This window comes from Siniperca chuatsi, linkage group LG1 (assembly GCF_020085105.1).
Source record: "Siniperca chuatsi isolate FFG_IHB_CAS linkage group LG1, ASM2008510v1, whole genome shotgun sequence".
Classification (NCBI taxonomy): domain Eukaryota; kingdom Metazoa; phylum Chordata; class Actinopteri; order Centrarchiformes; family Sinipercidae; genus Siniperca; species Siniperca chuatsi.
In genome coordinates, this window is record NC_058042.1 from 8,820,529 (window position 1) to 9,083,529 (window position 263,001).

The 263,001-nt window shown below is 39.9% G+C and overlaps 1 protein-coding gene and 1 long non-coding RNA gene across 10 annotated transcripts; one reads left to right on the forward strand and one right to left on the reverse strand.

The window, feature by feature from the left end:
* The first annotated feature begins 1,172 nt into the window (after nucleotides 1-1,172).
* On the forward strand, nucleotides 1,173-128,883 carry LOC122878749. 2 transcript variants are annotated; one of them, XR_006378576.1, is made up of 4 exons: nucleotides 1,173-1,338; nucleotides 1,721-1,794; nucleotides 83,111-83,187; nucleotides 123,963-128,883. It is a non-coding gene; the product is annotated as an uncharacterized LOC122878749 (long non-coding RNA). The 2 variants fall into 2 exon arrangements; XR_006378637.1 differs by having other exon boundaries at nucleotides 127,751-128,883.
* LOC122875541 (transducin-like enhancer protein 3-B) lies at nucleotides 128,622-166,016 on the reverse strand. Of its 8 annotated transcripts, none has more exons than XM_044196048.1 (21): nucleotides 165,767-166,016; nucleotides 159,971-160,188; nucleotides 159,238-159,338; nucleotides 158,935-158,998; nucleotides 157,190-157,234; nucleotides 150,153-150,215; nucleotides 149,532-149,636; nucleotides 142,948-143,152; nucleotides 141,599-141,657; nucleotides 138,821-138,943; nucleotides 137,250-137,300; nucleotides 136,685-136,840; nucleotides 135,725-135,860; nucleotides 134,945-135,117; nucleotides 134,256-134,332; nucleotides 133,913-134,162; nucleotides 132,855-133,102; nucleotides 132,484-132,631; nucleotides 132,200-132,350; nucleotides 130,787-130,863; nucleotides 128,622-130,039 (listed from the first exon to the last, which is right to left on the reverse strand). In XM_044196048.1, exons 2-21 carry the CDS (start codon nucleotides 159,992-159,994, stop codon nucleotides 129,932-129,934), a joined length of 2,364 nt encoding a protein of 787 aa, XP_044051983.1. In that variant the 5' UTR covers nucleotides 159,995-160,188; nucleotides 165,767-166,016; the 3' UTR covers nucleotides 128,622-129,931. The 8 variants fall into 8 exon arrangements, with proteins under 8 accessions (XP_044051983.1, XP_044054543.1, XP_044053697.1 ...); XM_044198608.1 differs by lacking the exon at nucleotides 165,767-166,016 and adding an exon at nucleotides 160,762-161,278 and having other exon boundaries at nucleotides 142,948-143,149; nucleotides 149,562-149,636; XM_044197762.1 differs by lacking the exon at nucleotides 165,767-166,016 and adding an exon at nucleotides 160,762-161,278 and having other exon boundaries at nucleotides 149,562-149,636.
* Nucleotides 166,017-263,001: the final 96,985 nt, after the last annotated feature.

Consider the following 263,001-nt stretch of genomic DNA (forward strand, 5'->3'; position numbering starts at 1 on the left):
GATTAAAAACAAGATCAAACTTGGTTTATATGAGTGATACTCGGTATGCCTTTTTGGAACATGGAGACTTTCTCACACCAGTGGAAATTACTGCAACTAGTTGACTTGGGATGGATTATCTGCTTGTGGGTCTAACTGTAGGACAGAAAGCCATCAGTTGGGCTTCATTTTCACTTTATTTTGCATTGTGCACTAAAAACCTTTGGTCCTGCTTTGCTTTAAGGTCATTCAATTGTATACAGTTCTTTAGAAAAATAAAAATTGCAAGACAAAAGACCTGTTGCGTGATTTGACTTCAAATTTGTCAGTGATTGAGTGGTGTGACTGGGTTTGTTTTGTTGGCTCCGGGAAATATTTATTCCCCACTGTAAATTCCCATTTCTTTCAATGATCCTCAATTTTTCTCAACACAGAAATCTCTTCAAGGATACTGTTATGGTATGGCCATCAGTTTGTATTATTTTAACTTTTTAATTTTTTTAAAAAAAAAGGTCCACTCTCTAACTTTGAATGAATTTGGCAACTATGGCTAGGAGTTTTGTTTCCAGTTGCAACAACAAAATGTTTTGAAGTTGCCTTTGAATTTGATATGAGCGCCTCTCACTTCAAAACTACTTCTGTTGTGACACAGCCCTAAAGTTGGACAAAATCCACCTTGTGTAGCAAGTTAAGAGTTCATTTGAATACAAGAGCAAATGACATATGACATATCATGAATAAAAACATTAAATAAAGGTTTAGTGCTGCCAAATTTACATTTGTGAATGAAAAAAATTGCCATAACAATCATACTATTAATTGTTAAATCTTTTGATTTGTCCTCCAGTACAACGCCAAATTTAACATCACTGTAATCGAAAGATCGGACACCCAAGTTGTTTTGATAAGCCCAAATACAGACACTATCCCAAAATATCTTTGAATAAACACATGAGAAAAAGAGATGCTCATCTGTTTCAATGTTAGCTAAACAAAAGGTACAAACATTTTGAATGTAGAAATTCTTTGCATGGGTAAACATTATTTAACAATTTGAAACCTACCTCTTTAGCTTTGGGTGGGACAGGAAGTTTTAAATAGTTACATCTAAACTTTTCTTATATTTTGATCCATGGTGAGGTAGTCCAGGAGGACCCCTTCCTTCCACCACCCCCATTATGACGCAAATGGTTTAGTCCGCACCTGCACTATTTTGATTACGGCCAGGAGCATGGCTAACGCGACTAATTTCTTTAAATTGTTCTTTAAAGTAAAGTTAGGTTATTAAAAGAGAATAAGAAGAGAGAGACAGGAAAAATACAGGAGGGCAACAAATGACACATTTCTTTCAGAGAAAAGGTGAGCTTGTTAATGTAACGTTAATGTTAGCTAATCTAACGTAAATACTGATTTCTTTTGGTAAGTGTACAGCTAACGTCAGGTCACTCGTTGGTTATCTAGCTAGCTAACTAGCTAGCTGTGTTTCTCAAGTACAGTGGCTTGAGGACATTTAGTGCACTTTATTAAGAATAAAATGCAAATTAGCAGTCTAACTGGCTGTTTTGATAGTAGTGGAGGGATTGAGACCTCAGCCATTTGTACGTTAACGTTACTTTGTGACGAATGAAGTGCGCAGGCCAAAATATGGCTAGGACAGGATGAAGATAACATTTCATAAATTCATATGAGATATTATCTGTTACTTTCAAACCAACTAAACAGTGAAACACATTGCCTTCAGACACAACCACAGACTGAAGCACCTGCCCCCTCCCACCATCTGATGATGTTAACTTACTGAAGACAGCAGACAAGGTGAGCACTGAAAATATACAGTATGCTCTGGAAAACTGGGTTATTTGTAACATATCTTAATATTTGCTACAATCACCTGCAGTTTACTATAATAATAATAAAACTTTATTTATAGAGCACTTATCAAAACAAAGTACAGAGTGCTTCACAGAGAGAGAAATATAATACCACAGTGAATAATAAAATGCATAAAATATATGAAAACAATAAAATAAACAGACATCTCAGGTAAGATCAGGATATGCATTATGTAACGTCACTGATTTAGACCTGTGGTATCAGAACTAGCTAACTTCATGTTATAGGAGCTTAATGGACAGACAATCAGAAGATCCATAGTGTATGTACTATTTAAGACTAGTTCAACTGTCTTTAGATGGGACTGTAGTAAATCTAAATCTACTCAGGTACAGCTGAACTATTTTTTAAGATAGTGTTTGGGAAGGGCTTTTAAAGACTGCATTTACAAAGGCCATAAATCAGTTCTCCACCTTCAAAAATAGTTGTCACAATGGCCTTCAACCAATTTAGATTTTTTTTTTTTAAATATACAACCAACATACAAACATAACCATGTAGGGATTGTCTGTGAACCAGGTTGTTAAATGTGCATGTATATTCTACCAATGACCTTGCTTTGAGGCAGATAAGTGTGTAAGACCCATTGCCATTGGGGCAAGATTACTAGGTGATTTCCTGTGAGTCATTTACACACAGGGTGTCAAATAGCCAGAAGGCATGCAGACAAGGAACACAAGTGTCCCCTGATTTCCTGATGGAGCCATGGGCTACATTCAGATTTGCTTGGTTGCTGGTCATGCTTGGTGTACTGTATAGCTGTGTTTAGACCAACAATAGCACTTTAAAAAATACATGGCCTGCTCATTCATTTCACTGCGTTGGCACAATGGGGGTGCTGACATTGAAGGCTCCGGCAAAGAAGTTGAACTTGGCTCAACTTTTGCCGCAACACAATGTGGCGATATCTTGCAGTGATGGCCAATAAAGTACGTGCAAGAGCACATTCCTGGGAGATTACTACTTACTATTGTAACGTGTACAGCATAATTCTGCTGTTTACTTCGCAATCATAGCAACACAAGATAAAACAATAGTTTTTTTGTAAAGTCTTTCCTCATAGCATTGTAGTTATGGATCGTATTTCATCTTCCCACTGGTACCTGTAGCAGCATGCTCACACCAAGCATGTTGTTTAATGTTGTTTAATGCAGGGCTATGTTTTATCTGAATGCTAGCTTAGGGAGTGATAGATTTTCTTTTGAATCCTGGCTTGTCAGTCCTTCTGTATTCTGCTTTAGCTTTGTCTCACATAGACATAAAGGTGAGGTTAAATTAGGTAGCTGTGGCTGATAGGTACTCTATTGTTTTGTACTGATAAGGGACATTCAGACCAGGGCATTCTTCTTTTATCTTTGGCTTTCTAGCTTTATACAGTAGTGTATGTAGATAGTACCATCTATAGATGTGACCAGTGTGTTAGATACTGATATCAGTTGCCATTGTGTGTGTATTTAACAAAGGCCATTTTTTGCACCATAATAAAATATTGGTGTCAAGGCTAAATATATTGATTTAACCCCCTAGTCTTTCTAAATTACACTCCCTGCCACCATTGTCTTAGAAAATATATGATAGCCAACTTCCACATCAACCCACCTACCTCTTGCATCTCCTCCCTGGTCAACAAACAGTGTTTGTACAGCCGTTTGTGTGTGTGTGTGTGTGTGTGTGTGTGTGTGTATGAGCGTTCAGAGTAAACAATGGTGGTTTGAAGCCATACTGGGTTCCATTTTTTCCCATTTATCAGGTCGCACCTCAGTTGTCCATACCTATTACCTTAGACCTTACCTTGTTGAGTGACTGTCAACACATTTGATCACATTTGTGATAGTAAAACAAATGTGTAGTGACTGTAAATAATGTTGCACTTTGCAGAGATGGGGTTTAACCAATGGGACGCATTCATTGTGGAAGGAAGAAAGGTGTTTTGAGTAATGACAGCAAAATGCAACCATGTCTCCTAAAAATTAGGTTTATAAACTACTAAATGGTTTTGCCTTATACATTTTAGAGGAAACATAATTGCTCCTGGATTACATTCACTGGCAAGACGTGCTACGTTGTACCACACAGAAGTAGTAGACTTAGTAGAGGTAGTCAAGACACCATAGACCAGAGTTTGCTCTGGTTAAGGTAAGGGAAAGATTGTGCTTTTGGTTAAATATAGAAAAAGTGAACACGTCCTGTCCTGTGTCACCACTGACATATGTAACGAAGGTGATGATCCTCCCCTAAATTTAACCAAGCACTTTGAGTTAATGTTTATGTTAAATGTTAACGCTTGCCATCATCAGCAGACATTGTAGGGAAAACAAATTAAATACATCATATGTGAACAGTTTTTGCTGTTGCAAATTATTAGAATATAAATTTTAAATAATTTTATAATTTTTGGACACATGGTTGTAGAATGACAACTCACTGTCTGTAATAGTTCTTGGTGTAGTTTTTCCATACTGACCTAAATAATCATGAAGTGATTCTGTTGAAATCTGAGCATTTACTGATGTGGGTAAAGGGAGCAGTGTTCATGAATCAGAAGAAGGAGTACACAATAATTTATGTCTATAAATGCATATACTGTATGTACACTTGTAACAGTTGTCAGTGTTATCACAGCAAAACTCTTTTTAGACAGCCTGATACCTAACAAAACACAGGCTGAGTGCAGTCAGTTCATGTTGGAACAATAAAAATAGAAAATCACTAATGTTTCTGTGTGAACAGAGGTTTTTAGTGTTTGACCCACATGCAGGTTTGAGGTTTGTGATTTTTTTTTTTTTAACAATCAGTGTTAATCTAAAAAAATGTGTAGACTCTTTTGCGTGTTTGTGGTTGTGACACTAGCTGAAATGAGGCTTCATGTGGCCTGTGAAAATCTCCTATTATCTTGCTTTCACAGTTTGAAAGTTAAAGGCAGGGCTTGTGTGCTAGGTAAAGCTATAACATCCTCCACAGGTGATAGCCACTGTTGAGCCTGTTTACCTGCTTTGCCTGTTCTTGCTAAAAGCCTCTCACACCCCCTTAATACACACACACACACTAAACATGAGTGTGTGTACCCAGTTTAAACACACACATTAATAACAACTGTAATGCCATTCTTTGTCGAGTGCTTTTACAGGTTCACCATTGACCTTAGTGTTTAATCTTCCTGCACAAATGACCCTCACTTGATATGAAAACAAATCTTTTGTCACTGCCAACTCTCATGTTCTTTTGAGAAGGCAAACACAAGGACAAAGCTGAAACTATTCCTTGTCTGAGATAATTAAAATATTAGACTCTAAGGTCAATATGTTATTGTCTGATTTTGAATGGGCCAGGTCTGAATTTTCATGAGATTCAAGTCTTTGCTGTCTTTGCTTTCCCTTTTCATTTTAAATTAGTTTTGAGGTTGAGGTCAGCCTCAAGGTGATGTTGGAAGCTTTGCTGTGAGAAAGCTGTCTCCCACTTTCCTGAAGACAAGGAGTGACCATGTATGTGAGAGATAATGAGCAAATAAGAAAGACAAAGGAGCGATTGTAAGGCAGAGAAAAGCAATGTTGCTCTGTTTGTCAGAATATGCTGTCAGCACCTTTTTAAATTCCCTTGTGGTGTGTTTTCCAGAGAAACAAGGACACATACATATCTGTCCACCACCACTAAATGCAAATTAATGAATTAGTGCATTCCTGTATCACTAGTTAATTGGTTTATCAGTTGATTCTTTTTAACATGAAGTGAAGTCTGCATACATCCATCCACATCCTCCCCTGTGTTATCAGCTGCTGCCATAAGATGTCACTGTGGTCCGTTCATTCTTGCATTTCCCTTTTCATCCTTTCCCCTCCAAAGTGTTGACTCCCTTTCCAATAAGAAACAGATGGGAGACCTTTGCTGCGGGCTACTGCCAAATGGAGCAAATTCTCATTACAATGTCTGAAAGCTCTGTTTATTCTCTCCAAGCTTCACCTCCACCCCTTGCACCACTTTTGCCATCTGATGTGTTCAACACTTGTTTCCGATGCAGATGTGTCATTTTGATATGCCTTGTTTTGCTGATTAGAGGATATTTATCATGTTTAGCACAAAATGGAAAACAGACATCAGACATGGTTTTTCTGTAGGGCTGCTTACAATGACTTGTTACTATGCCAGGCAAACTATGTTGTCGCTGTCCTGTGAAAACCATGGATCTCCAAAACACCAGCCTTTCGTGAGCCAAGAAAACAACCATGTTTTCAGCTTTATGACAATGCATTTCTCAGATAATCCATTGTGTTATTAACTGGTTTGTTTACCTTAAGCTGTGGTTCCCAACCTGGGGGTCGGGACTGCTACAAGGGGTCGCAAGATGAATGTGGATTGCACGATGATTGCCCAGGTAGGAAATAAGAAAAGACAAAATTCTTCTGTGTTTATTTTTCAGACATTTCTCTCATCTTGTGAAATACTGTAGTTTTACCCTTTCAGACCATAAAAATGAAAAATCTGAGGGGAAAATCTTCCTTTGATTGAACTTCTCACTGCTATTGCTACATATTAAGGTGTCCAAAAATTTTAAATCAGTGAATTTGGAGATCCATGGTTTTCACTGGACAGCTATGCTACATAGTTTTATGACTCTTAGAGGGGATGTGGAGCAAATAAGGATAACTGCTAGAGTGAACTAATTTTTTTTTCCAGAAAGGTTCTACAGAAATGCAGTATTTGAAGTAGTAAATACGTTATTTTATCTTAGTGAATGTTGTATCTAGGCCTACTGATTGAGGTATAATTTTATAATGGTAGGTTGCTGGTCATACAGTATATGTATACTTTAGACATTTTTAGTTAGGCTTTTACATCTAAAGTCAGGCACATTCAGATATAGTGAGACAGACAATCTTTGCACTGTAACACTCTCTGCTCACCTTCGTCCTTATTCATGCCGTCTATACCCACAAACTTTTTCTCTCCCTATTACTCTCTATCACAGACAAATCCCCAGCTCTGTTTGAGTCCCCAGTCTGGGAAGCTAGCACTTCGAAAGGAATATAAATGACATCATTATGTAATATTCAATCTGTTGCTGCTGCAATATCCTATTCCACAGATAGCCCCCCTTCACCACCCACCCCATATGCTCCGGACTCCCTGGTCTCCTGTTCTTTTTCATGGAGAATATTAAAGAGTTATTAAATTAATCTGTGCTCGCTGGCGCATGTTATTGCAGTGCAGAGATTTGTGGGGCAAATGAAGCCGTTAGGCCGCACCCTAAGCTGATTTATTAAGGGTGCCAGGGAATCACCAAATAGACCTGATAACCTGTTTTATTTTGCATAAGTGAACACTTTCCCTCAAATCCGCTTATGTTTTTCCTCTCGCCACCATTTTTTTTATACAAGTTTAGCTATTTCTTGTATTTTTAATTGACCTGAGGCCATGCAGCGTTGTCGTCACAGTCTCTTTGTTAATACTATTATGAGAGCTAATAATTTACAAAGGAATGAATGGCACAAGTCATGCTTGTGGAAAGTATTTCATATAATGTAATATTCCTCATTTGATAGACTTGTGCTTTATCTCGTGTGTACTTTGCTTTGCTCTCCTACTGAAAATTGTTAATTTCTCTTGTTTGGTGGATCTTTGGCTGAGTGGCAGGCAATGATTGGCTTTCTTGTGTGCTTTATTAAAATAAGTGTTGAAAAACAAGTTATCTGAAGCTCTTCTCCTTCTGTCACAAAACATTCCCTTGTCAATGTCTTATTGCGCACATCAGCAGTAACGCTGGATGTTTTCAGTAGCAAGATAGGAAGTGTACGGTAGCTATAATAAAGCACAATAGACCGAGTGTGTTCAGTCATCTTTAATGAACGGTTAATTTAAATTTCACGCAGGTGTTTTTGCATTCCCAATCTTTTTCTTTTTCTAACTAATGACTAATGGCTCACTGAATGAAGAAGTATAGAAACAGTTACAGTGTAAAATAGTCTAAGTGTTAGAAAGCAGCTGGGATGTGTGATGGAGTTGCCCAACAAGTGCATGTGTTATGTGCACAGCCAGGCTTCTGTGTGTTCTTTCGCCCTGACAGAATCAGCAGATTTAACACTCGTTGATTCCACCCCAGATTCCTAACCTCATTTATCAGAGTGTATGCCAGCAGTGTAAACATTTAATCCAGCGTGAGATTTTTGGGCTCCTTTGGGTCAACAGTTTAGCTGTTGCTTTTTTTTTTTTTTCCAAGCCTCGAGACAAAGTCTGCTTTCAATTATTTCTGCAAAATTGCTTTACAGGGTCCATGCATGATTAAATATTCATTATGTTAAACTAAGCACTTTCTTTGTATATAAATCCATATTAGATTTGGCTGGCAGACTGCCTGAAGCCACATGAGAAGGATTTCTAGTGCAAAATAAGCCTTGGACCTCCTTAGCAGCTCCTTTCTCCTGGGTTTGTTTGTTTTTGTTCTGATGTAAATGACAACTTGTTGATATTTTCCTACCTTTTTTGTCCTCCTTGCCAGGCACACACAGGCCTTTTCAGTTGGGGGGGTGAACGTTGGAATTTAAAGTGGGCATGGGAAAAATAAACAAGCGTGTCAGTCGGTCTGGCAGCAGGGGAGCAGCACGGATCAGTCCAAAAAAACTGAACTGCGTCTGAAGAAATGCCGTTTGTGTATGTATCTGTGTCTCCAGCACAACTTTGTGTACATGTATGTTCAGAATGAAGGTGTGTGTTTGAGCGTGTACACTGTATGTGTTTGGAAAACAAAGGGCAGGGGGTGAGGGAAGCCATTCCATTTCAAATATGACCAGTTTCCCTGAAAATATTTACCTGATATTTTTCTCTTTCCAAGCAAAATTGACCTCTTTGATTGCAAAGATTGCTCCAAAGACCTCATGGAAAATAAATTCAGGAGTATTTGAAATTCCTGAGTGGATTCGCCAGGGCTGCCTAGCATGAGCCCATGTTTATTTGTTTTCCAACTGCAGGAGGGATCAGGGTTGTGTTGACTCAGAAGGTATTTGGTTTGTCTCTTGTTACAGACATCATGAAGGGACTCTTACTGCAGATGGTCAGAAATAGGACAAACCTGAAGCAGCTGTGTACTCTTGTCTCTCTGCCAAGTAATATGTTTTATAATTTGCTACTGTGGTACTGTGTCTTATATGGCTTTTTATCATTATTTTCACTCAACCAGAGTCCAATAAGTGCAGCCACTTTCGCCTTTGGCAGTGCAACCTGCCCCGCTTGGCCCTGAGCTGTTGCAGTGCGGCTAGTTGTAAGCGGCTGAGGAATGCATATCATTCTTGAATGAATTGGACAGACACTGACCGCAGAAAAGAGAGCCTGATGTTCTGTAGAATAACATCTGAAGAAAAGGAAAATTTAATAGCAGAAGCTTCAGTCCTAACCTCCATACTCCATCCACATAAGAGGGATGTGTGCCAGACCTTGAGAGGCAGTGGTATAGAAAGGTGTAGGACTACCATGCAGGTATTTTGGGTGGTCTAACACACAGAGAGACCCATAGAGGGTGTGTGTTTGTGTAGTGCTTGTAACTTAACACTTTTCCCTCAGTCTCACACTGAATGAAAAGAAAGGTATAGGAACTAGCAGGACAGAATTAGTTCCCCTTCCAGTAAAAATACACACAAAAACACACACAGTTTATATTACTAAGATAATGACCTCCCACCCACACAGGCCATGATTGACTCTTTGTAACATGAGTGAAACGCAGAATACACACATAAGACATGAAGTGAGTCAGACTCACCACATAAACCACATTTTGTCATCCTTGTATTATTTACTTGATGCTTGTGTAGGGCAGTGCTGTAAATGTGTTGCACCCTGTTACAATTACAATACAGCCATTCTACTTAAAGTGGGCCAATTCAGTTTGCCATTTTATATTATTACATTGCTGTTTAATCATTCTTTTAACTCATACTGAATCCTATTATGGATGTGTATGAGTTAGGTCAGTTAAAGGCAGTCACCAATCATAAAAGCCTACATTACAATATGACATTTTATATTGAACAACTTACATTTACATTACATTTTGGACTCATTTAAAGTTGCAGGTGTTTATATTTTGTGAAGTGAATACAGGTGTATGTGAATAATTCTATGCTGATTTTAGGTGATACAATACTGAGATAAGCAGTCTATAGATATTATCAGGCTAAGAAATATTGTATTGCCAGAATCAGTAGAGATGCAGCAAATAGTTAAATGATGCATAAGTAATTTTGCACAACCTGACTTCAATATTATCATTATTATATCGGCCTCCTATCAAATCAAGTCATTGAGCCAGAGCAGCCTTTAAGTCAGCACTGATCAAGCTTGTCAAAAGTGCAGCATCAACTTTTTTACTTTTATTTTTTGGCAGGATACCTTCAAGTAAATAGAACTTTAGTTAAATGAGTATCACGTCCAACAAAATCAGAATGTCTTTATCAATGTGGCAGCAGAAGAGAAACCTTTTGAGGAGTGTTTGTGCCAAACAAGACGTTGATATTCCTGCCACGTCCATGCCCCGCAGAGGATGGTTTTCAGTTTAGTAATAGTGCTTGTTTCCCTTCTCAAAAATGAGACGTAAACATAGCAAACAAAGGTTGGGAGAGGTGGGGGATTTTTTTTGTATCCATTAAGTCTTGTCATGCCTATTTCAGGTTGCTCACCTTGAAAGATGATGATGTTGATGTTATTACATGTAGAAAACCTTCTTTTTGATTACTTGATAGAACTTTAAAATTCATAGTATTTGCATTGTGAAAAAAAGTCCAACCTAGAGTTATGCAGTTGTTGCTGTATAGTATTGATAAAAAAGTAATTTGTTTAGTCAAGACACACATCAGATTTGACAATGATCATCTTCTCTGCCTCTCCCTGTCACCTTTACATTGTCTGTGCTGTCCTTGACTCTTCATGTCCAATAAAACATTCTGATCCCAGTCCAACATGAAACCCTACTCACAGGATATGACTGGCACCTGGACTGAAGAGGGCAAATGGAGAACAATGGAGGAACAAGGGCTTCTCCATTATGAGAATTAATCTAATCGCAGCTCCGAGCTGAAAGCAGGCTTTGTTAATGGGGCCTGTACAGTCAATTATCTTAATTGTTCCATTTACAGAACCTGCTGCATGTTTCAGGAGCAGGCGCTGGAACTTGAGGGATGAGCTCAGTCACTCTCCGTAATTGTAATTGTCAGTAGATTCACTTATGAACGTCAGGGTGGCCATAAGGAGGATGAGGGTAATCGCAGGTCATTCAGGGTGTGATGATGAGAAGCGGATGGAGGTTCAATTTTAATGGTTCTGAACCTATGATTAAATGACATGTTTGATATTCTCTAAGGTTAAACAGCATTCTGCTTAGATTCTACCAATCTCAAACATTATTGCAATATTTTCTTTGCAATGTTGCGCCAAAGGTTCATGCTAAACTGTTATAAAACCCACGAGGTTTACAATTTTCATTCGTCTGGTCCTCCTCCAAAATCTATTATCCCTCACAGATTGATCCAAGGATGCTACTGCAACTGGTGTCGAACCAGAGGAATTACATTCATAAATCACAGAGTGGAAGATTATTTTCACCTGCTGCTTTGCTCTGATGCGCTGTCACTGTAAACATCAAAGCCCAATCTCCAGCAACACCCCTGCCCTGATATCGAAAAGCCTCAGCACTGGTGCTCGCTACGGTTGATGGAGCCTTCAGACAAACCCTGAGTGGGGTGGTCTGCAGTCCCTCCTTGTACTCACAAACACTGCACTGTGAAATACTCAGAGACACTGTCACACTATCACCCCACTGGGACACCCAGTCCCAAGTCAGTCAACTATACCAGGGATAGACTGAAGAAAGAGACCCTAAGGGAGTGGATGAAATCATTGTCAAAGTGTTTCCTTTCTCAAGGTCCCCATGGATCCTTAGTCTTAAAATGTCTTCAATTTAGTTTTTGATATTCAAGGTCTAAAAATGTCTTTAAAATGTCTGGAATTGTAGGAGGGGAGGCATTAAATTTGATCTGGGGCAGAATGAATGAGCGTTGCGTAATATCTATTTGTTTGTACGATTTGTACGTTAAATTGGTAGCGTACACTCCGCTTGGTAGGTTGCAGTGAGCCGCATATTAACCTAGAAGAAGAACATGTTTATCCAGCTTCTGATTTGAGGGCTGCAGCTTCGGGAAGGAAAACACCAAGAACGCGACGCTGCGAGCAAGCAATGCAGGCTCAGCCATGGTAATGCAAAGAACATCCAGCAATTTGTATGAGGCGTGATGTGAACGATTTTTCACAAAACATTCAAACTTAAATCAACGGTAAGCACGGATTCTCACATGAAGTCTGAAAACCACAAGCACTATGCTAGCACTCGAAAAAGCATTATGCCCATTGAGTCGTTCGCTGCTACTGGTAGTTTGGCTGTACGTACTAGAGATGATTTGTCTACTGCAAATATGTCCGCACTGCAGTGGTGGAATGTAACTTAAGTAAAATACTTGAGTAAAAGTAGTTAAGTACAAATTCAAGGTACTTCTACTTAAGGTGAGTATTTTCTTTTCATGCCGCTTTCTACTTTTAGCGTCAAATATAGTTAATATACTTGTCTTTTTACTCAGCTACATTTGTCTGACAGCTTTAGTTACTTGTTACTTCTCAGAAGACAGTTTTTCATAGCCATCCTGTTCAGTGAAAACCACTTATCTCCAAATGTGGCAGTTTTGAATGTTTGTGATAAACTGATGAAGTGTTCCTTCATGGGTTGAGAAAATTCTCCTACTTCTTAAGCTAAATAAACTGTTTAAACCCCCCTTGGATCAGCTGGAAAATGCATTGTCACAAAGCTGAAAACAGGGCTGTTTTTCTGAGCTCATGAAAAGTTGACTTTTAGAGATACATGGTTCTCACAGGACAGCAACGCTACAAACATATGATGATCTTATAGATTATGATGCATTGCTGTAGATTAAACTGCCAACAGTATATAAAGTAAATTAGCTCAACCTTAAACATCTACATTAGTAAAATGCAACATACATATTAATGCAGCAGTAATATTAATCCAAAATCATATAGAAAAGTAAAACACTTACAGGGACCATTTTACTGCACAGTGAGTACTTTTAATACATTTAGCTGATAATACTTACATACTGAGTATTTTCACAGTGTGGTATTAGTACTTTACTTAAGTAAAGGATCTGAATACCACCACTGCCGCTCTGGCAAAGCCTTCAGCTACTATTCATCAGACTCCCGCCATACAGTTTTATTGTTGTTAATGACAAGATAGTTATCTTAGCTAATGTGCACTGAATATTTCAGTTATTCAAAGTCAATAAAACTCGGTGTGTATTGTAGTCTAGTTTGTCAATTTCTGGTAATGGTATTATTTTTTCCTTTTAGATGTATTAAAAAGGTCTTAAAAGTCATTAAATTCTTACTTAAAAATGTGCTTTCTCTCATACATGCTTTCCTTCTCCTACATATTCGGTAGTTGCTATGGCTCTGTTTCAATTTGGAATTGCTGGAGAGTGACTAACATGGCGGCCCTGTGGAGAAGGTCAAGCACTGGCAGCCATTAAACTCACTTGTCTGAGATATCAAGTGCTCTGCTTTTTGACCATGTAGTGTTTGATGAGCTGCGCCATAATATAATCACTTGTTCTCTGCACCACGGTGGCCTTTCTATGCAGTGCTTCACCATGTTAGAGGTGTTGTAAAACTCCCAAGATTTTAAAAAAGCCTGTCATAGAAAGAGAGAGAGAGATCACTGTTTGGCCAAAAGAGAAGATGTTGGTAAAGGGGGTGGAGAGGATGAGTGGGGAGATTGAAATCTAATTTTAGACAAGCTGTTGTACAAAAGAGTGAAAGCACTGGGGCTTTTGCATCATTTATAGGTCTTGTTGGTACATACTTTGCTAATTTAGCTGATGTGTTTTGGGTTTTTTTTTGTTTCTTCTTTTAATCCATCTAATCAACCGTTCACTAAGCCCTGTCCCCTTAGTTCCTCTTAAAATGACAACTGTTGCTGGCAGATGTTTTTCAGCTTTAGCTTACTAGCCAATTAAGCTAATGTTAGCTCCATAAATTGGTTGAACACAGTCTCTAGCTGGCTTTAAAAAAAAAAAAAATGTAATCAACAACCCTGTAAAATGGTCTGAAATATATACTTGATGGCTACATACATGATATTCTACTAAAAGACTGAGGCTAAAGCTGCATTTTACTGGCAAAAAGTCAACAGTTACAATGAGGACTAACAGATGAGTTTGACAAATGTTAACACTATCTTAGGTAACATGGCTGGGGCTGCTGGAGTGTAAACTTTCCTAAATCCAATAAAGAGCAGGACAGAGTTACTAATGTTACGCTAAACTTTGATTGCATCGAAGACCGGCTTTCCCACAATGGGGAAATATAACACGGTGGATGTGCTAGTCTTTTAATATAACCCTTTGATTCAGATATTTCCATGAAACCTTTTTCTTATGTAAACATTAAAATTACAAGTGTATAATGTAGTGTTAAGACAAGACAAAAAGTGTTGTCTGATCTACATCCATTGTTTGTTACAGCCTAGGAGGATGTGCATTTTCAGTGACCCTTCAAACTCATCAACAAGCTTAAGCACACAACACGATTTGGCTGGTATTCAGTCCAATCCAATAATCACATCCAAGCAGAACTGAAGACATTTTTATAAATAAGCAATCGCACAGTGGCAAATTTAATTCAGTGCTTCATAATTAACCTTGGGAGTAAAACTCATTTAAGTCTATTAAATCATCAAATGAGCTCAGGTAAAGCTAAATTTGATTATGCTACAAAAAAAAATCCTGGTACAGTCTTTGAGGTGAGGAAATATCGTCATTTATGGGAGCCAAAGCAGCTCTCTATTTGAGCCGTTAAATTGTGGCTCACACATCAATGCAATTAAACTCATCAGAGGAATACTGACTTTCTGGTTGAATTCACAATGTTAATTAGCCGGTTGGGATTTTTTGAAATAAGTTATTGCTCTGCTTTATCTTGTGCTCTGGGTGAGTGATTCTCATAAAGACGAGAGCCTTTCTCTGTGCCTTCCTATCATAGGCAACGTGTGGGGTGAACTTGCAAAATAATTGCAAGGAAGTATGTAACTAATGATTTCCACAAAGCTGCAGCGCATAATGTGCAAATGCAAATTTCTTGTTTATTCAGGGAGCATATTCAAATTCCAACTTACAAACCTTGTGCTATTTCTCAACTTAGATACAGTTCAAATCGCAAACATTTACCAGTTTCCTCTTAGCCCTGCTGACGTGTTGCAGATCTTTTTTATTTGTTTCTGTTAGTGACATATCTTTTTTTCACTTAACACACTTTGTTTTATCAAGTGGAGAGCTTGTTTAATAATGTCTGCATTTTAAAACACAAGTAAAATCTTCATAGGTGTGAATAAAGCAGGCAGGTTTCCTTTTTAAAAACAGCTGAGGTTGTGGTGGTTGCCCCAGCATTGCCCATGACCTTTGGAGCTGCCGCCAGTGGCCAGCTGTAATCTATCAACATCTAAACTTTCCCCTGTGCTCGGTCAAACACATGTGGGAGAGTGGCCACTGACATTAAAACTCAATTAGCAAGGCCACTTTCTAAATAATGCATTAGCAAAGTGCATTAGCTGCAGATCGTCTGGTGCCCAGAGCACAGTTCTTGCACTACATCTCAATATGACAGGGCTACAACTGTCTGGGAGCTAATGTGTTGGAATGGAGGGAACATTGGGATGCAGATGAGCTCCAGCAATCATAGAATTGTCATTTAACATGTAGGAGGAAATTCTTGTTGGCCTGGATATTTAGTATTGTGTTGGTCTATTAGTGGACTTCCTGATCTCACCTGCTACAAGTCTCATTAATATGAGAAAACACCCATCACAATAATAAAGGATAAATGTATTTTTTAAGTGGTAAATCTTGGATAAACGCTGTCTGGTGGTTCACAATGCCTCCTTTCAATTCGACTTTTTAGCCATGCTAATGGTGTGACTCTAGGGATGGCGATGTCGACTGGTTGGTAGGACATTTGGTACAGGTATCTGTGGTGGCCAGAGAATGAATCCTAATGACTTTGACGTTCCCCTTTCCTTTATGCTGCATCATCAGGTTAAAGTTTTCACTTATCCAGGGAAATATTTCAACATCTTCAAGATGGATTGGCACAAAATGTTGTACAGACATTCAGTGTTCCTAGACGATGTATCCTAATGACTATGATGATCCCCTGACTTTTTTTGTTTTGAGTGAAATGTCTCTTTCTATTACATAGATTGACATGCAATTTGGTACACACATTCATGTCCCCCTTAGGATGAATTGTAATAATTGGTTATCTCCTAACTTTTCATCTAGCAACACCATCATGTCACAATTTAACACTTTGGTTCATGAACAAATACCTGCAAAACGTATAATAGCTGTACCTTGTTTTTAGTGCTGATTAGCGCTAAACTACGACGGTGACCATGGTAAACATTATACCTGCTAAACATCAGCATGTTAACATTGTCAATGTTAGCATGCTGACTTGAGCATTCAGCTCAAAGCACCACTGTTCTTGAGTACAGCCTCACAGAGCAGCTAGCATGGGTGTAGACTCTTAAATAGTGGATTATGGCAGGTTAATCTTGGGTAAAGACTGTCTAAAAAGACTGTCAAATACAGCACAATACCCTTTCCATACAACTTTTTAGTTTTTACCTAAAATAGTTTTTGACTTCTTTAGTATTTTCACTTTCATCTTTTTCTGCTGTCAGTGAAACAGGCAGCTGAAGCTAAGAGCAAAACATGGAGAAGGTAAACTGAGACAATATTTTCCATCCTTGGATTTATGCATAACCATGCTGTAGCCATAATCCCCACATTACTGAATGTGCTGTGGTTTATGCACAACCCTATTGGTAACATTATGAAATAGAAGCTGCTCTAAAATGCATCCGCTTGTGGCGCAGTCATAATACCATATCCATAACTTTGAATTTGACTGTACAAAATCCCATTCAGGAATGCTACCGCCGAGCAGGGCTACACCATCTGCCACAGCACAAACATAATACAAACAAATACTATAAATAGATTACAGGAGGCCTTATCCTTTATCCACACAAAAAGATGCTCTCTGTATTTATTCAGAGGAGAGAAATGTGCTAATCTGGCTTTGTTTCACTTAGAGGCCTCATTTGTCATCCCATTGCTCCGTCTTTAGGTAATGACTCCCTGGCTCAAAAGCCCACCAACTGTTAAGATAGCTCATTGCAATGCACTGGGTCACCTGGGTTGTCACCCTTTTCCAACCATATTAAAGCATAAACAGATAAGATGGAAGTCAAATTAATTGTCCTTTAGAAATCGCAAATAAAGGCTTAAACTCAAACTCCCTGGCTTTAGCCTTGGCGGAAAACAGTTGCAGTCATGAGCTATAAAAGAAATACATTTGCAAGTGATTACCGTTAAGCTGGTTCCTCGTCAACACCAACCAGGACATGAAGGTCCCTGCCAAGAACAATGAAAGCTCTGGGTTTTTGCATCCACAAAAAATATTGGAAGGCATTGTTGAGGGATAACCACTCTCAGCCAAAGTGGGTTGGATGTTTTCCTTGTATTCCTGGCACAACCTTCAGTTTCTGCAGCTGTCAGTGGTGTGGTTTTGCTAAGGCGCTGTGAATCCCAGGCTGACTTTTTACTGGCTGTGGTTGTCTTTGTGATGACAATGTTGAGACTGATCTCCATCCACCCACACTCATTAAGGTCTAGTATGCATGGTTTTCTATCGCTCTCTCACTCTCTTTATCATCCTCCCACTCTTTTACTTTTAGGTTGTGAGGTTTTAACTATGCTGTTGTGGAGTCCATACACCACTACAAAATCATTTAGATGTCATGTCCTGATTTTTACATCTACTGACATTATTAATGCAAATTAGCCATCTGCATCACTGCACACAGCACTAGCTTCTAACATTTCTCAGCACTCGTAACCATAGCTCCGCTTAGGACCCAGAATTATAGGAAATATTACCACTTCTCAGTCTTGTCTTCTGTTATTTTACAACAGGATTGAGACACATATCCAGGAAAAGGTGCTCTGTGGAAAGAGGCAATACAATGAGATTAGTTATCGTGTTTCTGGTTTTTCCTGATATTGAGAAAATGGCTAAAGGCTTTGTGCTAAATGTTCCAGGGCCTAAAAGTAGCTTTTAGAAATGGATGCCAGGCTGGCAGCCATCCACCAGCTTTTGGTTGCAAAGTTGACAGAATGGTTGTTGTGTTTTAATTACAGTGATAATGATGGTGTGTAATTATACCAAATATTTGATTTAATGAAAAAGTATACTAGTAATATTTAAACATACACACAGACACATGCAGACACACACACACACACACACAAAGGAAATGATAATAGCTACAGGTGTTTCAGCTTCACTAATTCGGAAAAATAATAAATGGACAAAATTTGGAATGTACATTTGCAACGTAAAAGAAGCCTGTAGTTTGTCACTCATGTCAGGTAAGAGGTGGTATTTTATCTGAGTTGCATTTTTTTGAGATTATAGTAAACAGTGTTGCTGTCGTAGTTTTGACTTTTTGTGTGTCTGTGCGTGCGAGTAGGTTGTCGACTGTCTCAATTTGGCAGAATTATGTTGAACTCTCCCACTATTCATTACATTTGATTGGTATATCAAAACGAAGTTGACATAGCTAACAAGCTAAATGCCTATGATCAAAATATAATAAATTGAACTTCTTAACCTTGGTGACACTAACAGTAATTAATGTGTTGCTGCCCTGACCATCAATCAAATAACAATTTTATGCTCACAAAGTTGTCTGACTACAAAAATGCAGGTTAATGACACCTGTATTGTGAGATAGACGGACATTGAAGACTTGGAAGTGACAAAGTTGTCCTCTTAACGTTACCTGCTACACATGTCTATGATGCTTGCTACACCAGTACAAGTCATCATTTTAGAAAGGCTTTGTTTTCCCCATCATTCATGACCAGCATTTTCAGATTCAACCTCTCGTGAGTGATTATAAGAAGCTCAGTTTTTAGATGAGGAAAAACACCATTTAGTGTGAGAGGAACATTTTTGTTTTCAAGTTAAGCTGGCTTAGTGTAGACATGGCCTTAGTCATCAAGATTTGGTTTATCTTTTCAAATGTGAAAGTCAAAGCATTGCCAGAACTTGAATTTAACCTGGGTAGGTCTTGCTAAAGGTTAAAAAGGTAGAAATAAATTGGAAATGCAAATACAAGGCACATTATCCGACACTCTTTTTATTGCAGGGATGAATTTAGACACCACTGCACCACACTGAATTAAGCAGACACCACACTGATATTTCATATAGCATAGCTGTAGTCACTAAAAACAGCCCAACCTAATGTACTCTGTGTTTGCATTTTGGAGCGTTTGATGTGGCATATGTCTGTGAAAAAGGCTAATTAAATGTGCCAGCATCTGTGTAATCATAAAATAAGTTACTTATTTATCATTTCAGAAAGGAAAATCTTGTTCCCCAATGTTTAGCTAATAAAAGCTAAGCTGATATGTACAAGGTCAGAATACTGGGAAGGCTTTGACTATCTAACATTCAGAAGAAATGAGTCAATATTGGTGTTACATAAACATAAATACAGCAGGGACGTTATCAATAGTTTTTGTTTGCTTTGCCTCTGTGCTTCTACTTTGGTAGGATTTGTTACCAAATACGTTTTGTCCTAGTACAGAAAATATGACCAGCTCCCCAATTGTTTTTTGATAACTATGTCATTTGTTTAGTTATTAGGTAATTCCCGTCTTTTCACGAAACCTGTTTTCATGGCCGAAAATACCACTTGGGGGAGTTGGGAGACTCCTGTACTTTGGTATTTTATGTACCACTGCTCTGTTTGCTTTCCTCTCCAGTATATTGTTTTAACATCCCTATTAAATACCTTCATGTAGCTTATCCCCCCTTATCCATCTTTGAGAACAGCGTGGGGCAGGATCATAAGTCTTTTGGCCAAGATAACACTGCCATAGCTGATATTAATGTTTAACTCACCTCTTGGAAACAGCTGCAAATAAAGGCCCTCTGCACCTTTGCCCTTATTAACTGTCAGTGTCTTTTACTGTAGGATGAGGATAAAGCGACGCAGTAGGTGTCAGTACGCGCACATTGCATTTCCTGGCAAAATATGTCAGTGTTTGATCACCCACTCAAACTACAGCTGTGCAAATACTTATATTGACAAATCTATATAATCTTCTGTTCTAAACTTCACTTTCCAGTAGAAAACTTTGATTTTACAGTATCAGAGTAGCAATGGACAGACCTCCAGATCCTCCATACCTCGCTTACCTTATTTTGTCAGATGTGTTGCTCTCCATTGGGACCTTACATTTGAGCTCAGGAACAAGTGCATTTAATCCTGATAAAAAGGCATTTTTTATTCTGTGGTATAGGCAAGTGCTACATCAAGATCTAGCTTATATAACACCCAAATTCATTTCAGTATAGATTTAGCTATTTTTTTAATGTTTCTAGTTCTGCATGGTGTAAAGGGATGGGCATGGCATGCATCTATGATCTATGTACAATTTCCTTTGACCAGGCAGGGATCTTAGTTTTACATACTGAAATTGTGACCCCCAATAAGAGCATTGTTATTTATTTCTATTGAAATGCACTAGACTATTTCAAGACACTGGATTCTAAAACGTGGTTATTAGTGCCTGAGTTGACCTCAGATGGGGAAGATAAGTGTGTGGGGAGCCCAAGTATAATTGCACCAAAAGTTGGCAGGAGCAGTAGAGTGTGGTGCATTTTCAGTCACTGGATGAAAATGAGTAGAAATGAGTCATGTATGAGTGGGGCTACTCACAGGCTGCCACAAGAGCTGTCCAAGTGGCTTTTCAAAAGAGACATAATTGCTTTCCTTTTCAACTGAGCTCACACTGGTTACAAGAAAATAGCATACTGAGTCTTTTTTTGTGTGTGTAGAGCATGTTTTAGAGAAGCTCTTTTAAACGAAGCCGACATTGTCACATTGAATATGACTAGTAGAGATCACACAATAACCCCTATTATTAGCTATTGACAATGACATGCCTTTCATGTCAGATGCTACTTTTTCTAATACATTTACAAATATAAAAAATATATATTGGCGATAGTGCTTAGCCCAGTGAAAGCTACATAAATAACTTCCATTGTATTCCAGATACTTAAGACCCTTTCAAACATATTTTCAAGTTTAGAATACAAACACTGTAGCTCTTAAAACAGACGTCAGGCGGCAGGAACCATTTTGGTCCTTTGGCATTGAGTCGTGTAAGGTGCTTTCTTTCAAAGCTCTCATATATCTGTTAGTTGCAAAATGAAAGGAGCCATTTTCACCTTTGCTACATTAGGTTGGGAGCTACATTAGTCAGACATCACAGGCTTTATGTGAATGCAAACTTATATGTGTTTACTTGCTTGTAGAAGTTTGCTGTCAGTCCCATATTTTCAGATGTGAGTGCAGAGAGGACTGCACCTCTGAGCACAAGCTGCTATCATGATAGTGGAATTGTGGCCAAAAGTTACCAAAAGTCCAACAGTAGCTACCACTTTAAGTATTGCCTACATTACAGGTGCTCTCACTTTCAGTTTTACCACTTTATTGCACAGGAAAACCATGAGTGAAGTGAATGAAGTACTATCCTAACTACAGGAAGTACAGTTGGTCAAAGTTGAATCCGGACATTAGTCTGTAAATTTTGTTAGATGCTTACAAAGTAACTGCAAAACAACTTTGCTGTTGGCTCTTGGCTTTGTTTTTTCTTCAAAATAAGTTTGGCTGATCGTCTGACTTCTCGTGTTTCATGCCTTATCTGACCTATTAACAATGAACTTGGTGAGGACACTGGTTTCAGAATATGGAATCAGACAGCCAGAGCTATGAAAATGAAAGTTGTGATAAATGTTCAGCAGGTCCTACTAATGTGTACTTAATGGTAACTTGATGATATGTTTTTTGAAAGAAACCTACTATCCAGTCTGTTTTACAGATTCAAGGTTTGCCAACATAACCTCTCCAGTATCCAAGTTTGCCCTGCGTTACCTTTATTCGCTAAAACACTTAACATATTCTAACAGTGAAACAGTGTACTCCACCCTCCCTAGCACCTCCCCTTCCCTTCTGTGCCCCTTGTCTTTATCTACTTTTTTCTATTCAGCTGTTGAATCTATAAACCATTTAATATGGTCAATGACTTTCACTGTTCTGCTAGACTGTCATGTCCTGCCAAAGCTAATATTTGTCTAACATTTTATTGGCAGTAGCAGGTTGAAAACGGTAAGGTGGTGCGGCCGCATTGTCTTTAAAAAAAAAAAAAAAGGACTCCGCCAACAATAAAATGTTAACTGCCATGCTGTGAGCCAAACTAGAGGGATAATTGCCTCAGCTAATATGAGGGAGTGATATTGAACAGTGACATTGTTGGTACTGACCGGGTTGTATTTGGCAGAGGCCTTCACAAACACCTTTTTAAGCTGATGCAGAGAACTTTAATACCTAGAGGAAGTACATATTTGTTTTTTTTTTGTTTTTTCCCAAACAACTTTTATATTTCAAATACATTTCACTAATACATTCAGTCCTTACAATTGTGCATGTAGCATGGAAGTCATTAGGAAAGTAATAGGCACAGAGGTGATTTCTAAATAAAATAAACAGATAGAATAAAGAACTGTCTAAATACAAAAAAATAATACTCAATTGACCAGAGGCCCCCCTCCTCATAAAACCCCCTGTCCTTATCTTCCCCTATTACTCTCATACTTCTCATACTGCTAGCCTTCCCTTTGCCCATCGAGCAAGTACATATTTTATGACAGTTCCCCAAATATGTCTCTTGTGCAGATAGTTCTCATTTACCTCAATTACCTCACACTTGTTCTACCTCTTTTGAATACAGAAAACAGCTAATTCGCTACTGTGTACAACAGTGAGCATGAAAAAGAAAATAAGTGTGGCGTGAGGAGGTAATGTACAAGATTATAACCAATCGGGGACATTATCAAGGCTTCACCTCCAGAGAACTCTGTGTTCATGCTACCACAAAAACAAATGTTATTGTGATGTTCATGGCCAATTGCACTATAGCTTGGTTCTCAGAATGTGCCTGCACGAAAAAAAAAAAAAAGATTTTGGTCAAGGATCAAATGTTGCTCAAATACCAGAGATAACACCTCAGTCACCTGCCAAGCAGAGTCAAGCTGACCTTCAGGCACAAGGTAAATCTGTTTTAACCCAGACCATCTGTTGCCAACTCAGTGAAAGAGGGCTACATAATAAAAGGTCCAGGAGAATCTCACTGCTGAAGAGTCAAAAGAAAGCGAGAGCACACATTAATAAGCCAAAATCCTCTAAGGACAATAAAAGTAAATCTAACATTCAGGTGACCCTGAACACTCTTCAAAAAGCAGCCAGTAATTGTTGGAGTGAAACCATTGCATTGGTTGCTTTAGTAGTCCAAATCTAAATGATATCAAAAACTTGTCTAGCTAACGGTTGCGGTATGGAGAAGCTTACCCGTCAACTGGCATTACAATTGCTTTCATAGCTTAGACATCAACTGACATTTCACCTACCTGCTTTCAGCTCTTACTTGAACTGTTAATTCAACTGTTTTCAGTGCTTACATACAAAAAGACAGATCAACAACATGTACAGGGCCCAAATTTAAATCTAAAATTCCAAATGCTCAGAGATTACATTTCAACCGATTTCAACGACTTTCAGCTCTTCAGTACTACAACTTCGCTTCGTTTACAGTGTTTTCACCTGCAGTTTTCAGCGTAACACTTTTTTCTCAAAAAGTTTTAGCCTTCAGAAGTCAGTTCAGAAGTTCAAAGAAACATGTGCTATAGTCTTTAGCATAGCATAGTCTATAGCAGACATTTAACAGATATCAGTGTCTGTTAATCAACTATGTATCATTTTGGAATGAAACTATTTTTTATCAATAGTGTGTATATTCAACAACACACCTCCTTACCTGAGTCAAATTCTATAAATATTTGTTTAATAAAAAACCCCAAATGTCAGTTTTAATATTCCATTGCAGTAAATCTGTAAAAAACAAAACAAAACATCATTATTGACATACTGTGCCTAAACTCTTATGTTGAATATCTATCACCAGGAGATGGCAGTACTAACCATGAAAGATGCTCACTTTGGTAGCTGATGTTGTGTACCTGTCCTGCCCCACCGCCACCACTGTTACTCTCACATCTATATTAAAAACACACAGTGCCATATTCCTTCGATCTGTCTGTGTTTATCAACTGCATTTTTTAGTCAGTCTTTCTTTATCCTTTCATTATATGGGTGTGTGGAGGATATTGAAAAATGAGCAGGTTTGTTTTAGAGCATGGAACACACTGTGTTGGCTTTACACTTAAGCACTAGACACTGATTAACCTGTTTGTAAGCTTTTATGACCTGCTCTAGTGATGATGATGACCTATGGACAGTGAACTCCACCTGCTGGCTATCAAAGACTGTAAACACTTAACCTGAACTAACACAAACTCAGGCTAATGTTTTTCAAAGGAATTCCTCTTGTATCAGGTTGTTCCACTAAACCTCAGTGCTCAGCTTGATTATTGATTGTTTTCTTCACAAAAAATTAGCAGTAGTCGTTTCATTTGTAGACTACCTCTGTGAATAACACCTGAGATAACATGTAAATCTGATAGTTACTAATTATTCTGTCTTTGTTGTTTAGCCTCCACAACTTTTTGTTCATGACAAACAAGAAACAAAGCGAATGTCAGACGCTATATTCACACATAACATTAGTCAATCCACACACCTCCACATACACAAAAGACTGGAACAAAGAAAATACTAAAAAAACACTGACTCACTAAATGTTTAATTAGTGTGAAAAGATGACATCAGTCCACACCCTCAGTCTTCCCCTTTCTATCTGGGCTGCAACCTGAGGGGTTCTGGCCTTATTGCCCAGACACTGTTCCCTCACTGTTGTTCTAATACTAGTCAAACATTATTTTGAATGGCCAAACTCAATAGTGGCAGTGTTCAGCCTGGCAGTGTAAATATTAGCAAAGCACACAGAGAAGCAGGAGTTGCTATGTGTGTATCTGTGTGCTAAGTGTCGTCTCTCTGTCAGCTATGTCTACACAGCACACAGCAGCAACAATAAAGTTGGTGGAGACAAAAAGAAAGGGGAATAAAAAACAAAGAGAAAGGAATTCGGGCTCATTCTGCCCTGATGTGCTTCCTTGTTTGACAAAGAAAGACATGCCATTTTTCAATTATTAGCTGGGGTTTTTCTGCTGCAGTCAGTGATAGTCACAAATTCTTGCCATTATCTCTGTTATGTCTATTTTGCCTTACACTTACCGTGACAAAACAACGCAGCTGTTGAGCATTTTAAACTTCCCAGTGCAACCCTATGCTAATAAGCCTAACACAAAAAAGCTAATGTCTTTGCTTTGTTGAGAAAAGTCAATTTCTTCTGTCAACACTCTGTTCCTAGAAGTCACATGGTAGCCTACATAAACAAGACCAGGGCTGCCACTTTGTAGACAAAACCTGTCATTGCAGCTTCCGCACAACTGTTGAAGATTTTGTGCAACAAGTTCACTGACCATCAGTTCATTAGCAAAGTCACGGACTCTCCGATGACATACTACATACTCAACATACGTATGTTCTCTGGTAATTTGCCATGACAAACGTAGAAATGGCTTTGTTTACTCATCCCTGAGGAGAAGTTTGTTTAGTGGCAAGTCAAACATCAGGTGTTAGAGGAAACGGTCTACCATGAATCATGACTGTTAGTAGCCACTGTCATTGCCCCTTCATAAAGATATTGTTTTAGAAATCTGTGAATGCAAATTTGGTGTTTGAGCTAATTTATACAGTATATTAAGTACTTGTTATAGTGTAATTGTTACATAGCTTATATTTGAGACTGCATATGATTACAAAAAAGTAACCAGAAACCTTGCACACTGTTAGTCATTTGTACTTACTTTATTTAGTTACAACGTTTTGGCCCGTAGAACTTCATATTTTGGTATTTTGGCTGGTTAAACAGAGGTGTTGGTTCCATATACCTGAATTAAGACTGGAGCTATATTGGTAAATGGGCCACATCAATATATCACAGCAATATTACTGTATCAGTATCGCCATATATGTCTGATAAATAACAAGAAATTTCAGTACAGAAATGCCAAATGTTTGAGGTAGTTTTGAAACAGTGTCGCCATCACGGAGTTTGTCCACTGGAGAGCACTGACAAGTTTATTTTTCAACTTTTAAATTGTCCTGCTCAATACTTATATTGCTAACAATTCTTTAAAAACAAATTTGATGGATCCTTACTAAAAACATTTGATTGTTATGTGTTTATGGGGGGAAAAAATGTATATGGGCCAATATAACGTTTTGATTTTTTAAACTCTCTGATTTTGGTATTGGCCTCACAAATCCAGTATCAGTTGAGCTATAATAAAGACTTGATTGTTTACAAGAACTGTCTAATTTATAAAAAATCATGTATAAGTATACATTATAATTGTTCGCATAATTTTAATTTTAAAAATTTCTCCAGCGATCACTCAAACTCAGCAGGTGGATCATTAAAGATTGGATGGGTACAAACAGTAATAATCAGTTTTTCTCCATGCTCTGTGGTGAGACAAACAGGACTAGGATGAATATGTTTCATGAACAGATATGTGTCAAATGGACACCTGCCATTATGTTTTGTTGACCGGTTACCTTGCCATGATAACCTACACCTCTTATACACCTGCTTTCGTTCATATTTTAGGAAGAATCACAGTGCCAGAGAACTTTGCTGTTCACTGTCAGTTGGAAGAAATAGAAAGAGCAGCTGTGAAAATGTTTGCAGTTTTATCTCGGGAGAAATGGGCGGGAAGTACAAGCGTCTTCAGCTGGTTGAGAAGCATTCTCTTGAAATACTGTTTGTTCTGGGCACAGACACAAAACACCAATGTAAGTGATGGGCTAGGCAAGCAAATAAACAAACAGGCTAATATTGACTATAGTTTTATGTGTGTTGATATGTGCCATATGTGCCTGCTGTTCATGCCAAACAAGGTTTATCTCACTTTTTATGCATATAGTTTTGTCAATCAAAAGTTTCCAATTTTATTACTAAAGCCAAATTGTGCCAATGTTATTGTTGATTAATTTAACAAATGATCCAAAAATGTGGTTTGATGTGTTATTGAGCATTATTAAGTAGGAGTTAATGCTGCTTTTCATATTCATATACAGACATCAGGTAGTCAGCTTGTTGAGCTGCTACAGCCAAGAGGAGTTTAACAACCAGAAGCTGCTTATTAGGCCACTAAGTCAAAACATACCTGACACAGGTGTTTTGCATTTATTGTACCCTCAGGCTGCTGCAGAAATGCCTACCTGGTCTTGCCCCCTGGCCATAGGGCTTCACCTGTCAATTTCCCTAGCTTCACTTCTTGCCCCAGGCTTCCTACTGTAAACCTGTTTTGACATGCTGTATTTCTCAAACATTTAGCAGTTCCAGCAGGTCAGTTTCAAGAAGCTATAACATTGGAAGACAGTACCAGTAACATATAGACTGTTTGCCTTCCTCCTTTTGCATATGTGAGCAAGGGTGTGGATCCGTCACTCTTGAGTATTGTATGTGCATGTGTATGTGTTCTGCATCTCCAAAGAGAGAATGCCAGACATTGAGGCATGGCCCTGGGCTCATTCTCATGCAGGCCCATGGTGTGGGGCTGAGGCTAGGAGATAATTGCTTCTCTGAGGAGTGGATGGCCTTGGAGCTTTCTTCATCTACTGGTGCCAGCCACCAAGCTGTCCATCATATGGGCCTGATGACTGACATTCTGTGAGGAGAAACAAAGGCTATTAGCAGTGTATGTGCACAGCTGCTGCACAAGCATACAGAATTAACTTAAACATAACTTGCTTGCATACAAAGTGAGACACCAACACATACGCCATCAACACAATTCTTGTGTTTTTCTTCACTTCCCTTCCCATTATCATCCTCCCTCCCCTCCTCCCCTTCCTGTGCTTTCTAATCTCACTTCACACCTGCTGTCTCTGACATACATGTTTCCCCCGAGAGAAGAGAGTGAAGCTTGAGTGAAGGGCTAAGGCTTGGTGTGGGAGGTGGAGAGGGGGAGACAGATTGAGCCTATTTTATACCAGACCTCCCTGTGGCTCTAGTTTGGGCTTCAAAGATGAGGTGTATCCACCCACAGGGCAACATTGGTGCAGGACAAAGCCAAAAGGGGGTGTGATAATCAAAGTGGACAGCACACTGCAGGGAATTATTCACAGTCCTTAAATGTGCTTAAATGAACAGAGACAAATACCAGAAGAAAGTCATTAGGATGTAGTTGGATGTATAGTTGTGTTCATTGTTGAATGATTTTCAGAATATGCTTCTCATTTGGGATTTTAATCAATAAAAGGTAGTTACTACTGTCTTCATGTGTTAACCTGAGATCACTGAATGTTTTGTAAACTTGTTTTTGTGTTCTAATGACATATTCAACTAAGAGTAGACATCTGTAAAGTGTCAAAGCCTCCTACTTCTGGTTGATTGGCCTGACTTCGACACTGGTGTGTATTTCAGGTCCCTCCACAGGGTGTGGAGCTCTAATGAGGAGTAAATTTGTGCTTGCTAAGCATGGCCAGATTTATGAGCCAGCAAGGCTCTCCAGCTCTGCACAACAGATATAAATAAGGACTCTTCAGGGGGATTGTATCACATGGGGAATTGGGACCCTCCCAACATGGTTGTGTATGAGGGGGCAGTTTCACAGGGAGTGAGCACAAATGATGGATTTTACATCATCATGGTTGGTTCATTTCGGTATCATTTTACTGGTGGTTTATATCATTGACTGTATATAAAGATGGATGAAGTGTCTCCGCTTCCTCCCACTGTACAAAAATGAAGCCAAAATATCTTGTTTACCGGAGCTGCCATCTTGCACTGGTGGGGGTGGGGGGTTTATGACCTATACTGCAGCCAGTCACCAGGGGGCGATTGATATGTTTTGGCTTCACTTTTGGGGAGCTGTCATGTTGTCCATATTTATATACACACTATGGTTTATATGGACTATATATTGACATAGCAACCGTTACTGTCGTGTGTCAGCTTGCTCCTGCTCTTCAACAGTAAGGACCATGCTCTAAAGTCATGCTGTTAAACAGCAACATAAGGACAGTGACTAAGAAATAGTATTTTATGTGACGTGTCTGGCTGATATCCAGTACATTTATTAAGGTTGTTATTAGTGCCAATACCGATCCAGTACATTTAATCAGTGCATAACCAGTTGTAAAGGGACTGTAATTTAGGGAATAGTTAATGTGAAGCATAAATAAAGCAAATAACACACAATTCTCACTTAACTAATTCACCAGATATTGTGGTGCGCAGATGTAACACATCTGTAGAAGTTGAGTTTTTTTTAGAAGACTTGAGAATAAGAAGGTTCTAAACAGCTTGCAAATCAATGCCTATTTAAACCTGAAACTCCTGTTATTCTTAGTACACAAGTCTGCCCAGTATCTTGTCTGTTAATGGAAATTACTTGTTGTTTTGCATTTATATTTTCTTTGCTGCTTGATTAACAAACTGCATGCAAAAGTTGGATAGAATCTGTGAAATTTTCTTTGTGGTGCACAAAGTATTGAAAAAGTACATTTGTTGAAATCAGCACCAAAGTGTCCTTCCAGAAACAGTGTCACAGTTACTCCACAGACATCACTGTGGACAGTTGTCATTGGGATTACCATGTTTTGTTCTGAGAAAATGTACCCAATAGTCCCAATTAAAAAAATAAAAAAAAATTTTTTTTAAAATGCAGTGTACATATTAAGTGGAACTTGGTACGATTAGGCTGTTATGCTTCTTTAGAGACTTCATGATAATGGTCCTTGTCACACATGACTTCCATAAGATTGCTAAGTATTCACACTAATGGAAAGTGCATTGCTGCTTATACTATGTACATGAATGGCTAAGCAATCACACTTTGGGTGTCATGTTTCCGTCCTTCTTTGTGGAAAGTCGGGTGGGTTTCATACCGGGTGAGTATCTTAGATGTTATTAGTGGTTTCAACAGGAAGAGGGTAATTGAAGTGCGCCTGTATATTTTTTTCCCACGTTTTCACTTTTCCCTTGTTCCGGCTTTCAATGAACTTATTCTTTCCTGGAATTGCTTTTTTGCATACATGGTGTTACTCTCCCTGGGACTGCACTCTTATCCTTTTGTTTTCTTTGGATGGTTAGTCAGAAATTTAAGGTGAAACGGCAAAGGGCCATATTTCCTTAGCAAATTAGGGTACATCGTGAAAATGTCAGTGGTTTCAGTTGATTGAGTGTATGGCTTTCCTTTTCAGCTGTTCTCTTGTTTGGATATACTTTAACCCAGCCATTTAAAAACCATTTTGTTTTCCACCCACTATGAATTTGCAGTTTTGTCTGGATTTAAACCAATCCCGACCTTTTCTCAACCTCTTGCCTCACTATTCTTCAGGTGGCAATGAAAACAAGGCATGGTGGAAAGTCATCTTGGATATTTGAAAACACAAAATTTGACATTTTCACTATTCTTGCAGCTTTGAGGGAATTTTTGGGAGTGATGGAGATAAAGCTCTTATTGTTAAATTATGTGAACATCAATGTGCACAAATTTGAAGCTGAAGTTAGCAAAATAGTTTCCCTCAGGTTCTAATAGCTTTTAGGCCCTAGGCATTTTCAGCCAAACTCAAACTCTATTTAAATGTTTCCCTGTTCTCTTAATTCCATTTGGCTGTTGGTTTTGCTGTGGAAAACCATTAAACCTGAATGTTTTTGAAATCATTTTGTGTACATCTTACCCACTGAGACAGATTTGATTCATTTTGGATACACAATACAGTACATCTAGATATATTTTTATATGCATTCAGCAGATTGATGTAATTCACATCAGCTCTGAGCTGATGTTCAATAATGAGGATTAATAATGAATTAATTCATAATAATGTGACGCAACAATTGCAATGTAATTCTGCTAACATTATAATTTTGCGTCTGCTTGCAAGAAGAATCCTAAAAGCTATATGGTATATATTGTAGTGGAGAGAAGGATGGTGTTAACATCCTATTCATAATCCAAAATGAGTAAACTGTAATGGATTTTTAACAGGTCTCTCTGTTTATTAGCATATAACTTTTACGGTGAGATGATCTGTGTTAACAATGCAAACATTTTTAAATAAACATTTCTCTAAAAAAAACTTTTTTAATTTCTTAGTATTTTCATGCATATGCTATTTTTGTAATGTATAGAACTGTCATTAGATTTGTTTGACATGAGATCTTCATCAGGACCTACTTTTCAGTGATCAGTCTATCAAAGATCATTTATATTTCACAATAAATAGGATGCAACAGTTCCAGATCCAGATGAGAAGAAAATTGTTATTTAGGTCTGTGGGCACAGGTGCACATTGGAGGCTCAGTGTGTTAGAAGCACTCTCAAGTCAATCTGAGCAGGAAGCTTGAACAATAGAACAGCCCTTGTATTTTTATTCTGACCTCTTCAGCCAAGACAGAGCCATTAAGGAGCACTCTGGCTGTCACCTGGATGAAGTTTTCTTCCCTGCATCTCTCTGACAGGTGAAGATTTGTTCTCTTGCTGAGAGAATTGGTTTGAGTCTTATAGTTCTGTTGTCCCCGAGATGACAGTTCTCCTAACAGCTCTGCTTTAGCCCACATCTCCAACACCCACTGTCATCAAAACCACAACACTGCGTGCGAAGTGTAGCTTGATGTTAACTGTGCACAGTACCGTCTGTCCTAAATCTACCTTATACACAATACAATGTTAGCCACAAAATGAACACATATTATGACAAAGATTAACTATATTATGTTAGTTCATTCTTGTTAATCAATCAATTCTGATTAGCATGATGAATGCAGTTTGATGTCTGATATTTCTAAATGGGTTATTTCTAGCGTGTCATTGTTATTTCGGAAGACACCGCTGTATTGCGATCTAAACAGCTGTGTTACTGTACATGGAATTATATTACTCTGCAGTCAGTGAGTTGTGGTCTGTTTTGTTGATTACTCAAGTTTAGCGACATGCACCTTGTTAAAAGACCAATAATATTTTTCTAATATTTATTTTAATACTTTTTGAGCATGGTTACAGTCATGCTATTATGTAGCCATGGTTGCTAGTGACAAATGTTTCTATGGTTACAGTATTTTTCTTTCATGTAAAATTATTTCAAACATATATTTTGTGTCAGATTTTGTTTCATACTTTGTTCCACTTGGTGACTGTAATAATTTCTTCTAATGTTAGCGGGGACCCTCCTTATTTCATGCACTTCACTTTAATACCCTTGTGGAGATCCTGTACTTGGAGCTACTAGGGGCACTACTGCAAAATACGACCTTTTTCAGGTAAGAGTGAGGTTTAAAGCAGTCCTGATTCAACCTCTGATTTATCTAGCATTAATGGCTGGCAAGCTGTTTAGCAAGGAGTGGATATCCTTTAAAGTAGAAATAGCACAATGGAACATTTTAAAAGCTTTGAATTAAAAAAATATTGTCGTTAAACCTGCACAAGTAGTAAAAGTAGAGACCCGTGGTCTCTTTTTCGGCCCTAAATTATTGTTGCATTGACCTGTAAGAAATATTTCACATATACATCTAATTACTCTATATGCCATTTCTAACAATTCATGATATTTTATGAGCGTATCCTGGGTTTTGCAGGTGTAATATCGTACTTGACTAAATAAGCTTTCCATTTTCCAACTCTCTATACAGTGGTGTGCAAAAGTGTTTGCCCCCTTCCTGATTTCTTATTTTTTTGCATGTTTGTCACACTTAAATGTTTCAGATCATCAAACAAATTGAAATATTAGTCAAAGATAACACAAAATGACCACTTTGGAGTGGCCTAGTCAAAGTCCTGACCTGAATCCTATTGAGATGCTGTGGCATGACCTTAAAAAGGCAGTTCATTCTCGAAAACCCTCCAATGTGGCTGAATTACAACAATTCTGCAAAGATGAGTGGGCCAAAATTCCTCCGCAGCGCTGTAAAAGACTCATTGCAAGTTATCGCAAACGCTTGATTGCAGTTGTTGCTGCTAAGGGTGGCCCAACCAGTTATTAGGTTTAGGGGGCAATCACTTTTTCACACAGGGCCATGTAGGTTTGGATTTTGTTTTCCCTTAATAATAACAACCTTCATTTAAAATCTGCATTTTGTGTTTACTTGTGTTATCTTTGACTAATATTTAAATTTGTTTGATGATCTGAAACATTTAAGTGTGACAAACATGCAAAAAAATAAGAAATCAGGAAGGGAGCAAACACTTTTGCACACCACTGTAGATACTGTGAATTTAAATGGAAGATGGCAATACCATTTCCATAGGGGACTCCAAAGTGAATTTTACATGGATTACCATTCGTAAGTTTAGCTCATCATCATTAGGCAACTAGGAGGGAGTGGAAGTGTCTTCTGGTTGCAAATCAGCACCATGGGAGCTTGGAGGACTGAGTGGAATATGGGAGATAGCAGGCATCCAGATATCTGTGGATTATAGGAAATCCCTTTTATAAAACCAGTGCCTGTTTGGAAGAGAGAGCTGTGGAATAAAGTGGAAGAAATTGATTTGTAACTGTAAAATGATCCCTTCCCTGGGTGAAGCAGTGTATATTGCTGTTAGCGGGGGACAGGCCAGTTAATATGGGGACCAAAGTGCAGGGTCTAAGGATAGAGGGTGTTGTATGCTGTACAGATTGTAAAACCCCAGAGGCAGATTTGTGATATTGGGCTATATAAATAAAATTGACTTGACATCTAAGCATTAATTTGAGGGTGTGAAAACATCAGGGGAGAAATGCTGAATTGAGAGTCAGAGAGAATATATATTTTAGTCTATTTGCATGGATTAGATAGTATGTGTGTACATTGTGTCTGTGTGTCTCGTGAATTATATAGTAGTGCACATATATGTTAATTTTGTTAATACATCATAGAATTCAGATTTGCTTCCAGTTGCCTTCATAAGATTTCCCAGACTGTATTTGGTGATTAATTTTGTTGCGACCATTCAGGTGCCTTAGTGCTTATTCTTTTCCTGGTCAAGATCAAGGTAGGATCTTAGTATATTTTGGAAAATAAGAGATCACCACAAGCTGAAATCAAATCAGGACTACCTTGTTCAGTACCAAGCCCACATCAGTATTTTCATCTTAACAATGGATCAACTGACTTTGTGTGATATGAAAGGTGGTGCTTGTAGTGACAAACCCACAGAGAATTATCACCTGTCTCAGCAGTTTCAGCATGTTTCAGCTCATTGTTCTGGTTTTCCGTCCCGTAACTTCACTGTTTGGTTTAACATTAACGCATCAGCGTTTTTGGCCACCGCAGGCAGTGTTTTCAGCAAAAAAGCCTTATAAACCCACTGTGCGCTACCTGCTCAGCACCAAATGGCAGACAGACAAAGTTAGCAACTACCTTGTGAACATAGTGGAGCATATTGGACTTAAATTCATCAGGTGCCCAGAAACACAACTTCAAATGATGAAGTTATGTTAGTGTCAGTGTTTCTTACGTTTTTATAAGTTGGTGTTGAAGTCTTTTTGCTTTCTGTCAAAAATCACTTAATGCAGCTTTAAGGAAATGGGGCCTGTATGTGTTGGTCTGTGTGTTTGTTTAATAAAGAAACAGAGAATGCCCCATGGAATTCTTCATGTAGGTTAAAAACACATGAACAAAGCCAGTCCAACCACAGACACCTTGAAAAAAGGAAAGCCTAAAAATTAGACCTCCATAACTATAGTTTCCGTACTCATTGACAAGTCCAGGCAGCAGCACTTGTAACTTGCAGATAACATTTTCCTGCAGGTGTAGGAGAAAGAGAGAGACAAAGATATAAGCAATAAAGCCAGGTAGCGTTAGTCTGGTGAAATGCGACGGCTCTTGCCTACTTAATTATGTACTTTGCTCCAGCTCTATGTTCAGTCCTGTCATGTCAGAACCGCTGTAACCACAGGTTACACAAAGCAGGGAAGGCCCCTCTCCTTGCTGTCACAACCCACCTCTTCCTGCCCTCTTGATCCTCCTTTTCTACGCCCAGGAAGAACAAATCACAGGGGCTTTCTCATTCTTTGGTACTTAATATTGTCTGAGCTGTGTAACAATTGCACACTTCATATTTACAGTGGAGACTTTGCTGTTCTGCATGTAATACCTTATATTCACAATGCTGCAAAAAAAAGTCATTGAACATCACATTTTAAAGGAGTGCCAGTCCTTTGATATTTAGTGAACCCTTTATATTGTAGTTTGCACTGGCCAACCTTATTTAAATTAGTTCAAACTTCATTGTTGTGTTCTGCTTTTTGCATACATCACTTCAGAGTTGCAGTCATTGCACAGACACTATAAATTTATGTAAGTGCAGTATGCCAGTGCGGTTAACATACTCTTATGGTAGGACAAATTATCACAGGGTGCGATAGCAGGACAAAAACACCAGTACACACCATAAAAACCTTTGTTTTTCAAGGTTTTTCTAAATTTAAGTGACTAAGCTGCCTTTAAGTTGTGAGTTAACTGATCTATAGTAGTACTGAACAGGATGTTTAAAGTCTCCATTAGTTGTTCTAGTGTAAAACTCACAAAGGTAACTTAACAGAACTTTAGAAAATGAGTTTGATAAACTTAAATGTAGTTCTGTCAAAAGCTGTCTCATAATGTTTTTAACACACTTAATTAAAAATTTAAAGAATGCCCAACTGACCATTCGCTAAACTTGTCATCACATTAACACAACTTTAACGCAAGTTCTGAAATGCTTCTTAATGTGGTTAAATTCTAGGTTGATGTGATTGCACAACAGTAGTTTCTTCTGTTTTTAAAGTAGTCATGGTGATAACCTTGATGAAAGACATATTTTACAATCCTTAAACAAACTGGTCACCTCCCATTTTGGTCTGTAAATTCTTCTCACCTGTCATGTCTTCACCACCCAGATTAGATTGCCTTCAGGAACTCAAGCCTAGACTTGCCACCAGGGTTGGGTATCGAGAACCAGTTCTGAGTTGGAACCAGTTCTAAATGAATAAGTGATTTGTTTGAAAAACATACCTTATAATTCTGTTTGATTCCTGAAGTTTGGACCTACTGGGTACGTATGTGTAGACCAAGTGTTCAGAACTCTGGTTAAGCTTCACCAAAGATATTAGTGTGTGGAAAATGACAAGAGGGGACATTTATCAAACATGATGAAGCAGTTATTGCAACATGGTATATGAATGCAGTTTTTGTGTTGTCCTTAGTCATTGTCATAATAAATACAGTAGTATAGTGTAAACATCAGTTTGTAAATATGGTGTCTTGTTTCATTAGGTGGAAAATATTTGACTGATTTGACAGGGGAATGACTAAGCTGTTATGATTGCGGTTGCACTGATGAAAAGTACAAGGGAAAATTTTTTATTACACCTGTTCACTGAAAATAGAAACTCCCTAAGAATATAAGAACAGGATAAAAATCCAAGTTATATTAATCGATGTTTGTAAAGTTAGTACAAGTCATAAACAGTACGTAACTGCCAGAACAAGAATTTCATCTGGAGGTTATAAAATCGATTAATCTCCGCATTATAAAATGCTTTTGATTACAAAGCTGTCTTGCAACACTGTCTTCTAATATCACCGGATGCTAAATTAATCTCAGAAGACTTCAAAATTCCTAACAAACATGGGTTTGTTGAACAAACTGCAAGAACAACCTCAACATTTTTGCTGAAAAAGTATTCATTCAAGTGATTCACCAACCTATTTCCTTGGAGTAATGACTAATGAGATCTTTTTGTATTCTGAAACTCCAGTACACCTGGTATTAACATGCATCCTTGGTGATCCTATTGTGCTTAAATAGAGCATAGAACGCATAGAAATTGGGTACAAATGCACCCATGATATTCAATGTAATACCCTTTTTAATAGGGCAAAATGGTCTTGTTTGTCACTGGAACTGGCAGAAGTTCAGTTGCGATTGGGAACTACGATAACTAAATAAGGTAATAGGGTTACTATATAAAATCAGTAAAAGATAACGACAAAGAATGGAAGAAATAGCAGGGATCACAATTACATCAACTGATAAACAAATTCACACTGAATATTTTTGCTCCTGTTGTTTAGACAGTTTGTTGGCAACATACCTTAAAACCACGAATTGATTCCCATGAGATTTGGTCCATAGATCTGCCTTGACTAATGGATACTTAATTCAGTTGCAATAGTTTCTAAAAGGCTAAACACTAACGATTCCAAATCTCATGGGTATATTTGCATGGTGAAGAAGTCACCATAAAATCTTAAATGTAAATAATAGAAATAGACCTTATTCAGAGCAGACATTTTGGTACCTGGCTTTTCCTGTAGCACCAAAACCATATATATATATATATATATATATATATATATATATATATATATATATATATATATATATATATATATATATATATATATAAATAATATGGTTTTGGACTGTTGTGATGGGAATACTTGAGCAAGGATCCAGTGTACCAACTGCTGACTAAGTGGCCATCTAGTGACATCTAGTTAACCAATGTCACACAATATGCCTTGAAACCTGGTTTTGTATCTTGTAGAAAATAAAAATGTTGCACCAAATTTAATATCTTTAATGTCGCCACACTCTCAATTAACTAGGTTTTCCAAAAGATTGGACACCATTTCACACTTTGAGTCAGACGCTACTCTCCGTGAACATCGTTCACCTCTGACAGACACACACTGGCATCATTTCATTGCTGCCCACATCCTAAACCAGCACTAAACACAAATAGTACAAAGACGTCTGGAATGTGTCTTATTGTTGTCAAATGCCAGGCTGAGATGTAAATGAATGGTTAGCCTTGGGTATGTGTCTCAGGCACAGAGATAATCATCAGTAGTCATTCCCTTCCCCTCATGTTGGGTTGTTTTGCCACTTGTAGGCGGATGATACAAAAATAGTGGCTGCCTTTTATCAGATGGCTGATTACTTGACCCTGAAAGAAGCAGATCACACACTCTCCCACCTGACGGTCACCACAGGTAAACGCACACAAGTGAATATGCTGTGCTGATTGTGTAAACACATATGATGGATAACTTTGTCCTTCCATTTGAATAGTTAGATCACCAAGAGGCATGGTATGCAGCAAAAAATGTCCATCTTAACAAGCCATCAATGTTGTAGGCATTTAACAGATGCTGTTTTCTAAAGTGGCCGACAGTTGAGTGAACCTGTTCAGTGTTGTGTTCAAGGACATTGACAGTACATGTGGCTGCTGCTGATCTCATCCAGTTTTATTATTTGTCTTAAAGTCAGTAATATTGTTATCCACAGTATTGTTATAAATGTGTGATGTGTGAGCTAATTTCAATTTAAATTTCCCAAAAAAAAGAAGGTATATTTATTATCAGCAAGATAAATAATCTTTCAGTGGCATAATAGCATTTACAACATATGTTCATGTTTACCTCACAAGGATGTCTAGTGGCCATGTGAGATAAAACTTTTCTGTCCAAAGTTAAGGCGGAAGTAGTATATCGCTGTTATTGGTGCCACAAAATCTAAAGGGGAGATGGGGAGATGAAGGATCAACAAATTGTGTGACTGCTGTTCATTTCCTGTTTCCCACAGACAGTCAGTGTTTTTGTTTTAACCATGTCCACATTCTTTGCCTAACCTTAACCAAGAGTTTTTTTTGTAACGGTTTGGGAAGGCACTGCCTGAAGAAAATGCTCATGTGTCATTTTAGACGGCAATTAAAAATGACATATTTTATCGTTTAGTTGGAAGACTTGTTGGTATACGCAGTGAAGCTGTGTGTAACTATTTGACAAGAATTTCGTTCCATTCCCATGCTTCTGCGGCAAATATACGATTATAGGATGAAAGGGGCTTCAATATACTGTACACAGCAAAATGCTGTCCCTATTAAATAATGCAGGTTGTTGTAAGGAACAAAGATGTAGTATGACATTTATAATGCTGACAAGATCCTCACATCTGATTTGAATTGTTTGCACTCATCCCCTGTGGTGTTCATATTGTCAATTCATTACATCTTGAATGTATTTGTCTGTGCGAGGGACTCAGCCACTCATTGTGCTGCTTTGTGCATGCTTGAGAGCATGCTACCCGTACAGACATGTTTGTGTGCACTTTCCCTAACCCTTCATAGATAAGAGCACCCTTATTGATGTTTTGAGGACATGCACTAATATGGGCGCACTCAGACAACCTGAAAATCTTTAGAGAACAGGAGTTCAGGGAAACAAAGAACTAAGAGGCTACAATTGAATTTTAAAAAAATGAGATGCTGTGAAAAAGCAACCATTTATTGTGCAATGGTAAAGCAAAAGCCTAAATATTGCACCCATACCACATAATAAATGTACTGTATGTCTATCAGATTGCCAGATCTACATAAAAATATCATGACCATAATGTTACATCACCACTTTTGGCATGTGTTTATATATGTACAGTGTACACGCTACATTTTCAATCATGAACTGTCATAAGTTGTCATTGTGTTTTTCTAGGTATTCACTATTCTGACTTTCAACAGTTGGAAGAATTCTGGCTATTTTTATTACATTGTTTACCCCAAACTAAGATTTGGGTTAGTTACAATGGTTAAATCACAATAGAAATTCAGCAAATGGGCTTATATGTTATGCTTAATTGTTTGAAATTAAAATTTTCACTTTGGAGCATTCAAGTGAATTACATGGCCACAATGGGGGAGGGCAGGAGTAGAGGACTTAAGCAGACAATATCAAGGGAGCCATTTCTTTCTCTGCTTTCTCCACTGAAAATCAAAGTAATTAGAAGTCTCATTCATGCAAAAATTATTGTTGGCAGTTAGTCATTTGCCTTACCAACATTTCAAGCCTCCACTTTTTCTGCAGGCTTTAGCTGCCTAGACCTATAGAGCAGACTTATTGGACCGTTAGTGGCCAGTCAGTAGTCATTAATTACGAGGCAAACTGAGCTGACACTTGCTGATTGGAATGAGAAGCCCTTGTAAAGGAGACGGCTACAAATTTCCCTGATAGCTCAGGCATCCATTACTTAGCTGAATATACTGCCAAAAATGCAGTGATCAGAGCAGTGGATGTGCGAGGGTGGTGTAAAGAAGTATTCTTTTTCATCAGTGCAATAAGATTGAACAACATACTGTATTTACACACATTTGTTATATGTGAACTTACAGTAAACAGATAAATTAAGTGCTGGACAGTTATTAAATATTGTTATTTATCATCTTTCCCATTCATTCTCATATTGCGAGATATTGTTGTTCACCATCTCCATTATTGGATTTTAGAGTAAAACATTAAAAATGGACTCAATGGGATTAACAGAGGTTTAACTTTTTAACAATGTGATTTGAACCCTGGTTCTCTGTGTTGGTATGCTGGTTTTTAAATAGATTTTTCACTTATATGCCAAATACCCATACTGTTGGGGTCTTCACAGCCTAGCATCTGTGATCAGAGCCTGAGATGTTGGCTTAGTAGAGGTTTGATATTCCTCACTGCCAGAGGTGTAGTGCTATTTGTTTAAGTATCCGAGTGCACCTATGATGAGAGCATGCATGCACGCGCACAGTTAAGTTGTGGCTATAACTGACCACACGATCAAATGTTAGACTGACTTTATGAATAGGTTCAACAAGTTGAGAATGTTACGCGGCAGTCAGCCAAACATCTAGCTAAGTAGTATTAGGTGAAAGGATGTTTTGCTGCCTTTTCATCTTCAAGTTCATAATGGAGTCTTCACGGCAAATTTCTCCCAAGGTGATGTATTAATGCAATACATGTGTGGTGTTTCGAGACATTTATCAGGGAAATCCCTGCCCAGCAGTGTCACATGTGTAAAGGTTAATACATTTATACATCTGGAGAACAACTTGCAGTGTGTCGTCTTTTGAACATCTGAAAATATATATAATACTTGCAAATGGCAACCATAATAATTACACATGAAGTCTGACTAACATTGTAAAACAAGTTTGTGTTTTGGAGTCAATAAGCAAACTCCAAATTTTATTAAAAAGAAACCACTTTTTTACTCTCTCATATGTTGTCTTACAAACAGCTGATCTATTCAGCCATATTTCCACTATTGCATACTTGCCATGTGAGCTCTGACTAACGGAGATATTCAACAGCATGACCACTGCAAGCCTTCATTTTTTTAAAGTTGCTTTAATGGTGAGAGAGAGACGAGACAGGAAATCACAGATAGAGTAAATAAAAATACAGTAACACATTTATGTTGACTTATGCATTGTTTTCCTAATACTGCTTAGTCATGACCAAATGCAAAATTTAGTCAAACCACACATATACTGTACATGAACTATAGTGACTCCAATGGAGATCAACTTGTAAGACACAAAGTACTAAATGAGTCAACATAAAATGAACATACAGTTGTGACCAGGTTTTGTTTCTGAGCATCAGTGGTGAAGCTGAAGTTACACAACAAATCTATAGTATCTAATTCCTTAATGAAAGCAAGGAAGCAAGTAAGTTAAGTTTATGAAATACACAGACACAGATAAACTATCATCACAAAAAAAATCTAAATCATAGTGCATGCTATTCTCTAGATTTTATGATTTTGATGTAATCCCTTCACTTTTTCACCCTGTATCTAATCCCTTCCTCTGCTCCTCTGGCCTAAAGCTCCCCTCCCCAAGCTCATCACAGCTTGTCACATCTTTTTGGGGTCACTTCATTCAGAGGCCAGCAGCAGGAGACCTCCGCAGGTTCTAAAAACAGATGTGACAGGCCTATTAAAATGAGTGATCTCCACTGCCCTGCTCTCCTCTGCTGCTGTAGCTAGAATGGGTACTAAGCTGTCTTCCCCCAGGGCACGGACAGGAGCAGCAGGGCGCAAAAGGCCTGGAAGATAAGGTGACAGCGCCACATAGCTGGCATTGTGGCAGCTCCCAGAATTATCTCCCGATGAGCTTTTCAATTTTGGGGAGGGCAGTGGAACCTGAGCTCTCATGCCTGAAGGCTGTGAGAGGCACACAGTGAGAGATAAACATAGTCTAGAAAGACTGGGTGCTCATATACATACAAACACTAGGACTGGATAATGTAGTTTGAGTACAGCAATATCTAAACAAACTTACACAGGTTTTTTTTCTGAACAATTTCAACCATAAACAAATATTATGAAGACTCACAGGCAAACTGTAATATATTCATAAATAGTCAGAGGAAACACGAAGCCTGGTGCAAACACACAACCACCAAATGGCAAAAAAGCATTTATTTTGCAGTAGATGTGTGGAAAGGCAATCTGCTTGTCCCTTTTTGTATCTACTGCAGCCTATACGGTATCATTGTCTTTTCTGCAAATCTCCCTGGGACATTAATAAAACACTGCAGCCAGCACTAATTCATCCCCAGCCTCTGGAACAAAGATAATCCTATCTGAAAACCCTATGGACAGAGGGCATCTGATAAAAACATGTAATACAAAAGTTAATATGCTCCAGTAATGATGTAGGTTTAATTTGACAGTGAATCTTTCTTATTCCATTGTTTTTCATCCACAAGCTGTTTTTGTTTACATCTACATCTACTGTGCATGCACAATTTAACAAGGGCTTGGTAGAAAAAAGCTGGTTTATTAATCTTTTAATGACTAACTTCTACTGTTAGTGGTTCAATTAAAATGACAGTAATATGACTGTGTTAAATAATATCTGATACATAACCACGTTTTCATTGTGCTGTACTCACTTTTGGACTTGGCATATAGTACATCAGCATTCCATAATAACTATAGACAAATCGAAAATCAACATAAAGGAAGAAAGTAAAATCTTGAGAAAAGCAATTTCTATTTCTTTCAATAGCTTCACTGTAGGGGCTTCTGTGTATCCGACTTCTGTCAAATCTCTTATAAAACAAATCAAAGTCTTTCTAACATTCCTCTTCACCACCTTGGTCCATGTTTGAATTGTAAATGTGTTGGCACGAAGTGAAGTGGGAGCTGCTGCTCCAGAATTATTTATTCTGTTGGAAGGGCTGCCAGAATGTGTGAGAGGGTCTTCCTCTGAGGGCCACAGCTCTGAGCTGCTGTCTCCTGCAATCCACCCTGATCAATGGCTCAAACTCCCTCACTGACTGAGGGGCAAAGGAAGTGAGGTGAAAAGAGGAGCATTTTCCCTCAACAACATTACATTTACATGTCACAATTTCTCATTTGTCAGCTTTGTGGGGCCCTTGTGCATGTGTTCAAGTGTAAGTTTATGCTCATGGGCACTATACACGAGCACCTGCACCAGGCTTTCTTTAATACTATGCATGCATGAGCAACCAAACCATAAAATAATGCTCATTTAGCTTTACAAACTATGTTTTATAGTTCAGTTTAATCAAGGTGCACTCATAATTCTGCCAAAAGTAATTCATTTACCCTTTATATTTATTATGGTATAACTTTAAAGCGCTGAAAGATCACCAGAATCATTAGACCAAAGTGTTGGACAGGTGGATAGACCAACAAACTTTGCCATCCTCACACACTGCTGCCAGCAAAGAAAAAGAAAATGAAAGCAAACAAAGAATACAATGTAATATGCATAAATGGTCCTGCAGATAGATGACCCGTGCAGTTTCTGGGCAAATGGACAAAGAGGAGGAGATGAGGGAGGACCAGTGTACCAGACACAAGGGTTTGTCTCAGTGGGGTGGTGGAGGGAGCAAGGGAGGTGATGGAAGCTAAACTAGCATGAAACTGCCTTCCGTCACGGATTACCAAGGCACCACTTTTCATTACCTGCCTTTCATAACAAGATATTTAGGGCAACAGGAGGTGTTGGGGAGGCATGGAAAACGTGCAATCCATTTGCTTTACGTAGAGATCCAATGCCATTGTTAGTGTTTATGTGTGTCTGTGTGAGAGAGAGAGAGAGAGAGAATAAATGGTGCTGAAAGAAAGTGAATTGTGTAGGGAAATGGCTGCAGCTATATGCTATATTATTGTCTATTTCACAGTTGTATGAGTTTGCTGACAGGATTGTTTGAGGGTGTTTTTTACAAGGGGCATGTCTAAGTTGAAGAATGCAGGTGAGATCATTCAAAGGCGTGGCTTGTGACTGGATGTAAAGCTCATGTGACTTGCAGATAATCTTGATTATCTACACCTACATGTATGGTATAGTAGCAGGTATGTGATTGGGGAACGTTGCGAGCTAGCAGAAGAGGAACAGCCCACACACACCGACACACTAGCACAGGAGTGCAGAGAGACTCAGATGCATGTTGCTTAATTTCTACCCCCCTAACAAACACTAAAGTGCCGAAGGGCCACACTCATACCCTCTGTCCCTCCATATATTCAGCCTGATTGTGAGAAGCGGATGCAACCCAGATTGGATATGTTTATTTTGGAGATAGCCAGTCATCGTCTACAGGAACTGCAACAGTCAAGATGCCTGACACCTCCAAGATCAGAACAACCATGTCCTCCATTCTCCCTCTCCCTTTTCGTAGACCACCAGTCTGTGCATGTGGGCGTGAGGAGTGTTGTGTGTGCACGGACTTCCAATAAGTGGAAGCTGCAGACGGCCCAGTGCCCTACGCTTGGAGGCAGCCATCTGTCAGCTGACGCTTGGTCGCCACGGCAATCAGAACGCTCTGCGGCGGGTCCAATCTGTTCCGCCACAGGTAGAGCTGTGGGAGGGCTGTCATCACTCTACACACTCTCTCATTTTATTCCTTCTCTCCAATCCATCTTTTTGTAATATCATCACTCACTCCTCACATCTTTTCTTTTTAACCCCTCCATCATTATCCCTTTGATATCCCCCTTCTGTCCCTTTTTGAGCTCATTGATATTCTTTTTAGTAATTAGGGTTCAAACCGCGAAGCAGTAGAACTCTCTTGAGTTTGTGCCAGTTTATTATTATTAGTATTATTATTTGTCTTATGCCGCGGCTCAAATTGCCGTGAGCTGGAATGAGCTAGAAACACGAAACTTGGCCCAATAACTGGAAATGATGTGCAAATGCTTTCACAGAAACTTGAGCCCAAACGGCCACATGGTGGCGCTGTAATTAAGGCCCAAAAATGCAATTTTGGAAAGACCACGCCCCTCACACTGTGACTCTGATTGACTTGAAATTTCTTACACAAGTCAAGCTTTGTGCTCTACAAAAAAGCCTCTGGGATCATTAAAGTCTGCCATGATGGATTTTTTGCTAATTTGCATAATGTGAAAAACAGTCAAAAACTGTACATCAAAACCCGGTGAACAGAATTTAACCAAATTTGGTGTGCATGCTCTGGGGGCAAGTATTAACCAAAATCTGAAGTTTCATATTGATTGGTGCAAGTGGGTGTGGCCTATCACATATTTGCCCATAACTCAAGATGCCTTTAAGCAATCCTGATTAAACTTACGGTAGACATCCCGCATTATCTCCTGAACAGACATACTGAGTTTTGTTCAAATCCACTGAAGGGGGGGTGAATTGCGGAACTTTGAGTGCACAATTATTGAAACTCTGCAGGCTTTGTGATGATGGAACAAGTGTGTGATTGGACTCACTCCTTCTTTCAAACTGAATTAAGTAAGCTGATGTGACTTTGCTCGTTGCTGCCTGCAACTTTAATTTTCGGCCGATCGAGCTGCTTCCTTCTGTTGAGCAAAAAAAGGTTTGAACCCGCACATTGCTGTCTGTGGCTATATTATTGAATTGCTTTTTGTACCCACAAACAGCTGCATGAAGCTTTCACTATAGTCACCTGCTGGCATCGTTGTTTTGTTTTTTTAAAAGAAATGTACTTTTCATGTGACATATGGTCAGCTATTTCACAGTCCTCAGAATATAGACACACTGCAAAATATCTCAATAAAAATTTTGTGTTATGTTGCAGATTAAGGAAAAAGTCAGACCACAGTTAAAAAAATCCAAATAATATCACGGTGTGTTACTTAGAATGTAGTAATCAGTACTGATGTCCTGAGCCACCTGCACTGCTTCCCTTTCCTGGCAGGGGCTTCACACCACTTGTGTCAAAATGATGGCAGTGTGCTAAATGCGGTGCATCAGTGGTCACTCCAGCCTGCTAAATGTGCCATGCTATAGCCAAGCCATGCCAGGCAGGACTCTCCCTCCTCGTGCCTCTCTATTGGCAAAAGGCCCAACTGTTAATCTGATCAGAGCCATGTTAATGGCAGAAGGCAGACCTCCTAACCAGACTGCTAGCCAGGCCAAGAAGCCTGTAGCAGTGGAGGTGACATCCTGAGCTCTACACACCAGATGAATTATTGAACAGGACCCAGAACATAGCTTTAGGAGACTGATTTGGCTTGGCTGCCTCGTTAAGCCACTGAAACAGATGTGAAAATCTGTTTTCTGTCACAATTAGATTATTGCGAGTTTGAGAATGAGGAATAAATGTATTGATATGAAAGTATTGTGAGATATCGATGGCCTGGCTAATTTAATTTATCAAAGATGATTATGGAAGAGTTTCACTAGCCTCCAAGTGTCCCCAGTTCACACATACTTAAGTATAAACACTTAAGTTGTTCTTCACTATTTTAGTTATTTGCTGTGGTATAATGTTCTGTTTCCTGTACTGTTGTGGTGTAACTGCAAAACATAGTGGTGTATTACTCTCAAGGGTGACCTGTCATTGTTTAATTGTCGCGCGCTGTTTTGTTGTATGTTGCAGTCAAAGAAGAGGCTTTTGTGCCTTTCTTTCCATTTTTCCTTCTAAAAATTAGTATTTGGAGGAGTCATTGCCTATGTTGATACCTAACTTGTAACACATTTATTGTATTTCTTATTTCTAATAATAATAGTGCTTCAGATCCTGTGGGAAGAAGAATGTCCTGGTGTATGCTTCAACTGTTATGGCAAGAACATTTGGAGAGCCTTCAGATAATCACTCAATCATGGACAAAATGCTGAAGATTAAAGTCAGTTTTCAACCAATAGTAGCACTTGAAATACTTGGCACACCTGAATTTTGCTGGCTTCCCTATATTGTTTCATGCCACTATGCAGTTGGCTGGCTTGTAATGTTGTCCATTAGGAACAGTTGTTCTACTTGCCCTCGGTTACATTTGTACATTTTTACATTCTACACCTTATTAATGTCCGGTAAACATCAGAATAGCCCTCCTTTGAATAACATTTAATTTTACCACTGTAAAATGAAAATAATCTTCTTTAAGGGTCATAATTGTTGCTAATCGCCACCCTATTTGTTCACATCAACCAGCAAAGAGCAAGGAGTGATACAAGAGACTCAAAGAAACAAGAGATTAAAAAGTCTGCATTACCATCAGCGCTGTTAGACAAACACTCTTTTGATGACAGAAATACAACAGCATACTGAATTCTGTTTTTAACATAAAAGCAGTTTGCCTCTCAGTGACATTCAAATAGGTGACATGTTCCTGAGCAAAACAAATTACAGCTTATTCACAATTTCTCAAGTTTTTAAGTTTAGTCTTGATAAATTTGTTTTTTTAACAAGCCAGGTCATATCAATGCATCAAATGGCCAGAGTTTGAACTTTTTGCTGATTATAACATTTAAACATTTATACTCTTTATGGTGCGAGGTTCACTACAGTAGCAGATGTTGTGGAACTATGGGATTTTTAAGCCATCCCATTAAATGTCTACGTAGTCTGACCACCTCTGAGAATAGACATACATGCACAGACTCCCTTGCTGTTCACAATGCATTGGCATATTCCTCTTTGAAGCACGTAGTGACACATATGCAGACACACTGTGTGCTACAGACATAGCTGAGCAAAGCACACATTTTTTGTGCATGTATCATACATATTGGTACACCCATTTCATTGTATCTGCCCATCTACCAGGCAGCCTTTTTACAGTAAAACCTCGAGCTAGGCTGTGACCAAGCATGTAAGGGCTCTTTCATATCTTTCAGGAGATACTCCAAAATAAATAACATCTTGACAGCAGCTGCCCAAACAAAGCAAAACATGCAGATGGAGCTGTGCTTTTTGATTGGTATTTTCAAGCCATGGTGATATGACATTCACTAATTGCAGCAAAAGCTAACCTGAGTCATATGTTTGTGTATTTATATGTATGTCAATGGCAAAATATTATTATTATTATTAGTGGTAATAGTAGTATTTATTATTATTATTAGTATTTGTATTAGTATTATTGGTATTAGTATTTCTAAGTCCTGGAACTGTTGGGTTGCCCACATCCTTTTTCCACACCCACAGTTTTGTGCTTTAATTTCAACCAATCTACATCATCTGCCAAAATCACCCACTTCCAATTAAAATGAGGATCATCCACATAAAGTTATGTCTATCAAATCCTTGTTTTTGGACTTAGTTTTTTATTTTTTCTGCCAGTTCTTTCCCCTCTGCTGGCTCAGTGCTAAAACAAAGTGAGCAGAAGGGACTGGCAGAGTAAGAACACCAAAATTCAATAGCGTCCCCTGTTATTCATTGAATTTAGGTTGGTAAAATTTAAATTGGACAGTATGTGGATTTTGCCTGAGAGGCAAGTGAGGAAAAAAATCTAGTTACCCATTTCCTAAGTCTGATCTAAATTGTTTTTTCTCCTGTGTTTATAACTTAAGAACAGGTGAAAAAAAAAAAGTTTTTTTCAGGATAATCTTTCTAATCTTTCCTTTAAAAAAATATGTATCTGTGAAACAGGTGAATTTTTTTATGAATTTAGAAAGATTATCCTGGCAAAACCTTTTTTTTTTCACCTGTTCTTAAATCATAAACACGAGAGAAAACAATTTAGATCAGACTCAGGAAATGGATAACCAGATTTTTATTTTCACTTGCCTCTCAGGGCTTCCGTAGCATACCTTCAATTACTTTACTTCAATTAATTACTTACATTTTATGCATTTGTTGCTTATGTGTAATGTTTAAAACAGATATACCTTAAATTTCTACATAAATATGAAGTTTTTGTCACTCCTGCTTACATCTAACATAAAATTAATCTAATGAAATACCTTTCCAGAATTATATGTGTTCGTATGCTGTAGCTTCAAGCAGTGTTCTGTGACTTTTCCAGCCTTTACATGACAATACCATTTACCAGTTAGGCCTAGCCTCCCACTGAAGTGAATTTTACAACATCTGTTCAAGTTCAGCCAAAACAGTGGAGGCATGGAGTTTATATGTTCAACACTGTGAGCCAAACCACTGTTATTCAAAATCCAACCACAATACACAGTTGGGTTATGAACACTGGAACATAAACATCGTCTTTTTCTCTGAAAGCTTGTTAGAAGTTGGCATTTCCTCTTTTTCTTTTCTTTGAACTGGTGGTTGGCAGGTTTTTTCTCAATACCTGCCAACCACTCCAACATAAATTAACTTCCTTACACCAGATAAGTTTATGAAAACACCTTAGAATTTTTGGAGAAAGATGTGAATCGGAGGAAATTCAAGAGGGCACTGTAAAAAATGCAGCAGACAAATTAGTTCTTGTATTGTCCCCCTCCAGTTCAAATGAATTTGGCTGTACCAGTACCAGTTGTCGTATTTCTGGATTTTAAGTAGGCATGCATTATTAGTAATCACTGCATGAAGGGCTCGTCAGACTCAAAAACTATATTGTTCTTGTAAGCTGATTGAGGTCTACACACAGTTCACCACACACAATAATGATCAGCACATATATGATTAATACCAGGAGAAGGCCTTGCTATTGGCCCTCATGTAATTAACTGCCATTGCAACTGATGAATATTTTACCAAAGCAATACAACAAAAGCCTTGTCAGTCCCAACGTGTTGGGAGTCTGATGTTGTGTTCAGGAGGCATCTATGATTGTGGTTTTGTTACGCCCCGCGCCGGTTTGAAGTGGTGTGCTTTAAACTAAAAAGCTACATTCAGCCAGCTTTGGCTTATAAACTGAAAAACATGTAATTTTGGAAATTGTTGCCACAATAACTCCAAAGGCCTTATCCTCATGCTACTGGAACTGCTATGTCATATAATTTCTAAGCCTCTAGCCTTCTAGTTAACCCAAGAAGCTCTCTAGTTAGAAGCTTCTTGGGTTAACTAGATGGTGTTTAGACTCCAGTAAAAGTAATAATTAAAACCAGGATTTTATATTTAAGTCTGTTTACTGATGGAGCATACTTTATAGAAAAAATATGCTGCAAGTATCAACAGAATATTTACACTTTATTTCATCATTCTATGCGAATCAGCTGCAATAATGAAGGCTTTGTATTGGACAGCGGTGGTAAAGAGAGAACTGAAATACAGCAAAAAGAAGGATTCTGAATTTTATGAGTCATTTTAATTGCAGTTGAGATGGTTTGGGTAGTTTCATCATAGTTCCCTACTTGCAAATTTGCTTTGGAGTTGTTTCGGGCACAACCCTGAAACCCCAGTGTGGAAATATGATTACACATTCTCTGTTGCTATTGTACAAGAAGCTTGTTGTGACAAGCCTTTTTTTAATTGAAACTATTTTTGCTAGCAAAATTGCACAAATATTGGCTTGCCCACTAATTAAAACTACATTAAAGTAAAAGTACATGATAAGAACACTTATAAGTAAATAGGCAAATTCAGTCTGCCATGGCAACTCAGTTTTATTCATATAGCATTTAACTATTATATGTTCTCAAAAACAATGTTTTAGGAGAGCTAGCAACACTAAATATACTAATATGTTTATAGGCGCAAATGACCCTCAGGCCTCATGTCTTAACTCTTTTTCTTGGGAAGGTAGAGAAATCTACCTAACAGGAAGTTCTGATTACTTGACATGTTAGTTTGTTGTCACAGCTCTCAACAGGTATGTTGCCAAACAACCCAAACATGATAAGAAACAAGCTATGTATTTCAGAGTGATCATTAAAGAATCTTAATACATCATAACATAAATACAAGCTTCATGCCTTGCACTGACACTGTGGAAAATGCCTGTGGCTGATTTCCAGCTTCTGTGGTTTAAGGCTTTACATGTGATGACAGATGAATATTGTGCTTACAGTAGGTAGAAGACAGACAGTAGAAAAGGTGGGTGGATGGTTATTCACACTGTTAAGCGCACATTGTTACAAAGGCAGGTTTGTACATTTACTTTTTTCGATGTGTTGATTTAGGAAACGCCTGTATGTTAGTACTGGCTCACCTGTTGAAAAGATGACAATGATCTTTTGTTAAGCTGGCCAAACCCTTGAAATGAAATAAAATTACAATAAAAGTTGCAGAGACAGACGGTGGCACAGAGCACCACATTTCTCTGTCATGGTTAGAAAAAACCTCTTTTGTTCAGCATCTATCTGATTCTCTCATAAAGCAAATGTTTTGTAGCAAATGGATTATAACAAGCAAATAGAAATATTCTACTGAAATCACACTATTTAAACCACTATAACCCAATGTTTAGACAGATTAAGGGGATTCCAGGTAGTTCACATGAGTCATAGGTGTGTGCAGTGTGTCCATAATAACAAAAAATGTGGTCACATGTCATCACCTCTCTCCCTTGCCTTTAAGGAGTTGCAGTCAGTGTGCATTCATTGCTTCTTTGAGCCCTTAAATAGTCTTATTATTCCATATGCATGCACCACAGTTAATGGTCTCTCCAAAATTATTTGCTCCCATTCAGTTCCCAATCAACAAGCTTCTGTTTAAGGGAGTAATTTTTCACTGGAAATGAGAAGGTGACCACAGGAATATACCGTGAAAGCCAAGATAACTGGAAGGGGGCATCTTACTACCTGTGCAGTTGTAGTGTGCCTGATATCTGCATTTCTTCTTTAAAATACAGTTTCCATCATTAGTTCACATTGTTTGCATAATACAATACCTAACACTAAGAACTCAAACAAGCCAACAGACCAGTTAAAGCAAGAGTCGACCCACCAGCCGTAGTCCCTTAAATAAAAAGATATTGAAACAATTTTCTGCAATTACAGCTTAAAGTTAGCACAAAGAAGAAGCTAACTTAATATTTGATAACATGATAACAACACGAGGAAAGAATCTACAATAAGTGATCGTGGAAATAGAGCAAAACCTGGAATTGGCATTTAATTTCTCTGTATGCTCAATCAGAAATGTTATTTACAAATGGTTAACAGTTACAGGTTCTGTTATCCTTCAGTCTGACCACATTTATCAGTACAATACCACTGACACCCTTCACTCGATAGCAAAAGGTTGTGTCAATTTGTTTGTACCTTCAGCGGAAGACTCATCCCCCCAAAAAGCACCGCAGAGCGCCACAGGAAGTCATTCCTGCTTGTGGCCATCAAACTCTTTAACTCCTCCCTCTAAGTGTAGTCTGTATGACCCTAAGTCATTAAACTGGACATTGATCATTACATCTCTGCAATACTTGAGATAATGCAATATCCTGTGTTAATACTCCTGTGTAATATACCCTTTTTTTATATTGATATTTATTCATACCTCTATTACTGCTGTGCAATCTCATTATAAATAAGCTACACTTGGCAGTTCATGCACTATTACTTTATACCATATTATTATCATCAACCGGTAAACCCACTTTGTACTTCACACTTATTTTATTTTATACTTATACCCACTTGGTGCTTAATTTATTTTCTGACCTGTATTATAGTGTATTATATCTTTTTGCTTAGTACTTCTATTCCTGTGTGCACTGACGTGATAGTGAGCTGCTGTAGCAAAAGAGTTTCCCCTTGGGGATCAATAAAGTATTTCTGATTCTGATAGTCAAGACTTTGCAAACTGTCCTCCTGCTAATATCAGTTGCACTATGTTGGGACGCATCTCTTTACTCTGGAACCATAAAACAGTGTCATGATCATTTTGCACTGGATAATTTGATGTTTTTGCAGGCAGGATGTTGTGTGTATTCTGCATTATATTATATATTATTTATTAATTTTCCCTCTTCCAACAATTTCATATCTCTTGTTCAGTGGTTTCAGAATCACAGTTTACGTCTATATCAACACTACTGTCATTCTAGCTGCATTTGACGTGATTTGAATGCAACATTTTTAGTGTAAAATAAATGGTTAGAGCAATCCTCATTGGCATTTAGGTGTGTAAGAAAATGAAAATGTCCCCTACATGTGTACCTGCTGTGCATGTGGTTCTTAACTTAAAGTTCAGACTGTGGGTGTTTGTGTATGAGATTTCTTGTAGTAAACAAACTGCTAGCTTTGTGTCTGAACGATATAATTAAGACACCTCTGGTAGTGACAGCATACATAGTAGGGATAAAATGCTCCCCCCCTTCCCCGCTTTCAATGTTAAATCCTCCCTCCTCGCCAGAACAACCACCACCACCACCAACCCCCCCCGTCAGCTGCCTCCCTCCCACTCCAAGCCATAGCTGTCAGAAGGCGGGACCACAGGGAGCCTGCCGATGGTATTTATAGCACGCCAGCGCACTAAGTGATAGATGTCACCTTCACGCCATGGCCTCTCGGGCACTGCACCAACCATCCGGCCCCATTAACAAGCTGCAAAGTGCTGTGGATGCATGTGAAAGGGACGAGAGGAAGTGTGGGGAGGTGGATAGTATGTGTTTGGCTTGTGTGTAGAGGCAGCGAGGGAGCTGATACAAACAACCAAACAACAGAGTTTATCAAATGTGTTTACATGTTTCTCACCTGGCTTGTTTGCCTCTTGGTTTCTCACTTGTTAATTTAAAAAGCCCTTTGGATTGTCTCCTGGTGAGAAGTTTGTTTTAAGATGAAGCAGTTTGTGTTTGTGGCAGTTTTCAGTGTTGTTCCTTCCTTGAAGCAGTAGTTGGATGATGGGTGAGAGGGAGGGTGATGAAGACAAGCTTGACAACAGGGTGTGACTTAACACGTGAATCTCTTGGCTGGGCTTGTGTGTGTGCAACTTTATAGGTCTCATGCACTGTTTTTTCTGAACAATTCACTCTTGAACCACCCACCATATGTGCAACAGAACAGAATATAAAAAATGTAATGCATGACTAAACAAAGCAATATGATATTTAAACAGTGATCAAAACACAGTCACATGCAGGTACCACCCATTGACAAACACACATATATACAACCTTATTTGCCACAGAGCACTAGCTTTGTTCCACCAGTACAAAATAAAAAACCCAATAGCTACTGTCACTGTCACAAGGCATCATCTTCTGACATTTTCAATCATCTCCTTTTGACAGAGATATTTTTGGCCCAAATGGTGGTTGTCCTTTGACGGCATCTGTAATACCAAATATAAGTCTGGTCTGTCTGACAAGTGGAATAAGCTTGTCAGGAAGCTGAGGCTTGAGGAAAGGAGCTTTTGGCTGAGGACTCAACTTGGCATTGTTCAGATATCCAAACTCCTTCTCCAGATCCAGTAAAAGTTGCTCATGTGTCCAACTTCATGCCATCACTGACCTCACAAGTTCTGTTCAAGAGTGCATCCTTAAAAACTGAAATACTTCACTAATGTCCTTATTAAACCTGGACTGGTTATATTAGTGATGTTTACACTCCACAGTATTCTCCTTAATCATAGCACTGCAGTTTGCACGAAATGGATGCAACTACAGCATACAGTTTATTTCCACCCTTTACATCCCACTGCTGCAACAACATACAAAGAATCAATTAACAATTGAAATATTTTCTTTTCACTTAATTTTAATGTCCACAGATATTTTATATCTCTTGTTTCTACTCCACATTGTAAGTTTAAGAAGGTTTGTCTGTTGTAAAACCTAAATACTTTATAAGACATTGTTCACATCACGGCACCGTATGTGTTATAATGAATATATTAAATTCTACGTCCAACCTTGAAAGGTAGCAAGATGGAAATCAGCAACAGCAATGTGCAATACTGTATGTATGTCAGGCTACATCCAGGTAACTCATTGCATTTATAAACTAATCTAATCTGCAAGGGGAAAGGTTGGGTAGGAATGCATGGTGGCTGTCTTGGATCTTTCTGCTGATTTGTTAATTTCATTAAATCTCCATTGAGAAGCTTAGAGTTAATTTTGTTGTCTGTTTTAACATTACACTTGTCATTTTGCACGCGATAACCCAAAGGCTAATTTTTACTTTGCATTTGGTATCTGTAGATTCTTTCGTCGATAACAGACTTTAAAGATGAACTTATTCCAAGCTAAAAGACAGTGTTGCATTTGCAGGCAAGGAATGTACTCCGGTGACGTTTTATTTGTCTGCTTTTTATACATATAACTTAAAAATCATGAACATTCAATGTTGTCCCCAGTGTTGAAGATTGCCAGCGTGGTGAGAGGTTGGGGGGCACAGAATGCATACATGCCCTTCCATGACAGTGACAAAATGGTCAGTGAGTTGCTGAAATTCATCCCTGCCAGGGTGAATGTGTTGACATCTCTTTAATTCAGCTTGCCATATGACACTGTGCCTGGTTCTCCTCCCTGAGAGAGCGGGGTATATAGGCTGTTAAGCTTGCATAGCATGTTGAAATACTGTATACATGCCAAGTAAAAGAGCTGAAGAAGCACCACACACTTCAATGTGTGTTACTGTATATACTATTGAAGTGATACTATCTTTTGGGTAGACTGTACAAGATTGTGCTCAGAAGATTTTGTCTTCGTGGAGCATGACAGCTGCAATGAGCTTGGATTTACTTTGGTTAAAATGGATTCCAACATTGAACAATTAAAACTCTAAAATTCTCTGTCCACTCCTTGTTTCTAAATATGCTGCTTTCCTCTCAGTCTTCACACAAGACCTGTTGTTGAGCATGTGTCTGTTGGGTGCATTGTTTTGCATGTCCCCATCTTCCAAACACTCATATTTAACACTCATATAATATACAAGGAGTTTCACTTTGCAAACAGGCTGAAATCACTGTTGGTAAACGGTACATGTCCTTTTAATCAGGAAAACAATCTGTTAAAAGTCTTTGTAAACAAGAACTATTATAAATGGCCCTGCAGCTGACACCATGTTGCTGTTGTGTCTTTTGGAACCATGCAGTACATAACAGTAGAAATTAGGCCTTCATAACTAGAAAAAAATCTAAGTAATGCGTATGTTAATATGTGCAACACCTATCTCATTTATATGTCATTTATGGTGAGATTTAGTCAAGTCTGAAGTTATTTGAGGACCAGTTCTAAGTCAGGTTTTACTCAACATACTTAATGAAGTGTTATTTTGAGATGTAAACCCATGTCCCTTACACAGGATGTGTCAGGTTATGGTACAGCTAATGTTTTGAAATATGTAACGGACAATATTCCTGACAGATCTCATGGTGGTTTATTCAACAGTATTTCAGCATCATTATTTATTATAATATTTGTCAAAAACCATGCCAGCACAGTGAAATGTCTAGTTATCCGTTGTGAGTGTAAAAGTGAGTCTCAGAGTGACTCAGAACATTTGTACTGTACGATGTATCACGTCTGTATAACCATTGAATAAGTTGTGTGTGTATTGGTCTGTGTGTGTCAGCTCTGTGGCAGTCTCCTCTTACCAGTGAAGCCCTCCTAGAATGATCAGCTGACACATACTGTCAGGAAGTGTCAGGAAATGTGTGTGTGTGTGTGTGTTAGAGAGTGCAAGTGTGAACATGGGCATGCACTTGTATGAAGCTTTTAAATGTGTGTGCCTGAGTCAGAGAGAGAGAGAGGCTGGTCTGGAGTCAGACACAGTGGACACACTATCTCTCTGCTGACAAGTGTCATCAACTCCAACTGCTTGGGGGTCTCTGCTGTCGTATGGGTGAGAGGGGGCAGACAGGAGCGCTAGTGCTGCTGGAGGGAGATGGGGAGCAGGGAATGGGGGGTTTGGAGGTTGGCAGTCAAACAGTTGGGGGAGGAGAATACACTGCCATGCTGAATGCAACCAGCAGGCCCCCATTGGCAATCAAAGTTTCAACACTCAAGAGTCCACCTGTCGTTTCCTGTTAAACCCCTTTCAACCCCCTCTTATTATTATTCTCTTCAGAGAACAGCAGAGGGAGGGTGGCTGAACAGCCCCAGTTAAAGGCCACTGGTACAAACCTAAAATGAGGCGCGACATAACTGTGGCATGTTTGCTTAGATTAGATTTGCATTGTCAGATGTTTTGAAGCAGACCAATGCAAGGCATTTGCACCTCTATATATAGGCAGCATGCATGCTCCACCGCAAGTCACAGACAGATGCAATTTGTTTTATCCGCTTTTATAGCTATCATGCGCTCCTATAAAAGTGCCACCCTGTGTACCTTGTGCATTGCAGCCTAACCCTGTTTAATAGTGTTGACAAAGCAGGTTACGGTGTGGGGATCCAGTGCTGTGAGGTCTCCTTGGGTGGTGGTTGGGGTTATTAATAATCTCATTTTCACCACTCTGATTAAATCAGCAGTCAGGGTAGTACATGTTCTGGACAGATGCCATGCTTTCTCCTGGTAATTAATGGATGGCTAATTGTGGTCTCCCTCTATAAATAATACTAATGTGCTCTCTATTGCCTTCTCTGAATCGCTACGCACACTAAACAGGTAACAACAAAACACACAACCTTTACTTTGACAAAAACAAGGGGTGACAGAGTGCCAGTTAAACCTAGTTTCAGTCCACACACCTCAAGATCCATCTGGCGTCCCATAAATCTCCTTGTGTCCATCAACAATGAAATGCAGCTGGCACACACATATCACACCCCCTGCACACTCACACCAGGAGTCAGGTTTGCTTGGGGTGTGAAAATATGATCCGCTAGCTTCAATAAATGCCTCATAGCAGTGCGATCAGTCAGAGGCTTTCCAGCTATGTGTGGCCTCCTCTGGCTAAACCGTCTCATTAGCAACAGGGGACCTCATATTTGCAGCACAGTTTAACACCATTTAGATTTACACCTAAAAGGCTGCCTGCCTGCCTTTTTTTAAATTTGTGTCATTCATGTGGTATTTAACAAGTACCAATCTGTGAGCCCCTGATATTGAGGGTAGTCCAGGGACATTTTTTATTTAAGTAAAATAAGGATGTGTGTTTGTGTGTGTGTGGTACTCAGTATAAACTGAGCCCCTGTGCTGACAACGTGTCGGAAGCGTAATGCGTAATGAACCCAGACACATGTTCTCAGGCCACTGTGGTGTCACTCAAGATGTCCATCTGGGAGTGTTGAGGCATTCTGGGAAAACCTCCAGGACTTTAGGACCTTGTGTGAGCTCTATCAGACACTTTCAAAAAGGTCCATCATAAATCCATCTTTCCTGCCTCTTGTATTGGATTGGACCTGAGCCATAGAAACTATTGAAGTTCTCTCTTAAGGCTAGACAAGTAGTAATATCAAATAATAGTATGATCAAAGATATATTTTCTGTGCTAAATGACAAACCGCATGTGTATTTCCAAGCAATAGAAAGAATGTCAGTCAGAAAGCTGTTATGCACTTTTACAAAGATGCAACTCAAAATGTCACTATTTCTTTTGCTGTTTGATATGGCAGCGGGTTTTATAAGGACACGAGGGGTGGTTGGAAATTATTAGATGCACAGCATTTTTTTCTGCAACCTGTCAGTTCAGTTTTTTCAGATCAATTGCAGCTTGAAGCCATTTTGTTTTATATCAAAACTTGTACTTTTGTACTTATTTATAGTAGATCTGTTAACTTATTTCACTTGACTGATCTGTGCATTTAGTCTTTGGTAATTGGTAATACAAATTATATGGGTGGTACCTGTTCTGTATATGTTTTATTTTACTTGATATCCTATCTTTTATTATTATTTCCGAGACAAATTGCTTCCAGTCTTCTTTATATGGCCAAACATTATTGAATCTTGAGGCATTTGAAAAACAGCGGCACAGCAGAAAATGGTATAATATATACAATATTATGCACAGGCTAACAGAGACATATGGCTTTGGATTCAAGAGCTAGAAATTTCCAGGCTAACACCAGCCGTTATCTCCAATGAGGACTCTGTGAAGAGCACAGGCACGCAGCACTGGCCAGGTGGCTCTTTGGAAGATAGGGCCAAAAGATGAAACCACCTCAGTGTCAGCATTTTAATTTGATCTGCCATGTGCACATATGTCTTTTAAGTCTGTGGGGAGTCTCTTAGCCATTGATGTGCTTTGCCAACGGTCTGCAGTCATACAGGTTAGCACTGCAGGCTAATCTGTAGTGAGTCGGTCCCAAAAGCCTGCGCCAAGTTGATGGCAGGATGAGTGATCTCCTCTCCTCTGATCCCCGGCCCTCGGATGCCCACTGTGTGCCAACTATTCAGCTCCTTTGTAATAGGTGCCAACATACCCAGACGGGTAGAGGAGGAGCAAAGAGACCCAAACAGGATTTGAGAAGAAGTGGTCCTCTACTGCTAGATATTAGGCTGTGGGCACAGCCATTCCAAGACTGGCAAAATATTATTGGGGCAGCAGCCATTCTGCATCTTGGTTTACAAAAAAAGGATTGGGGGGGGGGGGTGTTGCCTCGCACACTGGAAGATCATATGAGCCTTGAGCAAAAATCCAAAAATCAGTGTGATGTGTAAATTGTGAAAAATTGAGTGCAACATGATGGTGGTGATGATGATGATAATAATAATATGCTCAAATTAATAGATGCTGTTTTAAAAATGAAAACACAAGCTGGGCACAGGTCTGGTTTATCACGTTGCCAAAGCTGATGATTGATTTGTGTCTTTCCTGCAAGCTTGTCACACATAAAGGGCAGAGTGGCATTTTAATGAACTTACAAGATTTTACAAGTTTGGTTCAGGAAGCATTTCTCTTTATTTTTTTTTTAAATACTGTAAGGTACTTTGAGGTACTCACTGATAGTGATATTGATGAATGCATCTAGTCTTGTTTGCTGCTGTTATGGCAAGCCACCAGCTGGCCAGTAGACCTCTGATTTAAAGGACATGGAGTCTTAAGGCCCCCACACATGATCAGCAGTAAAACCGCTCTGTGCTGGCTGTGCCATTGTTTTCCTATGGGGAGAGCAGTGGTGCCCAACTAGGTGGAAATGCGACCCTTGGTGGAGCGCACCACTTGAAATTGCCACAGAGCGCTGCACTCAAAGTTCAAATTATTTCAACTTTGACCTCAGTTGCCGCTGACCTTTCAAAGCGCAACCAATTAGATAACAGCTGTATGCGACGTAGCCAGAAGTGACACATGCAAGCAGGAGAGGTAGAGAGTGATGGAAGAAAAACTCATACTCTGTGTTTCACAGTTCCCTGAACTCTATAACACAATATTTAAAAACATACCACAATCTCACCAGGAAAAGTAATGCATGGCGAAATGTCAGCAGTCAGATGAGGCTACCACGTTTGTGAATAGGTATATAGTTTACGAATTTAGCTGAATCCAATGCTGAAGTTAGCTTAGTGCACTTTTTGATGACGTCTACTTGCGCTGTGCTTTGCCTCTGCAAGTGTGTGCACTGTCCACTGTGCGCTGCACCCTACCTCACGGCAGCTTTACGTCCATGCATCAATACCTACTCACATAAACACCAAATAATTCCTTGAAATTCTGAATGCATGCATCAGACTCTAAATGTGTGACAGTGCACCCTAAGTACCGTAAACATTAAACACAGCATTTTATGGAGAAAGATAACCTTAAGGAAGAAATCTATTTTCTTTCCTCTGAGAACATTTCAATAAAAAAATTCTCTCTGCACAGCAATGAACCTAACTACATTTTTAGAGTGAGTCATGCCTGTGAAACTCAGCATCTCATGTATCCATTCAGTGTCAGAACAATTCCACCATTAGAGCTTTGTGAAGAGCCCTTGAGAGCGTTACATTGACAATGGAGTTCTCGCTCCTCCTTTCTCCTCCACTCCACAGCCTGCCCACATTAACTCTCCAGCCCATTCAGCTGTGATTAGAAAAGCCTCTCAGCTTCCAGAGTTTGCAATCATTTGACCATAATGAATTCCAATCACTCTCTCCTCCTACCCTCTGCTCCCACTTGTACTTGACAAGTTATAAGGAGGAGAGTGTAGAATGGAGAGACAAAGAGTGCAAGGCAGTCATAGAGAGAAATGTGTTCAGTGAGAGAATCATACACAGAAAATTAAGCCTGGAAAAAGGCTAGGTCTGAAAGTAAATGATAAAATACAGAAATTGCAGTAACAAAAAAATATATATATCAAAGGACAGCAATATATTAAATGTGTAACATGAGAGACAACAATATAATTAGCACAAAATAACTGTTAAAGAGTAACTAAACCCCCAAACGACTTTCTTCAGCTGAAAACTAATTTAATGGGTATTTATTAGTGTTGATGGATTCAAGTCCAAATCTTAATATTTTAGTGCAAAATATTTGAATTCTTTTTGTTATAAAATGCATAGCGTCTGCCCTCTACAGGTTGAAATCCAGCTATTGCAATTGAATTTTGCTATTGGCTGATCTGGAGGCAGGTGACGTATATGGTGGCAGCTTTTGACACCAAAGAAAATATTGTGACCAGGCCGCCATTTTTTTCCTGCTTGAAAGTGGACGAAGCACTGCCACGTCGCTCAGCGCTACGTAATGTCACAAGTTTTGTTGCTCTGATTGGTTGTAGTTCAATCCTAGTGTGCGCATAAAGTTGATACTTTTTTCACGTTCTAGAGGCATTTTTTGAATTTCCAAGGTAGAGGCATTTCAGCCAAAACATTGGGGTATAGTTTCTCCTTAAGGACAATAAGAAGCAAATCTCCAGAAGACGATTCAGTGACAAACACAATACTTAAAAGGTGAACCTACTATATACTATGTATCTGGTGATAAATGAAAGCAAGTATTGGCTGAGTGAGGCCAGACTGGTGTTACAGCAAAACAAGAACACAATTGGTGAACCTTGAAGGGTAGACTTAGTCCTGAATAATTTTTGTATATAGAAAAATCCACACTAACTTAAGAAAACTTGGAGGCAGCAAATGCAGAGTAGTTCACAAACTTGTAGTATTTAAATGTCAAAGTAAAGCAATTCTTTACTCATAGGAACAAAGTTAGCAATATAATAGCAGAAATATCACATTTGCATCACTTTTAACAATATAAGCATCTTTTTTAATCTGTTTACCAAATGTCATAAACACATTCTGCATGTATACATGAGCAGAGTGTAAATGTGAGATCAAATTAAATCATAATCAGTGTTGACCTACGCACCACTAATGGAGCAGTGTAAATTTATAGCCCCATTTAAATAAAGCTAAATGTTATTTTTGATTAACAGGTCATTATAATCAGTATATGCTGCTGGCTGTACATTATTTATTAACAATAGCATTTAATCATGCTAGATTTTTATATTTATTTTATATTAATGCTAGATATATTATATCCACTTGCATTTGGCCAAAGCAATTCTCAAAAATGTGCTCCAGTCCGCTCGTTGTTCTCTATGGCTCTTTCATCACTGTGTCACAGTGATGATGCTGACAGTGCTGTGGTGATGACCTTTCCCCATTGCCATGCCAACATTCCCAGGTCCCTCTGGCCAGCAGTGTCCCTGTCACCTATAATCAGCACCACGGTCTGGCCACCGAGCTGCCTTCTAAGTAGGACCAGTCGAGACACAAAGACAAGTCCAGAGAGTCGTAGAGTTTGTCCATGAATATAAGCGGGCAGGCTCATTCCTCATTCACTGATTAATATTTTAGCTAATGAAGATTAGGCAGGTAATGAAATTCACTCTATGATACGATTACATATGCACATGAATACCATATGCCTCATTTTTTGTTCAAGCAAGATGAAATGCTGCTCAACTGTCACTGGACCAAACAAAAGATCAATAATGTTTGTTCTTAAAAGCAAGTTCATATAGAAAATGTCTTCAGCCTTGAAATAAACAAGAGATCAGAGACATATAAAGGACAGAAACAAATTATCCTATAGTAATGTGAAGAATAGCTGTTACGATCACTGTTTAAATAGTAATCTTGCTATTGGCTCTACAGTGGTTGAGGCCTCAATGTGGTTAAACTGCATGAAACTTCGATACCATGCAGTACACCCTCCTTGTTGCCATGAATAATCCAATCAGCAGTGTGTTTTCTGCAATCAGCCAGAAAAAAGGTATGATAAGCTGTAGTGGCAAACTATTGTCTTTGACAGAGCTGAAGGTTACTTCTGAAACAGGTGAAAGAAATGACAAACCAAATAGTAACAGTAGCAGTAAGCACTTACACGTTGCTGCCTTTTTTTCTGCTGACGCTGACTTCAAAATCTACCAATAACACTGTGCGGTGTAAGTTTATGTTTTGCAGACAACACAAACCAAATGTAAAAGCAGTAGTATAGCAGTTAACTGAGTTTGTCTTAATCAGAGTAAGACGTTACCCAGGTAGTTTTACTTTAATTAAGAACACCTGAACCCACCTGAATCCTGCATTCATCTTAAGTAATGGAACCGGTGCTGTGTTCCCAATCGCATACTTTTTCTTTTTACTTTTAGTACATACAGCAGCTTCCCTTACAAAGTGCATACTGTTGCAAGCAGTATACATACAATGGGGACATACTACTTCGTCATAACATTGCGCCTTGATCTTTGACCCTCTTGCTTATACTCCTGCTACGCAGAGGATTGTGGGTCAGAATAACCAGAAAAGCGTGCTGGCTTGCATACTGCAAAATTAGACCGCAGTAGGACTGGTATTTTTGGCATATTGCATTTGACATACTATGTATTGGGACACACTGGGATAAATCTTTTTCTGGCATACTAAATAGTATGGAAGTATGGGTATTGGAATGCACCCCAGCTTTATATCACCCAATCTTTCTCACAGCAGACATTTTGACTTGTCAAAAATATGTGTAACTAATTCTGTTTAGGTGTTTCCAGCACCATGTTCCTCATATTGTGCATGTTGGCTCAATTGTATGACTTATTGGCATATGTAAATGAAACTGAGCCATTGTTATTAGGTGTACTTGCGCTCTTCCTGCTATGACATGTCAAAATATCCGCCATGCGAAAGATCTATTGTTTGTATCACAATGCTGACATGGCCATGAGTCTTTTGTTCTGACAATAATGTATTGGCATAATAGACAGAGTAGAAGCACATTGTGTGTGTGTGTGTGTGTGTGTGTGTGTGTGTGTGTGTGTGTGTGTTTTAAAAGCGAGGGAGAGAGTACGAGGAGAAGAGTGCACTGTCACACTCAGTATATTCCATGCAATAAGAAAATGGCATTAATACTATAGAGAGCTTTGTGATACATAAGGGGCTGAGCTGCTTGTGAACTTCAAGAAGGCAAGCACACACTCACTCACTGACAGAGTCACCAGACCAGGTTCTCTCTGGCAGAAGATTATGGAGGTATTGAGCCATGTATATGGCTGCCTGATCTCTCAAGATAAGGTGACAGACATCAAACTGTGTGTGTGTGTGTGTGTGTGTGTGTGTGTGTGTGTGTGTGTGTGTGTGCTTGCGTGATGTCTAACTGAGGCTGACAGTCCAACCCACATCCTCAGGGGTTGGTTTGTTGGTGACGACTGCTGACACGTAAACACACAGCCACACACAGAACACATTGGTTTCGTTCATGCAGAAACGCAGTGCATCTGCACAGACAGATCTGAAGTCATCATGTTTAAGTTCATGTGGGGATAGAATCGCCAATGTTTACATAATCAATGTTTGTATCATTAATTTACAACTATGATTTATGAAACTAATGCAAGGTTGTGAGCATTTGTGCATCACAGCTGTGGATGCTTATAGCTGAATATACCATTTGTCTTATGCTGTATGTCCTTATGTTAACAGGAGCACTACTTAGCTATTACGCTACGAGGCACAGCTTCTCTCCCAGCTTCATCTTAGGTTTATCCTGTGAGCTTTGGTGCAGCTGAAAAACCTACTGTTGTGGTTTCGAGTTCATCAAATGTCATTACTTTCAAAGCTTCACTGGGTTCAGTGACAGCTAGTTGTATGCGGCAGAAGGATTTATTTATTTATTTTCAGTTTTGTGATGATGAAGTCCTCTATTTCCCTGACACTGGGCAGAATCACAAGCTCTGGTTGCAAGTGCGCGTGGGTGAGATTGACTAATTTTTTTTAATTTTCGTGACTAGAGGCTCAAACACAATCCTGGCACCCAATCTGGAAAAGTGGCTGGAGCAGGATGAATAAATTATATTGCATTAGTAGGAAGGATTGAGTATCAGCTGGTGTTGAGAGGGGCTGATGTGACTGGACATTAATGAAGCTCACCCCGTTCCCTATCAAAGCAGCAGATAGTTTAGTGGGCCAGGCTGAGGAGAAAACTTTCTTTCTGCTCTTAAGGAAACACTGAAATTCCTGTCTAGACATATAGATGTGCAGATTTATTTTAGAATAAATTATCTGCTTTTAGGCAACAACTGCACTGAATGATGTAAAAGGTGTTTGTCTCCCACACAATCCACAAATTGCAAAAGTTGTGAACATTGCAAGCTGTAAAAGTAACAAGTTATAATCACCCTCTTAAGAGATTTCAATATCAGCTTGCTGTTAAGAAATCTTTTTCTCTCTTCTTACATTGGGAGACTGCCAAAACAGTATTAGAAGGTTTCAAACTGACATGGACATGCTGTGTTTGTTTGTTTGATAGTTTAACAGTATTCTGGGTGTTATTGTGTTGGAAAGGTGTGTTTTAATTGCTTTTTGGGTTTGACTGTTTTAGTCTTTCTTTGTTCTTTTTGAATAGCATTACAGAGCATTGATCCCAGCAAACACAGAGGTGGCACAGTAGCTCTACAGTAAGGTAACTGATTAAATTCATAGATGGTAAAGTAAAATCTAGGTACATTTATTGGAAAGTTATGTTTCCATTTGTGATAATTTTGTGTTCCATTTGTGTTCTGAATGTTTAAAGCAATATACACGAAGTATAGTAACACTCAGCACAGCATATGGCCATGTAGAATGTGGAAAAATACAAGAGCGAGATGGATCTAAGTAAATGTGCAGGCCAATGATCTATTACTTTTGCTCTTATGATGTATGTACGTTATATCTTTTGTCTGTAAATGAGAAGATTGTCTGATAATGGATGAGTAGCAGAGACAGAGATCTGGTACTTGAGAGATTTCTATTTTGTGAGTGTGTTTATCTTGTGTAGTGGTTGCATGTGTTGTGTGTGTGTGCCTGAGTGAGTCGTTGGTTGCTTGGCAGCAGTGGTGCTAGGTTCATTACCCTCCTAACGACAGGCTGATGGAGGTGCCTTAAGAGGCTCTCCTTTCTCTCACTCTCCTTCTGTTTCTCTTTCCCTGCTTTCATCTTCAAGACACATCTCCTGCTGATTGCCATCTCTCAGTGACTTCACAATACCAATATTGAGAGAGAAAGAGGCGCGACACACTGCTGGCCACCTATACTTCATTCAGTCTCACCTTATTTTTCATTTCTATTCTGCATAATCCTCCGACTGTTTGTGATTGGAAGATTCCTGTTTCCACTGTGTAGCCACATGCTGTGTATCAAACCCGAAACTAGTCTACTCTTAAACACTGTGTACAAACACATTCAAATAAATCGTTGCAAACAAAGCAATGCACATGCATATCCACATTCAGTAGATGCACTTTAATACACACAGTATATAATATATGCATGCACAAACACACAAAGTGCGCCAATATCCATGTCAAAATCCAATTCAAACCAAGAGCTGTGTCTGTTTTTGTGTCTTCTGTAATTTATATGAAAAGAAGTGGTACAGGAACAAAAAGGCCTGGCAAGGCACCCTGCTCTGCTACCCACAGATAACATTCTCTTATTAATTTGTTCCCATCGTAACACAGCCAGATTGTACATTTAATGCCCATGTCAGCCAATGTCAGATGCTTCTATTCATTTCCCAGAGAAATGAGGGGGCTGAAATGCCCACCGCTTGAAGAATTCACCAGAGAATTTAACCGTGATGGTCACAGAGAAAAGCAAAATGAGGAAAAACACACATTTTCTTAAGTATGCACTCAGCTTTTTTATTTCTAATTAACCATCTGGCATGTGTTCCTCAGACTGCAGTCCATAATGGTTTATATTGAGGATAAAGACAGTGATTTTAGAGAAGGCAGTTGTCCTGTACTACTTCGTGCTTTTAGTGCTTTCTTTTTTGTTCCATTGGATCTTTTATTTAACTGGTGGTGTAAAGCATCTTGAAAGTACCTTGAAAAGCGCTTGATAAATAAAATATATTATTATTAGGCAAACATTACATAATTATGTTAATGTGCTAGTTATTGTGATCTGTATTAGGCTGAACTTGGAAGTGTGTGACACTTGGCAAATCATGCCAGCCTGAGCTCACCAGATAAAAAGTATGCACAGTTAGTAGGGCCTCAAAATGAAATTTATAATATCAGGTACATCACCTGACACTAAGTTGTCAGGGCTCACCTTGACACAGTTGTCATGGCACCTGCCACTGCCATGCTTGGATGCGTTGATCAACAAACAGTGTTCAGAAATAATCCGATCTGAAGTGTGTTGGGCACCAGGAATGAAAACATACCCTACAGGCATAATAAACACATCTTTTGAACATGTTGGCAAAATAAAAGTCATGACAAACTAAACAGAACAAGATGAGTTTATGTCCAAAATTGAAACCACTAAACCAGATCAAATGTGTGTACGACTGTTGTGTACCGGTTGTATGCCTGTGTGTCTTGTGTGCCCCCTTTCGCATTTCTAGTTACGCCAAAGGCATAATATTTCTGGAGCTGCTTGTAATGATGTTTCATTGGAGGCCTTCTGGCTCCGCTCCATTTGTTTCAGCCCATTTTGCTCTCACATGAACCCACGCTCACACACACATACACAATGCATTGTCTTTGTAACCATTCACCCGCACTCATCTGTGTGATATCCCTTCCTCCCCTCCCTCGCTCTCGCTATCTTTCTCTGCCTTCTCTCATTCCATTAGTAAGGGATTTTCAAGGCTCTGGCAGAAAAAGCCCATTTTCTCCATTTTCCCCCAGTGGCCTCATCATCAGGATTCAGCCGTACAGCCTCAAGCTAATGTTTTTAATTCAATCCCAGCAATCCATATCTAAAGCATCCATTCCTTTCCCTTCCTACTCTTTTCAGATAGGGAGGGCAGAGGCTTGAGAAAGACTTTATGTGTTTATGTATGTGTCTGTATGCGTTTCTGTGTGTGTGCATGTGGGACCCTTCTTTAACCTCAGGGCTCACATCTGGTGACCCTCGATAAGAGCAGTCAAGTGTCACGCCCTTGCCTTTCTGGAAAAGACAAATCAAACCTGCATGTACAGCACGCTCTTAAGTGCACACTCAATCACACATATTTTTCTCTGCAAATACACTACAGCAGCCACAATAGTTAGATGCTTTATGAAAAATGTTTGGAAGAAATACAAAAAAAAACAACTGGAAAACAGAGGGATCGTGACCAGTGGCGAGAACCAGTGGGCAAAGGGGGCAAAACACAGTATTTATGTTAGCTTGCCTTATGTCCTCTTGTGCCAGAGGCGAGCTGTGGCGCTGACTACATAACAAAACATAAATGGATCTGGCCTTCACTTTACGCCTGCTGAACAGGAGAGCTGTCTGGAGGAGGAAGACGGTGAGAATGGGAGGTGTGAAAAGGCAACAGGCAGCAGTGTGTATAAACATGGCAAAGTGTGTGTGAATGGGTGTGTGCGTGCAGTGGGATAGAATCATGCTCCAGTGCCTATGGAAATCAATCATGCGTGCAATGTGTTTTTATGAATTAATAAAGGCGACTTTTGAAGCAAAGCAGGGAAAGATGATGGAGGGAGGGAAAGAGGGCGCTGGAGAAGCAAGCGGAATAAAAAAAGAGTACCAAAAAAGAGATGACGAGAGGACAAACTGAGAGAAAAGGAGAACAAGAGAGACTGTTGTGTTTTTGCCAGCAAATAAATCAGCAAGCCAGCCCCTCGGCCAGGCAGTCAGTCAGCCAAACAAAAATCTAGCTTCCACAGCATCCTGCGCAACACTGTGCTGTGTGCCACACAAACGCGCACACACACACACACATGCAGTATGTACACATACATACACACGCCCTGTCAGTCCAGATGACTATCATTACCCAGGTAAATACATCTGGCCTTAGGAGCCAGGCACGCTCTCATCGCTTCTCTCTCTGGTGATGTGATTTTTCTCCCTAACCTTTTTCACGCTCCACCTCCTACCCATTACTTTGCTCCCCCACCCCGTATGTAGAAACACACAGAAGTTGGCCATGCTGCAGAGATTCACCTGCCTCATCAAATGGGCAATAATTTCAGCACGATCATATTTGAATTGTGCTGTAGCAAAAGGCACTTAGAGAGGTCAATGCATTTGGATGAGTCTCCATCTCATTCTCTTGTACACACACAGATACACATACATGCATGCACACTCCGATAACCTTCAATTCCCCTCCCTATGTCCTTCTTTTTCTGCCCTCTATCTTCTTTCGTATATTTCTATCACTTTCAGCTCTGTGTTTTGTTTTATCTCTCTGTCTCCTCCTCTATATCTACCCCCTCCCTCTGTTTGACAATCTCTCTCTCGCTCAATCTCTGTCTCCCAGGGGTCTGCTTCACCGATGAGTCGCCTAGTTACAACATCACTCATTGATTTAAGAACTGCCACGGGCATTGATCTGAAACAGCCATGCTACTAGGTGCAAAAAAAGTCATTTCTGCTTGCTAGACTGCTAATGACATGAGGAAATGCACCCTGCCGTCCTGGCACATACACAGATTCAATCCATGAATCACTTGTGTGCAGTACTTCTTGAGTTTACAGACTCAATGAGTGTATTAACCAACAACAGTGTGATTTTTCTAATTTCTGTAGTAACTGAATCCAAGCATCAGTGTGACTGTATATTTATATTTTAAATTTGAAGAGGCAATTAAATAACCAACGTCTCATATGATGCAAATCAGCACCCAACAACAAATAACGCTGTTATATTGTAGTTTTGGCATGATGGAAAGTATTTCATAGCACCATCGTATTTGTTGAACAGTTTAAATTGTGAGTAGGTGGTGTTTGTGTTTGTGTTTGGGGATATTTTGAAGGCCAGAAATCAAGTGTGAAGTAATCTGTGGCTCATTAGCAGAGATAAACCACTGTTTCCACCCCTTAGTTGGCTAAGACGTTTACTTTGTAACTGTAGCTTCTTAGTTTTCAACTCCTCCTGTATTCTTTGTTACTTATAGCATAATCTCTATAAACAGATATCTGCATATGAATGCAGAATCTGTAGGCAAGGGACAAGATTTTGGTACCGGAAGCGTTCTGGTTTCCATTTGAGAAGTATTGATCAATCATGTTTGAGCGAGCTTTGGTTGCATGCTCATAAACAGTCCGTGTGGAGAGCAAACGAGAGGCGGAACGCATTGGCCAAAATGCAATCTCTGAACCCATCAGCTATCGTCTGACAGCGATTTAGCTTTTTATCAATCGTGATTAGCTTTTTAAAAATGTATCTGCATTCAACTTGTTATCAGACGATAGCTGATGGGTTCCGAGATTGCTTAACAAAACACCCAATCATTTCTGTCTCTTTTCTTGTAAACTGTATAGTGGAGCTGAAATGCCATGAAAAGACTATTTTAAAAGGCAGGAATGTTAAAAGTGTTGGGGGCCATGATGTTCCACCTAGAAGTTGACAGTGGCATGTATACACTGTACAGTCAAGGGAGAAAATACAATATACTTGCATTCTGATCTCTCATTGTTAGAGATTAGTTTAAGATTGTTTGTACAGGACCAAAAAAAGGACAGTTTATGTCTCCAGATATTTATTTTCTCCACAGATTAGATATAAGAGTTTGTGATTTTAGGAGGAAAATGGTAATATATACATAGCCCTAAAACCTTACTGCTGAACAGTGCAAGTTATTGAAGAGTGGTAAGGCATGCGTGGCAGGTTTGAATAGCCTAAACATAATGGAAATACTGCCCTTCAGTCTGGTTATCTGCTCCATTTAGCCTACAGCTCCTCAGGGGATCATTATAATTAATGCCCATTTAGAAACTACCTCAGTGCTTTACACTAAGAAAGGTAAGACTAAGAAAAAAAGGCCACTCTCTGCATCCTTTGCATGTACAACTGCTGTGTGTATTGCAGCATTAATTGGAGGGACACTCATTCATTAAGGGAAACATTCAATTACCCCAATTACACACTTATTATGTTCAAGTAAAAAAAAAATGCTGCAGAGCTGTAACTGAGAATTTTCATCATCGATTAATCTGTTTATTATTTTTTCAATTAATCGCTTAAGCTATTGAATATCAGATAATAGGAAATAAATGCCTATTGCATTTTCCCAGAGCCTTTCAAAACCCAAAAGATATTCAATTGACCCTGTCAACAACATGCATTTGACAACTTCAAGTTAGCCCCCTCACATGAACCATATTTATTATGTGAACACAGTATGTACAGTGTTAATATTTGGCTCTGACCTCACTACACCCTTGAAGCCATTGAGGTTTTGTTATATGTAAGTGCAATGTGTAAACATGCAGTATGTAGTAATACACACGTGTACTGTTGCAAACAGAATAGTTAGAGAGACAGAGAATACTAACAAGATAATCAGCGGCAGCACATAAACATGTTTTGTCTAGTGGAGAGTTAAAATTGTTTGTCATGTGGATTAAAACATTTTTTTAGCTGACCACTTGTGCTACTGCTTAGATCTGTCTAAAATGCTACTTGCTCGTTGGGACATCTCCAACCGCATAAGAGCCTGTTAGAGCCTGTATTGATGCAACTACAGGTCAATAACCTAGACCATCTTATGTCAATAAATCTAAATGATCTTTTTAACTAGAATTTGTATGCAGAAGTGTGTATTATGAAACCATGTCTAACCTTCAACAGTGCGGCCTGGAGGAGAGTGTTGTGGTATTGATACCCACATTGGAAGGGATATCCATTAGTGGGGGTTTAATAAGTCTCTTCTCTGCCCACACACAGTCTAAGCAATACCCTAATGGCGGTTTCCCTAGAAACCACAGAGCAGAGAAACATGCGACACACAAGTGCACACACACACACATTCAAATATAGACACATACACACAATCTTCCACAAGATTGTAATCTTCAGGGTTGCATGATAGAGTCCGTCAGGTTGGGCAATACAGAAGTCTCACTAGAGGCAGTGGGGATGACAGGAATGAGGGATATGAAGGAGAAGAGTGTGGTTGGGGTTGGGGATTGAATTATGCATGACAGCAGCCTCGGCCTGGCCCTCTCAGATGGATTCATTATGGGGGCTGGCCAGGTAATATAAGGACTGTCAAGGAAAATGCTAGCAAAACAGTGGAAATAGTAGCAAATGAAAGGAGGGTGTGTGTGTGTCTGTGTGTAGAGTATGTGCGCTCCACCTGCTCCTGCCCTAGAGCAGCAGTGGAGAGGTGACCCTGCCATGGTAATAATGTGCTGAGGATTACAGTTTGATTGAACCAAGCCTCAAGGGTTGTTTCCTGCCCACTAATGACAGCTTGTTGCTGCTGGGGCTGCTATACAAGGCCCACTTGACAGACACACACACACACACACACACCACTTCTCTCTCTCCTGCTCTTCTGCTCTCTCTCTCTCTCTCCCTGTGTTTCTGCAGCTACTGCTGGCTGAGGAGATGCAAAACAGAGCTAGAAGAGACAGTTATGAGAGATTAGACAGAAGACGAGGAAGAGATGAGACAGATGTGTGAGATGTGCGTAGCTTGAAGACACATTTAAAGAAAAAAAAGGGGGAGATAGGTGGGAGACTGAGAAACTGTTCATGGAGACAGAGAGCTGTAGGAAAGAGAGAGCATTAGAGAGAGAAGTTTGAAAGTGGTTGTCTGGGCAGATAAGTGTCAGGAGAGCACCGTTGACATCGGAGGTACCTGCCGCTTGCCTTGTCTGCCTGTCTGACTGCATTGATTCACTGCTTCACTAAGCCCACAACAGCTGACTGACTGAGTTCCTCTGTCATGCTGAAGAGAAAAAATGGTTTACCGACACTGAGGATGAAACAGTTCAGATGCTTTAAGCAGTTGTTCTGTCTCTCTGATGTCTGTCTTCAAAAGAACTGCTAAAAAGCTAGAGAACAATCACTTTGCTGTGTGAGAAAGCCACAAATTTCACATCTTCTTTTTTCTAAAAAGAACAGTTACAGAGGTATTTATCTCACTTGCATACACAGCCCCAAACTCTGTCTTGTCACTGCTAACTACCTGCTGTTGTAGCAAACACATGTAATTAATTAGACAAATGTGATACTGTCATCGAGGATAATTGTTTGTCAACGCATCAGGGAGCTGAGCATAAGCCAGCCAACCAATTAGACAATCAGACAGACAGAAAGACAAACTGTCAATCAGCCAATTAGACAGTCAGTGAACACACTGCTGCTGGTGAAGAGAGATGTGCTTAGGTCTTTCAGTGGTACTGTCAGAAATGTCTTCTTGCATACAGTACATCCACCTTAATCCTCTGATCCATCAGTACAAACACATGTTCACATTTATCTTCACATGCGCAAATATAATTTTATAAATGTACATTTTCTATAAAAGATCATGATAATATTTGACTCATATTGTTACTCATGAGTCATCAAAGTTCCCTGAATTGAATAAGCCACAGTGTATCCACACAAGGGCAGACAAATGACTTAAACCTCCCTTCCAAAGAAAAGACTGGATTTAAGAGCGAGTGCAGGAGAGATGCAGAGATGGACGATTGAGTTTAGCCAGTTCACTAAATCCGTAAGCACTGTTTCTCTAAGCTGAGCTGTTGCTTAATATTCAGTGGCTTGGTTTTACACTGGAGGATTAGGTCCTTGACAGAGTGCCTGTTGATTTGCCTACCCACTCTTTGTGTGTTGAGCCAGGCCACTGGTTATTTTATTATTGTATCACTATTATTTTTTAGGTTTTGTTTTCTTGTAATCATAAAATAATAATCTTTTTTTTTTTTTTGGTTTGTTATTTTGTCAGTTTAGTTGTGTTCGAAAACTAATCATTTTCTTTAGTTCTTTTTTTCTTGTGGTCCTGATTTACTTGTTTTGGAACTGCAAAACAAAGCTTGTTATGTCGAGATTACAATTTCAGACAAATGGTTGTCTTGTGTTTTTTGAGCATTGTTATTTTTCTCATGAAATTGAAATAAAAACTCATCCTGGAGGATTTTAAATCTAGCCTTTAACAGGAACAATTGAGAAACTTTTAGATTACAACTCTCTGCTATCATAGTTTTCAGTGAGTGTAGCAGCAGGAAAGGTGAAATAAGTGAAAATATTTAATGCGTAGTCTGTAGATATGTGTATTTACAGTATGTGTTTGTGAGCGACTGTATTATAATATTCTAAGTGATTACATACAGTGATTTGCCACTGACTTAAAGTCATGACATTAGACTTGCCCAGCTTGTTGTGTTAGCATGTCTACAGTACGTGGCTGTTAGCCTCTGAAACACCCTCCTCCAACATCTTGGGGTGGGCTGCGTGCAACAATTTGAGAAACAACAAGCGTGCTCACTTCCCACAGTGATTGGTCAGGTGTGCGGAGGGTAAAAAGTACAGTATGCAGGATATGAACTTCTCTCTTAACTGCTTCCATCGCTTTTCATATGTACAACAGAAGTGCATATTTGTATGATTCTCTCCCCCTCTCTATAATGGCATCACCTTTGCCTTCAGATGTGGTCACTTTGTATGAACTAGTTTGTTTCAACCATACCACTGCCTTAAGTTCGCTCTCATGTTCGCAAAGTAAGCAGTCACTCAGAGCAAGCCACTCAGCTTGACAGGTGTGCATTGGATATACAAATACAAAACACAATTATCAAACACAGGCTACTTTACTACAGTTGGAAAAGATCAGATGAAACAATGTCCCCATATTAACTTTGCTTACCACATTAGCCATGTTCAGCAATCATAACAATCAATCCATCTGCAACGGATATATTGCTATACTGCTGGCCATCATAGTGTTACATTACACAAACAACTGTTCTACTGTTAGTGGTGGCAGTGAATGTTTCTTTCAATTTATTTTTGAAGTAATTTTCAATTTCCCCATTACCACCCTTATCAGCATTCACTCTGAATCTGACAAAAACTTGCAAGTCTTGCAGCAGCATCATGACTCAGTTTTGAATGGCACTGGTAAGCAACTGGAGTCTTACCAGTAGGCTGTACTACAACATATCATTCTGTTGGACTGAAATAAGAAATAACTAAGAAATAAAAACTGAATGTTTCCCTCCTGTTGGCCTTTGAGGTTTACTGCCTCTGTTGATCCAAACCTAAAAGGTTACGCCACCATTTTACAGTCCTCACCCCTAAAATTAGAACAAGCCCCAATTATTTTCCCAAATCCCTCTTAAATGTTCTTAATCTCTTTTGTTACACAAACTGTCTGCAGTGTTTTTCCCATTTTCACGTGTCGACTCATTCACTGAAAATAAGCTGTAATCCTTCTCTTGTGGCAAGGTTTTTCCTGAAAGCTCAGAGAAATTATAACATAAGAGTAAGAAAGGGGGCAAAGTACTTCAAGTACTTGTCATTAATGGAACTAAATCATTGCTAACAATGTTTCTGTTTGCCAGGAAATTTCTGATCTCCCATTTTTTATTACAAGACGAGATTAGAGCTACATGCTCAATTTCCAAAAAGCAACTTGTAATTACGCAAGTCCCATTATGCAAACAGGCAATGAGTATACAGTGCCAAGGAGAGAAACAGGTTTTCTGTCGACCACTTAGTCCCTAAAGAGTCTCTCTCCACAGTTAAAGCCCCAAAAAAGGTACAATTGTAGAATTTACTTTTGTTATTTCAGATTCCAGCAATAAGAAAAAGATTAAATAGGGATTAACACCATCATAGCTGCTGTTATATTGTGGAAAATTATTTATCTCCAGCAATAAAATGTCCTAGAAAGGAAAAGTACACGGTTCTGTGCTTTTTGTCATTTACGAAAATGGGAATAAAAACAAAGACGGTGTCAGATGTAAATGTACACATAGAAGGCAACCACGAGCTGAAAATGAAAAACAAAACAAAAGAAAGCAGAAGTCTGGCACAGAGGAGGAGTGAGTAAAAACAAAAAATGAATGCAGAAGGACTGCCAAGCAGCAGTGGAGAGAACTGACACCCATGATTGGGTCCATACCAAAGAGGCAAATAAAAGAAGCCCCCTAAGCCCTTGTAATCAGTAGAGGAACAGACAAGGCCGGGCTGGTTTTTCCTCCTTAAGCTCTGGTGGAGTTTGGGGTCCAATGCTAGTCTTTCAGGAGGCCCTGCCAAATGGCAGCACACATCAAAGTCTTTAGCTGTTAGCCTCCTTGCCTACTCACGTCAATGTCCCAGGGATTAGCATTAGCATAATTGAGGTTTATGTACAGATGCTTAGTGCAAGGGCTTGATGGATCACTATTCTGGAATGGGAATGTGTTGTGTAATGTGGATTTTGCATCCATTCTGCTTAAGACTATGAACACCACCCCCGTAGCCTATTACACCATGTAGAGTGTGTGTGTGTATACACACATGAACAACCGCACTCACACTGTAACACTGATCTCATGCACACAATACATACACACTTTCTGTCTATAGTTAGATTCTGAGAAAGCAAAATAAAACAGGACTGTAGTAAACAGGCTGTAGGTTGTGAACATAACTACCCATGCACTGAAAAACCACAGGAACAAATCTGTACCCACATTATAGCTGTTACACCTCAACTTTTCATATCTTTATGTAACTTCCAACTTATTTCACATTTGTACTGAAGAGAGAGACTGTGTTCAACAACATGACACATCAAAGCCTTTTTTCTATGTGAGTTTGGTTTCTTTGGTCAAGGGATGTGCCATAATCAAATTTTCATGCTACGATTATTGTGGCCAAACATATCATGGTAAACGGTATTATCATGATAATCATTGAAATTTCCTGAAATACTATTAATTTTAAACCATAGTAAAAATATTTCACAACCTGTTTGACTTGGATTTTATCAAACCTAACAAACTAAGCAATGAACTGTATATTGCAGCTTTGTTGAACTCTGCAAATGAACCAACGTCAAATACCAATACCACATTTCTTTTGGATGTTAATAGTTGTGAAAGAGCCAAATATCCCGCTCACTTCATTTGTGAAGTTTCGGTCCTCAGACTTTCATAAGGTAAAATCTGTGAGTTTAATTTTAGTGTGCAGGATTTTTTTACAGTCAGAGTTTATGATCCCACCCACCGGTCTAAAGTCCCATTCAGACTAGATGTATTTCTCTTGATACTGGGAGTTTTCTACTCGTCTGTCACTTAAAATGCATGCTCTCTCTCTCTCTCTCTCTCTCTCTGAATGTTATGAGTCAGCACCCATAAACTGGCAGCGCTTCAGTGGGCTGACTAGCTAATGTTAACATAGCAAGTCATGGCCGCAGTAGCTAGAGCTAGACAGACAAGGAGCTGGTTCGCTGGTCCTGCTGTGTCTTAGTTTGACTGGTAAAAAGTCGCTCCCTTGTGACTAATCAAAATCAAACTGCTTATAAAGACAGGAGACATTTGCTGTGTTAACATATCGACGGTAATAGAAATCGTTGGCGGTGTCACCATCGGAATTTTTCACCACAGCTGTAAAACCAGTTATACCAGCACACCTGTGTATGTGACCAACGTAAAATGACACAGTGTCTGTTTTGTGCTTGTCTTTATATCTTAAATATACTATTTTCTTTATGCAGTATCCACTTAATTGTTAGGATTTAGATTATTCTGTATGATGTCAGTCAGATCTCGTCAAAATCAAGATAACCAATCTACCATAGTCCAAAAACAGTTGCTAGCACAGGATTGGAAAAAATGGTAAAACCAATTAAGCTATCAAAGATCTAATCCGCTCTCTAGCACTGTCTAGGGAAGAAATCCTGTTTAGCAGAATGTAATTTGGCAAACTCAAAGTGTCCAAGAGTGATAAATACCACGCTGATATATTGAGAGATTGAGGTTGTTTCCATCGGGTGGCCAGCTAACATAATAGGGCAGTGAGTAAAGGGTGCTTCTAAATCTGTGTCATCATTTAACAACAGCAGAGCAGGAGAAAAGGGCACGCTTATATTGACAATAGTTGTTAGGGCGGGTGCCACTGAGTGCCAACAGGAGTTGACCTCTGGGCACTCCCACATCACATGTATGTGCCTGGAGTACCCACAGGGCAGTGTGAGCAGTTAGGAGAATGATTTGGTAAGAACCTGGCAAGCTTCCCTCATTACAAAATTGTAGTGAGTCATTTGATGATTAGGATTTTAAGGGCCCAGCTTGATGTTGTGCCATACTCTGAACCAACTGATGTTATTAAGACTCAAGTCTTTTTGCCAAACATTACATACTGCCAGGTGAGTTGTTATCGATGTATGAGACAGCAGTAAAATTTGGAAACAAGGTTGCCCAAGCCAAAAAATAAGAGGGTTAATTCATTTTACAGCCCCAGGGTACTCCATAAGCACTGAGTGAGGATCTCAGTTGAAGGTAAAAGAAAAAGGGACAATCATGTGGTGACACCCTTATGTGTTACCATGGTTAGTGAACCAACTTTTCAAACAATCTCAAGTGCAGTTGTTTGGTCCACACCAGAGATCAAATTACAGCATTCACACCAGCCTAAACAACACACCATTGTTTATTTGAACTGCACCAAACAGGTTGTAAAAGCACCGTACATTTGTCTTCTTCCTTCAGAGGCCACATTTTACCATAAAACAGTCTGTTAACAGAGTGATGTACATGGCACACTGACAAATCTGTAGCAATTTCCTTAAAACGTCTGCAGCATCTGGCCTGTCAGCTAAGTGACAGTGATGCATCAACAGCTTAAAAGACATTCTTCAACAAATCCCTCAGCAGTGAGTTACTGTATGAGTTCATCCTGTAGACTGTGTATCTGCTCAGACTTGATTATGGAGGTTTCCACCTAGGGTTGCAACTATCAATTATTGTTTTTGTTTAATTAAATGCTAAATAATTTTGTCTGTAGAATGGCAGAAAATAGTGAAAATTGTTCATCACAGTTTCTCAAAGCGATGTCTTTAAATTGCTTGTTTTGTCAGAGCACCAGTCCAAACCCCAAAGTTATTTAGTTCACAGTGATATAAAGACTAAGAAAGGCTGCATGTTTGTTGGTATTTTTGCTTGTTGAATGACTTAAAAAATGAATTGACCATCACAATTGTTTTGCGAGATACACCCCCATGCAATATTTGGGACAATAGTTGAATCTGTGCAGGCCTCAGACAACCTACTACTCTACCTTTCCACTGATCTTTAAAACTGCTTACAATCTTTGGTTAATTCCTTCAGTTAAAGACCCCTACACTTATGTTCCCATGCAACTCTACCACTTTAAATCTGTATCCATTAAAAGGCAAGTTATTGACTTCTCAGCCAGCCAACCACAGCAGTGACCCTGCTGAGTCTTTGTTTCTGGCCCACGAGACATGGGGTAATGGAGCTGCACCCTCCTTTATGGAGGCACTGCAGAGCCCTCAGCTGATCTCTTTATTTAGCTTCTGCTTGTTGTAGTTGAGTCAGAGGAGAAAGAAAATGAAAGTGGGTGTTCTTTGGGGTGTTTGTGTGGTGTGAGAAGCATATGTATGGATGTTTGCATCGGTTTGTATGGGAGCATCTGTATCTCTGTTTGAATTTGGTTATTGATTGTAATATTTCCTCCACACACGTGGATTTATCTTTTACAACTGGCTATCATATATACACCTGCATAAGACCAGATGGCAGTATGATTTAAGAACTTCCTCTTCTCATGTTCAGACAACAAAGTTTATTGTTTATTATTGTTTATTATTACAGTGCAGCCATATTTATTCATTTTTGTATACACTGGAAAGTTATTAGGATAGTAAAGAACAGAGTGTTGACCCTGTTATTAATTTGCATGTCAGTACACAGTTAATGGTGTATGTGTGTATATTAGGAGGAAGGCTAGAAGCTGTGCAAATGAGGTGGTCATTCCACCTGTTATTTATTTGCATAAATTTAGGGAAGCTTGCACAAAAGTTCCCATTGGATTATTAATGGACATTGACTTTAGGTTAAACATCATAGGGGGTGAGGCAATAATTAGTTCAATTTACTGTTTTACCCCCTTTTTGGTGCTGACTTGTTATGGCTGACTTGTTTGCTATGACAACATAACTCTGTTTGACGAAAATATGATAGTAACTAAACAAATCATGATGATATTCTTCATGAAACAAAGAATGTTTTATTGATCTGTATTAAGACCAGAAAAGTACAGATATAAATACATTTTAAAGTCCAACTGAAATCTCATTTAATCAGACCCTTTTGTTGTCAAGAATGTTGTAAATGTGTTTTTTAAATATTTTGTTAATAGTTTTTTTATTATTAAAAGGAAGGAAAACGGTCTGTGGGGAAATATCAGAAATGCTTCTTTTTGTCCCAGCCGGCTGGCAGGCTGCCAGAGTGCTGGTGTTACACCGTAGGGAACGAGAGACAAAGTGAACAAACTTGTGCTGTAGCCTACATATGATGGGCAGACAGCGTGTTGTTAGCGGTACTGAAGAGTAAGGACCACACCAACATGCTGCAGCTGAGCAGCTAATTAGTTATCTAGCCTGCAAACTGACGTTAGCAGTGCAATTTTCAGCGGTAAATGTTTGTTTGGTTGCTCGTTCAACAAGCTACTCTGGAGTTGTATGTAGCGCATTTTTTGGTTCAACAGTCTGCACATTTATTGTATGGTTGAGTCTCAGCTGTTTCCATTAAGCTCATGTACGCTCGTTGTTTGCCGTTTGGTGCTGGACAGGTAGTTCACGGAGGGTTTGTCAGATTGTTTTTTTTTGCTGTGGACAGACAAAGTTAGTGACTAGCCGTTATTGATTTCTCTGGAGTTGGTGTAGACCGAGAGCTAAAAGAGGAGTGAATATTGGGCTTACATTCATCATGTGGCTCCAAATGAATGCTAATGTTTCTCTGTGTCTGCTGTGTGTGTGTGTGTGTGTGTGTGTAAACAGGTAATGATTTGCTAACACATTAGCCATAACAACTTGATAAGCCACTGATATGTGGTGGCTGTGTATCTGTCAGCTTAGTTCAGTGTTTTCCACTCTCCTACTGGCTAAAACATGATCAATTTAGCTTTAATATGGGGAGCCCAGTCGATACTCAACAGTCCTTGAGTCAGGTGTAAAGGACAAAAAAAGATTCAAACAAGTCCCTATGCCAGGCTGGTGGACGTAGACGAGGCGCTTCATCCACAGGTGGTGTTGATGAGTTTGTTGAAGTCTGGTGAAGTAGGTGTTCGTGTGAATAATGATGTTGTTAATCAATGTTAATGCATCAATTATAATTGGTCAGGATGTTGCAGAGCTTGCAGTCAATATGTGAAACATGCGGAAAACAGTGAACATGGGATGTGACTGAGTAGTGCTTGTAATTCTTACTGTATTCATGTCTAACCTGCAAAACCTGCAACATATAGAGGGGCAAAATAGAAAAGGAAATGAAAAGAAAAAACAATTAAAATCCAATTTCTTTTGCTTTAGTTTATCATGTGTATACTGTAATGAGATTTTGTTACTGGTTTCGTTAAGTAGGACAGATATAATTCTTAGGTGAGCATATGACAGTATTTCTTACATATTGCACTTAAAATTTACACAATCATGCACTTGCCTGTGGACATCTGTCAGTGTGCACATCTAATGTTAATCCATGACTCATACATTTAGGAAGCCAGAGAGTGGGAGAGTGAGAGAGACAAGAGAAAAACACCAGAGAAAGAGGGTGAAACTGGAGATCAATGTGTTTTGCCTGAACAGCATGTTTGAGCGTGGGAAGTTTCGAAAAACTTCTCCTGGGCCTCACAGCTCACAGCCATTGTGTGTGTGTGTGTGTGTGTGCGTGCATGTGTGCGTGCCAAGGCATTTGTCAGTCTTATCGCCTCTCTCAGCTCTCTGTGGTGCTGGTGGTGCTGGTGGAGAGTAATTGAGTGCTTAGAGTTATAGATGAACTAATTAGTGGGCGCATTGAAAGCTCAGCTCATTAGTGGGAGGGAGAGAGCCTTGTGCCGCCATGGCTCTGAGGGCTCTCTTTCCTATCTAGTCTCAGCATAGGGAGAATGCTGCTCCATACAACTTCATTAAAGCAGCTGCAGGAAGGAGAGGACAAGGAAGAGGGGTATATATTGAAAGAGAAAGATTGTATAATAAAAGTGTATGAACAGAGACTTCAAATCAGTTTTTATTTCAATTAAATGTTGCGCCAATTCATAAGTTATCTCACTGCACTTTTCATATAGAACAGGTCTAGACTGTATTCTTTATAATATTATTTACAGAGACCCAACAATTCCCACCGTGAGCAAGCACTTGGCAACGGAGGCAAGGAAAAACTTCCCTTTTAACAGGCAGAAACCTCGAGCAGAACCTATAGACTTATTGTAATGCACAGAGAATGCACAACGATTTAATATTTAGAATAAGGCTCATTCCACATCCACAACAAATGCCCAAGTTTGTATAGTTTGTGGTATAGGTATAGACAAAAAGTAAGATCAAGCCCATCCTAAAAAGCAGTCAGCTAGGATGCTACAGTCTACATTAGAATCAAAACAATCACCAGTCGTCTCTGATGCTGTCTGCCATGTAGTGTAGGGAGGCAACAAGAAATCTTTTTGATTATCACTTACTCTGCCGATTAATTTCTCAATTAATTGAGAAATAAAGTCTATAAAACATTGAAAAAAATACCTGTCACAATTTCCTAAAACTGACATCTTCAAATTGCAATTTTTTTCTGAGTAGCAGTCCAAAAATCTAAGATATCCAGTTTACTTTCACATAAAACAAAGAAAAAATTCTAACAATAGAGAAGCTGGAACCAGTCGTTTTCTGTCAGTCGACTATTCGTTTAATCAATATATTGTTTCAGCTCTCCTGCTATGTTTGAGATTTTTATCCAAGTCCTGGTAGTATCGAAGAATAAATTCACATCACTTATGAAATTCAGAGATTAAAATTAACTTCTCCATTCCTTTCTACAGTGAAATTGGCAGCATCCTAACCTCCCCAGCTGATAATGCTGATAATACTGGAAGGCGATTGGACGCATGTCAGTGAGGTAAGTGAGTTAGTGTCTCTTTGTTGAACTTTGTCCGGAAAGGTGCACTTGCACATTTGATGTGAATGGAGAGTTACACTAGAACACACTGGCTGAGACGAAAGCATCGCTGGTGAACTGTAGAAAACTTCAAAGGCAGATTTGACCATCTCATTCATTCTGAATTATCATTGATCATCGTGTCTCCTGCAGTTGTTGAACTGCTATGACTTCACACTAAGAACACCTAGAAAAATGGTTGAATGTGAATTATGTTTTTATTTGACAATTTATGCAAAAACATATGTATAATGTGAACATGCATGTGTGAACAGCACGCCACAAATCACCCAAATTGCTTGGGTTAAAAGAATTAAGTAAAAAAAAAAAAAAAAAAACAACTTATTTCTATTGTGTAGGTGTTGCTGTTGAGTTCAGGCACTGTACATACAACACTGAATTCAAGTCTTCACAGGCAACTCAAAAGGGGTCATGCATCTTCACCAACAGTGTAAAGTTTATCTTGTGCTTCGGTCTTTGTGATGAACAGTCGATCAACACCAGCACATTTGGAAGCCTTACTTAGTATAGGGCAAGAGGGCTTTTTTCCACAGCATCTGTTCGATGCACACGTTGTTATTTCTGGCTTTCTCATCGATTGAGCAGAGTGGCTTTTTATCGCGTCCATCAGAAAATGGACTCTGACTACTTCGTTTTTAGACGAGGCTAAAGATTTATTGACTGTTCCTGTATTGACAAAATATGTGGTGCAGAGCTCAATGATGGCAATTGCATGAATTGATTAAGACCACTTTGTTCTTTGTTAATAACCACGAATTTGAAGGAGAGTACTGCTGACATAAACGACATCTTTTTTGTGCCTTCAACTTCAACTTTGTGATCATCTTGTATTGTACTGAATGACGACAAGCAATTTGTTATACATTTTAATTCTAAATATAAGAAATAAATAAACTGTCAGTTCTTGACCAACTTACAATACTGAACATGCTGGTCTGGCAAAGCACATCGGTCTTCAGCTTCACCCTCTACTCTTTTGCTCTCCCACTTTCTGATACTTGAAAATATATAAAATATAAATATATTTTGTTTATGCATGCTAAACTCATAGCTCTGTCATTTCTGACAGGTTGCGAAATACATATTTACTAGGTTAAATCAGTTGCACTGTATCTATTATGTCAGGTCAGTGTATGAAGAGTGACATTTACAAAAATGTGAGAAAGATGGACTAATTTTTCACTGTGCCACAGACAAACCTGCATCAGATGCAGCAGGACAGTCTACAGCAGAACCAACAAACAAAATGGGACATTGGCTTTATATTTTCTTATTAGTATTGCTAGAATAAACACAGTTGGCCCTCATTTCGACCAGTTTCCCAGGAAAACTCCCGCCACTCTACATAGACAGTCCACCCCGGCTGGCAAAGTGCACAGGACTCAAAGTGTCTTTGTCCTTTTAATGGCACTGGAAAGATTTTTTTTCTTGGAATGACCACCAACGACTTTTCCAACTGTTAGTTCCAACTAAAACTGTCCGTCATACTTCACTGATAACCCAGTAAACCTTCTGATAGAGGGCCACAGATCACCATGCCAGCGCATTATGACAGCTGCCAAGCAGCCAGTCCAAGCCAGGTTACCTCAAAACATTCTGGCCTACAGTAGCTAATCTGCCTCCTCCAGCTTGTGTCCATCCATGCCACAATACATCACTGCTATGACTCCCTAGTGCCACAGTGAGCGGGCACCATTAAGCTGGATGGATGTGGGAGCAATGCCAGTCAGGAACTGCCATATGAGCTTCTCTTTCCTGCTTCCTCCTCCAGCTTTGTGCCCTTTAATGGGCACTTAATATGGCTGACAAATTTACAAGGCATTTAAAAATGACCCAGTCAGCCAGTCAGCAGAGGGGAGAAGAGGAGGAGAGAATGAGGAGGAGGAAAGAGTGTCCAATCTCATTTTCTCCTGCCGACCAGGGCAATAAACATGCTGGATTTATATCAGAGCTGGGTTATGGGATGAGCAGGCTTTGTGTGTGTATCTGTGTGTGTGTTTAGTGTGCACACTATGTCTCCCCAGTACAAATAATTCACCCTGAACACCTGTCAACATGAGTCACGACACCACAGAATTCCTGCAATTGAGCACATCCAACTAATTGGTGGCAGCCTGCCAGCCACCCCCTTCTCTCTCTCTCTTTCTGTCACTCTCCTCTCACACATATATTTATTCCATACATCTCACTCACACTCCACCTCCACTCCTCCCCTCCTCTCTCTCTCTTGTCCCCCCCATCTATTTTAACATAACATTTATGGATGAATGATTTAATACTGGTTATCAAACCCATCATTGTAATCACATCTCTAATTACGCTTAATTAAAACCGTCTAATGGCTGCTGCTGAGTTGGTTTTTGAAAGCGAATCAGCTGCTCTTCTATCTCGCTAGAATTCCTCCCCTGACTTAGCATTCGTTATACTCACTCAACACCTCCGACAACCAATCAACTCCAAATTCTCTACCCAGCTCTTGTCAGGTCGTTAATTAAGCTCCCGAAGTGCCTAATGATTAAGATAACGCAGCAATCGAATGGTGAACAGGCTCTTTCCTCCCTCTTCTTTTTACAGCTTTCGATTATAGCACCCTTGAGGTGTTACTCAATCTTGATGAAATGCAGACAATTGACAAATCAGTTGCTTTGAGCCGGGGCTTATTACTCTGCTGCATATTCATGAGTTGTTTGGGGAAGAGTGGGATGATTTTTAATCAAAGTCACAGAAAAGGATGACGGGAAAGCAGGGGCCCTGTTGAGGGGTGGTGGGCTTGCCACACCTACCCCCTCCCCATCTCATCCAGCCTCTCACCACCCACTGTGAATAACATGCATCATTCATTGGATTTAGCTCACATTTGCGTAGATGCAGCTGGCAGTGGAAGGTGTGTGTGTGTGTGTGCTTGTGTGAGTCAATATGAGGGCTTGCTTCAAGGGGCCTTGGACAAATGGAGGTGCCACATGGTCAGACCAGATGTTCTGGTTTCTTATGTGCATAGCTCATCAAAAACAACAACCGGTGCCACTATTGGGCCCCTGCTATCCAGTAAGGCCAGCCAACCCATCTGCTTCCTGCCTGCCAGGCCCGGTGCATTGTGGGTCCTGGCTATTTCTCTGGTGCATTTGCAGTTTCCAACCCATTTTGTATTTTCAGAGAGAGGGGGTGTCAGTACATGAATATCAGCAATAACCTTTCTGCAGGACTGCAGTAACTGCAAAGTGCAAACTGCAAAGAACGGTACATAGGCGAAACCAAACAGCCACTTCACAAAAGACTTTATCAGTACAGATGACACGCTAACTCAGGATTACAGAGCGCCGTGCATTTGCATTTAAAAGCTACAAACCACACATTTGAAGACAGCGAGGTGAAGATTCTTAGTAGAGAGAAGAGTTGGTTTGAACGGGGCGTCAAGAAAGCCATTTTTGTGAAGAAAGAGAACCCCTCTTTGAACAGAAATGGAGGTCTGAGATTTAATCTGCCCAAAGTCTATCAGAGTGTATTATCACCTTGGTCACGCCTATCACATGCCAATCAGGCACTTAACAGTGATGAAGTAGATGCAGCCAGAGAACAATAGGCCTGATTACTGATTACTGGGCCATCTTGAAACTATTAGGTCAGTTTCAGGTGAAACTAGCTATTAACAGATACTCAGGCAGATTCCCTCCTGAGGGCAGGGCTTATGTAACTCAGAGTAGTTTAAATTTCCAGTTCCCGTCCAATTTTTTCACAATTGAGAATGACTTCCGGATGGGAGCCGAAACGTCTTGATTCTGAAAACAGTGTCCAGATGACTACGACTGAAACCTTTTCTACGATAGAACACTCCTGGACAAATGAGGGACTACACCGTCTGCAGTAACCATAAAAATGAAATGAAGAACAATGGAAGATACTGATGTCAGTGTGCATTTTGCTGTAGGTTGTACAGCGAACCATGGTACACCAGGTCACAGTTAACAAACAGGTTATTATAAATGCATAAAAAGTTTCAATGGTTACCCAAGATCAAATAGGTTTATCCAGCCCACTATTCCTTGGAATTACATCCACTTTGGACAATTTTGCAGGATTTAAATCCAGTGGCAACATTTAGTGCCAATACAAGAAGTCATACGCCCCTCATGAAGTGAAGTGGGAATTCAGGGTGTTGAAGCCTGGGTGGATGGTCGTGTAGTGCGTCTGACTTTCATGTAGGTGACTGGAGTTCACACCCCATCAATAACCTGCAATTCATGTTCTCGTTTTTATTAACAGAAAGACAACATATTTCCCTAACCTTAACCAAGTGTTTTACTTGCGTAACATAGTAACTTAACTCCAGGCTAAAAAGCAGTGCTTCACTGCTCTCTGTGGTTGAACATTTCAAATCTGTTTCACCTCTGATCACACCCAGCGTCACCGACAGACATATACAAATGTAGTTGAACTAAACAACAGTATGTAAAGAGGAAGATAAAGAATACTGGAATCGAAGAAAACTAAATATCATTGCTGTATTAAAGTCTGGGCAAGACTGGACATGTGGGGGCTCAGAAAAAGCACCGGGGACATGAAGTCCACCAGGCACCACACAGGTCCAACCCCTACACCTCACAACCCATCTACAGTGTAACGTAGCATATGGTGTTGATAATGGCTCGATACCATCCTTGGTATCCTCAAGGGAAGTCCCTGAGAAGTGTGCTTTGCTGCACCTGTGACCACACCTAACACAATACTAACGTTAAAAAAAGTAATCTAACATAATCCAGTGTTTATCTGGCGATTGGGTTGGTTTATCTGCTCTTTGCATTTAATATTTAATCACATAATCCATTGGTGACATCAAACGACACTTTGGAAGTAATTTTTTCACATTTTAGCATAAAGTGGCAAAATGTAATGTTTTGTAATTCCACAATAACTGATGGCACCGTAGACAAAAGACAAATAAAACGTGCTAACCATTCTACACAGTCTGTTTACAGTAGTAATTTAGACCTTAATTACATTGCTCAACTTTGTGATTCTACCCTAGTGTCTGTACTCAGGTGCTTGCATATTTATCTGATTTGTGTTCAGGTAATAAGAAGGTGTAGATGAAATTATTTCATTTCCAGATGACTTGTGTCTTGCCTTTTGTAACTTGGTCTGATGGTTTGTTAGTTGTTTCTTTGTAACATTCGTTTTGTATATTTTGTAATGTGTGTCTTGTTACATTAGGTGGCGTTTGTTTTGTCATGCTAAATATTTTCATTGATGAGCCCTGTGGAGTCAAGTTGATAACCGCCGTAAAACCCCTGCACTCACACAGTCAACCCTGTGACATTTAGATCAGGTGGATGATGATTAGTGCTGCATGTCTGATGGACCTGTTTTGACGATGTAACCTGATATTGTCAGTGGTTTCCATTTGTGGTTAGTATATGGTTGTTTTGCCAGATGAATAGGGCTGCTACTGTACTATTATTTACATGCTTAATAAAAATGCTGCTTTGTTGTAACTTTACACAAGGCTGTAAATGTAACCCAGTCATTAGTCCTACAGCTGATGTCATGGAGAATGTTACTACAGTCTGAATTACAATGCTTTTTGATCAATGTTTTTGTAGAATCTATTTATGGACTAAAATATTCATATAGGCGATATCAGGCATCTTAAAAAACTATGAAAACAACCCTGTTGATGAATGTGTTGCTACTTTAAGTTGCTGGTGTTCATATGTCTGTTTATTTACACTTAATACAAGTTACATTAGGGTATCCTAAATAGTTATTTGATAAGCTATCCGTGAACTCTAGTACAGGACGTTTTGTCGCCTGTGAAATTTTAGGACACAAAATCACAGCATAGTGCAGTTGGCAACACAGAGCAGGAGGAGCATCCATGCGTGGGTGTGAGAGAGGTAGTTTGACCTTCACACATCTCTGAAAGTACAAAACACAGCAGGATGACTTTTCACTTCCTTGGGCTGTTAGAGTTCTTAAAATTCTATCCAACTCTTCAACCCTTCACCTACAGCAAAAAAAGTATGTTGCACAGACAAGTACATAAATCATACTAATATCTTCCAATAAATGTTGCACCCAGGCCTCGTTTCAGCAAATTGCTGATGGCGATCCTGCCCATGCTTGCAAGTGTTATCCTCTGTTAGTCCTCAGTAAACTGTAGCTCCTCCGTTTGCCTCCTTTCTCCTTGTTTCATTTAGCTCATTATGAAGGCAGAGCACAATTTGTTATTATGTTCACCGTCTTCCTATCATTAGCACTTGGATGTTAGCTTCACTTGGATAAGCCCATCCATAACTGCATTATTATTGTTGCCAAGTCAGCTGCAGTATTATGATGACTAATTGCAGGGGCCTAATTGTTGTTAGCCTGAGTGACTTAGATGGCTTGAAATAACTAGAGAGGATGTTTCAATACTGTGGATTGTGAATAAGGCGGAGGATGTTCTGGGAAGTGCACAGGTATAATCTCTTCCCTTACAAGAAATTTGTGGACAGAGAAAGTACTCCAAAGTGAGGACATTTTTCTGGTTTTCACTTGCTTAAGATTGTTTTAGTGTTTGGATTCAGTTTTCAGCTCAAGATTATACTGTAGTTAGGATCACGTTTGCAATTGTATAAGGTTTGAGATTAAGGTCAATTTAGAGTTAAAGTTTTGTACTATACAAACTTTTGGGAGACGTGTTGGTGTTAGAGTAAGGCCACCTCACCCAATACCTGACAAGAGATTGGCACCAAAATCATCTATTTGTTTCTGTATATGGTTCTGTCCAGTATAGATGCTAATATATTAGAATACAGTACATTAAAGTGCGACTGTAACTTTTGTCGAACAGCAGCCACTGTGGCCACAAATAACAAAGAAGAGACTATTCTAAATGCTAAAATGTAGTGTAATAGTAGCACAAGCAGAGAAGAGACTTTATGTTTAAGTAATGTCAGTTATGTAGCAGTATCTATCTGTTTACTAATATTAGCCAACATTAGCCATCCTAAGTTACTGGTCATACCAGACCAAGTATGGCTGTAGCTGTCAAACTCATGAGTGTATTGATTTAAACAATGGAGCCTCTTTTTGTTTATGAACTAAACTTTTCTTAGAGCAATACTATAACTTTTGAAAGAAGAAATAACACATTCTTTCTTCTGAGTAATCAAAGGTGACTCTCATTATCCGAAATATGAATTTAGTAATCAAAAGTAGTTAAACTGGGAACTAGAAGTTATAAAACGTCATTCAAAATCACATTTGTAATAATGAAAATTACAAAAAATCCAGCCGTTTTAGACAGCAGAGATTACAGCTAAACATTTAATTTTTACCTATGATATATATATTTATGTTATGCATCGTGCTAAAAAAGTTGAGATATTGTCACTTTTAGATAAATGTGGTAATCTGTCATTACTTAATACAGGATGCACATCAATGTAGGTGTACAATATGTTTTGCTTGGGCTCCCAGATTAAGTCAGATTGATCTGGAAGTGGTGACTGTACTAACAAAGCGAACAAAAACGAGGATATTTTGGTGTTATTTGTGTTTATCATTGTGAATAACCACTGAAGTATAATACAAAAAGAGACTCTTAGGGAAACAAAAACACAGTTTTCAGTGGCAGAGACTGGACTAAAGAAATAAGCATTTAATCTTCCAGGTATTTTAAGCACCACCAGCTGTTTCATCAACCTCATCATTAGCAATAACCCAGCCAGATGATCGGAGAGCAGTATTCTCAGTCTCAGTGCACTCTTGTCCCCTTGCTCTCATACTTCTGATTGGCCGAGAAGATGTTGTTCTCTTCCTGAGCAAGGGGAAAGAGTCCACCTGAGGCTGAGCTACCTGGCATCCCTCCATGATGTGTCCTCCCCAAGGACTTCGCCACTGAACCGTAGATGACCAAGCTGCACCTGTCGGAAATGCTCCACTGTTGTTTGTCAGCAGGGCAACACAATATGTGTGTCTGGTGTAAGTGTTGTTCTTTCTCTTTTGTTTCTTTTATTGCTCTATCCATTTCAGTAAAGACTCCAATTCATAAAGTTTTTGATTGTGTCGTGACCTCTTGAATCAAGTTTGAGCAGATTCAGCATAATTGTTAAGCTTCTTAACTTACTTGCTTCATGTATTTGAATTGAGGTTGGTTTATAATTCATATACAACAATCTGGTTTAAGATCTAAGTACTTTAAAGGTGGTGTATGCGATTCTGGAGAAATCCAATACCATGACAAATACCATGATATAGAGCGAACAATGACACAGCAAGTAATGTAACTAACGTTAGCTAGGTTGTGGGTTAGCTTAGCTAGGTTGTGGGTTAGCAAACTGTCTCTACAGTTGCTGCTGCAAAGCTAACAGCCAGAGAGGACGAGACGGTTTCCCAGAGCAGCAAACCAGCTGCAGACATCGATACTCACAACTCTCCTGCTGCTATAGCTAACGTCACAACAACAGCATATCTTGGCAAACTAGAAAGTAAGCTGAATGTCTGCGGGCAAGTCATTTAACGTTACCTGACACACAAATCATGGCTGGAATAGTGTTGTGTGGCTCGGTCCGAGCTACTTTGTTTGTTTCCCATTTACAGAGCCAGGGCTGTGTACAAACACCAGAGTTTTTTCAGCGCACACACTGAACGGACAGCTAGCGGACCATGAGGAGATATTTGCTGAATTTGACAAAAAGACTTGTATTGGATTAGAATGACATACCCCACCTTTAAATAGGAGAGGTAATTTTAAAGAATAACACAAAGATTTTTTGTGTTTTTGTTTAGTCACAGTATATTAATTAATTAAACATTTATGCTATATATATATATATATATATATATATATATATATATATATATATATATATATATATCTGTTTAGTTGGTATCTCCCCACAAACATGATCATGGGTTGCTTGAGTGTGTTTTTGTTTTGAATTTTGGAATTATTAAAGTGTTGGTGTCTCCTTGATCCTGGAACCTCCCCAAAATCAATTTGCGAGCAATGCTTACACTTAGATTGCAAATGGTGACAGCGTCACTTTCATAAATGATTGTCTTTTGCAAATTGTATGTAAATTTGCGATTGTGTTTGTTTTTATTAATTAAAAGGACAGGAAATGACAATTCATGTTGCAAACCGCAGGTTCCATGTGTCAAACTTGGTCTATTTCTCACCCGTGGTCTTCTTGACTTGCTCAACACTTGTGTTTGAGGCTCTTTTGAGTGTATCAGCAGAATTCATCCTCAGTGAGCATTTCTCTTTATCTGTCTCAGTTTTCCTTTCACACATAATCAGCCATCAGAACCTGTAGAATATTTGCTGCTCAATACAAGCTGATTATTTACTCTTTTTTTTTTAAACAAGCAGCTCTCAAGCTCGTATATATATATATCATTAATACACTTCTAAACCGCTTGTAAACCCATCTGATGCAGGCATGAAAAAATCAGCATCGGTGTGAAAAAGAGAAAAAGGCATCAATTATTCACTTTTCACCCCATAATAGGATTTCAATACGTCTGCTGTTTGCTGTTTTTTGCATGAAGTGAATTCATTGATCCATTTTTCCTTGATAACTCATTCTCTTTATTCTTTTGATATGGTGCTGCTGTCACTCCCTTCACCCACTCTCTCTTTTCTCTGTCGGCTGGAAGTCTTTTCTCCTTTCTCTGTTTGTCTGTCTGTCTCTCTCCCTTTCTCTTCCCCTCTCTTTCTCCGAAGATCAGAGGAAAAAGATAAAACAGGCATCACCAACACAGCATCCTGTCATGCTTTCCCATTCAGTTTACATCAAAAGTGTAAGTGTGCTACATAATATTACAGATGATCTCCTACAGATTTTGGATATGCCTTTTGAATGATAAAAGCTTTCCAGTCTGGCAAACATAACATCACTGAATATATTGAAAGCAAAGTCAGCTTTTAACAGTGTAACTTTATTCTTTTATTTTATTTTATTTTTTACAGTTTTATGATGTTGATACACTTGGGTAAGCACAGGTGTTAAGTCTGATAAAAAGTGTATTTAAATATTGATGAGGAAAAAGTGTGTTTGTCTACACAGAGCCAAGACGGTGTTTAATGCCAGGGCTTTGGCTTCTGCTCCCAGAAGCCAAAGGATAGCGTTTCACACCAAGTGAGGAAATGTTAGCCTGAGGATGGAGTTAGGGAAAGGGTTAAAGACAGCTTGCTGTGTGTCTGTGTGTGGAGAGTAGACAATGTGCTAAGTATAAACAGTCTGAGAGATTCTTTTACTCTTTACTCTATATGCATAGCTCTGGCTTGTGTATGTTAACAGCCCACCTGTATTCATTATTTACCCAGAAGACTTTTAGAGCACCAACCCATCAATCCTAGCCAAGGAGGATGTGGTCTGGGTTGCCTCAGCTGGCACCTGCCTGAAGCAGTTGGCAGACTTTTTCACCTTGCTGTGTGTCTTTGCCCTGTTGGTACAGGTTGTGCTCAGTCTGCAGAGTTCAGCTAGAGACAAAGATGAGTTAGAGAAACAAGAGAGAGAGTGCCTGCTGTGCTGTTTTAAAATCCTATAGTGGTGCAGGTGCAAGACTTTGTGTTTGATTACCGATGAAAATAAAACCAACAAGGAAAGACTGATGGTATTTATTTAGTTAATTGTGTATCAACAGTATGAATCTTAAGTGAAGAAAACAGGAGAGAAGTGTCACCAAGACGAGGCTAATGCTTGACAATCTCGTGATGCCTGACATCTAATAACAACAGGCCATTCTCAATACAGAGTGCGCCAAGTTCAAACTTGTGTCCTTGGGAGTTCAAACTTGGCAAGTTGAACTTGGGAGTCAAAACTCCTGAGAACAGAAGGACACAGTACTCTCAGTTTGCAATTGGACCTACATTCTTGCTGATGTTACCAGCTCAGACCCGAATATTCGACTATTCGGAAATTCGTTCGTTGGGTAGGTATTCGATTTTCAATTTGGCGTTTGGATATTCGCTCACACAACTACACCTCTGTCTCATAGGCTACTGCACACCGCTGCACACACCGGCTTGCCCCGCCTCTTTCTGTTTTTCTCTCACTGTATCATACAGGGACAAACACTGACTTTCTTTGTCAGCAGAATGTTTTATAAAGCCGCCCGGAAAAAAAACCCAACTTGCATTTTCACAACAGCAGGTGAGCGGCGTGTTGAGGAGGCTTGTTGTTAATGACGTAGCCTATCGAAACAATGGAAGCCAACATGGTACCGAATGACATCTGCACCGAGCAGGTGTGTTGACTGTTGCTTTACCTGGTCCGTGCTTGTAAAATATCCACTGTGTCAACGTAATACCAGAGGACGTCTGTTCTCTCTCTCTGTGTTTCTCTGCAGAGCATGTGTGATTGTCTGTAATGGCAGCAAAATGGCCAACAAAAATGTAAGCCTGTAGTCGAGTGTAGAAACAGAGCAAACCAAGTATGATGCCATGTCTTAATGATATCATTATACTTCTTATTTGCCGTCACAAGCATTTGTTTATCTAAGCTGAAAAGAAATAATTGGAAAAAAGCCATTAACCCATTCCAGCTGAAAAACTAACTGCGTGAGTTATGATTCAGTGCCTCAGAGAAAACATGAAGTCAGTGACCTGAAATTCTCTTCCATACAGTCTTCATTATGAGATTAAAAGAACTGTGTGGTAATACATTTTTAATTTAGGTAAAAAGTGATGATCATTGCTGCCTCCACTTTTTAAATTATATTAGTTGTAGTGAAATCACTCAACAAACACATCTAAAATCCATATCAATAAACACCTATACTTGCCTGTTACCTGTATTGCAAAGCCCAGGTGTTGAAGCAAGGCCTCAGAGGGAAGATAAGCTTTATGCTACACTATTAATCCTGGCCCTGTTTTTTCCTGTTGTCAAAGCTCCCATGTTTGAACAATGCTGTTGTCTTCTCTGTGTTTGCTCATTTAGGAACAAACATTTGCCCGAGCGCACTGCTGCTGCCGCAAACAAGCTCTCCTAGGAAGTGTTATTAATAGGATAATTAAGCAGACGGTAATGAGCTGGATTATGCCTAATTATGACAAGATTTGTTTTGGCATTTTGTCTTGTGAGGAGCCAGTGAAGTGGTAAAGTCTACCTTGGAGTTCATTATGCTGATCTGCGTGCACCTGAGTGCACAGGACAGGCATCAGGGACCCAGGTGGGGGATTCGGGGCACAGGAAGGCAGCGTGTGTGTGCCAGTACAGATAGAAGGGCAGCGGACATCAGTGCTGTCTGGCTGCCTCCCTAACTGGCTGGTTGGCAGTGCAACAAGGTTTGACCCCTGAGATGCTGCCAGGCCAAGAAACCTACGTGTGCCAAGTGCTAACCTGGAGCTGTCGGGCAGTCTTTTTAAACCTGTTCATTGTTGGTCATGTTCAGGAAGCAGTCTCTGACCTATTGGAAATCTTTCCCAAGATACAGAAGCTAAATTTGTGGCTCCTAATGAGGAAGGATGAGTGTTCTGTAAAAGTTTAATGTCTGAGCAATTCAGATTTACTGCTGTAATGTAAAAACTTGGCACGTGGCAACATTAACTGTCAATTGTTAGCAAAATAAGTGCATAACGTTTTTCCTATACTGCTGATGGTTGTGTTGGTGTGATATTGATTAATAATGTTAACACTTGAATTTTTATATTCAGGTCTTAAAGTTATTACATTTTCACATTTTCACTAGTAATTAGAAAAGTTATTCTCCCTTATAAAGTAATAAAAGTATAATAATGAGATTTTATTAGTATGTTATATTATATTAGTGTGACATTAACAGCTTTTATTACATTTAGAAAAATATAGCTATGAAAAGCTTCACACTGATAACAAACCTTAATAAACCCGTGCTGCGCATTCAAATATAGTGAGCACATCACACTGTATTTTTTAAATATACACTGATGTGTGCAGCCACACTGGAGAAATAATGACATCCCGCCATGCACAGCTGTTTAGAGACAGAACTTTCTCCCTCACACCTAAATACCTGGAGCTTAATGTAAATCTGTATAAGCAGTTTGTTTGGCAGAGATTAAACTGACAATCTTTTTGATGCACCAGATGTGTTAAATGCAGTCTGTTAGTAACAGACACCCACTTAGAGAATTACAGTATGGGAGCTGGCAGTAGCTGAGCTCCCAGCCATGCTTGAAAATTGATTCATTTTCCTGTTTACTCTTTATTGTTGAGCCACATCTTCAAAGCAGAACCTGTGCGGTGGTGATGGTTGTGTATTAATTATTAAGAGAACTTTAGCATACCCTTCATTAGGGCTGTCAATTTTTTTATTAAAAATGTGAACTTTCGTTCGAACGTGGGGAAAAATTAAATATTCTAACTGTAATTACCTCTTTGAATTAAAATTTTCACCTTGTCTGATATCCTCCTTTTCGCCACAGTCATAAATCACTGATCAGTTTTATTACAGATAAGATTTGTATGTGAGGATGTGCGGCTGGGAAATTTTCCCAGATTTTCAGGATAATGACAGAACTGGAGCCACAATCTCAATACACATAGTGTACATAGTATACATAGTTGTATGACAACCATCAGGAAAATATATAGACTACTGATGGGTCAGACTCTCTCTAACCTCCAGTTAGGCTGTCAAAGTCAGATAGTTTGTACGTCTAGCCATCCACCTTAACTTCTTCCCCGTATGGTTTTTACAGCAGCATAACAACGTCAGCTACTTCCATCTTTATGCTAAGTAAGGACATTCTTTAGTTTTATGACCACAAGAAGTCGCATGTCAAATGTTTAGTGTCAGGCATTTGAACACACAACCGATGCAGTCGTTTTTTCCAGTGAGGACATTCTCCCAAAGGTAGACTGTAAACTGTTATCTGAGCTGAATCACCTTCAAGCTCTTTTCATATAACGCCCGGCTGAAAAACGGGGGTGACATCTTGGTAAAAGGTTATTACAGCAGATACACTGCTTAGCTCAAAATCGTATCTGATAAACAACTCAAATTTAAATCTCTGTCTGTTGGATTTCCGCATTCTGATATACCACCACTGACAGCAGGATGACAGTGCTTAGTCAATCAAATTTATTAGACCTGAGTGTCTTAATTCTTTTTGAAACCATTTAAGCTTAACAGGGCCTTTGCTGCGCTTATGAAATTGTGCCAGTGTGGAGGAAAAAGGAGTCTTAATGCATTTGCATTTACAATCCAGACAACACACTCTTTCACACACATACACACACATACACTGCAATGCATACATCTTGCGCTCTGTTCGCTCCTGCAGCTTTCGATAAGAAAGCTAAGTCTGGGATTTAGAGCTTTAGCTTATCGTCATCTTTACGAAGCTTTCTCTGCAAAGTGCAGTAAGCATGGGCCAGCAATCTGCATAGAATTTACAGGGAATGAAGGGGGGGAGAGGAGGGAGGTGATTGGGAGAGGAGGGAGGTGGTTGTGGTGTTGGGGGAGAACAGTGACAATAAATACATTCGTTGGAAAACCCGTCTGTTCAGAAACAGGTGGATTTACATTCCACAGAAATCAAAGCCGGCTCAGTAGGTAAAACCTGGTATACTGCTGTGGTATTTATGAACTAGCGAGCACATTGTGTACGTGTGTGTTAGAGAGAGTCTGGGAGAGGGAATACACATTAATACTGCACACAATACACAGTTAATTCTTTAGCACACACACTCATAGAGAGGGAGAGCTCAGTTCTGTAACAGGGGACTTTTCATTTACTCAGGGGAAAAAAAGCAAAAAGATGAGATTATGGAGAAAGCTCATTTCCTGCTAAACTTGGACTCTGGTTTCCCAAATAAAATTGCTTTTATTCTTCACAACATGTGTTCCCGGAGATTAAGGCCCTGTAATCTTGCGAGGGCTTAATAAGACTCAGTATGCGGAGTGCAGGCTAAAACAGAAAATGTGGAACGAGCCTCGCTTAGCTCTGTTCTACCCAATGACTTTAATCCTGTTTATTAAATTATAAAGAACCTTAAAGGATAAAGATAAAGAATATTGAGTCGAGGATTTAAATGATTCAGGGTTTTTTTTTTCCTTCTGTCTTAGTGCGAGTTATTTGATAGCACTGGATCATGTTTAAAGATGGCAGCAGGCAAGAGCTGTGACAGACTTTGTTTTTACAAATGGAGCTCACTCCCCTCTAAGTACAAACCTGCATTAAGTACGGACTCAGCCTTGGCTGGTTTCTGTTTCTTAGGTATTAAAGTGTAAAGTGTTTCCCACGTGCTAGTAATCCTAAATGTCACTGATCCCTGTGACAACTTTTAAAGGGTGATATAAGAAATAGAGTGCGTGCTGAGATGTTTTTGCTCTAATTTATGCAGCAAGCATCAATGCTTGACACACTATATAAGGGAACATTGACCCCTCACATGGACTGTATAAGCGTCATTGCGGACTTGTTTACAGTATCACTCCAAGATATATGTTGAAACTGTCAGAGCCAGATATAAGCAGATTACCTAAAAGCTGTGAGAGTTAATGGCCAAGAGAGGGAGTCTATGCGAGCCATGTGGACTTGTGAACTTGTCACTGAGAAGTTCTACTGAGCTATTGGGCTAAGAGGATTGCAGGCCACTAATCCAAATCAAAAGACATACCATGTGAATTATTACATTCTGAGACAGATTATTTTACCCTCAGATTAAGGACTCATGCCAGCCAAATCTTCTCATGTCTTGCCTGATGAGGAGTGGAATATGCACATTTGGAAAATCTTTCCAGCCTTTCTAAATGTTGTTGTTACTGCAGTTGAGGCCATTGCATTTAGAGTGATCACTATGATCCTCCATAATATCTTCTTGATACAAGTCTTATGCATTTCAGAAAACATGTCACACACACACACACACACACACACTCAGACTACCCAAATCTTCACACAAACACAAATTATATTATAAATCAGTAGTAATGGTGCTTATCGGGATTAAGGCCTTAAGGTCCACTCTTTGCTGTTAGCAACCAAGAGAGCAGTCCTACACAGGGCTGTAATACACCACTTAAGTTGCGTCCAAAGGGGGTCGCGGTTGAGTCAAGATGGAGTCCAAACAGGCTGAGAAACAAACTAACGAAACAGCACTCAGAGTCACTGGTGATATAACTTCAATCATTCAGTACCGTCCCTTAGAGTCAGTAAAGTTTGAAATGTGATAGCAACAGGAAACAAACTGTGGCGCAGTCTACATTATCTAATCAAATACTGTGTATGCTGCGCAGACATTGGCTAATTTAACTCAGAAGGGGGAAAGCTGATGTTCCTGCACAAATACAAATTCAGGCATTTTATATATAAACTTTCCTAAATGTTGCATTGTTTGCTAACATTGTGATTACAACTCTGAAAAGATATATTAGAAATATTATAATAAATAATATGAAATATTTTTCCTGCACAAGCTAACTATAACAGCATATTTTTACACACATTTGTGCATAAAACTAAATGTCTAAAATGAGGATGCCTTGGTTGCACTTGCAAGTGACAATGCAGAACCGTGCAGGTGATATTCAAGAATTGTGTGTGTCTGTGGAGAATTGACAGCAATTTCCTCACAGTAGAGCTCCAGACTGTGCAGCCAGTGATGCAGGGCTGTAAAGAAAAAAATAAGTGCCTGGTCAGCTGGACTCGGTTGAGACTGAAGACCGTAACAGGCGAGACCGATGGCCGAAAACGACACAAGTCCAATTCAAAACACCAACAAGACAGAGAGAAGCCTGAGACATTAGGAAAAACGTTAAGACCAAGACCAGAGTGAAGTACCACAGCCCCGGTTCTACAAAGTCTTGAGAAAGACTGAAGAATGTTCCAGCTACACAACCATTTAATCCCACATTGGATCAACTGAATAATGCTTTGGGTGAAGCTAAAAATTATGCTGCTCTTTTCTGCCTCTGAAAACTTTGGAGATATGAGATTTTCACCCGACAGCAACGGCGTTGTAGTTATATGAATGATGCAGAATACAAAAGAGTGAAAGAGACTGACTGCAAGCCAAAGAAGGTATTTTGGCACTTTGTGGAGAGGGAAGTAATCTCCCTGGATGATTGATTCTGTCTCTCACTTTGTAGACAAAAAACACTGAGGAGTAAAGAAACAGATGCAGGCAGACAGAGACAGAGTGTTCTCAACATAATGTTGGATCCAGTGTCTGGACTGAGAATATGCCATATAGAGCTAGCTAACTAGATCCTATCCTCTTTGTTCCCAGTCAACCTCTAGTCACTAGCGTCCTACAGTGTGGATGAGAGCGCCTACAGAGTGCCTGTCTGTGAGCGATTAGCGGCTGAGAGGATTTACTTTAGCTGCAGAGGAACAATGTAAGGTCCTCTGTGTGTGTACAGTCCCACACCTAGCCTTTGTTTACAGGATGTCAGGTTAACTGGTCATTATTCGATACGTTCTCCTCATATACCGTGGATCATTGGCCACTGCAGAAGCATATTCACACATGTTTTTGAACTTGCACACACACAGATTTATGCAGACACACGCGCGCACACACACACACACACTAAAGTACTCTGCTGCAAAGAGGTGGAAGTTGAGTGACAGTCCAATTCTTTTCCTTTCTGCAAAAAGCTCTGCACTCACACTGAGCCATCATACTTAATTTAACAAGATCAGCGAGGAAAAACGAGTAGAGGGGATTTTTTTGAAGATGCCAAAAGGGAATTAGAAGAAAAGTGTGATTTCTGACCCAAGACTGGGGTAATACAGCTTGATAAATGAAAGTCAAATTGAACGTGATCTTTTTGTACATCTAAACCATGAGATGTGAAGAGAGGATGTGTTATTGCGGCTTTAAAGTAAGTGGTTTTGGGATGCCATTGTCACCTTGAGATAACCTCAGCCAAACCCCAGAGAAATACAAAAATAACCCTGAAGGCAAAGTACTCCCTCTTCCTTGTCAGTTTAAATTCCCAGTTTTATTTAGCATTTAGGGTGCTTTTACATCTCACCTGTTTGATGTGGTTCAGATGAACTCTGGTGCATTTGCCCATTTGATTCGGTTTGTTTAGGCTGGTGTGAAATCAGTCAGTCAAACTCTGGTGCGGATTAAACAACCGGGCCGAGACCGCACAAAAATATGGGTCTCGATCCTGCTCCAAGTTAACTCTGGTGGGGTTTGTTTGTGGTGTGAAAGCAAAACAGACCAACCACAGAATCATTTGATAGTAGCTATGTGATTTTAAGCCCAAATTCAAAAGCTTAACTATATTTTTGCAAGATCATCCGGTAACTGTGGTAATACATATGAAATCAGAAAGTGAAAAGGAGTTTAAACAGTGGTGTGTTGTGCTCCATGTATTTTAGAAGTGCTTCATTAAAAAGTGAAACATAGTGCTCCCATGGGAACTATCACTCCTTAATATTATGGTACAAAACACCTCTTTTTCATTTTGTTTCATGTGCTTCACTATTTATGACAGACAGTTGCAGTCTCGACAATTAATGCTCATAATCCGTTATTACCTCGTGAGCTTTTTGTGACACTAGAAAAGATAAACTGCATGACCAGCTGTCAACTGTCAGTACATATGATTTCATGTTTACAGCTCTTGGCTTGTTTGTAATAAATCAATGTTAACACAAAATAGACTAGAACTAAAAGCAAGCAAGCTAAAACACAAATGATTTAAATAGCCTAAATTGCCAGGAGAACAAAAAGGGTTATTTAATTAATAAATAAATATATTAATTAATTCACAACAAATGATGGAATTCACTAACTGACAGAAGAGTGATGAAAAAGAAGAAAGACAATTCAGTAATATTAAATAGAGAGGAGTACACCTGTAATAAATGGCTGAATAGCACCAAACGGCCTAATGATTTTCATATCTAGTCTAACTTCCCTATTTTGAGTTTTCTGGCACCTGTTGTTAGACAAATAAACGTGGGTTATAAAGTTACTGCTCTATTCCAGCTTACCTGATCATCACAGTGTTCTTCCCATGAAAACATTTACACCCCACCCCTGTTCCCCCGAAAATGTGCACACATTGTCCCAGTCCAATACAACAAAACCACAAACTACAGTCCCAAAAATGACCGTAGTGTTGAATCAACAGCTTACAGTGTAAACAAAAATTGAACTTTTTAAACTTATGAAAGACAGGTTTAATTAGACAGCTGTACCTAATAAACTCAGTGTAGTCTTTAATGAATGTAAACAATAAGCAATGCAAATATCTGCAGGATACAGTGCTATCGGAGTTTTCCAAACATCATTTGCATCCTCTACTTTTATACTGGCAGTTACAACGGGTACAACAGTCACTCTCATACACACACCCATATGCACACACCACCGCTTCACCAACATGCACAGACTTATCTACTGCAGCTTTTTCTGTATCTGTTTCTATAAGAGGAACTCAAACCAGCTTATCTTAATCCATTGAAGCTGTCTGTGTGTGTGCGTGTGTGTGCAATCGAATTTAAGCCCATTGTTGTTTTTCAGACCCCGTGATATGGGATGTTCAGTTATGACGTCATGCTTGTTTGATCACTGAGAGGTCAAATGCAAACAAAGTGCTTTGAATGTAAAATGGTATAGGTGCTGCTGGCCTTCTCTTTGCATAGATAGCAGGCGACAGATGGCTGCTAGTAGATTTTCACATAAACGGCCACTAAATACAGCGGGAAATAGCTGACACTGTTACAGGAACAGACGGAGAGTATTGCAAATAAACATTTCACAGCTACATGCTCACACACCGACACACAGACATGAGCAAACAGTGGGAACCCCAGGCTTTGAAAGCACACTGACAAGTGTAGGGTCTCTCACTGTGTACACAGACCTACACAATACCCCCACTAACAGTCACTCATGTCAGCCATTTCTGTTTTTGGTAAAATTTTTCCTCTTTGGTTTCCATGGCTCCCACAGAAGCCTGTCAATCATAGACAATTTCCTCAGTGGGAGCTAGCTGGCAGAGCTACTTTCTAACAGACAGACCCAGTGTGTGTGTGTGTGTGTGTGTGCGTGTGTGTGTGTCATGTTGGTGACTTACATATTAGAAAGCTCACAGAGGCAAACTACTGTGACCAGAGTCAGTACCTATGTACATAGCACGTTATAGACTACTTTACAATGCATGTGTGCATGATGTTAATATTTTTTAATTGTTGTGAGATTGTTTGTGTATGTTTGTATAATGTAATGTAATGTCTGTGCATGTTAATGTTTTATTTCAGAAGACATTTTGCCTTCAAACCACACAAGAAAATGTCCCCAAATTCCCTCCAAATTTCTGTTTTTATAAATGTATGGAGGAAAGAGAGTGCTGACTTTTATCATTGAAAGTGAGTGAGTATCATAATTTGTGCATTTCTTGGTAGATCTTTGTATTGTGGCCCATGTAGTAAATTACTTTAATCCCCATGTGGCTTGAGGCAAAATGAGGTACAATATAGTGTTGAACCCACTCTATCATCATGAAAAGAATAAACATTTTTTGCAGTGGTTGGAAATTGTAAAATTAAAATTCAGGACAAAACAAGTTTGAAAAAAATAGTGGCCTAAAGCTTAGAGAAGCTGGCTTCTCGGGTCGATCCAATGGGCAGTTGCCTTTCCTTCATTACCACCACTGAGGTGCCCTTGAGCAAGGAACTTAACCCTCAGCTGCTTCAGTGGAGCTGTGCAGTGGCCAACAGATCAGACTGTGGTTGTACTTCCTGTCTAAATAAAGGTTAAAAAAATCTTTCATATTAATATTGTCAGGTGCAAGCTTTTGTCTCAAAATCCTTTTTCAGTATCACAGAAAACAGTCAAGCAATTTATGAAAGTAGAAAATGTCAAGATCTGGCAAACAATAAGCTCATGTTTGAAGATAAAGTCATCATAGATGAAGTTATTCGGTTTCAGATGACAGCAAAGAGCGATGTGCTACTTGGAATTCATGTTTAGTCTGTAGATTAGTGTTTTGGATATTTGCCTTTCATAATTATTCTAATTCACTTTTTTGTGCCAACAAACTGTCAAGTTTGAATTGGCTCCCTGCAGGATACAGAGTACAGAGAACTCACACAAGGAAGATTTGTTTATGACTGAACCTTTTGTCATATTCTGTTATACATCACTGTTTATTAGCAGTGGGGGAGGGCTGGTGTATTGTTTTTCAAATGTAGTATTAAACATTTATAGCGATGCATGATTTACACCTGGGATTCTAGCAATAATGTATCTGCAGGGAAAGACAATGAGAACAAGATGAAAATATAAGACATTTGAATGCTTATATTTAAACCAGTGACTTTTGTACCTTGTCCCAAGCTCTGGTTTTTGCTTTGATGTGTTGTGACATCAGACAGACATTGTCCCACATTGTCATCCCGCACTGCAATAAAGGGGCTTTTGCACATATTAATACCTGAAATGTTGGAAGTGCTACAGTCTACAATGAGCATGTTAGCAGAGTCTTACAATACAGACGGGCTGTTGATACTCAGACTCGGATTTACAATGAACAGGTTTGTTTGCCACCATATCTAAACTATCCTGTCACAAAAGAGAGGAAAAGTTTTCACTGACATTACAATTATTTTCTTCTTCTACAGTACAGAGATTTGGCACAAGTTTCCTCTTTTAAGGATGTCCAAGATAGTTTTGTTGACACATGGTGGAGAAGGGAGGAAGAGGAGGGACGTGGGTGGCCTTCGCGATAAGTCATCGTGATAGGAGTGGGATGGCGGGTGGTTTTAGATGGCATGGATGTGGAGTCAGCAGTGTTTTTCTGGAGCCTCCTCAATGCAGTGACTTAATGCAGACTGGCAGGTAGAGTGGGTTGTACTTGACTGTGCAGGGATTCAAGTGATGTGTGCATTGCGGAGAGTGGATCCTGGTAATATTTGTTCTGTGGAAAGGCTGATCATTTTCAAGATGGTATTAACTTAGTGACTGTCACTGACAAGCAGGATTTGTTTCTGTTAAGTTTATGCATGCCTTTGAATAATTACAGCCTTATTATTATTTACAAAGTGTAGTGGTAAACTAATCAAACTATTCTGCAAATAAATCTTAGACTTTTGTAAGTTTTCTCTGGGCTGCCCATATGAAGAGTAGCTGTTGCAATGGTAATGACTAATTGAGATTCAAATAAATAAACTTAAACAGAGAGACTTGACTCAAAGCTTTTTTGCACGTATGTGAGGGACAAAGCATGGGGGACATACTGTTGAAGAGGGTAGGCGTGTAGAGAAACCTCCCAGCATGCACCGAGTTGTGCCCCACAATGTTTCTACAGTTTCCAACTGTCGTTATACAATTAGTCATACGAGTGACTGTGGTTGGACTGCGAGTGGTGTTGTGTTCAATTGGTAGTGTGCTCCCGGGTGTGGATGGAGGGCTGGCTAGCAATAAAGCTGCTTTACAAGGTAAAATCTGCTCTCCGCTGAGTTCTTCCTCCTTGAAGACCCTAGCTTGCCACAATACAAACAGTTTAAAACGTGCAAAATTGCACTTTCCGTCTCCCAACACACCAGAATATATTGTCCAGTGTTACATGTGAATAGAATAATTCTGATTCTGTGTTATATCTATGGAAGTCCAACAATTCCTGCAAATAAAATGACAAAATACGTTGTTTGTCCGTACCTTTTAGAACGAAAATATTATAAAGCACTGTTGAAAACTAAATCCGTTTTATGCTCTGACAACACCATGGTTAAGGTCTGGTTGGGTTTAGGCACAAAAACAACTTGGTTAGGTTAAGGAAACATCATTGGTTTGGGTTAAAACATTTTGGGTTAAGGTTAGTAGAGATCGGTTGTCGTGGTTACAGTAATAATCGAATGGTTAAGGTTTGGGAACATGCTCGTGCCTATGCTTAAAACAAACCAACTTTGTCTGTGGGTTTGAAACGGGAAACGAACATCGGTCTCCTGTGTTGAAGTTCAGTGTTTTGTTGACTAACTATTCACCCCGACCTCCTCCCTGCAGAGACTTTGACGCTCTATAACAACGGCACCTGACTTCCTCCTTTGCTTCTATCAAAGAGGGCTCTGTCACTTGAAGGTAAACATAAGTCATTTTGGGGCGCTTGCTGAAATGACTGATGATGTCGCTCTTCTTGGAAGGACAGTCTCGGTGGGTCTGTGACTCAGGTGGAAGAAGGGGTCTTTCATTATCCTGCACAGCTTAAAAGACACTAATGCAGACAATATACTAATTACATTCATTATGGCTGTGATAAATTCTTTTTTTGCGTTGCTGTCAATACAACTGAACTTCCTTAAATGACTGTGACTCTGTATAACAATGTTAAGTGTCATTAAGTGTCAGGCTGCACTTTACAAATCTATCTTGTAATCTGCTGTTTGAAGTAAAGTGTGATCCAATGGAAACACTCCACTCATGGTTCTAACCAGTACTGCGTGTGGTGGCCCCGCCTCGGCCTCTGGTGTCACTTAGTTTAATCATGGTGCCTGTCTGTGCTGCTTAATTACCAGGACCAGCGTGGTGTCCACAAGGTGCCTGAGGTGAATCGGCATGGAGCAGTGGCCGACAGCCAGGCACAGGGATTTGGCCGTGACGCTCTCTCTGTTTCATCCCAAAGTCTTTGTTTATGTAAAAACAGTAGTGAGCCCTTTACCCCCAGATAACTCCCTGCTGGGAGGATAAAGATACACACACACAGCCTGGGAACGGGCCCTGAGCCAGGACCAGCTCAGTCCAGGGATAAAGAGATTGAGGCACAGAGACAAGAGGCTTGACTACAAACCATCTAACCTTTGCCACAAGGTTTGCACTTGTTTGCTCACTGTTTGATTACTGGGAAATAAAAGTGTATGCTGTGAAGCACTTAATATTCACAATATAATTCTGAATGGAAGGAAGAGAGCTGCAAAAATAAAACTATTCAGAGGATAGTAAATTAGGTGGTGAGAGCTGATGGAACACCCTATTGAGAAGAAAGTAGTGAAATGTTTACAGTCTTAATTACATTTAAAATATAACTCCTTTTTTTTTTACCCTACTTTCATGTAACTGTGTTTCTGCTGGATTTTTTTCAGTTGTGGTGAACAGGTCAGGTCAGCTCAGTATCAGATAATGAAAGAAGTGCAGCGATGGCAAAGGCAACATGAAAACTGTTCAAGAAAGGCATCGCGTTAAACATTTATTATTCTTATACTTTTACTGACATTTCTCAATAGTCAGTAAACAATCTTTGTGTTAACGAAGACATTCTTTTGGTGCTTTTTGGATTGATTTAGATAATTTTTGGCTTTAGAGCCATAATTCCTGACAAGCACAATGTACATAGCTCTCTCTCGCACACACAAGGCCGATATTGCTGAAGGCATTCCTTCAGCTGAGGGAACTCATTCAGCACCTTGGACAGTGCCCCTTGTCCCAGTGCAGAAGGGTGCTCTAGTTTCTCCTGGACCACTACGTCCTTTTTCTACAGCAGAAAATATTTGCTAAACTGCTATCCATCGTTTCAAACGTTTGTGCATGTTGCATGTCTGACCAAGCCAGAAACATTAATATGGAAGCAGATATTCTGCCTTGGACAAAAGATGCAAAACATGTGCTCTGCAATGACAGATTTGGGTATGGCCAAAGGTGTAACATGCTAGTTTTTACGGAATAGAGCAACAACGATTTTCTGACCTATGAGATTGATTATTAATTAGCTTTTTAAGGATGAGAGAACAAAAATTGTCAACTAGTCAGCGATAACCGCAGCCCAACAAGTAAAATGTCAACACCAGACAGTGATACACAGTCTGTTTGACTTTTATTGTTTTTTATTTGTGGATATTTGTCTGTTTAACAAACTAAAGATATGTCTCCCATCAACTTTTAACACCAGTAGTCCACCAAAAACTAGACGTAACTTCGATAACAGCGACCTAAGCCATATTTCCAACATTAGTTGGGAGAGATGAATTACAGATAGTAACACAAAGTTGATTGGTTTTCTCTTCTTTGGTGGAAACCAATCAACAATACCTTTCCAAATTACTCACCATAAATATCTGGGCCAGGCTCCTTACTTATTTATTAAAAGTGTATTTTTGTTTGTCGTATCCGTGTCATATCACGGCACAATAAAACTTCATTGGAGTCTGTTTTTTTTGGGGGGGGGGGGGTCAGTACTGAGAACCAGTGTTAAATTACTGTACACTTGATTATTAGTTCAGTGTTTTTTTTTCTTTGTAAATGCAGTTTTGAGGTCAGAGACAAACACAAGTGTCTGCTCACCAACATCACAGTTTGAATAATGAGTGACGTGACTGCAATGAACTGAAGAGATATTGATTGTGGGAGGAAAATATACTTAGACTAATCCATCATTTTCAGAAAGTTGTCCCATGAATTATTCACTTCTGTCAGGTTGACCGCTTTTAAGGTTGTGATTTCTGACTAATCAATACATAAGCACCAGTCTCCCCTTTGCTAAAAAGTACTTTATGATGAATCGCTGTTCATCTCTTTAACATTCATCCAGGCATGAAAGTGATTTCAGCATGTCTGGTAGATTTTAATTCAAAATTTCCACAAGCAGTAATATTGCCATTGCTCCATAACTTAATTTCTCTTTAAGTCAGCAGTAATATGTATGTGAATGATGATGAGAAAAAGTATGTTTCCAAATCAAAAGTAAAACCTGGAGAATCACAATCTGACTTTTGTTTTCTGCTCATTGGTGTTTTTGTGGCAGTTGATAAGAGAAACAAATGATCTGTCTTAGCAGCTTTAGAGAACTTAACTAATTGATGTAAACATACCAAAACTTCAGCGTTGAATAAAGAACAACATACTCAGCATACATATATCATAAAAAGAGTAAGAGTCAGCAAGGGATATAATTGAAGCAGTGGCTATAGAACTGCTGTGGTCTCCACAAATATATCATTTTTCAAGCAGAGGTGCTGCATAGTAGGAGTTTGAGGTAGGCTACTGATTCAGCAGATAAATATTTTTGTTGATGTGATTTTTCACAAGTCTAACTATGTGATTAATTAATATGATGCTTGTTCTTTTCACCTGTGACCAGCATGTGTTTGCTGTTGTTGTACACTGAAGAGACTTTACTCTTACTTACTTTAAAATTGTTCAAGTTGTCATAGGTGGTGTACGTTGTGTTTTACAGAATCTGTGGAGCATCTAGGGAGTCATTTCGTTATCAAGAATTCTGATGTACTTACTTTACTGTTACACTTTAGTTAATGTTTTTTTATATTTCCCAAAAGACCTTTCCCTGACAGAATTTTGTTGCATTCACATGTGTAGGCAGATTGAGCTATAGCAAAGTGTATTAAGAGTTTTGCAGTCAAGAGAAATGAGATGTTCCCCTTTCTCAAAACACATCGTCAGGCTGAGTTATTGAGACTACTGTCATTGGCCTCTTCAAGGAGAAATCTCTTCCTGTGTGGTTGTTAAGTCTTTGTCCTTAACTGACGCTGAAACCTGTTATTTACTGTAGATGCTGTAGATAGCTGAAAAAAGTATATTGGAGTCAACCTTAAGTGTTTCAGTGTGACTTTATTTTATCATTTAACCAGCAATTTGTTGAAACAAGATGAATACAAATAAGAAATTCGGCCAAAAATGCAAGATATATCAGCTGTGTTTAAGCGTTTTAGGGGTGGTTTTTCATTTGAAGTTGGCCCTGACTTTGTCTGGTATTAACATGTTATGTTATGACATAACATGTCAACATTTTTAACCCCTGTTATAGTAGGTACAGTAGAGCCACTGTACTAATGTCCACAGTGTGACTTATTGTTGGGGTTTCATAGATGTAGTATCACAGCAGTTGGCAGATAAGTAGCTAAGATATTACGACCCATAGGTCTTTACTGAGTGTAAGAAAAGACATACTTCCAATAAAATCTAGCAATAAAATGTACAGGTTGTGGAGAATGGATCCTTTCATAGTGTTGCATAATTATAATGCTGTAAGCATATCGATATCGACTAAAGACACTTAAACAGTGCATGGACACATACTTTCACACACACACACACACACACACACCAAGATAGATGCACATAGACACACACAATACTAACATCTGAACAAAGGATGAAGAGGAAGGAGTTAAAATAAATTAATAATTCTGTTCAACAACGCACCAACGTTTGATGATGATTGTCGGCAGTGCTGATTGACCAATAAATGCATGCAAATCTAAACCTTTTTCTGACTGCCATTTAAATTGCTGTTTATCTCTCCCACTGGGATGGAGTGAAGGAGGGTTCCCAATCACCCACCCGGAAGAGAAAAAAAAGAGGGGGAGGCTTAAGTAAACAGAAGAGAACAAATGAGCTCTGTGATGGCTCAGCGAGCACTACCTCCCTCCTTGCCTGTCTGAATGCCCGTCTTTTGTTGATGGCTGAATAGGGGGCTAAATATCCCTTGAAATCAGAGCCAGAGCCACCTCTCTGGATGCTATATTCTGAGGCTAAAGCCTTTCATATGTAAATAGTAACTGGGTTAGGATTGGTTCTACCCCAGTGGTTGGTGTGCTATAATGAACATCACATTTGGGGTCAGAGGATGAGTAATGGAGCAATAGTTGGGCTTCTCATCTTCAGTTAGCTTTTGGAGTCTTTGATTGTCCTTTGGGTTTTTAGCATTGTGTGCTTATTCACGCTGCTTTGACAAGATCTCATTTTTTAGACCAGATGGTGTCCCATGAACTGGTGTTTAGCATGGCAGGAAGAATGGTTTGGGGTGAGGGTAATGCTTAGTTACAATTCACTGAAGGATTAGTGTGTGTGTGTGTGTGTGTGTGTGTGTCTGTGGCTTGGCAACCCATTCATTAGGACCTAAATCACCAACTAATACCCTCTGAGTTCCCTAAATGGGTTGGGTTCACAATCTGTGGTGACTTTGGTCTAATGTTGTTAAAAGCCTGCAGACATTCACACACTGAACGCATACACAAGCTTAGATACAACCGCTCAGAAGTATAGTTACAAAAAGCTAGATTTACACCTACTGTACCACCTTCTTTTGAGGCCATTTCTACACTGAGGTGGATCAATGAAAACACTGTTTACATGTGAAAATGACTTCCACCCAAGCCCGCATTATCCGGTTGTTTTTGTAAAGTGTTCCAGCCACAATAATAAGACCAAAAGAGTAGAAAAAATGGCGAAGTCTCTTCTCCTTCTGCTTGGGTCTTTGTTCATAAATGCTGCTTGTTAACCAAAGTGAACAGTAATTCCTGTGTCGATCAAATCACTGTTTTATGTGTTTGAAGTTGTCTGGCAACGTGCACATAACACCCGTATATTAACAACCCATGTTGTGTGTTCTGCTGTTTTAGCTCACAAAATAAGCAATCACAAAGAGTGTCACAAAGTGTCAGAAAGTTTGTTTCTTCACATTTCTGCTGCACAACACACAACTATATCTATTAAGACCCATATCTTCATTTTGGAGAAACTCTCTTTTCTCATCCACGCTACAACACAACAGCTGCGATTACAGATTCATCCACTCTGGAGAAGATTTAAGAAATTCATCGTTTTTGGGTCTGTCTACTTAGTGTAGACACAAGGCCTCCTCAAAACCCTCAAGATGCATGAAAAAGTAGGGGCAACAAAACCAAAACCTCAATTATTACCACCAAGTAGAGAGGCAAAAAAAGAATTAAAACAATATATGTAAATTGTGTCTTTCCTGAGTACATATTATTTCACACCACCATGTACTGGAGGTAAGGACAAGGCCAAACGTAACATGAGAACTTAACATAATATTCATCAAAACATGATCTATATTTTTTTCTAATTGCAGTTTTAACAAAGCATTACCAATAACTTATTTGGGATCTGGCAAGAAGCCAAATAAAACACAATGCGCCTTCCAGTTCAAAGAGGCTCCATTAAATAAATGTCATACTCCTTTCACTGCAACATAAATCCAATTCACCCTTTTGATTATACCACTACACTTAAGCTGTCAGTGCTCTGCTCACTCTTCTGCTGCCACACTACTCATCTGAAAGCTATGCTGACACTTGCTACTACCACCCTAGCATCCATCTGTAGGGAAGATATAATGATCTCTCCATGCTCCCTGCTGTGCCGACCTTGGTGTCTGCCAAACATTAATGCTGTACATCCTCTATATTTACATAATAATCTATTCCACTTGAGTTGGCTGACTTAACTGACTTCATCCGCTACTTACAGACAAATTGCTAATTAGAGACCGCTCTCATGTTCTAGCCAAAGAATTCTTCCCAAGCAGAAGTTATTATCATCCTGTGCAATCAAAACTGACGGCAGTGTGATCGCACAACTCACGTCACACAAGGAATAATAATGAATAAAACTAAAAGAAATTAAATAAAAATTGTGTCTATTTCTTTCATATAGTACTTTATAAAAAAGCAGCAATCTGTCAATACTAGGTTTATTAAATGGGAAAACTCATAATATCCTCTGATTGGTAGTTGTCATGGAAAAAAAGACCCTTACAATTTTCTGCAGCCTTAAAGAATCATTGACTGACACTCAACAGTTTACTTAAGAGCAGTCAGAATATTGGCTTTTCTCTGTGGTAGAAATGAGAGCAATTACCTGTGCCTCTTATGAAGCTCGCTGAGGCTTTGTATAAAAGCTTTTCCACAGTCTTGTATTGTTTAAATGTAATGTCCTAGAGGACAAGTGTGCAACAATCTTTAGGTGTTTCAACTTTTGTTGAAACTGCAACCGGTGCTTTTCTGTGGGGAAAAAATGTTGTTTAGTTTCACTGTGATTGTCAATAGTGAATTTCAGTTTGGAAAAGATGTTTCTCAAATATCTGAAGCAAAATAACTATTTAACGGAGTAATTTAGACAATGTTATTAGTTTAATGTGCACTCAAAGTTTGTTAAAGAATAGACATATATATCTTCCATATAATACTGTTCATGATAATACCAGTAGAAATCTTAATGTGATGAAGATTTGTCATCACAATATTGACAATATTGCAACGTGTTGATTTACTAACGTCATAACTATGTACAGCAGCAACACACATGGCGGAAGGTGAAAGTAAGACTGCTGCTGTCTCGGCTGTGGAAGATTTGGTTTAAAAAAAGGAGCAACTTCAATAGTTTGGACGAGGTTTGACAACATTAACCTTTAGAGAAACAGAGCAGAAACACTACATCAAACAAAGGCCACATGCATCGTCATCTAGTATGTCTAACTACACTGAAACATGCCAGCTGTGTTCACATTGTAGTAACTGACCAGAGCAGCATGTCAGGTACAAAACCTGAGTTGGTAAATGTGGAGGCAAATGGTTCAGCCAGTCACAGTCAGGTGGGGATGTTGGAGGAAAAGGTCACTGCACCTGCACAAGAGAGCAGACAGCACTGCCAGTCAAAAACCAGGCTGAAGTTAGTTTGAAAATCACCAGCTGGACACGTTTTACCAAGTTTGGTCCGCATCGAGTTGAAGTTAGTTTTATAATTTGATATTAATCAGGTAACAATGACTGTAATTAAATTATACATTTATTTAGCTGACGCTTTTATCCAAAGCGACTTTCAATAAGGGCATTCAAACACGTGGATACAACCCAAAAATTGCAAGAATCATGCAAGTACATGCAATCAGAGTTATTTTTAATATCAGTACAGAGCCACAGCTCTGCCTCTGTCTGCTCCTGCACAACATCCTGTGAGCCAGCTTACCTTCCTGCCCAACAACCAACCTACCAACAGTTTCTCCAAAAATTATTCGTAATAATTAATATTTTTTCACTGCATAGGAAATCTGAACAGTTTGCACTCTTTTGTTTCTTCATTAGTGTTTCCATTATCGTGTGTGTGTGCATCTGAATGTGTGATCATCGTGCTCTCACATTGTAAATCATTGTTGTAATACCAGAAGCACGAAACCATTAAAGCATCTGTTTGTTGCCATTTCTAATACTGCCTCTTAATTAGAGCTGAGTGGCAGATTTGAATTCATTTGCATTTTGAGTGAAGGAAACTGGGCTCAGAGATGAATACATGTTAACATGAGATGACATTCAGCAGACTCTCTTTTAAACACCACACGCAGTTTACATGTCACATGTTCAAGTCGTATTGTGATTTTACTGTACACATGCATGTACCCACACATACACACACTTACTTTACACCTCTACACATCAGTCGGTTGAGTCAAATGTACTTTCAGTGCTTAATGCAATTTCTTTCTCTGGGAGGACCCTTGTATTAACTGAGTAACAGTAATGCTCCATTAAAGCCAAACACAACTTTATTGATTGTATGTAAAAGGAAATCAGATGTAATGTACCTGCTTGTCTTTGTTTGATTAATGTCTGCGTCTGTGTATGGATTTAAAGAGGATGTCGACAGATGACATATGTTGTAAATTGTGATCCACCACAATCTAAAACTCAAATTATACATTCTGCTTCTGTATGTACATTTTATCATCTGCCCACGCCTGCAAGGGTCCACAGTACGTATCGACCGAACACGTGTGAGCCCATCCACCTATGCAAACACCCAATTAAGTATGCCCACAACCACGTGCTGTCCACTGTCCACCCTTCTGTCTGTGGAGTATATCAGGGCCTTAACTGTGCTCCACCTACTCTACATGTATTTAAGTTTGTCTTCGACTGATAGAAACCATAGTAAAGTAATTGTTCTTGAACTAACTGAATGTCATTGTACATCAATCAGTCGAGACTGGTTTGCCAACGTAAAGCATTGTTGATATCGTATTTTATTTATATCATTATATTATTTATTTATATATTTTATGTTGCCTATTTATGGAAATGATCCCCCATAATCATTCAGATTATGATGTCTTAATGCTGTTGGATGTCTGCATCATTGACAGGAGCTGGAGTCAGTGTGTGTTACAGGTGGAGCTTCAACAGTCTTAGTAAGCATCGATTTAGTTAAATGATGTCTGGACATCTATGTTAAAACCATAAAATCTATAACCTATAAATAGGTTACCCATAATAAACATATAAAAATGTGTTTATTACACGGCTTTGTTAATCCTCGATTCTGGTCAATTACGGCATTATACGGTCTGTTATTTCTGAAGAGCAGACCGCTGCTATGGACGCAGTTCTGATCGTAGACTCTGGAGTCCAATCATATCAATCCGCAGAAAGAAGTCCTTTTTAAATCAATATTTGGTGTCAAATTATTGATTTCTTTATTAAGTATCACTGTAATAAGCGTGAAATTAACCCCTTCAGGGTGATTCCAGACAACTCCGCCAACATAACTCTGTCGGGGTTAATTTCGCAATAATGACCGGCTTGCTGAAAATTAACCCTTACACGTTACATACCATAACCTGCGTCTGGGTTACATATAGCCTATAATATAGTCATTGCTTCAACAGCATTTCAATGACTACATGTCAACATTCAGGGAGGACCTGCTTCACAAAGAGCACAGCCAAACCATATAATGTTATGCACATACAGTTAAAATTAGGGCAAACAGAAAGAAATTGTTTACTATAATATGAGTGCATGAAATGTAAATAAATTAAATATTTGATATGTAACAGTATGCCTCATTAGTATGTCTTAATTCTTAATTTAGAATTTTAGGGGATGGAGTTGCAGTTTATCTCACTAATTAAACTCTAGTGTCCTATGAGCAGATCTAATCTCTCATCCCATCTCCTCCAAGCACTTCTCTGAAAATCCAAGCACACTCTAAAATTAAGCATTTCTCCATTTTTCCCCTCTGATCCCAGATCAGCCTTCTGCAGCACAGCAATCAGTACTATTTGTCCTTGCTTACCCTGTGTTAGCTCAATGATGGGTCTATATACACGCTCAGATAGACGCTGAGGTTTGTTTTCTGTCTGAACACACGTCCGTACCCCAGCCCAGTCCACAATACACACAGTGTAGCATGTTAGCTGCTTTTCAGCTTTAACGAATTAGCTTCATTGTGTCTAGGAGTCATTTTTTAAATAAGTAATTACTGTGAATCCATTGTCTGTGGTACATTATATTGCCAAAAGAATGTGGATGCCTACTCACATGTTTTTGTGTGCTTTTTCATGGCTTGGACAAGGCTTGTTAGTTCTAAGAAGGGTAGGGAAATCTCAATGTTAAAGCATGCAGTAAGATTTCAAACAATAGTGTGCTTCCCCAAACTAAATTGTCCACTAAATTAATGTCCACTGTTGTGGTGTCCACATACTTTTGGCCATGTAGTGTGGTGATGTGTGAATTATGATGGCTGGACTGGGAAGCGTCTGGACAACAGAAAGGCTGTATCATTAAAAAGCCAGTTATTTGATTAATAGTTGTGGAATTGATAGAGAAAGGTTGGGGGGTTGAGATGTTTGTCAAGTGGTTTGTGTGTGTTGAGTATTTGAGTGGTAAACTAACCCCGACCCCCAACTGGTACACACATACATGATCACTGTCTGTCTTTCTTTGCTGTCCACTGTCCACCACACACACACAACTGCTCTCTCACACTTTGCTTTTTTCTGACACACAAAACCCTTCTGCAGTCTTCCTGAGGACAATAGCTGTGCAGTGAGGTGAGACTGCAAGAGGAAAAGCATTTATCCTAGCGGAGTAGTGCTGATGACCCTCCCTGCTGGCTCTCTCTTGCTCTCTTTCTCCCTCAGGGCTAACACAGGAAGCTTTTCTGTCGGCTGGACGGAGTCGGGGGGTGGAGGGTTAGCGGCAGGCGGACCGCTGTCACACCACACACAGCTTTTTCAGAACACAGGGTGTACTTTTGACATGTGTCTACTGACATTACCCATGATGCCGCCCCTCCTCCCCCTCTCCCCCGGCTAGGGTTGTCTCCTCGCCTCACAGGGGTAATGGTGTGTGAGACAGGTCGAGAGAGGGAGAGGGAATATGCTGCGTCTGTGTGAGTGTGACAGAGAGAAACTCAGACTGAGAAACAGAGTAGACAGAGAGAGAGGAAGAGCTTTTGCCTCTGCAATTCTAGAAATTGCCAGTTTGTCTGTTTGCTGTGGCAATTTTTTGGGTATGTTTTAGTGTTTACATTTGTGTTTACGTATGTCCAGATTTCTCTAAGAAGCAGTATTTCTGTATTCACATGCAAGGCGTTTTTCCCCTCACTTCTCTACATCTCTTTGATTTCTTAAAATAATTAAAGGAAATAAATGGCACTACTGCTTGCTAGCTAACTAGCTAGCTTACTTTCTGGGATTCTTACTATGAGCCTTTCAGTTCTTGTATAACTGGAGTGAGAGCTGTTTCTGCATTTTCAGCAATAATGTCACGTTCACATCACATTGAATGTAGGGTAGGCACGGGAAAGATTCACATTTCTTACTACTATTGACATGACTATTTGCACATTAAAGTTTAACTCTACCTTAAGTCCTAAGTATTAAATAAAACAATGAATAATTCTTATAATAATAATTTAGGTGTGTTCACGTCACTCAAGGCGGTTTTACGATTGCAGAGTTGGTGCTGTGAGGGTCAAACATACTGGATGTGGTCGGTATAACACTACATCCAAATTTGGGTTTAGTTACCTTGAACAAGGACTGGAGGCATCCATTTTTGTTTACTTTTTCTTCCATGCATCCATTCGACTTCTGTACTACTTAGCATCAACAACGATTTATTGGAGCTTCCAGAAAGATCGGAGCCGTAATTACAACTTGGATGTTGACGTGAACGCTGTTTTCAAGTCGGAATATGGCAATTACAATAACTTTGATATAACATGAACACTGCATCACTCAAGCTCTTTCTTGGTGCGTGTTGGTCTCCGCTGCCTTGTCATTGATTCTGATTATCACAGGCAGTAACTTAAGGCATAGCCGAGTAGTGGAGAGAGCCGAATTTGTTGACCTCAGGATTACATCTCTCCTTTTTGCCAGTATATCTGCCGGTTAATTGGACTGTAATCGCAGCATGAGCTTTGGTGGTTTACAGCCGAGTGTTGAGTAAATGGGATGAAGATCAGCAACTCCAAGGACAGAGTGTGGTTCTCTGCTGGAAAACTGTTTATCGCATTTGGTTATATGTGAGTTGCTGCCCCAAGTGAAGGTGTTCAAGGTGTTTGTGAGAACTGCTGCTCCTTTGTGTCAAAAAGAGCCAGCTGAGGTTGTTCAGGCATCTGATCAGGATGTCTCCTGGTTGTCTCCCTGTGGAGGTATTCGGGGCACGTCCAACATGTCTGTGTCCGAGCTTACGTGTGTGTGTGTGTGTGTGTGTGTGTGTACACTAACACACCTTTCAGTCAAGTGATATCCAGGCGAATGCTTACTTGACATGACAGACATGGGATCCGGATAGTCTTATCTGATGAAAGAACTTCATTTGCTGCACGTGTCTCATTGTGCAAATGAACATGTCAGTACACATTCAAACTGTTTTATCATATACAGTAGCTGTTTGCTCATTTGGCTGTTGAATATTGTCAGTGTGGATAACCAAGCAAGCAGCGACGTGCTGAGATTAAGATATTTTTAACTATGTATTCCTGGATAGCTCTTGTGCATGGATGTTTTTATTATTGATTGGAAGAAAACTAAAAGAAAGTATATAAATATACATGCCAAGCCATCCATCATGTACAAAACATACACACCGTTAATCATCAGTGACAGAGTTGGCTGATTATTTGATTAGCCTCACTGACTAAATCCAGTTTTCAAAGCAGTATTATAGTCAGTCTGGTGTTTTGACCGATGCTTTGAAATCCTGTTGGTTGGAGGCTCCCTCCTCCGCTCTGCTGCCACCCTGACTGCCACACTGAATGGGCAGTTTCCCCTTTCGCCTCTCGCTTTGCATAAAGCCCATAGAAATCCCAGGAACAGGCTCACACTCATTTGCCTGTCACATTAACTTGGCACCTTACTTTCCTCTGGCCCTTTAACCACTGTGACCCACCCAAACAAATGACCTGTTCATACAGCACAAAGCCCCCTGCTTCTCTGTCAGCCTTCCGGCTTCATTTCACTTCTCCCTCTCTACAATGGCCTCTTCTAACGTCCCCTTCCTCATCTTTTGTCTTTGTTTTCTTTTAAAACTGACTTTACTTCATTACTTAACTTAAAACTAACCAATGTTGTATAAGTAAGTTTTATTAAAAGGAACTTGCTTCAAAAACATGCCATAATAACACATCCTCTATTGCCATGTCCAATTCAATGAAGGACTGTGGCTCTGGTTTTAAAACAGTCAACAAATCACATTAATATCAAGTTGCTGGGTCGGGTTACAGTTGAACTACAGGATACATAACGACTACAAGGACACGCATATTTACCAACTTTCAGGTAATACCAGTAACTCTGGGTTTAATTTGTGACTGTTACACACGTTCACAAAAATAGATACACACTCACTGCAATGCAGCTTTATACTTCTACTCCGCTACGTCTCAGAGGCAAATATTGTACTTTTTTACTCTGCTACATTTGTCTGACAGCTTTAGTTACTTTTGAGATTACAGATTTCCTTCCTGTCCAGTGAAAAACATGTCTCTCCACATTTGGTGATTTTGAATGTGAATGTTTTTGATAAACTGAAGCAGTAAGTCTTCCTTTATGGGTTGAGAAAATGATGATCTTATAGAAGATGATGCAGTGCTGTAGATTAAACTACCTAACAGTATATAAACCAGTTAAAATGCAACATATGCATTAATGCAGCAGTAATATTAATCCAAAAACATCATCTATAATACCATAGATGAATACCATTTTTCTGCAGAATGAGTACTTTTGCTTTTGGTACTTTAAGTCAATTTTGCTGATAATACTTACATACTTTTACTTAAGTAAAGCATCTGAATGCTTCTTCCACCACTGTACACACTTAAACTCACAATCTCGTGCGCACACACGACATCCAACATCTACCACCGTTTGAAGAGATGATCGGTGCAGGTGCAGGTGGGTGTTTGTCTGTTGTTTAAGGTTTTCTTGTGCTGATATATCAGCGGTCACAGACGCCAGATAAACACTAAACACAGACAACCACTGTGCTCTGAAACTATGTACACATACTGCACACACATATCTTCAGGTGTGGTTAGAATAATAAAATGGATTACTGATTGCTGAGGAGAGATCAGCCTTTTGTTCTTCCCTGACTACAACTAATTGAACAGTCTGTGAAACCTGACATGAAATTTAATTTTCTTAGTACTTTGTATTTGTTGAAGTTTGTGGTAGTATTTTCTTTAAATAAATTATTCGTTTATCAAACATGTTCCCTGCCAACCAAAGTAGTCTAATTTTTAGTGTCCTGTGAGAGTCTAAATGCTGTTTCAAAAGATTTCTCACCATGCTAAATAGATTTAATCCTTATTTTTGGCATTAAAACGGTCAGATTAAGCACAACTACTTAACAAAATAATAACTGCTGGCAGTATTTATTTAAGCATATACTTAGTGGCTATCAAAAACTAAAAAACAGAAGTTTACCCTGTGAGTGGCAGAATTTCATAGTGATTTGTATAGTGGATTTCAGTATTTAAATAAGTAGGCAAATCAAGTTGCCTTGTCGCAACTAGTGCAAATTATTAAATGTAATATATTCGCAACATTAACTCTTGACAATGTCTTTACATAAATAGGGTTGACCAGCAGTAGGGGATATGCAACAAAAAATTAATCGGGAACTATTTTAATAATCGATTAATCGTTGTAAGTAATTTTTTAGGCAAAAATGACAAAAATGTACTGCTGCCACCCTCTCAAATGTCAATATTTGCTCCTTTTTTGCCTTCTATGATAGTAAAATGAATATCTTTGGATTTTTGGACTGTTGGTTGGACAAAACAAGTAACTGAACCTCGGGCTTTATAGGCCAAACAATTAATTGAGAAAATAATAGGAATATTAATTGAAAATGAAAATCATATTTAGTTGTAGTCTTAATGTAGACCAACTTCTGAGGATGTATTCTATTTTTAGTCTCTGTTTTTCTTTTTATAATTTATTACAATTACAATGAGTTTTAGGCACTTGAAATTTTTAAGCATTCTGACCAAAAATGTGCGTTAGCAAACATTAACCCAACAGACACGGAGAAACATGTTCATCTCACTGAAGTTGTGCTTCAGGCCACCTGATGAATATAAAGTCATCCACCAACTCCTGTGAACAATACCTGGGTCTTTAGCTGCTAAAGTCCATGTTTACTCCATGTCTTGGCTGGAAACTGCAGCCGGTGGTTTAAATGGGGTTGCTGACGATGGTGAGACTCAACCAACAGTCCGTTCAGCTGCAAAACCAACAGAATGGTTAAAAAGCGACATAAAGCTTCAAATTTGCTGGTTGTCAATGGATTTCTTAATATCAGCTGCCCTTTCACAATATACAGAGTAATTTGATCGAGTGTTAATATGAAAAATATTGCCATGTCTAATTAACATGGGGATGATATTGAAACCATCACATGATTATGTGAAATTAACAATCATTCCTCAGTATTTTTAGTAAACTCCTCATGCTGTGTTTTACTGTACTGAACAGTCTCTCTGAGTTTCTCTGAAGTGGCACTTTTGCCCTGTTATCCTAATTATCTCCGAGGACGTCCTCGTTACAGCTCCATTTGATGGAGGAGGAAGGAAGGAAGTTTATAATCATGTTCAATTAGTGCTCCTTCACATTTTATCTGAGCCCTTCCACTGTGCTAATAACTTATTTGTACCAATTATTTGCTTTGCTGAGCTTGTTAACCCCCGTGTTCACCTTGGCAGTTAACGTGATTGCTGTGAGTGTTTCACAGTTTCCCTTTTACAAGTGTTTTTTTTTTCTGTTGTTACTTTGTGTCTGTGAGCCACTGTTCTGCTGTCTATCACCATATATCACTTACTGTATATCACAAAATGTGTTTTTAACTATAACTGGGTATTCCAGTGCTCATTACTCAACATCCTGTCTCAGTTGTTTGTGTCTGTTGAGACAACAGTTTGAGCTCCCATTTATTATTTATTATTCCCTCATCAAAAGTTACCCCATTTGCCTTCATATAAAGTTCCAAAATCTTCCTAATGACACGTCCTGTATGTGTATGTTTCAATAAAATCGCCAACATCATGTGCATTTCTCTCTGTTTCAAAGGGCAAACAAATCAAACAACGAATAAAACATGTTGCTCCTCTTGGTTTTTTTCACCTCCTCAGTTAGAGTGGGTGACAGAGGAGTCATCTGATCCTCTAGTCTTAAGTCAGGGTTTGTTTTGTGCGCTTTATGCGTCCTACGTTTGAACTCTAAAATCCTGTCCTCCTCGATAATAAAGGAGTAGTTCGACATTTTGGGAAAACTATGGCAAAAAGGGACTTGTACAGATAAAATAACAAAAGATTTACCATGTTCATTTGTGAGCTTTAGAGGTGCTGGTAGCTGGATTTGGTTAGCCAGGCTAGTTTTTCCCCCTTATTTCCAGTCTCTATGCTAAGCTAAGCTAACCGGCTGCTGGCTCCAGCTACACATTTACCGTACAGACATGAGAGTGATATCAGTCTTCTCATGTAACTCTCTGCAGCAAAGCAAGTAAGCGTATTTCCCAAAATGTTGAACTATTCAACATTTCAACAAGTCCCATCACAACATTCATTTTCATCTGGACACAAACTGCAAAATACAATTACAATGTGAAAGCAATGAATTGGACTGTTCTTGAGTTCGGACAGGATGTACAAATAATTGTGCACTTTTTTGGGTGAATTGAGAGAAATTTTGATAATTTCCATCACAGACCTGATAAGCTTCATTTTTCTTTTGCTTTATATGGTTTTGCAGTAATGGACAAAACATGTTGGAGAACATATTTTAATGAAACATGAAATGTTACTGGTGTTGTTAGTAAATCAAATCCATATGGAGTGGAAACAATAACATGAATTCCTGCTAAATCTAATCAATTAGAAATGTGTGGAACTTAAACAGTAACAGTCTGTTGCGATGAACACTATAGACTGGGACGAGGATCAGTTGATTGATTATGTGACTTGGAAAGTGGATTTAGATTTACAGTAAGTTACTTTTTAAGGGGACTTAGTTTCTAATTGGGTTCTACTGGATTCTATGTGCCGTGTGAAATATCTCCTAAAAAATCACAATAGAGTTGTATCAACACGTCCCTGACATTTATCACTGGATTGCGTTATACTGCGAGGTTTCTGTTATTCTGTATATACAGTCAATACTGACATACTTGATATTTTGTACAGAGTCAGGGTGCTGTTAGCTGGTCACAGGAAGCCAATGTTTGGTTTTCTTTCTTACCTGAATCCTTTCAAATCCCCCTCCAGTCTCTCCCAGACAAATGATTTGAAAAAACGAGTTTAAGCATTGTTCTCAACAGTCTGTGATCAAAGATCAAGGGAAAGGCTTTTATAACAGCAAAAGCACTGAATTATACATAACAATATGAAAACTCACACACACAAAGCCCTTCTCTAATTTGAGCCCCTGATCCTGAGTGGGCTCTTGTGTCCGGCAGAGACTGATGAAAGCGTCTCATCTTAAGGACAGGTCAGAAGATGGAGCGAGGCCCGAATGCTATCAAAGGGACCCAAATGACCTCTGGGAGCTGAAGCACCAGCGCTCTCTGCCTCTACACAAGCCCCCTTTAATCTCCCACTGCTCTCCGCAAGCACTTGGTTAGAGAGAAAGGAGAGAGCTTCTCATTTTTTATCTGCTCCTCTCTTTAAAAAAAAAAAACAAAACAAAAAAAACCCCAAAAAGTGCTGCACCCTCATACACTCCTCTCCGTTTTTCTTCAGCCCAATTGATGTGCTTATAGGAGCTGCCACTGGGGATACACAGAAAAGAAAGACGTGGAGGGGTGTAACTGCTGACAATGCTGACAATGGAGAAAAGAAGATGGTGGTAGATGAAACCATAAAAGGCTGTCTTGGTGAGAAGAGAGAGATGGAAAGAGAGAGAAAAGCCTCATCATTTTGCTCTCCATTTCATCTCACGGCGCTATAAAAGAGAGATGAAATCAGACGACTGTCAGGTAAAAGAGAGTAAAACCTTTGCTTCCCCTCTGAAATGGGCCGAGAAGAGAAATGGAGAGGAGAGAGGTGGAGCGCCCTGCATCACTTCTGCTTCACAGAAAAAGCTCTGGACTGTCAAGAGAACAAAAACACTGGATTTTACAAGGCCGAGCCTGTCAAAGTGGTTAGAAGCCTTTACTGGAGCCCAGTCAGCTTTTAGCAAAGATGGAGGGAAAATGTTTTTTATCAGTTGGGTGGAATGGTGGGATATGTTTTTAAACATGGCTCATTTATATTTTCTGTGTAAATTTAGGCAAATATCAAAACACATAAAAAAACAGACATGTATCTTGACATTTAATGTATCATCTTTTTCCATGTCAAGGTAAAACAATTTGGAAAACCACAGCTGGACTGGTTTGCTCTTATGTTTTTGACATAAGCATTTATTTAAAGTGTATCTTACCATACTTACATGCTCGTTTGTACACTTAAACATCCTGTTCACACTGGCTGTGAAGAGATCCCCTCCAATGCTATTTCAGTGTACATAATGTAGACAAAATCCTCTTTCTGTGAAAAAAATGCATCCCAAAGTTTAACCAAAGGTAATTTGAGGATTGAGCAGTTGCAATTAGTCAGATTAAGTGTGTATCTCCCAAAGTGTTTAGTACATTACTAAAATGACCAAAACTCTGGAAGATACACACTTGATTTGACTAAATCCAACTCCGTTGAGCTTTAGAAGTCATTTTTCACAGAATGAGGACTGTGAAATTTGTGCCCCATCACTTACATTGAAATCACTTTAGGAATGGATCTCTTGTATGGACAGGAAGAACAATTACAGCGTCCAATAACACTTGTGACTGTACAAGATAGACTTGATAAAATGTGAACCTGTACTTTAACATGACTATATCTGAATATGTAATCTACATAATGACATCTTATCATGGGTCTTTGCATTTACGCCTGCTATTAATAATTGTTCTGTTATCTCGATTTTTTTAACATTGTGATTGGATGTCAATATGCATATTAAGTAGGCGGTAGGTGCGTCCTAGGTCAAGGGAAAGTTTGTGTACTACCTTTTGAAAGAAACATAATTCTGCCTGGATTATATTTTCTGCAAAATGTTCACTGACATTATCCGTTTGTGGCAGCCAGAATTCTTTTCACGGTTAGTTTAGGTCAAAGCACTTGGTTAAGGTCAGGGAATGATCTTCGGCTTGGTTAAATATTGAAAAGTCAACGGTGACACAAGACAAGGACGTGTTTACATTTCCGTATATATCTCTGTATTTCTCAATATTTAACAAAAACCACTATCTTTGCTTCACCTCAACTCAAGTGTTTAGTTTCCTAAACCGAACCACATGTGATACGCAGAACACAAACCCTGGTCTATGGCCCACTCTGACCGCCTCGTTATGACTTGTGTGCCACTTTATGGACCTGAAAAACCATCACCAGTGAACATAATCCACACAGCTATTAAGTTTCTTTTAAAACCTATTAGGCAAAACCATTTAGTAATATATAAACATAATTTCTTGACAGGATTACACAAGAACAATTGATGGTAATATATTTGAAGAAAATATGTACAGAGTCTTCAGCCCACACAGTTAGGTGAAATGCATGGCAAAGAAATCACTCCATATTGCAACCCCATCCCCCCTCTCTCTCACCTACACAGTCAGAAATCACAGCCTTACTGCCAGCACCCCGACAAAAGTGAAAATGAATGCACTCACCACCTGTGGTGGGAGCAGAACAAGAGAGTGGGAGAGGACGTGGGAGAGGAAGAAAGAAGGAAAAGACGTGGCAATTGTTCAGTCCGATGAGTCAGTCAAAACAGGATTCACAGACACTGACATGTATAGTATATATCATGAGTAATCTTATGGAAGCCTGCGCTTGACAAAATACATAACAGAAAAAGCCAAAAGTAGCAGTTTCATAATCATATGCTGGTTGTTATTAGCATGACATTTGTTTGTAAGACATTTTATCCTCAAATCCTGTTTCATAATCATCACTGATATCAGCAGAAAGCAACAAATCCCCAAAGTAGTTTGTCTTTTTCTCAGGTGTGTGTGGGAGTGTGTGAAATGTGAGTGTGACTGAATGTGTCTCTGCTGGTTCTGTGATTCAAGTGAAGCAACAGAGTAGTCACTGGGTACGTCTCTGTGTGTGTGTGTGTGTGTGTGTGTGTGTGTGTGTGTGTGTGTGTGTGTGTTTGCCAAGCCACACAGATCCTGAGCTGTGTCTCATCCCTCCCACCATTACTCCTGTCAGCAGGCCTGAAACCACAAACCATCCCGTCTGGAAACAAAGCCATTAACTCACAACAACCGTCTCTGTCTCTCTCACACCTTTTTCTTCAGCTTAGATCTCCTCTCTCCGTCACACTTTACTTGTTTTATATCAGTGTGTGAGCTGACAAATATATTAGACGTCTGTGTGTCACAACTGTGACATTTAACTGTTCCCATTAGCAAAAATTACACCTACAGTAACAACTTGATTTCTCTGTCAACAGTGGCATTTAGTGTTGAGTGTGTTTGTGAATTCACCGGCTGAACACCAAACTAGACTGTTCCTGAATCCAGAACAGTAAAAGGTTGGTGTTTAGACTGGCATTTGGTCACATATTTACACTGGCAGATAAATGGGGAGTCTCATGAGGGACTGGTACGACCTGCCAGGTAGCCTGTGAGATGGTTATCAAAAAGGAAGCGCGTAACACAAGTTATCCCTGAAAAAATGTGTTAAAACTCTCTACAGCAAAAGGGAAAACATGTCAATCAACCTGCCGTGTTTCTTTATTCTTTCACCTTTATTTAGGTTTGACAAAGCAGGTACCTTACTATGATTCAAATGTAAAAACAATAATTTTGAGAGAAACAAGCTTAATAAAGACTTGTAGCAACCCAACCTTTCTCCAAAATGTGGCATTATAAACCTGTATGAATATTCATACAAACAAGGATCCCTTCAATATATGTTACTTTCCACTTTCTGTATTAGTTTTATTATCACTGATTCCCACCAGCTTTGCTCATGTCTGTGTGGAGAAATATCAGATAATGAAGAGAAAATAGCTCAATGTTACTTTGGTAAAAACACAACATCATTTTCAGTATTATGTCCATTGTAAAAAGAACTTTTACATTTTAACTCACGAAACAACAAACCCAGTCAGTGTGGTATTTTAGATAACAGTGTAATCAATAGTGGTAAATTAGTAGTGAACATGCTAGCAGATTAGCTCGCTAGAGGTTGTGCTAGCTTGGCTTCCATCGGTCACATGACTCATCTTGGAGGTTGTAGTGGTCCCTCAAGAGTGTCCCAGTTGAAAGGTTTTAAGCTAACTTGTTGTGTCATGTACCATTACATGAACTACATACAGTTAGTAACTTTCTCAGCTTTCAACGTGTTTGTTTTGACTCATAAACCGGTCAGAATTGAACAAAAGCTCAAGTTTCGATTCATCTTATCTGCTTTCTGAACTTAACCACAAAACATTAATATCTTTCATGCTGTTTGTTTTCCTCTTTAAACAGAGATCAACATGGAATTCAGGAACACACCCAACATTGTGAATTGTGAAGTTCACACAGAGACGAGCCAAGGGGACTGAATGAGTCCATGGTCACACTGAGGTGAGCCAAAACTGCTCATTCAGACAAACTCTTTTACAATCCTCAAATATTGGTTTACTTTCTAACTCGTGAACCTTTCTGAGAAACGGGAGAGAGATATGATGATGATGATAGAGGATTGTGGATTAACAACAGCTCTTGTTTCTGTTAGTGATACGTGGGCATTAGATTAAAATCAAGTGTAGCCAGAGTTTTAGAAATACTGAGGTCATTCTTTGCACCCTCCACTAATCTCAGGAAAAAAACGTGACAAGGTTTCTAACATTTTTTAAATACTTGAATTTTTCGTTTATTCAGTCAACTGTTCTTGTGTGAACATGAAGGTCTAAATGCTGAAGCCCAAACTTATTTACTATTTTGTTGATACATTTAAATATATTGAGTCTAAAAACATGCACATGGTGGGTGTTTTATACGGCAGTATTTTTAAATAGCTTGACAAGGTGTCAGGGGGGTTTCAGGGGGTTACGGGCCAGACTAGCCGTTTCTATGCTAAGCTAACCGTCTCCTGGCTGCAGCTTCATATTTAGCATTCAGACATGAGAGTGGAATCAATCTTATCTAATTCTCTGCAAGTAAGAGTATTTCCCAAAATGTCAAACTATTCCTTTCATTTATAGAAATACAGAGGATATGATCAGTGTCCTAAATGGTAGCTCTGGCCCTGATGCGTCACACAACACACAGGCCTTCAGAAGCCCCTGGAGAACATCAGATGTGTATATTTGTAGGTAACAACTGATGAAATGTTGTCAATCACAAGGAAATGGGCCATTCTACAAAAACTGTTTTATTGATTTATTAACAACTGTACATTTCTTTTCAGTGCTGACAGCATTTGCTACATACTTTGGTGTGATTCAGAGGGACTGGCGCATTTCGCCCCTTTTTATTTTATTTTATTTTGGGAAATGCTGACAGGATCAGGAGCACAGTGTACAAACCAAAATTATTCACTGTTGTCTTAACGTCAACATTGGAGATACTATATTTTCTAATTTGTGTACTTCTGTTGCCATTCCTTCCTTCCCCAAGAGCATTTACATGTCTCTCTCTGCCTCCCCATCACGGCCGACCACACACATTCCAGGAATATTGATAAGATACAAAGGGCAGAACAAGTCCAATAGCACAGATTGGACTGTTTGAGTTTAGTCTGTAGCCAAGAAATCAATGGTGCAATTCAACATCCATCTTACGTCAAGTTAGCAAAAAGCACATTGTCATCCAGTTTGTGTCTGTTGCCAACGGAGGTCCAAGGGTTAGGCTAAACATTAAACATTCCCTATGTCCCGTAATCTAACAAAGGTAAAACAAAAAGGGGAGAAAGATAGCACAGACAGCGATGTACACTTTAAAAATGTCTTTTTCTATATATGAATTAAATTTACATCCATTTCTTTTCCTGAATCATAGCGTCCCGCTCGGTCGCACAGTGGTCCAAACCAGCAGAGGCTCTGCCTGAGTCAGAGGACTCCACGTTTTCATCATCCGGTAAGAGCACTGTGAGAAAAGGCCATTTTAAAGTCTCCACAAAACGTCCTAATTGCAAGTTTCATGCTCCTCTGTTTGATTTCTGAAAAGGTCAGCCTGGAGAATGTGCTTTAAGAAAATCAAAGAGTAAAATTGTTAAAAAGTTCTAATCTATATGTTCTGCTCTCCCACTCAAATATCATGGCATAAGACAGAGTGGGCAAAAAAAATCATCACAAGTACACCCAGGACATGAAAATATATATATTTTTATAATATATATAAAATGTCTTTTATTTAATCCGATATGTACACTTTTCACAAGACGTCTGGGGAAACGAGGTTCTCAGAAATGAAGCGCGGCTTCATCGGGTTACACCCAAATATTCTCAAGGAAAATCAGAAAAAAAAAAGTGTAACCCAAAAATAAACCCTCCAAAACAAAAAGGACAGAAAAGGTCAACTACTTTCCAGCACAAGCATCCTTAGGCTAACAGCTCCAGTTAAGTTTGCCAAGTCTCAGCGCGTTGTAGTCCACAGATGGATGGTCGAAGGAAAGTAAGTCATCTCATTAGAAGTGCTGAAGCAGAGCAGGAACCTCCTTTGTCGCTAGTAGATGACCTCGTAGACGGTGGCCTTCTTGTCACCGGATCCTGTCACGATGTATTTGTCATCTGCTGAGATGTCACAGCTCAGGACGGAGGACGACTCCTTCGACTGGGGAAGTAAAAGTCACCATTAAATCTTCCTTATATGGTTCCATTATTTCTCAAGTTAGAGGAGTATAAGTTTTCATTTCTTTGTGGTTATTAGATAGTAGTTTGTTTTATTAACCTCATGAATAGGGGTGGACAGGTACATGTGTTTGTCCAGAACTGTTTGATTTGGTACTCAGCTTTCTTTAATTCAGTATAATTAGGTCTCAGCACATGCAGAACATAAATTCTGGAGAGACTTTTACTCAGACAGCTCCGGTGGTGGTACAGCTGTTGTCTGTTAACTAGACCACATTAGCTCATATAGCGAACGCAAACCAGAGCTGGAAAAGCCTCTGATGTCACTCTGAAAGTATTATGGTTTTCCAGTAAATAACGACACTGAAAACACTAAACTCACTCAAGACTTATTCAGTTAAGAAAAAAACTACCGAATTGTATGTCAAAAATCTTAAACTGCACTGCTGGCCCTAATCCATTTAAAAGGTAACTTCTTAGAGACCAAGGTGACGTCCTCAAATATATTCACGTCACAATGGTACAAAACCAAGAAAAGCAGTAAATCTTTTCATTTGAGAGGCTGAAACTAGAAAATGTTGACATTTTACCAGGTCCCATTGAGAATAAAAATCTATTTTTCAAGGGAGTCCTGGCCAAGATACGCCGCAGTACAAGCCACACATCCAATGCAAGCTGCAATGTTCCTTTATACCTTTTAATTGTGTGTATCTGTGTTTATCGTAGTTACCTGGAATATGCTGGCACCATAAGGAGTCCTCCATGCATTCAGCAGATTGTCCTTCCCTGTGCTCACAAACCATTTACCTGCAAACGGAGAACAGACGTCTTGAGAATATAATCCGAAGGTATGAGTGCTTATTCACGCAAACACACAACTGCTAACATGTGACTGTAATAACCTTATCAATGGCCATAAAAACACCATTACATTAACAATTGTAAAATGCACATAATGAAGGAGACTCACACCATTTCTACTCTGATAATCACCCTCTAATTAATTACCCAACTGACTAGTTGGCTAATGATTTAATTAGTGACAGCAAGAGCTCTGAAGCAGTGAGCATCATTTGATTAACCCGTTCTGTGGTGGCAGAGATATGAGGCTGTGGGGGGTCTTGTGTGAGGAAATGAATACTGACAGTTCTGGCAAAAAAAAAAAAAAAAAAAAAAGGCGATAGTAAAACCTCATTTATCTGAGCCTTAAACTTGAAACCAGCTGGTCTGCCCAACAGGCAAAATGATCTAAACTGAAAAAGCAATGACGAATTTCTCTAATGAGCCTATTTGTAAAATAACAGCTTCCTTGTTAAATACAGCTACGAGCAGTTTAAACCGTACAGAGAAATCTGACATTTCAACACAATTCAGCACTCAAAACAAATTCTCAAATAAACAGCACTCATTAGGAGTTCAGATAAAAAAAACGTTCTAGAGCAAAATTAAACACCATTTTAATCGCACTATCACCCTGCAAGTAATTGAAGTCTCCAGCTGAATACTAATGCTACAGCTAGTGCTCAGAAATCTGGTTTCTAGCAGAGTGCCTAACACAACAATCCTGAAGTGATTGTATCACGATGATTTTGGCAAGACAAGAGTAAAAAGAACTGGAGAAATCCACATTTAACCACAGGGCAGTAGCTAGGATTTATTCACGAGTCCAGATTCCTCCACCCAAGCCACCAAACAACTCTCAAAATTCCACATTTTATTTATTCATGCAACTGTTGGACAACACTAAATCCATTTTAAGATATTTGGTCTAAAAAATATCAGAATTAACCTTAAATAACACAACATATATGTATTATAGGCATAACTGTGAAATATTACCAAGGACATGATCTCCATGTCCTCAGTGGTAGCTACGGCTCGGCAGTCATCCAATAACTAAGTTGGAAGACTGGTGCTAATTTACTTTGTTCTCCAAAGAGATCTCGTGGCAACAACACTGTAGTTTTCAAAACTAGTCGGACATTTTGTCCTGATGTGGCCACGAGATCCCCGAATAGACACCAAATTTAATGCCAGTTTGGCAAAACTTTCTCTTTTCCACTAAATCCAGATTTCCTTGCTAGTGAATGCCCCAAGATATTTTTTATTCCCCATAGGTCTGTGTAAGGAGCCTCTTACTTACCACAGTAGGCAAACTTGAGTGAGAGGACACAGCTCTCGTGCAGGTGCAGCTGGTACTTGTCAGGCTTGGTGTGGTGAAGCACCTCCACGTTGCTGCTCTCCATGCCCACAGCCAGCCATTCTCCAGTGGGACAGTAGCCCAGCGAGAAGATCTGCAATGAGGACAGTTGGATCAGACATCATCAGCATTAACACTTCAATCGAGGATCACCTAAAAGACACACTGAATACATTCATCTGGACTGAAAGATGTGTCAGCTGGCTTTTATACAGGCTTCTCTCTACCTGTGAGGTAAAGTCGTGTTGCTGGAGCTGCCGTCCCTCCCTCAAATCCCAGGAGCGGACCGTGTTGTCGAGCCCTCCGGTCCACAGTTTGGTCCCGTCGTGGGAGATGTCGATGCAGCTGGCTCCATCTGTGTGGCCCTGGAACTGCCTGGAACAGCACACAGGAAGTCAGGCACAGAGGAGAAAGCCTTCCCAACTCTAACAATGTCTTATGTTGGTGGCCAGCTATTTTATTCTTCAAACACAATGAGCTGTGTATTAAAGAATGGATGTGTGCTACATCCAAAGTGAGGGAATGCTTAAAGGCTTAAAGTACGTGCTTAAAGTTTGGCTCAGGGGATGTATTTTTACCAATACGGAAAAGTACTGACCTAACGAGGGTCTGGTTATGGAGGTCCCACACGGCGATGTTTCCATCTGAGCAGCAGGAGAAGCAGACCTTGGCATCGGGGCTTATGGCCAGTGCGTAGCAGGCTGGAGCAGAGGAAGTGAGCTCGGCCTTTATGCGGGGAGTCTGCGAGGCCAGGTCCCAGATGGTCAGCGTGCTGGCCTCGCCACCCACTATCAGGGTGCGGCCGTCAGGCAACAGCTTGCAGGAGCGGATGTAATTGTCCCTGTTCTGGAACAGAAAACAAGTATCGTCACGATCTCGATGACTGGATGTTAGATGTGAAATATCAGTGAATATGACAATTTGAGGAACGAACAAACTCAATTACAATTCGGTTGAGCAAAAAGAGATTAGCAGCATACATCACTGTGTCCACATCAAAACCACCTCTACTTAAACTCAAGAGCTTTTCTTTGACAAGTGAAGCTTTTAGACTGCTGCTGTTTTAGTGAAGCTGTGGATGTCAGCCTTAACAAGAGATGCAGGAAGAGAGTGAAGCTGCAGCTGTTGGCCAGGCGCCAAGAGAGCAGGAAGACAGATCAATAGGACTGTGGAAGCTCTTGGTCGAATTAAAACAGCACCCTGATGGCTTTATAAGACCCAATTGCACCTTAAGGGTGTTGGAGGCCATGAGTTGAACGGCATGAATCCGCAGTATCAAAATGAGAAATGGGAGGCAGTTGGGAGGAAGTAATGAGCTGGGTAATGGCTGACAGGGTTGGCCAATCAGAACATCATTACTCAGCAGGCTTTTTTTTTTCCTCACCAAGGATTATTTCAGCACAGCAGTGAGACACTTTGCTGAATTGTTCACAGCTCTGTCTGTTGGGGGAAAAAATATGGTGGGATGTGGAGTTAGGCTACATTTGATGCTCAAGAAAATGTTAATGAAGGAGACTGATTGCAGACACCTCATGAAACACAAGTACATTATGTCTCTGCTCTTGTTAGACGCCTTGTTACCACTTTGAAGCTTCCACAGTAATAAACGTTTTGCATTTTCCTCTGCTGACTGAAAAAACAGTAACGAGTAGTTACCAGGCAGTCGAGTTGGGACACTGGACTCTTGCTGCCTGGTTGGCTGATGTCCCAGATCTTGACACAACCCTTGCCGCCGGTGTAGACGTGACGTGTGGGGTTGCTGATGGTGACAGCACACACCACCTCCCCGTGGCTCAGTGTGTTGATCTGGCGAGCATGGCGTGGGATGCCCGGTCCTATCAGTGCATCTGGAGGGAAGGGCACGGGCTGCATCTGACCATCTGCACTCACATGAAAAGAATAAGCTCTGCAGAGGACACAGGAGGGGAAAGACGGTCAGTTCTGAGCTAAGAAGTACATGCTATCTGTTAATAAAACAATAGCTAAATCCAAAACTCACGGTTTTCCTCCAGAAATGGATGTGAGGCTGGCTGGAAGGCCTGGAGCTCTCATGTGAGGATGAGGGTCAAACCCTGCCTGCATGAGCAAGAAGAGCCAAGAGTTAACAAACAACCTGCAAAGATAAATTAGACTAAGCTAATATTCAAACTATGCTTCACTTTATCTGCTAACGCCCTGAGGAACCCTTGTACCATTGTTTCCAGGCAAATCCCTTGAAAGGCGCAGATTCAGATTCATTGCATACAGAGAAGCTTTACACAAGGCTACAACATCCCACTTGCTAATGCTAATGAAAGCCTGGGAGATTTTCAAACATGGAGATGCATTTTGGGGGTGAGCCTTTAAAATGCTAACTAACTAACATCAAAGTAAAAGCTACGCCATCTTTGTACTTTCTCATTATGTACACACAACAAACTGCAGCCAGCCAAGCAGAAATGTTCACAATGAGTTATGGAAATACAGGATGAATGTTTTAAGTTTCTCAAAGTCATTTTGCAAACAGACTTCAACAACCTACAGCTGTGGAGGATAATTCATACAGTGGCTGGTGAGGCCTCGTTCCATCAAACTGAAGATGGAATATATGAATGAATATATGTGAAGAGGAGGAGCTTCCTTTATTCAGTTGTGTGCAATAAACACACATTTGATTCATAAATCCTACATAAAAGCTGGAATATTTACAATGGGTGAGCGTCCATAGGCGGCAGCGGCTGCAGCACTCATCTGTGGTGAAATGAGACCCGGATAGACGCCTGGGCTGGTCAGGGATCCGTTCATCTCATGATGACCCATCATAGCAAACGGGCTGGCATAGGAACCCGCAATGGATAGAGGTGTACGCAGGGCAGGGGCGGCTGGAGAAGAGAGAAGACTGTTTCAATTGAAACACTAAACCTTGGTTCATTACAATAAGTGAAGGGCTGCAACAAATAATTATTTTCATTATTATTCAGTTTCATGACAACTCCCATCTGCTGAGGAAGACGTGCGATATGATCAAAAGCTCCAGAACAGCTACTAATGGACCTTGTGGTGAGATTGTTTGGTCAACTATTGTTTCCGAGGTCAAGAATGAACTTTCATTCTCAGGATTATTTTATCATCGTTGAATACGCAGATTATTTTCTTGATGTCTGGTCTACAAAATGTCACAAGATAGTGAAAATGGCCACCACAGTTTTCTAAAGCCCAAATTGATGCCATTAAAATGCTTATTTTGTCTGACCAGCAAATATTCAGTTTATTACCACATAAGAAGAAGAAAAGCAGCAAAGCTTGAACCAGGGAGTGTTTTGATCGTTTAGTCATTTAAAGCGTAGGTTCGCAGAGACGTTTATGTGTGTCTTCAGCGAAGCATAATTCATTGCAAGTCATTTTTTACGCAAAAACACCAAATAGAAAAATAGCTTCTTTTTTTCGCTTCAGTTCTAAATGAGTGTGACAGTGAAGATGTTTCCATACCTAAAGCCTCCATGCCGGGTGGTTTGCCCATTGTAAGAGGCCGCAGTCCTGGAGTGGTGCTGGTTCCTGGTGTTGGGGCCTCATTTCTTGGTGTTGGTGTGTTGGACTTCAGGCTCGGTGTGGACGACTTGTCATTCTAAAACAGAGATACTCTTTAACCTCCGGGTGCAACCTTGTTTTGTATCTCTTACTCTCATTCTCAGCCACACACACACACGAAAATTAAACAGCGTCCATGCCAGAGTAAAAAAAAAATCCCCCCACTGGCAGGGAAATCCAGAGTGACAATCTGAGTGGACGGCTCAAGGTAATCCAATCCAACACTGACACTTCATTACAGCCATGGTGTGTGTGTGTGTGGGGATACGGGTATAAACCTTCGCTTAGAAATCAAGCTTTTTAAGAGTGGCTAGACAAGCAAGATGGTGGCCCAAACACTTCTCTCATAATTAATCCATCTTTCTTCCTTTGCAGATCGAGTTAGAGGAGTGGGGGTTTAGCCTGGTGACACACACTAATGAAGGGACGAAGAGAAGCTGGGTGGCATGGGAGGTAGTGATGTGGGCTATAAATCTGTCTAATCCTTAGCGAAATGGTTTATGTAAAACCCGAAGCATGAGGATTGTCTTAGCCTGGTTAGTGAGAGCTTCAGTATTAGAGAAAGTGGGGGGGGGGCAAGAAACGAAGGAGGCAGCAGTTCCCTTGCTGCTGTGTCTCGGGGTTATTTACAGCCTCGGGTCGAGGAAGAAATGACCATTTATTGGGTAAGCCATAAAGGAGATTGAGAGGAGTGAGCCACAGGGTTTGATTTCCTGAGTGCGCATCCACCCTCTGCCCCTTCAAGCCGCTCATAGCAGCCAACTGCTAAGCCTCCAACGTATTAGTCATTCAGCTCACCCTTCACCCCCTCCACTGTAACCTCTTTATTTCATCGTCTTTCAACGTGTCCCTCACACTCACATGGGCGTGGTCCTTTGCTTTGGAGGACGGCGTGCTGCCCGACGAGGCGACAGAGGCGGGGCTGTTGGGGGCAGCATCCTTCTTCAGGACTCGTGATTTATCCAGGCCGTTTTCTGGAGGAGAGTGAGCGGGGCTGACTCGAGGGGTTGCTGGATCCTACAGAGTTAAACGAGACAGACAGAAAGCGAGACTGAGCAAACAGACCAGAGGAAAGCCACTGGCATGTACATGTAGGTCAAACAAACTGGGGCCTCATGTGCAAACACAGATAAATATACTCATGCGTGCTCGTACTCTCCCTCACACACACATACATACACACACTTTTCATTCACCTGTCACTCCCTTTTCTCTTTGTTTTCTTTGTCTTACTTTCTGCATGAATGGCAAAAGAAATACAGCAAGTAAGCGCACACACAACCAATATTATGACAGACTTTTTGGCAACGCTTTGAAACGGTGTTGAGGCTTCAACAGACAAATGACAAAAGAGAGCTGTATTTAGTCTCTACGCAGCATTCACACTGTGGAATGTGGCAGAGCAGCTCAGTTCAAACAGTCTTACCTCATTGGAAACATCCACCACCAAGTCGTCGCTTTTGTCTCCATCACTGTCCTGAAATGAAGGAGTGACAGGCTCAGCTTACTGGGAAACCACTATCAGCGATAAAATTACATTATTGAGCATGAACCAATACAGTCCAATTATTTGACTGCTAGATCAAAATGAAAGACCACACCAGATTGATGGACTTTGTAACCTGTTTTTACTTTGAGTCCACTGTGGCATTTGTTTATTATTTGCTTAAGATACTGTATATAGATAGGAAATGAAACTGGGTAACGCTTTATTTTACAGATTCTCAGCTGAGGGAATCGGTTATATACGCAAACTTGCTGAGCCGTACGTTAATGCCACCGAACGAAGCCGTGTAATTACAGTAGCGCAAACTATCCATCGCATTGCCACGGGAACCTACGTGCATTCAGTTGGTGATGCAGAAAATCTTTTTTTCCCCCGTTTTCTTCAGGTAATATTAACACTTTAAATTTTACACAGCAACTACAGACCACTTTGGATGAAGTTTTTATGCTTGGTACCGCAGCTAATAAAAAACAGATTAGGAACTTGATTAGTCTATTGGTATTTATCACGGATAATAAATCAATAAAATTAATTTCACTTTGATTTGGCCAAAAACTAAAGTGATTTACACGTATCTTTCATCATGGGACAGTGTCAGACCTAAATGCCATTCTCGAGTATAATGTTTAAATAGGCTGTATCAAGTTTTAAGTTTAAGAGCTCTACAATGTGCAGTTGCACTGAATCGATCAGCAATTTTCTGCCAGCATTCCTCTTTTACCTTATTTGCTGTAATATATTTATTTTTTTATTCTTCATAGCTCTCCATTATAACGACCTGATCCTCTTGACTGAAGTGGGCAAGAGAATGCGCACAGAGCCTGGTGAAGAAAACCTGGATTAACAAAGAAAGTTGATAACCACCGTCATCACTCATTATCTCTGATTGGGGTTTTAGATTTTAATCGAGCCAGCTAATGCAAAGAAAGTCTGGCTACGTCGCACTTGCTTCGTACACCCGCCTGGTCCATTTGAACCCAAGTAAATTTATATTATTATAGAAAACTTTATTCTTCATAGATGTTGAATTGTGCACTCATCTAGAGACAAACTGCAAATGTTTGCATGTGCACTGACTAAAAGACTCAAGGATACACTAGCTTAGCATTTAATTGGAAGTGTACCAATTGAACACTGTCTGTATTTTATCTATAATTAAAGCCAAATGACATACTCCTTTCCAGGTCACTTTCTAGGAAATTATTAGGAATTTACAGACCCATAAAATAAAGCATTACCAAAACTGTGCTGGTTATATAATGAAATAACGGGTGATAAACTGGTTGTTAATTAGTTTTCCTGCCATATTTTGCTTTGCTTATACTTAACTTCTGTCCTGATGATTAACATTTTTCAAGAGTGGTCTAATATAGTTAACCAAAGTTCAAATACAAGCAGAAACATGCTCAGGACCCCTCCCACAGCTACAGTAGGAGAGCTACCAAACTCATTAATGCGAACACTACAAACCAATAAACACAAACACTCACATATCTGCTCATGCTGTCTTTGTCCTCCACTTTGCGTTTCTTGGAGTCGAGACCGTAATCTGAGGAGCTGCGGTGCTTCTCGCTTGCTGCCCGCAGGCTGTCTGATGGCGACACTGAGTTATTCTGCCAACAACAAAAACAACATGCAGCCAGGCGACATCAGTCTCCCTCCAACTGTGCTTATCCTAAAAAAAAACTGTCAATAACCATATAATATACTGTGCCACATAGGGATATGCTTCAACTCCTATGCACATTTCTATGCGTTGAATTGCTTCAGCAAGTTTTATGTGAGGAAGTGAGCTCAGCCAATAATGTAAATGTTTTCTTGCTCCATCTTGACATGATATGGAGTAACAAACTGTGTGACTGTTGCAAATAATCTCTGTTAGCTTAGGGTGCAAGATGTGAGTGATTTATTAAAAAAAAAAAAAAAAACAGTAAGCACTGTCCTGACCTCCTTCAGTCAAGTGAATGTTTTAGGGCTTAAATGCAGCAAGTGACAAACTCCCAGAAACCACCAAATGGTGCGTTTAAGTCCAGGCATAGCTCTGGAGTCTCTTCCTTTGTTGGAGCAGTTACAATATTGAATGTCAAGCTAAATGCACAATGCTCCTAGACTGAAATGGACTGATTTGGGATAGAAGGTGCAGAAGAGGATTCTGGGACAGCTTAACCTGCTGCTGCCAAGGCAGTGGAGCAAGGAGGAAACAGACGAAGCAGCTGAGCAAACCCACAAACACACAAAACGCCTCTGGAAGACAAAAGCATTAACTCGCAAGCTGGGTGATGTGTAGGGCAGCATGGGATATTCGGTATATACACAATCTGACATCTAATCCTCTTGAAGACCCTCTAAGTGACCTGGTCAGAGACACGCTTGAAGCAACATTAACAATTCAAACCAAACACAGCTTGCATTCCTGACTGCCCTTTTTCTGTCTCTGACATGCAAGTAAGTACATGCAAATAAAAACTAAACTGACCAGGACTCACTGTGTAACTGTAAAACCCACGTTAATGACTGCTGGAGAATGTGTGTGTGTGTGCTGTTGCAGGTCAGTGACAAAACAGCAGAAAATGACAGAAAAGTTCATGAAAATCAATTAGAATAAAAAAAGAGGAAGGAAAGAAAGAGGCCATTCAGGGAACCTGGACAAGAGTGCAATGTGGAGACACAAAGAGGGTGTTGCCAGCAGAGAAAAGAGCCATGAAAGAGGCAGAGTGAGAAAATGAGAAAAAAAGAGGAAGAAAGACAAGAGAGCAAAACAGGAAAGGAACTTGGCAAGCAATGAGAGCGTAGCAGTGTGGCAATGAGTTCTCCCCACTAGTGAGAATGCCCGGACAGCCTGGCACTCTCTCAGAAGCTGCAAACTGGGTTTTTGTAGTCTGGGCACTGGTGTGGTAGGGTGGCACTGCCAAACAGGCCGACAGGCAGGGAGGGAGGGAGGGAGGAGGCGAGGTGAAGGCGAGCAAACCCTGAGGCCAGCCCACACTGTCACACAGCTCAACAAATCCCTGCCTTCATCAGAAACAGAAAGATATGGTGTAAGAGAAGGAATGATGTCTGACTTCTTGGCTGCTAATGACGGGAAGAGAAAGCAGAGCAGCGGAGAAACGTAACAGCTTGAAAACTGAGTGAAAGGATGACTTTAAAAAAAAAAGACCTCCTGAGCCGAGGAAAGTGGAGAGAAAAACAAGAAAACACTGTGGTTGGGCAGTTAATGGCGCACACAAACACTTAAACCACCCTCAGCCAACCCAGCAGCTTTCTGCCATTTCCACATCCCTCCTTCTCAGGTCAAAATATGGACATCTGTTCAGCTACTGTTGTGGAAAAGAAAGCAACAAAGAGAGTTTTAGTCTGGCTTGGTGTGAAGATGCTGTCTGACAGACAAAAATCTCCTACAGCATTACAGCCTGTCTGTGTATCTGAGCCTGTGACCTTTTAAGGATTGCTTAGACTCAATAACCCTGCACTTGCCTCCAACTGTGGTATCAGATGACCTGAGACAACAGGACAGGAAGACTGCGTGTGTGTGCACGTGCACTGGAAAGGAGAGGGAGGGGAGGGCGGCTGGGAGATCAGGTAAGGTAGTATTGGCAGCCGCTCGTCACCATACGAGATGGGGGAGTTTGGGTTCCCTTCAGACATGAGTGGGCTCATTCAGGGTGGCCAGTCAATGGGAACTCAATCTGGCCGAGCAGATCCAACAGAGCGTTACGCTCCAGCTATCTGAAAGCTTTACGCCAGTCCAATAAACAAGGACTTTAACATGAGAAGGAAGACAGAGATATAGACAGCTTGAGACAGAGGGGATGGAAAGGAGTAAATGTGTGAGACAAGATAGAGAAAATAAAGGTATATGCAAAAGAAAAAGGAGAAAGGCAGATAAAAGAAGATGAAAAGGAGGTTGGCATTGGACACATGCAACAGTGAATCCTCTTAAGTGGTGAGGGAAGAAGAGACGGAGAGTCAAAGTCGCTTTTAATTGTGCTGAAATTAAAGGAGGTAGCTGACGACTAATCCTCGCCCAGTGATTGGAGTCATTTTCCACCTGGATTAGATGGCACTGGCTTATTTGGCCAGACTTCATTATTTGATTTCAGTCAACCCCCCTGAGTACAAAAAAGTGTGTGTTCTTTGACAGAGAGCACGAAATTCTATTGAACAGTGGGCTTAAGTCTATGTAAAGTACACCTAATCACCAAACACAGTGAGCCAGAGACCACAAAGTCAAGACACACAGGAGATGGAGAAGACGAGAGTCAACGTACCGTGCTCGACTCGCGCTCTTTCAGAGGAATGGCCAGAGGTGAGTGAAAAGATGAGGGGCCAGGAGAGAAAAGCAAAACACAAATTAGTATGGGTGTCACCACGACTCAGCACTCCAATCAGATAACAGTAATACAACTATTATTCAGCTACTCTCATGTATGCAACTTTGGTACCACTTTCTAATAATGCACCTTTTATAGAGAAGTTGTAACTATTAGCTTTATTTATGCTTAATAAATCATTTACTGATGCTTTATAAGTCAGTTATATTATTAAGGACAACTAAGGTTTCAGGTTGCCAGGTTGTGAAAAACTTTATCCTCCAGCAGGACAATTGCTTTGTCTTTTTCAGATCTTTAGTTCATCAGGTCTCTAATGTACTGTTTGACCTCTGACCTTCTGGAAAAGGGTTGTGGGGCATCTGGACCAAATCTATTTATTAATTATTTCTTAGAAATTTAGAAAAACCCTTTATCAATGACTTAACGTTTCTAATTACAGATGATTTCAGAACTTTTCCTTTTGCCATCCCCTCTGTCTCTCCCACCTGTCCTGTCTATCTACAGCTGTCACTGTCCAATAAAAGCAAAAATGCCCACAAAAACAATCTTTAAAAAAGTGAGACTCATGACCCTTAATAATGACTGTATCAACATGTAACTTGCTGAATTGATGGTTTATTAACATAAATAACTCCAGACTTGATGGCAGTGAGAAACTCATACATTTTTATTAATGACATGACTATTAATGACAGCAATAGATATTTTTCACAACCTGGCAACCCAAAACCATATTAATGGCTTATAACTCATCTATAAAGCATTAGTAAATGATTTATTAACAATTATAAAGCCTTAAGTTACAACTTATAAACCCTTTATATGGTGACCAATTAGAAAGTGGTACCTTAAGTTCTAATAACACCAAAGGTACAGAAGGATGTAACTTTATTAGATCAACATTATCACCTGCATTTCTGATAAATCATGTACTCAGTAATTCTACACTGTCTTTTTTTTTTTTTTGCCTGCTCTTAAAACATGTTTATCCTCTATACAAGCAGTAGTGTTCAAACGTCTACAAACTCTTTCTTTCCTAATATGTTAATATAAACTCTTTTATTTTCATGACATATTATGGGTAAGGCCAGAAATATTACACGAAAACCTGTATAAATATTTCTTCACACAGGAATTCTGTACAGAAATGCTTATATTTAAACACACTGCGACATGTTTCTATGATACTTGTATCTGGCTGGTAAACCCAGTTGTTGGCAGGTACAATCACCCATCAGTACTAAAATGCTGCAGGCAGTGTGTGTGTGGCAGGCTGTGCTCCTCACCTCTGTGCTCCAGGTCGTGGTGGTTCTTCTCATCCTTTACAGGCAGGTGAGCCTGGCTGCCAAGAGCGCCCAGAGCCAGCAGGCCAGAGCCAGCGCCCGTCACAGGGGGGATACCGGGCGGCTGCAGGCCTGAGGGGTGTGGGGGCAGCTGGACTGGGGGGCCGTGGGCCGCGTGAGAGAGGTGCTGAGCCTGAAGCTGCTGCTGCTATAAACAAACACAGAGAGACAGGAGACAAGACAGAGGACAAGTGGGTCGGCTGGGAAGTGAATCCATGAATGACCACACTCTACTTATGCATTAGAGGCTGGCTTTGACAACATTTAGTTCAAGGCCAAACCGTTTATGCATAATAGCAGCCTGACAGTGACTGCCAACATGCTGATCCAGCTCATTCACTGTCTGAGGGGAGAAAAACTGTTTCTGTAGATGTACAGTACAGTTATCATCTGGTTGAAAGTGTTAGACAATAGAAACATTTCTGTGCTACTGTTATTTTATCTCCCATTCTCAAGGGCTTTTGGCTGTGCATTGTTATCCCACAATAGACTGTGTATTGTGTCATGAGGCAGCAATGTGTCACATTTTAGCTTATTTATCACATCAATTACACACTAATAAAATAAAAAATGTTTTATATGAGTGTGATAAGACAGCAGTGCAAAGTAGGGCTGCAACTAACAGTTATTTTCATCTGTCAAGTAATTTTTTAATTAATCAAGTAAATTCTTTAGTCTGTAAAATGCCAGAAAATATCACTGCTCTCCAGAACCCAAACTGATGTCTTCAAATTGCTGGTTTTTGTTTGACCAACAGGCTAAAACGCAAATATATTTAATTTACAATGATATAAAACAAAGAAAAGCAGCAAATCATTACATTTGAGAAGCTGGAACCAGAGGCTATTTGACATTAAATAACTGATTCTCAAAGTTGCTGTTGTTTCATTTTCTGTCAGATGACTAATAGTTTCAGCACTAACGCAAATTTGACTGAATCGGCTGTGTGCAAAGATTTGCACATGAGTGAGCTACAGTGTTGTTCCTCTGAAAAGGTTGTCTGAGTCAGTCTCTTCTCAAAACGCATTTTTAAATCGGAAAGCATATCCTGATCTTACCTGAGCTGTCTGTTTATTTTATTGGCTTTTATGTAATTTATCATTCACTCTTGATAAGTGCTCTATAAAGAAAGTTTAATATTATTTTAATAAAAGACTGCCTCAAGGTTTATACTACAGATCTGGTACTCTTCATATCAGATCGGCAGAAATGATACAGAGAGTTTTGCTTCCTCCCAAACCACTGTGCTTCAGTCATAGCTGGGACAGTTAAAAATCAATAGGTCTACACTTGAAAACCTCAAAACCTTTCAACACTCTGGAAAACCAAGCAAGCATGCCCACTCCTCCTGCAAAATGCTGTTAAGCACAGACAGAGTGGAGAACACACACACACACACACCCCCAAGAGGCCATGGACGTCTGTGTGAGAGCAGCAGCCAAAGAGGAGTGAGTAGATAGACAGGAGTTAAATAGCCACTCAGGCAAGAGGGAAGCAAGTGCTTTAAAACAAGGTTAAATAACACTTAGCACATCCATCAAGTGTCTCTCCAAAAAAAGAAAAAAAAACACGATTGCTATTCTGCTTCCTAGATAGAACTTCAATAACCTCATCCATACATTCATTACATGAATGAGACAAGGGTATATCAAGTGGCTTACCACATTTGAAGGTTTATTTAGCAGCTGGCCATTATTCAGTCAGCTCATTATGTCGAGCTGGACCTGAAATAGTACAATGGATATAAGCAACTGAGGGGCAGCATTGTTAATCGATATTGTGCTGGTGTGCCGAGCAGCCTATTTGTTGTGAAAAAGGAATTTCGGGCAAAAAGGGAGAGAAAGGGGGCAGCCAGAACAAGAAAAGGAGGGAGAGGCAGAATCAGAAAATAACAAGAGAATGAAAGAAAGAGGGACTGAGGCAGGGACGTCCCTATTGAGTGTGCCTAATGAGGAAAAGCATGCAGGGATCATTATCAAGAAGCCTCATTAAACGAGCTATGGCTGAGGAGAGGAGAGAGAGAGAGAGAAGAAATTCAGAAAATAAATTGCTTCCAATTCAATATTCATGGATAAAGAGCTGGCTTCCTTTCACACTTATCTTTTTTCATTATGTGTAAATGCCGCTGCAGCTCAAGCAACTTCCACAGGAAACAGGCAATTAAAGTTAACTAGGCGGAGCTGGCTCCCTGCAGAACAGTACTGTCAGGTGGAACAAGCATCAACAGCACCAGCACAAACCAGCTGGCAGACTGTCTTAATAAGTCTGGCAATGATCGCCACATTACCTATTTATCCTGTGCTTTACAACAGTTTCTGTGGCTCATCATATTGTCTTCAGTTGTCCCGGCAAATATTAGACTACACCCTTCGCTAAAAACAGACCTGTTTGATTTCAGCATTGGAATAAGATTGAGACGCAGGAAACGTGTTTGAGGTTAGAAATAAAGTGCGATCAAACCTGTGACACCTGAGTAAGGCAGACAAAAATATCCAAACACACCCGTCATGCTTAGTCTCCAAAAGACAACATCTCCCTTCACAAAGACACGTTAAGAGTGCCAGCAAGCAGTTCAAAACACAGATTGTTTCTCTGTTTGGTAACTTCCCTGACCACTGACCATGAAGGCTGGGAAGACACTATGAGGCAGCTGCTGCTGCTGGGTCAAAGGAAAAGGAAGAGGAGAGATTCAGCCAGACCAATGATTGCAACCAATGATTGCTTTCATTATCAATTTATCTGCAGATTATTTTCTTGACTGACAGATTAATCCTTTGGAGAATTCGGATTGAGTCCAAGGTGATGTATTCAAATTGCTTGTTTTGTCCTATCAACAGTCCAAAACCCAACGATATTCAGTTTACTATCAAAGAAAGTAAAGAGAACCATCAAATATTCACATTTAAGAGGCATTTTTGTTTTAAAAATGACTTGATTAACAAAATACGTGGCGATTAATTTTCTGACAATCAACTAATCATTTCAACTCTAAGCTTGATTCATTAACTAGCGCCTCTAATAATAAAGCTGGTGATCCCAGGCTAATATCACATTTTTAAATAACATAAAATATAAATTAAATGGTCAGCTAAGATCAAAATCTTGAACCATCCATGTTCCATCATCCTGAAACATTGACAAAACCTCAGACATTAACAAGCAGCAAATGCTGATAAGTCAAAGCATGTGTCACTGTGGACACTGTGTTACTTAAAAAAAGCCCTACACACTGAAATCAGATGGAAATATGACCTGTAATAAAGTAAACATGCACACTCATAAAACATGCAAGTTCTTCTTTTCGCTGTTAGCAAATGAACCAGTGACGTGAAAAACAAAACCAGGCAGTGTAAAAGTTGACTTGAGTTCCACATATTAGCATTCACATAAGGGTTGACAATACGCAGCACACCACCTGTAACTGGCTCGTTAACCATTATCTAAGTACAATCTTGCCTTGTGTTAAAATCATGGAAATGAGAGTAGCTGCATGGAAATGAGACTGCACCTCTGACACTTGTCAAATCAAACTCAATCATGTGTCACCTCAGGCCAAAGTGTATGCAAATCAGTGACGGGCCGAGGAGACTAGTTTGCATCTTTGTCTTGGCTCTACAGTCCCCTCAACACAGTTCAGCACACTTGTAGGTTGCTCATGTTTTCGTAAACTTTAATATAATGGAAACAATGTGTTAACATTTACAAAAAGCATCATGATATTAACTAGTTTGGACAGAGTTTGTCAACATTGTCGTACCTCTGACCCTAACTCCTGGTGCCAGTTTCACTTACTTTTGTATTTGATGGGAACTCCAGATGGACTTTTATAGAAATGATAATATATTGCAAACCTTTATAATACATATTTTATTAAAAATAAAAATAGAAAATTAGGGCTGCAACTATTTATTTTTGTTTTATTCGTAATTTTCAATTACTCAATTACTTATCTAGTCTATTAAATATCAGAAAATTGCAAAGAATGTCCAGCCTAATTTCCACACAGTCCAAGGCGACGTCTTCATATTGCTTGCTGTATTCAATCATCAGCTAAAATGCTAAGATATTTAATTTACAATGATACAAAACAGAGAAAAGTAGCACATTCTTCCCTTCACGCAGCTCCATCTGGTAGTTTTTAGCCTTTTTGCTTCATAAATGACTTACAAGATTATATCGATTATCAAAATAGTTGCCGAATAATTTTCTGCGACTAATCAATCAATCAACTTCCAGCCTTATAGAAACATAATACATATAATATTTAAAATACCTAATATTTTGTCCCAGATGAGTAGGGGGAGAGGGTGGGGTCTTTGGGGGACTTTAACGTACTGTAAATATTGCTTCACATACAGACACCGAGCATCTCCAGCTGGTCCCTGCAGGGCAAACATCTATCGTGTGTTAATGCGTCTCGACTCAAGTCTGTTTTCTGATCTAACTGCTGCAGGAAGCTGCCAGAGCCTGATGCTCTCTGAATATCTCTGAGACTTTAATGACAAGACGCCATCACTCACACTGTGGGGACATGGAGATTGATCACCTGCCATGTCTGCATCCAATAATTAAAGTCTGTTTTCCTGTGTGTGTGTGTGTGTGTGTGCGTGTGTGTTCTTCCTAGCCCTGCCCCCTTAATGAAGGCAGAGTCACTCCTGTTGTGGACACTCTGAGCTGGTTGGGGGGGGGGAAGAAATGGGAATAGGAAATAATTACGTTGAAAACTGGGGGTTGTGCTCCTGGCTCATTTACCTTAAACGAATTTCGATATCTGTCTCTCATTAGACTTGACCCCATACCACTGGAGCTAGCTAACCGCTGACTAACCTCTGCTACAGAGGGCTAATCAAAAGGGTCAATTTATCCATCTGGGTCCAAGCTGGCTATTAAAAAGCAGCTAGTCTTATAGTAGTTAAATAAAACCAGATGAAAGACCAAATCACTAAAAAGTATATTAGGCCAGAGTGGATTTTGTGTGTGTTTATGGTTGTGGCTACAATTAAAAGGTCAATTACTGATTTTTTTGAAGTGCAATCCTTTCCTCTATTAAAGTTTAGATTGCTGCAGATGCTCTCAATTGAATCAAATATGAGAAAATGTACCTTTAATATAATCAGGGTAAAAAAAGAAAAAAACCCAAGGAAGTTCAAAGCCAAGAATTGTCCTGTCCCCTGAAACCCTACTGAGAAATACATTAACTGGAGCAGACATAATGCCACGTACATGTCATATTGTTCAGACCGTCATTACAAGCAGCCGTCTCAAGAGTTGTAATTCCAAGTCGGAGATATTATATATACTGTATATTATATACTTTGCAAAAAAACTACAGAAGTTTTAACAATCTGGTGACAAAATTGTAGCAAAGCCGCCATTGCTGGAAGTTGCACGTAATTAAAATCCAATATTAACACTAATTGAATAAATTTGGCTAATTAAAAAGGAGCTATATACTATATTTTTGTATCTGGTTTCACTAGAGCTGAAATGATTCACCGATTAATAGATCGACAGAAATTTAACTATTTTGATAATATACTATTAAACTATTTTGATAATACATTAATCGAAAATTACTGATTCCAGCTTCTTTTCAGCATTTATTTGACTTGTATGCTAGTAAATTGAACTATTGGACTGTTGGTCGGACAAAATAAGCAATATGAAGATGGCACACTGACCTTTAGGAAATTGTGATGGGCCTTTTTGGTTATTTTCTAACAAACAACAACAAAAGTTTTTCCTATTCTGCCAACATTACTTGAATGCAGCCTAAATCTTTTATCCACTACACCTTACAAATGTTCAGGACCTGCTACGTCCATACTGCTGTAATCTCTGCTGCAATCACAATGCTTGTCCCAACCTGACCACTCTAATTCCTCCTGCTGTTGGGTCAGAGGTAGGGGTAAGCCTGTTGGCTGGAACCTTTTATCTAATTAAAAGCAGCCAAAGTGAAATCTGAGAAACACCATGATCTGATCTCAGTCTGGACTGTGCTACTAGATATCAGATGTTCTTTGACTCTGTCTGAGAGTAGAAAATAAGAGCAGAGCAGCTGTTAGAAACTGCACCCTGCGTGCTGATGGGTCATGGTTAACCAACAATCAGAGAAATTACCGCAGAACACCATATTGACAGCACACTGCAAACATTGTGAACTCAAATAAAAACATAATAAACCACTGAAGACAGGGGCAAGTCTGCACAGGTGAAGAGGACTTAGCGTTGCTAGTTTGTATTCAGTCTGAACATTCACATGCCACAGACAGGAGGAAGAAAACGGTTGCAGATTAATACACTAAGCTACTCTTATTCCCTTTTCACCCCTATTTTCCACCTGAATCTATTGCCCTTTCCCAGATTATCCTTGACATGCAACACTAATGGTGAAATAAACCCATAAGCGCAATGTAGCACGCTTAAATAGCCTGCATGTCTGTACTGGAGTGCCGGTCCTCCTCTATGCATGCAGTTTTGCCCCTGGCCTCAGGTCAAATGAAGGAAGAAAAAGGGGGTATACACACAGTTAGAGGCAGATTGGGAAGTCCACGTACCCCGATGATAGCATTCAGCTCAGTCATCGTCACCTGCTTGGCACGCTCAACAGCCTGAGCCACCTGCTGTTGATGCTGCAGGTCACATAAACACAGATTAGATTCCTGGTGGAAAATAATTCATTACAAAAGACATATCCTGGCCTGTACTTTAGCTGAGGGGGGAAAATCCACACACAAGTAATTTAATCCTCCTCAAAGTTAGTAATACAAGTTCCATAAAAAGACTCATTATCAGAATAACTGTACATAACAAGGAACCACTTAGAAGGTACAATTTTGGTTTCCTACTTGATAAAAAGGCATAATAATTTACATATTTATTGATTAAAATACATTATTCAATGGGGTTGTGCTGCTAAAATTGTCAGTTCAATAACCTTTTCATGATTAAAGATAATTGCTTCAAATCTGTATTCCTATTATGCAATGAATACATGTCTTGTACTATGTAAGATGCCTTGTCATTCCTATACATCCCATTGACAGGGTCTGCACAACAACCAGACTCACACTTTCCTATAAGTTACTGAACAGAGTGAATGAAATTATTCTCATTCTTAAAATGCTGCAAGTTTGGGTGACACTCACCTCTTGTGACAAGAACGGCATGATCTGAGCCAGAATTGCATTGAGACGTTTGGCAATCTCAGTCTGTAGGAGAAGAGAGAGAAAACATTAGATGGATAGTCTTTCAGTACACTGCATGCCATCGGCAACACTATAATCAAGCAGTTAAACTACCTGTAAAACAAAGGGGTGTGCATTTGTGCACACACACACAAATGTTTGCAGCCTCCATCTGGATAGATCGTGTATTTCTTAACTAAATTGGGACTGCCTTAGAACAAATTTACTTCCCTCTCTCTCCTGCCTCCATTAGACTCAGGCCTTATTTCATTAGGAGGCTGAAATATGCTAATACCATCTGGCTGGAGAGACCATAATGAGGTCCATACTTCATAATTACAGCCCAGACGGGGGGGGCACACTGAAGCAGACAGGTTAACTCTCTGGCCCTATCTATCAGAGGCATCTTTGGTATCGACCATGCAATATTAGCTGGGACAGTAAGATGATACAGCAGGGCTCGACGAACATAGAGCACTTTACAGCACTACATTTGGACAAATGGATAGGCTGCGCTGCCAGCCTACCGCACTTGAATGTCCCAAGACATTTTGCCCGAACCCATTTCCTTTTTTAAAATCTGTACTTTCCACGGAGAGAGGAGGAGGAGGAGAGGAACACAAAAGTAGAAAGCTGAATAAAGGAGAAGGGGTGGGGTGTGTGTGTGGGGGTGATAAATGGTGAAGTGAAACGCTCTGATTTGACACAAAGGTAATGTAGTTTGACTGAACCGGGGGAGGTGAACTAATTGATTCAGAGAGATTAGGGGTGGAGGCCCAGCAGGTGTGTGGGGGTGAAGAGGTCCTTCCCGCCGTTTTATACGCTGCTGCATTCCACTCATTTTCTCCCTTAACCTTGTTTGACTGTGAAAGGGGGAGGGAGGAGAGAGGAGGAGAAAGAAAGTGGAAAGGGGGGACAGGAGGTGTCAGTAGCCTTTTGCACAACCCTCTGTGTTGGTCTTTTCATTTTGGGAGGAGGGGAGACAGGAAAAGAAGGAAAGAAGAGGAGGGGGACAGACCTTTGCTGGCCTGTCAGGAATTATCTCACAACCCCCAGTCTGACCTTATCCGCACTGTGCTTTCTCTCTCCATCCAGCCTCCCACCTCCTCCAAACGCTTCTTCACACCCCTCCCTGCTAGTCTCCACTACTCTCCTCTGTGCTCTCTCTCCTTCCTCCTCTTCCTCTCTCATCTTCCCCCTCCTCTGTTGCTGGGGCAACGCTATCTGGCACGGCTGATCGTTATGTAAATTGGGCTGGGGCCCTGACCAGAACAGCCTGTAAAATCATATTAGGCGCAGCAAAGAGGCAGGTCATTAAATTGAATTTTCGGCCTGTCGATCTGATCGGCACGGGAAATTAATGAGGGATAACTGGGAGTGGGGAGGTGGGGAGTAGGCTGAACTGGTGGGGGGGGGCTGACATGGAGAGAGAGAGAAAGAGAGGGAGGGAGCTCTATGGAGACTCATAAACCATCATCATTAGCGGGGGCTGGATACAATGACACACAGTAGGATTAGAGTGTTTCAGTATCACACCACTTCTCTGGAAATGGCTGCAAGGGGAGCAACATGGGGCTTGTAGGAAACAGCGGTATGCTGATACACTCGGCTATTAGAGCAACAACATTACAAACCCTCACCACAAACCGATTCAGAAAGAAAGGCATTCATTTGTTCATAGCAAATCACCACTCCAGAGCCACCATTTGAAGCCAAAAACATTCATGGAATTCAGGTGCACTCTGCCTTTTGTGTTGAACTGTTTGGTGCGCTGTGCTAAAAACACACGTTTCTCTCTGCGGTTCTTTCTGAAAGGCGAGCTGAAGCACCAGGTGCATTAAGAGCTGAGATCATGCAGAGTTGCATTCAGGTTGGGTTTTTTTTTTTTTTTATATGTTAAATGTTCCCAAACCCTTGGCTTCCTCTGAAATTTACCCCAGAGTTAAAATACTACTTTGGAGCCAGAAAATAAAACAATGAAGCAGACTTCCTTTGCATCCATTTTTGTTTGTTTTTTTGTGGCTTAATTATTGCGATGCTGAACATTTTGCCGCCATCTATCAGCTACAATTTAAGAGAATGTGAGGACAAACATGACTCACACGTCAACCTGAGAAACATACTGTAAAACCCCTCAACTGAATCGCTGCCTTTATCAGCTACATCTCGTCCTTCCTTTTCAAAATTTAGTCACTCCACTCTGTTCAGGCAGAGTTCACACGTGTTAGGGAGGGCAAATGGGCACATGGCTTACTTACACGACTTTTTCACAGCCATTTTGAAGGGGGAAAATACTGATAACACATCACATCCAATGACTCGCAGCACTCTTGAATGACTCCCACTTTTCTTTGGAGGCACTATTTTCCACAGTGCTTTTAGTGGCAGAGACAGGCACTGGAAAGAGTTTATTGTCACTTAAAGCCACTGAAAACAGAAGCCTTTGAGCCGGCAGAAGCTTTTCACTGCAGCTCAACAATTACAGGTACTCAGGGTTGTCTAGTAGCACCAGAGCTTGGAGAGGCTCTCTCTCCATAGCATCCCTCTGTCAATGGTGCGGTGAAAGCCATTTGGCTGTTAGTCGCTCCAGGCATTAGCCCCCAAGTGGAGAGCAGAGTCTCTGACGAGGATTCAATTGGCGAGGAAACCAAGTGGCATATGATTGGGGAGATGGCTGTTTGGGAATTATCTTTTCAGCCCGAGCAGAGGAAGAAAGAGGTACTTAGAAGTATCTTGTTCATTACAAATGCATGAAGGATATTTTGCATGTGCATGTCATTCTATTTTGAGCTCATGAACACAAAACTGAAGTGACATCCTTTTCTGCAGGGAGCACATGGAAATGGGCTGTTTTCCAACAGATTACACCTGATTTCATTAGAATTCAAATCATCATGTAGACAATATTTTTTTATAGATTTCCTTTTTAAAATTATGCAGTTTATATGTAAAGACATACACAAAAAAACAGCTGGTTGAGTGCACACACACACACACCCAGGCACTAATTGTGTAGCACTGTTCTACCAGCCCTTCTAGCCTGGCTATCAAAATAAAGCATGTCTCACAGACTCCAATAACCTTCGTCGAGCTCCCTTGAGAGAGAGAGTATGTGTGTTCTCGTAGTCAGTTTGTTTTGGCTTAGAGACAGGTCGGTCATCATCACCTTGGCAAACAATTCCAGGAATCCTGTCTAAATTATTCATTTGCACAAGCTCTCTTTCTCTCTCCCTCTGCTCCTCCTTTCACCCTCTTCCTACATCCAGGAAACGGACACGACCCTCCTTGATAAAGCACTTTCTCGATTTCCCTCATTCACTCAACAAGTGAGGAAATAGATACAACAGATACACAAAATGGCTACACTAAGGTGCAACAAAGTAAGAAGCCAAATATAATGGTATAAGATCGGTTAATTCTATTCATGTTCCTTTTGCTTTCACTTTACCAAAGAGAGAGAGAACTGAAATCAAAATGTAGGCGTACAAGAGACCACAACAGAGACCAGAGGTAGTGAAAAATAAAGCAACCCCCACCACACCCACACCACAAAGTCAGCAGGGCATGTTGCTGAGGCAGCCTAATGAGCTGCGCTAATTAAAATCACTTATTGACAGCAAGCGAGGGTGATTACCTCCACCCTGCACTCTTTGCCATCATAAGAGACACTGTCAAAACAAATTACCCTCCAGCAGCCACACAGATCCCTTTGCTAGCAACCATTTAGCTCAGCACCAGTGTAGGGGAAGTTGTGAATGTGTTGGAACTGGAATTACAGTGTTTGTGTGTGTAAAGACACAACTGGTGTTACCATGTAAGGGATATGAGTATTTATTTATATGTGCATGTGTGTGTGTGTTCGTGCCCATTCCCCTGCTTTCCAAACCAGCTTTGTAGCGATAACAACACAAAGTGAGTTTATCACGGCTTTTTTTCCACACTGCAATAAATCTTCAACACAAGCGAAGTAATGTGCCTGCCTGCACACAATAATCCAGCCTTCCTCCCCCCTATCCCTTCCTCCCTCCCTTCCTACCAATAACAGGGGCAGCTAAGGGCTGTCTGTTTACGTCTCGCTGATGTCATCACAAACACTCGTTCACCAGGGATGGGAGAATGGAGAGAGGAAGGGAGGTGGAAGGAATCATGCATTATTCAGAGTGCTCCGTCGACTCCAGCGGGCTTATTGATAAACAAAGGAGATGCACAGGAGAGGACCAGTCGATTAACCCATTTACCCTGAAGCCTCTCACTCCTTTCCTGTCTCCATCTAAACCCCCCCACCCCCTGCTTTGTCCACTGCCACCAGCATCCACCCACAACAACCAGCTCCTCCCCCACCCTGCATTGCTTCAACCTCCTTGCTGGTGATAAGTGCCTGACAGAAAATGCTCAGGGGGGGGGGGTTAGTAGTAGAGAGGCAGCAAGGCTTGATAAACAGAAAACACCTAGTTAGCACACGCACACACACACACCACGTGCCTACAAAAAACGTCTACAGCTGATGAATTGTGCAGTGTGCTGCTGTTCCAACAGGGCTACCCTCCCACTGATGCCATTAACCTTCTGGATCTGAGAGGCCATGAAGCCTCCACCCCACCTCTCTCGGTCTCTCTTTCTCCCTCTTTGACAGACTCCCACTCTCATACATCATATCACACAGCTAATGACACAAGGGCCATCATTCACATCACATCGTCGGGGTGGCGGGGCAGACAGAAGAGGGGGAAGCAATGAAAAGACATGAGGGAACGAGGAGGAGGTGGAAGAGGAGAATTGAGGAGGCGAAGGTGACTGAGGGGAAACAGAAGGCAAGACGGAATCAGAGAAAATGGAAATGTAAGTGTAGAAAGATAAAAGAGGGGCATTTTAAGATCACACTAAGCTTTTTTCCTCTTTTTAAGTGAACTGAATAAAAGATTATGCTGATGTCTGTTAATACAAAAGAAAATGTGGGTTTCACACAGCTGCCTAAAAGGCCTCAGGTCAGATCTTTAGTTGAACAGAGTGGCTGTGCAGTGTTCTTTACAGGCGTAATCTGACTTTTATAGAGCGCTGATGTCTTGCGTTTAGGACAATGGTGTCTACAGCAGACATGGGATCAGCAGATGTCTTATCCTAACCACACCAAATGTTAAGCAGCCAATTGTAGCCATCCAGACGGCATGCACACTCCTTATCCTGTGGACACGCCTGAACACAGATGAAATACTCAAAATGCCCACCTCCAGACATCTTACAGGTATGAAAGAAGGGCTGCAACTAACAACTATTTATTAGATTAATCTCTCAATCGTTTGATGGATTGTTTAGTCCATAAAATGTCAAAACATTGTACAAAATGCTCATTTCCCACAGCCTAAAATGACATCCTGAGAGAGCTTATTTTGTCCAAGAGACTAAGATATTTAATTTAAAATAACAGCTGCTAACAGAAAAGCAGCAAATCTTCATGTCACCCCATCACCCAGTGATTTTTTTCTTATTGACATCAAAATTGTTGATTAATTTTTCTAATTTTCCCTCCACTAATTGTTTCAGCACTACAAAAAAACCCACATTGAGTCTAAGGGATAACACATTAAAGTGAGAACACTTATTTCCAACATGGTGTTGATGTTAGGCACCAAGACAGATAAAAAAAAAACATGTAACAAAAACATTGAAGAAAGCACTTATTTTCATCCAGACGAATATCAGAGCACAGCTGACAGAAAAGCACTGCTACCAAGCTTCTGGTGTCTTGCTCGGGGACACTTCAGCGGGGTGCGTTCTTGGTGGTGTATGAGCTTTAAGCTAACTAAGGCTACATCCACACGAATATATTTTAGTTTTAAAACACCATTTAAAACAAAAATGATCTCTGTAAACAACTGTTTTAGCACCGTTTCAGAAATAATCTCCGCTCATACTAACACGCCTGAAAAAGCATATCTCATGACCCTTCACGTACATGGGGCATGCGCGTGCCGCTGTAAAGAGGAAGCAGATTGTCTACACGAGTACGAATTTCTTTGCTTGGACCGACGACGAGGTGACAACAAGGTCAGCAACACCTGTAATTCGCCATCCATGTTGAATTAACCGCTGGGGTCATGTGATAGGGGCGTAACGAATCAGGGAAGGACACGTCATGACTGATTAGACCCAATCAGGAAGCTAACATGGGTGTCAGCGTCTTCGTTTCCGCCCCGTCCAGACTAAAACGCAAATGCAATGTTCGAAAACACTGTAGTAGCATGGACGCTAGGCGTAAACATAGCAAAAGTTATGCATTTTAAAAAACGAAAACGTATTAGTGAGGATGTAGCCCAAGTATTTGGGTTGAGGGACTGTTTCCACAAAACACTAGAACAACCTGCCTCCAAAACTCTGGACATGACAGGCTCAATAACAACTGGAAGCAAACCAACAAAGAAGCCTGGTGTAAAATGTATTTTCTAAGGCTAAAAAGATTTTAACATATCTGTCCGCCCCCCCCCATTCCTTCATGCATCCAGTCTACTGAAATGGCTCCGCAGGTGGTGTAGAGGGAACTTTTTATTTTTATTTTTGCCCTATTCATCTGTAGAAGTCTTTCCACTGCAGCATGATGCCCAGTGCTGGGTGGCAGATGAACTAATGAGCTTTTAGCCCGGCTGGCAGTGGGGAGGCAGACACAGAATAGTGCAGGCATATGTGCACACACACACACTCAGAAGGACAAACCACACAAAAACACATCCTCTCAGTCTGTCTGCCAAATACTTCACTTTAATCTTATCAAACCATCCCCATCAGGCAGCGTGCCCTTCGTGTTGTTTAGCCTGTCAGCATTTTCACTACAGGAAGCCAGTATGTGTATGCCTCCTAACGCCATTTAAGGATGAGGGTAGAAACTAAGGTCAGGTACATGTGTGTGCGTGTGTGCAAGTGTGTTTATATTCCTCAATCACTAGGGTGGAAAAAAACAACAGTGTTTTGGTTGTACACAGACCATCCCTGATATGGCTACATACCTGTTTGTGCATCTCAATGTTAAGCCCATAGGACATTTCATAGTACTGTAAAATAGAGAAGAGGAGAAAACATTAACACATAATAAAGTCAGCGTAAAACAAAGACTTTTAAAAGATGCATTTTCATTTGTACATTGAGTCAAAGAATTAGAGGCAAGACATGATCCCAGATTTGTATCTGTCATGATATACTGTAAGCACCTTAACTGTGTACAACTAAATAGGAATTCAAGTACTTTTTCTCTACCGAGGAGCAGAGAGTAAAAAATGACATTTTTATCAGTCCTCTAAAGCACTCAAACAATAAAAGAGATGAGCTGAATACTTGTTGCAGCACAGGGGTGAGCCATTAAAAAAACCCACACTGACATTAACCGAAGGGGTTGACACCTTCATGTTCTATGTGCAACCACAGCCGACAGACGATTGGCTCCTGTTCTCATTTACTTTTACTGGGCACTGCCAGTCTTTGAGCTAAAAACGCTGTCTAGAGCTTCAGAAACCCAAGAGAAAGCCAATACTATTATTGAAAACAACATTATCTGCTGTTGATTGCCAAAAGCTTGTAAGCCCACCAACAGATACAAACTAAAGCCTAGTAGTTTGTCTGTCTAGTTTATCAAACACACAGCAAACGGCTTCCACTTATTATAGCTACTCCCACCACCTTCTGGTTCCTAACAGGGAAAATAATATTTAACAAACGCACTGCTGCGTTTGGTTAAAGTCATTCCTTTCATGTACAAACAAGATAAGCACGCACATCCACAAACTAAGAGTGAGATCTAAGTTACATCACGCGTCAGATAAAGATTGTTCTTTTCATAAACACAAAGCAGCTTTTCCTGTATTAGAAAAAACCTTTGTGTTGGGTTGTCTTTGCAGCGGCACTGACTTTTTTTGTCTCCATTTGATCTTCAAGGAGCTCTGAACTAAATGTAATATGTTTTAATTGCAGTATTTGAGCAGTTTTACATTGTAACCCCTTCACAGCTCTTTTTAGCTGCTGATTAATTTTCTTTTGATCGACTAATCAATTAAACTAGATGATATGACATCACATCGTCCAAACTGGTGATTCCAAGCAAGTTTTTGTATTAAACGTGCAGTTTTGTCTGATGCAGTTCATTGCACTGAACATCAATTTGATGATTTTATGTGAGATTTTGCATACATTTCACATACTGTGATATCGAAAAATATTCCTATTAATATTGTGATATTGATTTCAACGACAATGCCTGGCCCCAACAGGTAGTCTGTTATCTTTATGGTTAGAGAAAAACACACAAAGTCTCCCCATATCTGAGAAACCCCTGTGCGAGTCAAAAGTGACCCTGTGGTTCACCTCGGGTGAGTTTAAGAAGTTAAAAAATATAATAATACAGGAAACCCTCTGATTCATGCATAAAGCCAGCAGACCAGTCATTAACCCCCAGTGGGTCATGTTGGGTGTGTTAGGGAAGGGTGGTGGAGGGTCATAAAGAGGACCCCAGAGCCATAGAGGGGGTCGTCACACCCCACAATCAATAGTTGGGACATTTGACCCCTACTAGAGTTTCAACTACCCCCTCCACCTTCTTACCCAATGAAAACACAGGCAAGAGTCAACAATACCAAGCAGAGACAAATGGCAATGGCCTTTGCAAAACGCCTGAGCTGCACCACCTGCGACTGTTCACCTGAGGCTAAAGGGAGGATACGGCATTAAATCACATTCATAGTTTTACGATGATTGCTCTTACCATGACGTAATGACGCTGCATCTCTGTCTTTTCGTTGGCCAGTTTGTCGTACTCCACTTTAAGACTTTAGGAAGAGAAGAGAGAAATAATTACATTTTATGGTAAGTTTGATATATGTTACATACATAAATTAAAGCACATTCTTGATTTGGGTGTGTTACATCAAGTAACAGATATATTTATGAGTGTAACATCAGTGTAGACTTGGTGCAAGAAGCTACAAAAATGGAACAAAACAGAAGCAACTTCCTCTTCCAAATCTTTCCAGGAAGCCAATGCTGTTTACAGCAGGCTAGTCATTACCTGTGGTACTGGGCCTGCAGGAACTGAAATTCGTCTTTGATCCTGTCGCAGGACTCTGCCACAGTGAACTTGAAGCCAGGCTGCCCTGGTTGGTGAGGTGCCTGAAAAAATGCAAGGTTGTTGATACCGCAGGTGTAAATAACCCCATCACAGTGCAGATTATAATCTCATATCTGTCTTACCACCGCCGCCTCCTCCTCCTCCTCTTTCTTAGTAAACTGTGTGCTTTTTGCTCTCTTTATGGTTTGTCCTCGCATTTCCCCTGAGCACTGACTGGCGGAGGAAAGAGCCGCTTCCACTCAACAACATGTGCAGTGACAGAGGCGGGTCACTAAATCCATCCTCAAAGTAATGTTACATGGTAGGCAGAGTCCAATGAGGAAGGGATTCAAAAAATAAATTTAAAAAATATACCCAAAGTTGTGGGATTTGGTCAAAAAGCACAATGAACCTTTCAGCACTGTATGACAAACTGCACTGAGAAATTAAGTCAGTTTACAGAAGGAGGTGATGATCTACTTTCCTGAGTTCAACCAAAAGCTCTGATCTTGTTGCCAATAAACACGATCTCCCAGTTTCTCTCCTGCCAGAGTGAAGGGCCTCAGCAGCACCGATGCAGACCATAAATAGTAAGGTGTGGATCAGCAGCTCCACTGTGACGAGCTAATTAGGCTACTTAGAAGGGCGGTGCATTTGCATCAATTTACAAATAGTGACAAAGACGTCTACTTACCGGATGCCGGCCTTGTGGATACATGTCGCGTCCTTTACACAAGGGAATTCGGTGTGTTTTCTCTCTTTCAGTTATCCCAGTGAAGGTGCGGTAAATCACCGCCACCCCCTCCCCGGTATACGCAGGATGGCGGCGGACAAAGCCCTGTTCTCGGCTGCGAGGCGCACACTCAGACCCCGACCACTGGATGTATCACCCCGTCGGCCTTTCCTTTGTACCTAAACAAACAGAAAACGGGGGACAGCTGAGGAGCTGAATCACGTTCAGCAAGCGACCGTAGCACCTTGGTTGTAAATCGACAAGAATTTACAGCTTTATGAACTTAACCGGACTGGTCTACTATCTGCTCCCCCTGACAAAATGACAATTTAATGTTTTTTATCCTGTGGCATTATGACCCCCCCACCCCCCCCCCACCCCACCTTTTTTCCTTCCAAATATTTCCAATTTTCTGTCAAAAATCTAAATCTGTCGCCTCGATTTGCATTATAAAAGGGAGAAACGAGTGCCAGCAAAACGTGTTTGATCCGACGTATCAAATAAATCCCAAAGTAGTTACTCTTGATCACACCCTCAACGCCATGGTGCTTTGTTTTTCTCGTAAATCTAACGAGTTGTCTTCCACAAAGGGGTTACAAGCGCACACGCACACACACACACACACAACGGGTTGTTTTGGTGGTCCGGGAAGATCAGAAAACAAGGAGCTACTGCTTTCAAACTCGGCTGCCATAAAGCCACACCACCACCCGCCGCCTTGTTAGCGGCGCTCTTCATGTCGCCCTTTTTACCTTTGTCTGGACTGATTCTTCCCCTCTCTTCTGCACAGGTAAAAAAAAAAAAGTAGTATCCAGACAAAAAGCTTAATATCCTTGACTTGTGACCGTCACCACGGAATGATAAGGGCGGAAAACGTCCGTCGCCGTTTCTATGTTTCATACACTTCTTCTTTGCCCCTTGAGAGTCCTTTAAAACCCCGGTGATCCCGAGGCGGAGAGACTCTCTCCGTCCGGTCGGACGTTGGAAACCCCTCGATTGAGTTGTTGACGGCAGGCAACTTCAAAGAAAGCCTATATTACATCCAACTGTAGTACGCGAATCTTCGAGTAAGTCCAAAGATTATTTGTTAGCAAGTAACCGGGTTTTTTGTGTGTTTTTTTTTAATGTTGGCCGTTGTGAAATATACCACTAGCTTGCTGTTGGGTATACCCGGTTCCTCCGCCGCGCGCTGTACCACACACAGACTGTGCACTGACACGAGGACCCGACTGCCGAGAGAGGGCTCTGCACTAACCAATTGGGTTCTCAGAAGGAGTTTAGCAACGATGACCAATCACAGCGCGGTGTCCCCACGTGGGGGTGTTCAGTAAGCAGGCGTTCTTATTGGACTGCGAAATGTGACCTCACATGTTCGCCATTTTGGATTTGAAGTGACATTCAGTGCGTTCAACAGCTTGTTCAAAACAAAGGCAATAATTTATATGTCCGTGCATTGCAGCCGGTGGTTTAGCGTTTCACATTATGAGTATATACCTGCGAGTTTTGTCATTACAATTATGCCGATTTAAACACACTATGCTGGTCTAAACAGGAAAATAACCCCACTAGCCAAAGACAGGATTTATCATTTTGATAAAGGCTTAAATGTGGTATGTGCTTAATATGTGAACGAGTATAAGTGAAGCTAGTCTGACCCTGAACAACAGTTTTACGTTTGAAGCAGGAAGATCGCACTTTCTGCTATCAATTCAAGGAGAAGTTAAGAGATACCAAGAAAAATAGGATCTCATAGAAATTTATTCAAGACCCGAAGTGCGCAGAAGATGGGAACACCGCTTAATCTACAGCAGAGTGTCCTTTGAGTGACTTGAATTGATCGACCTATTTCTAACGAGACCTCGAGCATCTACAAGCTTTCCTATCAGCAGCAGTAGGTAGGCTACAACACGTCTGCGCGTGAGGATATCAGCCTATCAAGTGTTGCGCACTATGCCTGGCCCCACGTGGGTCATATTCCCCTTTTATCCAATGGTGTCGCAGCTGTCTTCCTGCGCGGCTTACAATTGGCTAAGCGCTGCAAAAGCTGTCAGTCAGGAGCCAAGGATGTCAATTAAACCCACGTTGGGTACGGCGCTGACAAATGCCTGTGCTACTCTCCCTCCTGCCTGCGAATAGAGCCTGGAATGGCTGCTTAATTAGCTTCGAATGGCTTTTCCTTTCAGCTCAAACAATCTGTCACTACCATGTGGTAAAAAGAGCCCTGCATAAAACAAAAGCAGGGGGAAAAAAGCCAGTAGGGGCTAAATATCAGTTTGATTCCCCACCCCCACACTTCAACCCCTCCTCCATGAAAACATTTGCTGCAAAACAAAGCTTTTACCAAACATTGGCTCGTTTCACTCATTTGTTTCTGCCCTCATTTTCTTCTAAAATTGTGTTTATTTGAGTATCTGGGTGTCCGTTTCGTTCATTCACATTCAAATTTAAGGATGGGGTTTCTGTATTCCCTGAAACAGGTACACCAAGTGAAATGCATGCATGGCGTATTTACAGACGTCAACAGGGAAATTAAGAGGAAACTTCAACTCAAGTTTGTGAAGAATATGATTTAAAATGTTGAATAAATATTGATAGTGACACAATCTAGAGCAACTATATCATATCTTAGAAAATAGCAAAGTATTTCTAAAATGCAGATAGAACTACTCAGGCTCATATAAACTCAAATTTATATTATTTGTATCATAACAAAAGTCAAGAAGTATACCAAATTTTGAACATAACTGCAGCTAGCATACAGCGAGCTTTAGTTGTTGCTTAGCAACAAATGTATCCCTCCTGCAGATGCTCTGTCATGAGTTGGGATAATAACTCAAGCACTGAGGGCATGTCAGTAAGCTACACACTCACTGGAAGACTTTAATGAAGGTTTTTCACACAAAACTTCCCTAATGATAAATGATCTTAGCAGTCCTAGTTGTAATCATAGCACAGAACAGGCTGTAAACAGTATATGAGCAACATAGTGTATACACTTTTTGCACTTCTCAAAATCCTAGCTTCCTGAGGGAACTGTAAGATATCCAGTCTACCTTGAGGTGAAATCTGGCTACGTAAAAACATTTTGGGAGCATTGTCCTTCCTTACCAGTAATGCACCTTAATGTTGTGGTGGAACATAACACAGGTGACGTGTAAGCAGGTGCAGAATGGCATAGATATACAGACTTTACAAATGAGGCTTCAGTATGACGAAGTTAATTACGTAATCCGAGCTATGATATGGAGATATATTCCAATCTTTAATATGCTTGATAAATTTTAATAAAACGTATTTAAAGTTCATTATTGAGTTGAAAAAATGAATTAATTTCCTCTCTGCCTCTCCGTTGTTTGACCTTTGACCCTAAACACACACACATTTGCAGGTGTAAGAAAAACGGATCGAGACAAGAAGAGATAGATGAATTCAGGTTCCAGGACCAATTTAGCCTCTAACTTTGTGTAGCCTCCGTTGTAAAGTCCAAGGCCTCGTTGCCCAAAAGCATCTTAAGACTAAGATGATCGTAAAATCCTTTTTACGAACCTCCTTAAGCTTAAGAGGTGTTTCCCAAAAGCATCGTAACTCAAGACACTCTTAGAAACAAGGGCTTCCAACCCACTCGTGAGAGGCTAAGAGTGTCTTAGGAAAACTACATGTTTTATTCAAGTTTTAATAGTTTATATCAGGTACACCAATGTTCTTTGTTAAGTGACATTTCATGTAAAATAAGTCATAATGTTTCTAAATAAGAAAATAAAACTAAACTAACACGCACAATTTAATTCAACAATTATTTATAATATTGAATAAGCAATTATTCATTGTTTTCATTCAACAATTACATTTATTTACACAACTGTCCTTGTCTTCCTCTCCCTCTTCTCGATTTATATTTTCTGGATGAAAATGTCACTTTCCTGATGGTATATCTTCAGGTTCCATATATTCTCTATTTATATAAGCGTGTGTTTGTCTAATACAGAAATGATGACAGAATGACACAACAATAGATGACATGCATATTCATGACACATATAAGATTCATTACTCTCTTATTTTAGGTTTAATATGAGTTTAAGCGTAACGTCTGCCTCAAGCAGCAGCTAAATCAAAGTTTACTTTCTTAAACTGACTTCCGCCCAGTGACATGAAGCATAAAGGGCAGTAAACTGAAAGCTGTAGACTGTTGATTGCACATTAAGCTTCAAACGTTTTTTGTGATGCATGTATTTTTGATAAATAGCATGACTTACAGTCAAATATGCAAAGTTATATTAAAATGTATTCAGTATCACCTTTAGCACCGTGAACAAGCCGACGCTAAGAAGCTCTTGCGCGTGAACTAGCTTTTAAGTGCTGCTTTGGGAAATGTGTGTAGAAATTTAAGAGCATTCGTAGAAACACTCATAGAAAACGCTCATAACTTCTAAGTTGGGAAACAGGGCCCAGGTTATGTTTAGGAGAGTGGCAGCACAGTGGATCAGGGGTTCACTTCACCTCCCAGTGCTCACTCTATATCATTATCTACATTTCTTATCATTACCAGATTAAAACAATTATCTTATTCCCTTATACCTTAAATCACACACAACAATTGCATTCACGATATACAGTAATCTCTCTCATCCCCTTTGTTTACAGGTGACGTATCAACCTGTGAGCTGCCTGGTTGCCTTGGCAACGGTCAAGTACAGCACTGCAAACGGCTGCTAATCAGCTGCTAATCTGCTGTTCGGGCTCCGGCTCTAACGTCTACATTCTATTGAACTTCAAGAGTAAACAAGCGAAATCGTTGGGTTAAAATGAATAAAACCGTTAGTATAAAATTAAATAAAACAAGGAAAATATAAACTACAAAACACTAACATTAAATCCTGCACACACCACGTATCAGTGGAGTCAGGCAAACGTTACATCTGACTCCCCTCGACATCTTTTGACAGGTATAGCGTATACGTTAACTTGCAATGAGTCTTTTACAGCGCTGTGGAGGAATTTTGGCCCACTCATCTTTGCAGAATTGTTGTAATTCAGCCACATTGGAGGATTTTCGAGCATAAACTGCCTTTTTAAGGTCATGCCACAGCATCTCAATAGGATTCAGGTCAGGACTTTGACTCCAAAGTCTTCATTTTGTTCTTCTTCAGCCACAACAACATCCAAAGAACTGCAGGCCTCACTTGCCTCAGTTAAGGTCAGTGTTCATGACTCCACCATAAGAAAGAGACTGGGCAAAAATGGCCTGCATGCCACTTGCCACTGATTGCAAGTTATCGCAAATGTTTGATTGCAGTTGTTGCTGCTAAGGGTGGCCCAACCAGTTATTAGGTTTAGGGGGCAATCACTTTTTCACACAGGGCCATGTAGGTTTGGATTTTGTTTTCCCTTAATAACAACAACCTTCATTTAAAATCTGCATTTTGTGTTTACTTGTGTTATCTTTGACTAATATTAAAATTTGTTTGATGATCTGAAACATTTAAGTGTGACAAACATGCAAAAAAAAAAAGAAATCAGAAAGGGGGCAAACACTTTTTCACACCACTGTATATAAATATCCTATGTACCACATAAGCTGCATCTCCGATGAGATGGATGGGTATCTCCACACCGTCTACACACACACACACACACAAACACACACAATGTGGTGGACCTCCATACAGAGCCATTCACAAGATATGCGTTTTTGCAGTTCAGTGAAAATGCCTAGCTGGGCTGCAGCCTAGGAACACAGTTATTGTTGATACGTACCTCACGGGGAAACAAGTAACCATCTTGTTCTTCAGCCATCTGGAAGATAGGAGAGTTGCCAAGCACTTTTGCATCATGTATTCGATCAGGCCACCCCATGTATATATCTGTGAAGCTGAACAAAAGAAACCACCATGAGCAAAACATACCACATTCCAGCAGTTCATATTTAGCTACAATTATAACAGAGCTAATATTTAATATGTATTATACAATGGTGGAATGTAACTAAGTACATTTACTCAAGTACTGTACTTAAGTACAAATTCAATGTTACTTGAGTATTTCCATTTTATGCTACTTTATACTTCTACTCCACTACATTTCAAAGGGAAACATTGTACTTTTTACTCTACTACATTTGTCTGACAGCTTTCTCCAGTATCTCCAAATTTGGTGATTTTGAATGTGAATGTTTCTGATAAACTGAAGGATTAAGTGTTCCTTTATGAGTATGAGGTATTTAAAGCTGGAAAATGAATCATCACAAAGCTGAAAACAGGGCTGTTTTTCTGAGCTCATGAAAAGTTGACTTTTTAAAGATACGTGGTTCTCACAGGACAGCAATGCTACAAACATATAATGATCTTATAGATTATGATGCATTGCTGTAGATTACTTTCATCGATACTGCAGATATGTCCAAATACATGTAATATTGATATCAACACAAAAACTCATCTGTAACTTTGTTGGCCATCTTCGATGTGCTGTATACAAAACGCGGCGATTTCCGCAGCATACTTTTTGCGTCATGTCCTGCCTCCTGCACGCTCTACCCAGGATCCACCCCTCGCCTAAACCAAACAGAGTATTTCCAGTAGGTGAGAATGCGTCTGACACAGACAATCTCCAGCTGTGTGCTACACATGTGAAAGGGCAACTCCGGACAATGTCCCGACCTGGTCTACACACAGTATTCTGGTAGAAATTACTGCGTCCCTCGAAATGATTAAATGTATATGTTTGTTTATGTGTAATGATTAATGAATGCTTTAGGGTGTTAAAAAGAGAATAAACCACAGTTTTTTTGTAAAGTTGCCAAAGATGAGTGGCAATGCTAAAAACCTCTTCCTCGCACCTCAAATATGGGATGTTGCCAAGTATTTTATGATCACTTGTAAGTCACTTGCCAAGGCACTATTTCAACCTACTCATTTTCATGTCACTATACTTAAAAACGACATTGAGATGGTTTTCAGAATCAGAATCAGAAATACTTTATTGATCCCCGAGAAGAAACGCTTTTGTTACAGCTGCTCACTATCATGTCGATGCACACTTGAGAATAGAAGGAATAGAAGTACTAAGCAAATCCAAATATAATACGCTATAATACACGTAAGATAAATTAAGTACAAAGTGGATATAGGTATAAAAGCTAAAATAAGTTTAAGTACCAAGTGGATTTAGAGGTTGATAAGTATGTACGGTATAATACAATGTAATAATATAAGTAATAGGTAATAGTGCAATAATGAGTACTGTCAAGCAAAGTGTAGCTTATTAGATGATTATGAGATGGTGGATATTGCACAGCAGTAATAGAATTATGAATAAATATCAATAAATTAAACTGAAAAGTATATTGCACAGGAGTATTAAACAGAGAATATTGCACAATTATTTCAAATATTGCAGTAATGTTAATGGTCCTATGTCCAGTTTAGTGACTTAGGGTCATACAGACTGACACTTAGAGGGAGGAATTAAAGAGTTTGATGGCCACAGGAAGGAATGACTTCCTGTGGCGCTCTGTGGTGCATTTTGGGGGGAGGAGTCTTTCGCTGAAGGTACTCCTTTGTTTGACCAGCACGTCATGGCGTGGGTGGGAGACACTGTCCAAGATAGTATGTAGTTTGGCCAGCATCCTCCTCTCTGACACCACCGACAGAGAGTCCAGCTCCACCCCCACAATGTCACTGGCCTTACGGATCAGTTTGTTGAGCCTGTTAGCGTCCGCTACCTGCTGCCCCAGCATGCAACAGCATACAGGATAGCACTGTCCACCACAGACTCATAAAACATCCTCAGCATTGTTGCATGTTGAAGGACCTCAGCCTCTTCAGAAAATAGTGTTCTTAGCCCAGTCCAGTTTATTGTCCATGTGTACTCCCAGGTACTTGTAATCCTTTGGGAAGTGTGTTTCATGTTTAGAAATGATATACTTCTCTGAGTAGCTCTTATATAGCTATAGCTCTGTTATATACTTAGTTTCTACAGGTATTTCAGACACACCTTTTATCTAGACCTAGCTAGCTTCTTTTATCTATCCCAAGGACAGTCAGACCCAGTCCGAACAGACCCCGAATTGACCCTGATAGAGAAAGAATACCAACACAGGCAACAATATGATGCGCCACCTTTAACGAGCAGCCGTGGTCCAAAACCGTAACAATACATATGCTTTCTCTAAATTTCACAGTTCGCATTATCCATCTTGCATCAAAAACCAAACTTTTCTCCTGTGATGATTATGACAGACCACATGATCAGATAGTTTGCTCTGATACACGTTGGTACCTGCAGACCTGCAGCAATACAGTGGGACACTACCCCGACCCAATTAGATTGAATATAATTTAGACCCCTGCCAATTCAGGTCCTGGGTCAGGTCTCTGTGAGTAGGAACTGAGTGGACCTGTGATGACAGGCGGTTGTTAAGTTGTCAAGTATTGCGCACAGCGCTTTTATGCTGTCCAAAATCAACTGCTAGCATATCAAAATCATCTTCTATTCATCATATCTCAAGTGGCAGGAGGTAATATTGATTTATGCAGAATTGTTGGTCAGTTGTGCTGATATTTGTCAGTTTGCTCTGTGCTGGGGATCCTGGGATTGGTATGTGTAGGTCTAGTGTAAGGATGTGGGTTATCTGGGAACTGGCAAACACAGCAGTGGTCTCCACAAGCCTGAGACTCTGATTCAAGAACCACATACAAACAGACATTATCATACAGCTTCATCTCACACTGTGGATATGTCACACACTCGCACACAAACACTCACACACAGATCCACTTTTCATCCCACTCAATAGAGAGTGGCCTAGATTAGGCAACAACAAAGGAGTGGGCTTCACCTCTGGGATAAGGGGGGGCGGTCCACCCTTGTAGACCTCTGCACTGTTTATTTGCACTGGAAACCCAGACGCTGTGAAACTCCCACTCTGAGGCACTACACAAATATTGGGGCTATTTGCAGAGGTGGTTTTAATTCTTTACAGAGCAATGATTGGCTCTTTTCACTCCCATGCTACAAGAACTTGGCCAATGGACTCCTTCAGCCTCCTTTGCCCCCCTCCCCCTCCACACTAAGTCACACCAGCCCAAAATAAATATAACTGATGTATATTTTCAATGGTTTTAGTGGCCACTGAAGACTCAAATCCCATTTATTCTGCTTATGGTATCACATTCTCTGCTTAAACAAATCCTCAGAACCAAAACCACAGTTTCTAAAGCGAACCAATGCTGGTTCCTGCTTCTCCTGTATACAAGGATCTTGATACTTCCTGAGAAGAGAAACCATGTTCAAGTCGCCTTTGGAGGCCTGCAGTGTGAAAACAAGGAGGGGCTGTGCAAAGCAATAAAGCAGTTATTTAGGGAGATATTTGGTGTGGCATGTGAGAAGGTTATAAATGAAGAGGGATTGTATACTGCTTCAAACATTGATTAGTGCTTTTCTTCTTGTGTAAGTAGTCTCACCTTTGTGAAGTTGTTTGATTATCAGCATCCATCAGATTAATTACTTCATCCATTCAACTGTCCGCTCTTTCAACCATCCCAGTCTCTTTTCCTTCGAGGAGTGCAAAATGGGGCCTAGTGGTCTGGTCGGTCTGGATGGTCGCAGCAGTATTGTGAAGCACCCACTGACTGGGGATTATTGACATGCTTTCACAAGCGAGTTCAGGCCATGAAAGGAGACATTCCTTGCCACAATGGACCCAGTGTGTGTCGTGGGGGCTGCAGACATGAATAGGGCCCCTAAGTGTATCACTGTGACTCGTCAGCCTGTAATCAATGCAAACAAGATGAAAGGGCCTTATCAAAAGAGACAAACACAGACATGAGTAACGTCTGAACAAAAACAGTGAAGGCCTTTTTTGGCTGAAGTCCATGCATTTGTTTGTCCTATTGGCTGGTGTATATACTGTATATGTGTGTGCATATATAGGCCTACACACACGCATGTTTGGAGAGGAAATAGTGGCGGTGAACACATGCCGTCTTTTCTCTGATGTTATCATGCATTTCATTATACCAACAGGAAGTAGCATTGTCAAAACCAGTAGGCTACCTAACAGGAAAAGACAGTCTCCAAATTGTGTTTTATTCATTAACAGAGTAAGCTGAGTTACACATAACTGAATTTTAAACACAGAGCGGATCTCGAGGAATTTCTTGTTTTAAAATCCTATCTGGTGATTTGCTGTAATCCCTCCTTGAAAGAGGGCCCCATCTTCTGCAAAGAAAACCTGTGACATGTAAGCTCTTTAAAAACACAGCTGTCTATCAGGGCAATTCGTTGAGGTACTAAAGGTAAACAAGAGTGAAGAAGTGAGAAAAGACAGGAGGCTCCTCCAAGTGCCTTGACAAATTTTCCTTTTGTTCCTGTCTTTTAAGAACCTTGGAGATATTAACACTTAGAGCTGAACGAGCTTATTCCAGTTTATACATTATAGGTAAAAGATGTTCAGATTTATACATTTTATACAGCAGTAACCACCTACAACTGGTATTGTTGACAGTGAGAATTATTCAATCATGGATAACAGTTTAAAAGTGGGTAAAATACGACTATAGCTAAAAGGTCCAGTGTGTAGGATTTAGTGGCATCTAGCGGTGAAATTGCAGTTTGCAACTATTTGAATATTGCTCACATAACCCTCCCTTTCCAAGTATGTAGGAGAAACTATGGTGGCAAACTCGCGAAAAATGCGAACAGCCCTATCTAGAGCCAGTTTGGATTTGTCCGTTCTGGGCTACTGTAGAAACATGGCGGTGCAACATAGCGTGGAAAGGGACCAGCTCCCTCTGTAGTTAAAAACAGCTCATTCTAAGGAAACAAAAACACGATTCTTATTTTCAGGTGATTATACAATAAATATTATATTCCATTTTTAAAAAAAATCATATAATTAAAATTTAAATTTGAGTCGACTGTTTTGTAGTTTTGTAAAAATGCAGTTCAGTTGTAGTGTTGTTGTATTTTATGGACCTATTGCCCTGGAACGCAATATTAAGCGCTCATGCAATTTGAGCGTTTGTACACACAGGGTCAGTTTGAAATAAGTTCACAGTTGTTGATAGTGAGCCTTTTTTCATACTGCTCTGCTGAGCATTTATGAAGTGAGACTGGCTCTGCCTCTGGTGCTGTCTGTGATTAATAACCTCATTTAGTCAGCACTCATTGACCAGGTCTACAGGCCAGCCCAGTGTAAGGCTCTTTAGTGGGTTGGTGTTATTTTTTGTAATTACTGTCCAAGTGGCTGCTGTAAGAAGCAGGTCAACAAAGTGACCTTATCATGTCCTTCAGCTGGAGAGCGAAAGGGAACCTAGTGATGATGGTGAGGCCCACTTTGCCTTTACCAAGTGAATGATAACACACCCAGGGAGGTGCCAAGTACCCCTTCTATTCCTGATACTGCCACCAATGAAAAACAGGATAGTGCCTGTTCTAGAAACCCTGTCTCCTAGAAATTAGGTTTATATATTACTAAATAGTTTTTCCAATCATGTTCTGCTGACATATGTAATTGCTGGATTATGTCAACAGGCAACGTTTTTTTGAGAATGAATGAAGTGCTACATTTATGTACCGCACTGGAGTCACAGGGAGGTGGGCGTACACGTCTGTGGTTAGGTTTAGGTAACAAAAGCACTTTGGTTAAGGTTACAGAAAGATTGTGGTTTCAGTTAAACATTAACAATCACATTGTGTCTTATGATTCAAGTCACTGCGGATATTTTCTGTATTAAACCGACCACAATCTTTCCCTAGTTTTAAGATTATTTAACTTTATTTAAAGGTCCAGTGTGTAACATTTAGGCGGAGCTATTGGTAGAAATGGTGTTGTTTTCATTAGTGTGTAATCACCTGAAAATAAGAATCGTTGGAATTACCTTGGAATAAGCCGTTTTTATTTACAGAGGGAGCGGGTCCCCTTCCACGGAGGCTGCTATGTTGCACCGCCATGTTTCTACAGTAGCCCAGAATGGACAAACCAAACACTGGCTCTAGATAGGGCCGTTTGCGTTGTTCGAGAGTTTCGGGCCGCCGTAGTTTCTCCTACATGCTTCAGATTTTTGAATGCATTTTTCCTATATTTCAGGCATCTATTGTTTTTGCCATTCATTTCGTACAATATGAAAATCAATTAACAGACCCTTGAAACTTCCTTGAGTTGTGTTATTCATCACATTCAACATCAAAACACAACACACACGTCACACATTAATATCATGATAATGTAGTAATTATCAGAATGTTAATTGTCCTTATAGCCCACCATCATTGCTTACATTCATATTGGTAGTTTCAGAAAGGTGGTATCAAACCAGTAGGGCATTTTCTCATTATTCATGTATGTCATCATCTCTGTAATTCACCCGTCTGGTTGTCTGTTCATGTGTTACATCTCATAGTGTCAGTTTTGGTGGTGATGTTTCAACATTCAACGTCCGATGTTCAAATCAAACTATAAGACGGTGTAGTCCCTCATTCGTCCAGGAGTGTTCTATCGTAGAAAAGGTTTCAGTCGTAGTCATCTGGACACTGTTTTCAGAATCAAGACGTTTCGGCTCCCATCCGGAAGTCATTCTCAATTGAGAATGACAAACTATAAGAACAATAAACATAAAATGGTTGAAGAGGCTGCAGCTCTGTAAATTATCATTGAATAGTTTATTATTGGCAGAGGTTTGCGCTCAACTGCGCACCTTCTTGTTCCAATGTAAAAATTTCTATTAGAAAGGAGGGAAAAGGGATCTACAAGTATGTGAGAGCAGCCTGACATCTTGGTGACATTTCAAATGTCTTCTTCATGTAATGATCTTTTTTTCATCAGTCACTCTGCAGGCTACCAGAGAACTGAGTTCATTATGGACCAGAGCAAAATATGGTTTCCAAGGGAACAAGCCCCTACACGCAGTGCCTCAGGACTGTAGGCAAGATGAGGTGTTTGCACTCATGTATACTTCATAGGGAATTGTGTAGCATTTATGCATGCTTACTGAGAGTATGCAATAGGGTACATGGCTTTGTGTGCTGTTTTCGTGCATGTGGACCCACTCAGCCTTGTGAGATAAATGGAATGAGGTAAATCACCTGGGAGATTGCAGCCAGGCCATCGATTTCACGGGTCATCAGATAATACCCGGGCTTGCTGAGCACATGCCCTTCAGCACTAGGCGAAGACTATCATTTAGCCAGATCAATAGCTCTAATTACCCTGCTCCACCCACTGCAACAAATTCAGAACCTATCGTATTGTCTTCAAGGAGCTGGAATGGGGAAGTACAGTATCGCTGATGTAATCGCACCAAAGTTACAGTGTTGTTGGCTGAATTTTATAGATTCGTTTAGCTTCATATTTAGACTGAATGGTAATTTCTCTGACTGGCTCGGTTGCTTCGAACAGCCATTTTTAGAAGAAGACCAGACCTTTGAATCACTCGTCAAAATGTGAAATGTTTGAGGTGATGAAATAGGGTTGAGTTTCTGACACTGCTGTGCATGTTTGTTAACGTGAGAATGGGAGCCAGCAGCTACACACACCTATTAAGGAAGCACCACAGGGTGTTTTCTAAGGTCTTACCAATCAAAGCAAAGTGCGGTTTTTAAGATGTTGCGTGGGTTAAAACTTAGAACAGAAAGTACCTGTGAGATGAATACACCTCTCACGAAAATGCTGTCAGTTGCAAACGTGGTTTGTGTTTTCTGAGACTTCACCGGATTTGAAACAACTAAGCTCACAAAGCGTCAAAGGAAGCATGGGACTGGAGTTTCACCTTCACTCACTGGTCTAGTTTGATTTCCTCTCAGCACCACTTCTGCTTGACGTGTCATTAACTCAACACACACTACATACACACACACACACAGGCCAACAGCATCTAGTGTTAATATCTTCAAGCCATCCACTTAAAAGTAATGCTGTTGTCAGTGTTATGCCCTCCCTCTCTCTGTACCTCACCTCTAACATGCTGAGTGCTGCCATCCTGCTATCAGGTTTCTCCACACTCATATCGCTCTGCAGTGGTCCACTTATCACTGAGGCTGGACCGCTGCCCGCTGCCCATAACTTTCTGTCTTTCAGTCTCTGTCTCATGTGGTGGTAACTTTAATGTTGTGTTCAAATTTGAAGGCAAAAAATGCATCATGATAATTTTTTCATATTAGTTGATGTTGATATTTATCACAATATAAAAAGTTACTATTTTATTGTGCTTAAAGTTCCTTAAGCTTAAAATCATGTTCGACCTAATGGCATCATGTCTTTTGACATTAAAAAAGCGACAGCATGTGTGATGTGTCAATTAATGTGAGGGAAAGCACACAGTAATAGTATAGTTTATTGTCAAGTGTTTATCTGAAAGCCTTGCTACTTGTTCCAGGGGATGGGTTTAATTGCTGGTGTTTGAGACTGTATGCTTGCACTTTGCATGCTTTTATTAGATGGAGTTGCTTCAGGAGATACACTTTGTGATATTTCCCATCTTTGTTGGCACAGGTTTTTGATTTAGTTAACAGTTAGACATCACTGGTTGGTTCAGTGTCAGACTTCAAGTAGCCTAGTTTGTTTGGGACTGTCTCATTTCACTACATGGCCAAAGTATTGTCACACCACCGACATCTAGTTCATAGCTCTTAACGTCCAGGGGTTCCTTTCTAACTGACTTTCAACATTAAAACAACAGCAGGCAGTGAGCCAACTCCTATGGGAAGGGGGCTGTCCGTTCCTAAAGGACTGCTATATGTTGGGTCAGAAATAGCTTCATTCATGTGATGTGACTGGTTGTCACGACGTTGGCAAGCAATGTAACTTATAAACCGTTTATCAAAGTTTCTTACCAAACGGCCAGAATTATCATAAGAGAGGAGTGTGGATTTGCAGGTGCATGCATGCATAAGTTTCTGTGTGTTAGGGGGACCTTAGTAAATCCAGCCACTGCAAGGTGTCATCACTCGTCATGTCTGAAGAGCCAACATAAAATTAATACATTTTTAATTCATTCCGGGCTGCCTCTTGTTACAAAGAAGTGTGTATTTTTTTTTATCCACAGTCATGTCCGTGTTTATGTCTGTTTGTGTATATATGTGTGTGTGTCTGTTCATCAAAAGGTCTGTCAAACTGTGCTGCCCCCATGCTGGCAGGCCACTGCAATGCAGGCGCATATCCAAACACATCCAAACATGCCCAGCAGCTGGCCTCAGGGCCGGTGTAGCTGTTTAGCCCATAATAGCGACTGATTAGAATACCAGTGGCGAGAACTGGACCCAAAGCAGTTGTTGACAAGGGATATTAAGCAAAGTGGGGAGGCCAGCCGTGGGGATTTGATGATGCCACCGGGGAAACATGTGCTGGCCCACACAGTGGCTCTCTTTAACACCATAGCATCCAAACAGCTGATAACTCTATCCAAGAAACTAGAGGAGGGTTACACTGCTACACCCCACAGCCCTTCAAGAGGAAACTGAAAACCAAATGATGAAGCTCCATGACAATACTGTGTCATGGAGCGTACTTATGTCACCACTCTTCCATGGTATTGTTTTTTTTTTATCGTTTTCTTGGCTGGTTTTCATCTTTCCTCTGTTACTCCCACCACAACCACCACAGCACTGTGAAGTGCTTTGGATATAAATACCAAACCAAAACTGAAAATGTTATGTTGCTGCTGTAACTGCTGCTTAATTATACTTAATCATATCTTACCAATCAAGTTCCTCAGTGTTTAAGTGGGGAAACGCTTAAAACCACTAATAATTTGTTTTCATCTTCTCTGCCACTGCACGTCCAATCGCTCAGTGAATTGACACACTTCAACTGACGCTATTAGAACCGAAGGAAACTGAGATAAGAAAGAATGAATCATTATTCATAATACAGCAGTTCAACCCTTTATTAACTCATGCCAACTCTGTGGATTTTTAGACCCAAATAACAAAACAAAAATGATCTTCAAACACCTATTCTACTGTAGTGTACCAAAGGGTTTTAAGTTTTAAAGCAATAGTTTGACATTTTGGTAAATATGCTTATTTATTATTTATTTAGAGTTAGCTGAGAAGATCGATGCTTGTATGGTAAATATGAAGATACCGCCAGCCGGCAGTTAGCTTACCTTGGCATAAAGACTGGAAACAGGGGCAACAACAGAGACTGCTGGGGCCAAATGCATAAAACTCTGTGTAAATAAGCGACTAAAACTCTGTGTATGCATGAAGTTAGATATATAAAGCCATACATACGCCTGGTTCTGTTTTGTAAATCTCAATCATTGTGGAACTGGGCACACATGCACGAGCATCATTTCCACTCACATAGTTCGCCATAAATGGATGTAGAAATTACCTTAAACATCTGTTCGTTTATCGATACTCGTGAAACCTGGTCTGATGCCTGAGGTGCGCACATTCTCACCACTTCTTTTTTTATAAATACCAGTTTATGTGTAGGAAATGGCATATGCATAGTTTGGCCCCCAGAGTCTCTGCTGGTTGCCTGGGACCTCACCATGACGACAAGACTCCAGAAAGTCACTGCATCCAGCCAAGAAACTGTTCCAGCACATAACTCCCCACAACTTGTAATTTTTACACTTAGTTTTTTGTACAGATTAAACAAATAAGATATAACGGGTTAATTAGTGATCTTTAGAGGTGTTGGAGGTGGATATTGTTACTTTTGGACAGAGCCAGGCTAACTGTTTTCCCCAGTTTCCCCCAAACTACGTACAAGAACGTAATGCTTTCTGGACTAGAAAAAACCTCGCTAGTATACATAATGCAGGCTGTAATTAAGTTTTAGGCAAAACCTATTTAGTAGTATATAGAAGTAAATTTTAGTAGACAAGGTTAGTACAAAAAACACACACCCTCTCTTTCCTCTATCACTTTCTGTATTGTATATGTACGTTTTTCTAGAGTTGTGAAGTACTGTATCTAACAGAGCAGAAATACCATAAAAAATAATCCTAAATCGTGAAACACACTAAAGTATTAATGGCGTTTTGGTCTTTGGGGAAATTTAATGTAATTCATTTAGTCACTGACAGCGAGCTATTAGCACCTTCCAACACTCCCCCAGAGATCCATCCTCCATGTTTGATTGTGTTTCGCTGCTCTACAAAGTGCCACCTCAGTGTAATGAGTTGTTCATAATTTGTCACCACTCTGCCTCTTTCAACAAAATAACCTTTTGTTCTGCTTTGCTGTCCACCTCACTGCACTCTCCCAGGAAAGGCTTTTAAGGACATCTACTTCAGAGAGGAAGAGCTGCACGGTGCGTGGAAAAGAAACGTGGAAGACAGCATGTCTCTTACTTACATTATTCATGCAGAAAAATGCATTTAGCTCCAGTCTTTTCAAAGCTAATAATATGTTAATAAGGAGAAGGAATCGGGCGAGATATAGTGCACTTCACAAAAGGAAGAATATGTACCCACTAACATTAAAAAGACTACTGTTAATGCACCTTGCTGCCTTTTCTCTCCTGAATGCATCGGTTTGATGGTAATGGTCCATCTAGGTTGATCTGAAGTCAGGGATGCTGCACCAAGGCACCCACACTATGCTCTTCTGAGCAACAACAGCAATGCTAATGCAGGAACAGTCTTTCATGTATAATGACTAGATTTTCCACAATAAAGACGATAATGCAAAAATACTGGAGGAACAATATAAAGTAATTTTGCAGATACCTATAGTTTTCTATGTGATATATTACTTATATGACTGTAAGGACCTAACAGCTTCTCACATGGTTTCCACACCTTCTTAAACATCAAATTCAAGGACTTTTCAAGAACTTTCGAGGCCCAGTTCCCTTAACTTCAAGGACCCAAAATTGCATTGTTTGAGACACGGATCAAGGTTAATTACTGTTACAACACTGAGAATTTTTATAATGAGAACTAGCATGCTTTACAGAAACTCACAGACGACAATTAAACAGAGAGGCTTGAATGTGTTACAGTGATGTTACTTTAAGTAAAAAAAATATCAAAAAGAACTTCAGTTTCTATTCTTGCACACAATATATAAATTCAAGCACTTTCAAAGATATTTATTTATGTCTATTTTCAAAAACTTTCAAGGCTTTGATTTTTTCCTCTCAACTTCACAAACTTTCAAGGATTTCATGGACCTGTGGGAACCCTGTTCTTACTTCTTACTGTTAATGTGTTAAGAAAGCTTTGGCTTTATGTGCGAAACATTTAAAAATTGCTCTGAAAAACAACAACAACAAAAAACTCAGCAGCAACATGTCATTTCTGGAGTCCCAGCTACTCAGGATAATTAATCCACAGACTTTAGTGTCAACAGTTTTCATTGGAACTACTTTCTACCAAAGAAATAGTCCCAGCTGCAAAGTACTGTGTGTCTACTGGGTGAAACTTCACTGTAGCAGCAAAGACTTTGTGCACCGTAAGCCACAGATAAATAACACAAAGGAATGGTATGATAAAAACTGACACAAGCTAAATATCTTTAAAATGCACCACCAGCTTGTAGAGATGCCAACTAGCTCCACAGATTTTGATGTGCACATGTAAAATGTGTACTAGATGAAATTATGGCAAATGAGGGTCAGAGTTGTAGCTGTTAACAGCTTTCTGATTGTTTACGCTTGGTAAAGTAATAAAAAGGAAACAATGCAAGTAGTCGCACGACTGCACCCAATAATGAAATATGTTTACCTGACTAAGTTGTAGCTCTGTCAATTCCCTGTAGACGAATATATGACACGAAGGAAAGCCAGTCTGCCACTATGTAAAATAAGCTGCTCATACTCTGCCACATTTATAACTATGCATGCACATTTAATACCCAGCAGCACTTTATTTATCCCAGCTCTCACAGTTGAATATCCTGGTGAACCAGAAAATATATTCACATTACTCATACTCATTACATTACTCAAGTCATTCTCACAAAGCGTTACATGACCTCACTAAAATCACTGATTTATGTACTCGATATAAACCTACTTAAACCCTCTTCACACAGGAAGTTTTGTTACTCATTCACTTCCCACGTTCAGAAGCAAACAGCTGGGGGCACAGCCTTCTGCGACAAGGCTCCCTACCTTTGGAACAAGTCCCCTGGCAACATCAGCTAATCTGTCTTATTTAGTTAATTTAACACTTAAAACCCATTTGTTCACTGAAATCTACATTTTACCTTAAGTCTAATCAAACAACCATTTTGTTTCCTTCCTTTTGTCCAAAGCCGCTTACAATTTTTCCCTACACACATCAGGAGCAATTTGGGGTTCAGTGTCTTGAAAGACACTTCCACATGTAGTCAGAAAGGGCAGGAGATTAAACAATCAACCATATGATTAATGGCCAACCCACTCTACCACTTGAGCTTGCTGCCAACAGATGTATACATCCATCATGAGACTGTTACTAATATACATATCTAGAATGGAATCGCTGATTTGTGAAATTTCTACTAGTTAATATATTCTTTCAAGTCATTTAATTGACATTTTAACTTGTCACAATGTGTTTTAACATTAAGATCGAATAAGCAATAGAGATGCACCGATCAGATATGCCAGTTCAGAACAGGCGGCCGATACTGACCTTATTAAGTGGCTCATGTGTCGGCCATCACATGACTGATCGACGTTAACAAACAATGGCGTCTGAAGCGGTTTGTTTGATACTGACTGTCATGTTCGGAAAAGCCGAAAAAAAAAGAAAGAAAAAAACTACTGTGATCTTTCCTCTGTTTCAGTTCCACCTCGCACCAACATCATCATTCCTCTTTCACTTTGCTATGTTTACAGCTGTGCGAGGAAGAGCACTCTGTGCTCCTATTGGTCAACAATTTGTCATACTAAGTTAGAAAAGGCAAAAAAATTCTAGTCTTTCTGTCGAGACGACATGAGGCGTCCCAGATGCGGCGTCAGTTGTCGTCCACTATGATACTCTACACGGAATAAAACGATCAATTGTCGTGCCCGATGACCATTTTTATTCCCAACGCCCTACATCTGTCGGGCTGTGTTATTATCGGGCTGATATCGTGTAGTCTGAACCAGGCATTAGTAAATCTGAGGCTGAATTAAGTCTTCTCTGGCAGTAACAGAGTATTTGCTTTACTTAATTAAATACATATGTTTGTAAATCTGTCTTGACTGGTGGAATTGTGATTGGTTCACGTCAAAATGTCCAACTTTTAAGAATGGCTTGATACTTATTTTTAATATATATAATTAATGGTATGGGGCATTCGCCAAAATTACAATTAAGCTGTCACAGCCAGAGTCAAGAACACCGTCTTAAAGCATTCGCTCAGTAATCGGGATTTGGGGAGTACCTGGGTCTCCTTGGTAGCGAGGTTCAAGTGACTGTTAGTGAATGACAGAGCAGCTCCTTGAGCCGTTCAAACTTGCTGGCCTGAGAAGTTGAGATTGTTACCAAACGTGATCAACAGCCTCTCAGGGGTCACGATGCGCAGCTTTAGCAGCTACAGGAGTGTGTACTTAAGTTCATGCTCTTTGTAGCATCACTCACAAATATGCTTTAGAAACTGACTGAAGTGCCTCTCTGACAGTTCTCTCGTTCAAAGAGCCACACACACAGAACACCACCTCATCCAGGGTTGGCTGTTTTTAAGTGGCTTTGGCAGCTGATGTCTTTATAATGTGCAGAAGACAAGCTATTCTAAGATTTACAGATTAGTACTGTAGAAGTATGTAGTGTCTTTATAAATACTAAATAATAAGACTAAGTCTACAGCCACACTAGCGGCTCTGTGAGGCTGTATTCAGGCACTGCGGTGCTTTGAGCAAAATGCTAACAGTGCGCTCACACCAGAAGCTTTGTGAGCGCCGCTGGTCGCTCTGGTCACTGGCTGCTCGGTGACGTTTACAGGAGGAAGAAAATCAAATCCTGATCTGCTTTTTTCTTATGCTCTTTTCTTCAGTGTGTCGCTGCTAATTAGCATAAAGTTCAGCTCTGCTCAACTTGTCACTCTGGTCGCTGGCATCAAGCCGCTCGATGCTGCCACGGCGTTGGATGCCTCTCGCCGCCAGCTCCCATTGAAAATGAATGACTGCCAGCCGCTTTCGTAGCTCATGAAGCTTCTGGTATGAGTGCATGGTAACAGTAGCATGGCGACATGCTCGCAATGACAATGTTAGCATGCTGATGTTTAGCAGGTATAATGTTTACCATGTTCACCACCTTAGTTTAGCATGTTTAGCGTAGCATGCTAACATTTGATAATTAGCACTAAACTCAAAGTACATCTGAGGCTGATGGGAATGTCATTAGCTTTTTCAGGTGTCATAAACGAAACTACTGAACAAACATTTTGACCTGATGGCGCTACATGAAAAGTCAGGGGATCACCAAAGTGTTTACAATTCATCCTGAGGTGAGCATAAATCTCTGTAACAAATCAAGGCAATATATCCAATAGTTGTCAAGACATTTCACTAAAAGCCAAAAATGTCAACCTGCTGGTGGTGCTGGAAGAAAAGTCAGGGGATCACCAAACTCAATAGGGTCCATCCTCTGCGGACCATAAGTGTCTGTATAAAATTTCATGGCAATCCATTTAATAGTTGTTGAGATATTTCAATCTGGACCAAAGTCAGACAGACCGTCAGACAGACAGAGATTGCCATCCCTAGAGCCATGCCGCTAGCTTGGCTAAAAATGGCTCATAAAGCCCCACATAAAAAACACATTTATATTTATATAGTGACATATACCAAAGGTCACAGTTTAAGATTGAATAAAGAGGTGGCAGTTGGAGAGGGAAGATTTGGCTTTATACTGCCAAGCCGTTTTAAGCAGTAAGATAGCAGTTACAATAGCCTGGGTCAGAGAGGTAACAACAATTAAATCCGTACTAAACCACATCATCTGCCTTATAGTCATTTAGATGTGCTCCCAAAGATAGCAGTTAATGAGATTAAAGAACTGTGATCAAGCTGCGAGTAGCCAGCTGAAGTAGGCGGATAGAGCTGAAGACACGCTGTACTGGCTCAGAGAATCAGCAGTGTAGGGGGATGCTTTTATATCAGTGATCCCTCCGAATTTAAGTGCTCTATTATTGTCAAATGAGAAAATCTGGGTAAAAAAACGCAGATGTCACAATTAGTCATACAATATAATGAAAAATTTGTCAGGGGCATTTATTTGGGAGATCTATTATATCAGGTTATGTGTCTAAGTATGAGGAGGATTACTGTTTTCTTTAAAATGGAATCCAGGACGGTTTAGATTTATATTTTTATAACCTAATACTGTTCAAGGAAACATAGCTACATTTGATGACATGGAAACCCATTTTTATAAGGATATCACATGTTCTTTCACCAGGAGGAGCAAAAAGGCTAAGGTCCCCAGGTAAAAACAACAACAAGGTTTTAACACTAACAACAAAATCAGATCAGAATCAGAATCAGAAATACTTTATTGATCCCCGAGGGGAAACTCTTTCGTTACAGCTGCTCACTATCACATCAATGCACTCAGGAATAGAAGTACTAAGCAAATCAAAATATAATACACTATAATACAGGTAAGATAAATTAAGTACAAAGTGGATATAGGTATAAAAGCAAAAATAAGTGTAAGTACCAAAGTGGATTTAGAGGTTAATAAGTATGTACGGTATAATACAATGTAATAATATAAGTAATAAGTAATAGTGCAATACTGAGTACTGTCAAGTTAAGTGTAGCTTATTAAAATGATTATGAGACGGTGGATATTGCACAGCAGTAATGGAAGTATGAATGAGACTTTCCTCCCAAGAAGGTTTGTGCCTAAACCTAACCAAACCTTAACCATAGTGGTGTCAGATCAGTGTGTCGTTTTGACATACTAACAATGACATACTTTGTCATCTTGTTGACAAAATCATTAAAGAGAACAAGTTTCTGCCATTCACTTCAGATTACAGTTGAATAGATTAGATGATTAGTTGAAAATTCACTTGAAACAATTTTGGTAATATTCCTTACAGTCATTTTTCTATTAAATGGTTACATGGTAGTAAACTGAATCTCTTCAGTTCGGTTTTTGACGGTTGTTTAGACAAAACAATCAATTTTAAGCCGTTCTCTCGGGCTCTGGGAAATTGTGATGGGCTTTTTCCACACTTTTTCTTACATTAATTTATCAACTGATGGACAAAGTATTCGGCAAATTAATTGATAATGAAAATAAGTTGGTTGCAGCCCTACTTCAGATTGAAAATATGAACACATCTTTTCTGTTTGACTTTCTATATTTGTCCTTTGCTATATAATTGTCTCTCACAGTATGAACTCAGGCATGCTGTTGGCCAGATGAAACCTTAAAAGTTTAAGGAAACCTGGAGCTGGAGAAGAGAGCTGGAACATACCAGGGACCACAGATATTTATTATGTCAGAGCTGTTGTTGAGCTGTTGTCAAGGGGCCCAAAACCCCCAGTGGCACCTCTGTGTATGCAGTATGCCTATGCTGATCCATCGCACATCTGCCTATAGCGCAAAAAACAAAAGGCTATCTGTCTCTGGAGGCACTGTAATACATTTCTAAGTGTCAGTTCCACAACCTTGCTGGGAAAAAAAAATCATCCCCCTTTGGCTTTTCTGCTGTTCCTCTACTTGTTCTTGCCACACAGAGATACAACCAAAAGCCCCTCCAGGCACAAGACTTCACACAAGCCCCTCAATGCTTGGCAAATGACACAGGGGGCCTAGTTAAAAATACCCTTGCTTCTTTACCAGTGTGTATTGTAAGAACGGCATCTCATTCCAGCCGCTACATTGACAAATATGAGTGGAAAAAGCAAACTGATGGGAGGAGAGAATGAGTAAATACATTAACACTCAAAAAAGCAATAAATTCAATCGATAGTAAATGAGATTGTGTGTCTCAACCTGGTGATGAAGAGGACAAGGCCACTTTCCTCAAGTTTTCACTCACACACACAGATAACTCAACAACAGTCAAAAGACAATGATGGTTTGTCGTGCATTAGGACTCTACATGGATCAATGCAAGATGCATACTCGATAAAATATTGATTTTAGTGCTTCCCTGTTTCTAATTTAACTCCATTACACATCCAGCACTCCAGTGTAATTATCTGACTTCTGTATTATAACACCTCACTTTGCTGAGTGCCAGAGCTGTAAACATCTTGATGTGATCTGGGCCTGACACACTCTGAGAGTGATTAAGCAAATCAACATAAATTAATGAAACTAATAAATCACGGCGTGTGATGGCAATTTTCTTTGCTTGTCTATGCTGATAAAGATCTCAAATACACTTTTCCCTACAATGCTTTAATTATGTGCTTGTGCCATGAGATTTCCGTAAAACAACCCCACTACGATGCTGCCACACACCAAACAAACAAAAGCAATTATGATGAAAAGAAAGCTGGAAACAAAACTTAGATTTAGTCCTCTGGCTAAAGAGATTAATTTACTATATATGAAGATTCACTCAACACACATTCTCTTTTATTCATCCAACTTGCATTGCATTTCAATTAAACTTCTGGACCATCCTCAGCGTTAAAAAACTACAAGAACCTTTCAAACCTGGTTCTCAGCCAACACTGACCATCTGTGCTCCACATTTTGAGCAAAGGTTGAAAAAGCCGAGAGTATCAAGGAGATTTTCCTCGTGCGCCTCAGGCAGCCAACACATAAAAGAATTGGATGAAGAAGTGCAGGCACAATCTGGATATTATTCAGAAGATAGTTCAATTAAAAGCAGCAGCTGACAAGGCGAACAAGCCAAGAGTCTCCTCACTGTCTCAGTTAACCGCAGTCCTGCATTTCAAAACAGCATTGACAGGCTGGGTTTGAACATAATTGGACAAGCAACTGATTACATTTACAGCTGAGTGACAACGCACCAGGAGAGGAAATGAAGTCATGAAAGTTTACCCTTTGCAATTTTGTAAATCATTACTCTGAAACGGGACTATCACATTTGCTGGCACAGTGCTGATTGGGCCAGGCCAAACATCACATTTGGGAAATATAAACTTAAACCTACAATACAAGGAATTCATATTAGCGAGTGCGGCTGGATTTCGTCAAATGATCGTGCAGTTTATCGTCAATTTATGAGACAGAAAGTCCCAAGCAATGATGAGAAAACAATCTCAGCATGGCAGAAATGCTCCTGAGAGCTGAAGCAGTGCAGGTTGCTAACTTACCCTCAGATGTCCTCACCAATACTATAATTTGGTTTCCTTTGAGAGCTATAGTACTTAGCCCTGTTGCCAAGGCTGAGTGAGCAGCTTCCCCGCTGGACATCTTAATGAGATCTGCACAGGTGTCACCATAGTTTCACAGCTGTCTGGAGGCTCCTACATAAAAAGACAATGCACAGAAGTGTAAAATAATATCAGCACCAAAGAATACACTGAATCCTGCTTGAATTAAAGAAATAACAAAGGCTTAGGGAATGCCTCCACTTTGTACTCTGTTTCACATTCTCTATATTCTCTATATGTCTCCATGATAGATTGGAACAGACAGTATTAAGTAAGTGTTAAGACGACTGAGGGTCTACAGCCATGCTAGCGGCTCTGTGAAGCTGTATCAAGGCACAGAGCTAAATGCTAATGTAAGCATGCTGATGTTTAGCAGGTATAATGCTTACCATGTACCATGCTAACATTTGCTAATTAGCAGTAAACACAAAGAACTGCTGAGGCTGATGAAAATGTCATTATTTATAAGTGAAATCATGGTGGCACGAGATGAAAAGTCAGAGGATCACCAACATTACCAGGTCATCCTGAGGAGAACCTAAATGTCTGCACTATATTTCATGGAAATCCATCCAATAGTTGTCGAGACATTTCATTAAAGAATTAAAAATGTCAACCTCTTGGTGGTGCTAGACTAATATTCAAGGGATCACCCACGTCACTAGGCTTCATCCTCTGGGGATCATGAATGTTTGTACAAAATTGAATGGCAATTCATCGAATAGTTGTTGAGATATTGCAGTTTCGACCAAAGTAGTGGACCAGCCGACCAACCAACATTGCCCTCCCCAGAGACCTGCCACTAGTGTGGCTAAAAAGTATTAAAACATAGATAGAAAGATGTGACAAATATAAACTATATCGTACTCACAGTCGCTTATCTTTTCTCTTTACAATGTAAACAATCCAATAAAGTAAAAATACCATAAAAAGCATAGTCTTTACAGAAAAGATTAGATGTTTGTGAATCACTGTCACTAGACTATTTGGCAAACAATTATTCTGCACTGGGACATTGGTGTTCTATATTTATTCATCTCTCTTCAAAAGAAGATTTTCCATTACTCTTGAGTACTCTTGAAGAATTTCATGCCATTTCAAAGGACAAGCTATTCACTCCTTGCAAATGGCTAAAGCCTATCTCTAACAAATGAAAATGTAGCAGGATATGGCAGCAAAAGCTTGAATATTCAGCTCAGTGCCAGTCTGCTCTCTATGTGTGTTTTACATTAATGAATTCTTTAAGAGCCAACTAATTGTATATTCCTCTGGCATACAGGCATATGTCTATTGTTGAATCTCAAGGTCAGTTGTTGATATTTACTTTAATAAGATCCCTCATGATCTGTCATTTTACCGTCTCCAGCTCATAGAAATAAGTATGACTGATAGTAATTCTAACCACATTTGAATGCAAAGACATCAGTAAAATGTTAATATATTAAGCATGAAAAAACTAAAAAATATAAACAAGTTGATATTAGATTCAACTTTATTGTCATTACACATGCACAAGTACAAGGCAACGAAATGCAGTTTAAGTCTAACCAGAAGTGCAATAAGCAAGTGCAGGATCTAAAGTGTGTGCATAAATGCAGGATAGAGCAGTATTATGAAAATATTTTACAAGTGGTACTATGGAAATCATATACAGATGGCATTGCTATAAACAGAAGTATACTGATGGATATGTACAATAATTAATTGGACTGGGCAGAACAGTATTGCAATGAATATTAAGTAGTGCAAATTATGGACAGAAATAGTAAACAGTGCAGTAGAGGAGATATTGGAGTATTCAGTACATAGTACTGGAGTGCAAATGATGCAGTATATGTATAAATAAATAGTCCGGTAGTGCAAATTAACATGTGGTACATGTAGCAAAAACAATATAGCAGCATTTAGTTAAGGTATATGAGGGGACAGTGGAATCATAGGAAAACCTAATGATGTCAGAGTTATTGAATTACATTTGGTAGAACATATTTGATTTTCAGCATCAATACATCTATAGCATGTCAGGAACCTGTATCTCTACTGTTAATTCTGGCATCCACAGGGGATTTTTCTCCTCAGTACCAATGGTTACAAACAGGCCAAATAACTAAGACCTTAGAGTATCTCTAATTGTCCTGGATGCAGATGTTTGAAAATGACGTTCAATATGGGTTCTATTCAAGATGTTTGTACAAGAAAATACTCAGTGAACAGAAAAACAGGAAGTGGGCCATCCATTTTCATATGTATTTTTTCACACCTACATACTTTGGAAACTCTACACTTGCTTTGCATGTGAAAACATGACTGAAAAATGGCCTTATAGGTGACAAGTTTGAGCAAAGCCAAGGCCGTAGAGCATCAGAGCCCATGGACTTAATGACCTGGCTACCACAGTCTTCTGATACCAATCCCATTGAGCATGTTTGGGATTAATTTAAAAACAGCATCTTCAGCATCAGAGAGGAGTGTTAACTCACCAGCCTGGGTAGCTGCACTAAGCATTGATATCTGCATGGTCAGCTTTAACACACTATAGGTCTTATTTTCAGTCGCTGCCATGGTGTGGACAGCTGTTATCAGGTGATTCAACATGGCACTGTACAAGTGTTCTTATTTTTCAGCAAAAATGAAATGTAATATCAAAACATAGCGTTAAGTGTATGTATGTACGTGTTAGAAAGCAATATAGACAAATCTATACTATTTCTGTAGGAATTATATACCATTAGCTTGAAGCTAACCAGTCAGCAGAACTAACTAACTGCAATGTTTTATAAATGGTTTCTTGCCAAATTACATGTAAGGAGCTGTAACATTTCATATACTGTATCCTTGGAGGACATAACTACTGTGGTGTCCAATGCTTGTTTTGTGTTTGCAGAAAAAGGGAGGCTCTCATCACTTACATGCACAAGTTCATCTTGTGTCAGCATTGAAAATACCGTGGAAATAGAAGCTGCAAGCTGTTTACCTCTGAGGAAATCAAATGAGCGGAGAGTTCCAATTAAGCCGATATCCATGGATCAGAGGGAGGTTGACTCGGTTTGTTTTGTTTTGCCTTGACTGGCACGCTCAGCCCTCCTCTCTCCATGCAAAAGAGTGTGTGTCACAGCACTTTTTCCCGATGAGTCCAATGTGATCTGTCATTCTCTCTGTCATTCACTCTCTCTCTCTCCCTCTGGACTCCTTCCATCACTCGTCCGAGTGAGAGAGTGGCGTGACAGTGATGTGAAGGAGCTACACAGACTGTCAAGATGGATTGCTACCCTGGGAGATTCGAAACACACACACACACACACAGTGGATGTGTGACACACAAACGTACAGACACAGTCACACATGCGTGCATTCACCCATATTCATACACACAATCGCACACATGCATGACCATACAATCACAGACTGTGCTGCATGCACACACACACACACACACACACACACACACACGGTCCAGTGAGCTCCTGGGCCTGTCAGCCGAAGGTCGCTCAATCTGACAAAGTGTTCCAGTTGGAAACAGGCCCAAGGAGGCATCATGGCTTCACTGCCTCCACTACATTATGAAACACACACAAACACACACACACCTGAAAGATGTTTCTCTCATTCAAACACATAAATTCAGACACACACCTCTATTTGCCTCTATTCCTGTTATCACTGTCTGAAGTGCGATTGGTGTGGTCAAATTTTCACATCCAAACATGAGCTCAAGCACACGTTCACTGCTTCAAATGCTGTAACCACTAATGTTCCTACAATATGAACATACACATCACCTCCAAACAGATGAAATATGATGCTCACACATGACCCTGCGATCTGATATTTCGTATTTGTAGCAGACCTTTGTAAAACCACACACACACACACAGACACCAGTCAAGGATGATCATTGTGAATTTCTGCCAAACAGTGCTTCCTCTACTCCCTGACGTACACACACACACACAGCCAAACACACACACACATGCAGAGGCCTAACCCCACAGGACAGCATGTCAGGCAAAGATCTGAGAACACATTTTCGACTTGGCTGAGCAATCGAGCTACCCAGGGGTCCACTCGGGTGCTGGTCTCTGCCCACCCTCCGCCTGCCCCTCCTTCTGCATCGCCAGTCACCAGCGAGTAGCTGATGAGGTCAGCCAGACAGAGATGAATCCGTACTCTGTTGGCACAGCCGCCTGTAAGACTCAATTCCTGTTTTTCATTCTTTATCTGTGGACCAAACACTGTTGCTTTGTACAACAATCTTATCCAGAGGTTGTGACTTTGGCAGCAGATGTTCATGTGATGGATACTTAAGAGATGATGTGGTGTTTTTTGAAGACAGTGTTGTGTACAGCTGCAGCTCTACCCACAGTGCAGTGAATAGAAACTCTTGAATGTGAAGCATTAAGAAGGCACAGTCTGCGATCCCAGTGTAAACAAAACCAAAGTCACCAAACTTCTATCCACAGAAGTGCAATCATCATTAAATTAATTGATAGGTATTTCAGTACTAGGACAAAGCTGGATTTATAGTTGTGCATTGTAGCATAGTAAGGGGTTTCTGCATAGCTAAGGAGCCTATGCACATAGCCGCCGAAGCTACATTGTAGCTGACGTGCAAATCCTCCAAAATGTAACTACAAGTCGGGGCTACGGCAGCTACGGAGATAACAAATGGAGAATCTCAAAACTGTGATTGGTCAGCTTGGGCTGTTTGTGTTTTCTCCTAACACACATGTAGCAGAGCCATCTTCAATGCAAATCTTCTGCTCACCGCGATTGCTCCTCTCTATCGCAGTGATTGATTGATTGATTGAAGTTCTTTATTGAGGATTACTATAAAAGTGGCCCCTCTAGCCAGAGATGCCTGAGATACACAAATCATCAAAAGGATAAAAACACAATAAAGCCCAAAGGCTTATTTCCATTGTGGTCCTTTTTTGGGGAGTAGGTAGGGGGGTAGGAGCATCATGAAAAGGCTAGCAGCTTCTTAACATACATCATTTCGTTTTAAAAGAAACATCAATCACAATAAAATGTACAACAATATTAATCAATAAACACTCCAATATACAGTTCCAAAAAATACCGTACTGGTCCCAAATTCCTCAATTGAAAAAATACCTGGAACATCATCCTAATAAATATTCATCACAAAATCTTCTAATCACAATATTTACTATACAATATAGGCTATAACAAAATCAATAAATTAAATTAATCCATACAATCATAACAATATACAATGCTGATAAAGTGCTAGAACAACAGCCTAATAATTACTGTTCCATGCTGCTAATTTATAAGGACAGACAGCCACTCAGCCATTTTTTCAATGAGGACTTAAAGCTAAGTATAGAGTTAATCATCTTAATGCTCATTGCCGATTCCACAGAATGGCAGCTGAGTACAGGAATGTGTCCTTCCCCATACAGCTCTTGGACCTGAAGGGAACCAAATCAGTTGTACTCCCTCTTGTGGCGTAATTATGGTATTCCCTAACTCAGAATGTAAGGACTGAACACGGCAATTGTACGACAGTAGCAAAACCTGCGCAAAACCTCAAAACCTACGCCACGGGTTTCCAGAGCTTTACACCAGACAACCATGATACTGATGCTGGTAACGTTTTATTTACATTAGTAATGTTTTTGCAGCAGGAAAACAGAATAACGTTTTAAAACCTTCTATAATGCATACTCTTTAATTATGTACATGAATATAAATCTTATTTTTAGGGTCATAAAAATTACTGATTGGGCCTTTAACAGAAAAAAATGAAAAAAAGTTGCAGTCTGAAAAGTTAATGACAGAGGAGGATGAAATAAATTTTCCGTTTGAAGTAAAGTTCAAAAGATGTTAGAGCCAGTAAATTAAGGGGAAACGATCAGATCACTAAAAAGAGACATTGGTTGTCCTTTGAAGTAGGCAATCAGTAAGCTGCAAAAGGTGAGAAAATTAACCTCTCATTCTTATAATAACCAAGTGCTGTGGCTTTTTTTTTGCATATCAAGGTCACAAACAAAATGATTTAAGTGGGACATTTAGAATTAAGCTTGCTATTACCACAACAATATCAGTTCATCATTAATACCAAAGCATTAAACAGGACACACACCACAGGTGCATTAATATCCGCAAATGTCCACTCCATTCTTTGCCATGCTGTTTGCCAGATCGAAAACATGGGTCAGACATATGAGAACAGGCTCATTTACCAAAAATATAAACATCAAAGTTTTGTCAGCATTTGTGAATGATTAGCACCACATTAGTTGAAGGGCTAATTAGGCCTCAAGAGTGTGTGGACCCTGTTATTAACACACACTTGTCACTGTAGCACCGTGGAGAGCACATTTCCGTCCCGCTGCTAGGAGCCAGGTGGCCTTTGTTTGTGAGCTGCAGACGTTCTCAACAGCAGTCTTTCCTCTGAAGACGTCTGCTCCTCTGTGCTCCACTTAGACCTCGAGTCTGACAACCACAGGGGAGATGAAACACACACAGACACAGAGGAAGTGGTGGGGGAGGTCACTCTAGTGCAGAGGCAGTTTATGGTACAACACAGACTGCGTCACAGACGAGACTGTGTCAAAACACAGACTCAAGAATACCTCAGCCACCACCAGTGCTGTGTTTGTGAAGTTGTGTGTCAGTGTGATAGTGCATGCAGATGTGTGCATTAGTACCGTGAGAGAGGGAGTCGGTAGCTCACAGTTCCTTATCGTTATTTTTAACCAGGACTGTGGTGGTTGAATGGGGAAGTGTGTCTGTCTGGTTTTGTGTCTTGCTTTAGGCGCACCAATCATCTCTTTCTGTCTCTTTCTCAAGCTATCTCTGTGAGAGAAAAAGGCAGAGAGAGAGAGAGAGCGGAAATAAACTATATCTTAAAATAAAATGTGTACGCAAATCTAAGCTTAACACTACGTTGCGTTTAACAATGTTTTGTATGAAGCTGAGTGTTTCTGTGTGAACGCGAATGTTTCTGTGCGAGCAGCAAGTGAAAGGAGAAGAAGAGAGAAAGTCTGCTAATGAGCAGTGTGTGTGAGCTCTGTGCTGACAGTAGCTAACCCCACCACTCCCAGACACACATGCACGCACACACCAACATGCACACATGTCCTGGGAGACAAGTGTGGAGAAAGTAGTCCCAGTGTGAGAGTAGTAATTAGACTCCCATCCATTACCACAAGGGGCTGTGGAGGAGGACGAGCAGCAGGTGTGTGGGCGTATGGGTGTGTTTCTGCCAGTGTGTATTTGTGTATGTCTGTGTTTTTCCTTTGTGTACATGTACATAATAATCATGTGCGAATACATTGTTAATTGTGAGCGGTGTCTTTGTGTGTCTGTACAGTATGCCTGTGACTGTGTAGCTGTATGCTAACGACAATGTGCAGGAGTGTGCATGGTGACCCTAGTATGGATGCATCTGTTACAGGAACTCAGCAGCAGGTGTGAACGCAGTACAAAGACTGAGAAAACATGTTCAAAGACAAGTTTGTTTACACATTCAAAGTCAATGAGGCACAGAGGAGAAAAAGCTCAAACTGCAGTGTTTCCTCAGTACATCCTGGCTTAGCTGTTTTCACTACTTTCACAGAAATAAACCAGAATTCTAAGTAAATGGTATGGTAAATGGCACAGGGTTTGATCCAGAGCGCACCACTGCAACAATGACCCCCTTTAAACATCAAATGTGCCGTCAGTACAACCTCCCTGAGCCTAATTGTCCCCCATAAAATCAAGAGCAGAATCAATGCTGTTAGCAGGCTTCTCATTTTTAGATTTTTTTAGCTGTAGTCAATTAATGTTATTGTTGTGAGTTAACATTAGCCAAACTACAAAATTAGTCTGTTGGCAGTAGCTGAAAAACATGAATCGCACTCTTATGTCTGTACACTCTGCCAAAGATGGTTTGTTAGAGAGAGAAATTCCATTCTGTAGTTGGATTACATCTTTTTGCTGTTCAAAAAGACTGACGGATGACAGATACCTGATTGACAGCTAACGCTAGTTGATAATAAACAACAGTTGGAATCTCTTAGTTATACTTTTAAGCACATACCATCAATATTTTAATCAACTTAATATGGATTTCAAGAACTCAGCAGTAGCTTTTCCTGTCAGTCCGTGAAATTATGTTAGCTAATGTTAGCTAACGGTGGCTAACGTAACTTTTAGCTCAACAGCCAAAGGGGAGACTGAGAGCTGACAACAGGATCAATTTAGATGATATCTGATATCTTCAGCTTTATTTATCAGACACGACTTACCAGCAGTTTGTCCTGATTACCGTAAGAGAAAAACTACATAGTAACTACTAATAACTACTAATGTGCCCATTTGACCCTCTCCCAATCCTGGCTAAAACACTAGAGTATATAATGAGGGAACATTCAGTAGAAACAAAAAACCAAATCACTATGTGTGTTATCACAATTAGTGTGCATAATGTGCACATTATCCACATTAAAAAGTGCAGCAGCCACCAGGTGCATCCGTCTATTATTCACAGTATCACACAGACTGTGTGCTATTACGACACAACTACTGTAACCCAACAATCAGGATTCATAAGGGTTTATCTCATTGTTCCAAACAGGGTGCCAGTCTAAGAGGAAATCTAGCTGAACTGATCTCTGATTAGCCCCTCGGGCCCGACTGGATGGGAATACAGAATGATGCAACATGTAAATGTCACCTGATGGGATTCTTTTTATGCGCCGTATAATGAGATCCCATTAGCTTAGATTCTCCCATGTGATTTGGAACCAATAATTTAAGAGATTACTGGTCTCTTGATGAGGTCAGTAGGTTTGTAGGTTAGAAGTCTTGCCAGAAGCAATGTTGATTGATGGGCTTACTGTGGAGACACCTGTGGGAAAGGGAAGGGCCCACCCAAGTGACTGCATGTGTGTGTGTGTGTGTATGTGCATTTATATGTCTAACCTGAACACTTTTGTTAAATACTCAAAAGGGAGTACGGAGTAGAGCCTGAGCGTGTGTGAGAGAGAAAGAGTGAAAGGAAAAGCAAGTGAGTGTGTGAGTATGCTGTATACAAACCACAGCTTTGCTCCATGCTGTAATTTACCCTGCCGCCAAAACCACCGCTGCTTCTGCTGTTGCTGCCTAGCGCTGTGGCAGAGTTTAGCTTTCTGGCTGTCTCGCTGGCTGGGACTGGCTAGCGCTTGTAGACAGGGGTTATGCTAACCCTATGACTGTTTGTTTATCTTGCAGCCAGAACCGACCATTAAAAGTGGGACCTCAGTCAAAAGCACAAAAACAGACGCTTGTCATGTTCGAGGGCTGTAATTGTAGCTCTCGCGTGATGTTTTTATTTTCCCTCTGACCTCGCTGGATAAACTCAAGAAGCCACTTAACATCGGGCTTGGCTTGCCAGAGCCCAGAAAGAGAATTAAGCAACATGCAGTCAAAGGAAACACATTTTTCCCCCTCCCTTTTTAATTCATAGCTGGGAGCACTTGCTGTTGCTGTTGATTTTACCCTCATCTTCTGACCATATGAAAGACTGGGTACCTGTTGCTTGATTATAACGTCTCCATGCACTTTAAATCGTATGCATTATCACTGGCACTGAGATCAACTACACTGCAAACTTGTTGAATGCTACCACACAAGCTGTAAATGCTTTGTTTACTATGGGAAACAGGCGTCTTTAAATTAGCCTCCTGCAGATTGCCATGTGCATAAAACAGTCCTGCACCACCGCTGCACGGATTTGGACAAAACATAGCTTATACTTTAACATCATCCCAATACAAGTGAGCCCATACTGTCTCGCTTCCTTGAGATGTTGACAGGATAGAGCTCAGAGGTTCCAAACTTCACTTGTGGTTGTCATCAATTAAGCTGGAAACACAGGGTACTCTGGGGACAATCTCTCCCCTTCTCCAGCTCTCCGTCTTATCCCTCTCTCTTTATCTGTGTCTATGTCTGCTTAGTGTCATTATGAAATGTGCAATTATAGTCACAGGGCAGAAGAAAGACAAAATGATTCCAGAGAAGAAAGCGAGGGAGAGAGGAAATTGGCTTGGTTACCATTTTCCATGTGACAGGCATAATTGACAATTTTGAGCCAGGCCAGGGGAGTCTCATCTAGTGAGGCAGAGGAATTTAGTGAGATTAAAGGTTAAGACAGGCTAATTACTTCAATAAGACACCTAGACATGTTCAAAGCTGTTGTTACATCAACCTACAATCTGGCAGTGTGGATGATGAATTTAAAACTGCAGTTCACAGAAGAATCAGGGAAAAGAGAAGTACATGTTTCTCAGACATAACTTGTTGACAGCTAAATACCACTGAGTAACAACAAATCACTCCAGATTTTGAACTGTATCGAAGCCTTAAGGATGAGCTAGGGGTGTAATGTACACAAAAGCCACTGAAATGTTGGTATATGGTCAGTAAGAACAAAAAATAGAGAGTCAAATATGTCAGAAAGGCTCCATCTTTATTAAAAAAGACTGCAACCTGCATATAAGGAAATATAAAGTAAATGAAAAACAAGGCTAAGAGTCTACAGCCATGCTAGCGGTGGTAAGAGGCTGAACTTAGGCACGGCAGTGCTTTGAGCTAAATACTAACGCCAGCATGCTAACATATGCTCAAAGTGACAATGCTAACATGCTGATGTTTAGCAAGTATAATGTTTACCACATTCACCATCTTCATTTAACATGTTAGCATGCTAACACAAGTACAGCTGAGGCTGATGAGAATGTCATTAGTTTTGCAGGTATGTGGTCATAAACCAAAGCACTGGACAAATTAAAATATTTACCTGATGATGGCGCTAGATGAAAAGTTACAGTCAATTCATCCTGAGGGGACCATGAATGGTTTTCAAATTTCATGGCAATCCATCGAACAGTCATTGAGATATTTCACTAAAAAACAAAAATGTAACCTCATGGTGGCACTAGAGGAAAAATCAGGGAAAGTCAGTAGACTTTATCACCATGAAGTAGTGGACCGACCAAGCAACCCACTGACAGATTGACATTGCCATCTATAGAGTCACGCTGCAAATGTAGCTAAAAAGTCCATTAACACGAGTGCAGCATATTCATGACTAACTTAAATTGACCATTAGAGCCAGTTTAAGTTAGAGTTTAAGGTTTTTGGCAAAAATTAAACCGTTTTTGGTTAATGAAGAAAGGGTTTGGGACGAATACACGTACTGTTACACTCCTAGGACGAGCCCTACCAAACAACACTATACAAAAACACATCGACATGAAAACATGTCAACTATTACTGTGACCTTAAAACACCTTTGACTCTGTTTCTGACTCATCCAGGATCATCACTCAGTCACTCATTTGCCAATCATGCCATTTTGTGACAGGGAGGGCGACAGATGGATAGAGAGACAGATGGACAGACAGACAGGGAGTGGTACCCCTGCAACGCCACAGTGGCATAAACGATGAGCTGTCAAAGCCCAAGGGTAAATTGCTGTGGAGTAAATATATGCTTCAGCATGGTGTAGGCCTCGCCAGGTCATTGTGGTGGGTGTATTGTGTGTATGGAGGAAGCCACAGTGGTACAGCGAGTCTCTGTATGTGTGTTTGTATATTTGTAAAGATGTGTGGCGTGCCAGTGGAAAGTGAGAGGAATCCACATCTGTTAATAGTCTGAGCTCCACTTTGAAACATTCTCTGAGTGTTTGTTGTTCTGGAAGTGACGGATAAACACAGGACTTGTAAAGTTTCCTTCATGGACTTTGGTTTTCATAGTGTCTTGTCTGTGGTGAACTACACTCATCAGCAAGCCAGGAGACCAGGGTAAAGAACAGGAAAGGCCGCCTTTGCCCTTTTGTGGCACCAAATAAGTGACTGTCCTTCTTGGTGTCCCACACTAACCACATCTAGAGGAGTCCTCCTCAAACCTCCACCCTCCGCTTTGCCGGATTAGATCTCCTGGCCATCCCACCCAGTGACTGAACACTGAGGCTGGGTAGCTGGCGAAGGCGAGGTGGTTGTCTGAATGAGACCGCAGGCCGACTTGGCTGACTCCTCCAGCCTCCTTGGTAGACCTTCACTAAGGCTTCATTACAGACTTGGAAGCCAAGGGCTGGACCACACTGTGTGCATGTGAATGTGTGTGTTTATGTGTGTGTCTGTATATCTGTGGCCATTTTTGCGTACATATCACTGTTTGCTTATGTGTGTATGTGTTTACTGGTGTGTTTTACGCGTTTAACGTGAACATGTGTGTCTCAGTGTATGCACACTCCCCACACTTAAAGGCAAATTAAGAAAAAAAAAAGAAAGTCCCAAGATTGTTGAGTCCCCACAACTAAGAGACTTCAACCTTGTTCAGACCCCATGTTTCAAAAATAGAAGAATTATCTTTAAATAACCACGAGCAGGAGATCGTCCCGTGTCTTTCATGAACCAGAAAAAGACTCAACTTTCTTCAGGCTTGAGTGAGTGGCAGTTTTGGGTTATGCTGTAGTTCAAGGAATGTTCAAGATGCATCACCCGACTGCTTCCCTCTCTATATAAAAACAAGAGCACATACAGAACATTTCTGAGCTCAACCACCAGGCCCATTGGGCCAAACGTTGACTTAGATGACACCAAGTCAAGACCTGATGTAACTGAAACTCTGTATGTATATAATAATGAAATGTTTTATTATTCACATGTAAAATACACACAAATGCATGTACATACATACATGTAAAATGCATGCAAATAGCAGGCAATGGCAAGTAAATTGCCAAATGTGGTGTGAGTGTGTGAGTGTGTGAGTGTGTGTGTGAGTGTGCACGTATACAGCCTCCCAAGTACCCTGGATGTCACTCAGTGTAAATGAGTTCGCTGAGGGGCTCTGGTGGGTCAGAGAAGTCTCCACATACACACACACACACTTTACTCTTTCTATTTCCTCCCTCCCTCCAGAGGTGGAAAGTAACATAAGTATATTTACTCAAGTACGTTACAAGTGCAATTCTGAGGCACTTGTACTTTACTTGAGTTTTAAAATTTTATGCTACTTTATACTTCGACTCCTCTTCTTTTTTTACTGCACTACATTAACACATCTACATCTATAATTACTACTTACTGCAGATTAAGAAGTTACAAAGCTACAGTATAATGACCATATGAAACATGATGCATTGTTATAAATTAAATTAAACCAGCTGCTTACATGTTAATTAACATGCATTAGTGATAACAATCCAGTAGTATAAAATACAATAATTGACAGAGGCATTTTACCTGCAAAATGAGGACTTACATTTTTATACTTGAAGTATATTTTGCTGATACTACTTATCTACTTTTAGTGAAGTAAAAATGTGAACGCAGGACATTTACTACTTTTACTTTAGTAAAGGATCAGAATACTTCTTCCACCACTGCTTCCCTCTATCTTTTTACTCATAGTCCATCTGCATCTGCACTCCATTTTCATGTGTTGATTCCCTCCTCTCCTTAATATCACCCTCTCTGTGGTATTCATGCCTTTTTCTCCTCTCTTCCTTCTGTATAAGTTTTTCCTCTCGGCCTCTCCTCCTCTCCTCCTTTCCTCTTTCTCTTTGCTTTCCATGGCCATTTCCCACACCCCATCTCTACATTGAGCCCTCTCCATCACTTTCATCCTCAGACCTGAATCACTTTATCTATTATTTCTCTCACCCCTCTGCCTTCCCTCACTCTGTCTCTCTTTCTCTCCCAGGAGAGTAGTAATGGGATGACGGGTGGGTGGGCAGTCATCAGGAGTTTTGCCATGCAGCAGAGGCCTCGCTCACCTCCCACCACCTCCTGCAGCCATCCATCTCCATAAGCACACAATGACTGGGAAGCCCCAGCCCGCCTCAGCGTTTCAGACCTACATGCACACCTAACACAACCAAAACAGAAAGCGGTAAGAAGGACAGCACACAGTGAGGAGACACACTTAAGAAATTAACTTTTTTGATATGGTATAAGATGATTCAAAGAAGAAAGCAAACTTAACACAAATACATTCAAATGCACACAACGTTATAAACACGTTGCATAAGCACAGTCATAACACATGCTTTTATAACTTTACCTACTTCACGTAACCAGAAACCCACACTTGTACTGGGATGATCTCCTTCTCCTCTTTCTCTATGTCACTCTCTCTGTCTCCCTCAATCTCTCTCCTTAGACAAACCCAGAAGCAATTTGTCCCTGCAAAGCCGTCTAATAGCAGCCTGAAATCAATGTCTTAAAGGCAAAAAGGCCTCTTGCCTCAGAAAGCCTGCAGCCCAGCAGCCTCCACCAAGGCTTTAAATCACTAGATTATTGGTTTTATGAGTGTGACCCATGTGGAAATAATTGCTAATGTTCCAAGAGTAACCAGTGGAAAGGTGGGTAATGGGGCAATTTATAAATTCTGATTGTAATACATGGAAAGCATCCAGGCCATCTCCTCACTGTTATTTTATGGCTGCTCATAAAAGCAGGCCAAGCAGCACAACAGTTGCAGCGACCACAGCTATTAAAATCAATACTGTAGTCACAAATGCTGTTGTTGCTGCTCCTTTGTTGTTTGAGAAGAGGGAAGCCTTTAGGACGAAGAGCAGCAAATTTAATTGTGACAATATGTTATCTGTTGTATACTGAGAGAGTAAAAGTTGGTTATGAATAATGTATATGTGGAATGTCTCTTAAATAATCAAAACACAAGCTTTTTCTATGGAGATGCCCATACCCATATGGCTTGGCATGTGCTCACATTAGAGGCCCACTCAGTTTCTAGTATCCGAGACCCTACCAGGGGACCAGAATTGGGGTGGGTCCATGTTATATTCAGTCTAATCGGGACAGGCAGGACCCTGATGTGTGTAATACCTGAGTGGATCAGAACAGACTAACTATCAGCACTGATCATGTAGTCCGTCATAATCACCCGGGATTCTCCCGTATTTTACCCTTCTCTACTGCTGTCCTCCAGTTTAAATATTTTCCCATAAATATCCCATATTTTTAACCTTTCTTTTAAAAAAAAAAAGAATAAATGGCGGTAACGTTGACAGTAGGCATTATCGGCGAGCCTATTTGATGTGCTTGCTACATTCCCCTCCGGTAAAGCAGGTGGCAGTATGTAGAACATTAGCTGTAACATCTACTGATGAGAAGTCATTCAATCAAATGGCATCCAAGAAGAAGAAGAAGAAGAAGAGGAAGAAGAAGAAGAAGGAGGAGGAGAAGGAGGAGGAGGCAAGGAGTACCTGCCAAAAAGGCTAAACCTTTGTGCAAGCTCACAAAATGGGAGGAGGCTTACCCGTACTTAATGATGAGGTAAGTTGGTCAAAGTCATGCTTTTTGTAGACTTACCAGTAGCCTTTCTCAAAATCACAATTAAAGCATAATGTGTAAGTGATACATATACATATCCTCATTCAAGTAATACATAAATAAACTTCTAAGTGCTAAATTTATATGCCCTTTTATGTTTTAATTTATATAATGCAGGGATGTTTACAGCATTTCACTTTGTGTGGGACGGCCCAGGGCGGGGCACCGGAAAAATTTCCTTCTTTTTAAATCCCAATGTTGACAGGTATGTAATCACAGGAGAAAAATTTATTTTTTGAGCCGAGTTGTTACAGCTGTGATTTATGCTTCTGGCTGGCATCTTCGCCATAGCAACGGTTGCTGTGGCTTATGGGTACGGTAGTATTTAGAGCCATCTACCTTACCAACCTGACAGAAAATATGTGACTTCTCAGAAACAAAGTTTAAAGTCCAACTGGAATTAAATGGCATTTTTGTGGTCTGCTACAGCATACACATCTCCTCTGTAAACAACATGTCCTGCGTTCTCCTTTGAGAAATTTATATTTCATATATTTTTATTTCACGAAAGCCGCCCCTATTATTGCATTCATTCTTCAGAATACTGTTAGTTCTCCGTTTACGTACAGTAGATGGAGAACTTGTTTCCTCACAGCCAATGAAATCTTTGCATAAAGCAGTAACATCACCAATCTACCGTAGGCAGACAGCTACACTAACAGCCAGACAGAAGCCTGCTACGCAACACAAGGGTCACAGACTATGAACAACAACCCACATTAGTTTTCCTGCTAAAGGCTCCTTCTTATCTAACTTACAAACAAGATCACGTCTTGTCCTGCACCGTAGCTTGTTGAACGAGCGACCATTCACTGGGGAAAAGTGCACTGCTAACATCAGTTTGTAGGCTAGATAGCTAATTAGCTGCCCAGCTGCAGCACATTAAACAACATATAAAGATACCAGCAAATGTCACTTTTGTCTGTTTAGATGCTTACATGGTTCTTCCTTCTAAATACAAATGCAAACAACACACTGTCTGCCCATGACACCTACACGCCCCTCCAAACTGCTGAGATGAAAAGGAGCATTTCTAATATTTCCCCAAAGACCTTTTTTCTATCTAAAATCTATTAACAATATATTTACACACACACGACATCTATTGCATGTCTGTCCGTCCTGGGAGAGGGATCCCTCCACTGTTGCTCTTCCTGAGTTTTCTTCAATTTTTTCCCTGTTAAAAAGGATTTTTTTGGGGAGTTTTTCCTCATCCGAATCGAGGGTCAGGACAGAGGGTGTCGTATGATGTACAGATTGTAAAGCCCCTTGAGGCACATTTGTGATTTGATTTGTGATATTGGACTATATAAATAAAACTGACTTGACTTGAATTTAAAACATTATTTCTGACTGCAAAATGGGATGACTAAATGTGATTTCAGTTGGACTTTAAATATCTATAACTGATGACCATAACATAACCCTATAGTATTATTAAATTATCCAGGAGACTCCCACACTGCTATGCCAAGAGACACTGATGTTACTATTAAAATAAAACTTTCAAAAACAAATTTCGGAACCTGGAGCTCCACTACTCCTTAACGTTTTTTTTTTAACCACTTCTGCCTTTCACCTCTGTGATCTGAGGTGAAGAGCAGCTCCTGAATTGAGTGTGTGTCCTGCACAGATACTACCTGCTGCGTGGCTCTACAGCAGACCAGAGAGACACAGAACAGAGTAAATGGAGGTCTCTGGCCTCAAGCCTAATGACACCCCACTCCTTTCCTCTGTCAAGCCTCACCGCAGCTTTGGTTTGCTCTCCTTTGGTCCAGTCAGCAGGACACCACAAATAGCCCATTCCCTCTCTCCATGGCTCCCATAACCACACAGGCGTGCATGGGAGCCCGGTAATTTTCCACTACAGCTAGAAAGTGTGTGTTTGTGTGTGTGCTTGCATGTTTTTGCTTATAAGAGCAGAAACCCATGAGTATATATTTATCTTATTAATATTTGTCCACGTGTTGTGCATGTTTGTAAATAAACATTTGTACTGCATGTAATTACATGCAAATGTGATCACAAAAGTAAAGTGGATTTGAATGAGTGTGTAGTCCAGATGGGCTCCGGTTGCTTTAGCTCTGTCCTAGTTGTACACTTACTGTTGTTGTGGTTGTCATACGTACTGTTACTACACTAGTAAGTTGTGTGAATGCAGAACTGTCTTCATGTGGTAATACTGTATATGTCACACAACTCCACCCTAAACAGACACAAATGTCAACCTCATGTCTCACATACAGACTTACACTCTGCATCTAAATGCACACAAAGTGTTATTCACCCTCCATTTTTAAGACCTCTCTAAAAAACAAAAGTTTGAACACACAACTTCCTCAATATTGGAAACACACGTTTGATAGAGTCAAAAGGAGAAGTCAAAACAGGCCGCAGATGCATTTGGTTCTAGTGTGGTTAATAAAAGCTCTGGGGTAACTGTTTGAGGCAGCATCTAATTCAGTCCACATTCAGTTAGAGGAAAGCCACAATGCTTGTGGGTGGTCCAGGGCCTGTCAGCACTGCCATTTTGTCTTCTGATGTCACATGTTTAGATTTAAGGCTCAATTTGCTCTCCTTTCTCCATGCTGCAGCAACCAAATGTGCTCAGAAGTAAAGTGAAAGGAATCTACAGGCAGAGAGGGGAAGTCCAAATTTTTTTTCAGGAAAATAAAACAGATGAGCAGACTGGCTTTTGGGATGTTTGTGCTTTAGGCCCCTGTATAGATATAAATGTTGCCTAAAAGCTGTGGGAATACTATTCTGTTTTTACAAGACAAATAACACAGAGAAATGAGAAGGCAAGAGCCTACAGCTCTTCCAGTGCATTGACAAAAAAAGTAATTTGATCCACCCCTGAGAAATTCAATAAGGCATGGAGATCTCAATCTAAAATCTCTCAGCCTCACTATTCCATCTGATGCATCGACATGATTTCATATCTCCAAACCTAAACCTCTGTGAGCTCCTGATGAAGAGTAATCCATCTTGATCAGAAAACAATATGCTGAACAATCCCTCTAATGTATTGATGTTGACAACCTAGCCATGAGATTGTCATTGAGGGTTTGTGGGCGAGCAGAGCAGCAAAAACAACATGCTATCAATGCATTCTATGAAGCACCGTTTGCAAAAAGACGGAAACCAATACATCTAAATCTTGCAGGTGTGTACTTTATGTGTGCACATACGCACACCTTCACACACACCTCCACTGCTCTATTTTACACAGTTAAAATACAGTGTGTCATCTTGCACATCGATGCACATTTACACACCCACAGACGTGTGTGTGCACACAGTCACACATACACACACTCAAACAGTTTCCATCCCAGTTTTGTTCTTCGTCTATGTTGCGGTGTATTATAGGTCACAGTTATGCAATTGTGTAGGGGTAGCCTATTTTCTCCAAACCTCTCTCACTTTTCTTTCATCCTCTCTATCTATTCTCTTTTTCTCTCTGTTCAAATTTTTTTAATTTTTGCAAAACAAGGTCAGAATTTACTCTAGTGCAGAAAATTTATTAGCAACTATTTTGGCAATTAATTAATTGTTTAGATAATTTTTTAAGCAAAGATGACAAAAATGTATTGTTTCCAGCGTCTCAAATGTTAACACTTGCTAGTTTTCTGATATTTAACTAAATTTATTTAATAATTTAAATTCCGGAAGTCATTCTCAATGAGAATGACTTCCGGATGGGAGCCGAAATGTCTTGATTCTGAAAACAGTGTCCAGATGACTACGACTGAAACCTTTTCTACGATAGAACACTCCTGGACGAATGAGGGACTACACCGTCTTAAATTTATTTAGGTTTTGGTCTAATGGTTAGACAAAGTAGTCAATTTGAATGTCAGCTTGGGCTTTTGGAAATTGTGATATTTTACAATTTTTACAATGATTAATTGAGAAAATAGTTGATAATGAAAATCATTTCCAGTTGCAGCCTTAACTAGTTCTGTTGTGTTTTATAATTGTAAAGATATGAATTCCTTGACCCATTAGAATATTTGTATTGTGTTGGTGGATCTTTTGACTTGTCAGTAGAAACAATTCAGAAATGTGAGAAGATGAACTGGTTTCTAAAAAAACACATCATCATTTTGTAGCTTTTACTTTCAGCTCTGCCGTGTGGTCAACAATGGCTTCCAACCACGTCAGCCAGACAAGAAGAGCGCATCTGCTGTCTGCACACACTAGTGACCACATGCAGACATGCCTCCACAAACACACACACACACATATGAAGACATATCAGATATGAAAGATAGTAAGTAGTGTGTGAACCATTTTGTACCTTTCCCTTAGCATGTGTGTATGTGTGAAAGTGTTCTGACACTTTGCACGGAGACAAACTGTAGCACTTAGAGGTGGGAAGTAGATGGAAAATAAAACATTCATAATCCAAAGATATATCCAAATATAAATGGTGATGTAATGGCTTACTGTAGATTAACTTGTGGTTGTTTAGAATATTTTTTTACTTCGTTGTCAAGAAATTACAATATAATAACAGCACACAAATTAACAGAAAAATAGTTGATGTTTCTGTGTAGGTTTTGCTCATTATGTTTGTGTGGGAGACGTCTGTTTGGATGGATAAACAAGATTCTACTTTTTCCCCATTTGCAACTAGTTCCAGTTGCGTTCATCTGATTTAGTTTGGCTGGTAGGGGGAGTCAATTTGCATCCTGCTTCTGTCTCTACTGAGAAGAAAGAGTAAAAGAATCATAGTGAACAACATCTCACCAGTTGCCATGACAACCCACCATACCCAATAACTCGTGGAAAAAAATTTGTGTAGCCGACACACACACACACACGCTCCTGTGTGTGTGTCGGCCATGGTTTGAGGGCAGACGCAAATCTTGTTTACAGCACCGAGACTCGCTCATACACACACATGCACAAACAAACTGCACGGAAACAATCTATCCACTTCACTACAAAAAAAAAACCCTTCAAGCAGCTCTGTCGGCACATCCTGTGTAGATGTGAGCCACCAGAGAATACAGTTAGCCACAACTGCATGTGGTGTTACAGTTTCTACGTCTGATATCCGGATTGAAACAAGTACTTTAACACACTGAGAAACTAAAAGAAAGATAAAAACATTTAATTTAACATTTGCTTAAAAGCTGTTATAAGCTGTTGAGAAGAGGGTGCAAAGTGCAAACTGCTCCTTAAAATTATTCCAGTAGGTCTGTGTTTGAAGCGTAAATGGTTTTAGTGCAGCAGGAGGAGGAGAGCTCTGGGTTTAGAAAGGCTGCTGCTTGTGGCTTTTGGGTTTGCGGGCTTTTGTATAAGATACAACGGTTCAGTTTCCCTGTCAGCATATTTAGGCAACATAAGCCACTACTGGGGTTGTTGAGAACATAAAATGGGCCTTAAAAATGTTCATGACAGTGTCTATCTTTGCATTTGCATGAATAAGATTAGATTTGCTAAGATTTTAACTTATTGGTCCCAGTGTAAAGAACGGCAAACACTGAGTATGACGTGTAGAAAAACATAATGCAAAAATTAAAGCATGTTATTCAGTATTTTCAGCATTTCTGTTAGAAAACAAGGCGTGCCTTAGGCCAACTCAAATTTGTTTAAAACTCTGCAGGACGATTGTTGAAAAAGACTTAACTTATATTACACAGTACAACTTTTTAACATCTTTACTCTGGCTGTCAATAAAGTTTAGAATTGAGTATTGCTGAGTGTCTTCAAACCAATTGCCCAGGGCTGTTTATTTATACAAAAGTCAAAGGGTGACATTATTGAAGTATTATAGCTGTAATTGGATAAATTTGTGACTTTTTTTTAATATCACATCTCAATGCTTTTGGCTTTTAACTTACTGTACCTTTATACCATTGTCTTTCTCTTTTTTATCTTTTTTATAAATATGCTGAATATCCTGTTGCAATTAGGGATGTTGCAATCAAGTTTTTCTGGCCCAGATCCCAATCCTTTAATACTGGATATCTGCCGATACCGAGTCCGATCCGATACTTATTTTTTCTAACTGTTGATTAAATATGTATCTGACACAATGACAAAACAGGTGTAGCCTTCTAAATTTGGCCCGCCTTATTTTTCACAAGCTTTTTGATCCAAATACAGAAGGTTTGGAAGGTTTCAAAACTATAAAGCTGAAAAGCTTAAATTATTGATATGAGATGAACGAAAGTTGCGATGTCTGAAATCAACACTCAGTCCACCCACGGTTGTACAGTGGTGTTACAGAGTGATGCTTTACCTCATAAACAATCTTTGGCAGAGTACAGACACAGACAGGCAGAGAGCACACAAACTCACATTCACAATATTGTACAGCTCTTTCAGTGAGTTAGCAACAGTTGAGTAGCAAGTGTATAAATTGACAACTCTGTTCTGTTGCTGTGTCAGACATTGTTTCAGTGTGAACAAAGCGCTCACACATGCAGGCAGTGTCACCTCACAGTCAGATGCCACTGTTCAAATGTGAGGGTTTGGCTGCAGTAGACATACTACATGTATATCCCCTGCAGGAGCTCAACAACCAACAGTATAACCTAATTTCCTGTGGCTTCCCATAACCTGAACTTTAAAGAACCTTATGAGGATTTACTACGAGGTTCTTTCTAGTGTTTCAAATTTATTTTACAAACTGGGTTATTTTGTCAATAAAAAATCTGAAGCTGGACCGACCATTTTTATGTGCTGCTTAAGCGAATGAAGAAAGTCAATACAGATGCAGTAATAAACTGGTGATTACTGTTGTTGTGTTTGTAGTCATCCATATTGATGTGATGTGATGACACATCTGCTTGATCAATCATGATCAACAGCACTGCTGGCAAAACTTGAAAGTAACTAGTGTCACCTCCTGAGCAGAGATGAAATTTTGTTCCAGGAACTCACACCAACAGCAGGTGAAGAACAGTGGAAACAAAAGCAGAACCTGTGACGATGCCTCCATGTTACAGTTAACAGTATGAAACATTTATCATTATATAGACTGGCCTTCACCAAGCCTAGTATTACTTGACAGAGGAAAGTACAGTAAGGTAAGTTAGGAAACATTTTCTATTGGATGACGCAAATGTGTGTAGACAGATAGCATAGACCACAATGTATCTGTACAATGTGCAACATGTGGTTTCACATGAACTTAAATGGTAAATGGACTGTACTTGAATAGCGCCTTTCTAGTGCTAACTGCACTAAATTCACACACACGCACACACACACACACACCGAAGGCACAGCACTCGGGAGCAATTTGGGGTTCAGTGTCTTGCCCAAAGACACTTCAACGTGGGCTGGGGGATACCGAGATCGAACCGCCGGCGCTCTACCACTAAGCCACAGCTGCCTCGGCCCAGTGTGGAGCCTAACATTTAGGAGGATCTATTGTCAGAAATGGAATCTAATATTTTGTGTATAATCACCTAAAAATAAGAATCGCTGTATTTTCATTAGCTTCACAAGCTGTTTATATCTACATAGGGAGCGGGTCCCCTTCCACGGAGGGCGCCATGTTGCACCGCCTTGTTTCTACAGTAGCCCAGAAGGCTCTAGATAGAGCCGTTTGCATTCTTCATGAGTTTCGCGGCCACCGTAGTTTCTCCTACATGCATGGAAGGGGAGGGTGATGCAAGCGGTATTCAAATGGCTGCAAACTGCAATTTCATCGCTAGATGCTACTAAATCATAGACACCGGACCTTTAACTGCTGTTCCTCTTGCTACCAAACTGGGGCCGTCAGTCATTAGTTCTGCTCAGTTCAGCTCAGCTCTTGTGACTGGCATACCACATGTCTTTAACAATGCAATGCTTTCACACTCAACCCACTCTTAATTGGCCAACTCAGAAAATTACACCGCAGAACACAGCACAAGAGAGACACACACCACTATAGGGCACATATGACAACTCACTCTGAAGATGAAAACAGCTCTTCACAGTCTTCTTCTGTTGTTTCAGAGAAACATCCTCCCCAGCGGGTGGACATTAAAAGATCTGATTCACATTTGGGTTTCACGCTGTAGATCAAGGTTTACTATAAATACTTTTTGTCCTTGAGTTGAGATATTACTACAACTAATATGAAGTGAGAATTTAATGAATGTGGACATAAAATCTGTCTCATGATTCTTTTGGTACACATCTTCTGAATATTCTGGCCCAACATGCAGTCATGGAAGATTAAGTTGCTTTCCACATGAATGTTGCCAAACAATTACTATTTGCAGAACAGTAGACAACAAGTTGACAGTAGTACAAAGTGTGGCCCAGAATCATATTCCTACTGATTTGAAATGCATGAACAGTAGATCCCATACTGAATACAGCCCCCGGTATGGACTAAACCTGCCAGCAAAATCCGCAAATTAAAATGTAAAGCTGGTCTAAGCACCACCTTGATGAAATCCCATATTAAGCCGAGCAGGGAGTCAATGTGCACTGGAGGGAATGAGAGTGAAGCTAGGCCAACAGGGAGTTCTGCCTCCTATCTCGTCCCCCTTCTCTTCCCTTCTTTTTCTCCACTATCATTACCTTGTCTGTCAACCACGCAATTTCCTCCCATTCCCCCTCCATTTTACTGGCTATCTTTATAACCTTTCCCTCCTCACTCTTACTCTTCCCCTCTCCTTCCTTCTTTCCCCTCACTGTACCTCTCCTCCTTCCCCAATTTTTCTTTTTCCCCCATTTCCCTCCTCCTCCTCCTCCTCCTCCTCCTCCTCCTCCCTCCTTCCCTCAGGTTGTTTCCTCCCCTCTCTATCTGTAGGTGCCACATCTGGCAGCTTTCAGCTCCAGACTAGGCCTGCTTGGCTGGGAGAGAGAGAGAGAGTGAGATAATCGGGCTAATCCCTCCGTCATCCCAGAGGCTATCACGCTACTCTATAACCCCCTAATCCCTCTAATTCCCTCACACTCTGCAGTCATCCTCGCTGTCAGACACATTGGGATCCTTATCGCCAGGCAAGAGCTGCAGGCGCTGTGTATGTGTACGTGCGTTCATGTGTGTGTATGTGTCTCAGTTGCTTCCTTTTAATCAGTGAGGGATGTCTGTGGCCTTGCAGCCAGACTGACCTGACCCGGGCTTTGAGGAACTTTGGCAAATGGATAAACAAACCATCTCCATGCAAAATGAGGAATACATCCAGAAGATAAACACTCTCACTCCCTCTTTGTGCTTTTGATGCTTCCAATTAAAGCGCTGTATGACAATGTTATCCCTCCCCCCCTCCTCCTTCTTCTCCCTCTCTTTTCTTTCTTACTGAGGGCGGGTGCAGATGCGAAGGAGTGCAGTAACAAAGAGTCGAATATCTGCAAGCACACCATGATCAATAAACACATTTTACACACAGATTTGCTGGAGATGGAAGGAGGGATTTGGAAGGTAATGACAGCTCCAGAACTGCACCTTGGATTGCCAACAGTTGATCACATCATCATAGATATATTGATTGATATATCAAAGGAACTGGGGGCAGGGGGAAGGTAGCACTTCATCTAAGCGGAGCTGGGATCATTCAGCTCTTGTTATCTGGTGAAAAGAATAAGCTGAACAGGCAGGACAACCACAGATGCTCCAGTTGTATTTATCAGCCACATCACTGACTGTGCCCTTTGAACTCTGTGAAAAATAGTCCCACAAGGAAGAGTTGCAGCGTGGGTGAGGGGTTAGCAGGTTATTTTCTCCTGGATGCTCTCACCAGGGGACTGTGTGTGTGTGTGTGTGTGTGTGTGTGTGTGTGTGTGTGTTATTGATCGGTGCTCCTATTTAACAGCATGTTGTTTATCATGCTTGCTGCTCTGTGGGCACCAGCAGATTGCATTATTGGAATTTGGCCATGAGCCTCTGAATATCTATCTGTCTGTCTATCCATCCATCCATCCATCCATTAGGGCTGGGCAAAATGGCAAAAAATGTTATCACGATAATTTTGTTCATATAATTTGATATCAGTATACTGTATATCACAATATAAATTAAGTCACTATTTCTGTTGAGCCTAAAGGGAGTCTCCCTTTAGCCTAAAATTCCCTTTTTAGTAGATTCAGAACCTAAAACCAGATAGTAACGTTACAGTTTGTTACTGAGGTGTTTCTCTGTGTGCTTCGCTGCTTGATCCAGGGGATGGGTCTAATTGGAGGTGTTTGAGACTATGAGCACTTGCACTTCAGGTGAGTAACTTAGTTTGTGATATTTTCCGTCTTTGTGTTGGACTTTAAGGTTGGGTATGTGATTCTAATCCAATACACGTCTTTTTGTCAGATTCAGCAAATATCTCCTCACGGTCTGCTAGCTGTCCATTCAGTGTGTGTGCTGAAAAAAAATCTGGTGTTTGTACACAGCCCTGGCTCTGTAAATGGGAAACAAAGTGGCTGCCACGCAACACTATTCTAGCCATGATTTGTGTGTCAGGTAACGTTATATGACTTGCCCACGGACATTCAGCTTACTTTCTAGTTTGCCAAGATATGCTGTTGTTGTGATGTTTGCTATAGCAGCAGGAGAGTTGTGAGTATCGATGTCTGCAGCTGGTTTGCTGCTCTGGGAAACCGTCTCGTCCTCTCTGGCTGTTAGCTTTGCAGCAGCAACTGTAGAGACAATTTGCTAACCCACAACCTAGCTAGCTAACCTACAACCTAGCTAACATTAGTTACAATACTTGCTGTGTTATTGTTCGCTCTATATCATAGTATTTGTCGTGGTATTGGATTTCTCCAGAATCGCATACACCACCTTTAAGTAGCCTAACCCTGTTTGAGACTGTGTGTCCAAATGGGGTTTTATGAAGCCAAAGGATCTGGGGCTGCATCTAACGATTATTTTCACTGTGGATTAATCTGTCAAATATTTTCTCGATTAATCAAACATTTAGTTTATAAAATGTCAGAAAATAGTCAAAAATGCAGATCATAATTTCCTAATGCCCAAGGTGACTTTATCAAATGGCCTGTTTTGCCTGAAAAGTACTCCAAAACATAAAAATATTCTGTTTACTATCATATAAGACAAAGAAAAGTAGTACATTCTCGCAGCTGAGAGGCTTTTTCAGTCATATTTTACTTAAAAACTGACTTAGTTAATCAATTATCAAAATAGTTGCCCATTATTTTTCTGGTGATCGCCTAATGGATTAATTGATGCATTGTTTCAACTCTGAAAGTATTGCCGCACCACCAAAGTCTTGTGAAGCGCTTTGAGTAGTCAGAAAAGACTAGAAAGGCGCTATGTAAGTACAGTCCATTTACCATTTACCTTGTTTATCCACAAAAGCTCTGTACGTTTAAGGTTTGCTGTGACTGTTGAGTTGTCGCTTTCCATAGGTTCCTTTAGAGGGAGCGCTCATCTCTCCTGTCTAACTATTCAACTTGTGATAGCAAAACAATAGTATGTAGTGTGTTCAGCTAACTCAACCGACCCTGCTGTGCCCATTTTGGCTTTCTGTTCATTATGCACTGCCATATAATTACCTAGAAATGGCTTTGTTTCTGTGATTTGATTGGTTGTTAGTACGCTGCCAAACAATGTAACGTGTTGACAATATATTGGAGGAAATGTTTCTATCGCGATCAGTATTTATATCGTTTCTATCACCCAGCCCTTCTGTCCATCGATCTATTTCAATCTATGTCTATCAATCTATGTATCTATCTATCCATCTATCTATGCACCCATCAATCAATCCTCTAGTCGTAGAAAAAATGAGAAGACGAAGAGTTCACAAGTTGTATGCCTTGCCTCTTATATCCTCCTTTTTATTCAGTGTCACCAGTGAAATGTGGCATCTGATGACACTTCCACCCACTCTCTGACGACTCTGTGGGGCTGTGGCAGTGATGTGAGCACTGGCATTGTGGCTAATGCTAAAGCTTGAGCAGGGCTCCTGCAAGAGAGACAGCTCATCAAGCTGGGGAGCCAGCCAAGTGGAGTGTGACAAATCTCCATTTACCATCGGCGCACGGGGGCAAGGGTAAAATTAGAAACTCTGCCGCTTCTAACTCCCCGCTGCTAATTCCATTTCGTGCAAATTAATAAGTGTTTTTGTCCTCCTCCCCTCGATCCTCCCCCGCCCCTCGTTCTCTCGCACTCTCACTCCCTCCCTCATCTGCTCTCCTTGACGAATTGCATTATCTCAAGGAAAAAAATAAGCTCATACACTAGTAATGAGACATTGTTAGGCAAATCCCAAGCCAGTTCCAGCATTGTTTATGGAATAAATGCCTGATTATCAGCTTGAGAAGTGTGTCTGTGTGTATGAGAGAGACAAAAACTGCACTGCTGTTGGCTGCAGGGCAAGATACAACTTCTTTTGTGCTGTTGTTGTTCTTTTGTCATCATCATTACCATTTCCTATTTGACAAGAAAACACTCCTGATAATTTGGCAATTCATTATAAGAAATGACCCACTGTGAACTGAAGCAAGACGTGGAATGCAGCATTCTGTTAATGGTCCTCTGGTGAAGTGTTCTCTTGTAAATGGATGTATTTCCCTGTGAAATATATGCTCATTTCCATATTTTGTTCACTGAGAATACAATATTCTGATGGTGATATGTTCTCAAATATGGCAACCTGGAGCTTAGCTTTAAAAGTAAAATTTAACACTGTCATATTTTCAACTGTGAGGTTAGCTGAGAAATTTTCTGTCCTGCTGATGGTCATGTATGGTAGCGCAGATAAACAATAGAGAGCCCAAATGAAACTGGAACTTCCAAGTTCTGTTTCCAGAAATAAGAAAACCTCATTCAAAATGACACTGACATGGCGTCCTGGTCTGTCTGTAACTACTGTACACTATATCTAAAACAGCGACAGTATATAGAGGCAAAATCTCAATTAATCTAGTCTAGACAGTGATTTAAAATAGATGAAATCACTGCTTATGTAATATTTCTGTTGATAGTGCCCTTAATGAACATGATTTCCCATAAGTCCATGGCAGGTTAAACACCACCAGCTCAACAGAAAAGTTAGTCTATCAGCGAGTCAAGAGGCCTCAGCTGGTCACACATGACTGTAATAACTGTTATCATCAGTACACAGAGGGCTGAACAGTGTAAACAGTGTTCTTCCCATTCTGCTGACATTGCGGAAATACAGCATTAGAAGAGAGCGTAAACTTTCATGGGAGCTGTAGTTTTCTTCTGTGTGTTGTAAGTTTTTGTGTATATATATATATATATAGTTAAGAAGAAGTTAGTGGGACTAGTCCTCAATGCAATCTAGAAGTGAATAATACAACAGTTAGGGTGACTGATTTTCCAGATGTTATTGGTTCAGGTTTCTGCTGCCCTTCCTTACATGCTAGCTTTCTTTTGTTGAATGCTCAACACAGAAAGAAGAGAGTTAGGAGTAACCAATACAATCTTTAGAAATAGGTAATGATCAATCATCACAGCCTAAGCACCTACTCACATCTGATCTTGGCAGTGCCCAGAGATTTACAGTAGTGCAGTAGAACCCATCTCCCTAATAGGCCAATGATTAGAAGGCTGCAGTGGAAGGAAAACACACTGGATCAATAGAGCACCAGGGAGAATCAATGGGCTGCTCCATAGTGGGTCTCTATGGCTGCTGCCTCCCATCAGGCTCCTTTCTAGCTTTGTTAGTCTACCATTAACTATCATCATAAAACACTCATTTTTGCGCTGTCACACAAAGTGATATGTTAATGTTGGGTTGCTAATGAATTTGAAAGCGCAGGCCGTGAATGTGGTTCTGTTTCATTACATTGTTTTATACATCAAGTGAAGAAAAGGTTATTCCTGATGAAATGTAAATCAGCAGGCAGGAAGTTATAGCGCACTGTTGCTAAACTGGAACTCGCTGCTGCTGCCGGATAAGGAGGGAATGGAGTTACAAATGGAAATGATCTGAATATGCAGTTTGATTTAATGTTTTTCCACTAGCCTGCCACTGGTTTGTATAATAGGATAATGTCATGGTGTGTGACTCTGGAAATGCTGAAACAAGTACGCCATTTGTATTTGAGTGTTTCCATTTTGATATTGTCAAACTATGAAATATGCCATTAAGTTTAGTTGCAATAACTTCCTCCCCTAAATACTATTTGTTATTTGCAACCTTCTGCAGACTCATGCAATGATGTGTCACTGACAATTTGCTAATCACTATAGGCTCTACTTTGAAAACAAAAATCTAACTTACTGATTTGCTTATCACAGTGGGAAAATACTTTTGATTTTAGCAACCACTACGCAATGGCAGTATGTGAAAAAGACATGGCAAACATGAGAGGTCACGGCACTGTTACCATAAGACAAGCAGCCAGCAATGATTTCCATTGATAAGCAGCACGGCAACATTTCCTGTGAAAAGGTGAACAGGCACTCAAGCATCTATCTGAGAACGATCACCTTCATACTGCAACCATAGAGAAGGCTGTACATCGTTTCATTCAGCTCATACAGTTTCGTTCTGAGTTGTTGCTCAGAGTGGTGTGACAAATCACAATAACACTGGAACTGCATAAGAAGCTGGTAATTTTGAGGTGACCATTGGGAGGATATTAATTTGACATTGCCAGCCACAAACTACTGAAATTCTTCACACAGATTTTTAATAAAGTAGATGACTCACAGAGAGCCAAAACAGATGCACACACTGAGAAAGACAGATTTCTTTATTTCAAGTCCTTCTGTCAAAAACAAATTGTTACTCGGTAAAAATTTACATATGTGCTCACATTTCTGGGTAATGATCACTCCTGATAATGAATATGCTTTGGTCTCCACCAACTCCTGACAAAAATATCTGGGTTTTTAACTGCTAGATGTTTAACAGCTAGCCGCTAACTTGCCTAACACTGCCTGTACATACCATGACCACGTGTCCACTAGGCTAATATTTAAGCAGTCCTGCTCACTGATTTGCAATGTTTCTTGCAATGGCTTTACATGACCAATGATGAAAAACATCAAAATCTTTATTGTTTCACGGTATAAATCATCACATCACTCTGTGATACTTTTTTTTATTATTAGGTTTTGGGGCATTTTATGTATTTATTGGACAGCCAAGAGTAGAGAGATGACAGGAAATGAGGGGAGAGAGAGATGAAGAATGACATGCAACAAATGTCCCCAGTCGAACACAAACCGGTGCTGTTGCGGTTCATGGTTGGCGCCTTAACCCCTAGGCCATCAGGGCACTTAAAAAGAAATTACATTTAGGTAGGGCTACAACTAATTATTTTCATTAAAAATTAATTAGTCTATTATTCTTAGATTCATTGCTTAGTCAATGAAATGTCAATGAAAATAGTCAATAAATCTAAATTTCCCAGTCCAAAGGCTAGGATGACATCGTCAAATTAGTCCAAAACACAAATATACATAATTAAAATGAGAACATCTTCACATTTGACAAGATGGAACCAGTGAATGTTTAGCATTTTTGCTTAAAGAATGTCTTAAACAAATAATAGACAATCAGCATTGTTGCTTTTTGTCCACTACTCAAAATTAACTTACAAGTCAATGTCATTCGTTTATCTCTGTAAATAAATTGGTCGTAGTTGAACCTTGTTGCTTTTAATTTCCCTAGGGTGAAAAAAGAAAAAACATAATGGGATTTTAAATTAACCCCAGGCTCCAAAACAGGTGTCAGTGGACAGCAGAGCTGATCACCTGACTCGAGAGATACCAGTCTGTAGGTGCCTTAATAATTCAATAGGAGTTCTTTTCGCAATCACAATATCAGTGCTCGCTGAGCCGTTTGTAGACTATCCCTCAGGCCTCAATAGTTATTAAAGACAGAAATTATATATTCATAACACATGATATTGCTGCTTGTTTATTTATAGCTTGCTTCCATTTTTCAGTGGTATTTTGTCAGTCAACTTCCAAGCTATCTACCTTGCTTCGCTTTGGGCCATATATACCTCTCCCTCCCCAACTCTCCCAAAAAGGAGAAAAAAAACCTCAGGAATGGCTAAATTGAAAGTGCGCTTTTTCCATTATTTTCAGGTTCGACCACAGTCAAGCTATTTCCTTGTTTGCTTGTGCCCAGACTTTGCAATGAGGATGTTTCTTTCTTTCACTGCCTTACAGACGGCTTGTTTGGTTCAGCTGCTGTCAAGGGACTGCAGAGGATTGTGGAGCGCGTGGGTCTAACATTGTTCGCTGTAGTCAGGGGCTCCCAAGGACAAGATATTATCACACTCAGGCAGATGTGTTTTTGTGTGTGTGTGTGTGCATGCAAGCAACTTTGTGTTTCCTATTATGCTTTTTAGATGAAAATATGTAAAATATTTTTTTACTGAAGCATCAAAGATTTGACATACAAAATATGAAAAATGAATACAAATAAAGGAAAACAGTCATGTGGTTTCCAAAAACGAGTGCAATTTTTGTTTCATTTGGTGACAAAATTTACTTTGCATCTCTGTACTTTGTCATTTGCTGTGCATTTGTTTACCCCACCACAGGGATCCAGACTAACTTTTTTCACCACCGTCCTGAAAAACTATTTTAACTGTCCCAAAGTGAATGTAAACCATCCCAAAATCAAAATGTTGTTTCTTTACTTTGTTAGTATCATCTATAGTTGTTAGTGGCATGATAAAAACACCATTAAAATGTTGAGAAAATAAATAATTATATTTATTTTGCTCCATTCAAAGAAATAAAACAAAACCTGAAAAGTTATCTGTAAACTGTCATAAACAGAATTAAGAAAAAATAAATAGGACACAGACTTCAGTAACACAGTAGCGGCGTTTACGTCACCACGACCACATGGCCCATACAAACACAAACAAGTCAAGGGAGATTGATAAGACAGAGAACTGATGACAGATTACACTCCATATAAACAGTTTTCCCGGCCCTCGCTATAACGTGTTAAGTGGCGCACCGGCGCACTGAAATGGAGCGGACCCAGTGTTTAGCTTCGTTTGCTGTAAACACACCACAGGACTCTGCTGTCCACTTGCTACTAACAGCTAACAGCTAACTAGCTCTCCTCCTGCCAATTTCAACATGGATTTGTTGTTCACAATGTAGCATTATCAGGGAAAAACTAATATGCTCACACACAGCCAGGGTAGCACCTGGCTAAAGTTATCTAGCTAGTAGCAAGCAGCTAGACTGTTTTTAATCAAATGATGTACTCGATCTGTAACCAGCGCAACATATTCCCGAGGTCCTGCCAGCAATCCCTTTGTGACTGAGGGGATAGATGGACCGGTACCGCAGGTAGGTCTCGCGCTGAGTAGTCAGCCAGTGATAGTAACTATAGTAACAGCATGAGAATACACGCTCCAATGTAGTCAGGGCTCAGTTCAGTTTGTCATTTGCTAAGCGATAGTTATATATACATACAAAAATCCCTTTCATCCCAGGGAGAGATCTGTTTGTCCCAAACACATTTTTCTATTGTCCGTGGGATGACGGGACGCCGTTAGTCTTGAGCCCTACCCCACCGCAACACAGGCATCCTTCTGGACACACAGTCAGTCTATCATCCCAAAATGTCGGTGCCAGTGATCTGTGACAATAAGCTTTATGCAAGCCAACAACCAGAATCCCCAATGAGCCAAAAAGCGACTTTTACACATTTAACAGAACCCCCCACATCAGAGATATTCTATCCCCTTTCCCTTTCCAAAAAGCTGTTGTCACAGCACATTTGCTCCCACTTAGCACTCCACATTCACATAGAGACAGTGAAATCCTTGTTGTTCAGAGTGATTAACAATCGGGGAAGGGGAAAAAACATTTCCTAAAAAATGGCTGCCTTCCAAAAGACATTTGTCTTCATTTGTTAAAGGTGAGCCACTCTGTTCTGCTGTGCAGGGTAGTTTGACTCCGAAAGCAGCAAGTTGGCTCAGTATTGACAAGTCAATCAGCAAAGGTCAGCAGGTTTAGGGGAAGTGGGACACCTGAGCGGGACTTAATCTCCTTCGTCCTTTAAGTGAAGGATTTTGGATGAATAAGCAGGTGCTGGAAAGCTATTACCTACCCACCTCCCTGATTTGTCATCAGCCAAGGGCAGAAGGGCCTGGAGAAATGCCAACTGCGTCTACGAACACACACACACACACACACACACACTCACATTTACAGGACAGCCAGAAGTTGGCACCTGCCATTTTGACTCTCTGATAGGCATCTAATGTAACCTCCCTCTGCTCCTTTACCTCTCCTCTCCTACTCACACCCTCTCCTCAGAGACATGAACAAATCAAAGTAATGGGTCTACAGCTGCAGCTTGTGTCCTCTGCTGGATAGTTGACATAATTGTTCCGCCCTCTGCTGCTTAATGGAGACAGCGTGCACATCTGACATCCGCATAAGTGCACCAATTCCCTAATTGACATGACAGTGTTTACGACTCCACAGGCGAGACTTGGAAGTTTCCAAATTTGTAGTAAATTGAACAGTAGTTTACAGATGATTGCCCTGTGTCCAGTAACATCTATGAGATGTCTGAATTTATCAAGCAAGGCAAAGGGCTTGCATGTCTGAAAAAGGTTATAAGTTTGGGAGAGATCAGCAAGGCAGTCCACATTGTAGAAAGTTGTGGACTTTATAAATTGGAATAATCAGTTACAGAGATGTTGACTGGCCAAGATTTAACAACGTTCAAAATGGGGAACATGGAGGAACAGAAAAGGATGACGTGTGTTTTTTTTAAACCAAAATGTTCCAAGTGAAATGTGACAGCAGGGGGGATCCATCATGGCTGCCAGTGGCAAAAAGTTAATAAAAACATGGGCTCAACTCTGTATGACTTACGCTGCTCACTTGAACTGCTAGACAAATAGGTTCCACACACACAGTTTCTTGGCTGTCACAGATGTGGAGGTCAGGAGAGCCAGGGTCAAAATGAGAGTCTGCAGAGAGGGTTTGTTTTCCACTTGTCAGTCTAACCGTGGTGATGTCAGTTCATTCCCAGTGGCTAAAACCTACACTTTAACTTATCAACAGTCCCAAGAATAATAGTAACAGATCGCACCATGGAAGGGCAAACATCAGGACAATGAAGCATTGCATGATCCTGGCAATCAACCTATAAAAATATTTTTTTTCTGATTTTGTTATAGTGACCAATAAAACCTCAAATCCTCAAATTTCCTACAGTTCAATGTTTTGAGTTGAACTTGAATTTAGAAACATTCTTGTGGTAGCTATGCTCTTCAGCACAACAGAAAATCATCCACTTTCAATTTTTTTCTTTTATACACCTCAACTACTTACACAGTGTAGCTTTGAGCTAACATGCTCAGAATGACAATGCTAACATTCTCATATTTAGCAGGTGTAATGTTTACCACGTTCAAAATCTTAGTTTAGCATGTTAGCAGGCTAACATTTGCTAATTAGCATTAAACACAAAGTACAGCTGAAGCTGATGGGAATATCATTAGTCTTGCTGTTATTTGGTCATACAAGTATTTGACAAATTAAAACTTTGGCCTGCCTTTGTAACTCTGAAAAGAAAGTAATGGCTATAGAAGTTCTTTTACCCCTTTCAGTCATTATGGTCCTACTCTACCACATGAACTAAGGTCTGCAACAACAGTGTCTTCTTTTAAAAGCAGACTAAAAACACATCTTTTAGTTAGGTTTAAAGTGTGTGGTTAACAGATAAAACTTTTATTTTAGAATCAGTATTATTATTATTCCCTTTTTAATGATAATACTAAAACCTTATTATGTTATTCCTTTCTTAATGTGATACCTTCTTATCTTATGTTTTTATCTTATCTTGTGTTTTTAATTATGTAATACCTTCTTATCTTATATGTTCTTATCTTAATATGTTTTTGTCATGTATGATCTTAGCAGTTTGTTTTCTTGCTATTTATTTTGAAGCACATTGAGTCTACTCCTGTCATATGAAATGTGTTATATAAATATACTTGACTCATTTGAAGTAACTGATAAAATCAAGCACATTAAGAGATGCAGAGATGTCATTCTGTTCTACATATTTGTTATGCACTTTTTTAAAGTGACAAGAAAACAGCGATAGGCTTAATACCTGAAAGCACACACAACTCTCCCATTAGCTTCCTACGGAACAAGCGCTCATCACATAAGAGAAAGAAACTGCTGAATGAATTAGCAATGTTGCCAAAGCAATACCTATAATTACGACAAGGTGCCAGTGGAGAATGAACCCTGACCTTGACTCCTTCTGGCAAGCAATTAAGATTGAGGCAGACAAATCACTGTGTCAGAGGTTTGACTGAAGACGGGGCTAAATGCCCAGATGATTATATTATGGCTTTCAAGCTGAGCTGATTTTACTGCGCAGACAAAATAGTTTTCAGCCACTTTTGTTTGTTTTACAGATTTAGCTGTTTAGTATCACTTAGCATACTCCAATGGAAGATATTTGTGATTAGGAGCCAAATTTATGTGGAATGTTGTAGTATATAAACATCAGCGGTCATAAGCCAGGAAATCAGGTGTAGAAAATGGATGCTAAGACCTGTTCTCTCTACAAGTTATAGTTTTTTTTCTATAAACTGTCCTTTTGGTCACTTCAACTGTCTTTTCTTTGCCTAAAAGTACCCGAACTTCGGAAGGGCTATTTAGGATTAGTTTCTTCGGTCTTTTACGTGTTCTCTTAAAATTGTATTGTTAGTGTATTTAGTAACGGATCTACATAACCTAATTTTGATTTTTACAGAAAGTTGTGACAAAGGAATTGATGTTTGTTCATTTTCATGGAGTTTGCAATGTACAAAGGAGAACTTTTGTCAGATTTTCAGATTTTATTTCAGGATCTAACTCCATGCTACCTGGAAATGGATGTTAAATTAAAGTGCAGATGGTGCTATTTAGCACGAAACTTTTTATTTACTACAGCAGTTGAAGCTATTTGCAAAGAGTATACAGCAATTAATGGAGGATTTAAAGGCTCATTACGTCACCAAGCTTCTGGCCCCACCTATTTCACATGGAGCAAATGTCCCTTTGTGGTGTTAACAGACCCTTTAAAAGGCAAATACTTTAACATGTCATAGCAGAAAAAGCAACATGACTCATTGCTGTAGTCCATTTAGGTGTCCTTGTTCCAGGTCTCTGGGTTTGAGAATGTTGGTTTGCTGGAATGGTTTAGCAGGGCAAATCAAATGAAGAAAAGCCATCATTAATGTTATTAGTTACACATGTGTTTTACCTGCTATTACAAGTCAAAATATCTGCTGTGAATAAGGTCTATTAGTACATGGCGTTCGGTCCGGGCATAGCTCCACCTAACTTCAACCTGAGCAGAGGTGTAATCAGAGAGAATACCTGAGTGAGAATGCAGGGCCTTTAAGTTAAGGAATGTGCCATTGATTGAGCTCCAAACCAGTGTGCCAAGAGCTAAAATACTTACATGCATTGTACTTGGACTGTGATTAAAGCAGCAACATTACTGCAAATAATGAAAGAATGACCAGTGTAACCAAACGTGCTGCACTCTCATCATAGAGAATGTCACACAGCAAAAAAAATAAAAAAATAAAAAATAAATAGCAGGTACTTCTGCCTCCGGAGCTGCAGAGTCTGGAACTATGATTGCGGGCCTCCTACCGCTCTCATGTTCCTGCTCGACAACCACGCTACAATTATTATTATTAGTCTTATAACTATTAATGCCATTATTGTTTCATTAATATTAACATTACATTATTATTATTTTAAAATCCTATGTGGAATTTGTATTGTGCTACTGTATTCTCTCTCTCTCTTTCTCTCCAACATGGCCGCCCACCATTGAGTCTGGTTCTGCCCGAGGTTTCTGCCTTTTAAAAGGAAGTTTTTCCTTGCCACTGTCGCCAAAGTGCTTGCTCATGGTGGGAATTGCTGGGTCTCTGTAAATAATATTATAAAGAGTACGGTCTGGACCTGCTCTATAGGACAAGTGCTATGAGATAATTTCTGTTATGAATTGGTGCTATATAAATAAAACTGAGTTGAATTGAAATACAAACACTAAACATCTTTCTCGATAAGCAGGTAGATCATTTTTTTCTTTTTTTGGAGGTTTATTTGGGATGTCTCTGGAAAAGGGATTTAGCTGCCTGACTGAGGCCGTCTCTTGTGGTCTTCCTTCCTGCTGTTTACTTGACCTTGACCTCAGGTCTGGATACACGTGAAGACCAAGAAGACTAATCAGTGCACCTCCTCTGGGTAAACCAAAATGGCCAACAATTAACATAATGACCATAACAGTGCAATAACCTTGAGCAGGTTATATTTAGTGTATTTCCATTTAAGGTATATTTACAGAAATATGGTAAATAAAATAAATTAAAGTAACATCAATAGAAAATCATTTATTAGATGACGATTCTAATAGGGTTACTTATACTAAAATAATAGTTTGAACCACAGATTCACCTTGTTTTAAACTCTCTATTCACACACAGCTGCACTTGAATCTCCTTCTTTGAGAATAAATACCAGATAAGATCAAACAGGACCAAATATAATCACTAGCATAAGCTATTTATAGTGCTGGACACAAACCATGTGCACAACACTTAGTGTAATCAAGCACCGCTTCCTTTGAAACATCCTTTAAAGAACAGAATTACAAACTTCCTAAATTACATTTAGATATGCTCAGTGAAACGGTAGGCATACTTGAGTTTTTTTTAAATAATTACACACTAATGGAGAAAGCAGTGCAGATGAATAAGTAGTTGCTAGATTAAATAAATGAATAATGTACAAGTTAAAAAGCACACAGACAAACAGCATGGGCTCATACAGGCGAGTCTTTAGATCAGCTCAGTGTGAGTGTGTATGTGTGCATATGTGCATGTTAATATTATATGCGTAGCTATTGATATTAAATTTAATAAGGAATTTATATTTCAGATAGAGAGCACGTCTTCAGTAAAATGTGTTGACCCACAAACCACAATTTCCTCTGTAAGTGTTAAACATGTAAGAAAATGTAAACCTTGGAATAAACTGTAAAAATCTTCAGGCACTCTGCCTAATTGGTCCCTCTACAATATTTTCTTACAGATCCCTTGAAAATTTGTTGATATTAATATTTTATCAGCAAGATTTTGCAAACTTTTGGAAATAAATGAGCTGAGATGAGGTTCCTCAAGATCCTATGGCACATTCACAGATAATGTACTGCAGGATGTATCACTAGTATGACCTGTATATTGTGTGTGTATAGTTTGGGTGGATGAGCATTACTTCAGTATGCATGCGTGTCTGTTTCAAAGCAGTCCTTGAATAAACTCCCTCAGATGTACTTTTAACTGCACTTTGCACAGGGAGGAAAAGATTTAAACTCAGATAGTTTTACAAAGATCAATGAAAGGCAAGTTCATGCTCCCCTGGTGACAGAAATAGGGGATTAATATTATGTATGCACAGCCTGTCCTCTCTCAAAACTCCTGTGGTGGAAAAGACCAGCTTTACTGGCTTGAAGTGAGAAATAGGCAGCTGTATGGAGACAAGAAACTAGAAACCTGTTTGATCTTTACAGAGTAGATCACTCAAATCATTAAACGTTAAAACAGAGTAAGAGAAAGTCAAGATCTTTGCTTGTATTAGTATTTTTCATTGCCAGAGGTACATTATTTCCCTGTGTATCCACTAAAATATCAATATGACTTTGGAAGATTGATTTTGTCCAAAGTGAACGTGCCAGGATTTTCCCCAACCTTAATATAAAATCCAAGCCAAAACAGACAAGTGTCTTCTATTATTACCATTATATTAAGGCGCCATGGTGATTTAATTTACCTCAATCCAGGGCACTATTCTAGTCGTTTTCACCACTTTACAGTGATCAATAGCAGTTTAGAATTTAAGGCATTATTTTTTTCTTTAAAGATTTTATGCAGACACACAATATGAGGAAACCCATTGTTCCAGGTTATTCACCATCTGCATGGACATTTCAGGTTTCTTTTATCAATAATCTATGAGAGTCCAAAGATGAAGGTGTGCCTGTCAGTGCAGAAAGCTGTCATCAGACATGTGGTAAGCTCAACTCACGGCACCTCTGGCAACAATAACGCCATTCAGAGTTGCTTCTAAAATTACCAACATCATGAGGCAATTATCAATTTCCTGACAACCGCAGATGAAACATGCGTCATCCAGAGAGGACAAAAACACCATCTTAGGTTAGATTACATTCATTGTGACAACCTATGGGGTTTCTTTTTCTCTGACACAGATTTGATTTGCCCATTTTATACAGACCAAGATAAGCAACCAGCATTAAAAACACACTGACATGAATTCCAAACATAAATCTAATATGATTGTGGTGAGAGCAGAAATGAGCCAGCCTTTTAGCAGCAATTTAGAAAGTACTCAATGGTGACAAACAGAGTTTTGTATGTTAAAAACGGTATAGCACTAGTATAGGATTTTTTAGGTACCTGCTATTCTGCCTCACTGTCAGGTGCCAGACGGCCGTTAAAATGAAATGAAATGCTGTGTTAGGACATGCCATTTGCCTCAATTTCATTTGTTATCAAGGGAAAACTGTGGTTTATTACAACCCGGGTTTTATTTTCGTAGCTTTGCCCGTTGGTTCTATCAGGTTATGATAAGTGTACTTTCCAAAGTGATTGATGAGATCTTGGAACTTGGCAACAAGGTCAGACGATCAAACAGGTTATAAACAAACTCTCAAGTTAGTCGAACTTATTTGGAAGAGAAACCCAAGGCTAACGGAAGAATTACAACCCAAAATGCCTGTAAACATCCATCACAGATTTCCTGGTTGACCATTGACCTACTGTTGTTGCCATAGTTGTGCACACTCACAATTTTGCTGCACAATGAGAGATCATCAGCAACATTATGTGTACACTCATTATGTGTACACTCACTTTTGGTTTTACCTCAGAATAAAGTGAATGATAATGTGACTTATTTTTTAACAACCCTTTGAACCTATTTTTATGTCACTACAATCGGAGTTCTCAGCAATTACTTTGGTGAGTACAATGTTATCATAACTAATAAAATGTAAATTGATAATAATAACAGACAATTTAATCATGCCTCTGCAGTTACACCTGATATTTACATGCATTATTGTAGTCTGCAGCCTTCCCACATCAGGATTGGGGCTTGGAAGAGTAGATAAGTTGCAGGTCTCTCTTTTATCAATAAGATCAGGTAGGTGACATTAAAAAGTGATGTTCAATCAAAGGTTACAAAGTTCAGAGGTTACTGTACAACATGTACTTTTCCTTTACTGCACAAGGGGTCAACTCTCTAGTGGGAGGTGCAGTGATTTGAAATACCACAGTGACATTTCTACCCCCAAGGGCAGGCACCATCTCAAAAATGTAAACAGTGTATGGACTGCAGCTACATATGGCTGACATTATTTGTGTCAGACTAGAGGTCGTCTGGCAGATCTGATCAAGTTCTGATTGCAGTGTGAATTGCACCTTTCACTGGTACATGTAGTTCCTGATCCAGATCAGATAACCAGCTACATAGGGTCAAATATTTCTTAACTATTCTGCTTTCTCTGTTTTTATATTATAAGACCAACTCAAGAACGTTGTTATGGCAAATACCCAAACTTTTAAAATGTTTCAGTAATGATTACGAGTGATCATCGCAGTAAAAGAGAGACAAATGTGGGAGATGCAGGAAAGAAATCTGCATTAGATATGGAAGAAAGCCAGGAGGGAAAAATAGCAACTCAGGGGGCAAAGAAAGCATAAACACAGGAAATTATTCATAGACTGAAAGTTGTGTTATTCGCAGGCTTGGCACAAACACCAAACGAACAAGACTGAACACTCACACACACACTCATACAGTACACACTTGCTTGGCTTTGTGCACCATGTTCAGGAGACACATCTCTAGAGTGCAGTGCAGTCTACCACTCTGCTCAATATTGCATGAGCCTCCACTAAAGTTGAACCCTGCCTTTGTTTTAGTTAAGCAGCAAAATAAATAGAGCATAGCCACGGCATCATAGGGACAATTAAATAAACAGCAGCACAGGGTTTTAGGAGACACTGTCGTGCTAATCACTCGCTGCACTGAGAGCAGTGTGCTGTGGTACAATTAAATCACAGCCATTTATTAAACTGTAAACTAAAGCCTGGGAAAAAGGAGATGGGGATTAGGGAAATATTTTCTTTCTAAATGTGTAACATGGGCACTGAGCATGCATCACTGTAAAATGGCAAAGAGATTGTGTAGGTGTGTATCTGTGTAGGTGTGTATCTGTGTGTGTGTGTGTGTGTGTGTGTGTGTGTGAGATGAAGGCACTTCTCAAGCTCAAGACTTTAAAACAGCACAAGGGATATTTGAAATAATAACTGATGCAAAACAGCAGATTTGAAAAGGGATTTATTCGGTTCTGCATCACAACTGGTGAGTCAGCCTTTATTCCATAAACCAAAGCTTATCTGTCTGTTAGGATGGGTATGATAATACTGTAGAATATACAGGATTGGCAGGATTGGAGAGAGGGTGAATTCAAACACACATTTATGTGGGTGTGTCATGTTTGCATTTTCTTTGCAGGCATACATATACTGCGTGTAGCAAACTAGGAGCTAGCATGATAAAATGGAACGCATCTTATCATTTGTGATATGATTATAGCTGACCTGTTTTTAATGGAGCATAATGCGCACAGTGCGCCCAAATTACATTAGCCAGCAGAGAAAATGGATGAAAGAGACCACCAGCCATTAGCTACTAACCCACTCATTTGGCAATCAACTATGTACTGTAATGTGATGGAATACTATGGTGTAAAATGTTGAAAGGGTTGCCAGTGCACCAATGCTAACATCAGCATATTAACATGCTCACAATGACAATGCTAACATGCTTATGTGAAGCAGGTATAATGTTTACCATGTTAACCCTCTTAGTTTAGCGTGTTAGCATGTTAACATTTGCTAATTAGCACTAAAGGTAGTACAGCTGAGGCTGATGGGAATCATAATAGTTTTGCAGGTATTTGTTTGTAAACCAAAGTATTGGACTAAGTGAAATTTAGACCTTATGATGGTGCTAGATGAAACGTCAGGGAATCACCACAGTGTTTACAATTCATCCAGAGGTGAACAGGAATGTCTGTACTAAATTTCATGACAATCCATCCAATAGTTGTTCAGACATTTCACTCAAAACCACAAATATCAATCTCATGGTGGCACTAGAGGAAAAGTCAGGGGACAACCAAAGTCAGTAGGATACATCATCTGGGGACCATGAATGTCTGTCGCTAGCATGGCTAAAAAGATAATTTTAGTGACAGGGTGATACACAAGCACTTAATACAAAGTTCATAAAATCACAAATTATTGGTGACACCTACTTATTAAGAAGTGAGGCTTTGTTCTTGCACTGTTGTATACAAAAAACAATACTGTGTCAATCTATATTAATGTTCCAGTCTTCAGAAAGCATTCTCAATTAAAGTGATGTCAGGGAATGTGTCTTTGGTTTATTACTCTGACAAGTGACAACACTCCACCACAATTAGCCATCCATTCACTCAGATATATATCGTTTCCATTATTTGATTGTATTTGCTTCAAAGCAGATGCAACAAGTACACAATTATGGCTGTAATTAAGCTGCAAAAAAACACAAGCCCTGCCACATGAGCACCTTTGAAACAATGAGTGCTCGATTCATTAGCATCTGCTGTAAGCTTATTAATCATCTAACAGGCAATTAGCAAGCTGTTACCATTGGCGGCTGGTATGTAAATATATTCCTGGGTTAATTTCTTCCTCAGATAATAAAGGAAACATTATGAAAATGAGCTCTGCCACTATGTAAATGATCTATGCCGTTAATTGCATTGCACTGTTTCAACTTGGATTGGCAAATGGCAGAGTGATGGGCTGGCATGGAAGTTATATGCCAGGCTGCCGGGGGAATGAAACCGGTAGGCATCACACTGCAGCCTGCATGACAATTTATGGGGTGTTCAAATGCCTTCCGCCAGCCCTTCTGTCAAATAGATAATAAACCTTGGCTAGCAGAGGTGGCCCCAGAGGGACTGGCCATGTGTGAGGAGTAAAAGCAATATATGAAGAAAAAAAAAAGACTGTATATGTTTCTAGTCCTCATACGCACCGAATGAGTCCACTCCACATAGTCACAACACCAGCATATATTACACCCAAGATAGTTATTGGGAAAATGACAAAAACAGCTAAAAAAAATACCTAACCGTGGTAAGTCACACAAATACGCCCTATTTTCCATTAGCAAATTAGTCTTCACTGAACATGTGCACATGTCCCATGCCATGGCTACACTAACAGGATATCAAGTCATGCTGAGAGGATTTTCTGGCAATCTACTGCTGAATTCACAGCACAACAGCACTAATGACACTCGGCCCGACATCCATCATGGCAATGTTCATAAAGCCTGTGCCAACATGTAGCTTCCCTTCGGCCCTTGGTGCTAATCTATGCAGTGCAGGCGCAGAGAAGCCATTACAGCTCTGAATACATGATGAGGCTCACAGCTAATACTCCTCTCCACAACGGGGGGAGGTTGGAGGACGAGAGGCAAGATAATTGAGGCCAGGAGGCAGATTGTGATCTATTGACATTAAGCTAGGGCTCTTAATCTGACAGTTGTCCCCTCAGAGATGTTGACAGACTGGGTGGGCAGCCACAGCCTTTTGCATGGACGCACACCACATAGCCATGACTGTAATATTCACAACCCCACCCCTCACCCCCCGGTGTCAGTCGTCTTTCTGTTTAACATGAATACATCAGGAGACTGTGCATCTAAAAACAAAAGACAAACTGATGAGCAAAAACTTTCACATATGTATTAGCTTTCAGTGCTACACAGATGAGTAAAAATGTGCTCATAAGCTCAAAACTCTTACTGGAAAATGCACAGAAAATGTCTATATGGAGTTGTTGTGTTTTTTTCAGGGAGAGATTGCTGTAGAGATGATTAGAGGTTAATTGCTTGTCTCTTACATTATACTTCCAAAATCCCAGAATGCCAGACAACATTATAGCACAGACTAAGTACTAGGCCTGTCAGTTTTTATTTGAAATTTTAACTTTTATTTGAAATAAAACATTCAAACTATTGTTCGTATTCAAAATTTACAGTCTATAAGCAATAAAGACCGTTTGACGTAGTTTGTCTTGTGGTCCAGCAGAGGCCGTTCTTAAAATTCACTATCAGCTTGACCTACTGCATACCCCATTGACCTAACATTAAACAGAGCTAATACATAAAAATGGAGGAGTACACTAGCAAAGTTGTGCTGATTGGATAATCACGACAATGCAGCATCTGAGAAGCGGTGTGTGGATGTATTCTGGGTTTGGGTTCCCTAATAAGTACATCTTTTAAATATTCTTGTCAACTGTAGGGATGGGTACTGACTGGTCTTAAATTGGTACTGGTTCCTGATTGGTCAGAAACATAATACAGATAACCCCATCTGCACGAAGAGCCCACAATTAGCCCACTGGCAGCTGGTGTTTCAGTTAGAATATATTAATAGAGCTTAAACAATTAGATGATTAATTGATTGATCAAACTGTCGATCGACAGAAAAAAAAACGCCAGCTATTTTGTGATTAATTATTTGTCATTTCATAAATACAGTAAAAAAATGCCAAACATTCATTGATTCTAATTCCTCAAATGTGTGATCCATTACTGTATACTGAACTAACTATCCACAGTTTAACTGATAATGAAAATAATCATTAGTTGCAGCCTGAATCCACTTGGGCTCTGGGAAATTGTGATGGGCTTTTTTTTTACTATTTTCTGACATTTTATGGACCAAACAATAAATCAAGAAAATTAACAAATTAATTGATAATGAAAGTAATTTTTGGTTGCAGGCCTACATATGAATAAGGGCCATACTGTTTTGAAATGGCTGTATCATACTCTACATACACACTGGCTATTGATCAGCCACACTTTGCACACACACACACACACACACACACACACACACACACACACACACACACACACACACACACACACACACACACACACACAGACACTGTATGCACGCAGTGTGAAATTATTTCATTCCTAAATTTCACACACACTGCTCTGTGAAAGAAAAAAACACACACAAACCGCTCTCCTGTCTGTGGTGTGCAGCCAATTAGATTACGTTGGTGAGTCACATGCTAAATGGCTTCACCACGTAAGTGTTCCCCAAAAGCAGCCATTTTTTCCACTGTCTTGGGTGCATCAGGCAGTGATGTGTGGCCCAATCAGCAGCAACACAGAGCCCTTGTATATTTAAATATGCGTGACTACAGGGCATGTTATTCTCCCCACATATTCTCTGGTCTGCCTATAAAGCGTACTGATTTATTGACGCTCAGTGACATGGGGAGGAGATAGCAGATAGCGTAGCGGGAATCCAATGCACCACAACTGATGTGAAAAGCAGTCCAGCGTCTGAAATCATTTGCAGTTGCACTCCCAAGGCCCCAGTGATTTAAAGAGACATACTTCAGAGGGCCTCGGTGCCTGGCAGGGAAATGTAGTCACATCACATTAGAACCAAAGACATGCAAATAAATGCTGGGCCAGTGGAATCAATCCAGGCACATCACTGTTTCAAGGTTTCATTTTGAGTCCAAGATACTTCATAGTGGGCTATTGAGTTTCATTTTGCACAGCTCTCACGCCTACATCACAGCGTGTTTGAACATCATTTAATGGCACAAGTACCTTGAACTGTCAGGCTGAACCAGTCCACAGAAAAAATTCAACACGTATCTAAAAACAGGCTCATTTGTGACAGCCACATTGACGGAAACTTCGACCTCGCTTTTTAAAATCCTCTACTGTGCAATCCATGTGGAGTTTGAGTAATGCCAGGCCCATTAGAGCCAACCAAATTGCTGCGGGAGGCAGGGAAAGAGTGTCATCTATTGTGGGAAACGATTGCTTAATATAGCAGCAGGGGATTGAAGGAGTGCTTACCAGAGCACAATCCACTAAAATCAATAGCAACAGTCAGGCTATATTGTTTCAAACGAGGAAAAAGTGTGGCCACGATAAAAAGCACTCAATATCGGTGTCTGGGCTGGTGAGACGCTGAGTCAGGAGTAAGTAATGCAGTGCTGGAGGGAAAGATGGAGGGAGGGAGGAGGGATGAATGAGGAGAAACACTGAGAGCAAGCTCCATCCATCCTGAAGGTCAGTAAACTTTTCAGGTTACAAACATTACATATTTCATCCACCCCACCCATCTATTTTCTATTATAAAATGAATGAGCTCATGAATTATTTTGGATTTTATTTATATATTTTCAATTTAGTGGGGAATGTAACACAGGCAGGACATGTTTCTAATGTCTTGCATATTGTTTATGTCAAAGTCTTAAAATAAAAGTCAGACACTCCACACAGTTTATTCTGTTAAAAACTGCAATCCAGACTTTCTTGAAGGGCGGGCGTGCCTGCAGTCACTCCCATGTGACTGATTTATTTTTTTGGGTATTTTAAAGAACTACTTATCCTGTGCCTTAAGGTTGTCTGGGATTTTTAAGTACAATGTGAGACAGGAGCAATTAGCCTCCACTCATCTCTACAGTAATCCCTCCTCAATGTAATAAATTAGCCCAAGAAAGCCCCGAAAATATGATTAATTTTATCCCATCTGTCTCCACCACTGGTTTAGTCTGTAAGAGCCTCTGTATGAATCAGTTTTGGAGTTTCAAAGAATCTAATTAGTTTCAAACAAGTCTGCATATTTAAATAAACATAGGTCATTTGTCAGTGCCTTTCACAACAACGCATATGACTGTTCCCAAAAAAAATGTAGAATTTTCTGATCTGCCACTCCAATGCAAAAAACCTGCATTAATTGATTTTTCTGAGGGAAATATGTCAATCTTTAGTTGATAACTGCTCCATTATGTTCAGAGTCTTGTCACTAACTTCTGTCTGTCTGCTGTTTGGTGCTGGGCAGGTAATGTGCAGTCGGTTTACCAGAGCTTTTTCACTTAAAATAGCTGTGTCTGGAAACAAGGTTGACGAGAGCGGTGAGACTGAACCTAATGAGCTAAAATTAATTCTCTATGGGTTTGTCACTGTGAACGACCTCTTACACATTATACAGTCATTTGACTCATCATTAATATAAAAATAGATTAGAACAGCTTTATGTTTACGCAACTAAAACCACTTGGCTATGGTTATAGGAGTAATATAGGCTATGGAATAAGATGGGACGCTAACTGCAGCCTATATCCAGGTTTCCATCCAAATGTAATGCAAATTTTAACCCAGTTTTCAGAAAATCGGCAAAAGAAAATACGAATTTTTGCGAGTTTCCATCTACGATTGTTTTGCAAATATTAGTTAGTTCATCGAGATAAGCAGTGGGTGCTCCGGTTAAATGCTATTATACTGTACCATTGTAGAAGAAAAGGCCGCAATGAGATGATGTAGTTAAAGGAGGGCCAGTCAAATCTCAAATGATGAAATATGGAATTTATGTTTGTTTCATTTATTAATTTGAGGTAGGTTACAGTCTCCTCTTCGCGCCACACAGATCTGATGTTTCTGTCATGTTTCATCTCTCCAGTGAAGTGAAAGCTTCAGTGGACGCTTCATATATGTCATGATTTATTCACTGAATCTGTTTCCATCACACTTTGTTGCATTTTCGTTTTATCTATACATCCACCTTGAAAATGTGCACAAAAATAGGCGGCTGGAAACCCACCTATTGGTGACCTGGCCTTCTCCCTAAGAGGTTTTGCTGTAATATACACTACTTCCTCATTCGAAACTGAAAGAGGACAATTATTGCTAGCACGACCACAAGAGGTTGTTTGTCAGAAAAACGTAAACATATGTTGTTTATAATCTTTAAACAAATTAATACTGTTGTTTTTCTGATGAGGACAGTCTCGTTGCTCAAGCAGAATTCTAGCCAGGACCTTCAGTTGTAAGTTTTAGTCTAATTTATCAATATTTTATTCCAATATTCCTCAGGCATGTTTATATCTGACTCTTGCTCCCATTTCTTTTAGATATAGACATGTTGATTAATTAATGATTTCAATGGTCTAGCATTCCACCCACAAACCACAGTTTCATTGTGATTCCCTCATCCTGGGCTCACACAGCCTGGTTGGTGTGTTTTGACTGAAGGAGAATATCTCTTTGAGCTCCAGCTTGGAGAAGAATCACCTCATCAGTATGTATGTGCCCTCTTCATCCCCCACAACAGAGGCAGCAGGATGAGAGAGCGAACGGGATCCCTCAATAAAACAGAGCTGGATGGGGCCTTGTGAAGCCACATTCCCTTCATTCTGGACCTGATATTTGTTGAGCGCAGACAGCAGACTCTTCAAAGGCAGGGAACATTCCTGCAGGCCTCCTCACATCTGAGACTAGGCTGCCCTTGCTGCACCCACCATACACATCCAGACACACACACACACACACACACGCGCTGTATATATTAGTGCAAACACACCTTCAATCCCTTATTTCCTTTGCTGACCTCTCAGAGGTCAGGAAAAAGTTCATTAGTGTGCATCATGTATATGTGTCTTCGTTTACGTTACTCCCTGGATGATTCAATAAGAATTTCTGCAATTGTCTATCGGTATATCTGTCATTTGCTACCATGAAGCAACCAATATGTTAATGCTTTTAGTGGCTGCAGTGTTACAGCACCGACAGGGCTATAATTACACATATCGAAAGATGATTAGTCCACCACTGAGCTACAGTATTTACATGGAAGACATGAAAACACTGGCCATCACCTGTTCAGGTGTTCTTCAGTAACACATCATTATACTGCGTGTTCACAGTTTATTCAGGTTTGTACCTGTTTAGAATCAAGATGAGGCTCAGCCTTTGTAGTTGTCTATTAAACCAGGGAGGCTGGGTGACTGTCCGAAGGACGCATAGCCCTAAGCAGAAGCCCAAGGTTCAACACCAACCTGTTCACGTTTCTAACAAGTTCTCCCCACTCAGCGACACACCCGCTGAGAAACTAACTCTGATTATTGGCAGCTCTATTTTGAGAAACTTGAAGTTAGCGACACCAGCGACCATAGTCAAATGTATTCCTAGGGCCAGAGCCCACTATGTGTAACAAAAGAGTTTCCCCTCGGGGATCAATAAAGTATTTCTGATTCTGATTCTGTCCCCGGCCTCTCTGCTCTCTGCTCTGCCTGTGTGTGTGTGTGTGTGTGTGTAGCTCAGTCCGGCCCTCGGTTAAAATGACACATAGGACGTCACCGCAACCCGCTTGGGGGCAGTTGGGTGCGCTTTGGCCCGACTCTGAAAAACGTCCATATCGGTGCGCCGCAGCACAGCTTGGCGCGTTTAAACTTAGTGCGGCATGGTTTGACTTGCCGTGGCCTAAACTGCCAATGGAAAAGCCCTGTGTGTGTGTTAGGGCATAGACTAATAGAGAGACTAGAGACCAGACTTAGAACAACATGAATTCCCATCAGTAGAAACTTGTCTTACATAGTAATCTGTAAGACAACACTGTCTGTCAACACCTTTTTACATTTATAAGGAAGGATTTCCTTACTGGAGGGGCTGGCAGCCTGCGTCTCCCAGAGGTGTTAAATTACAAAATTCATCTCTGTTGAGTAAGACGACATTCTTGAATGTCATCTGAGTCATTTTCCACTTTTCATCATTGCATCCACTTCAGTCATCACTGAGTAATTAATATTTAACCAGATACTGTAGCTGTACAGTAACAGTGACAGATGTACATTCATTTTCTGAAAGAAAAAATCTGTGCATAGCCTGAAGATGCATGACTACGTGCTGCTCACTGTAAGCAGATTAGCAATAGTTCTGCCGGTGCATGGAGACGGCACTAACAGCATATTAGCCCTGTTGCTTTGTTTACTTCAGGGCTCAGCTTTTCTGGAGGCTACTAAATTAGCATTAGCCAGAGCAGCACTACGCAATTAAGCCCAGTCTGCTCCATGTCACAGGCAGATCAACACCATGCAAAGTCATGCTAATTGGCTTAGCACTAAGCCTGTTTGAAGTGTGCTAGGTAGTGGCACTGGTTTATGACTGATACACAAATCTGGCATCATCAAAGGGATGCCCAGGCAGCCTAACCTTCACTTTAGTCGTACATCAGTGATTGATTTATTCAGGAGCTACTCTACAGTTGATTATTGAGGTTTCTCAATGAGGCAGCAAGATTGTGGCAGAGGACTGCTGGTTCAAAATCACAGCCATACAAATCTGTGTGAGGGAAGTGAATGAGAAACACCCTTCCCTCCCTGAACTGCCAAAGTATCTTTAAGCAAGGCACAAAACCTCTGATCACACTGGTGGAGCTACCAACAGTGAACACTGACAAAAAACAAGTTATACTGAGGTGTGCACCAGTATGAAGCAGAAATGAAATGAACAGACAGTCAGTAATTTTATTTTGTTGGCATACATTCCAGCAAACCACAGGCTATAATGCAGCATGAAATAAATGCACCACATTGTTCAATTTCAAGAAGCTTGTGGGGCATTGCTCACTTTTCCCCCCTCATTCTGTTAAGATATGTCAGGACATGAATTTGGATCTGCTTATATATGACTGCCTCTTTGCAGCCTCTTCACCTGCCAAATTTGGGTATTACATTCAGCATTTTTCAGGGACGGCAATACATCTGAATTTATTTGAAAGGGATAATGTGTACAGGTGTGACTATGGAGAGAAGAAACTCTTGCTTGATCTCTTGTCTGCCAACAGGATGACAGTGTCTCCCTATCCAAGAACATATTAGCATTCCTGCAGCACACACCAATCCCAGTACTCCTTGTTGGGTCAGAGAAATCAAAGCAGTGCACATCAGAGGAATATCAGAGAGGGGACGCATAGATGAGTGCCCACAGGTTGTATCACTAATTAAAGAATAAGAGGGAAAATGGTGCTTGGCTCCTCTCTAAGGATTTGCTGCTGTCAAGTGATTGGCTTCAGATAATCAATAGGCTGCCTGGGTGGGAGAGGCTCTGAGATGGGACCCTCACTTTTGAATTTTGAATATAAATAAATTTGCTTCACAGTAAAAGGATATGAAATACTGATCTGAGTTTTTTTTTAAATCTATAATGATTAGAGGGCACATTAGGTGAGCAGCTCCTATATAAGATCACTGTAAAGGTAATTTGACACTTAACTCTCAAAGCTTAAAAATAACTGATGAGCAGCAGCCTTCTCTGTCAGATATTTTTAACAGAAAAATAACACAAAGCTAAATCCATCACAGCAGACCATTCTCTCGTCAAGGAATTTAATAACCTCTCTTCTGTTCAGAAATACAGGTTTCCGAAAATTAGGTGCAACAGGTTCAAGTGTTCATTTATCCCACTTTATCCCTATTGTTATTGTTTTTCTTGCTTTTATCAAACGAACCTTTTATTGTATTCTGTGTTGCGTGCAACACTTTTAATGTCTTCAATTGTCTTATTGTGTTTTAATTAGGTTTCATGTTTTATGTTTCTACAAGATTTTCCTCTTTTGGGACAAAGATCCAAACTGAACTGTGCGAGCTGATGTTTTATCCAAGCTGTACATACTCCATTAATTTCTTATTAACTTGAGTATCATTCAGTCACAAAAGCTTTATCACAACTTGCTTATTAGTTCACATTCCCAAATTCAAATAAAACTTCTTTAAGTTTTGTCGTACAAGATCTGAATAAATTTATTTCCAATTTATTTCTTTGTGAACAGGAAATCAACAAGTAAACAAGCTAATACAAACCATCTATGAGTTTATCTTTCATGCCAACAGCCAATACTTCTAGTAATCAATATTTTTTATATTAAAAATGAATCAAATTACTATGCGTATTGTAAAAGTTGTCGCTCGTATTGAAAAAACAACCAGGACTCCAGACTAACTTTTTTCACCACTGTCCAAGAACCATCCCGAAAAACAATTTTAACCATCCCATAATCAAAATGTTACTTCTTTACTTTGATAGTATCATCTATAGTTGTTAGTGGCATAATAAAAAAAACATTAAAATGTTGAGAAAATAAATAATTATATTTATTTTGCTCTATTCAAAGAAATAGATTTAAAACAAAACCTGAAAAATGATTTGTAAACTGTCATAAACATAACTTAAAAAATTAAACAGGACACAATTTAGTAACACATCAGTAGCGTTTACATCACCACGACCACATGGCCCATACAAACACAAACAAGTCAAGGGAGATAGATAAGAGAACCGATGAATATCATTCAGGCTTACATAAAATCATATTGTGAACATTACTGTCCATGCTTGCAATTATTTGTCAACTAGGAAAGCTACCCTGGCTTTTACCCTACAGGCCCAGATTGTTGTTTGTTTTGTCAGCTGACAATTACGTGGTTGCTGTCGCTGGCTAACAGATTACACTCCATTTAAACAGTTTTCCCGGCCCTCGTCATTAAGCAGTGCACTGGTCGCACTGAGAGTGGACCCAGTGTTTAGCTCTGTTAGCTGTAAACACACTGCAGGACTCTGCTGCCCACCTGCTACTAACAACTAACTGCTAACTAGCTCTCCTCCTCCCGATTTCAAAACGGATTTGTTGTTCACAATGTAGCATTATCAGGGAAAAACTAATATACTCACACACAGCCAGGGTAGCACCTGGCTAAAGTTATCTAGCTAGTAGCAAGCAGCTAGACTGTTTTTAATCAAATGATGTGCTCGATCTGTAACCAGCGCAACATATTCGCGAGGTCCCGGAGGCGTCCCAGGGAAGATCTCTGTTCGTCCCAAACACATTTTCTATCGTCTCGGGACGCCATTAGTCTCAAGCCCTGAAAACAACAGATAATCATTGCCGGACTCTGCAGTTCCCTTCAGCTCTATGGAGCGTTTTAGTATCTTTCAGCTCATTGTTTTGGTTTTCCGGCCAGCAACTCATCTGTTTTCTAACTATTCTAACTAACTCTCACTGCTCTCATCAGTTTTGTATACAGCAACAGCAGGCAGCTGTTTTTAGCTAAAAAGCTCAGAAAAAACCCACTGTACACTACCTGCTTAGCACCAAACGACAGACAGACAAAGTTAGCGACTACCTGGTGAACATAGTGGAGCATTTAGCAGCTTAGGAGGTATTTCCCTCAGGAGTTGGTGGAGACCAAAAACAGAGCTAAAACGAGGGTAAATATTGGACTTGAATTTGTCAGGTAGCCAGAAACACGATTTCAAATGAATGATAATGTTGCACCATATCTCCTCGATGTGTCAACAGGCAACTGTTTGCTTTATCAACTTTATAAAGGAGATAAAATGTCAATGTTGTGTTTTCAGTTTGTACCAAGTGGCCAAAAAAATAACTATACTGTTTTAAGATTTGTATTGTAAAAAAATTCTAAATATTCAGCCTGAAAGTTAAGTAAGGTTGCCTTTTACTTTGAGTATCTGACTGACGTCTCCAAACAAGCTAATTATAGTGGTTATGCTCTTCAAAATTAGACATCTCAAAACAATTGTTCCATTATTTGATATATTTCCCACAGTTATACATCAACCTAAAAATCTAATATGCAGACAGTCCAATAATTGTGAGATGAAAGTAGAGAGTTGTGGCAGCCAAACCTGTGGATAATGGCAGGATTGTTTTGTTTTCACGAACACCTACTGGAACCTCCCATGTAAGAAATGTCTGAATCCTGTCTGCAGGCATAACAAAGCCCTTCAGACACACAAGCCAGTGCCAAGGTAATACGATGGGAGCAGAAAAAGGACTCCTCATAACCTCTCCCCTCTCCTATTTATCCCACAAACCCCTGCTGTGATCAGTGAACATGTCCTCAGGGACGCCGGCAACAACAGAGCAGGTAATTCTCCTTCACCCCCTCCTGGGTCCATCATGTCCACAGTACAAAACAAGCCAGTGTCCCAACAGAATTGACCCTGATTTAAACCCAACACTTCAACCTTTTCTATTCTCTGAAGAAATGCACTGTTTATTACCTAACGTGCACTGATGGCTCTGCATGAAGGAAGAAATGCTATGCAAGGCTAGACAGGAGACGAAGGAAAAGGATTAGAGCGTGGGCAAGGATCGGATACAGCCTTATTTACAACTGACAATGTTTTTCTGTGGAGAAGCCAGCCTTAATTTGCTGCTTAATAACTGACTTCCACCATCATGTTCAAATCCCCCCGAGAGGCTTTTGTGGTTTGTTCACAAGATGTCTCTGCTGCCTGCACTGCAAATTAGCCTTTCAGAAAGGCACCTCACCTTCCGGCCACAGCTTGCAACACACAAGGTCTTTTTTTTTTCTTCTCACCCTGTGCCTTTCTACTTCTGTCTGCCAGTAATAACCTTCAACTAACCTTTAAACCACTGTGAATAATTTAAATCCTATTTTCATATCAATGGAGGAGTCAAGCCAGGCAATTATCTTTTATCTGTGTACTTTGCTGTTGGAGCAAAGCATAATAAAGTCTTCTCAGGAAAGAAAGAAACAGAGAGAGAGAGAGAGAGAGAGAGAGAGAGAGAGAGAGAGAGAGAGAGAGAGAGAGAGAGATAGTGTAGAAAAGCCATAGGCCATAAGGGCTTACAGGGGGAAGATAGGGTAGAAAGTTGATGAGAAAGAAAGACAGGAAGAGAATAACAAAAAGAATAGAAACAGAGAGTGTGGACGCTTGAGATGCTATCTGGGAGACTCTAATGAAAAGAATGAATAATTCACTAATGAGCAGCAGATCTGTCATGGAAAGAAACACTGCTTACATCTGCACTGGTTTCCGGGAAGAGGATGTGGCGGGTGCCGCATGTGTGGTTTGGTGGGTGGTGGAAGACAGTAAAGATAAACATGACAAATTGGCAGTTCAATTAGCGACTTTTTGGGTTGCTGTTTTCTTGGTGCGTAGCCGATGGCACCATTCTGTGACACGCTGCTGTCGAGGCCAGAGCCAGACTGTGTTAAAGCTCATTTGTGTGACAGTGATTTAGAGCCACGTAGTAGATGGGTGCATCCCAGGAAAAAAAATGGAAAGGGAGCAAGGAAAAAAATGTGAAATTCCCCCTGGTACTCATTAAAATTCAGCAGTACAGCAACACCCCCCTCGCTTTGCTCTTCTTTCCCTTCCCTCTCTCTTTTTCTCTTTCTCCGTCTGTTCCAACAGTCATCGTCTCGCCTTGTTGCCTCCCTGCATGCCTCCCTGGACTGTCCATGATCATTCTGATGAATTCATAAAACTTGCTGCATTCTTGATTGAGATGGAGCAGTGGAGAAAACAAGAGTGATGGAGAGAAGGGAAAAAAAAGCAATATCCACAACCTGAGAGGAGGGGAAGAGAAGGCTGTGGGGGAGGTGAAGAAGTGAATGTGTTTGGGAGTGATGGGATGCAGCGATAACAAGACAAAGAGGAAAGAGTATGAGGGGTAGCAGCTATAGGCTTTGCAATATTAATCTATGGTGGAGAGATAAAAGAAAGGTGAGCACTGCAAGTGAAGGCAGGATTTCCTTTAGTTGAGAGTGAATGCAGGGCACGTTACTGAAAGAGCTGCCATTTTTTAACCAAGACTAAACTTTTCTTGACTTGCATCTGCCTTCTTCACCAGAATCCCTCAAGAGTAGACCATTGGCAGAGCTATTCAGTGTGTTTACCGGCATGCTAACAATTCAATTATAACCAGATTAAGGCAATATTCCCATTACAAAACAACATGACTGGGTTGGTCAGTTTAATATTGCTATAATTTCAAGCACAGGACAATTAATCAACCTAAATTTCTTTTGAGGAGACAGTGAAACTGATATTGCATTAAGCTGCTCTCTAAGTCTTTCCATTTTCTCTCTCTTAGGGTAGAAACACTAAAATAAAGAGCGACTCTGCTAACATCAGAATAATTTATTACCCTTTCATGAAATATAATATAAAGCCTCAGAAGAAATTAGCAGATTGCCACATATCTAATGAGTGGGTGATTTATTAAACCGTCATCTAGTAATTACATTAATAATAAGACGAGATGAGTCACAAACATTCTAATTCAGCTCAGGTGACAATGATTTATCGAACACATTGTACATTTGCTTTGCGGAAATTATTGACAGTAGCATGCCATAATAGTCATAATGTGACTTGGGAAAATTCAAGGCAAACGGCTCAATCAGTCACAGCCAGGTGGGGATGTGTGAGGAAAATCTCACTCAGACTTTTTGTTTTTGTATTAATAAATGTGATCAGACGGAAAGTTATTTAAAAAAAAAATATCTCCCTCTTCTTGTGGCTGAAATCCACTATTTTATACACACACAAACACTTTTTTTCCAGCTGCATTTGGATTGACAGCTTGATGGATCCACCCACAGGCAGCCGAGTGGGTGAGGTGTCTGTGGTTCCTGGCGGCTTTGCCATGTTCTGTGTGTTTATACCCTCATTTTGTGGCACTTATAAGATGTTTCCTGAAACCACACATCCCTCTAGATGTTAAACCACTTATCAAACATACATTCTAGTTACTTGGAAAATCTTACTCTTACAAACCATGTAAACACTTTAATCATACATATTTACAATAATCTATAGTGTTTATATAAACATGCTGAGTGACAAGTGCTCAGAGCCACATCTGATTTGTCCAGCCCATTTCCTCTCTGCTACATCAAGCAGCTGCCATGAGCCCAGAGCAATGGCAAGCAGTTGCTGTCAAGCTTATTTTGTCAGAGTGTGTGTGTGTGTGTGTGTGTGTGTGTGTGTGTGTGTGTGTGTGTGTGTACAGTATATACATGTGTGCTCCATCCCATCCATCTGTTTGCATCTTCTCTGAGTGTAGGAGCATGAATCAGCTTATGTGCATTACATGCTGTGCTGTGTGATATAACTGCATATGTATAATCATATTCACAGGTCCTCACATTCATGAATCTTTCTCACATCCATATCCATGAGAAGACACAGGAAGTGTGGGGGAAATTATATAACAAGTAAAGGTCAGGTAAGGCCATGTGAGGTCTGTTCTCTATCCACTGTAGGTCCCTCTTTAATGTAAATGACAAGTGTGGTGAGCCAGAGGTAGGCATTGATTAGGCAACTGACCCCTGCCATTAAGCGAGTCCATGCCAGCTTGATTTGATGGGAAGACAAACACTGACTAAAGGATAAAACTGTATATGTCTATGTGCTATAAATAATAAATCTACTGTATCAAAGAGATATGGTCCAATACATTCAGTAACAGAACTTTGGAGAACATCTGAGCTCTGTGCTTACATAGCAAACAGTTTCAAACTATTAATCCAAAGTCAATGTGATGCTAACAATGGCCTCCAATGAGGAATATGCATTGCTTAAACGTGCGCTTCAAAAAGAAGATGGTAGGCTATGTCATTTATAGGTCAAGAAAGCAAAGGAAATTACTTTTTCATTCGTAGTTGCACATGCAGTGGGACTGTTTATTTAATATTTTTTAAGGTGTGTGGATCTCCAGACTAAGTACATGTTGTGGCAGGATAAAGAACACCCACACTTAGCTGAAAATTCATATTATGAATACACAGAAGCACACTTACATGTTGATTTTTACAAACTGCAGAAAGATAAATGTATCAGCCATCCACCATCATCAGTGTTTTATCCACGTATAAAGTAATGTTCTTCATCATATAAAAAAACAGGATATTCTCTAACAGATACGTAGTGGATGTACTGGTCATCCACTTATATTGTTGTGTGTAATATATAGTTCATGTTGACAGAGAGCTTTATTCAAGCATTCTGTCATTTGTCAACCAACTGTACTTTTAAGACAAACATGTTGATATATGACAGTCAGACTGTGCATATTTCAAGAGGCCAGATGAATCTTTTTTTAGTGTTTGCTGCCCCTTCACCACCACAACCACCCTCACTCGCACAAACACGGAGCAGAAAACACATACTCTCCATTTCCCTCTGGTCGTTTTTCAGCCTTTGAATTACACACACTGACTAATTGACCAACAGCCTGGTGCAGAATTTATCCCCAGAGAGAGACAGCAGCGAGGGAGAGAGAGAGAGGAGGCTGGTTAGGCACAATCACAATGGGAGCGGACTTAATGATGTGCTGAACATAAAAAAAAAATCCTTAATAAGCTGAGAAATTCTCTCCCTTGCAAACAACTTGTCTTCTAAAACATACTGTATGTGTTTCTTTAGAAAAGCACAATTAGACAATTACACTAAAAAGTATAAATATCATTAAGACATTTTCGGAGCTAATTAATTTAGAGGATGTAGCATTCTCATGTGGGGAAAGAGACGGAAAATACAGAAATAATAGATGCGGCGACTGTTGCATTCCATTTTCTTTTTGTTAATTTGCAGACTTCCCGCTGGGAGAGGTAAAATAACCCCCAGCCAGACTTTTTTCTTTTGCTGTTAATAATAATAATAGAGTTGCTTTTTCAAACTAGACAAATACTGAGCCTGATTTGCATAGCTTAGGATGTGCATCGCTGCAGAAAAAGGGCCAAAATGTCCAGCAGCTTTGGTGTGTTTTTGTTTTGTTACCCCTTTTTTCACTTTAATGTGCTAATAAGTTGTCAGAGGCAGTTCTCTGGATTTTGGCACAGGCACATACACACACTTTCTCATTATTCCTTTATCAGCACTCTCTTTTCACTACTCCTCTCTCTCTCAGTGCCATTCTCACCTGTCTCTCACCCACAGCCCCCCTCGTCTCCCCCTCTGTCTCCCAGGGGAAAGATGCCCAGGCTTCTCTCATGACAGATCTGTTCCCTGCAGATTTGAACTGCACATCCTGCCTCTCTACAAGGTGACAGACTGCTGTATGCCCAATTTGCCCCTATAGCACGCCCCAGTGTCTTTTTCACACTTTCTTCAGCACAAAGCACACACATTTCCCACAGATCAAACACCATCTTATCCCTATAAACTTTATCAAAGAATAGCTAGGAACAAGTACGAGGGATAGAACTTGACGAGCTGCCACAGGGCACTGTATAAATTATCATGTAAATATGCAGATGCACCTGTGTACTCCATTTGTATTTGTCAGAGATTAACAGATTTTTTTGAGAAAAATGTGAGCTTCAGTTAAGTGGGAGGATGTGTTAAGGTTAATTTAAGATTGACTTAAAAATTAGCTGGGGTTATGCATACATATTTAGAGATGGAAGAAACTTGAACATAATGTGTTTATTATACACTAGCAGCTCTGTGAGGCTGTACTTACACACAGAAGTTCTTTGAGCTAAATGCTAACAGCAGCAAGCTAACATGCTCACAATGGCAATGCTAACATGCTGATCATCATCTTAGTTTAGCGTGTTAGCATGCTAACAATTGCTAATTATCACTAAACACAAAGTGCAGCTGGGGCTGATGGGAATGTTATTAGTTTTTCAAGTTTTTTGTCATAAACCAAAGTATTGAACAAATCCTGGATGAAAAATTAATAGGTCACAAAAGTTATTACAAATCGTCTTTTCCCCTTAATGACAATCCATCCAGTAGTTATTGAGACATTTCACTCAAAACCAAAAATGTGAATCTCATTGTGGCGCTAGAGGAAAAGTCAAGGGATCCTGTATATCCTGGATGTGTCCTTTGACCTATTTCAGTCTGGACAAAATTGGTGGAGTGACATTGCCATCCCTAGAGCCACGCTGTTAGCATGTCTAAAAATTTGTATAGAATTTGCTGTTTTCTATTTTAAAAATGTGGTTTTTGACCTTTTTACCCATTGATAGGTTAAGATAAATTACTGTAATTTGTATAGAGTATTTTGAAAAGTTGTTTCTAATGTTGTACATTTTATATTGAGTCATTCATTGTATTTCTGTACATTTCTTTACTCCATAAAGAGTAAATATTGTATTTAGCAAAAACTATTTTAAGATGATGATGGTAATGTTGTTTTATATATTTAGCATCTATGGTGATTTATAAGTCACCTGACTGATCAATGGACTGTATGAAAGAAAACACCTTAGACAAGATTGCTGAAAAACGTTTGGTGAATAATGCTCTGAGTCATTAACTTTGAACGCAGCTAGTGCAAGGTTTTTGGAGTAGGGGTTAATAATTAATGATGACAAAGCAATACAAGAAGTTTGACACTAACAGAGATCAAAGTAAACAAATCATCTCAGAATAGTATCTGTGAAAGAGGAAGGGCCACAGAAAGATAGGAAAGACGTCTAATGTCTATCATTTCCACTTGCATGGATGTACAAGTACACACTTCCAGCAGAATGTCAGAAGAGAAAAAGTCAGATTCACCTGCAAATAAGACACATTTGTGTGCTAAATGAGGCGTGCTGACAGAGCACGATCTTTCGGCTGCGCTACCACCCTTCAGGTTTCAGAGGGTTTTAACAAGACACTTGAAAGTATCCAAGATGTCCACTCTCCCTCTCATCCATCGCATCCAATAAAGGTGAAGCAGCAGAAGCTCGGGATGACACTTATTTTTCTGCCTTTTTCTCTCTTTTCACCTCAAGCTAGTCAGAGCGAGTTAGCGTCTCACCCCAATGTGTTCATAATTCATATGGCAATGCTGTCTGTCGTAGTGACGCGCCATGCATTATTCAGCACAGTGCTTTCCTCCTGCAAACAGACAAATAGAGCGCTATTATGGCGGCACTAAGGCAAAAAGCAGACAATCAAAATAGCAAACATGAATTACTTAATTAGGAGACAAAACAAATGGAAGTTGACAATCAGGAAGCAGTCACTTTATATCGGCAGCTGCACAAAATTTTAAGCTGGCTCAAGTTATTTTACAGGTACAACAGGTGCATGTTAAGGTTTAACAAATGACATGTTTTCCCTGTATATAGATGTGTATGACACTATTTATCTATTTCTGACTCCTGAATGACATTTTACTTCAAAAACAGCAAAAAAAAGTGCAGAAAATTCATTTTGATCTGACATAGGGCAGCAACTGATTATTTTAATTAGCAATTAATCTGACAATTATTTACTCAATTTATCAGATAATCATGTGGTCTATGAAACATTAGAAGATAGTGGAAAAAAATGCCCATCACAATTTCTCAGAGCCCCAGTTGATGTCTTCAATTTGCTTTTATGGTTTGACCAACATTTCAAAACCTAAAGATATTCAATTTACAATGAAAACAAAACAAAACAGAAAGGCAGAAACTCCTCATATTTGAGAAGCTGGAACCAGAGAATATTTGGATTTTTTTCTTGAAAAATAACTGAACCGATTAACAGATTATCATAAAAGTTGCATAATAATGTTCTGTCGATCAACTAATTTCACCTCTTGTTGATAGCAGGGAATCATGATGCAGCTTTTTCTGTATTATTACCAGCCGTGACAGTGTGTGGCTGGTATTGTTTTCACCTTGTGAGTCTCTGTGTGTGTCATCATGGCAAAATGTGGTCCTGCAGACACCTACTGTAGCGGGAACTACCACAGAAGCGGTTTTGAGTACTTTGCCAGGTGTTAATTACCGGCCGCGACAGCGTGGCTGGTATTGTTTTCACCTTGTGAGTCTGTGTGTGTGTCATCATGGCAAAATGTGGTCCTGGAGACACCTACTGTAGCGGGAACTACCACAGAGGCTGTTTTGAGTACTTTGCCCGGTGTATATGTCTATCTGTGGACAGATTGTCAACGCAATAGGGTCACAACCGTGCAAGATGCAGTCACAAAACTTTATAGTGTGCAAACTGCGCGTGGGTGTGTGCAATTATGATGTGAAAACCAGTGGAGGACTATGGAAGTGGAAGACCCTTCTATTAGTATCTAGACACGGGCCTTAAAATATTGACAAAGATTTTTAAAACATTGAAACTGATTTTTTGAAAATTTGACACGTTGAAAACAGCTTTTAAAACATCGACACAGATTTTTAAAACACTGATCACTCATCACAGTAATGAGTGATCCAGGGCTATCGGTGGCGTGGAGGCAAAATAGAACAGGAGGCTGGCTAGAAGGAGCACATTTGGCACAATGGCACTGGCATCCTGGCTCTGGCTAAATCTACATCTGTCCACTGCAGATGCACTATCCCCAACCTGGATGAGTAACTAATATAAATTAGTGTATTAGCATAATATTATAACATTAAATAAAAAGTATAACGTTAGTATAATATAATAATATATTATTTATATATCTTAGTATATTCATTATAATTTCATAAAATAGTATACTATAGGATTATAGCCTATCACTAGTATAATATTAATTCCAGTTGCACAATACAGCAGTTTAAGAAATACGCAACCAACATTTATAATTTTGTAGGTTTTGTTTCTTCATTAAATCCTTGTGCAAGAGAAATGGTCTACAATGGTGGTTAGTCTCTAATTACTAACTTGTCAATAATCATAACCATTCATGCATAACAAAGAGTTCAACATTTCTAAAGTTTACCGTAGCACGTTAACCTTTTTTTAATGTCCCACCCCCATCCAGGCTGTGATTGGTCGGTTCACGAAAAGTGACATTGACAAGAGCATCGACTTTATGAAAAGTTGAACATGTTGACTTAAAGCTATCAAATTAAACATTTTTACTTTAACTTGTAAATATGATTATTGGGAGGCCATCGAATGAGAACAAATAAATAATGTTGCTATTTATTGATCATTCTGGTCAAATTAGAGAAAAATCCTATGCAAGACGGGGTTCTTTAGTGTAATCTCAAACCATTGATTAAATCTGACCTACTGCTTAGAGGTCCAGCAAAGATCAAATAATGTGATAGCCTGGGTGTATACAAAGACCTTTTGTGTGATAACCAGGGTCAATACTGCCAATACAATCATGGGAAAGGCACGAGGTGAGGTAGCAGGATGTGGCCTCTGCTCCAGGTTGATTAAAAGCTGACTATAATCCCAGACAGACTCTGAGAGTCTCAGTGGACAAACACGAGAGAATCAACACTACTTTTATCAGGTATATGTAATTTCCAAACTGTTCCAAAAGTCTCCTTCTGTTCAAAGCAGCCATTGAAACAATCACATGTTTTCTTAAATCGCACACTGCATAAACCAAAGCAGTTGAGTAAGAGCTTCCTGTCTGAAAAAAATAATGGTGGGTGTGAAAGCCAGTCGAAGGGAGGGGATGTTGTTCCACCTGACACAGCTTCTCCACCCACCTGACAAAACGCTAATTTGGGGAGCGGTTCTTCTTTTGTTTCTCAGAGGAACAGAGCCACCAGGTGGCCGCTGAACCTTTCTGCTGATGTCTTGTCACAAAAAAACAGCATGGATGCATTAGAGCATCTGCACAAACACACACACACACACCTACCAATGCACTTAATGCTTTCGCCATCACAGGTTGTTGTACATGCATGCACGGACAAAAACACACACATGCACACCACACGTGGAGTGAAAAACGCAAAAAAGAGGAGACACTTGTTCTAAAAAGACACTGATTTATTTTATATTTATAAGTGCTCGTGTCAGATCCCTCCATGTAAAAAGGGCTCTATTACTAATAAATGAACATATGATAAAAAAGAAAAGATTCCCTTCAAATCTGCCTGTGTAATGTGAATCTTTTATGCAAATGGCATTTCAAATGAGGTGGAGCTATCTTCAGAGACCTTGACTGTTTTTCCACAGCCCTCTATTAAAATTTATGCCACCGCTGATTTATAAATTGTATTAATAGCTCGCTGCTGAGGAAAGAGAAGCAAAAGTGATGAAACAGCTTCACTTCTGTCTTTCTTCTCCATGGTCCCTCTTTCCCATTGCTGGTCCAGCAGGTCCCTTGTCATTCTCTCTCACTCTTTTATGCTCCCTCCTTTCCTCTGTTTCTCACTCTCTCTCTCTCCTTCTTACACCTCTGTGGTGTCTCAGAGTGATTTTATAATTGGGCTCTGCTCATTGTTATTCAAAACCCTGTAGAACCAATTAGGCAGACCTCCCGACCTTCAGTTGCTATGTAATGGTGGTAACTAAAGACTCAGACTAAAGACTAAAGTGAGGCAGCTGAGAGCAAAGGTCTGGATTTCCTTTAGTTCCTGATTAATAATTCTGTCAACCCTATCACATGCAGACATTAAACAGAATTGCTAGTTTAAGGCTGCCATCTTTTTTCACTTTTTTACTGCCTTTTATTAATCTTTAAAGATGGCCTGGATGCTCCCTCCCTGCTCTCTTGCTAGATAAATGTTGAGATGAAAGGATAATGAGACTTTGCAGGGAACCTGGTGCAGTCAGGGAGGGGTGGCAAGTGACCTCTGCCAACAAGTGGACCAGCCAGAAACTGAGTTGATTTCCAGCAAGAAATTATTATTGCTGATATTGTTAAGGATCCTCCACTTTACATCACATCTCAAGTCTTTTATCACTAATGCTGACTTTTATTAAAACCTATAACATCACACAACTATTAGCAGCGACAGATCTTTCCGCTTTTATTGTCTGCATGACCATGAAAATGTGGATTCAGGGTCACAGACTGCTGACAGACCAGGGACTATGATGCAATGCTGTGACAAAAAATGATATTTGAAGCTGTGAGATTTTGTGTTATTTCAACACATTCTAAAAAATGCCAATTATTTTATACTACGGAGCCCATCGGGTAATTTAACATTTGTGTGATTAGTAATTTGTACCCTCAAATTAATCATTTCTGCAGGACTCACAAGCATAAAATTGCCTCAAATTAGGCTTAGAAATGTTTCTAGTTATAGGAACTGAACTAGGTTGTTATGGCTGCCAAGCCTGGCTAGTTACAGAGGAGCACTCTGTTTTTTGCAATGGCTAGCAGGTGCGTGTGAGATTTTATTGTAAAGGTAAAAATAAAATTACTGAATGCATTAAATCAAACTGAATAAAAAATGGATTAAATGACTATCAGGGTTTTTCCTGCATAGAGGAATTTTTGGCACCCCCAGAGAGGTTTTAGCCAGCGCCAAAGGAAAATCACCAGTGCCAAAATGTAAGCTAAGCTGCACTGTTTTGATTGGCCAGTGGGTTCGACCCAGAGTGGATTCAAACCCATGACTGGCTGCGCCACAAAGACTTGGGCATGGCCTGACCTGTGCAGTGTACACAAAGCACAACAACACGGTTGTTGTGTGGGTAAGGCGGCCCAGCAAGACCTATAGGCTGGATTCTGTCATCAGCCACAGGAACTCGGAAGTCCACAGGCAGGCAGTGGCAAAAGAAACAAGGCTTAGAGAAGGTAATAAAGAACTGGAGAGCAACATAAAGTATAACAATTCAATATGATGTCTGAAACAAATAATGTTATTTTATCTAGGAAGAACACTGGAGAAAGCCATGGCTCCCCAGGTGGACACAGAGAGTAAAGCACTGGGGGGTTGTTTTAGGATCATGTACAAGTGCTCAACAAAAGTGGCCTCACCACACCAGTTATGAGCCACTCCTCCAGCTCTGCAGTTGGCTCGGTTGCACTTTTTTTATGGACTTTTAAGTTGGCAATATTTAAATAATTTCAATAGCTGTTATACAACAATCTGTCTTCGAAATGCTATTAAGAGTGCTCCAACACCACCTACACCAGCAGTCACATCATAGATGAGATACTGGACCTAATCGGCAAGATGCTTGACCACCAATTGGTGACAGAGGTGTCCAAGTCCCCAGGCTGAGGCTGAATGGTTGACGAGACGACCAAACAGTCTCTGAGGCAAGTAAAATGTTAAAAAATGATCCAAATTACTCATGGTGCAGCTAGAAACCGAAATTGACAATAGTGTTACTTTGTTCTCCAGCTACCTAGATCCAGATCAGACTGGAACTGTGGTGGTCAAGTCGAAGGTGTAGAATGTCTGCAAAGTCAAGGTTGGAGATGCAGCGACCCTAAGAGAGACCATCCTGACCAGCCAGAAGAAGCTCCCCATGGCAGGGTTTTCATCATTTGCCAATGATGGAGCATCTGTGATGATCGGTGCATTTCCAAAAATTAAGAATTATTTGGTTTTGTACCAGTTTGAACATAGTTTACTTCTAAATTTGTATTCAAATGTGTATCCCATTTCTAGGCAAGAAGTCTAGAGTGGGGAAGCGGCTCACAGATATGTTCCTGGGCTTGATCACGGTCGACTGCGTGTGCCACCGACTCAACCTGGCCCTGTCAGACTGCATCTATCCCACAAAACGGGTACCCTACCTGACACAGTACGCAAACACCTTGGGAACCATCTTCTGGTTTTACCAGGGATCCAGCAACAGGACTGACAGCCTCCAGGAGATGGAAAAAGGTTTTAATCTCCCACAATTAAAAATGCAGGTTCGATGAACTGCCATAATGTGTGATACATATCTTTATTGTATAACCAAGCAACTTTGTATGCAAAGTGTTAGCTTTGCTTTTCAGGGAGGACAAGGTGGGTAATCTGACATACAGTATATATACCCCACCCCAAAATGTTAAAGGACTGTTAATATGATTTGTTGATAGCACAATCATTGCATTCTCCATTCAATTTTCAACAGGTGAAAACACCATTGAGGAACCGGCTCACAGATGACCACCTTGACGTGTGCTGCAGGGAGGCCAATGACAAACCAAACGCTGATGACATTGACTGCCATGGCCTTGTCAGATCCTTTTATCTAGTCAATAAAAAGAGGAGAGTGAAATGCTCTTTAAAAAGCAACATGTGACCTCTGTAATTGCCTCCCCTCTCCCAACCAATACCCCTCTCCCTGTCTAATTTTTTTTTTAAACCAGCTTTGTTAATTGGGGTTTCATTTACTCAAGTAAAATATACATTTTTGTTTATCAAATGGTCAAAAAAAAAACAACAACAACAGGAAAATGCATAGATTACAGTCAAATAAGGTAACACAGTTGCATTGCCTTTTCTATACACGGACCGATCATTTTTTTGGCAGGGTGTAACTGCAGGTGAAAAATAATACAACAAGATCTACAATACTCAAGTAATTGGCTATTTTATTTCATGAGGTAAATATTTAAATTCTTAAGGAATATACTGATAGTTTCTGCCTCTCTCATACACGCACACAGTAGGTATAGTGCTATTGTGTTGTTGTATTTGTTTACCTTGTTGAGCTTGTTGTCCTTGATTTTAGCTGTATTTATGTCTATTTCTGTGTATGTGAGCAATGAAAAACCAGAGTCAAATTCCTTGTATGTGTACACATACCTGGCCAATAAACCTGATTCTGATTCTGATTAAGTGCCGGAGCGCACCTATAACGCACGTGCATGCATGCATGCATGCACATGGAGTGTGATTGTGGCTCATTTCGAAGGTTATGTAACCACTGTTCCTACGGTGGCAAGTTTACATACATTAGTCAACTATAAGTGACCACACGATCAAATGTTAGACTGACTTTATGAATAGGTTCATCATGTTGAGAATACTACGTGGCAGTCAGCCATACATCTAACTAAGTAGTATTAGGCGATACCATGGATGTAGTAGGTTGTAATAAGCGTGGCATTAAGCAATATAGGCGAATGAAAGCAAGTAGTTTGTATTTTGAATGATTTAATTTACTTACTTTGATGAGCAAATGAAGCCGCATTCGAAACATCACTTTCTGAGGAAAACTTGCAGTGCATGCAGAGGTCAGGCTCATCTAATAGGCTAGGCTATGAAAACATAGCTAAGCAAGCTTTCATTTCCTGCAGCCATTGTGGATGCAGCACAAGCTGGCCAAGTTTAACAAGCTGGCTTTGTAGTGTTTATTTGCAAATGCATCACAAATAAAGAAACTGTCAGAAGAGTGAATGATGAACGAATGAAAGGTTGAATGATGAACGAAAGGATGACTTGCTGCCTTTTCATCTTTAGTTAACGTTAACTAGCTACAGACTGCTTCTCAAAGGCTACCGACAGCTACCGGCAACTTTTAAGGTGGAATATTTTCTTGCATGTTACTCAATGCATGGGTTGACGTCGTGAATCAATCAACACACCTTAAATATGAATCCATGAGATGAAACACAACATTGTTTTTCTGTGTCTCCTTGTTAAAGTGTCCGAGTGAAACAAGCAAACTTGCGATTCAATCTGCGTTGTGGAATGTCACAAATCGCTTTGTTACGCTACTTTTAATTGCCTGCCAATGTGGCTGGTAGGTTGAGAAAATTCACAAGGCACTACACAAAATCACCCGCATTTGGTGGGTGCTAATTTCCACCCCTGGCAAACAGACAAAGTTAGCGACTAGCTGGTGAACAGAGTGGAGCACAGAGCAGCTAAAGACAGACAGAGAGGGTGAACATAAAAATTCAACTAAACCTGAACACGTCTGGGAAGTTGTCCTTTGACATCCACAGGGAAATGTCTGTATCAGCCCAGCCTAAACAAAGACAACCTGCCACAGTCTATATATGTCTGGCTCAGCCCTGGTCACACTCCCAACAAACAGAAGATGAACTTTCTGCAACCTTGTCAACATTGAGTCACAGTCGGGAAGAGAAGTCTTTGTTCACCTACGACAGTAAATACTGACAAATGTCATCAGACAGTCCACAGTCACAACAGATAACTCAGATATAACATTAGGCTCAGCCAGATGTCACCCAGTAACACTTAGGCAGCACCTGACAGCACTCTGCATCGTAAGGAAACATCTAACATGCAGAAAGAAAGCCTTAGGAAATCCCTATAAATATATCAGCAGAGAGACAGACTAACACATAGATGTAATGTTGACTTATTGATGGACATGCAGACAGACAGAGGTCGACAGACTGAGGGGTATTACACAAACAGAAGGTGTACAAGGGCCCTTACCTTTTCTGTTTTTCCAAATTTAAAAGATTCTTGTAGGTATCCATGAAATCATGAATACCTGCATTATACTCTTAAATGCCAGTTTTGAATTTATGCTATTTATGCTAGTAGGGAGTAATGAATATTTACAAACACAATTAGGGGGTCACGTGCCATTCGCAGTATTGGAGGAGTGCCGTGGGGGGACATTATTACTTATTATTTCTTCAATTCAACTTACCTGCAAATATGAGAAATATTCACTCCCCTGCCCAGTTGATGTCAGTTAAGTGCATCTGCAGAGAAGCCGCCCTACACTAAACTCCTATATCAGCCCTACAGTAAGTTAGCCTCATGTTTTACCTGTAAGACCGACATTTTAATGCCTTTGTTCATCATCTGTAATGTGAAAACATCAGATTTCCAAGTAAAAATGTGCATCCTGGTCATAGTTCAGTTATAAAATCTTAGCACACCACAGAGCGTCTGTCCTGCCGGGCTGCTGACAGCGCTGTAAGCCAGACACTCAGTCACACCGGACAGCAATAGAGGAGGTTGTACTGCACCAACATCTGGTTCAAAAGTAGCTTAACCGACTTCATTGACAGTCAGGACCGAAGTTGAGAGCCTCGGAGCAGCCAACAGACACAAGTCATGCTGCCCTGCCTCGTACTGTCCGACGTTGTGCAGCCCTCAGTTTCCGTTACCCTTCTCTAATTCCATCACAGTTACTTTTGTGGTCAGGTCATTTTAAACAAGACTTATTTGTGATGTTTACAGCCAGCAAGATTTAATGGTAAATGACACTGTGTGCTTTTCTTACACCAGCGAGCTGTTCCACAAGATGCCAAAGTTACTACTGGGAGATCACTTGCAGAATAGCAAATCTGCAAACCTATTGTTTAAAAAGAGTTTATTTCTAAATGTAATGGCTGTTTTAAGAACTTTTTCCATTGGATAAATAAGTACTGATATTTTACATATGGAGTCATTTATGTCTAATCAACTTTAAAGACCTATGTTTCCATATTTGGAGCACAGAACCACAGAGTTTTAGTCTATTTACGGTTATATACTATTTACTATAACCGGTTATAGTTTGCAGAACTATACCTGTCAAACTCCTGCGAGTCCTAAATGACATTTCATATTAAATCCTGATAAGTCAGCATGTCTTATCAACATGTTGTTGACCAGATTGGTCCGAGAAACCTGAATTTCACTGGTGCGCGCGCAGTAAGCTGCAGGAGTAATTGGACCTCGAGCCAGATGGAAAATAAATGTTTTTATCGCCACTGGCATAATGTGTAATGATTGACATCGAAAAGCAAGGACTGCCGTTTCAATAATCTCACTTTAATAAGAATTCATGAGGGTGGTTTGCCTGACTTTTCCCTCTATGGTTGTGTGTGTGTGCCTATGTGTGTGTGTGTTTGAGAAAAAAAAGAGCGTGTGTGGGTGCACATTTGTATATGGCATGATTGAGATACCGCAGTGTGTGAAAAAAGTGATGGAGGAGTGGGTGCAGGAAAGACAGACAGCAAAACAACATCAAATATCTTATTTTCACTCGTGGGCTGCCAGACAAAAAAAAACAACAAAAAACTAATGAAAAGCAGAAAGGGCCTACTTTCAGTACTCCTGCGTACAGACACCGAGGGCTCGTGTAAGAGGAACTAATGACACAGATGAGAAAACAGCCCTCTAGTTAGTCCCATTAGCTTTACTAATAATGAACTTTGAGACCTTTCACACAGCAGTCTAAAATCCTTTTAGCACAGGGTGCTAAGGGCAATTTTGCTGTGCATAATGCTAACCCATTAAGGTCTACAGTTCGCCTTAATCAGTACTGGTTCCCTCTCGTGTAATAAATACTGGATTATTTAAAACTGATGCTCCCTTTTACCAAATTGGCAGTAAGCAAACAAATCAAACCACACATTCAAGTGGATTAATTGATTCAACGCATGAATGCATGTATGCACGGTCACAAACACTAACAAACATGCTCCCACACAGACCCATTCCCTGCATAATATCAAGACTGGAACTAATGAGTGCCAGACCAACGCTACTAGCCAAGGCATGAGACAGACACGACTCTTCTTAATAGCTCCAGCAGGAAAGGATTGGTGGTCGATATTATTTTAATGGTCTAACAACAATGGAGTCCATCTAGAGAGGCTTCTACCAAAATGTCAAGGCATCCAAAATTCTGCTCTCAACAAGCAATGTCTGGAGCAGCTCATGCATGTCGCAGTCTCAAATACTTATATCTTTGCTGATATCAAACCACCCCATCTACTTTGGCCCTGCTTTTATTGTAACCCCATCTGTCACAGAGAGATAGACATCAGCAATTCCCCTATTGAAAAATGCAGCTGGATTCTTCACATGGCAGCCTTGTTTACTCTCTTGTAACATCAGCCTTGTTTCAGCGTCTTCTTTTATCTAAATCTGAGTGCTTGTGAAGGCTGGGGAGGACGGATGAGCAATTTGTTGGCAGGATAGGAAATTAAGCTTCCTGCTTTTTATTGGGATGCTGGTGGGATCACATGATACTGCCAGAGATGTGTGGCTTGTGGGAAGAAGAAGAAGTAAGCCCTGGTGGTTTCTTCAGACTGCTCTCTCTCAGACATACATGTTTACTGTATGTGCACACTGTGGCTAAACTAACATGTAATTCGTTCAAATTAATTGGAACACAACCTGCGTAGTCTATCCTAAAACACTTTGTAGAATTAACACGGTTTTGTTCATTCATGCCTCCTCTGCCTCAACTGAATGACATGCTACGTCAGTGTAAGGCAGTTGCATTTTTACAAAGTCAGCAAACAGGCTTGCACTAATCCACAATTTTTCCATCTATGGTGTTAAATCCAAAATGCTTCCACACATTACTTGTCCGATGTTTAGATGTCATCTTTATCTGTTAAGCACGACATGCTAGTTTTCTCCATATTGCATTAGTGAGGACAACAATAACACCATAATTTACCTACAGAGCAAAAGGGTACACAATGGGTTGTACTGAGAGTACATTTTAATAAAGCTTCCTGCTGGAGTATAAAACCCAGCCTGTTGTGTTTATACACTGAATTATCAATTCAAACAGATCGTTATAGATTGATTCCCTCATACTAGAACGGTACAGTAGTTGTAGTAGTACATCAAAATTCAAACAACCCTAGTGCACGCACAAAGATAAACACACATGACTTAAAGCTTTTGTGTATATTGATTATTAGCCTATGTATAGAGCTGAAATGATTAGTCACTTAATGGATTAGTCAATTGGCAGTCATCTAAGTAACCATCTGCTTTTTTGATTATCAGTTAAATGTTAAATCTTGCAAAAATGCAGAACATTTGCTTGTTGTAGGTCATTAAAAGCTACCTTCAGTGTCTTGAGAAGAGAGTTAATTTTCTAAATCGCTCGCCACTCACAGAGATGGTAACACCACTCATATTGCACATTGTAACACCAGAACTGCTAGGTAGCACTTAGCATTCAGCCACTGCAAAACGGTTTCTATGAGAACAGAGAGAATGTTTTTGGAGAGTACGACATCACCGTGCTCTTTACTTTGAAATTGCTATTATCTTGGTGTGGTATGGAGACACCCATGAAACAAGGTCTTTAAAGGGAACTAGTGCTTTTGCAAAAAAGCTTGGTTATGTGACCTAGAGTTGTGCTGAAATGACACAGCAGCAGGCGAGTGAAAAAAAACAAAAAGAGGGAAGCTGAGGTTGCACAGAGACCTCTAGAAATAACTGAAAGTTCAGAATGAGAGAAAGAAATGACAGAGTAAGAAAAGAGAGTGGAGAGAGATGAACTAAAGGGGAATGATGAGCAGAAAGAGTTGAAGGAGACAAAAAGAGACATGAGAAAGAGGAAGTAGAAAGATGAGGAAAAAAATAGGTGTGAAATGCAACATGAAGCAGTCATTACGTTGGGTATTGGTTTAAGGATCATGTGGTTGTGGTGAGCACAGACAGGCATCCGTCCAGCTGAATGGAAAGCAGGTTGTGAAAGACAAATATGCTGACCCAAACCCATGATGTTCCGCAAAAGTTAAGAGCGGTTTCATGTTCACACAAAAAAAAACATACAAATGCAAGAGCTGAAAATTCAAGTTGACTAACTCAGGCATGTCATGTTCCTTTTTTTTAACCTCATACAAAAAATGTATATGTGCTGCAGTTGGTGCCTGTATTTAATTGTTTTCCTTCTTTTAAAGTATGTGTATACCTCTTAAATTTAACTCAGCTAAAAGCTCTTACATTTTGGAGTCAATGTAATGTTTTTGGTGTGCATAGTTTAAAGTGAGCACATGTTAAATCATGAGGCCCAAATGCATCAATATAATGTTGACTGGATAGACATGACAACTCATTGTCCTGGGGTTTTCCTCCAAACCCCTTAAACCACTAAACAGATGGCAATCCACAAAATTGTTTTCCTCACAGGAGAGAAAGCAATGTAGCACAGTGAAATTGGCCAACACCATGACGCAACAACTCGACAGGAATGTTAAACCCTCCAAACGACACCAAACTTAATTACTTTCACACTGGTGGGGTGTTTGCATCTGTGAATCTTAACACTTATTTCCGTTCTTCAGCACCAGCACTGGCCCTCTGAGGAGTCTAGAGCACAACTCCTCCATCGAGTAGGGTCTGAAACAAGGTTCATAAGCCCCCCCCCTTCTCCATGACCACTTCTGCAGCCCACCATAAATCCTTAACGACAAACTCTATAAACTTCTCTGGGGTTGAATATTTATGGATGCCTGTGGTTCCCCAGAGTGCCATTTTCTGTCTGGGACTCAACACGTGACAGAAACTTCTCTGAAACGGCTCTGGCCTGTTACAGCTCTCATGGTGAGAAGAGCTTGCGAATACAGACGTGGTGGTCTGCTCGGCTTGGGTCATAAACAAAATGGGCACCTGCGGTAAAAGAGGAGTAACATATCAGTTTATACAAATCCATAACACGAGCATAAACCAACCTCTGTAGCTGCCTGCGGCTCAGACTCCCATGGCTCAGGCTTCCTGACTTTAATCAAGCTTAAGTCTTTCAATCAAACAAAGAGTTGACAGGTAGTAAAAATCACCTCAGGCTGTATTATTTCATCATCAGATCTTATTCGGAAGTCCAAGTTCCTACATTGTTCAGTGCCAAAACAGCCATTTAAATCAAATTACTAAGATGGAAAATGTGCCAGTATCTGTCTACATTGACACGACAGTTTAAAATGTAAACAGTGATCAGCATTACCTTTAATATGCTTCTCGGCTTGTAAATACTGTTCAGTTTGAGCCTCTCAGCAGTACATGACCTTAAAGTTTAACACACATGAGAAAGGGTTGAATGGTGAAATGTAAAGTTGCACATACTGTTGCCAATACTTAATGCTAACTTTGTAATTGTTGCTGCAACATTGGCCATGATGAAAGAAGTAACCCTGCAAACATCAGCCTCTTGTTGTTGATGTTCAGATGTCTCTGGTATTTATTTATTTTTCTTAAAAAAACTTAACATTTTGCTGGGAATTCCTGACTTCTGACTTCAAATGTTATGTAAGGAGGGAGTATGCATAAAAAATCAGTTTTCTTTGGTCACATCTGGATATTGTTTAGATTTTTGTTTTATTGAGGAAAATGCTTCACACAAAGTTCCCTACAAAGCCAAACAGTTAAATAATAATGTAAACTGGCAGTTTGCAAGACAATAGTCATATTAACATCCCCACAGGGTCTGAAATTAACACCCACCAAGCACCAAATGCGGATAGATTTTCCATTTGGCGAGTAAATCTTGGAAGGCTATTCACCACACTGCCAGGTACATTACAAACTACACACGCAGTTTGGTTAATTTTAGGCACCAAAACTTCTTGGTTCGGTTTAGGAAAAGATCATGGTTTGGGTTAAAATAACTACTTCCTTAAAACAATCAACGTTGATTGAATGATCAACATTATTTGTTTCACACAGGAAATGAACCTGGTCTCCTGTGTGAAAGTCCTGTGTTTGACCTGTTACTTTTATGTTTGATCCTTAAAGGTGGGGTATGTCATTCTAATCCAATACACGTCTTTTTGTTTTGTTCAAATTCAGCAAATATCTCCTCACGGTCCGCTAGCTGTCCGTTCAGTGTGTGCGCTGAAACCAAATCTGGTGTTTGTACACAGCCCCGGCTCTGTAAATGGGAAATAAACGAAGTAGTTCGGACCAAGCCACACAACACTATTCCAGCCATGATTTGTGTGTCAGGTAACGTTATATGACTTGCCCACGGACATTCAGCTTACTTTCTAGTTTGCCAAGATATGCTGCTGTTGTGACGTTAACTATAGCAGCAGGAGAGTTGTGAGTATCGCTGTCTGGAGCTGGTTTGCTGCTCTGGGAAACCATCTCATCCTCTCTGGCTGTTAGCTTCACAGCAGCAGCTGTAGCGACAATTTGCTAACCCACAACCTAGCTAAGCTAACCTACAACATAGCTAACGTTAGTTATATTACTTGCCGTGTCGTTGTTCGCTCTATATCATGGTATTTGTCATGGTATTGGATTTCTCCAGAATCGCATACACCACCTTTAAGTACATTTAATAGCAAATACTTCAGTAGAATTTTGAGATCAAGACTCGTTGAGTTGCATTCAGGCTTGAATTGATTAACCTTTGATCAATATATTAAAATAATTTTGCTTAAAATTTTGCTCTGGTCTCTTCTTTAAGTTTGTATTCAACACAATATCTTATTATCTTATTGAAATGAACTGAAACAAATGTATGTGTGACACAAAAAGTCAATTTATAATTTTGGCCAGTAAAAAATATGCTTGGCTGGTGGATTTTTTCCATCTACCAGTCGGCCGGTGAGTCAAAACGTTAATTTCAATATATATATATACACACGATATTACCCTCTACAGACCCAAGTATGCATTGTGCACCTTCCATAATGTTTATAGGCAATAAATTACTTTTATATTACTACAGTACTTTCATAATTGAGAGGGTGTGCTGAGAGAAACAAACTATTCCATGTCTCATATTTTATGCAGTTTTTTCCAGTTATTTTTTTCCAGAAATTGTTTTACATCTGTAATTTACTTGTGGGTCACAACAGGGGTCAGGTCAAGTTTAGTCAGGGCCTTCTCCAGGCTATACTTGGCATTCACTACAGATATAAACAGAGAGACAGAGAGTATTAAGTATTATAGCAAATACTAGGCCTACATGTCATACAGACAGTTACAGACAAGCAAGAGAGGATGTTATATAACAAACTGTTTTTATAGCATCTATATACTCATATCTTTTTTCTCATTTCTCTCTTGTTAGAGTTAATTAAGAGTCCACACAAAGGTGATATGACATAACCATAGGCATTAGTGATATGGATAAAATCCTCTATCTAGAGCCAACAGGTACAAAGAGTGGATGATGAAAATCCCAAACCAAGACAGATGCTGCCAAGCAAGGACCAACATAAACATCTCAACATCAACTCCCTTACGTAGCTGGACTGTCAGAACATCTAGCCAAGTTTTCAATCCAGGAGTCAGTACTTAACACAAACTATTCAGCACTTTAAGATTTCTGCTGGTACACCTTAAATATAGGACTCCCTCTGAGAGAAAAGCTGGAGAGGTGAATGACATCATATGTATATACTTTGGTGAAACGTCTAGCACCTTGCTGTAGAGACTGAATGAACACCAGAAATACATTAAAAACAATAAAGACATTAGACCAAAATATACAACCACCTGTTATCACTTGACCGACCTAAGTCACATGATAACAACTAAACCCTCTCCATGACAACTCAGCAACTCCATCCACTGAGGAAGGCCTTGAAATGTGATTGAAAGCTTTGGACATATCAAGTAAATTGGACCTTGTGTTGAGAATTATTCGTAAAACATTGAGAAATTGCTAAAGGATAAAATACACCATGAATGTCTATTTTGGTAAATTAAATACCTGACAAAACAAAATACTTTATTACATTGATGCAAAAACCATATAAAAATTCAACATTGCCATAAAACAGCTCTGTTAATTGATTTCCAACATTTTTCACAATGGTCTTCCACCCAAGAGATAGCTACCACAGTTTAAACAGTCTGCCAAAATCTCTGACAGCAGAACAATGTATATTGTCTCAAGATATATTACCACCCGTACTTAAGCAGTGGAGGCAAATATAGTAGCTTTAATTGTTACATTTTAATTTATGTAACATGGTTTATAAATAGAAGGAAAACTACATCAGGAGTATTTTCTTATACCATTGTTCATGTAGGCTACATTTAAAGACTTCTTCTTTACACCACTTTGATACCCCCTACTTGTAATAATGTTCTTGGGGGCCTCAGAGGCCTTCACTGCCTTTGGATAATTTTCAGCACAGGAAGCAGAAACCTTGCCACACCTCATGAAACTCTGACACAAGACAGAACATACACAGAACTTGTGTTCTGTCAAGTGTTTGCAGAGGTGTTAACATGTAGTATAGTGGAAGTTAGCACAGCCGCTGCTACTGTCCAAGTTTTGCTGTTAAAAACCTCTGACCTTGGTGAAAAAGCTGAATAGATTTTATAAGTCTCTTAGCACACCTTCACAGCGGTAATAGTTCACTTTTACTTTCTCTAATAACTTTCGTTCTTTCTAATAACAGTAATCCCCCCCCCCCCTTGAT

Coding starts and splice junctions, on each gene's coding strand:
- LOC122875541 (XM_044196048.1), bottom strand. CDS start 159,994: ATGTATCCACAAGGCCGGCATCCG. Junction 134,163..134,255: donor TCCATTTCTGGAGGAAAACC/GTGAGTTTTGGA, acceptor TGTCCTCTGCAG/AGCTTATTCTTTTCATGTGA. Junction 133,103..133,912: donor TGTCCCAACTCGACTGCCTG/GTAACTACTCGT, acceptor TTTCTGTTCCAG/AACAGGGACAATTACATCCG.